The sequence below is a fragment of the Dipodomys merriami genome, unplaced genomic scaffold, assembly GCF_024711535.1.
Source record: "Dipodomys merriami isolate MVZ:Mamm:240054 unplaced genomic scaffold, mDipMer1.0.p SCAF_100, whole genome shotgun sequence".
Taxonomy (NCBI): domain Eukaryota; kingdom Metazoa; phylum Chordata; class Mammalia; order Rodentia; family Heteromyidae; genus Dipodomys; species Dipodomys merriami.
This window is the reverse complement of record NW_027202272.1, coordinates 795,745-1,084,102: the sequence shown is the minus strand read 5'-3', so window position 1 is coordinate 1,084,102 and position 288,358 is coordinate 795,745. Positions and strand designations below refer to the sequence as shown.

Genomic DNA, 288,358 nt, shown 5'->3' with positions numbered 1-288,358 from the left:
GACACTTTATCTCCTTGGATTAACTGACCTAGGAGAGGAATTTGATCCCCTGTAACTGATTATTTTAACTTGGGCTTGCTTGTTCACAGGAGATAAATGGAAGCAAACAAAAACCAAAAAGCCTTTGGTGCCCATCACCTCTGATGTCCTGGTGACTTGGGAGGCAGAGATCTGAGGATCAAAGATCAAAGCCAGCCATAAGCTGGAAAGCCAGAGAGACTCTTCTCTCCATGGTACCACCAAAAAGCCAGAAGTGGAGCTGTGGCTCAAGTGGTAGAGCACCAGCCCTGAGCAATAAAACTCAGAGAAACAGCTCCCAGATCCTCAGTTCAAGCCCACAAAAAGAAATGGCCCTGTCATGTTGCCCACAGATTGCCCATGCCTCGACCCCCTCTCACCGAGTTTAATACAACACCTGCGCCTGGGTGGTGTATCAGGGCCTTGAGAAATCCGGTGCTGGAATCCAGGCCTTCCACTTCATGCATTCTCAACCCAAACTGGCTGGAGGGCAGAGTCTGACAAGGCTGGCAGCCTGCACAGGGGAGAGGCTCCAGCTTTTCCAAGGTAATCAGAAAGGGCTTCTTGGAGTCAGCACTTGAAAAGGGGTCTTGCTTAACAAGGAGGATCTGAAGGAAGCACAGAGAACAAAGGTGTACAAATCTAGATACTATGTGATGGGTTGTCATCAATACCATGAATGGAATGTGTGTCATCACAGTCAATAAAAAATCTCACATCTAAAATATACTTGGAACTCAGAAAATTAAATCGCCCAACAACAAATCCTCAAAGAAACAATTGCCCAATAAAAGAGTGGGCAAAAGACTTAAAGAGAAACTTCTCTGAAGAGGAAAGAAGCATGGCCAATAGACACATGAAGAAATGCTCAAACTCCCTACCCATAAAAGAAATGCAAATCAAAACAACATTGAGATACCACCTCACACCAGTTAGAATGCCTATAATCAAGAACTCTAATAACAACAGATGCTGGAGGGGATGTGGACAGAAGAGAACCTTACTGCATTGTTGGTGGGAGTGTAAACTTGTTCAACCACTTTGGAAAGTAGTATGGAGGTTCCTCAAAAGACTTCACATAGAACTCTCCTATGACCCAGCAATCCCACTTCTGAGCATTTACCCAAATGTTTACAAACAAGACCACACTAAATCTACCAGCACGACTATGTTTATTGCAGCACTATTTACTATAGCTAAGATATGGAACCAACCCAGATGCCCCTCAGTAGATGAATGCATCAAGAAAACGTGGTATATATACACAATGGAATTCTATGCCTCCATCAGAAAGAATGACATTGCCCCATTTGTTAGCATATGGAAAGACTTGGAAAAAATTATATTAAGTGAAGTAAGCCAGGCCCAAAGAAACATAGGTCCCATGGTTTCCCTTATTTGCAATATCTAGTATATGTCTGTGTCAAGCAGAATAGGTCAGATAAGGTGATGTTAGGGAAATGAACACTAAGATATGTACTCAAATGTTTTTTTTTCTTTCTTGAAATTGTTTCTAACACATGTATAATATTATTTCTTTGTTGCTTTTACGTCCCTCTCCCACAGTATAACCCCTGCTTTCACTGTATTTGATGTCGGTATAATTTGTGGAGGGGAACAGGAAAAATTAATCGTTTAAATAGGGATACAGGTGGACCCATTGCAGCAATGAGATGTACAAGTCGTTATGTCAAAAATGAACTTTACAACATTGGTGCAGGGGGAGTGCGGGGGAGGAGCAGGGAGGATTGGTTGGGGTGGGTGAGAGGGAGCATGGGAAGGGATGGGAAGTGGAAACAAAGGAGGAGGCTACAATGCTTGATATGAAATGTACTCATTATCTTGCCCATGTAATTGTATCCCCTATGTACACTATTTTCACAATTAAAAAATGGAAAATAAATGAATAAAACAAAAATACAATAAATAACCAATACAAACAGGACATGGACTGAAAATCTATATGTAAGTAGAAATCTTACCTTTACAATGTATATAACTAGAATGTTTCCAGGGCTGGGACTTTAATTCATGCCTAGGGACCAGGCCTTACTTTCTTGTCTTCAAGCATGGTGAGCTTCCCCTTCGTCCACAGTGCTTCAGAGTTACCCAGGCCTTAAATTCAAAATCAAAGGTAGGAGAAACAGCGTGAATTGCAAGCCAGGGAGCTAAGTTTTTTCTGCTTTTTTGCTTTTTTTGCCAAGCATGGTCTTGAACTCAGGTCATGGCAACCGTGCCTCAGCTTTCATCACCATAGGCTGGGGTGCAGCCGCTGGAAACACAAGCTATCCTGGGATCCTAGAAGTTCAGGCCTTGTGCAATGGGGGAATTGCACAGAAAAAAAGTGGCAGGATGGCATTTTTACATTTTCTTCCTTTGCAGTATGGCCATCTGGGTCTGAGTGATCTGGCTCCAAAGCATACTTCACCTCGCATTGCTGAAGGCTTACAGGCTACTGAGGAAGCCATAATCCCGAACAATGATTAGCCAAGCACCAGTGGCTCTCACCAGTCCTCCTTGATACTTACAAGGCTGTGATAGGAGGATCATGGTCAAAGTTATCCTAGGCAGGAAAGTCCTTGAGACACCTGTCCAACCTCAATGCCAACAAAGCCAGAAGTAGAGCTGTGTGGCTCCACTGGTAGAGGTCTAATCTTGAGCAAGAACACCTCATGGACTGTGACCAGATCCTGAGTTCAAGGTCCAGGACTGGCAACAAACAGACATACACACAATCTGTGCAGCCATCTGGCTAAAGCAGGTCTCCCTCTTGTCCCCAACTGGATTGCACAGACTTTCCTGGTAAAGGAGCTGCTGTCATGTTGACTAGGCCCATTTGGTCTGCATCCCAGGATTCCAGGCACACATCCATTTTTTCATCGTTCTTTTTCACCAATGGGATCCAAGAATAGTGGACACGCCCATATTACATGCTTCCCCGTAGCACCTGGAATCCCTCTGTTGGGTGACACCACTACCAGCAGTTGAGGAATGTAGAGGTGGCTGAGTGGTGAGCAAGAGACTCCAGGTGACTGAGGTAGAGTAGGAAACGATGTCCTAGTCGGTGAGTGGGAGAATAGAAGATTTTCTAGAGCCTAGGAATGTGGGCAGCCCAACTTTCCCGTCCCAGCGCTCAGATGTCTGAAACAATAAGAATCAATGAGAGAACTGTGGGCAAAAAGCTGCCACAAGATCACCAGCAGTATCCTCCCGACAGACCTGAAACATTCAAGAAAACAAAAAACACGAAAAAGGGAGGGATCCCCAAGACAAACACCACTGGGGAGTGAGATTGAATGGAGAGTCCAGCGAAAGGTGATGCCAACCATGGGCCTACCCTGCCTTTGGACTCAGTCACAGCCACCAGGGTCCAGAGTGTCAAGGGTCCCAATCCCACCAAGGATCCACAGAGTTGCTACCTATATGTGGTGCCCACCCTGGACCACAGAAAAGAAGAAACCAGGCACTCTGTGCCAAGATCCAACCACTGAAGTAGGGAGACAGACCCGCAGGGTCAATGGGAGTAAGAGAGGGAGAAGATAGAGCAGATACATGCAACACCAAAAATGGAGGTAGAAATCCAAAAGGCACCCATACAGTGGTTGGTTTTAGCAGAAAGCGATTTACAATGTGCACTGGCCCAAGTGCAGCAGGCCACTGATGACAGAGAAAGGGATCACGAAGCTCTCACCAGCTGTGTGCAAGCTACGGAGTGGCATGTGGCAGAGCTGGAGATAGCGGCTTCTGTGGTCACTGCTGCAAAGGAGGAGACCAAAATGATCTTCAAACAGCTGAATGATGTGACCCTTCAGCTTGAGGAAAATACCAGAAACTTTGATGACCTGGAGCAAGTGAACACAAGTTGCTGGAGAAGGTGGAAGTGCCGCAGATACAGAGGAGCCACATGAAAAAGAGAATATGCAAGTTCCAACAAGCGCTGGAGTGCATTAGGTACTGAAGATGGAGTTGAAAAATCTCGAGGAACAACTTCACATCCAGGTCCAGGAAAACTAGTCTCCGTCTTCAGAACGTGGAGCAGCAGGAGTAACTGCAGAGACTGGAGGAGAAAGCCTAGGATCAGCAGGAGATCCCTGAGACCCCATGATGTGCATGTGTGTGGGATGGACAACCAGAGGACAAGCTGGCCCTGCTGTGGGGCACTCTCCACAGGGTGAGCAGTGAGAAGGAGGAGCTTGTCAGCATCCTGGACTCAGAGCAGCAGATGAAGAAACATCTGCAGGAACAGTAGGACTGCTCAGAGAAGAAGATAGAGAAATGGATAGTGGTGGCTGAGAGAGTGAGCCAAGCAGCTCAGGAGCAGCAGGAGCAGTCCCTGGGTCAGTGCAGGAGTTAAGAGCCTCCGGTGAATGGCACATTGTCTCCAAAGAGTGACTGTGCTCTGAGAAGGAGCCCCTGCAGCAGCACTTAGAGAGGCAGACCCAGCTGCTGGAGCAACTGAAGCGAGTGCAGGACTCACCAAACTGGAGGGACCAGGTGATGTCTCCGAAGTGGCAGGACACTATCAAGTGCCTGGAAGCCACCAGATCACAGGAGGAGTGCCTGCAGGCCCAGCTGACCTTCTTGGCTTTCCCTAGGGAAGGGGAAGGCATGAGCCCTGGAGAAGCAAAACGTAAGAAGGCGAATCCCACCCACCCCTTGTGACCATCAGAGATGATGGAGATGTCCCCCAGACCAAGAGTGACATGGCTCTGAGAGTGCTCTTGGAGGATGAGATCCACAGGGAGAAACTCCTACCACAAGAATGGCGGGCCAGCTGCAGGCACCCCCTGGCCAACCCAGCAGCTCAGTGCCAGACTGAGCTGGAGCCACAGGCCCTCAACCCCATGAGCTGCCTGGGGATGGGAAGCAGGACACGGGCATCTGAGAAGAAAATCTGCTTCATCCATAACCTTCCTGATGAGGTGAACTTCCAGAGTCCAGCAGGTGAGCTCCACCATTGATGCAGCCAACTGTCGGCACTCATCCAAACTATCAAGGAGTCCCTCATGGTGTGTAAAGAGCAGATGTTGTTCCTGAATGAGCTGTGTTGGGAGAAAGCCCAGTGCATGCACTGGCTGTCTCAGGAGAAGATCGAGAAGAGGAGAGTGTTGCGGAGCTGCTGTCACTCATCGCCAGGGAAGGCACCGACAGCAGTTTCCAGATGCCAACACAGGCTGAGCCTCCCACCCCTCTCACCAACACTGCTTCAGAAGCAACTTGAAGACAGCATGGAAACTGCTAGGGAGAGGTCAGGGTTCCCGACCCCATAGTGGACTCCCCCAAGGAGCAGGTCCTGCCCCAGTTGCCTCACATCCAGATCTGCCCACAGCTCCCAGGCTCAGGGGAGGAGTGCTTTCTCACTTTCTCCTGTAGACTGATGCGGATGATGACTCTCTATGTGACATACTGACTCTCATAAGCCTTGGCAGCCACCAGAAGTAGGTGACCAAGTGGCTTTCTCTCAGGCCTCCATCTGCCGGGCAACGGGAAGATGAAACTGAGGGTAGGGTATGGTAGAGGCTGAAGGGCGTTGGCCCAAACTCAAGGGACATCTAATGGCCCATTGGTGGCCCATTCGTGGCTTCAGGCATGCTAGGTGAATACTCTACCACTGAGCCACATTCTCAGCTAGGATGATTTTTCCCCCTCCCAAACCCATATGGCCATTCCTCAGATAAATAGGAAGTAGGGGCTAGGATGAATATGAAGCACAAATCTGGTTCCCCCCCAAATATTTCCTGCCCCCTCTTCCCACACCCTGAGTTGAAGTTTCTCTTTTACCATTGAGTGAGAGGGGAGTCCCAAGAGAGTACCAACAACAGTGGCCCCCTGAGTCCCACATCTTTCCCCACACAAGTGGTCCTCCAGATTCTGTTCTTACCTGACTTGATGTAAAGTCTAAACTGTGCCCCTACCACTGCAAGGCTCAGGATGAAATAAAAGTCAGCTCTGGCTTCAGCCCACACCCAAGGTGGAAGATCCTAGTCCCAGACCTACTTCCACCTCTGACTGTCCCTAGTTAGGCCAGACCCACCATTCACCACTATGATGGTGGTGGTGACCTCATGGATGGATTCCAGGAAGAAGTTCTATGGTAAAGAGCAGAAGCAGCAGGGTGAGCAGAAGAGAAGGGTGTGGGGTGATTGCACTGGGATCTTCCTTGGAGCCCTCTCGTCCAGCCAGACCCAGGCTGACCCAAAGCCCAGACAAGGCCAGGGGGTGAGACAAGATGGAGGAGCACAGGACTAAAGGAGGTACTGCTTTGTCTTAGAGGACTTGATTAATTCCAATTATAATTAATTCCAATTATATTTGGCCCATGCCAATCCCAAAGACAACATGCAATGCCTGTCGGTGTTGTTGTTGGCCATGAGCACTGTCCATGAGCTCTTTTTCTCAAGGCTGGCACTCTACCACTTGAGCCATAATGCCACTTTTGTTTTCTGACATTTCATGGAGGCTAAGAGTCTCACACACTTTCCTGCCCAGACTGGCTTGGCACCGTGATCCTCCAGATCTCTGCTTCCTGAGTAGCTAGGATGACAGGCATGAGCCACCAGTGCCCAGTATGTGATGCCTCTTGAAGGCATTTTGGCGAGGCTGTAAAGGAGCCCCAAAGGGCCTGGATAGACCATGACCCAATCAAGGAGCTGGGATGGGGGAAGGTTGACCTTCTAGCCATTCTATTCCCCCAAAATTGAAGATGCCAGGTGATGTTGTATGCACCAAACACCTGGGCCAGCAGCCACCAGGCTTAGTGGGGGGAAAAGTAGAGAATACCCAAAGAGTGCAGTGTAGAAATCTCTGATTTTGCATTCATGTGTTGTGTGTGTGTGTGTGTGTGTGTGTGTGTGTGTGTGTGTGTGTTTGTGAACTCAGGACCTAGGCTCTATCTCTGAGTTTTCTTGCTCAAAATAGTGCTGTGCCACTTGAGCCACAGCCCCACTTACTTTTCGATGGTTAATTGTAGGTAAGAGTCTCAAGGACTTTCCTGTCCAGGGTGGCTTTGAATCATGATGGGGGCCCCAGGGAAGCAAGAGTAAACACAAGTCACAAGTACAATCCCTATTGTGGGCCACTCCTGCCCCCTGGTGGACACACGTAGAACATGCGGTCTCATGCCATTATCCTCTAGAGTTCAGTTTGGGGAAGTGACCAGAGCCAAGCTGACTTTTTGCTCACCCTGATTGCTGATGCCAGAGCAGGTCTGTTCCACCCTAGGCCAAGAGAGCTCCAGGAGGCCAAGCTTTCCAGGGACACAGGGAAGGGAGAGGTCAGCTCCAGGCTGAGCTAAGAGCCTTTGACCATGGATACCCCAACTTGTCCTTACTTATCACCATAAGACCTGTCAAAGAATAACCCCAAAAAACAAAATTGGATCTGTGCCTCCAAGTGTAGAGCTCTAGCATTGAACCAAAGAGCTCAGGGACATGGCCCCCAAGCTTTGAGTTCAAGACCCCCAGCTGACTTCCCCCATAAAACACTGCTTGTCTAAATGTGAACTAGTAGGATTTGTGAAGTGTTTCTGAAGAATGGCGATACTGAAGAAAGCACCCTAATTCTAATGACAGCTGAACTTGTGACATACAGCTATGTGCTGAGTCCTTCACAGGGCGTTATTTACTGGGTCCTTCCCTCATGGGAGTTATATGTTGAGTCCTCAAAAAGATGCTGTTTACTGAGTCATCCCAAAGGGTGATATGTGCTGAGTCCTTGAAAAGTGTGGGCCATCCTGCTTTTTTTTAAAGGGAGGTTTGTGCTGAGTCCATTACACAAAGTATTGTATGCTGAGTCCTTCAAAAGTTGTGGTGTGCTAATGCATCCTAAAGGGTCCTGCTATGTGTGAGCCATTGAGAAGAGAGGGATGAGGTGTATTTTGAGTGCTGTGTGCCAAGTCCTTTCCATAGGATGCTCTGTACTGTCCTTCAAATGGTGCTGTGTGCTGAGAGCTTCCACAGTGTGGTATGTGCTGAGTCCTTCAAAAATGTTCTGTGTGCTGAGTTTATCTAAGGAAGCTGTGCACTGTGTGTTTTACACAGCGTGCTTCAACACAGATTGTGATGAGTCCCTGGTAAAGAGTGCTATGTGCTGAGTGTTTCAAAGCGTGCCATTCACTGAGTCCTTTACACTGTGGGCTATAGACTCCCTCCTTCAAAGGGTGCTGGGTAGAATACGCAGCATCCTACATGCTGAGTCCTTCAAAGGGAACTGTGTGCTGAGTTATTTACACAGGGTGCTTTGTGCTGATGTTGAAAGTGTGCTGTGTGCTGAGTCATCCCAAAGGTTGCTATGTTCTGAGTCCTTGAGAGGTGGTTATCCCCAACACTCACACACACACAAACACAAACACACATACACACACGAGTTTCACCATGCACCTGCTTGGTGTGTGGAGTGGAGGGGGATGGAGGAGAGTCTCCTCCACTGGTGGGGCTGAGGGGAGATTCGATTCCCTGGTCCGGTACTGGAGGGTGCGGGGTAGAGCTAAGCTGAGGTAAGGCTGCAATTGCCATGGTCTAGAAGCCTCAGGGCCTAGTCAGGGCTGCAATTGTGGCCAGCGGTGTGGGCGGGGCCCAGGGGAGGAGGGGGCGGGGCCCAGGAGCACACTTTGGTGGCAGCAATGGCCAGGGGCCCAAGGGGGCAGGGTTGTGTGTGCAGCACGGACAGGGTGGCCCAGGAGAGGAGTGTGGGGCCGAGCGAGAGCTGGGAGAAGAGCGAGCACAAGCGCTAGCACCCGTGGAAACGGCTTCAGTGGCTGGCGGCTGCTCCGCTCATAGTGTGGGTCCTGGCCGGGAGCGCAGAGCATGTGGAGCCTGCATGGCAGACACATAGCAACATGCAGCCCCCCGGAGGCGCCCAGCCATGGTGGCCCTGAGTCTGAGGTCCCGGTTCGGGGAGTATGGCAGAGGCAGTGGCCGCTGAGGCAGCTGCGGCCACAGGTTAGGAGGCCGCTGAGGCTGCGGTGGTGGCTGAGGAGGAGCAGAGGCTGTGCGCAGCTCCACCATGGGCCCGCGCTGAGTTTCAAACATGGCACTGCTGGCTTGGACCCGCGGAGCCTCTAGTAGTCACCTGGCGGAGCCGTTGCGCCCCTGACCCTCGGTCCTCAGACTCCCGGCACCACCCGGAGTCGCAGCCTACAGCTTCTCCCAGCAGCATACGTGACTGTGACTGGACAACCTGCACTCCTGCACCCCCACAACACCCCACTGTAAACCCCGTCCCCCACTCTACCCTTCTTCCCCACCCTCGCGGACCTGGACCCTTGCCTCTTGCCTCCCCTTCTCTTCCTGCCAGCCCCTCCCCCGTGCCCCACCGTCTGTCTTGGCTCTGCCAAAAATGCACCCCTGGGGTGGGGGATGGAGGTGGGTGTCCACCCGGGGATCCCACCCTCATCCCTAGTGGCCAGTGTTCCAGGAAAAGGGGAGCTGCAGGGATGGGGAGGTGGGGCATCACAGAGACCCTGGCCTGGAGCAGTGGGAGCCACACAGCTGTGCATCTGCCCATTCTTCTCCCTGGTGGGAACGTGATGGCTGTAGTCAGAGGTGGGGAGCTGGACCTCCACACCTGCCTTCTCGGTCCCTTTTGCTGGGCAGGGGGAGGTTGGATGCAGAAGATAGACCCTGTTGTTGTATGAGCCCTGTCTTCTGTGCTCAGTCACCCTTTACCCTGAGGACATTACCAGAAGAGCCCACTAGAGAGGTGAGGGCACTGGGGTCTGATAGAAGGTGGGTATTTGGGAGAAAAACACACCCCCTCTGACACACATACAACCGGCCTGTACCCCCAACCCCAGCTGTCAACAGTTCTGACTGGGTGATCACATTTCCCAGTTCTGCCAGCTTCTGCTAGTGCTACCAGTCCATCTGGTCTCCTTGTCCTACCCAAGAATATGCCAAGTTGCCCAGAAGTATGTAGGAGGGAAGCAGGGAGTCCAACAATGTATATAGCCTTTAGGACCCCATCAAAGTCCCCAACAACGCCCCCACCCCAGGTCAGACACCTTTCTGGAGGCACCTGCTTTGTTTTCTGTCCAGGCTCTGAGAAGCCACGCGTCTCGGAACTCCTTCACCCAGCGTCCTGGCCTAGGGTTTTGGAGAATGGGGAGTCAAGGCTGGTTGTTCCCAAGGGGAAGGATCTGGCCCTGGAGAAAGGGAGAGTCAGGGTGGTTCTGCATTATTAGAGCATTGTTCCCTTTGGTTGAGATCCCCTGGTTCTGACAAGGGAACCCCTGTACTCCAGCTAGTACATTGCCCAGGTGAGAAACCAACAAACTCAGGAGAGACACTGCTCTGAATCTGTGTGTGTGTGTGTGTGTGTGTGAGAGAGAGAGAGAGAGAGAGAGAGAGAGAGAGAGAGAGAGAGAGAGAGAGAGAGAGAGAGAGAGAGAGAGAGAGAGAGAGAGAGAGAGAGGAGAGAGAGAGAGAGAATCTTTCTCATTGTACAGTCACCATGTCTAAAAAGAGCAAAAGCATCTTATTTGTGTGTATGTGTGTATTTGTTATTCTTTTTCAATTAATGCCCAGTATGAGCCCAGCCATAATTTTTGTTTTCTCTTTCGCCGTTTCATGGCTCCTTCAGAGAAGGTTTCAGTAGATGTTCCTTTCCACCTCTTTCTTCCCCTTTCCTGTAGCCCACAGTAACTGCTGGACCTGCGTGGGTCTCCCTTAGGAGGCCTGTGTGAACCGCCGACCAGAGTGGACACCTGCCCTTCTGTCTTTAGCCAGAAGGCTCATGAGGCTACTGTGACCACAGCCGCGCTCTTCCAGCCAGACAGTCTGCTCTCATGTATATAGTTAGAGCTAATTCAAGGTTGGGAATGAGTCTGCCAAACATAAATAGGGAACGAGATGGGAGGTAGTAGGGCAGGGGCTGTGAATCTAGGAGGGTCTGGGAAGTGACAAACAGTGTGACATAGCAGACGGTTCACCACGACTGGGGATGAGAGGGGAATCTTACCCATGGTATTGACGGTGTAAGTGGGCATCTGGGCAGGGGGCTCTGGGCCCCCAATGGTGGCATGGATTCCCTCAAGGGGAAGTGCACTGGAGGGCAGTCCTCCCTGGAGTCCCGCAGACTCCAATCTGTGTCCCTCCTGGGCTGTTTCCAGCGGGGCAATGGTAGGCAAGTGTGTTCCCCCTGCTGGAGCCTACTTGGGATCAGGACATGGCTGTTAGCTAGGGCTCTCTGAATACCATTTTCTCTAATCCGCTGTAGGATGTCTGGAAGGAAAAGGAGACCACTGACTTTGGAACCCTTTAAGTTTGATTGGGACAAGTTGAAATGCCAGCTTTTCTAGGTTTTTTTCCTTGAAGCTGGCAATTTCTACTAATGCTTGGGATACTGGGTCAAATGAGATGGACCATTTCAGCCACCAAACAATGACATTCAAGCAGCACAAGCAGAGTTCCCGAGCAAATGGTCTCCTGCTATGAATGTCGTGCCTTGACTGCCTTTCTTCAGCAGCTGCCGATTCTCCTCTGGCTCTCTCTAGGGTGATCACTACAGTTGAGAATGTTGTGGGTAGCAGAGATTGTGACCTTGCCATCTGAATCCTGATCGCTGTGAGCAGAGACAATTCCCAGGACCTGTACTGGACTCTGGGAGATTCAGAGACCGAGGAGGCCTCAGGGATCCTTTTCTGCACCATGAAAATTGGGGTCCGGATATGGTGGACCATCCTGTCTGGCCCTAGGTAGTGCAGAGGAGACCCCTTGAACCAAGCTTTCGCCTCATGACAACCTTGTTCACAGCTGAGTGTGGAATTGAGTGCCATACAGCTGGTCAGTGGCTGGACAGAGATCTTTGAGAAGATAGGCATCCCAGAGGCCCCAGAATACAGTGAGTACCTCATGGCTCACGTCCTTGGAACCAAAAGAGTTAGGTGCGGTGGCACCAGGAGGGTGGGAAGAGGGAGGAGGGAGAACTGTGGGAGGGCTACATCAGGCTTTACCCCCACCCAGGATGCTTACCTGAGTTGGATGGGACTTTTCTGTAGTATTGTCATAGACAGATGCTCATCTATTTATCTAACAAAACATTACAGTGTGTGCCAGTTCCTGGGGGGGAGAGAGTGGGGGTCATACACGATGAAAGGTTCCAGTCCTGGTTCCACATCACATGAAGAAATCTTGGTTTGAGCTGGATGCTGATGCCTCACACCTGTCATCCTAGCTACTTAGGAGGCTGAGATAGGAGGATTGAGGCTTAAGAGCCAGGCAGAAAAACCTGTAAGACTCTTATCTCCAACTGACTACTAAAAAGAAAATGCCAGAAGTGGATGAGTAGCTCAAGGTGTAGACTGTTGGCCTTGAGTACAAAGGCTCAGGCACAGCACCCAGGCTCTGAGTTCATGCCCAGGATTGACACAAAGAAAGGAAAGAGAAAGAGAGGAGGGAAGGATGGAGGGAGAAAAGGAGGAAAGAAAGGAAGAAGCGAGCATGGAAGCCTTGGTTTGGAGTCCCTGGATCAAGGGAGCCAACCTTTCACAATCTCTTTGGGGACAGTTTCAGAGCCTAAAGCTAGTGCATAGGACCAAGTCACTGACCCATTCATGACATGAGCAACTTCAGAACATCCAAATCTGAGTGGTCCCTGACTACAGAGGGAAACAATCTCGGGTAGACCCTAGGGATCAGGGTGTTTATTTTCTGGTCAGATAAGAAGAAACAGTCCAAGGGCTAGGGAGGTATGCGGTGAGGGAGTGGCAAGATGGGGGTGGCAAGGGATAAGCAGGAAGATGAAGAAGGAGGACAATCTCAGATCCAGTGTGTCAGGCCATTGGAACCATGATCTCAACTGACAACCTAGACCATCAGTGATAGAATCTTCAACCCAGCCACATGGCTATTAAAAGTCCTGGCACTCTGGGTTCACCATTGACAACTTGGCTGTCATCCACTGCAGAATGCCTGTGCAGTACATCCTTGGGGACTGGCACTTTTGCTGGCTCAATCTGAAGATGACACCCCCAGTGTTCATTCCTCGACCAGAGACAGAGGTAAGAGTGCCACTGGAACAGGACACCCAGGGAATGAGGGTGAGAGTCAGAGGAATGTTGCTCTGAGACTTCCACTAGGGGACTCTAGGGCCCCATGACTGCCATCCTCAGAGGTAGAGGTGGGTCTCTTTGCTGACTCAGCGTTTAGTCTAGATGGCAGATGAGGGAGGTGCCGACTGAAGGTCCAGGCTATTGGGAAAACAGGAGGCACTGGGCTGGGAGCAGGGTTGTTTCTTTGAGGATACTCACAACCCAGTATCATTCCTGAGATGGATCAGCCCTTTTCTCCTCCCTGAGAGCGAGGGTCCTAGAGCCCTCCACTCTGCATCCCTTGGCTGAGAATTTCATTCCCATATCCTTTGTTTGGATAACTATATCTCACCTGACTTGCCAGTGTCAAGGCAGGACAGTGAGAGATCTAGAGTCCTTGATGAGGTCACGGAATCCTCAGTATGAGATTTTACTTGAATGTCCTGACTTGGTGCATGGTCAGTCTCATCTCAGCCTGCCATGATCTAGGACATAGAATCTAGAGACTCAGAGCAGGATGGGGTCTATTCTGTGAGTCTGTAGTATTATGTGTGAGCTTTGAGCTCCCGTGTGCTCACCTGCTTCCTTTTCTTGGGTGGGCCTATGCTAGAAAAAGCTTAAAACTAGGGCCTGGGTCCCATCCCTTGTTTCATGCTCAAAGCTAGCACTCTACCATTTGAGCCACAACTCCACTTGCAAGGTTTTTGGGTGTTTAATTGGAGATAAGAGTTCTGAATGACTTTGCTGTCAAGGGTGGCATCCAACTGCAGTCCTCAGATCTCAGTCTCCTGAAGGGATAGGATGACAGGCATAGAAAAGCATCTTTGGCCGAGTGCCAGTGGCTCATGGCTGTCATCCTAAGTACTCAGGAGCTGAATCTTAGGATCATGGGTGAAAGCCAGCTTGGGCAGGAAAGACCCTCAGACTCTTCTCTCCAATAAAGCACCAGAAAACCAGAAGTGGTGCTGTGGCTCAAGTAGTAGAGTGCTGGACTTGAGCTGAAGAGCTCAGGGATAGCACCCAGGTCCAGAGTTCAAGCCACACAACCAACAAAAAGAAAGAAAGTAAAACATCTTTGCCTGCAAAGGCAGTGGAGGTGTGTTTGTGTGTATGTGTGTGGTGGGGGGGGGTGGTGATGATGGTGGTAGACATTTAGTTCCCTGCTCAGTCATCATTTTAGATGGATTGTCCCAAACTCTTAATTCATGGCATGCGATTCTTGACCACAGTTGAAGCTCTGGGTTGGGTGTCGACCATCGGACCTCAGGCTCCTCATGGGACAGTTGTGAGGACATAAGGGACTAATACAGAGGGACCTCTGGAGCATGGCCAGGCACAGAAGGAGCAGGTGTCAGATACAGTTCTCAACAATTCTCTGAGTTTATGATAGGAAGTTGCCTGGAAAGGGCTCAGATGGAGTCTGCTATTAATCATGCAACAGGTATGGGATTGTGAAACAAAATGTTGCTGTCTTTCATCATTACCCTGTCCCCATGAGGAAGTGATCCTTCACTCTATTAATTTTTCCAGCTGGGGAAAATGAGTCATGGAGAAGCCAGGTGACATACCCATGACCTCCAGCTGACAGGAATCTTGGCCTGATTTCTCTGCCATGCTTCCTAGGATAGTGGGTGTTATTCAGTCCACTTCTTGTGGTGGGAAGTTCACTTCTTGCCATTTGTGGGGATTGATTTTTGAGCCTGGATGCTGTCTATGAGCTCCTCAGAACAAGGCTAGTACTCTACCCCCTGAGCCACAGCATCACTTCTCGCTTTCTGTTGGTTCTTTGAGGATAAGTGTCTCACAGACATTCCTCCCGAGCCAGCTATGACCCAGGATCTTCACATCTCAGCCTCCTGTGTAGGTAGGATTATAGGTCTGAGCCACTGGCACCTGGCTTAAGTGTAATTCTGGACCTCTGTCTCTCTCTCTCTCTCCCTCTGTCTCTCTCTCTCCCCCTATCCCTCTCCCTCTCTCTCTCTTTTTCTCTCTCTCAGGAATTGGTTGAATGAGTGCTGGAGGAGGTGGCCCATCATTCCCATGTGGCTGGAATTCAAGGTGGCCCTCTCATTCTGGAGGTGGGCTGTGGGTCAGGAGCTGTTTTCCTCAGCCTGTTGAACCACCCCTCGACGTAAGCCCCTCTGTGCCCTGGCTAGACCGTGACAGTTATTCATTGTCCATCCCATGTGTCCTTCCCCACATTCCTCTGCTACACCGTTGAAGGAAAGTGGATGAGAAGGTGTCCCCTTGTCCCCATACCCAGCACAATTCCGGACCTCTGATCTATACCCCCACCTATCTGACAAGACCCTGGCTAAAAGTCAATTAAAACACTCCATTTGTACTACCCTTTGCTGGGGAGTGCCGTTTCGGTTAGGGGGGCGGGGTTCAGAGGAAAGACCCCAGACCTGACACCCCCTGGGGCAACATTTTTCTTGTGACAGAGCCACATCATTGCTGTGGATAAGGATGAAGCCTCCATCAGACTAACCCAGAACAATGCTCAAAGATAGGTAGGCTCTTGAAGTATCAAACTCACTATTGTCTGCTTCCTACTCCCAACAAGGAGGTGTAGTATGGGTGGCCTGGCCCTGGGTCTAAGGGATTATAAATGGATGGTGGAGGTCAGGAACTCATGGCTCACACCCATCATCCTGGATCTTTGGGAGGGTGAGGTCTGATGGTTGTGACTCAGACCAGCCCGGGCAGGAAAGTCCAAGAGATTCTTATCTCCCATAAAGCACCTTCCTCCCCAAACCCACACACAAAAAAGCCAGATGTGGTGCTATGGCTCAATTGGTAGAGCCGCAGCCTTGAACAAAAGAATCTAAGGCATAACACCCAGGCCCTGAATCCAAGCCCTAGCACTAACACAACAATGAAATAAATGAATAGTGTACATCTTTTATCTGACTATCAAGAAAGATGTATTCAGATTTCTCACTGGTACATGTAGCCAAATGTAAGGGGCTCCCTTTCATGTTCCCCTAACCCTCTCCTTCTCACCTTTATCTGTCCAGGCTTTATCGTTGCAGGACAGAATTCGGATCATCCCCCTGGATGTGACCTTAGGTACGTCCCTCATCCAACTCCCTTGGGGTCAGGATCCTGGATGCACTCCCTGCTGGGAGGAGGAGGCATCACAGAGATGAGGGTAGGTATCCCCAACACTCACACACATACACACACACAAACACGCCTAAGCCAACTCAGACTAGCCTTTCCAAAGACACTTTATCTCCTTAGATTAACTGACCTAGGAGAGGAATTTGATCCCCTGTAACTGATTATTTTAACTTGGGCTTGCTAGTTCACAGGACATAAATGAAAGCAAACAAAAACCAAAAAGCCTTTGGTGCCCATCACCTCAGTCTCAGGGCCAAGCCTGACATCCTGGTGACTTGGGAGGCAGAGATCTGAGGATCAAAGATCAAAGCCAGACATAGGCTGGAAAGCCAGAGAGATTCTTCTCTCCATGGAACCACCAAAAAGCCAGAAGTGGAGCTGTGGCTCAAGTGGTAGAGCACCAGCCCTGAGCAATAAAACTCAGAGAAACAGCTCCCAGATCCTCAGTTCAAGCCCACACAAAGAAATGGCCCTGTCATGTTTCCCACAGATTGCCCAGGCCTTGAGCCCCCTCTCACGGAGTGTGATACAACACCTGCCCCTGGGTGGTATATCAAGGCCTTGAGAAATCCGGTGGTGGAATCCAGGCCTTCCTCTTCGTGCATTCTCAACCCACACTGGCTGGAAGGCAGAGCCTGACAAGGATGGCAGCCTGCACAGCGGAGAGGCTCCAGCTTTTCCAAGGTGATCAGAAAGGGCTTCTTGGAGACAGCACTTGAAAAGGGGTCTTGCTTAACAACGAGTTTCTGAAGGAAGCACAGAGAACAAAGGTGCTACAGATGATGGGCAACATAGCAGAACGTGTTCATTTCTAGCCAGGGCTGCTGGTGTGAGACTGTCCCAAGACAGGCCTGAGGGGTCACAGAAGAATATCTATCCAGGGCTGTGATTGCATCCTAGAGGTAGAGGGCTCGCCTAGCATACAGGAAAGCATGGGTTCGATTCCTAGGTCCTGCATACAAAGAAAAGGCTGGAAGTGGCACGGTGGCTCAGGTGAAAGAGCACTCCCCTGGAGACACAGAAAGTCAGGGACAGTGCCGGACCATGAGGTCAGGCCCCAGGGCTGTCACCATAAAACAGTTCTCCCAGGGACCTTTGTGACAGGTAGATGGCTATGCCCTGAAGCTCTTAGTAGATCCATCCGTGCTTTGTGTCTCCTTTGACAGAGGGGATCTGGACACTCCTTCTGCCCTAGGCACCCCTGGGCCTGGTTATCAGCAACCCTCCCAACATATTCGATGGGGACATGGAGCAGCTGGCCCCAGAAGTCCTCAGGTATCGGTTGGATGGGGCATGGGGACATAGGGTAAGCCCCAGAACTCCTAGTGGGTCTGATCCACCCTGGAAGACCAGGCAATCTGGAGGAGGCAGATGGGAGTTTAGAGGGTGTTAGTGATGTGGAGGGGGCCCTTTAATCCCCATGGCCCCACCCAGATTCCCAGCCTCCCTTGGCTGTCCCTGAAGGAGGTAGAGGTGTGTCTAGGTTGTAGAGAAGGACTAGGTGGAAATTCTGAATACTAGACACCTTAAGCCATGAGCCGGTGGCTCACACCTGTCATTCCACGCCTGTCATCCTGGCCACTCAGGAGGCTGAGATCCAGAGGATCTCATTTCCCAGCCAGGCAGGAAAGTCCCTCCAGAGCCTCATCTCCAATCTCCAACCAGAAGTGGCACTGTGGCTCAAGTGGTAGAGCACTGGCCTTGAGGAAAATTAGACATCAGGGACAGTACCCAAGCCCTGAGTTCAAGCCCCTCAACCAAAAAAAAAAAAAACCTAAAAAAACAAACAAGAAAGAAAGACACCCCTTCCTTGCTTGCAAGAGATAGTGAAGTAATAGGGTTTCTGTGGTTGTGAGACTAGATGCTGACCTCACAGTACAGATATTTCTAATAGTCCCCAGGTTTACTCCTGTGTGAAGCCAAAGCAGGGTGAGTGGTGCCTTACCAAGAACTCCAGAGGTTATGGCTATGGCATGCAGGGAGTAGGTGAATGGGAGCTGGGGCGGAATGGTAATGTCAATTCTATGCTCTCCATCCAAGGAAGAATGATTTTGGATGCTGGTGACCAAGTCTGAAGTGTAGGGTTACATTTGGTTTGTGTCTTGATGAGTTGGGTTTTCCCTTGGTATAAGAAGGTTGCTGCAGGGGCTGGGAAGGTGGCTCAGTGGTAGAGCACTTGCCTTCCATGCTCGAGGCCCTGGGTTCGATTCCTCAGCACCACATAAGCAAAAAGAAAAAAGCCTGAAATGGCACTGTGGCTCAAGTGGTAGAGTGCTAGCCTTGAGCTGAAGAGCTGAGGGACAGCGCCCAGGCCCAGAGTTCAAGCCCCACGACCGACAAAAAAAAAAAAAAAAAAAAAAAAAGAGCTGAGGGACAGAGCCCAGGCCCAGAGTCCAGGCCCCACAACAGGACCCAAAATAAAAAAAAAAAAAAGAAGTTGCCTGCAGAGGAGGCTACAATGCTTGATAAGAAATGTACTCCTTTTATGGCTAGGGAGGTTGAGCATTTCTTCATGTGTCTATTGGCCACACTTCTTTCCTCTTTAGAGAAGTTTCTCTTTAAGTCTTTAGCCCACTTATTTATTGGGCAGTGGTTTCTTTGAGGATTTGTTGTTGGGGGATCTAATTTTTTGAGTTCAAAGTATATTTTAGATATGAGACCCTTGTCCACTGTATGGCTAGTGAAGACCTTCTCCCAATCCGTAGGCTTTCTATTGATCTTGCTAGCTATGTCCTTTGCCATGCAGAAGCTCTGCAACTTCATGCAATCCCATTTCTCCAACCTTTCTTTGATTTGTTGTGTTTCCGGGTCTCTATTAAGAACATTTTGTCCTGCGCCAAGGACACCTAGGGTTTCTCCTATTCCATCCTCTAATGTTTTCAGAGTGTCTGCTTTGACTCCGAGGTCTTTGATCCATTTGGTGTTGATTCTGGTGCAGGGTGATATATAAGGATCTAGCTTTAGTTTTCTACATGTTGTTAACCAATTTTGCCAGCACCATTTACTGAAGAGGCTGTCTTTCTTCCATTCTATTTTTTTAGCTCCCTTATCAAAGATTAGATGGCTATAGTTCTTTAGGTTCATTTCTGGGTTTTCAATTCAATTCCATTGATCCCGAGGTCTGCTCTTGTGCCAGTACCAAGCTGTTTTGATTACTATGTCTTTATGTAGAGTTTCAAATTTGGTATTGATATTCCTCCAGCAGCGTTCTTTCCATTGAGGAGCATTTTTGCTATTCTGGGTCTTTTATTGTTCCATATGAATTTTTGGATTGCCTCTTCTATTTCCTTGAAGAATGAGGTTGGAATTTTGATAGGTATCAAATTGAACTTGTAGATAGCCTTGGGAAGTATTGCAATTTTCACAATGTTAATCTTTCCAATCCAAGAGCATGGGAGTTTTTGCCATTTTTGGCTTAAGGTGTCTAGTCCTTCAGACACCTTAAGCCATGAGCCGGTGGCTCACACCTGTCATCTCACACACGTCATCCTGGCCACTCAGGAGGCTGACATCCCGAGGATCTGATTTCCCAGCCAGGCAGGAAATTCCCACCAGAGCCTCATCTGCAATGTCTAACTGGAAGTGGCACTGTGGCTCAAATGGTAGAGCACCAGCCTTGAGGAAATTTAGACATCAGGGACATTACCCAAGTCCTGAGTTCAAGCCTCTCAACCAAAAAAAAAAAAAAAAAAAAACAAAAAACCAAAAACCCAAACAAGAAAGAAAGATACCCCTTCCTTGCTTGCAAGAAATGGTGAAGTAGTAGAGTTGCAAATCAAAACAACATTAAGATACTACCTCACCCCAGTTAGAATGGCAAAAATCAAGAACTCTAATAACAACAGATGCTGGAGGGGATGTGGACAGAAGGGAACCTTACTCCATTGTTGGTGGGAGTGTAAACTTGTTCAACCACTTTGGAAAGTAATATGGAGGTTCCTCGAAAGACTCTACCTAGATCTCCCCAATGACGCAGCAATCCCACTTTTGGACATTTACCCAAATGTTTACAAACAAGACCACACTAAATCTACCAGCACGACTATGTTTATTGCAGCACTATTTACTATAGCTAAGATATGGAACCAACCCAGATGCCCCTCAGTAGATGAATGCCTCAAGAAAACGTGGTATATATACACAATGGAATTCTATGCCTCCATCAGAAAGAATGACATTGCCCCATTTGTTAGGAAATGGAAAGACTTGGAAAAAATTATATTAAGTGAAGTAAGCCAAGCCAAAAGAAACTTAGGTCCCATGGTTTCCCTTATTTGCAATATTTAGTATATATATGAGTCAAGCAGAAAAGGTTAGATAAGGTGATGTTAGGACAATGAACCCTAAGGTTTATATTTAAATGCTCTTTTTTCTTTCAAGCATTTGTTTCTAATGCATTTATAAGATTATTTCTTTGTTGCTTTGTATGTTCCTCTCCCTCATTACAACCTCTGCTTTCACTCTATTTAATTATGGTATAATTTGTAGAGGGAAAGGGGAAAAACAAGTAGTTTAAATAAGGATACAGGCTGACCCTTGCATCAATGAGAAGTACAAATTGTCATATCGAAAACGAACTTTACAACTTTGGTGGGGAGGGAGGGTTGGTTGGGGGACAGGGGGAAGCTGGGAAGGGATGGGAGGGGGAAAAAAGGAGGAGGCTACAATGCTTGATAAGATATGTACTCCTTATCTTGCCCATGTCATTGTAACCCCTCTGTACAGTATTTTCACAATAAAAAAAAGAAAGAAAGAAAAGAGCTGAAGAAAAAAAAAAGTTGGGTGCAGTCGGGCGCTGTCAGTGGCTCCCAACTGTCATCCTAGATATTCAGGAGGATGATACCTAAGGATCACGGTTCAAAGCCAGCTAGGGCAGGAAAGTCTCCAATGAACCACCAGAAAATTGGATGTGGTGCTGTGGCTCCAGTGGTAGAGCACACAACTTCATCTGAAGAGCTAAGGGCCTGCTGGCAGACCTAAAGTTCAAACCCCATAACCTACAACCAAACAAAAGGTAGCTGAATTTTCTGCATAACTGTGTAGAGTAGAAATGCCATGATGTGTTGTGAACCATTCCAGACATGTGAGAGGCTCTGAGTTTTGTCTACAGTTGGTCTCATGATGGTATTGCCATCAGGGTGGAATATTCAGGGACTGCTGAGGGTTTGGGCTACCAGTGTGTGTCTGTGTGTTTGTGTGTCTTTTGTCTGTGTGTGTCTGTGTCTGTGTGTTTGGATGTAGAAGACCTGGGCCTTGAACTCAGGGTCTAGGTGAAGTTCCTATGCTACTGTGCTCAAAGCTAGTGCTCTAACACTTGAGCTGCAGCTCCATTTCTGTCTATTTGGTGGTTCATAGGAGATAGGAGCCTCACAGAAATTTCTGGGCTGGCTGGCTTTGACCTCAGCCTCCTGAGTAGCTAGGATGACAGGTTTCAGACAACAGTGCCATATTTGTGTGTGTATGTGTGTGTGTGTGTGTGTGTGTGTGTGTGTGTGTGTGTGTGTGTATGTGTGTGTGTGTTTTCCTCATCTTTCTCTGTCCCCTTCCTGGGTGCCTGTCTGCCTCTTTCTCACCTCGGATGGAGCCCCTCTCCACACCGACCTTGCCTTTAGCCTCCTATCAGGGTCTACAATGAGTCCTAAATTACCAGAGCCCTGAGTTCAAGCTTTTCTTTGGGGCCCAAGTCCAGCTATCCAAATCTTTGGCCGCCTGCAGGGGATTCTGGGTCAGCCTGGTCAGCTGCAATAAAGTCTTGCCTGTCTCTGGGTGGGGAACTCAGACATGGGATGTCCTGCCCTTTTCCTCAGCTAGACCTCTGGCTGTATGTCCCTTTCAGCAGGCTGGCAGTGAGTGGGGGAGGGGATTGCCAGTGGCTCTGGCCAACTGCAGCTTGATAGCGGACTGAAGGCTGCCCAAGCAAAGAGGATTCCGGACTACATTGGAGGTGATGCCAAGGTGGCTTGGAAGTGTCTGTTTGTGTCTAAGAACTGTCAACATACTTTATCGCAGGCAAGTCTATCTGCCAGCCCCAGCTGGGCCTCTCCAATGCTTCTAGAGAATTCTGGATGCCCAGAATACAGAGGCACAGACTTTAGATTCCAGGACCAGGGAATTGGGGGATGAGAGACTGGCATGGCCAATACTTTAATATTCTGGGGCATTAGCCTTGACATGGGTTTGCCCCCATTTTGTACATTCACTTCTTAACCCAGAGCTGGCCAGAAACAGGCCATTTGGGGTGGTGCTGTAGAAGTGGCAAGAGTGGAAGTGAGATCTAAGATGACCAATATCTGGATTTATGGCCTGAAGGCTGGGGGTAGAGGGGGGAAGGTGTCTTTAAAAAAAAAATCTCTTAGAGCTGGAACTCAGGGCCTAGGCACTGAGCTTCCTTTGCTCAAATCTAACACTCTACCACTTGAACCACAGCTCACCTTTCAACTTTTTTAGTAGTTTAGTGGAGATAAAAGTCTCACAAACTTTTCTGCCTGGGCTGCCTTCAAGCTGCCATCTTAAAAGCTCAGCCTCTTGAGTAGCTAGGATTGCTGGTATGAGCCACTGGCACCTGCTAAGGATGTTACTGTGTGTGTGTGTGTGTGTGTGTGTGTGTGTGTGTGTGTGTGTGTGTGTGTGTGTGTGTTACTAGGGCTTGAATTCAGAGCCGAGATGGTATCCTTTAGCTTGTTTGCTCAAGGTTGGTGCTGTAGCACTTGCACTCTAGTAATTCTGCTTCCCAGCTTTTTGGTGATTCATTGGAGATAAGAATCTGCTCACCCAGGCTAGCTTTGAATCTTGATTGATCCTCGTGTGTCAGCCTGGAGTAGGTAGGATTATAGGCATGAGCCACTGGCATCCAGCTGCAAGGATGTCTCTTTGTACTGTCTTCTGTTCTAACAGCTGTCTACTTGCCCTGGCCTAGATCTCTGATCTCCACATCAGCTCCCAGCAGCCCTTGACTGTGTGGAGAACATAAAGCTCAAACCTGTCAATTATCCTATTTCTATGACCTCAGGGGAGGGTATGTTTCCTCTGAAGCCTGGTGGAGTAGGGGGAGGGGAAGGAAGGTTAGCTGTAGATGGGTGCTAGGCTGGGAGAGACGTACACTGTCTTAGCCAAGAAGGAAAGTGTGGTCAGGTGTTAATAGCTCATGCTCTCATATTCCTAGCTCCTCAGGAGACTGAGATTTAAGGATTGGCATTCAGAGGCAGCCCAGCTCACTTTTCTTTTCTTTTTTTTTCTGGTATCAGTAGGATCTTTTTTTGTGTGTGAAAATACTGTACAGAGGGGTTACAATTACATGGGCAAGATAATGAGTACATTTCTTATCACCAGCTCACTTTTCTAAAGTGTGTGAGACTCTCCTTTACCAATAACCACCTGAAAGCTGGAAGAAAAGCTCTGGCTCAAGTGGTAGAGTTGCTAGCCTTGAATGAAAAAGTGAGGGACAGAGCCCGGGTCCTGAGTTCAATCCCTAGTACCAAGATGTGCCTATGCACACACACACAAACACACACCAAGGTAGGTGGTAATGATGAGTTGAGCTAGAACTTGGGGCAGTGGAGAGGCACAGTCATAGTAAAGTTTTGACACATAAGTTATTTCTCCCCAACTCCTTCTTGGGCTGAGGGCTCTGGGCCATGGCAATAAGTTCCATGGAACCTGCACCTCCATCCATGCATAAGGTACAGGACCCAGGGAAGAACACGATGGATGCTCGTTTATACTCAGTGCATGATTGCAGACCTTCCTCTGCCGCTGCACATTGGTGAGGAAAGCAGGGCTCTGAGCCATGGGACTCCTGGGATAGCCACTGCTACAAGCAGCAGCCAGCCAGCTGTGGATTACTGAGCCTAAAAGTCTTTCATGGGCCCAACTCAACACCCACTTAAGGTGTGCCTGACAAATTTGCCCCCGTGAGTAGGCATTACCTGCCGTGCCATCTTGCAGCTCTTGCCCCTCCTGGCCCAGAAAACTGGTCTGAAATGTTGATTTACTGCTCAGATCCACACTGCACCCATGATTGATGCCATTCTGATGACCTGGCCCATGACTTCTGTGCCCCAAGGCTAGACCCTTCTCTTATACTTTGGCCCGCTCTGTAGGCAAAGACTCCCAAAGATGCTGCTTTCAAGACTTGTAGGACTACTAGATATTGGGAGACCCTTAGGGGCCCACTGGAAATTACTCTGCCTAGAGCCACAGAGTGAGGTTCAAGCAGGTCAGGTGGGACTTGAACTGTGGGCCTGGGCACTGTCCCTTCAGCTCTTCAGCTTACCACTTGAGCGACAGTACCACTTCCAGTTTTCCTGTGGTTCATTGCAGATCAGAGTCTCCCGGACTTTCCTGCATGGGCTGGATTTGAACAATAATCCTCAGATCTCAACCTCCTGAGAAGCTAGGAGGATAAGCATGAGCCACCAGCACCCAACTGATTTAGACTTTCACCATAGTGGACTAGGAACTCCTGAAAGCTTTTCTTTATTTTTTATGTGCCAGTACTGGGGCTTAAACTTAGGGTCTGGGCTCCGGTCTTTTAATTTTTGCCTCAAGGTTGGCACTCTACCACTTGAGCCACAGCTCCATTTCTGGCTTTTGGTAGTTCATTGGCAAGAAGAGTCTCACTATCTTTCCTCCTCTGAGCTGGCTTTGACCCACGACTTCTGATCTCAGTCTTTTCAGTAGGTAGGATTTACAGGGGTTGAGCCACAGAAGCTTTTCTTAAGCAAGTGTTTTTCCCTGCATTTGCCTTGACTCCTCCATGTAAAGGAGGCCTGACTGTCAGGAGCTGTGAAAAATAGGCTTCCAGCCACAGGAAATGGCTGGGGTCCATGGTGAAAAGCCAAACTCATCTTCTCCCTGGGCCCCATTCTGGGACCTCCACCCTCTTTCCTCCCTGTGGCTCAAGTACAAACCTTGACCCAGACATGAATGTCCTGCTGGACTTGTCTGAAGCCACAGAACCTTCATTCCACCCACACCACCTATTCTACACTACACCTCAGGAAACTTTGTGCAATGTTGTACCATCTGCCTGAGGCTCTCTATCTTGTTCCACATCTTAGAACTCCTGTGGAATTTTGGCACTGGTTATATCACCTCCAGGAGCAAGTCTTTCCTTCCTTTCTCCCTCTTTTTTTTTTTTTTAATATTGAGTTGCTAGAGATGGAACTTAGGCAGGCTGACTGACAAATGTTCTAGCTTGCTGTGTGTGTGTGTGTGTGTGTGTGTGTGTGTGTGTGTGTGTGTGTGTCGGTGTGTGTGTGTGTCGGTGTGTGTTGGTGCGTGTCGGTGTGTGTGTGTGTTTGTGCCAGTCCTGGGGTTTGAATTCATGGCCTGGATGCTATCCCTGAGGTTTTGTGCTCAAGGCTAGCACTCTATTACTTGAACCACAGCTCTACTTCTGACTTTTTGCGTGTTTATTTGGAGAAAAGTGTCTCATATAGACTTTCCTGCTTGCAATTGTGATCTTCAGATCTCAGCCTCCTGAGTAGCTAAGATTACAGGTGTGAGCCACCACCAACTGTCCTCTACCCTATCTCTTACCTCTAACCTTGGCCCTCCTATGAGTACCAGAAGAATATGTCTCATCAGGCTCACTTTTTTGCCAGTCTTGGGGCTTGAACTCAGAGTCTGGGCATGTTCCTGAGTTTCTTTTGGTCAAGGCTAGCACTCTTATCACTTAAGCCACAGTGCCACTTTTGGCTTTTTCTGTTTCTGTGATCCTGAGGAATCAAACCCAGGCCTTTCTGTGTGCTAGGTAAGTACTCTACCACTAAGCCACATTCGCAGCTCAAGGCTCACTTCTGACAGGAACTATGAGGGCGGGATTTATTGGCTTACCCATTTTGGTGCAGAAATCGCTGGCTATTTCATATCTTTGCCAAGATTTAGGACCAGTCTGTGACTGGGCAATGAGGAATGGTGAATGAGGGATAGCCACCAGACCCCAGAGGAGTAGGCTCACATATCCTACAGAGGGATAGAGAATATGGAGTCAGAACCTGTGACAACTCCTACAGCCTAGGAACTGTGGTTTCCTGGAGGCAGTGGCTGGCTGCTAGGTGTCCCGATGGGACATCTCAGTCAGAACATAAGGCACCTTTTGCACAGCCCAGGCAAAGCCGGTGGGGCTTCAGTTATTAAAGTAGAGAAGAATGCTTTGTTCAAGCTGCTGGCTCAGACTTAGGACTCTCTGAGGCCTTGCCCAAGTTGGGAGGATGGACATGGGCAACCTGCTGAATGCCCATCATCCATACATCATCCATCCATACACAGAGACATGGAGTTATTGCCTCCCTTTTTTGGGGGGGGGGGTGAGGCAGGTTCAGGGTTGTACTATGAGCCTAGGACTGTCCCTGAGCTCCTTTTGCTCAAGGATAGCACTCTGCCCTTGAGCCACAGCCCCACTCATGGTTTTTTTCCCCCTGTGATCTCTTAGAAAGAAGAGTGTTGTGGACTTTCCTGCCCTGGATGAATTCAAGTTGGCATTCTCTACATCTCAGCCACAGGAGGAGTTAGGGTTATAGGCAGGAGCCACTGACACCTGGCTTTCTTTTCTCCTTGTTGTTCTCTTTTTTAATCGTGACAATCTGAAATCTTCACGGTGTCATTCCAATGGTTTGCATTCAAAGTAATCTACCCAGGACTGGAATTCGAATGCTATTACTACCACACACAAATGGAGGGAGATTCTGATGAACTCATTCCTGTTCATGTGAATGCTAATGGAATGTTATAAAAGTAATAATTAAATTTGCAGTTAATTCATGATTCTATTTTAGAATGCCACACAAAATTTATTGGATTTATATCTTCATTCTAGCACCAAGGTATGATTAAGGATATTGAATAATTTTTAATTAATGCTCTTATAAGTATTCAACCATGATACTTTATTAAATGGAGTCATAATTTAGTAAGTAATAATTGGTAATGACATATGTGTAATTGAATAATATCCTCACATTCTCTCTTTGTATGTGTGTGCATGTATGTATACGTATTTACATATATATGCAGGTATATATGTTTGTATATATATATATTATATATATATATAATATCAATCTACACATCTATCTATTTGGCACTACTGTGGCTTGATTACAGGTCCTCAGAATTTCCTGGATTCTCAGTTTGCCGGAGGCTGGTGTGCTAAGACTGTACCCCATTCATGGATTGGGTATTGTAGGTGAGTTGAAATCCCAGCAAGGCCAAAAATTTATTTGTGGAGTAAGAAGCCAATTTGACATATTTGTTTCCTTCTCTGTGAAAGTTCTGGGTCTCAATACAATGTATAATCCATATGCAAATATATCCTATGTGATATGATATAATAAATAAAATGTTATATGTGTAATAATACTAAATAAATAAGGGTAATAAATGTCATATGCAGTAGAACCCATGTATGTAAATAGATCTCATATATATGAATATTATTTTTTTCCAGGGCTGGGGCTTCAATTCATGCCCTGGGAACTGGTCTAAATTTCTTTTTTCTTTCTTTTCTCTTTCTTTACTTCTTTCTTTACTTCTTTCTTTCTTTCTTTACTTCTTTCTTTCTTTCTTTCTTTCTTTCTTTCTTTCTCTCTTTCTTTCTTTCTTTCTTTCTTTCTTTCTTTTTTTTTCTTTCTTTCTTTCTTTCTTTCTTTCTTTTTTTTTTCTTTCTTTCTTTCTTTCTTTCTTTTTTTCTTTCTTTCTTTCTTTCTTTCTTTCTTTCTTTCTTTCTTTCTTTCTTTCTTTCTTTCTTTCTTTCTTTCTTTCTTTCTTTCTTTCTTTCTTTCTTTTTGCCACTCATCGTGCCTGAACTCTGGGCCTGGGCACTGTCCCTCAGCTCTTCAGCTCAAGGTGAGCACTCTACCACTTGAGCTACAGCGCTACTTCCATCTTTTTCTGTTTATGTGGTGCTGAAGAATTGAACCCAGGGCCTCATGCAAGGAAGGCAAGCACTCTACCACTGAGACACTTTCCCAGCCCCATGAATTTCTTGTCTTCAATGATGGTGAGCTTTCCCCTTCACACACAGTGTCACAGAGTTACCCAGACCCTGAGTTCAAATCCCTGGCCTGCTAGAAAAATGGTACAATTTCCTAGCCAGGGTCTTATTGTTATTATTACTTTTTATTTGGCCTAGCACAGGGTTTGAACTAAGGTCTTCACATCTCTGCCACAGCTGATCATTGGATCCTACCACCTTACTTCAAATTTCGGAGCTGGCAAAAAATAAATAAATAAATAAAAAGGAGAAGGATAAAACTGAGAAGTTCAAGAAGGTGGTTTTACTTTTTTTTCCTTTGTATTGTGACCATCCTGGGTCTAAATGACAAGCCCCAGAATGTGTACATGACATTGCATTGCTAATGTTTGGTGGGCTTTTAGGGAAGCCAAAGCTGAAACCAGCAACTTAGGCCTGAAGGTCGAATTTTAGAACTGCCACCAATGAATGGTGGGAGGTTCTAAGAAATGAATTCTGATATACATCCGTACAAATGGAATGTTATCAAAGTAACATTTAAATTAGTAAATGTATGATTATATTCTAAAATTATACATAACAATTATTCTACATTGACTAATTTTCAATTAATACTTTATTATGTATTCAATCATGATACTTAAAAAAGGAAGGAATAATTTAATTGCCAAAAATTGGTAGCAATATCATATATGCAGTTTCATAATATATAGATATCTCTTTTGTTTTATACATATACATCTATCTGTCTGTCTATCTATCTATCTATCTATCTATCTATCTATCTATCTATCTATCTATCTATCTCTATCTACCAATCTACACATTTATCTATTTATACACTTGTCAATCCTGGGGCTCAGTGATAGAATGCTCACCGAGTATGTCCAAAGCCCTGGGTTCCATTCCTCACTACCAGTTGCACAGAAAAATCCAGAAGTCATGATATTGCTCAAGCAGTCGTGTACTAGCTTTTAGCATAAAACTTTAGGGACCGTGTCTAGACACTTACTCAAGATGCAGAACCGGCACCAAAACAAAACAATAGAATGTTCTGACTGCAAAGATATAAGGATAGGACTGCAAATACATCATCATAGAGCAAGCTAGGAGTCTGGTGCTGAGAGCTGCCATCTAACATGACTTAGCCAGAGGTAAATTGCTTGCAACCCAGCTATACAGAACCAGATGCTTCTGGCTCGCTCAGCCCTGTAATCCAAGATACTGGGAGGCTGAGATCAGACACTGTAGGTTTTAAAATCCAACTCTGATTGAAGTATGCAAAACTCTGAGCTGTGGCTCAAAGTGGCAAAGCTCTAGACTTGAGAAAAAGATCTTAGGACAGTACCACTAAACTTTCAGTGGAATCCCCGTGGCTGACTTCACGCCCCCCCCAAAAAAACCCACCCCTCTAAATCATTAGATGTGAACTTTGTGTAGATTGGTGACACTGATGAAAGCACCGTAATTCTAATGACAGCGTGTGGAATACAGCTATGTCATGAGTCTTATATGAGGAATGGTATATTGACTGCATTCTTGAATCTCGTCCTTGTAAAAGCTCCACAGATTATTGTGCAGATAAGTACATTGAGGCTCAGATATGTCCCCATGTCAGGGCCAAAATGATGTATGTACTGAACTCTAGTGAGTTGTCTCCTGCAGACAATTGTTTTGGTTTATTTTTCTCGGTCATGAACCTTGAACTCAGGGTCTAGGCACTGACCCTTCCCTCTTGGGCTCATGGTTAGCATCCTACCAAGGGGACCCAAGGACACCCTTACAAAAGTGTTACAGTCTTGGCATCTGTGGCTGATATCTGTCATCCTGCCTACTTTGACACATTTTTTTCCTTCTCTGTAAAAATCCAGGTTCTCAGCAGGAAGTATAATCCATATGCAAATATATCCATGTGATAAGATGCAATAAATTAAATAAATGTAATATATGTAATAATACTAAATAAAATAAATAATGAATAAATAAGGGTAATAAATGTCATATGGAGTAAGCCCATGTATGTAAAAAGATCGCATAAATAAATATTATTTTTTCCAGTGCTAGTGTTTAAATTCAGGCCTGGAAACTGGTCTGAAATTCTTGTCTTCAACAATAGTGAGCTTCCCCTCCCCCACAGTGTCACAGAGTTACCCAGACCCTGAGTTCAAATCCCAGGCCTGCCAGAAAAATGGAGCAAATTCCAAGTCATGGCCTCAATTTATTTTGTTCAGGCCCCGGGCTTGAACTCAGATTGTGGCAATTCTGCCTCAGCTTCTATCACCCTAGGCTGGGGTGCAGCCAATGGATCCACAGCCCATCCTGGGATCCTAGGACCTGAGTTCAAATCTCGGGACTGATAAAACAAAGGGCGAAGGGCAGGGAATGTGGCTCAGTAGTAGAGTGCTTGCCTTGCATGAATAAGGCCCTGGGCTCAATTCCTCAGCACCACATAAGCAGAAAAATCTGTAAGTGGTGCTATGGCTCAAGTGGTAGAACACTAGTCTTGAGGAACAGTGTCCAGACCCACATTTCTGGCCTCACAACCAACAAAAAAGAAAAAAAAAGAGAGGGGGGGGAAGAATAAGGCTAAAACTGGGAAGTTCCAGAAGGCGGTTTTACTTTGTTTTTTCCTTTGCATTGTGACCATACTGGGTCTAAATGAAAGGGCCCGGAAAAAGTATGTGACCTTACACTGCTGAAGTTTGGTGGGCTATCAGGCAAGCCATAGCCAAAACCAGCAACGTAGGCCCAGGGTTCAAATCCCGGGACCGCCACCTACGAATGGAGGGAGATCCTAAGAAACGACTTCTGACATACATCCATATGAATGGAATGTTGTAAAAGTAACAATTACATTAGTAGCTAGTATATGAATATATTTTAAAATTGTAAATAATAATCATAGTACATTGACTATTTTTCAATTAATGCTTTTTATATTTTCAAGAATGAAAAATAAAGTAAGGAATAATTTAATTATGGATAATTGGTAGTAACATAGTATATGTAATTTAATAATATAGAGATATCTTTCTTATTTTATACATATATATATATATATATATATATATATATATATATAAGCTATCTATATATCTATTTTTACACTTGTCACTCCTGGGGCTCAGTAATAGAGTGCTTGCCTAGTATGTATGATGCCCTGGGTTTGTTTCCACACTATCACATGCACAGAAAAGCCGGAAGTGGTGCTGTCACTCAAGCACCAAAGAAAAGTTAGAATGTTCTAACTGCAAATATACAAGGCCAGGACTTTAAATTCTTCATGATAGAGCAAGCCGGGAATCTGAAGATGAAGGATGCCATCTATCCTAACAGCCAGAGGTTAACAGCTGCAAACCAACTCCATCGAACCAGACACTGCTGGCTCATCTCTAGCTGCTCAGGGGATGAGATCTGACACTGGTGGGTTGAAAACTCAGCCCTGGCAGGAAGTCTGTGAGACTCTGAGCTGTGGCTCAAAGTGGTAGAGCTCTAGCCTTGAGGAAAAGATCTTAGGACAGTACCCACAACCTATTAGTGCAACCCCTGAGTCTGATGACCCTTCCCCCTCTTCCCCCCCCCCCCCCCCGACTAACCACCCGTCTAAACTATTAGATGTGAACTGTAGGGAGCCGAGGCGAGACTCCGCCCACTCCCTTGCAGCTTTGAGGTAACCACCCCAGACGGTGCTTGGCAGGACGCCTGGGCTGTGTGCGTGCACGAGCCAGGTAGAGTCCCCAGCCAATCCCATGACACCTGGTGACGGTGAAAGGCAGGCGACCAACAATAGAAAGACCCGCGTTCCGATTCTCCTATATAAGCGGCTGTGTTTCGGGTGCACGCTCTCTCGCGCCCAAGCTCTCCTACAACTAAAAGGCTCTCCAATAAAACGTGATCTGAGAAGACTCCTGGTGTGGCGGTCGTTTTTTCTCGCTGGTTAAGTAGACGGTCGCTACAACTGGTGCCGAAACCCGGGAACGAACCTGGGACGGGACCACGCGAGAGGCTGAACCGGAGCCAGAACTCAACACGCGGAGAGGGGACGTCGGTAAATATCCCCCGGTATGCTGTTCACTGTAGATTTAGATATTTATTGGTTGCTTGCATTGCTTCTTCCTTTGTGGCTTGTCTTTTTGATGGTGCGCACTTGCCTCGAGGAGGGAGGGTTTGATTTAATCCAGGAAGGATGCAAAGTACTAACGCGGCATCAGGATAGTCTATCAGAGTCAGCATACAGTAAGGGGGAGGAAAATAGGCCTAAAAGAAAAAGGGAAAAAAGACAAAAGTATCCTAAAGAATTAAAGCAAGAGGGGCTGCAGCCCTCACAAAAGGAGAAGGGTTTTAGGGAGGAGGGGGTCTCAAGGAGACCCCCGTGCCCTTCTTTAAAAGCAAACCGGTTCTCAGCCCTACATGTGGAAGGGCGGGACCAAGAATATAGTAATCTTGTGAGTGACTCAGAGGAAGAAATGTTAGAGGAGGAGGGAGAGCAGCTTGATCCAGCTGATAGTGAAGAGTTAGAAGAGGCTGCGGCGGAGCACGAGGCAGACAGATATGGGGGGTGGCGCCCCCTAGGGGTGGGAGTACCGCAGCAGCCAGGAAGAGGAAACGGAGCTGCCCCTCACCCGTCGGCCCCCCCGTAGTGCCCGCCAGCAGGGAAGAGTCACTTTATAAAAGGCAGCACCTGGTCGCCATTAGCGGCCGCTTTTCCAGTCTTTGAAAATCCAATTACTAATGACAGAATTCTTGAGCCGGTTTCCTACTCCCAGTTAAAAGATTTAGTTGAGGCAGTCAGGACTTATGGGGTGATGGCCAATTATACCACTGCCTTGCTTCAAAGGCTAACTATTAATGCTATGATTCTGTGGGAGCAAAAACTGTTCAATATTTTCCTGAATTAGTGGCTAAACAGGCAATTTTGATCTGAGAAAAAAAAATGAAATTAAAAAAATAAAAATAAAAAAAAAATTAAAAAAAGAGGCAATTTTGGGTATAAAGTATTGTTTGATGCACTTTGCAAAAATTCCAGATAAATTAATTATTCCATACACCCGTGAACAAGTTGAAATTTTAGCAGCCACAATGGATATGTGGGCAATTCTTGTTTGCTCATTTCCAAATGTAATTGATAATCATTATCCTAAGCATCCTCTGCTTGCCATAGTTAACAAAAATTTAGTGTATTTTCCTGTTGTCACTTCAAAGGAGCCCTTGGCTGATGCTCTAACCATTTTTACGGATGGATCAAAATCTGGACAAGGTGCCTTTTTTGTTCAAGGACACAAACAGCCGGTAGTCTTTAATTTTCGGCCGAATGCCCCACAGGCTGTTGAATGTTTAATTGTGCTTGAAGTTTTTAAAAGATTTGATCAACCTTTTAACTTATTTTCTGATTCATTATATGTTGTAAATGCCGTTGCTTCTCTTGAAGTTGCTGCTTCAGTTAAGCAGGCCAGTACAATTTCTAATGTTTTGTTACAGATTCAATCCCTTATCTTAAACAGAAAACATCCTTTTTATATTGGACATATTCGCGCCCACTCTATGTTGCCGGGCCCAATGGCAAAGTGTAATGATTTGGTGGACCAGGCAACTCGGGCTGTGGCTCTGGTCGCTGCTGATCCTGTAGAATTGGCAAAAGACTTTCATAGATTGTATCATGTACCTGCTAATACCCTTAGGAAAAGATATAATTTGTCCAGGCATGTGGCAAGAGATATTGTTAAAGCCTGTAAATCTTGTGTTACCTTTCTTCATCCTCCCCAGGTGGGGGTAAACCCCAGGGGGTTGAGACCAAACGCCCTATGGCAAATGGATGTTACTCATCTGACGGAATTTGGTAAGTTGAAATATTTACATGTGTCTGTGGACACCTTTTCCGGTGTCATTCATGCCACACCTCTGGCAGGAGAAAAGGTGTCTCACGTCAGAATACACTGCTTAGAAGCTTGGGCAGCTTGGGGAAAGCCCCTTAGACTCAAGACGGATAATGGCCCTGCTTATACTTCCCATGGTTTTCGCGCCTTTTGCACACAAATGCAGGTTGCCCACACCACCGGATTGCCCTACAATCCTCAAGGACAAGGTATAGTGGAAAGAGCTAATAGAAACATAAAAGAAATGCTTCAAAAACAAAAAGGGGGAGTTGCTGAGTCCGCGTCCCCCAGGGAAAGACTTTCTCTTGCGCTCTTTACCCTCAATTTTTTAATTCTAAATGACAACGATCAGTCTGCCGCAGATCGGCATATGACAAGAGACTCCATGGATACTAAAGACATGGTTATGTGGAAGGATGTTATTAATAATAAATGGTATGGACCGGATCCGGTAATAACGAGATCCAGGGGAGCTGTTTGTGTTTTTCCACAGAGTCAAGAAGTACCTCACTGGGTGCCAACGAGACTGACCAGGCCGGTGGAGACGGCAGCAGAACCCCCTCTTGAAGATGCAGCTGATCTTCCTGCTGTTAGCAACAGTGCTAATAGCAATCCCTGTGATAGCTAAACCAATGATGCTGTGGGCTGTTACAATTTACTGACTGGATTGCCTCTGCGGTGTCCTTTTCCAAAGAGCGGGTGGGAGTCGGAATGTTTTTAGCCTGCTGCTTGGGAGGATGCGTGGTCTGCCTATGGTTGGTCTGTCGCCTTCGAGCCCAAACCAGAAGGGACAAGGTTGTTATCTTGCAAGCATTAGCAGCTTTGGAGAGTGGATCCTCACCCCAGATTTGGCTGTCGGCCCTAAGAGGCAGTTAAGCCTTACCATTCTGCATAGCCTTAGCACCCCGAGGGACAGGTATGCAATTTGCAATTTGGGACAGGGTGCAAGGCAAGTGCACTGCACTTGAGGAGATGGTTCTCATCTCCTCAATAAGAGCATGCTGGGTTGCAAGTGGGTTGATGCCCAAGATCCCACCTCTGCAAAAAAGGCATTGGACGGGCCTGGTCATCACTGGGGAAGGCGCGCCCCTCAGGCGAAGGCCAGTGCAAGGTCCTAATGTTTTAGACAGAGGCCCAACCTCTACTCTTACCTGTTGCCATAAAACAAAGAAGGGGGAACTGTAGGGAGCTGAGGCGAGACTCCGCCCACTCCCTTGCAGCTTTGAGGTAACCACCCCAGACGGTGCTTGTCAGGACGCCTGGGCTGTGCGCATGCACGAGCCAGGTAGAGTCCCCAGCCAATCCCATGACACCTGGTGACGGTGAAAGGCAGGCGACCAACAATAGAAAGACCCGCGTTCCGATTCTCCTATATAAGCGGCTGTGTTTCGGGTGCACGCTCTCTCGCGCCCAAGCTCTCCTACAACTAAAAGGCTCTCCAATAAAGCATGATCTGAGAAGACTCCTGGTGTGGCGGTCGTTTTTTCTCGCTGGTCGAGTAGACGGTCGCTACAGTGAACTTGTGTGGTTCCTGACATGTTTCTAAAGGAATGGCAATACTGATGAAAGCATTCTAATTCTAATGACAACTTGTGGGATACAGGTATATGAAGAGTACTTCCTGGGGTACTAGGTCCTTCATGGGGTGCTGTGTGCTGAGTCCTTCACAGGGTGTATTTTTTCATCTGATCCTTGTTAGAGCTCCACAAGTAAGATGATTGTGCAGATGAGAAACTTGAGGCACAGATATTTCCCAAGGCAGGGCCAAATTGATGAATGTACTGAACTCTATTGACTTATCTCCTGCAGACAATTGTTTTGGTTTAGTTTTCTCCATCATGAACCTTGAACTCAGAGCCTAGACTCTGATTTTTCTCTTATGGTCATGGCTAGTATTCTAGCACATGGAGCCAAGGACCCCCTTGCAGCAAAGTGTCACGGGTTAGGTGTCTTTAGCTGAGTTCTATCATCCTGCCTGGTCAGGAAGCTGAGGATCTGGGTTCAAAACTATCCCACACACAAAAGGTCCCATGACACTATCATCTATTCACCACTTAGAAACTTGAAGTGGAAGCTGGGTGCTGGTGACTCATGCCTGTCATCCTAGCTACTTATTCAGCAGGCTTAGGACTCAGGATCTTGGTCCAAAGCCAGTCTGAGCAGGAGATTCCTTGAGATGGTTATCTCCAATGAACCACCAGAAAACCTGAATGGGCTCTGTAGCTCAAGTGGTAGAACTCTCCACTTAAGCTGAAGGGCTGAGTGACAGCACCCAGGCCCAGACTTCAACTCCTCCAACTTACAAGAAAAGAACGAAAGAAACCTGAAGTACAGTGCTGGGAATGGGTCTTAGGGGTAGAGTGCTTTGCATGTATGAAACCCTGGCTTTGAATCCTCAGTGGCACATCACTAGAAAAAAAGCCTGAAGTGGCTCTGTGGTGCAAGTGGTAGAGTGCATCCTTGTACAGGAGAAACTCAGGTACAGTGCTGAGGTCCTGAGTTCAAGATCCAGGACTGGTATATGCACACAAATTACCCCCTACACACAGATACCAGAAGTGAAACTGTGACATCAAAGGGTAAAGCACTGGGAAATAGGCCCGGAGAGGAGACTTGACCATGCAATCCTTTTGTATGGTATGATCCCATTGGTCACCTATGCATGACCAGGTTCAACCTCATGGATTTTGCCTTTACAAACCAAAGAATGGGGGCTGCTCACTTTAGCAGTATCAGCTCCTGAGCCTGTGCTGTGGCCCTGGCCGGTCAGTGTAGGAACCTTCTCAATAAAGTTGCTTCTTTTGTTAACAAATTTGTTGCAGTTGGCTCTGTCACTCCAGACGGCTAGGTTGGTTTGCGTGCCTAAGTAGGGGTCTTCCTACTAGACACTGAGCTTCTGTTCTGAGCTCATGGTCAGTACCCAGGCCCTGTGTTCAACCCGGAAACCTAGCCATCCAAGGCCCAACTAGGAGAGGTCAAAGGTTTCCAAACCTGATGAGCTTCACCAGCCCTACATAACAGGGAACATTGTGATTTTGCAAATGTGCTTAGATGTAGCAAGCTTCCGAAAACCTAGGGAGGCACCGTTGCCAATAATGAATCATTGCATTAGGTTCAGCTCCCTAATTGTTGTCTGCCAGAAGAAATCTTGAATTAATTGTAGCAGTTTGTTTCAACACTGGAACATAGTCTAACAAAGACAGGATAAGTGCAGGGAACTTGGCCTGCCATGGGAGGTGGCACAAATGAAAGCTTCCTGTCAAACCAGAGCACTGGGGAGAGAGATATCTTGGGGTACAAAGAGGCCCTTTTCTCCTGGTCTTCAGGGCCTGCCCACACTCATAATCACTAGTTTGCCTGGATAGAGTTGTTTGTTACAGAGCTGTACAGCAGTGTGGCCTTTTGTCTGCCCGTTCCAACAAAGAGGCAGACTTCCTCCAGCAACTTGGGGTTTGGAGAAACACTCAGGCTACACTGGGAACAGGGAGGGGAGCCCTGGAACCTGCACTGTCTTGAAATCATTCTACTCAAAGCAAATTTCCTAGCTGGGTGCCTTTCTTCATAGCGACTCTGGATGTTCACCAATAGAAATACATTCACACATACACAGACACATGGAGTTACTCGCTATATTTTTTTTTTTTTTTGGGATCGGTCCTGAGGCTTGAACTGTGAGCTTAGACATTGTCCCTGAGCTCCTTTTGCACAAGGAAGCACTTTATTGTGCCTTAAACCATGATACATCATTAAATGAAGGCATAATTTAATACTTAATAATGATTAGTAATATATTACAAGTAATTTAATGATATATAGATATCTCACATTCTATAAATATATTTACACATTTACATATACACTGGAATATACATATGCATCTCTCTCTCTCTTACTCTCTATGCATATATATGTATTTGCAGCAATTTACGCATCTATCCATTTATATGTTGGCCACTCCTGGAGGTTAAACTTAGGTCCTGGGAACTCCCTGGCAGTGAATTTGTTTGAGGCTGCTGTGCTTACATTGTTCCCTTGATGAATTGGCATTCTAGGCCCTGAGTTCAATTCCCAGCAGTGCCAAAGACAATAGGTTGAGTAAGAAGCCAATGTTGACCTGTTCTGCTCTCTGTGAAAATATTGTTTCCTAGGTACAATATGTAATACCTTTGCAAATACATATATATGATGTACATTATAAATATGTATAAATATTTTCCCATGATTGGGTCTAGAATTCATGCCCTGGAAAATGCTCTTGACTTTCTTTTATTCAAGGAGGGTGAGCTTCCATTTCACCCACCGCAAAATAGAGTTACCCAGGGCCTGATTTCAAATCCTAGGTATGGCAGATAAAATATTCCAAATTCCAAGCCAGGACCTTAACTTTGTTGGGGGGGGCAGGCACGGGGCTTGAACTCAGGTCATCACAACTCTGCCTCAGCCTTGATTACCCTAGGTTAGGGTGCAGCTTTTACACCCACAGATGATCCAGGGATCCTAGGACCCAATTTCAACTCCCAGCACTGGCCAATAAACAAACCAAAATGGAAGAGGAAAAACCAGAAAATTTTACACAACAGTTTTACCTTTGTTTCTTTTGCACAGTGACCATCCTGGGTCTCACTGACTTGGCTTTAAAATTGTACATGACTTTGCATGGCTGAGGCTGGTGGGCTGTCAGTGAAGCCTGAGGTTAACCCAGACACCTGGGCCCTGAGTTCAATCCTGGGACTGCCACATACACATGGCTGAAGGTCCTAAGAAACTGGTTCCTATCTCTAGGAACACTAATAGAATGTTTGAAATGTACTAATTGAATTACTAATTAATGTCTTTCTAATGTAAGATTGTATGCATTAAATATAGGTCATTGATTAATTTAATTAATACTTTATTAAGTCTTCTAACATGATTAATTAATGGAGGAATAATTTTAGACCAAATAATTAGTAGTAATAGAATATCCAAAAGTAAGATATAGACATCACTCTTTATATAGAGTTATACACTAGAATCTACATAAATGTGTAGTTATGCACTAGAATCTACATAAATATCTAGTTATACACTGGAATCTACATAACTATAGAGTTATACACTAGAATCTACATCAATTTAGGTAAATACGTAAATACATACACACTGCATTTTACACATCTATGTGTTTATATATTGACCACTTCTAGGGCCAAATTTGCCAGACAACTTCATTTGCATCAGACTGGTGTGCTAACATTGACCCACTCCCCATTCATGAAGTGGGATTTTAGGCCCTGTGTTCAAGTCACAGAACTGCCAAAACGTAAGTAATCCTGGTGGAAGAAGCCAAATGTCCCATTTGTTTTCCTTATCAGTGAAAGTCCTGGGTCTCAGGAATGATGTATAGTACATTGGCAAATCTATGTCCTATTTAATAAGATGTAAAAAGGGTTATGTGTGTAATCATACTCACTAAAATACATAAGAAATAAATAAAACACAAAATAAAATGAATAACCAAACTAACTGCAATATGCTGTAAACATGTGTATGTAAATACGAATCCTGTATTTAAAATGCATAAGAATATTAGTTTTGCAAGAGCAAGGACTTCAGGCCCTGGGAACAGGCCTGACTTTCTTGTCTTCCAGCACGGTGAGCTTCCCCTTCTCCCACAGTGCTTTAGATGTACCTAGGCCCTGAGTTCAAATCCCAGGACTGGCAGAAAAAATGGCATGAATTTAAACCAAGCAGCCTCATAATTTTTAAAATATTTTGAATGTGTTTATTATAATTTTTATTCATTTTTATTTTGTCAAGCACACAACTTGAACTCACGGCATGGCAACTGCCTCAGCTTTGATCACTCCAGGCTTGGGTGCAGCCACTGGACCCACAGCCAAACCTGGGTACCTGGGGCGCAAATGCTGACAGGAATAATAAATAAATAAAACAACACAGAAACAAAGAAGAAAAACCTGCAACTTGCAGGTGGCTGCCGGTTTTACATTTGTTTTCTTTGCAAGGTGAACTTCCTGGGTCTGAATGACATGGCTGAAAAGTGTTGGAAACCTGGCATTGCTGAAGGCTGGAGGGCTACCAGGGAAACCATAGGCCAACACTGCAACATAGGCCCTGGGTTCAAAGCCTGGTCCTGACCCCTACAAATGGTGGGAGGTCATAATAGTCTCGTTCCTATTCATAGGAATACTGATAGAAGGTTAAGAATGTCAAGGTTGAATAAGTTGTTCCTTAATGGTACTACAATAAAATTAGAGTGATTTTAGCAGGCCAATGGATTTTATAGAATATTTTTGACACATCAAAACAATACTATTAATTACATGGACTCAATAGTTTCGGGACAGTGGTTGATTTAATTAACAATTCATTAAGGATGACAACAATAATATAAATTACATGGAGGCATTAAAAATACCCAAATATTGGTAGGAATGTAGCCTATTTAAATGAATAATGTATAGACATCTCTGGTACTCTATAAAGATCTATATTTATTTGTGTACTACCATCTTCATGTCCATCTGTTCTTATTTTCTCAACCTCTGGGGCTCGATCTCAGGTGCTGGAAATTGCTTGTTAGCTCAATATGCCCCAGGCTGGCATACTGACACTCACCAATTCATGAATTGGGACTTGTAGGTTGTGAGTTCAGATGCCAGCACTCACAAAAATTGATTAATGTAGTAAGAAGCCCATGGTGACACAGGTTTTCCTTTGCTGTGAATGTCCTGGATGTCAGGTGTGAAGTTTAATACATAGGCAAATCTATCCTATGTAAGAAACATAATAAATAGTCCATGTGTAAGAAGTCAATAAAATAAATGGTAAATAAATGAATAAAACAAAAAAAAAGTGAATAGCTACACTAAGCACAATATGGAGTCAATATATGTGGCTCGATCTCAGGGCCTGGGAACAACCTGGCAGCTGAATTGGCTAGAGGCTGCTGTTTAGGCAGCCACCCATAAATGAATTGAGCCTTCTAGGTCCTGAGTTCAGATCCCAGAACTGCCAAAAATGTAATCATGGAATGGGAAGCCAAGCGTGACACATGATTTTCTTTTCTTTGAAAGTGCTCAATGTCAGGTAGGATGTATAATTCTGATGCAAATCAATATGCTATGTAAATAGAATGTCACAAAGGTAAAAAAATGTCATAGGTGGAAGAATTGTCACTACAATAAATGATAAACAGATTGAATTAGTAATGAATCATTCTAGGATAAAATTAGATGCAGTAATTATAGGATGTGGATTAAGTTTAATTAATATGTTATTAAGTATTAACAGAATAAAAGTTGCATGGAGACATAAATACCTAATAATTGTATTTAATTTAATAATTTAATTTAATAAATTTAATAATATTTAATAATATATAGACATAATTTAATAATATATAGACATTTGTGTCATTCTATAAAGTATATGCATGGATGTATGTACCTATGTGATAAACAATAACAGGATACTGAGTATTCATTAATGCTTTATTAAATATTAGCTGGGACAAATCATTAAATGGAGATATAATTTAATACCTAATAATCAGTAATAATATTATCTATAATGTAATAATACAGAAATCTCTCTTTTGACTATATAATTTTTATATACAACAATCTATCTATTTATACCTCCTTTACTCCTGGGGCTCGCTCAGTGATGGAGTTCTCCCCTAGTAAGCACAAAGCCCTGGTTCGATTCCTCAGTGTCACATAAGCAGAAAACCTGGAAGTTCTGCTGTCTTTCAATCAATTGTGTGCTAGCCTTGAGCACAAATGCTTAGGGACAGTGTCCATGCCCTTACTCAAGCCCCAGCACTGCCACCAAAAAATGGTAGAATGTTCTAACTGCAATTATAGAAGGACAGGACTTCAAATATCACATCACAGAACAAGCTAGGAGTTGGCAATGACAGTTGCCACCTAACCTGACTCAGGCAGATGTAAACAGCTGCAACCCAGCTCCACAGAACCAGATGCTGCTGGCTTACCCCCACCATGCTGGCTGCTTGGGAGCTTTAAAACCAAACCTTGGTAGGTAGTATGTGACACTCTTGGAGATGTAGCTCTAAGTATTAGAGCCTTAGCTTTGAGCAAATGTTATTAGAACAGTATCCCCATGCATTGAGTTCAAGCCCTAAGGGTAGCCCCACCCAAAAAAAATCCCCTCTAAACCATTAGAAGTGAATTTGTGTGATTTGTGAAATGTTCAATGTTCCTCAAAGAATGGTGATACTGATGAAAGCAACCTAATTCTAATGACAGCTTGTGGAATAGTGCTATGTGCTGAGTCATTTATAGGGTGCTCTGTGCTGAGTCTGGCACAGGGTGTTGTGTGCTGTGTGCTTCACAGGGTGCAGTGTGCTGAGTCCTGCATTGGATGCTGGGTGCTGAGTCTTCACAGGATGGTTTGTGCTGAGTCCTTCAAAGAGTGCCATCTGCTGTGTCATTCACAGAGTGCATTCTTTCATATGGTCCTTGTAAGAGCTACACAACTGAGATCATTATACAGACAAGAACACTGAGATACAGATATGTCCCCATGGCAGGGACAAAATTATGTGTTACTGAAGAGTGGGTGAGTTGTCTATTGCAGACAATTGTTTTGTTTTGATTTTTCTCAATCATGAACCTTGTACTCGCGACATAGGCACTGACTTTACCTCTTGGGCACATGGCTATTACTCCACCATGTGGAGCCAAGGACCCCCTTGCAGTAGAGTGCCACAGCCTAGTGGTCTATAGCTGAGGTCTGTCAGCCTGCCTTCTCAGGAAGCTGAGATCTGAGGATCTGGCTTCCAAACTATGCCAGACACAAAAGGTCCCATTAGACTATTATCTCCAATTCACCACTAAAAAACCTGAAGTGGAAGCTCGATGCTTGTCACTCATGCTTGTCATCCTAACTCCTCAGGAAGATGAGATCTGAGGAGCTTCCCTGGGCAGAAAAGTCTTTGAGACACATAGCTCCAATAAACCATGAGAAAACCTGAAATGGTGCTTTGGCTCAAGTGGTAGAGCACAAGACTTGAGGGACAGCACCAGGCCCAGACTTCAACTCCTACAAGAAACAGCAACAAAAAAGAAACAAAATAACAAACCTGAAATAGAGGGCTGGGAATATGCCTTAGGGGTAGAGTGCTTTGAATGTATGAAACTCTGGACTTGATTTCTCAGGAACACATCATTAGAAAAAGGCCTAAACTGGCTCTGTGGCTCAAGTGGGAGAGGGCTATTCTTGTAAAAGAGAAATTAGGTACAGTGCTCAGGTCCCGAGTTCAAGCTCCAGGACTGGTGTATGTGTGCACGTGCACATGTACACACACACACACACACACACACACACACTCACACACACACACACAGAGACTAGAAGTAAAGCTGTGACACAAAGTGGTAAAGCACTGGGCTCCTGCGCTGAGCTCATGGTCAGCACCCAGGTCCTATGTTCATCCCCAAATCCTTGCCACCCAGAGCTCAACTAGGAGAGGTCAAAGGTTTCAAAACCTAATGTGCTTCAGCAGTCCTAGATGACAGGAAGCATGGTGAGATCAGACATGTGCTTGGATTTCCAAAGCTTCTGGAAACCTAGCAGAGGCATCATAAGCACATCATCACCCTCAATGAAACATTTCTTGAGGTTAAGTGCCCTAATTGTCTGCCAGAAGGACTCCTGAATTATATTGAGCACTGTATCTGAACACCAGAATATAGTCTCACAAAGGCAGGATAAATGCAGGGAACTTGGCCTGCCACCGGAGGTGGCACAAATGAAGGCTTCCTGTCAAAACAGAGCACTGGGGAGAGAGATAGCTTGGGGTACAAAGAGTCCTTTTTATCCTGACCTTCAGAGCCCATCCACACTCATCCTCACTCATTGGCCCAGATGGAGTTGTTTGTTATACAGCTGTACAGGACTGAGGCCTTTTGTCTGCCTGTCCAGACAATGAGAGAGACTTCTTCCAGCAGGCCTGGGAAGCAGAGAAACCCTGAGGCTGCACTGGGAACTATTAGAGGAGTCCAGGAACATGCACTGTCATGAAAGCAGTTTCTGTGTTATGAAATCATTGTATTGAAAACAAATTTTCTAGCTTGGTGCCTTTCATCATAGCTACTCTGGAGCTTCACCTATGGGAATACATCCAACCATACACAAAGACATGGTAGCAGGTCCTGGGGTTGAACTATGAGCACAGGCATTGTCCCTGTGTTACTTTTGCTCAAGAGTAGTGCATTAACCTGGAGCCACAGCCCCACTTTTGGGTTTTCTGTGATCTCTTAGAAATAACAGTGTCATGGACTTTCCTATGCTGGCTGGATTCAAACTCAGATTCTCTACATCTCAGCCTCCTGAGGAGCAGGATTACAGTCAGAAGCCACTGGCACGTGCCTTTCTTTTCTTCTTCATTTTATAATCTGGACAATCTGACTACTTAACATCATCATTCCAATGTCTTGAGTTTATAAGTAAACTACCCAATGTTCTTTATAGGTGCTTTCTCTGAGAAGGATTTTCTCTCCTCATCTTCTCTGTATACAGGTTTGAAGCCAAAAGTGAGAAATGAGTGTCACATCGTTTTGACAGCAAATGTCCACAGGACATATCAGTTCAGTCACTTATCATTGAGCTGCAGTGAATTTACTGTCTCAGGATGAGAGGACCAATAGCTGGAGTGATCCTCATACTGTATGCCTATAAAATTATCTAATAATTTTGAGTGTTTTGTGTCTCCAACCTGAAGTATCTAGAACATATGTTTTTTTTTTTTTTTTGCTTATGTGGTGCTGAGTAATCGAACCCAGGGCCTCATGCATTGCAAGGCAAGCGCTCTACCACTGAGCCACCTTCCCAGCCCCTCTAGAACACACTTGAAGCATCTTCATGTTTCCTTTTTTCTCTAGTACCTCTCTAGATTCAGACTAAGGGTTTGTGTGGAGCAGATCCTCGGCGAATCCCTGAGGAAAGCCACTTGAATTCTCCTAAGGAGATCTCTGTTCAAAGCCAGGCTGAGCAGGTAAGTCTGCGAGACTCTTATTTCCAACAAATCACCAGAAAACCAGAAGTGAATCAGTGGCCCAGAGGGTAGAGCTCCAGCTTTGAGAAAGAAAGCCGAGCAGGAGATACAAGCCAGACCAGGCAGGAAAGCCTGGCAGGTGCTTATGTCCAATTAACCCAGATGTCTAGATGTGGATCGGTGGCAGTAGTAGAGTCTCAGCCTTGAGCAAAAAAGGTGAGGAACACATAAGGCCCTGAGTTTAAGTCCTGAGATGGCCATGAAAATAATTCAAAAAGAGAAGGCCAAGTTTATGTATGAGTGTCCTACATACTTATGTGTGTATATTACCTCCCTGAGTACAAACAGATTGTATGCAATGCTTCTCTTTTTATGTACAGATTTATTTTCCATAGGCTTGTTGCACATTCTGCATCATTCTCTTCTTTTCAGGCCCATGGCTTTTCTCTTCCAGAGTTCCAGGCCTGTGTCCTTATATGATGCACACTTAAGATCTCAGCGGCTTTTATTTACAATTTATTATGAGGCCAAGGCAGGAACAGTCACAAATCAGGCAGGGGAAGAGAAGATCAGGGTTTCTGAAATAACCATATTTAGAAAATTAAACTTGGGGGATGTAAAATGGCAGCATACTTAGGTAGAAACTACCATTAAGAAAAAGATGATAGGGCTGAGAATGTGGATTAGTGAGAGAGTACTTTTCCCTGCCATGGAAGAAGCCCTACAGAGGGTTTGATCCCTCTGTAGCACATGCACAGAAAAGCCAGAATTGGTGCTGTGTCTCAAGTTGTAGAGTGCTAGAGACAGTGCCCAGGCCTTGAGTTCAACTCAAGTACAAGTAACTTCTCATCACCAAGGGAAACCCAGGAAGTTCTTTTTTTTATTTATTTTTTATTTTTTAACCAGGGCTGAGAACCGAACCCAGGGCCTTGCGCCCGCCAGGCTGGCGCCTTTCTGCTGGGCTAAACCCCCAGGCCCCCAGGAAGTTCTTTAACAACTGCCCTTTCAGAAGTGGAAGTCAGAGTGTCATTGACTTTCCTGCCCTGGCTGGCTTCACCCTGTGATCCTAAGACCTCAGCCTCCTGAGCTATGGTGATGGGCCTTAGCTACTGTTGCTCTGCTAGGTCAGAACTGTAAAGACAATGACAATACAAGTCAACTGCTTATCACAAAGGGCTTGGGGAGCATATTAAGCCTTTCAACAATGGACCTTTCAGAACCCTGTAGGATACAAGTTATAATGCTAGCGTCTGAGCGGCTGGTCATATGGATCTGCTAAACTTGAACCTTGAGTTCTGACTCTAATTTTGGTGTACATCAGCATCAGGGTTAATTTTCCAGAGAATGTTCTCCTAATTAGAAATAGGAAAAGTACTTTCATTAACCCTCAATTTTTCCCATTGTGTGTCTCAAACTGAAGCTTGGGCACTGTTCCTGAGCCCTTCATCTCAAGGTGAACACTCTACCACTTGAGCCACAGCCCTACATGGGGTCTTTTGGAGGGTCATTGGTGATAAGAGTCTAACAGGCTTTCCTTGCCCAGACTGTCTTTGAACTGTGGTCTTCGGATTTCAGCCTCCTGAGAAGATAGGGTTCCAGGTGTGAGCCACTGGCATCTGGCCTATTGTTTTTGCCAGTGTTGGGACTTGAACTTATGGCCTGGTTACTGTCTGTGTGCTTCTTTTTCTCAAGGCTAGTGTTCTACAACTTGAGCACTCCACAGCTTCTGGCTTTTTCTGAGTATGTGACACTCAGGATTCAAACCCTAGCATTCATGCATGTTGAGAAAGCTCTCTACCACTAAGCCGCATTCCCAGTCTCAACTTTACAATATTATCCCTCAACTTGCCTATCCTCAAGGAAAGGCTTCTGAGTATAAATCATCTAAAGAAATTCCTATAGGAATGTGTTAAAGATACACAAGAAAAATCTCATATTTTCGAGAGACTCTAAAATTGTGAAGACTGTGACAAATGCCTCCATTTAATTATGTATCATGTTTCAACACTTAATAAAGTATTAATGACAAATGAGTCAATGTCCTAAATTATTGTGTATAATTCTATAATACATGTGCAAAATGTAATAAATATTATGTGTATAATAATATTAATACAATAAAAAATAAGTAAATGAATAAAATATAGAAATACAAAATCAATAATAAAAAATCATGGTTTGTATTAAACATACACATGTAATATGTAACATATATTACACATGTACATAAATATTATTTTCCATTATAGGGACTTCATTCAGGCCCTGGGAACTCTACCCTGAATTTCTTTTCCTCAAGGACAGTGAATTTCCCCTTCACCTACGATGCAAAAGAGTTACCCGGATGGTGAGATCAAATCCCAGCAGTGGCAGAAATACTAGCCCCAGTTCTAATACAGTGACTTAATTATTTTTAATGGAAGCAGTTATGTTTATTTAGTTCCATACTGAACATTTTAAAAACAGCAGTGTATAATTTTGTATATCTATTCAGACATGCTTCCCTTACCTGCAAAGTGCTTCTCTGAGCTCTAAATTATTTCCTTTTTTGTGCATTTTTTGTTGTAAAAATATTGTATAGAGAGGTTACATTTACATGAGCAAAGTAATGAGTACATTTACTATTGAGCATTGTTGCCTCCTCCTTTGTTTTCCCCTTGCCATCCCTTCCCTCCCACCTCCACAGCTAACCCCCAACCCCAGCTGAGGTCAGTGACTTAAGTTTTTGTTTTTGGCTTGCCACAGGAATTGAACTCAAGTAGTAGAAACTCTGCACCTTCACTCACATTGTTACAGATGTACCAAGATCCTGAGTTCAAATCCCAGGCTAGGAAAAAGACTGGCAGAAATTCCAAACCAGGGGGATTTTTTTTCAATTTTGTTAAATAATTAATTAATTTTTTTACTTATTCTTTTCTTTTTTTGCCAACAATGGAGCTTGAACTCAGGTTGTGGCAACTCTACCTCAGCTTTGATTGCCTTAGACTGGGGTGCAGCCTCTCACCCATAGTCAATGCTGGGATCCTAGGCCCAGAGGGCTTGCAGGAAGAAAATAAAAGTTTGACAGCACAAAAAGTGGCAAGCTGCAAAGATCTAGGGCTTTTACATTATTTTTTTCTTTACAGGGTGACCATCCTGAGTCTGAATGACACGGCTGCAAAGTGGAGCTGAACTGCTATTCTTGAAGGCTGGTGGGCCATCAGGGAAACCATAGCCCAACATGTCACCATAGGCCCTGGGTTAAAAATCTAAGTCCTCACATCTACCAATGGCAGGATATCACAAGAGATTTGTTCCTATGCATAGGAATACTGATTGAAAGTGTAGTTTGTGCATCATTTGAGTCTAAAAGTGGATGTAATAATCCTAGGATGTTGATTGATTTTAATTGATAGGTTATTAAGCATGAAAAGAATAATATTACTTCAAAAGCAGTATAATAAATACCTTAGAGTTGGTAGGAATGTAGTAGGCGTCATTCAGTCAGATAGATGGCTCTGGCACTCTATCAATATGTATTAATTGTTTAGCACCATCTGCCAATCCATGTATCACTGTTTTGGCCAAACCTGGGGTTCCATCGCAGCACCTGGGAACCGCCTCACAGCTTTATTGGCTAGAGGCTGCCATGCTCACCCTTACTCATTCATGAATTGGGCCTGCTAGGCCCTGAGTTTGGATCCCAGCACTGCCAAAAATTTAATCTTGGAGTAAGAAGCCTAGTGTGACACAGGTTTTCCTTTTCTGGGAGAGTCCTGAGTGTCAGGTATGATAGTGAACACATCTACAAATCTAGATGCTATGTGATAGGAAGTAAACAATGTAAGAAACGGTATAGGTGTCCTCAGAGTCATAAAAAATACATGGTAAATAAATGAATAGAACAAGAAATGAAATGAATAACCATACCAAACATGATATTGTCTGACTATATGGAAGTATATATCCTGTCTTTAAAATGTAAATAAAATGTATATACCGAGATGTTTTGCAGGACTGAGGCTTGAATTCAGGCCTAGGGAACAGGACTGTCTTTTTTGGCTTCAAGTATGGTGTGATTCCCCTAGCCCGACAATGCTGCCTATTTACCCAGACCTTGAGTTCAAATCGCAGGCCTGGCAAAAAAAATATGGCACAAATTGCAAAACAGGGAGATAAATAATTGTTTGTTAAAATTTTTTAAATTGTTTGATTTTTTAAATTGTTTTAATATTTTAATTTAATTTTTTTTTTGTTTTTGGCCATGCACGTGGCTTGAACTCAGATCGTGACAGCTCTGTCTCAGCTTCCATCACACTAGCCTGGGGAGCCGATCCTGAAATCCTAAGACCCGATGTCTGACAGGAAAACAAAATGAAAATGACACTAAAACAAGCCACGAGCCACCCATGGTAGGCGGTTTCTTGGCTTTGGTTCCTTGCACGGTGACCATCCTAGGTCTGAATGACATGGATGCCACACTCAGGTGACCTGTCATTGCTGAAGGCTGGTGGACTGTCAGGAAAGCCATAGGCCAACCCCGCAACACAGTCCCTGAGTTCAAATCCTGGTCCTGACAACTACCAATGGCAGGAGATCCCAAGAGACTCCTGCTTGTGCATAGAAATTCCGATGGAATGGTATCCAACTTATGATTGAATAGTTCATGCAGCGGTCTAGACTCAAATTAAATAATCCTAGGATGCTGATTGAACTTAATTAATGGTTAATTAGGCATGAAAAGAATAATATTCCTTCAATGGAGTCATAATAGCTACCTAAGACTTGGTAGGAATGAAGCAGATGTCATTGAATACTGGATACACAGCTCTGGCACTCTGTACTAATATGTATTTATTGATGTACTACCACCTGCCTATCCATGTATAGCTATTTTGGCCACCCCTGGGGCTCTATCTCAGAGCCTGCCAAAAATTTCCTCCTGGAGTAAGAAGCCAAGTGTGACACCTGTTTTCCTTTTCTGTGAGAGTGCGGGATGTCAGGCATGATAGAGAACATGTCTACAAATCTAAATGCTATGTGATAGGGTGTAAACAATGTAATACATGGTTAGGTGTCATCCCAGTCAATAAAATAAACAGTAAATAAATGAATACAACAAAATGTACAATGAATAACCAGACCAAACATGATATAGACTGAACACCTCTCTGGAAGTTCAATCCTATCTTTAAATACATGTAAGGACTATGCTTTCCAGGGTTGGGGCCTGAATTCAGGCCTAGGGAAGAGGCCTGACTTTCTGATCTTCAAGCATAAAGAGCTTCCCCTTGACCCAGAATGCAACAGAGTTACCAGAGCCTGAGTTCAAATCCCAGGCCTTGCAGAAAAAATTGCACATATTCCAAGCCAGGGAGCTTCATTAGCATTTTTCATATTTTTAAAAGTTCACTTAGCCTTTATTTGATACATTTTGATTTTATAACATGAGAGTTTTTCAAAAAGGGGTTTAAACGTTTACATTTCAGCACAGCACATTGGTGTTTCCATTTTGACCATCTGCCATGAAGAGTGAGAATGAAAATGAGTACATCATTCCTCCCTAGAGGGACAGTTGATGTTATTTCTATTTAGAGTTATTTCTATAACTATAAACTCTCTGCAATTGCATCATGTGAGTTTTCCTCAGTGCCTACCACAAAATACACTAGGAGAGTTCTCATACCACAAAAGGTTGGGTTTCTGAATAAAAACTCACTTCTGTAAGGACAGGAGGTACTTGTAAGCATTTTGGGAATAAAGTGAATTGTAAAATGAAAAACTAAAACAATGGGCCTGAGATGTAGCTCAGTAGTGGAGTACTTTCCTAAAGAGCATAAGACCCTGGAAGAAAAGGAAGACAAGTTTCCTAAAGCTCAGAAGGTTAGAATTTTATGATCTGTATGAAGAAACTTCTTTCTTTCTTTTTTTCTTTTTTTATCGGTGGTGGGGCTTAAACTCTAGGCTTGGCTGCCCGTTTTCAGCTCTTCAACTCATGGCAAGTGCTCTACTGCTTGAGCCACAGTGCTGTTTCTGGTTTATTGGAGATAAGCCACAGTGCCATTTCCGGTTTATTGGACATAAGAATCTCACTACTTTCCTGCCCAGGCTGGCTTAGAACCACCATCCTCAGAACTCAGCCTCCTGAGTAGCTACGATTACAGGTGTGAGCCACCGATGCCCAGTGCATGAACAAACTTATTAAAGATTGATTTTGAGGAATGAAACTTGGAATACAATTTTAATGTAAATAATTTATAATGCCATGGTTAAGGCACTAATTCAGAAGTATTTATTCATTGGCTGCTTTCTTAGTTTATTTAAAGATATATATATATATATATAATATGTATATATATTTAAATATATATGTATTTATATTATTAAAACATATCTTTGAAGTGTACCTAAAAGCATACGTGTTTATGTAATGTTATACAACTGCACAAGCTTGATTTTTTATTTTCAGTTTGGTGCTACCCTAAATTAGGTGGGATGTGTGTACTGTTGGTTTTTTCTCTGTTTTTAGAGGATTTCTCTCTGCTTTCTTCCCCTACTCCCCTCTCTCCACACTTGAATTCAGTTTGCTCTTTCTTGGCTTGATTGTTCATAGCTGGTTTTCTACCACTTCAGCCATACTTGTAGCCTGGCTTTTTGTCAGTTAATTGGGGCTGACAGGAAAACAAAATGAAAACAGCACCGAAAAAAACCGCAATCTGTGGATGGTCAGCGGTTTCTTGCTTTTCCTTCCTTGCATGGTGACCATCCCGGGTCCAAATTACACGGCCGCAACCTGTAGGTCACCTGACAATGCTGAATGCTTTCAGGCTATCAGTGAAGCCATAGGCCAACCTGGACACCTAGGTCCTGAGTTTGAATCCTGGTCATGCCACTTACAAAGGGCTGGGGAGCCTAAGAAACTATTGCCCGTCCATAGGAGCACCAGAGGAATGTGAACAATGTCATGGTTGGATAAGTAGTTCATCAATCAGTCTAGCAGAAAATTAGACCCAATAATCACAGGACACCGACTGATTTTAATTCATAGTTTATTATACACTAAAAGAATACTATTGATTAAATGGAGTCCTCACTAAAGACCTGAGAATCCTTAGGAGCATAGTATATGTCATTGAATACTAAATAGACATTTCTGGCCGTATGTAAATATCTAAATTTATATTTATTAGTATACCATCATCTGCAATTTTGCTATTTTGGCCAAACCTGGAACTCGATCCCAGGTCTTGGGATCCACTTGGCACCTACATGAGCTAGATTCTGCCGTGCTGACAATCATCCCTTCATGAATTGGGCCTCCTAGTCCCTCAGTCTCATTGTCAAAAGTTTCTTCCTGGTGTAACATTCCATGTGTGACACCTGTTTTCCTTTTCTGTGCAAGTGCTCGGTGTCAGGTATGATGTACATGTTATGTATGCAATGCTACATGCTATGGAATAGATTGGAACAAATGTAATAAATGTTATAGGTGTACTCACAGTCCATAAAATAAATGCTAAATCAATCAATCAATCAATAATAATAAAATATAATGAATCACTCCAACAAACACGATTTAAAATGAATATAGAGATATAACTCAAATATTTAAAATGTCTATAAATGTTATGTTTTTCAGTACTGGTGCTTGAATTCAGGCCTAGGGAAGAGTTGAGAAGTTCATGCATGATTCACATAGGAAATGATAGGCAAGATCTTAATTAAGACTGCATGAAGTGTGACAATAATAATTACATTCAGGAAATCGAGGCATTGGGAAAGATCCAAGAATCGGTAGTCACATGGAAGATAGGATTCCAACACAGCTCACCACATCTCCTACTCTATACAAACAGGCTTTTACTAGCATATTAATTTCAGCTTATGAATGAATGAATATGGTACTCCACCCCCACCCCGGGGCTAGATCTCAGGTCCTGGGTATGGCCTAGCTCCTTAGTGGCTCACAAGCTGGTGTGCTCATGTGGACCTATTTGGCAGTTGGTTCTGCTAAGCCCTGAGTTCAACTTCCGGCACTGCCAAAAGGTTCATCCATGTGAGATGCCAAACCTTGCAGATGTTTTCCTATATTGTGCAAGTCCTGAGTCACAGCTAGGATCTAGAGAGCATAGGCAACTCTATAGCCATGGGAATAGGTTGTCATCCATGTCAGCACAGATATACCTGTCACCATACTCTATAAAATACACAATACATCCATAAATAAGACTCAAAATTTAAAAAAGATAACCACATTGAATGCAAGATGCATACCACACCTGTATGTAAATAGATATCTTATGTGTAAAAAGTTGGGCTTGCTATTTTATCCAGTGCTTGGCCTTCAAATCAAGCCCTGGACCAGGCCTGACATTCTAGTCTTCAAGAATGTTGAGCTTCCCCTTCTCCTACAGTGCAATGGTGTTACCCAGACCTGAGTTCAAATCCCAGCTCTAGCAGTATCACAGTGTGAGTTCTTAGCTAGGGTGCTTCATTCATAATTTTTTATTTTTGTTTTTTTCCCAGACCCGGGGCTTGAACTCAAGTCATGGCAACTCTGTCTCAGCTCCGATCATCCTAGGCTGAAGCCTCTGGACCCACAGCCCATCCTCGGACCCTAGGATCTCGGGGCTTGCTGGAAAAAAAAAAAACGCTAGGGTGAATAAAAGCGGTAGGAAGTTCCACCTAGTGCTTTTACATTTATTGTCCTTTGCATGCTGACAATGCTGGGTCCAAACACAGTGGCCTGCAGAGTGAAGGTGACCTGGGGTGGCAGATAGCCTGTTAGCCATCAGAAGAGCCAGAGGCTGACCCAGCAAAGGAGGCCCTGACGTCGAACCCTGGTCAGCCACCATACATTGAGGGAATGGCAGTGGATCCTGAGATACTCGTTTCTGAACCTAGGAAGAGTCATGGAATTCGATGGATCTCATCTTTGAATGAGTAGTTCCTGCTTGATATGAGTAGGAAATGACAGGCAAGACTCATGGGGTATTGATTATTTTTAATGAAGAGTTGATGAAACATGACCATAATCATCACAGTCATGAAATGAAGGCATTAGGGAAGATCCAAGAATCGTTAGTAACAAGGTAGATTGGATTCCATCACTGGTCGCCATCCTACTCTATACAAATATGTACTTATTTACATACTACCTTCAGATTATGAATGGATGACTATTGTGCTCTCCCATCTCCCCCCTCGCAGGGCTCCATCTCAGGTCCTGGTAACAGCCTAGCTCCTTAGTGGCTCACATGCTGGTGTGCTTACCTGGACCAATTCCCCTATTGGGCCTGCAGTCTCCAAGGTCAGATCCCAGCACTACCAAAAGATGAATCCTGATGTGAGAAGCCAATCATTGCACCTGTTTTTCTGTTCTGTGAAAGTCCTGGGTCTCAGCTAGAATGCAGTATGCTATATAGGCAACTCTATATTCATGGGATCAGTTGCCATCCATGTCAGCACAGTTATAGCTGCCATCATATGCAATGAAATACAAAATGCATCCATGACTAAGACACACAATAAAAAGAATAACAACACTGAATGCATGATACCTTCCACATCTCTATGTAAAGAGAGATCCTATGTGTAAAATAGGTTAGCATATGTTTTTTGCCAGTGCTGGGGCTTCAGTTCAGGCCCTGGGACTAGGCCTGACCTTGTAGTTTCAAGGATGGTGAGCTTCACCTTCCCCCACAGTGCAACAAAGTTACCCAGACCTGAGTTGGAATCTCAGAGGTGGCAGAAAAATGGTGAGAATTCTGAGCCAGGGTGTGTTATTATTATTATTATTATTATTATTATTATTATTATTATTATTATTATTATTATTATTATTATTATTATTATTGCCAAGCATAGGATTTGAACTCAGTTCATGACAACTCTGCCTCAGCTTTGATCACCTCAGTTGGCGGGCTCCCATGGGCCCGTAGCCGATCCTAGAATGCTAGGCTCAAAAGCTTTGCAGGAAAAAATGACAGAAAAATGACAGGGAAATATGTCGCAGGATTGATTTTTTATATTTTCTTCTTTTTCACGGTGACCATCCTGGGTCTGAATTACACAGCTGCAAAGGGTATTTCACCTTGCATTGGCGAAGGCTAATGGGCTATCAGGGAAGAAATAGGCCCATGCGGCAATATAGGCCCTGAGCTTAAATCGTGGTCCTAACACCTACCAGTGGGTGAGATCCCAAGATACTTGTTCCTATGCATGGGAATAACAATGAAATTTTAGCAAACTCATGATTGAATGAGAAGTTTCTGCGTGTATTGGTCTAGTCCAAAATTAGACGCAGTGATCCTAGGACGATGATTCATCTTAATGAATGGTTTATTAAGCATGAAAAGTATACTATTCCTTCAATGGTGGCATAAAAAAGACCTAAGAGTTAGTAGGAACGTAGTTGATGCCATTGAATCCTAGGTACATTTCTCTGGCACTCTGTACAAATATATATTTATTGTTGTTCTTCCACCTGTCTATCCATGTATGGTTATTTTGTCCATCCCTGTGGCTCAATCTCAGGGTCTGGATATTCCTTGGCAGCTTCATTGGCTAGAGGTTGCCGTGTTGACACACCCATTCAGGGTCTGAATTGGGTCTGCCAGGCCCTGAGTTCAGATCCCAGCACTTCCTACAATTGGATCATGGAGTAAGAAGCTGAGTGTGATACCTGTTTTCCTTTTCTCTGAGAGTCCTGGGTGTCACTCATGATGAAGAACACATCTACAAATCTAGACACTATGTGATGGGTTGTCATCAATATCATAAATGGAATGTGTGTCATCACAGTCAATAAAAAAATCTCATATCTAAAATATACTTGGAACTCAAAACATTAAATCCCCCAACAACAAATCCTCAAAGACACAACCATCCAATGAATAACTGGGCAAAAGGCTTAAAGAGAAACTTCTCTGGAGAAGAAAGAAGGATGGCCAATACACAAATGAAGAAATGCTCAACCTCCCCAGCCATAAAGAAATGCAAATCCAAACAACATTGAGATACCACCTCACCCCAGTTAGAATGCCTATAATCAAGAACTCTAATAACAACAGATGCTGGAGGAAATATGGACAGAATGGAACCTTATTGCATTGTTGGTGGGAGTGTGAACTTGTTCAACCACTTTGGAAAGTAGTCTGGAGAATTCTCAAAAGACTCCACATAGAGCTCTCCTATGACCCAGCAATCCCACTTTTGGGCATTTACCCAAATGTTTACAACAAGACACACTAAAGCTACCAGCATGACTATGTTTATTGCAGCAGTATTTACTATAGCTAAGATATGGAACCAACCCAGATGCCCCTCGTTAGATGAATGGATCAAGAAAATGTGGTATATATACACAATGGAATTCTATGCCTCCATCACAAAGAATGACATTGCCCCATTTGTTAGGAAATGGAAATACCTTGAAAAAATTATATTAAATGAAGTAAGCCAGGCCCAAAGAAACATAGGTTCCAGGGTTTCCCTTATTTGCAATTTTGAGTATATGTCTGAGTCAAGCAGAAAAGATCAGATAAGGTGATGTTAAGGAAATGAATCCTAAGATATGTATTGAAATGTTCTTTTTTTCCTTTCATGGGATTGCTTCTAACACATTTATAAGATGATTTCTTTGTTGCTTTGAATGTCTCTGCCCCACAGTATAACCCCTGCTTTCACTGTATTTGATGTCGGTATAATTTGTGGAGAGGAAGAGGAAAAAACAAATCGTTAAAATATGGATAGAGGTGGACCTATTGCAACAATGAGATGTACAAGTTGTTATGTTGAAAATGAACTTTACAACTTTGGTGTAGGGTGGCAGGTGAGAGCGTGGAGGATAGGGTGGGGGGTGGAGGGAAGGATGGGAAGGGATGGGAAGGGGAAACAAAGGAGGAGGCTACAATGCTTGATAAGAAATGTACTCATTATCTTGCCTATGTAATTGTAACCCCTCTGTACTGTATTTTCACAATAAAAAATGGAAAATAAATGAATAAAACAAAAATACATTAAACAACCACAACAAACAGGACATGGACTGAACATCTATACGTAAGTACACATCCTACCTTTACAATGTATATAAATAGAATGTTTCCAGGGCTGGGACTTGAATTCAGGCCTAGGGACCAGGCCTTATTTTCTTGTCTTCAAGCATGGTGAGCTTCCCCTTCATCCACAGTGCTTCAGAGTTACCATGGCCTTAAGTTCAAATTCAAAGGTAGGAGGAATGGCGTAAATTGCAAGCCAGGGAACTATTTTTTTTTTTTTTTTTTTTTTTTTTTTTTTTGCCAAGCACGGTCTTGAACTCAGGTAATGGCAACCGTGCCTCAGCTTTCATCACCATAGGCAGGGGTGCAGCCGCTGAAAACACAGCCCATCCTGGGATCCTAGAACTCCAGGCCTTGTGCAGGGGGTTTGGGGAATGCACAGAAAAAAAGTGGCGGGATGGCATTTTTACATTTTCTTCCTTTACACCATGGAAATCTGGGTCTGAGTGATCTGGCTCCAAATGATACTTCACCTTGCATTGCTGAAAGCTTGCAGGAGACTGGGGAAGACATAATCCCAAACAATGATTAACCAGGCATCAGTGGCTTTCAGCAGTCCTCCTTGATATTTACAAGGCTGAGACAGTAGGATCAAGGTCAAAGTCCCCCTAGAAAGGAAAGTCCTTGAGACCCTTGTCCAACCTCAATGCCAACAAAGCCAGAAGTAGAGCTGTGTGGCTCCACTGGTAGAGGGCTCATTTTGAGCAAGAAAAGCTCATAGACTGTGCCCAGGTCCTGAGTTCCCAGTGATGAATCACTGGGAAAAAGTGCTATGTGCTGAGTTTTTCAAAGCATGCCATGCACTGAGTCCTTCACATTGCAGGCTATGGACTCCCTCCTTCAAAGGGTGGTGTGTGCTGAGTACTCTACCCAAAGTACTACATGCTGAGTCCTTCAAAGGGAGCTGTGTGCTGAGTCCTTTACACAGAGTGCTTTGTGCTATTTTTGGAAGTGCGCTGTGTGCTGAGTCATCCCAAAGGGTGCTATATTCTGAGTCCTTTAGAGGTAGTTATCCCCAACAATCACACAGACACAAACACAAACACACATACACACACGAGTGTCACCATGCACCTGCTTTGTGTGTGAATGAAAGGGAATGGAAGAGAATCTCCTCCAGCGGTGGGGCTGAGGGGTGATTCGATCCCCAGGGCAGGCTCTGGGGTGGGAGGGAGAATGCTGAGCTGAGGTAAGGCTGCAATTGCCATGGTCTGGAAGCCTTAGGACCTAGTCAGGGCTGCAATTGTGGCTAGTGGTGGGGGGCGGGGCCCAGGGGAGTAGAGGTCGGGGCTCATGGGCACACTTTGGTGGCAGCAATGGCCAGGGGCCCAAGGGAGCAGGGGCATGTGTGCATCAGGGCAGCGTGGCCCAGGAGAGGAGTGTGGGGCTGAAAGAGAGCAGAGAGAAGAGTGAGCAGGAGCACAAGTGAAGTAGGCCCTGAGAGGAGACTCGAGCTGGGACAGCTTCTTTACAGGTTTTGTTTTTGTTTTAGGGATTTTAGAAAACAAAAACAAAAACAAAAAACCAAAAAAAACCTTGGCTCCAACCAGCCCAGTTCCTGGAATGAAAAGAATGCCTCTAGGTCCCCCTCCCCTTAACAACTTAACCCACCTTCATTGTTCTGTTAAGGACAGACTGACTAAACAGTTAGCCAGTAATCCGGCTCCTGCTGGCATGCTGGCAACATCCGGAGTTTAGTATAAACTCCACCTTTTTCACATGCCTATGTTAAACTCCACTAAACTCCTTTGTGTATGTTTACCTTAAGCTCTGCTTTACCATTGAATTCTCCAGTCATTTAAACCAAAAGTGATAGGCTGGTTTAAACAGCCATTATGTGACAAAGTGTAACCTCATTGGCCACCTGGGTGTGTTCTGGTATGACTGTGCAATCTTTTGGGTGTGTGAAAATCTCATTGGTTGCCTACGTGACCAGGCTTCACCTTGTGATTTTTGCATTTAAAAACCTAAGTACTTGGGCCACTGGGGGTCACAGTATCAGCTCCCCGAGTCTGTGCTGTGCCCCTGGCCTGTCAGTGTAGGAATCTTCTCAATAAAGTTGCTTCTTTAATAACAACTTTGTTGCGGTGGGCTCTGTCACTCCGGTCGACTAGGAGGGCTTGCCTGCCTGAGTAGGGGTCTTCCTACTACACAACCACCAGTGGAAACGGCTTCAGTGGCTGGCGGCTGCTCCGATCATAGCGTGGGTCCTGGCCAGAAGTGCAGAGCATGTGGCAACTAGGCACCTATGGCTGCTGAGGTGGAGGCAGCAGTGGCGGCAGACTCAGGGGAGGAGGCCGCTGAGTCAACTGCTGCTGAGAAGGAGCAGAGGCTGCGAACATCCCCGCCATGTGCCCGCAGATGCCCCGCCCCCTCTCAGCAGCGCTGCTTTTCAAACATGGCCCTGCCAGCTCTGAACCACAGTGCCTCTTGCAGTAACCTGGCTGAGATGGCGCGCCCCTGGCATGCTTGTGGCCCTTACTTGGTCCCGGCCTCAGGTCCTCAGATGCCAGGTGCACACCTGATCACAGCCTACAGCTTCTTCCAGCCACACACGTGAGTGGCCGCCCTGCGGGCCAGCAACCCACGACCCGACCCCCAGCAACCTCCCCACTCTACCCAACCCCCCACCCCTGCAGAGCCAAAACCCCGCCTCTTGCTTCCCCTTACCAATCACCCCTGCACCTCCCCCATGTGCCACAGTCTGCCCTAGCTCTGCCACAAATGCACCCAAGGGGGGGGGGGGTGGAAGTGGGTGTCCACCCGGGGATCCGACCCTCATCTCTAGCGGTTAGTGTCCCAGGAAAAGGGGAACTTCAGGGATGGGTGAGGAGGGGGCACCACAGAGCCCCTAGCCTGGAGCAGTGGGAGCCACACAGCCTTGCATGTGCATCCTTTCTCTCCCTGGTGGGAACCTGGTGGCTTTCATCAGAGATGGGGAGCAACACCCCACCACCTGCCTTCTAGGTCTTTTCCTTTTTGCTGGGGAGGGAGGTGTTGGATGCAAAAGATAGGCCCCCCTTGCTGTGTGAGCCCTTGTCTTCTGTGCTCAGTCACCCTTTCACCTGAGGACATTCCCAGAAGAGCCCACTAGAGAGGTGAGGGCACTGGGGTCAGATAGAAGGTGGGTATTTGGGAGAAAAGCACACCCCCTCTGACACACATACAACCGGCCTGTACCCCCAACCGCAGCTGTCAACAGTTCTGACTGGGTGATCACATTTCCTAGTTCTGCCAGCTTCTGCTAGTGCTCCCAGTCCATCTGGTCTCCTCATCCTCCCCAAGAATCTGCCAAGTTGTTCAGAAGTATGTAGGAGGGAAGTAGGGAATCCATCTATGTATATAGCCTTTAGGACCCAATCAAAGTCCCCAATGACACCCCCACCCCAGGTCAGACACCTCTCTGGAGGCACCATGACCCCCTGCTTTGTTTTCTGTCCAGGCTCTGAGAAGCCACGTGTCTCGGGACTCCTTCACCCAGAGTCCTAAACTAGGGTTTTGGTGAATGGGGAGTCAAGGCTGGTTGTTCCCAAGGAGAAGGGTCTGGCCCTGGAGAAAGGGGGAGGCAGGGTGGTTCTGCAATATTACAGCATTGTTCCCCTTGGGTGGTTGCCCCTGGTTCTGACAAGGGTACGTTGCCTAGATGAGAAATCAACAAATTCAGGAGAGGCACTGCTTTGAGTCTGTGTGTTTAGGTGTGTATGAGAGAGAGAGAGAGAGAGAGAGAGAGATCATCTTTCTCATTGTACAGTCAGCATGTCTAAAAAGAGTACAATAATTTTTTGGAGTGGGGGTCTGGTTGTGGGGTCTGAACTCTGGGCCTGTGCTCTGTCCCTCAGCTCTTCAGCTCAAGGCTAGCACTCTAGCACTTGAGCCACAGCGCCACTTCCGACTTTTTTCTTTTTGCTTACATGGTGCTGAGGAATCAAACCCAGGGCCTTGTGCATGCAAGGAAAGCACTCTACCACTGAGCCACCTTCGTAGCCCGAGCAAAAGCATTTTATTTGTGTGCATGTGTGTATTTGTTGTTCTTTTTTCATTGATACCCAGTATGAGCCCAGCCACAATTTTTGTTTTCTCTTTCACAGTGTCATGGCTCCTTTAGAGAAGATTTCATCAGATGTTCCTTCCCACCACTTTCGTCCCCTTTCCTGCAGCCCACAGTAACTGCTGGGCCTGCGTGGGTCTCTCCTAGGAGGCCTGTGTGAACCACAGACCAGAGTGGATACCTGCCCTTCTGTCTTTAGCCAGAAGGCTCATGAGGCTACTGTGACCACAGCTGCATTCTTCCAGCGAGACAGTCTGCTCTCATGCGTATAGTTGGAGCTAATTCAAAGTTGGGAATGTGTCTGCCAAACATAATTAGGGAACTAGATAGGGGGTGTAGGGCAGGGGCTGTGAAGCTAGGAGGGTCTGGGAATTAATGAACCGTGTGACATGGCAGATGGTTCACCACGACCGAGGATGAGGGGGGAATCTTACCCAGGGCGTTGATGGTGTCCAAGGGCATCTTAACAGGGGGCTCCGGGTCCCCAATGTTGCCATGGATTTCCTCCCAGGGCAGTGCACTGGTGGGCAGTCCTCCCTGGAGTCCTGCAGACTCCAATCTGTATCACTCCTGAGCTGTTTCCAGCTAGGCAATGGTAGGCAAGTGTGTTCCCCCTGTTGGAGCCTGCTTGGGATCAGGACATGCAGTTAGCTAAGGCTCTCTGAATGCCATTTTCTGTAATCTGCTGTAGGCTGTCTGGAAGGAAAAAGGGACTGCTTATTTTGGAACCCATTAAGTATGCTACCTTTTCCAGGGTTTTTTCTTGAAGCTGGCAATTTCTACTAATGTCTGGGATTCTGGGTCAAATTAGATGGACAATTTCAGCCACCAAACAATGACTTTCAAAGCGGCACAGGCAGAGTTCCCAAGCCAGAAGTTTTCCTGCTATGAATGTCATGCCTTGACTGCCTTTCTCTGGCAGCTGCTGATTCTCCACCGGTTCTCTCTAGGCTGACCACCACAGTTGAGGATGTCTTGGGGAGCAGAGATTGTGACCTCACCATCCGCAGCCAGTCAGATGTGAGCAGAGACAATTCCCAGAACCTGCACTGGAATCTGGGAGATTCAGAGACCTGGAATGCCTCAAGGATCCTTTCTCTGCAACATGAAACTTGGGGGCCAGACATAGTGGACCATCCTGTCTGCACTAGGGAGTGGAAAGGAGGCCCCTTGAGACTGGCGTTCACCTCACAGCAACCTTGTTCACACCTGAGTAGGGAATGGAGTGCCACAGAGCTGGTCAGTGGCTGGACAGAGATCTTTGAGAATATAGACATCCCAGAGGCCCTGTAATCCAGTGAGGACAACATGGTTCACATCCTTGGAACCAAAACAGTTAAGTGCAGTGGTACCAGGAGGGTGGGAAGAGGGAGGAGGGAGAACTGTTGGAGAGCTACATCAGGATTTGTCCCCACCCAGGATGCTTAACGAATTAGATGGGACTTTGCTGTAGTATTGTCATAGACAGATGCTCTTTTATTTATCCAAAAAAACGATTAGTGTGTGCCAAGCCCAGGGGGTGAGGGGTGGGTCATACACGATGAAAGGTTCCAGTGCTGGATCCACAGAACATGAAGAAATCTTGGTTTGAGTTGGATACCATTGCTTCACTCCTGTCATCCTAGCTACTTAGGAGGCTGAGATGGGAGGATTGAGGCTTAAGGCCCATGCAGGAAAGCCTTTAAGACTCTTGTCTCCAACTAACTACCAAAAAGAAAATGCCAGAAGTGGATGAGTGGCTCAAGCCATAGGCTGTTGACCTTGAGTAAAAAGGTTCAGGGACAGTACCCAGTCTCTGATTTTAAGGCCCAGGAGTGACACAAAGAGAGGACAGAGAAAGAGAGGAGTGAAGAATAGAGGGAGAAAAGGAGGAAAGGAAGGAAGAAGGGATCATGCAGGCCTTGGTTTGGAGTCAAGGGAGCCAACCATTCACAATCTCTGTGGGGACAGTTTCAGAGCCTAAAGCCAGTATGTAGGACGAAGCGACTGTCCCCTCAGCAACTTCATGATATCCAGGATCTGAGTGATTTGCTTACTGCTGAGGGAAACAGCCTGGGGTAGACCCTAGGGCTCAGGGTGTGTCACCGACTTTATTTTCTGGTCAGATGAGAAGAAAGTGTCCAAAGGTTAGGGAGGATAGGGAGTGCGATATCCTGAGGGGGGGAGGCAGGGGATAAGGAGGAAGATGAAGAGGGAGGATGATCCCAGATCAGGTGTGTCAGGCCATTGAAGCCGTGACCTCACCTTACAACCTAGACCATCAGTGATAGAGCCTTCAACCCAGCCACATGGCTATTAAAAGTCCTGGCACTCTAGGTTCACCCTTGACAACCTCGCTGTCGTCCACTGCAGGATGCCTGTGCAGTACATCCTTGGGGACTGGGACTTTTGCTGGCTCAATCTGAAGATGACACCCCCAGTGTTCATTCCTCAACCACAGACAGAGGAAACCAGGCCACTGGCACAGGACAGCCAGGAAATGAGGGAAACAGTCAGACGCATGTTGCTCTGAGTCTTCCTCTAGGGGACTCTAGGGCCCCATGACTGCCATTCTCAGAGGTAGAGTTGGGTCTCCTTGCTGGCTCAGCCTTTAGTCTAGATGGCAGATGTGTGATTTAGAGAGGGCAGACTGAAGGTCGAGGCTGGTGAGAAAACCAGAGGCACTGGGCTCTGAGCTGCATTGTTTCTTTGAGGATACTCACAACCCAGGATCATTCCTGAGGTGGATCAGCCCTTTTCTCCTTCCCCAGATAAAGGGACCTAGAGCCCTCCAGTCTGCATCCCTTGGCTGAGAAATTAATTCATTCCAATATCCTTTGGTTGGATAACTAGATCTCAACTGACTACCCAGTGTCAAGACAGGACAGTGAGAGATCTTGAGTCCTTGATGAGGTCACGGGATCTCAGTATGAGATTGTACTTGTATGTCCTGACTCGGTGCATGGTCAGTCCCATCTCAGCCTGCCATGATCTAGGGCATAGAATCTAGAGACTCAGAGCACGATGGGGTCTATTCTGTGAGTCTTGAGTATTATGTGTGAGCTTTGAGCTCCGTTGTGCTCACCTGCTTCCCTTGGTTGGGTGGGTTTATGCTAGAAAAAGTTTAAAACTAGGGCCTGGGTCCCATCCCTTGTTTTATGCTCAAAGCTAGCACTCCACCATTTGAGCTCCAGCTCCACTTGCAAGGTTTTTGGGTTTTTAATTGGAGATAAGAGTTCTCAATGACTTTCCTTCCAAGGATGGCATTCAACTGCAGTCTTCAGATCTCAGTCTCCTGAGGGGATAGGATGACAGGCATAGAAATGCATCTTTGGCTGTGTGTCAGTGGCTCATGGCCGTCATCCTAAGTACTCAGGAGCTGAATCTTAGGATCAAGAGTAAAAGCCAGCTTGGGCAGGAAAGACCCTCAGACACTTCTCTCCAATAAAGCACCAGAAAACCGGAAGTGGTGCTGTGGCTCAAGTAGTAGAGTGCTGGACTTGAGCTGAAGAACTCAGGGATAGAAACCAGGCCCAGAGTTCAAGACCCACAACCAATCAAAAGAAAGAAAGTAAAACATCTTTGCAAAGGAGGATGGAAGTGTGTTGTGTGTATGTGTGTGGGGAGGAGGGGGCTGGTAGATATTTATCACCCAGCTCATTCCTCGCATTAGACGGATTGTTCAAACACTTAGTTCACAGCAGCCGATTCTTGACCACAGGTAAAGCTCTGGGTTGGATGTCAACCATCGGACCTCAGTCTCCTCATGGGAAAGTTGTGAGGAAATAAGGGACTAATACAGAGGGATCTCTGGAGCAGAGCCAGGAACAGAGGGAGCAGGTGTCAGATACATTTCTCATCAATTCTGTGAGCATATGACAGGAAGTTGCCGGGAAAGGGCTCAGATGGGTTCTGTTATTAATCATGCAACAGGTGTGGGATTATGAAACAAAACATGGCTGTCTCTCATTAACCTATCCTCATGAGGTAGGGATCCTTCACTCTATTCATTTTTCCAGCTGGGGAAAATGAGTCATGGAGAAGCCAGGTGACCTATTCATGATCCCCAACTGAAAGGAATCTTGGCCTGATTTCTCTGCCATACTTCCTAGGACAGTGGGTGTTATTCAGTCCATTTCTTGTGATGGGAAGTCCACTTCTTGTCATTTGTGGGGCTTGAATTCTGGATCTGGATGCTGTCCCTGAGCTCCTCAGATAAAGGCTAGCGCTCTACCACAGGAGTCACAGCATCACTTCCCGTTTTCTGTTAGTTCTTTGAGGATAAGATTCTCACAGGCATTCCTCCCAAGCCAGCTATGAACCAAGATCTTCACATCCCAGACTCCTGTGTAGTTAGGATTATAGGTTTGAGCCATCGGCATCTGGCTTAAGTGTAATTCTGGAACTCTGTCGCTGTCTCTGTCTCTGTCTCTTTCTCTGTCTGTCTGTCTCTGTCTCTGTCTCTGTCTCTGTCTCTGTCTCTGTCTCTGTCTCTGTCTCTGTCTCTCTCTCTCTCTCTCTCTCTCTCTCTCTCTCTCTCTCTCTGTCTCTCAGGAATTGGTAGAATGAGTGTTGGAGGAGTTGGCCCAGCATCCCCATGAGGCTGGAACGCAAGGTGGCCCTTTCATTCTGGAGGTGGGCTGTGGGTCAGGAGCTGTTTTGCTCAGCCTGTTGAAGCAGCTTCATGAGGTAAGCCCCTCTGTGCCCTGGCTAGACCATGATGATTATTCATTGTCCATCCCATGAGTCCTTCCCCACATCACTCTGCTACACCATTGAAGGAAAGTGGATGAGAAAGTGTCACCTTGTCCCCCTGCCCAGCACAATCCCAGGCCTCTGACCTATACCCCCACCTATCTGACAAGACCTTGGCTCTAAGACAATAAAAACACTCTGTGTGTACTACCCTTTGCTGGGGAGTGTCGTTTTGGTTAGGGTGGCGGGTTCAGAGGAGAGACCCCAGACCTGATTCCTCCCGGGGAACATTTGTTCTTGTGACAGAGCCAAATCATTGCTGTGGATAAGGACGAAGAATCCATCAGAGTGACCCAGAACAATGCTCAAAGATAGGTAAGCTGTTGAAGTATCAAACCCACTCATGTCTGCTTCCTACTCCCAAAAAGGAGGTGTAGTATGGGTGGCCTGGCCTTGGGTTTAAGGGATTATAAATGGATGGTGGCGGTCAGGAGCTCATGGCTCCCACCCACCATCCTAGCACTTTGGGAGGCTGAGGTCTGATCTTTGTGACTCAGAGTAACCCAGGCAGGAAAGTACGTGTGAATCTTATCTCCCATAAACCACCTCCCTCCCCAAAAACACACATAAAAAGCCAGATGTGCTGTGGCTCAAGTGGTAGAGCCTCAGCCTTGAAAAAAAGAAGCTCAGGGATAACACCCAAGCCCTGAATCCAAGCCCTAGGACTAACACAATCATGAAATAAATGAACATTGTACACCTTTTATCTGACTTCCAAGAAAGATGTATTCAGTTTTCTTGCTGGTACATGTAGCCAAAGGTAAGGGGCTCCCTTTCATGTTTCCCTAACCTTCTCCTTCTCTCCTTCATCTGTCCAGGCTTAGGTTGCAGGACAGAATTCAGATCATCCCCCTGGTTGTGACATTAGGTACCCTGCCCCATCCACCTCCCTTGGGGTCAGGATCCTGGATGCTCTCCCTGCTGGGAGGATGAGGCACCACAGAGATGAGGGTAGGTATTCCCAACACTCACGCACACACACACACAGAAATACCCCTAATCCAACTGAGACTAGCCTTTTCCAAACACACTTTATCTCCTTGGATTAACTGACCTAGGAGAGGAATTTGATCCCCTGTAATGATTATTTTAACTTGGGCTTGCTAGTTGACAGGAGATAAACAGGAACAAAAAAAAACAAAAAGCCTTTGGTGCCCATCACCTGGGGTTCGGGCTCATGCCTATCATCCTGGCTACTCGGGAGGCTGAGAACTGAGGATCACAGTTTGAAGCCAGCCATAAGCTGGAAAGCCCATGAAACTCTACTCTCCATAGAACCACCTAAAAGCTAGAAGTGGTGCTGTGGCTCAAGTGGTAGAGCACCAGCATTAAGCAACAAAACTCAGAAAGACAGCTCCCAGATCCTCAGTTCAAGCCCACACAAAGAAATGGTCCTGTCTTTTTGCCCACAGATTGCCCAAGCTTCGAGCCCCCTCTCACGGAGTGTGATACAACACCTGCCCCTGGGTGGTGTATCAGGGCCTTCACAAATCCGGTGGTGGAATCCAAGCCTTCCCATTCATGCATTCTCAACCCACACTGGCTGGAAGGCAGAGTCTGACAAGGCTGGCAGCCTGCACAGCGGAGAGCCTCCAGCTTTTCCAAGGTGATCAGAAAGGCTTCTTGGAGACAGCACTTGAAAAGGGGGTCTTGCTTAACAAGGAGGATCTGAAAGACGCACAGAGAACAAAGGTGCTGCAGATAATGGGCAACATAGCAGAGCGTGTTCATTTCCAGCCAGGGCTGCTGGTGAGAGACTTGGTATAGATGTGCGAAACTGTCCCAAGACAGGCCTGAGGCTTCACAGAAGAACAGCTATCTAGGGCTGGGATTTTGTCTCAGAGGTGGAGGGCTCGCTTAGCACACAGGAAAGCATGGGTTCGATTCCTAGGTCCTGCATACACAGAAAAATCTGGAAGTGGCATGGTGGCTCAGGTGTAAGAGCACTCCCCTGGAGACAAAGCAAGTTAGGGACAGTGCCAGGCCATGAGGTCAGGCCCCAGGGCTGTCACCATAAAACAGTTCTCCCAGTGACCTTTGTGACAAGTGGATGGCTATGCCCTGAAGCTCTTAGTAGATCCATCTGTGCTTTGTGTCTCCTCTGACAGAGGGGAGCTGGACAGTCCTTCTGCCCTGGGTACCCCTGAGCCCGCTTGTCAGCAACCCTCCTAATGTCTTCCACGAGGACATGGAGCAGCTGGCCCCAGAAGTCCTCAGGTATCGTTTGGGTGGGGCAGGGGGACATAGGGCAGGCCCAAGAACTCTTTGGGGGTCTGATCTGCCCTGGAAGACCAGGCAATCTGCAGGAGGCAGATGGGAGGATAGAGGGGGTTAGTGATGTGGAGGGGGCCCTTTAATCCCCATGGCTTCACCCAGATTCTAGCATCCCTTTGCTGTCCCTGAGGGAGGTAGAGGGGTGTCTAGGTGGTAGTGTCTAGAGGAGGACTAGGTGGACATTCTGAAGGACTTGACACCTTAAGCTATGAGCCGGTGGCTCATGCCTGTCATCCCACACCTGTCATGCTGGCCACTCAGGAGGCTGAGTTCCAGAGGCTCTCATTTCATAGCCCAGGCAGGAAAGTCCCACCAGAACCTCATCTCCAATCTCCAACCGGAAGTGGCACTGTGGCTCAAGTGGTAGAGCACTGGCTTTGAGGAAAATTAGACATCAAGGAGAGTACCCAAGCCCTGAGTTCAAGCCCCTCAACCAAAAAGCAAAAGCAAAAACAAAATAACAAACAAGAAAGAAAGACACCCCTTCTTTGCTTGCAAGAGATAGTGAAGTACTATGGTTGCTATGGTTGTGAGACTAGGTGCTGGCCTCACTGTACAGACATTTCTAATAACTCTCCAGGTTTACCACAGTGTGAAGCCATAGCAGGGTGGGTGGTGCCTTACCAAGAACTCCAGAGGTCATGGACTGTGGTAGGCAGGGAGTGGGTGAATGGGAGCAGGTGTAGGATGGTAGTGTCAATTATATGCTCTCCATCCATGGAAGAATGGTTTGCATGCTGGTGACAAAGTCTGAAGTGTAGGGTTACATTTGGTTTGTGTCTTGATGAGTTGGGTTTTCCCTTGGTATAAGAAGGTGGCTACATGAGGAGGCTACAATGCTTGATAAGAAATGTATTCCTTATCTTGCCCATGTAATTGTCATCCCTCTGTACAGGATTTTCACAATAAAAAAAGAAAGAAAGAAAAGAGCTGAAGAAAAAAAAAGTTGGGTGTAGCCTGGCGTTGCCAGTGGCTCATAACTGTCAGCCTAGCTACTCAAGAGGCTGAGATCTGAGGATCACTGTTCAAAGCCAGCTTGGGAAGGAACGTCTGTGAGACTTTACCTCCAATGAACCACCAGAAAATTGGATGTGGTGTTGTGGCACCAGTAGTGGAGCGCACACCTTCATCTGAACAGCTGAGGGCCTGCTGGCAGGCCCAAAGCTCAAACCCCATAACCTACAACCAAATAAAAGGTAGCTGAATTTTCTGCATAACAGTGTGTACAGTAGAAATGCGATGATATGTTGTGAACCATTCCAGACATGTGAGAGGCTCTGAGTTTTGTCTGCAGTTGGTCTGATGATGGTAGAGCCATCTTCTCTGGGGTGGAAAGTTCAGGGTGCTCAGGGACTGCTGAGGCTTTGGGCTACCACTGGGTGTGTCTGTGTGTTCGTGTGTCTTTTGTCTGTGTGTGTGTGTCTGTGAGTTTGGATGTAGAAGACCTGGGCCTTGAACTCAGGGTCTACGTGAAGTTCCTATGCTTCTGTGCTCAAAGCTAGTGCTCTAACACTTGAGCTGCAGCTCCATTTCTTGCTATTTGGTGGTTCATTGGAGATAAGAGCCTCACAGGCATTTCTGTGCTGGGTGGCTTTGACCTCAGCCTCCTGAGTAGCTAGGATGACAGGTGTGAGACACCAGTGCCATATTTGTTTGTGTGTGTGTGTGTGTGTGTGTGTGTGTGTGTGTGTGTGTGTGTGTGTGTGTGTGTGTGTGTGTGTGTGTGTGTTTTCCTCATCTTTCTCTGTCCCGTTCCTGGGTGCCTGTCTGCCTCTTTCTCACCTCGGATGGTGCCCCTCCTCCACATCGACCTTGCCTTTAGCCTCCTAACAGGGTCTACCATGAGTGCTAAATGGCCAGAGACCTGAGTTCAACTTTTCTTTGGGGCCCAAGTCCAGCTGTCCAAATCTTTGGCCTCCTGCAGGGGATTCTGCATCTGCTGGGCTAGCTGAAATAGAGCCTTGCCTGTCTCTGGGTGGGGAACTCAGACATGGGATGTCCTGCCCTTTTCCTCAGCTAGACCTCTGGCTGCATGTCCCTCTCAGCAGGCTGGTAGTGGAGTGAGGGAAGGGGGTTGCCGGTGGCTCTGGCCAACTGCAGCTTGATAGCGGACTGAAGGCTGCCCAAGCAAGGAAGATTCCAGGCTGCATTGGAGGTGAGGCCAAGGTGGCTTGGAAATATCTGTTGGTGCTTAGGAAATGTCCAAGTACTTTATCGCAGGCAAGTCTATCTTCCAGCCCCATCTGGGCCTCTCCAATCCTTCTAGAGAATTCTGGATGCCCAGATTACAGAGGCACAGACTTTAGATTCCAAGGCCAGAAAATTGGGGGAGGAGAGACTGGTATGGCCAATACCTCAATGTTCTGGGGCATTAGCCTTGACCTAGGTATGCCCCCCTTGTGTACATTCACTTCTTAACCCAGAGCTCGCCAGAAACAGGCCACTTGTGGTGGTGCTGTAGAAATGGCAGGAGTGGTGGTGCTGTAGAAATGGCAGGAGTGGAAGTGAGATCTAGGATGACCAAAATCTGGATTGATGGCCTAAGGGGGGGGGCAAAATGTGTCTTTAAAAAAAAACTCTAGAGCTGGAACTCAGGACCTAGGCACTGAGCTTCCTTTGCTCAAATCTAACAGTCTATCACTTGATCCACCGGTCACATTTCATCTTTTCAGTATTTTAGTGGATATAAGAATCTCACGAACTTTCATTCCTGGGCTAGTTTCAAACTGCCATCTTAAGAGCTCAGCCTCTTGAGTAGCTACGATTGCTGGTATGAGCCACTGGCACCTGCTAAGGATGTTTGTGTGTGTGTGTGTGTGTGTGTGTGTGTGTGTGTGTGTGTGTGTGTGTGTGTGTGTGTGTGTTTACCAGGGCTCGAACTCAGAGCCTAGGTGGTATCCTTTAGCTTGTTTGCACAAGGTTGGTGCTCTACCTCTTGTACTCCAGTAGCTCTGCTTCCCAGCGTTTTGGTGATTCATTGCAGATAACAGTCTGCCCAGGCTACCTTTGAATCTTGCTTGATCCTCAAGTGTCAGCCATGATTAGCTAGGATTATAGGCATGAGCCACTGGCATCCAGCTGCAAGGATGTCTCTTCATACTGTCTTCTGTTCGAACAGCTATCTACTTACCTTGGCCTAGATCTCTGATCTCCACATCAGCTCCCAGCAGCCCTTAACTGTGTGGAGAACATAAAGCTCAAAACTGTCAAGCATCCAATTTCTATGCCCTCAGGGGAGGTTACGTTTCCTCTGAAGCCTGGAGGAGTAGGGGGAGGGGGAAGAAGGTTAGGTATAAATGGGTGCTAGGCTGGGAGAGAGGTACACTGTCTTAGCCAAGAAGGAAAATGTGGCCAGATGTTAATAGCTCATGCTCTCATATTCCTAGCTCCTCAGGAGGCTGAGATCTAAGGATTGGCATTCAGAGGCAGCCCACATCACTTTGTTTTTTCTTTTTTTTTTTTTTTTGCATCAATAGCATCTTTTATTGTGAAAATACTGTACAGAGGGGTTACAATTACATGGGCAAGATAATGAGTACATTTCTTATCACCAGCTCACTTTTCTAAAGTGTGTGAGACTCTCCTCTTCAAATAACCACCTGAAAGCTGGAAGAAAAGTTGTGACTCAAGTGGTAGAATTGCTAGCCTTGAATGAAAAAAGAGCCCGGGTTCTGAGTTCAAGCCCAAGTACTAAGATGTGCCCATGCACACACACACGCACACACACACACACACACACACACACACACACACACACACACACATACACACACACACACACACAGACATACATACAGGAAGGTGGTAATGATGAGCTGAGCTAGAACTGGGGGCAGTCCAGAGGCACAGTCATAGTAAACTCTCGACATGTAATTTATTTCTCCCCAACTCCTTCTTGGGCTGAGGGTTCTGGGCCATGGCAGTAAGTTCTATGGAACCTGCACTTCCATCCATGCATAGGGTACAGGACCAAGGGAAGAACATGATGGATGCTCGTTTATACTCAATGCATGATTGCAGACCTTCATCTGCCGCTGAACATTGGTGAGGAAAGCAGGCCTCTGAGCCCTGGGACTCCTGGGATAGCCACTGCTACAATCAGCAGACGGCCAGCTGTGGATTCCTGAGCCAACAAGTCTTTCATGAGCCCAACTCAACACCCACCTAAGTTGTGCCTGACAAATTTGCCCCCGTGAGTAGGCATTACCTGCTGTGCCATCTTGCAGCTCTTGCCCCTCCTGGCCCAGAAACCTGGTCTGAAATGTTGATTTACTGCTCAGATCCACACTGCACCCATGACAGATGCCATTCTGATGACCTGGCTGATGACCTCAGTGCCCCAAGGCTAGACCTTTGTCTGATACTTTGGCCCGCTCTATAGAAAAAGGCTCCCAAAGAGGCTGCTTTCAAGACTTGTAGGACACCTAGATATTGGGAGACCCTTAGCAGTCCACTGGAAATTACTCTGCCTAGAGCCACAGAGTGAGGTTCATGCAGGCCAGGTGGGGCTTGTACTCTGGGCCTGGGCAGTGTCCCTTCAGCTCTTCAACTGACCAATTGAGCCACAGTACCACTTCCAGTTTTCCTGTGGTTCATTGCAGATCAGAGTCTCCTCTACTTTGCTGCTCAGGATGGCTTTGAACGACGATCCTCAGATCTAAGCCTCCTGATGAGCTAGGAGGATAGGCATGAGCCACCAGCACCCAACTGATTTAGACTTTCACCACAGTGGACTCGGAACTCCTGAAAGCTTTTCTTTATTTTTTATGTGCCAGTACTGGGGCTTGAACTTAGGTTCTAGGCTCCGGTCTCTTTAACTTTTGCTTCAAGGTTGGCACTCTAGCACTTGAGCCACAGCTCCATTTCTGGTAGTTCATCGGCAAGAAAAGTCTCACTAACTTTCCTCCCCTGAGCTGACTTTGACCCACAACTTCTGATCTCAGTCTTTTCAGTAGCTAGGATTTATATGGGTTGAGCCACTAGTAGCATTGGGCTAGAACCTTTTCTTTCTTTTTTTTTTTTTTTGGATCCAGTCGTGGGGCCTGAACTCTGGGCCTGGGCGCTGTCCCTCAGCTCTTCAGCTCAAGGCTAGCGCTCTACCACTTGAGCCACAGCGCCACTTCCGGCTTTTTTCTTTTTTGCTTATGTGGTGCTGAGGAATCGAACCCAGGGCCTCATGCATGCAAGGCAAGCGCTCTACTACTGAGCCACCTTCCCAGCCCCCTAGAACCTTTTTTTTTTTTTTTAAATTGTATTTTATTTTATTTGAGAACATACTGTACAGAGGGGCTACAATTACATGGGCAGGATAATGCATACATTTCTTACCAAGCATTGCAGCCTCCTCCTTTGTTTACCCTTCACTTCCCTTCCCCGCCTCCCCCCTCCCCCCACCCAATTTTACCCCCTCCCCCCACCCAATTATACCCCCCTCCCCCCCCACACCGACATTGTAAAGCTGGTTTTGACATGACATTTTGTACTTCTCATTGTTGCAACAGGTCCACCTGAATCCTTAAACGACTTGTTTGTCCCCATCTCCTCCACATGTTATACTGACATCAAATATAGTGAAAGCGGGGGTTACACTGTGGGGGAGGGACATACAAAGCAACAAAGAAATAATCTTATAAATGCGTTAGAAACACATGCATGAAAGAAACGAAAACATTAAAATAGAACCTTTTCTTAAGCAAGTGTTCTTCCGTGCATTTGCCCTGACTCCTCCATGGAAAGGAGGCCTGAGGGTCAGGAGCTGTGAAAAAAAGGCTACCAGCCACAGGAAATGGCTGGGGTCCATCGTGAAAAGCCAAGCTAATCTTCCCCCTGGGCCCCATTCTGGGACTTCCACCCTCTGCCCTCCCTGTGGATCAAATAAAAGCCTTGACCCAGCCTTGAATGTATTACCGGACTTGTGTGAAGCCTCAGAACCTTCATTCCACCCACACCACCTATTCTACACCACAACTCAAGAAACTTTGTGCAGTTTGTACCTTCTGCCTGAGGCTCTCTATCTTGTTCCACATCTTAGAACTCCACTGGAATTTTGGCACTGGTTATACCACCTCCAGGAGCAAGTTTTTCATTCCCTTCTCCCTCTTTTTTTTAAATATTGAGTTGCTAGAGATGTTCTGACTGCAAAGATATAAGAATAGGACTGCAAATACATCATTGTAGAGCAAGCTAGGAGTCTGGTGATGTGAGCTGCCATGTAACCTGACTTAGCCAAAGGTAAACTGCTGCAACCCAGGTACACAGAACCAGATGCTTCTTTTTTTTTTTAATATCTTTCTTTTTTTTTTAATATTATTTTATTTTATTTGAGAACATACTGTACAGAGGGGCTACAATTACATGGGCAGGATAATGCATACATTTCTTACCAAGCATTGCAGCCTCCTCCTTTGTTTACCCTTCACCTCCCTTCCCAGCCTCCCCCCTCCCCCCACCCAATTATACCCCCCTCCCCCCCACCGACATTGTAAAGCTGGTTTTGACATGACATTTTGTACTTCTCATTGTTGCAACAGGTCGTTTGCCCCCATCTCCTCCACATGTTATACTGACATCAAATATAGTGAAAGCAGGGGTTACACTGTGGGGGAGGGACATACAAAGCAACAAAGAAATAATCTTATAAATGCGTTAGAAACACATGCATGAAAGAAACGAAAACATTAAAATACATATTTAAGGGTTCATTTTCCTAACATCACATTATCTGACCTTTTCCGCTTGACTCATACCTATACTATATATTGCAAATAAGGGAAACCATGGGACCTATGCTTCTTTGGGCCTGGCTTACTTCACTTAATATAATTTTTTCCAAACCTTTCCATTTCCTAACAAATGGGGAAATGTCATTCTTTCTGATGGAGGCATAGAATTCCATTGTGTATATATACCACATTTTCTTGATCCATTCATCTACTGAGGGGCATCTGGGTTGGTTCCATATCTTACCTATGGTAAATAATGCTGCAATAAACATAGTTGTGCTGGTAGCTTTAGTGTGGTCTTGTTTGTAAACATTTGGGTAAATGCCCAAAAGTGGGATTGCTGGATCATAGGGGAGATCTATGTGAAGTCTTTTGAGGAACCTCCATACTGCTTTCCAAAGTGGTTGAACAAGTTTACATTCCCACCAACAATGAAGTAAGGTTCCTTTCTGTCCACATCCCCTCCAGCATCTGTTGTTGTTAGAGTTCTTGATTTTTGCTGTTCTAACTGGAGTGAGGTGATATCTCGATGTTGTTTTGATTTGCATTTCTTTTATGGCTAGGGATGTTGAACATTTCTTCATGTGTCTATTGGCCATCCTTCTTTCTTCTTCAGAGAAGCTTCTCTTTAAGTCTTTCGCCCACTTATTTATTGGGCAGTTGTTTCTTTGAGGATTTGTTGTTGGGTGGTTTAATTTTTTGAGTTCCAAGTATATTTTAGATATGAGACCCTTGTCCGTTGTATGGCTAGTAAAGATCTTCTCCCAATCGGTGGGCTTTCTATTGATCTTGCTAGCTATGTCATTTGCCCTGCAGAAGCTCTGCAACCGTATGCAATCCCATTTGTCCAACCTTTCTTTGATTTGTTGTGCTTCCGGGTCTCTATTCAGAAAATTTCGGCCTGAGCCAAGGAGACCTAATGTTTCTCCTATTCCATCCTGTAATGTTTTCAGAGTGTCTGCTTTGAGTTCAAGGTCTTTGATCCATTTGGAGTTGATTCTGGTGCAGGGTGATATATAAGGATCTAGCTTTAGTTTTCTACATGTAGTTAACCAATTTTGCCAGCACCATTTACTGAAGAGGCTGTCTTTCTTCCATTCAATTGTTTTAGCTTCCTTATCAAAGATTAGATGGCTATAGGTCTGTAGGTTCATTTCTGGGTTTTCAATTCTATTCCATTGGTCCTGAGGTCTGTTCTTATGCCAATACCAAGCTGTTTTGATTACTATGGCTTTATAGTAGAGTTTGAAATTTGGTATTGATATTCCTCCAGCAGTGTTCTTTCCGTTGAGGCGCGTTTTTGCTATTCGGGGTCTTTTATTAGAACCAGATGCTTCTGACTCGCTCAGCCCTGTCATCCAAGATACTGGAGGGCTGAGATCAGACACTGGTGGTTTTAAAATCCAGTCCTGACAGGAAGTCTGCAAAACTCTGAGCTGTGGCTCAAAGTGGTAGATCTCTAGCCTTGAGCAAATGATCTTAGGACTGTGCCCCCAAACTTTCAGTGTAATCCCCGTGGCTGACTCACCACTCCCCTACAAAAAACCCACCCCTCTAAATCATTTGATGTGAACTTTGTGTAGTTTGGTAACATTGACGAAAGCACCCTAATTCTAATGACAGTGTGTGGGATACAGCTCTGTCATGAGTCTTATATGAGGAATGGTGTACTGAGTACATTCTTGCATCTGGTCTTTGTAAGAGCTCCAAAGATTATTGTACTGATGAGAACCTTGAGGCTCAGATATGTCCCCATGTCAGGGCCAAAATGATGTATGTACTGAACTCTAGTGAGTTTTCTCCTGCAGACAATTGTTTTGGTTTATTTTTTCTCGCTCATGAACCTTAAACTCAGGGCCTACCTACTGACCCTTCCCTGTTGGGCTCATGGTTAGCACCCTACCAAGGGGACCCAAGGAAACCCTTACAATAGTGTTACAGTCTAGGCATCTGTGGCTGATATCTGTCATCCTGCCTACTTTGACACATTTTTTTTCCTTCTCTGTAAAAATCCTGGGTCTCAGTATGAAGTATAATCCATATTCAAATATATGCATGTGATAAGGTGTAATGAATGAAATAAATGTTATGTATGTAATAATACTAAATAAAATAAATAATGAATAAATAAGGGTAATGAATGTCAAATGGAGTAAGCCCATGTATGTAAAAAGATCACATATATGAATATTAATTTTTCCAGTGTTGGTGCTTAAATTCAGGCCTGGAAACTGGTCTGAAATTCTTGTCTTCAACAACAGTGAACTTCCCTTCCCCCACAGTGTCACAGAGTTTCCCAGACCCTGAGTTCAAATCCAGGCCTGCCAGAAAAATGGAGCAAATTCTAAGCCATGGCCTTAATTTATTTTTTTCAGGGCCGGTGCTTGAACTCATCTTGTGGCAATTCTGCCTCAGGTTCGATCACCCTAGGCTGGGGTGCAGCCAATGGACTCACAGCCCATTCTGAGATCCTAGGACCCAAGTTCAAATCTCGGGACTGATAAAAAAAAAAGGAGTGGGGCAGGGAAGTTGGCTCAGTAGTAGAGTCCTTGCTTTGCATGCATAAGGCCCTGGGCTTGATTCCTCAGCACCACATATGCAGAAAAAAGCTGGAATTGGTGCTATGGCTCAAGTGGTAGAACACTAATCTTGAGATGAATAGTTGAGGAACAGTGTCCAGACCCAGATTTCTGGCGCCACAAACAACAAAAAAGAAAAAAAGAAAAAGGGGGCTGAGAATAAGCCTAAAATTGGGAAGTTCCAGAAGGCGGTTTTACTTTGATTTTTTCCTTTGTATTGTGACCATACTGGGTCTAAATGAAAGGGCCCAGAAAGAGTATGTGACCTTATACTGCTGAAGTTTGGTGGGCTATCAGGCAAGCCATAGCCAAAACCAGCAACCTAGGCCCAGTGTTCAAAATCTGGGACCGCCACCTACGAATGGCGGGAGATCCTAAGAAACGCATTCTGACATACATCCATATGAATGGAATGTTGTTAAAGTAACAATTACATTAGTAATTAGTGTATGATTATATTTTAAACTTAAAAACAATAATCATAGTACATTGACTAATTTTCAATTAATATTTTATTATATTTTCAACAATGAGAAATGAAGGAATAATTTAATTATGTATAATTGATAGTAATATAGGATATGTAATTTAATAATATACAGATATTTTTCTTATTTTATACATATATATATATATATATATATATATATATATATATATATATATATATATATTTCTACACTTGTCACTCCTGGTTCTCAGTGGTATAGTGCTTGCCTAGTAGGTATGAAATCCTGGGTTTGTCTCCACACTATCACATGCACAGAAAAGCCGGAAGTGGTGCTGTCACTCAAGCACCAAAGAAAAGTTAGAAGGTTCTAACTGCAAGTATACAAGGCAAGGGCATTAAATACTTCATGACAGAGCAAGCCGGGAATCTGAAGATAACAGCTGCCATCTATCCTGAGAGCCAGAGGTTAACAGCTGCAAACCAATTCCATCGAACCAGATGCTGCTTACTCACCCTAGCTGCTCAGGTGGTGGGTTGAAAACTCAGTCCTGGCAAGAAGTCTGTGAGACTCTGAGCTGAGGCACAAAGTGGTAGAGCTCTACCCTTGAGGAAAAGATCTTAGGACAGTACCCACAACTCTATGAGTGCAAACCCTGAGTCTGATGACCCCTTCTCTCCCCCCAACCCCGACTAACCACCTGTCTAAACCGTTAGATGTGAACTTGTGTGGTTCGTGACATGTTTCTGAAGGAATGGAAATACTGATGAAAACATCCTAATTCTAATGACAGCTTGAGGGATATGAAGAGTCCTTCATATATATGAAGAGTCCTTCCTGGGGTGCTGGGTGCTGAGTCCTTCACGGGGTGTATTCTTTCATCTGATCCTGGTTAGAGCTCCACAAGTAAGATGATTGTGCAGGTGAGAAACTTGAGGCACAGATATTTCCCAAGGCAAGGCCAAATTTATGTATGTACTGAACTCTATTGAGGTGTCTCTGCAGACAATTGTTTTGGTTTATTTTTCTCCATCATGAACCTTGAACTCAGAGCCTAGACACAGATTTTCCTCTTATGCTCATGGCTAACACTCTACCGCGCCGAGCCAAGGAACCCCTTGCAGCAAAGTGTCACAGCTTAGGTGTCTTTAGCTGAGGTCTATCATCCTGCCTGCTCAGGAAGCTGAGGATCTGGGTTCAATACTATCCCACACACAAAAGGTCCCATGACATTATCATCTCCTATTCACCACTTAGAAACTTGAAGTGGAAGCTGGGTGTCCGTGACTCATGCTTATCATCCTAGCTACTTACTCAGCAGGCTGAGAGCACAGGATCATGGTCCAAAGCCAGCCTGAGCAGGAGATTCCTAGAGATGGTTATCTACAGTGAACCAACAGAAAACCTGAATGGGTTCTGTAGCTCAAGTGGTAGAGCTCTCCACTTAAGCTGAAGAGCTGAGTGACAGCACCCAGGCCCAGACTTCAACTCCTCCAACTTACAAGAAAAGAAAGAAAGAAACCTGAAGTGCAGTGCTGGGAATGGGTCTTAGCGGTAGAGTGCTTTGCATGTTTGAAACCCTGGCTTTGAATCCTCAGTGGCACATCACTAGAAAAAGCCTGTAGTGGCTCTGTGGCTTAAGTGGTAGAGTGCTATCCTTGTACAGGAGAAACTCAGGTACCGTGCGCAGTTCCTGAATTTAAGCTCCAGGACTGTTATATGCACACAAATTACCCCCCCCCCCCACACACACACAGATACCAGAAGTGAAACTGTGACATCAAAGGGTAAAGCACTGGGAAGTAGGCACTGAGAGGAGACTTGAGCTCATACAGCTTCTTTCCAGGATTTGCCTTTGTTTTAGGGATTTTAGAAAATAAAAACTTTAAACAAGGATAACTAGACCTTGGCTCCAAGCAGCCCTGCTCCTGGAATGGAAAGAATGCCTCTAGAATGGAAAGAATGCCTCTAGTTTCCCCTCCCCTTAACAACCTAACTTACCTTGATTGTTGAGTTAAAGACTGACACATAAAACAGATAGAATGTAATCTGGCTCCAACTACCGGACAACATCTGCTTATGGTGGTAAACCCTACCTTTCACACATGCTTACAGTAAACTCTGCCTATTAGCCACCTGTGTGTGGTCTGGTATGACCATGCAATCCTTTTGTATGGTATGATTTCATTGGTCACCTGTGCATGTCCTGGCTCGATCTCATGGATTTTGCCTTTAAAAACCAAAGAATGGGGGATGCTCAGGGTGGCAGTATCAGCTCCTTAGCCTGTGCTGTGGCCCTGGCCGGTCAGTGTAGAAACCTTCTCAATAAAGTTGCTTCTTTGTTACCAACTTTGCTTAGGTGGGCTCTGTCACTCCAGACGACTAGGTGGGTTTGCCTGCCTGAGTAGGGGTCTTCCTATCACACATTGTGCTTCTGTTCTGAGCTCATGGTCAGTACTCAGGCACTGTGTTCAAACCTAGCCACCCAAGGCCCAACTAGGAGAGGTCAAATGTTTCAAAACCTGATGAGCTCCACCAGACCTACATAACAGGGAACATTGTGATTTTGCAAATGTGCTTAGATGTAGCAAGCTTCCAAAAACCTAGGGAGGCAATGTTGCCAATAATGAATCATTGCATTAGGTTCAGCTCCCTGGTTGTTGTCTGCCAGAAGGAATCTTGAACTAATTGTAGCAGTTTGTTTCAACACTAGAACATATTCTAACAAAGACAGGATAAGTGCAGGGAACTTGGCCTGCCCCGGGAGGTGGCACAAATGAAGGCTTCCAGTCAAAACAGAGCACTGGGGAGAGAGATATCTTGGGGTACAAAGAGGCCCTTTTCTCCTAGTCTTCAGGGCCTGCCCACAATCATCATCACTAGTTGGCCCAGATATAGTTGTTTGTTAGAGAGCTGTAGGGAGTGAGGCCTTTTGTATGCCTGTTCCAACAAAGAGACAGACTTCCTCCAGCAACCTGGGCTGTGGAGAAACCCTCAGGCTATTCTGGGAACAGGGAGGGGGGCACTGGAACATGCACTGTCTTGAAAGCACCCTCTGTGCTATGAAATCATTCTATTTAAAGCAAATTTCCTAACTGGTTGCCTTTCTTCATAGTGACTCTGCATGTTCACTAATAGAAATACATTGACACATCCATAGACACATGGAGTTACTGGCTCTATTTTTTTTTTTTTGGTGCAGGCCCTGAGGCTTGAACTGTGAGCTTAGGCATTGTCCCTGAGCTAATTTTTCAAAAGGAAGCAATTTATTGTGCCTTAAACCATGATACATCATTAAATGAAGGCATAATTTAATACTTAATAATGATTAGTAATATATTACCTGTAATTTAATGATATATAGACTTCTCACATTCTATAAATATATTTATATATTTAAATATACACTGGAATATACATATACATCTCTCTTACTCTCTATGCATATATATGTATTTGCAGTAATTTATGCATCTATCTATTTATATATTGGCCACTCCTGGAGGTTAAACTTAGGTCCTGGGAACTCCCTGGCAGTGAATTTGTTTGATGCTGCTGTGCTTACATTGATCCCTTGATGAATTGGCTTTCGAGGCCCTGAGTTCAAATCCTAGCAGCTCCAAAGACAATAGATGGAGTAAGAAGCCAATGTTGACTTGTTCTGCTGTCTGTGAAAATATTGTTTTCTAGGTACAATATGTAATACCTACACAAATACATATATGATGTACATTATAAATGTATATAAATATTATTTTGCCAGTCCTGGGGCTAGAATTCATGCCCTGGGAAATGCTCTTGACTTTCTTTTATTCAAGGAGGGTGAACTTCCACTTCACCCACAGCAAAATAGAGTTACCCAGGCCCTGATTTCAAATCCCAGGTATGGCAGATAAAATGTCCCAAATTCCAAGCCAGGACCTTAACTTTGGGGGGGGGGAAGGCACGGGGCTTGAACTCAGTTCGTCACATCTCTGCCACAGCCTTGATTACCCTAGGCTGGGGTGCAGCTTTTACACCCACAGATGATCCAAGGATCCTAGGACCCAATTTCAACTCCCAGCACTGGCCAGCAAACAAACAAATCAAAATGGAAGAAGAAAAACCAGAAAGTTTTACACAACAGTTTTTACTTTGTTTCTTTTGCACAGTGACCATCCTGGGTCTCACTGACTTGGCTTGAAAATTGTACATGACTTTGCATGGCTGAGGCTGGTGGGCGGTCAGTGTAGCGGGAGGTTAACCCAGACACCGGCGAACTGAGTTCGAGCCTGGGACTCCCACATACACATGGTTGAAGATCCTAGGAAACTGGTTCCTATCTCTAGGAACACTAATAGAATGTTTGAAATGTGCTAATTTAATTACTATTTAACTAGTCTTTCTAATATAAGATTGTATACATTAAATATAGGTCATTGATTAATTTAATTAATGCTTTATTAAGTCTTCTACCGAGATTAATTAATGGAGGAATAATTTTAGACCAAATAATTAGTAGCAATAGAATATATAAAATTAAGATATAGACATCACTCTTCATATAGAGTTATACACTAGAATCTACATAAATATCTATCTGTCTCTCTCTGTATATGTTTATAGATGCATATACATATGTAAATACACACATACTTCATTTTACACATCTATGTGTTCATATATTGGCCACTCCTAGGACCAAATTTGACCGAAAACTCCATTTGCATCAGACTGGTGTGCTAACATTGACCCACGTCCCATTCATGAAGTGGGCTTTCTATGCCCTGAGTTCAAATCACAGAACTGCCAAAAGCTTAAGTAATCCTGGTGGAAGAAGCCAAATGTCCCATTTGTCTTCCTTATCGGTGAAAGTCCTGGGTCTCAGGAATGATGTATAGTACATTGGCAAATCTATGTTCTATGTAATAAGATGTAAAAAAGGTTATGTGTGTAATCATACTCACTAAAATACATAAGAAATAAATAAAACACAAAATAAAATGAATAACCACACTAACTGCAATATGCAGTAAACATGTGTATGTAAATATGAATCCTGTATTTAAAATGCATATGAATATTATTTTTGCAAGAGCTAGGACTTGAGTTCAGGCCCTGAGAAAAAGCCTGACTTTCTTGTCTACCAGCATAGTGAGCTTCCCCTTCTGCCACAGTGCTTTAGATGTACCTAGGCCTTGAGTTCAAATCCCAGGACTGGCAGAAAAAATGGCATGAATTCCAAGCCAAGCAGCCTCATAATTTTTAAAATATTTTAATGTGTTTACTTTTTTTTATTTTCATTTTCTCAAGCACAGAGCTTGAACTCAGGGCATGGCAACTGTGCCTCAGCTTTGATCATTCCAGGCTGGGGTGCAGCCAAAGGACCCACAGCCAAACCTGAGTTCCCGGGGCCCAAATGCTGACAGGAATAATAAATACATAAAACAACACAGAAACAAAGAAGAAAAACCTGCAACTTGCAGATGGCTGCCGGTTTTTCCATTTGTTTTCTTTGCAAGGTTACCTTCCTGGGTCTGAATGACATGGCTGAAAAGTGTTGGAAACCTGGCATTGCTGAAGGCTGGAGGGCTACCAGGGAAGCCATAGGCCAACACGGCAACATAGGCCCTGGGTTCAAACTTGGTCCTGACCTCTACAAACAGCGGGAGATCCTAATAGTCTCATTCCTATTCATAGGAATACCGATGGAAGGTTATGAATGTCAAGGTGTAATTAGTTGTTCCTGAATGATGCTACCATAAAATTAGAGTGATTTTATAAGGCCGATGGATTTTCATGAATATTTTTGAAACATTAAAAGAATACTATTAATTACATGGACTCAATAGTTTTGGGACAGTGGTTGATTTAATTAACAATTCATTAAGGATGAAAACAATAATATAAATTACATGGAGGCATTAAAATATCCAAATATTGGTAGGAATTTAGCCTAGTTAGCTGAATAATGTATAGACATCTCTGGAACTCTTTACGGATCTATATTTTTTTGTGTACTACCATCTGTATGTCAATCTGTTCTTATTTTGTCAACCCCTGGGGCTCGATCTCAGGTGTTGGAAACTGCTTGTCAACTCCATATGCCCCAGGCTGGCATACTGACACTCACCAATTTATGAATTGGGCCTTGTAGGTTGTGAGTTCAGATGCCAGCACTTACAAAAATTGTTTCATAGAGTAAGAAACTCTTGGTGACACAGGTTTTCCTTCGCTGTGAATGTCCTGGATGTCAGGTGTGAAGTGTCATACATAGGCAAATCTATCCTATGTAATAAATGTAATAAATAGTCCATGTGTAAGAACAGTCAATAAAATAAATGGTAAATAAGTGAATTAAAAAATAAATAGCTACACTAAGCACAATATAGAGTCAATATTTGGGGCTCGATCTCAGGGCCTGGGAACAACCTGGCAGCTGAATTGGCTAGAGGCTGCTGTGCTGGGAGCCACACATAAATGAATTGAGCTTTCTAGGCCCTGAGTTTAGATAACAACACTGACAATAATGCAATCATAGAGTGGGAAGCCGAAAGTAATACATGATTTTCTTTTCTTTGAAAATGCTCAGTGTCAGGTAGGATGTATAATTTGGATGCAAATCAATAAGCTATGTAAGTAGAATGTCACAAAGGTAAAAAAAGTCATAGGTGGAAAGATTTGTCACTACAACAAATGATAAACAGATTGAATTAGTAATGAATCATTCTAGGATAAAATTAGATGCAGTAATTATAGGATGTGGATTAAGTTTAATTAATATTTTATTAAGTATTAACAGAATAAAAATTGCATGGAGACATAAATACCTAATAATTGGTAGTAGTACATGATGCATAATTTAATAACATATAGACACCTGTCTCATTCTCTAAAATATTTAATTATATGTATGGATGTATGTACATATATGATAAACAATAACAGGATATTGAGTATTAATTAATGCTTTATTAATTGTTAGCTGGGACACATCAATAAATGGAGATATAATTTAATACCTAATAATTGATAACAATATTATCTATAATGTAATAATATAGACATCTCTCTTTTGTCTATATAATATTTATATACAACAATCTATCTATTTATACCTCCTTTACGCCTGGGGCTCTGTGATTGAGTGCTCCCCTAGTAAACATGAAGCCCTTGGTTTGATTCCTCAGTGTCACTTAAGCAGAAAATCTGGAAGTTCTGCTGTCTTTCAATCAATTGAGTGCTAGCCTTGAGCACAAATGCTTAGGGAGAGTGTCTAAGCCCTTACTCAAGCCCCAGCACTGCCACCAAAAAATGGTAGAATGTTCTAACTGCAATTATAGAAGGACAGGACTTCAAATACCACATCACGGACAAGCCAGGAGTCTGGCACTGACAGTTGGACCTAACCTGACTCAAGCAGATGTAAACAGCTTCAACTGAGCTCCACAGAAGCAGATGCTGCTGGCTTACCCCCATCATCCTGGCTGCTTGGGAGCTTTAAAACAAAGCTCTGGTAGGAAGTATATGAGATTCTTGGAGATGTGGCTCTAAGTAGCAGAGCCTTAGCCTTGAGCAAATGTTATTAGAACAGTATCCCCATGCGTTGAGTTCAAGCCCTATGGGTATCCTGCCCCCCCCCAAAAAAAAACAACCCACTAAACCATTAGATGTGAACTTGTGTGATTTGTGAAATGTTCCTCAAAGAATGCTGATACTGATGACAGCATCCTTATTCTAATGACAGCTTGTGGAATAGAGCTAAGTGCTGAATCCTTCATAGGGTGCTCTGTGCTGAGTGTGGCACAGGGTTCTGTGTGCTGAGTTCTTCGCAGGGTGCAGTGTGCTGAGTCCTGCATTGCGTGCTGGGTGCTAAGTCTTCACAGGATGTTGTGTGCTGAGTCATTCAAAGAGTGCCATCTGCTGTGTCCTTCACAGAGTGCATTCTTTCATATGGACCTTTTAAAGCTACACAACTGAGATGATTATGCAGACAAGAATATGGAGATGCAGGTATGTCTCCATGGTAGAGACAAAATTATGTATTACTGAAGAGTGGGTGAGTTGTCTACTGCAGACAATTGTTTTGTTTTGTTTTTTCTCAGTGATGAACCTTGCACTCGTGGCATTGGTACTGACCCTTACCTCTTGGGCACATGGCTATTACTCCACCATGTGCAGCCAAGTACCCCCTTGCAGTACAGTGTCACAGCTTAGGGATGTATAGCTGAGGTCTGTCAGCCTGCCTTCTCAGGAAGCTGAGATCTGAGGATCTGGCTTCCAAACTATTCCAGACACAAAAGGTCCCATGAGAATACTATCTCCAATTAACCACTAAGAATCCTGAAGTGGAAGCTGGATGCTTGTCACTCATGCTTGTCATCCTAGCGCCTCAGGAGGATGAGATCTGAGGATCATGGTTCAAAGCTAGCCTGGGCAGGAAAGTCCTCAAGACATTTAGCTCCAATAAACCATGAGAAAACCTGAAATGGTACTTTGGCTCAAGTGGTAGAGCACAAGACTTGAGGGACAGCACCCAGGCTCAGACTTCAACTCCTAAAAGCAACAACAACAGAAAAGAAACAAAATAACAAACCTGAAGTAGAGGGCTGGGAATGTGCCTTAGTGGTACAGTGCTTTTCATCTATGAAATTCTGGACTTGATTTCTCAGGAACACATCACTAGAAAAAAAAAGCCTGATGTGGCTCTGTTGCTCAAGTGAGAGAGGGCTATTCTTGTACAAGAGAAATTAGGTACAGTGCTCAGTTTCTGACTTCAAGCTCCAGGACTGGTGTATGTGTGCACGCGCGCATGCACACACACACACACACACACACACACACACACACACACACACACACACACACACAGACTAGAAGTAAAAGCTGTGACACAAAATGGTAAAGCACTGGGCTCCTGCACTGAGCTCGTTGTCAGCACCCAGGTCCTGTGTTCATCCCCAAAACCTTGCCACCCAGAGCTCACCTTGGAGAGGTAAAAGGTTTCAAAGCTTAATGTGCTTCAACAGTCCTAGATGACAAGAAGCATGGTGAGATCAGACATGTGCTTGGATTTCCAAAGCTTCCGGAAACATAGCAGAGGCATCATAGGCCCATCATCATCCTCAATGAAACATTTCTTGAGGTTAAGTGCCCTAGTTGTCTGCCACAAGGACTCCTGAATTATATTGAGCATTGTATCTGAACAGCAGAATATAGTTTCAAAAAGGCAGGATAAGTGCTGGGAACTTGGCCTGCCAAAGGAGGTGGCATCAATGAAGGCTGCCAGTCAACAGGGAGCACTGGGGAGAGAGATAGCTTGGGGTATAAAGAGGCATTTTTATACTGACCTTCAGAGCCCATCCACACTCAACCCTCACTAATTGGCCCAGATGCAGTTGTTTGTTACACAGCTGTACAGGACTGAGGCCTTTTGTCTGCCTGTCCAGACAATGAGAGAGACTTCTTCCAACAGGCCTGGGAGGCAGAGAAACCCTCAGGCTGCACTGGGAACTGTGAGGGGAGCCCAGGAACATGCACTGTCATGAAAGCAGTCTCTGTGTTATGAAATCATTGTATTGAAAACAAAATTTCTAGCTTGATGCCTTTTATCATAGCTACTCTGGAGCTTCACCTATAGAAATATATCCACACATACACAAAGACATGGAAGTAGTTCCTGGGGTTGAACTATGAGCATAGGCGTTGTCCCTGAGTTACTTTTGCTCAAGAGTAGTGCATTAACCTTGAGCCACAGACCCACTTTTGGGTTTTCTGTGACTTCTTAGAAATAACAATGTCATGGACTTTCCTATGCTGGCTGGATTCAAACTCAGATTTTCTACATCTCAGCCTCCTGAGGATCGAGGATTCTAGTCAGCAGCCACTGTCACCTGCCTTTCTTTTCTTCTTCATTTCTTAATCTGGACAATCTGACTACTTAACAGCATCATTCCAATGCCTTGAATTTATAAGTAAACTACCCAATGTTCTTTATAGGTGCTTTCTCTGAGAAGGATTTTTTTTCCTCCTCTTCTCTGGTCACAGGTTTGAAGCCAAAAGTGAGAAATGAGTGTCACATGATTTTGGCAGTAAATGTCCACAGGACATGCCAGTTCAGTCACTTAGCATTGAGCTGCAGTGAATTTACTGTCTCAGCACCAGAGGACCAAAACCTGGAGCCATCCTCATACTCTCTGCCTATTAAATCATCTAATAATTTTCAGTGTTTTGTGTCTCCAACCTGAAGTACCTAGAACATACTAGAAGCATCTTCATGTTTCCTTTTTTCTCTAGTACCTCTCAAGATTTAGACTAAGAGTTTGTGTGGAGCAGATCCTCGGCGAATCACTGAGAAAAGCCACTTGAAGTCTCCTCAGGAGATCTCTGTTCAAAGCCAGCCCCAGCAGGAAAGTCTGCAAGACTCTTATTTCCAATAAACCACCAGAAAACCAGAAGTGGATCAGTGGCCCAGAGGGTAGAGCTCCAGCCTTGAGAAAGAGAGCCGAGCAGGAGATACAAGCAAGACCAGGCAGGAAAACCTGGCAGGCACGTATGTCCAATTAACCCAGATGGGTAGAAGTGGAGCTGTGGCAGTGGTAGAGTCTCAGCCTTGAGCAAAACAGCTGAGGAACACATAGGGCCCTGAGTTTAAGCCCTGATATGGCTACCAAAAAAATTCAAAAAGAGAAGGCCAAGTTTAGGTATCAGTGTCCTATCTACTTATGTGTGTATATTACCTCCCTGAGTGCAAACAGATTGTATGCAATGCTTCTCCTTTTATTTAAGATTTATTTTTCAGATAGACTTGATGCGCATACTGCATCGTTCTCTTCTTTTCAGGCCCATGGCTTTTCTCTTCCATAGTTCCAGACCTGTGTCCTTATATGATGCACACTTAAGGTCTCAGCAGCCTTTATTTACATTTTATTATGAGGCCAAGGCAGGAACAGTCACAAATCAGGCAGGGGAACAGAAGATCAGGTTTTTTTTTTTTTTTTTAAATAACGAGTATTCAGAAAATTAAACTTGGGGAATGGAAAATGGTAGCATACTTATGTAGAAAATACCATTATGAAAAAGATGAGAGGGCTGGGAATGTGGATTTGTGTGAGAGTGCTTGCCTAATATGCAAGAAGCACGGCATTTGATCACTCTATAGCACATGCAGAGAAAAAGCCAGAATTGGTGCTGTGGCTCAAGTAGTAGAGTGCTAGAGACAGTGCCCAGACCTTGAGTTCAACTCAAGTACAAGTAACTTCTCATCACCAAGGGAAACCCAGGAAGCTCTTGAACATCTGCCCTTTCAGAAGTGGAAGTCAGAGTGTCATTGACTTTCCTGACCTGGCTGGCTTCACCCTGTGATCCTCAGACGTCAGCCTCCTGAGCTAGGGTGATGGGCCTTACTACTGGTGCTCTGCTAGGTCAGAATTGTAATGACATTGACAATATAAGTCAACTGCTTATCACAAAGGGCTTGGGGAGCATATTAAGCCTTTCAACAATGGACCTTTCAGAACTCTGTAGGACACAAGGTTATAATGCTAGGGTCTGAGAGGCTGGGCATATGGATTTGCTAAACTTGAACCTTGAGCTCTGACTCCAGTTCTGGTGTACATCAGCGTTCATTTTCCAGAGAATGTTCTCCTAATTAGCAAATAGGAAAAGTACTTTGATTAACCCTCACTTTTTGCCCATTGTGTGTCTCGAACTCAAGCCTGGGCACTGTTCCTGAGCCCTTCATCTCAAGGTGAACACTCTACCACTTGAACGACAGCACCACATGGGGTCTTTTGGTGGTTCATTGGAGATAAATGTCTAGCAGGCTTTCCTTGCCTATGCTGCTTTGAACTGTAGTCTTCGGATCTCAGCCTCCTGAGAAGATAGGGTTCCAGGTGTGAGCCACTGGCATCTGGCCTATTGTTTTTGCCAGTGTTGGGACTTGAACTTATGGCCTGGTTACTGTCTGTGTGCTTCTTTTTCTCAAGGCTCGTGCTCTACCACTTGAGCACTCCACAGCTTGTGTTTTTTTTCTGAGTATGTGGCACTGAGAATTCAATTCCTGTCATTCATGCATGCTGAGAGAGCTCTCTACCCCTAAGCCACATTCCCAGTCCCATCCTTATAATTTTATCCCTCAACTTGCCTATCCTCAAGGAAAGGCTCCTGAATATAAATCATCTAAAGAAATTCCTATAGGAAGGTGTTAAAGATAAACAAGGCAAAGTTCATTTTTGGGAGAGACTCTAAACATGTGAAGACTGTGACAAATGCCTCCATTTAATTATGTATCATGTTTCAACACATAATAAATTATTAATGAAAAATGAGTCAATGTCCTAAATTATTATGTAAAATTTTATAAGAGATGTGTAAAATGTAATAAATTTTATGTGTATAACAATACTAATACAATAAATAATGAGTAAATGAATAAATTATATAAATACAGAAATACAAAATGAATAATAAAAAATCATAGTTTGTAATAAACATACACATGTAATACATCACATATATTACACATGTACATAAATATTATTTTCCATTATAGGGACTTCATTCAGGCTCTGGGAACTCTACCCTGAATTTCTTTTCCTCAAGGACAGTGAGCTTCCCCTTCACCTACGATGCAAAAGAGTTACCCGGATGGTGAGATCAAATCCCAGCAGTGGCAGAAATACTAGCTCCAGTTCCAAGACAGTGACTTTATTAGTTTTAATGCAAGCAGTTATGTTTATTCAGTTCCATACTGAACATTTTAAAAACAGCAGTGTATAATTTTGTATATCTATTCAGACATCCTTCCCTTACCTGCAAGGTGCTTCCCCGAGGTCTAAATAGTTTCATTTTTGTACATTTTTTGTTGTAAAAATGCTGTATAGAGGGGATGCAGTTACATGAGCAAAGTAATGAGTACATTTACTATTGAGCATTGTTGCCTCCTCCGTTGTTTTCCCCTTGCCATCCCTTCCCTCCCACATCCACAGCTATCCCCCCAACCCCCAGCTGAGGTCAGTGACTTAATTTTTTGTTTTTGGCTTGGCAGAGGATTTGAACTCAAGTAGAAGAATCTCTGTACCTTCCCTCACATTTCTACAGATTTACCAAGATCTTGAGTTCAAATCGCAGGCTAGGAAAGAAAATTAGAAGAAATTCCAAACCATGGGGACTTTTTTCAATTTACTTAAATAATTAATTAATTTTTTTATTCATTCTTTTTTTTTTTTGCCAACCATGGAGCTTGAACTCAGGTCGTGGCAATTCTACCTCAGCTTTGATTGCCTTAGACTGGGCTGCAGCCTCTCACCCATAGTCGATGCTGGGATCCTAGGCCCAGAGGGCTTGCAGGAAGAAAAAAAATGTGCGACAGCACAAAAAGTAGCGAGCTGCAGAGAACTGGGGGTTTTACATTATTTTTTTCTTTGCAGGGTGACCATCCTGAGTCTGAATGACACAGCTGCAAAGTGGAGTTGAAATGCTATTCCTGAAGGCTTGTGGGCCATCAGGGAAGCCATAGGCCAACCTGTCAACATAGGCCCTGGGTTAAAAATCTAAGTCCTGACACCTACCAATGGCAGGACAGCACAAGAGACTCATTCCTATGCATAGGAATACTGATTGAAAGAGTAGTTCGTGCATCACTCAAGTATAAAAGGGGATGTAATAATCCTAGGATGCTGACTGATTTTAATTGATAGTTTATTAATCTTAAAAAGAATAATATTACTTCAAAGGCAGTATAATAAATACCTAAGAGATGGTAGGAATGTAGTAGGCGTCATTCAGTCAGATAGATGGCTCTGTCACTCTTTACCAATATGTATCAATTGTATATCAAATGTATACACCATCTGCCAATCCATGTATCACTGTTTTGGCCAAACCTGGGCTCCATCTCAGCACCTGGGAACCACCTCACAGCTTTATTGGCTAGAGGCTGCCATGCACACCCTTACCCATTCATGAATTGGGCCTGCTAGGCCCTGAGTTCGGATCCCAGCACTGCCAAAAGTTTAATCTTGGAGTAAGAAGCTGAGTGTGACACAGGTTTTCCTTTTCTGGGAGAGTCCTGAGTGTCAGGTATGATAGTGAACACATCTACAAATCTAGATGCTATGTGATAGGAAGTAAACAATGTAAGAAACGGTATAGGTGTCATCAGAGTCAATAAAATAATTGGTAAATAAATGGATAAAACAAGAAATGGAATGAATAACCATACCAAACATGATATTGTCTGACTATATGGAAGTATAAATTCTGTCTTTAAAATGTAAATAAAATGTATATGAGGAGTATGTTTTGCAGGACTGAGGTTGAATTCAGGCCTAGGGAACAGGCCTGACTTTCTTGGCTTCATGTATGGTGTGATTCCCCTAGCCTGACAGTGCTGCCTATTTACACTGACCTTGAGTTCAAATCCCAGGCCTCGCAGAAAAAATGGCACGAATTGCAAAACAGGGAGATAAATAAATATTTTTTAAATTTTTTAATTGTTTAATTTTTTAATTGTTTTTATTTTTTAATTTAATTTTTTTTGTTTGTTTTTGGCCATACACGTGGCTTGAACTCAGATCATGACAGCTCTGTCTCAGCTTCCATCACACTAGCCTGGGGTGCAGCTTCCAGAACCAAAGCTGATCCTGGAATCCTAAGACCTGATGTCTGACAGGAAAACAAAATGAAAATGACACTAAAACAAGCCGCCAGCTGCCCATGGTAGGCGGTTTATTGGCTTTGGTTCCTTGCACAGTGACCATCCTAGGTCTGAATGACATGGATGCCACGCACAGGTGACCTGTCATTGTTGAAGACTGGTGGACTGTCAGGAAAGCTATAGGCCAACACGGCAACACAGTCCCTGAGTTAAATCCTGGTCCTGACACCTACCAATGGCAGGAGATCCAAGAGACTCCTGCCTGTGCATAGAAATTCCGATGGAATGGTATCCAACTCATAATTGAATAGTTTGTGCAGCGGTCTAGACGAAAATTAGACGCAATAATCCTAGGAAGCTGATTGTACTTAATGAATGGTTAATTAGGCATGAGAAGAATAATATTCCTTCAATGGAGGCATAATAACTACCTAAGACTTGGTAGGAATGTAGCAGATGTCATTGAATACTAGATGCACGGCTCTGGCACTCTTTACAAATACATAGTTACTGGTGTACTACCACCTGCCTATCCATGTATGGCTATTTTGGCCACTCCTGGGGCTCGATCTCAGAGCAAGCCAAAAATTTCCTCCTGGAGTAAGAAGCCAAGTGTGACTCCTGTTTTCCTTTTCTGTGAGAGTGTGGGGTGTCAGGCATGATGGAGAACAAGTGTACAAATCTAAATGCTATGTGATAGCGTGTAAACAATGTAATACATGGGTAGGTGTCATCACAGTCAATAAAATAAACGGTAAATAAATGAATAAAACAAAAATACAATGAATAACCACACCAAACATAATATAGACTGAACACCTGTCTGGAAGTTCAATCTTATCTTTCTTCCCTTACCCCCTCTCTCCGCACTTGAATTCAGCTTGCTCTTTCTAGGCTTAATTGTTCATAGCTGATTTTCTACCACTTCAGCCATACCTGTAGCCTGGATTTTTCCTTGTTAATTGGAGATGTCGTCAGTCAGGCTTTTCTGCCTGGATTGGCTTTGAAACTTCATCTTCCAGTTTTCACCTCTTGAGTAGCTGGGATTACAGATGTGAGCCACTGGGGTACCTAGGTATGAATTCAACTTTGGTGGGTGTATTCTTTCTGTTTTTCTAAGCATGGGATCATCTACTATAGAATTTCTGTGAATATCCTGTGTCTGAAGTAAGATATATAATACATATGCTAATCTGTATAGTTCTCATAAGATGTAATCAATTTAATACATGTTATAAGTGTAATAATAGTCAATATAAATAATGAATGAATAGTGCAAAAAAATAAATACACAGTAAAATAATATGTGGTAAAAATAAGTATGTGGATATTAATCATTATTTCAAATGTGGATGAATATTACTTTAACAGGGCTGGGGATTGAATTCAGGCCTAGGGAACAGGCCTGAATTGCTTGTCTTCAAAGATGGTGAGTTTCCCCATCCCCCACAGTGCATTAGAGTTACCCAGACTCTGAGTTCAAATCCCAGGCCTGACAGGAAAAAAAAATGCACGAATGCCAAGCTGGGGAGCTTCATTAGTATTTTTACAATTTTTTTTTTCATGGGGCTTGAGCTCTGGCCTTGGGCGCTGTCCCTACGCTCTTCAGCTCAAGGTGAGTGCACTACCGCTTTAGCCACAGCACCACTTCTGGTTTTCTAGTGCTTTATTGGAGATAAGAGTCTCATGGGTTTTACAACTTGGGTTGGATTGAACCACAATCCTCAGCCTCTTGAGTAGCTAGGATTACAGGTGTGAGCCACGGGTGCCTGGCTATTTTTAATATTTTAATATTTTATTTATTGATTGATTGATTGATTGCCAAACACGGGACTTGAACTGAGGTTGTGGCAACACTGACTCAGCTTCCATCACCCTAGGCTGGGATGGTGCAGCCTCTGGACCCACAGCCGATCATGGGATGGTAGGCCTCGTGGACTGACAGGAACACAAAATGAAAACAGCACCTAAAAATACCGCGATCTTTGGATGGTTGGCGGTTTCTTGGTTTTCCTTCCTTGCATGGTGACCATCCCGGGTCCAAATGACACAGCTGCAGCCTGTAGGTCACCTGGCACTCCTTAAGGCTGACAAGCTGTCAGTGAAGCCATAGGCCAACCTGGAATCCTTGGTCCTGAGTTTGAATCGCGGTCATGCCACAAAAGGCTGGGGAGCCTAAGAAACTATTGCTAGTCCATAGGAGCACCAGAGGAATGTAAACAATGTCATTGTTGGATGAGTAGTTCATCAATTAGTCTAGCAGAATATTACACCCAATAATCACAGGACACGGACTGATTTTAATTCATAGTTTATTATGCACTAAAATAATACTATTGATTAAATGGAGTCCTCACTAAAGACCTGAGAATCTGGAGGAGCATATTATGTGTCATTGAATACTAAATAGACATTTCTGGCACTATGTAAATATCTAAATTTATATTTATTTGTATACCATCATCTGCATAGAAAATGTTTGCTATTTTGGCCCAACCTGGAACTTGATCCCAAGTCTTGGGATCCACTTGGCACCTGCATGGGCTAGATGCTGCCTTGCTGACACTCATCCCTTCATGAATTGGGCCTCCTAGTCCCTCAGTTAAGGTCCCATCTTTGCCAAAAGTTTCTTCCTGGTGTAACATTCCATGTGTGACACCTGTTTTCCTTTTCTGTGCAATGCTCGGTGTCACGTATGATGTATATATTATGTCTGCAAAGCTACATGCTATGGAATAGATTGGAACAAATGTAATAAATGTTATAGTTGTACTCACAGTTGATAAAATTAATGCTAAATCAATCAATCAATCAATTAATAATAATAAAATATAATGAATCACTCCAACAAACATGATTTAAAATGAATATAAAGATATAACTTAAATTTTTAAAATGTCTATAAATGTTATGTTTTTCAGTACTGGTGCTTGAATTCAGGCCGAGAGAAGAGTTGAGAAGTTCATGCATGATTTGCATAGGAAATGATAGGCAAGATCTTAATTAAGACTGCATGAAGTGTGACAATAATAATTACATTCAGGAAATCGAGTCATTGGGAAAGATCCAAGAATCGGTAGTCACATGGAAGATAGGATTCCAACACAGCTCACCACATCTCCTACTCTATACAAATAGGCCTTTATTAGCATACTAATTTCAGCTTATGAATGGATGAATATGGTGCTCCACCCCCACCCCAGGGCTAGATCTCAGATCCTGGGTATGGTCTAGCTCTTTAGTGGCTCACAAGCTGGTGTGCTCATGTGGACATTTGGCAGTTGGTTCTGCTAGGCCCTGAGTTCAACTTCCAGCACTGCCAAAAGGTTCATCCTGATGTGAGATGCCAAACCTTGCAGATGTTTTCCTATCCTATGCAAGTCCTGGGTCACAGCTAGGATCTAGAAAGCATAGGCAACTCTATACCCATGGGAATATGTTGTCATCCATGTGAGCACATTTATATATGTCATCCTATACTCAATAAAATACACAATACATAGATGAATAAGACACAAAATAAAAAGATTAACTACACTGAAAACAAGGTGCATACCACACCTGTATGTAAATAGAGATCCTATGTTTAAAATAGATGGGCTTGTCCAGTCCTGGGGCTTCAAATCAGGCCCAGTACCAGGCCTGACATTTTAATTTTCAAGGACTGTGAGCTACACCTTCCCCCACAGTGCAACAGTTACCCAAACTTGAGTTCAAATCCCAGCTCTAGCATTAAAATGGCACAAATTCTGAGCTAGGGTTCTTCATTCACAGTTTTTTCATTTTTTTTTTACCAGCCCCGGGGCCTGAACTCAAGTCGTGGCAACTCTGCCTCAGCTCTGATCATCCTAGGCTGCAGCCTCTGGACCCACAGCCCATCCTCAAACCCTCGGACTCTGGGGCTTGCTGGAAAAAAAAAAACCCTTGAGGGGAAAATAAGCAGCGATAAATTCCACCTGGCTCTTTTATGTTTATTTTCCTTTGCATGGTGACAATTCTGGAACCGAACATGGCTACCTGCAGAGTGAAGGTGACCTGGCATGGCTGAAGGCCTGCTGGTTTTTGGGGGAGCCACAGGCTTACCAGACAATGAAGGCCCTGAGGACTAATCCCAGTCAGCCCTGTTACTATGAGGGAATGGTGGGAGATATTGGGACACTCGTTTCTGGACCGAGGAAGAGTCGTGGAATGCAATCAATCTTATCCTTGAATGAGTACTTCCTGCTTGATGTGAGTAGGAAATGACAGGCAAGACTCATGGGGTATTGATTATTTTTAATGAAGAGTTGATGAAACATGACCATAATCATCACAGTCATGAAATGGAGGCATTGGGGAAGATCCAAGAATCGTTAGTAACAAGGTAGATTGGATTCCATCATTGGTCGCCATCCTACTCTATACAAATATGTACTTATTTACATACTACCTTCGGATTATGAATAGATGACTATTGTTCTTCCCCTTCTCTCCCTACCCTCCCCCCGCCCATGGGGCTCAATCTCAGGTCCTGGGAACGGCCAGAGCTCCTTAGTGGCTCACAGGCTGGTTTGCTTACCTGGACTCATTCGCCTATTTGGCCTGCTAGTTCCCGAGGTCAGATCCCAGCACTGCCAAAAGATGAATCCTGATGTGAGAAGCCAATCGTTGCACCTGTATTTCTGTCCTGTGAAAGTCCTGGGTCTCAGCTAGGATGCAGTATGCTATACAGGCAACTCTATATTCATGGGAATCAGTTGCCATCCATGTCAGCACAGTTATAGCTGCCATCATATGCAATAAAATACAAAATGCATCCATGACTAAGACACAATAAAAAGAATAACTACACTGAATGCATGATACCTTCCACATCTCTATGTAAAGAGAGATCCTATGTGTAAAATAGGTGAGCATATGATTTTTGCCAGTGCTGGGGCTTCAGTTCAGGCCTTGGGACTAGGCCTGACTTTGTAGTCTTCAAGGATAGTGAGCTTCACCTTCCCCCACAGTGCAACAAAGTTACCCAGACCTGAGTTGGAATCTCAGAGGTGGCAGAAAAATGGTGAGAATTCTGAGTCAGGGTGTATTATTATTATTATTATTATTAGTAGTAGTAGTAGTATTGCCAAGCATGGGACTTGAACTCAGTTCATGACAACTCTACCTCAGCTTTGATCACCTTAGGCTGGCGGGCTCCCATGTCCCATAGCCAATCCTGGGATCCTAGGCTCTGAAGTTTACAGGAACAAATGACAGAAAAATGATGGAAAAAATGTCGCAGGATGGATTTTTTTATATTTTCTTCTTTTGCATGGTGACCATCCTGGGTCTGAAATACACGGCTGCAAATGGTACTTCACCTTGCATTGGAGAAGGCTAACGGACTATCAGGGAAGACATAGGCCCATGCAGCAACATAGGCCCTGAGCTTGAATCCTGGTCCTGACACCTACCAGTGGGGGAGATACCAAGATACTTGTTCCTATGCATGGGAATAACAATGAAATGTTAGCAAACTCATGATTGAATGAGAAGTTTCTGCATGTATTGGTCTAGTCCAAAATTAGATATAATGATCTTTGGACAATGATTCATCTTAATGAATGGTTTATTAAGCATGAAAAGAATACTATTCCTTCAATGGTGGCATAATAAAGACCTAAGAGGTAGTAGGAATGTAGTTGATGTCATTGAATCTTAGGTAGATGTCTCTGGCACTCTGTACAAATAAATATTTATTGTTGTTCTATCACCTGTCTATCCATGTATGGCTATTTTGTCCACCCCTGTAGCTCAACCTCAGGGTCTTGAAAATTCCTTGCAGTTTCATTGGCTAGAGGTTGCCGTGTTGACACACCCATTCAGGGTCTGAATTGGGTCTGCCAGGCCCTGAGTTCAGATCCCAGCACTGCCAACAATTGTATCATGGAGTACGAAGCTGAGTGTGATACCTGTTTTCCTTTTCTCTGAGAGTCCTGGGTGTCAGACATGATGGAAAACATATCTACAAATCTAGATACTATGTGATGGGTTATCATCAATATCATAAATAGAATGTGTGTCATCATAGTCAATAAAAAATCTCATATCTAAAATCTACTTGGAACCCAACAAATTAAATCCCCCAACAACAAATCCTGACAGAAACAACTGACCAATAAATAATTGGGCTAAAGACTTAAAGAGAAACTTCTCTGAAGAGGAAAGAAGGATAGCCAATAGACACATGAAGAAATGCTCAACCTCCCTAACCATAAAAGAAATGCAAATCAAAACAACATTGAGATACCACCTCACCCCAGTTAGAATGCCTATAATCAAGAACTCTAATAACAACAGATGCTGGAGGGATGTAGACAGAAGGGAACCTTACTGCATTGTTGGTGGGAGTGTAAGCTTGTTCAACCACTTTGGAAAGTAGTCTGGAGAATTCTCAAAAGACTCCTCATAGAGCTCCCCTATGACTCAGCAATTGCACTTTTGGGCATTTACCCAAATGTTTACAAACAAGACCACACTAAAGCTACCAGCATGACTATGTTTATTGCAGCACTATTTACTATAGCTAAGATATGGAACCAACCCAGATGTCCCTCAGTAGATGAATGGATCAAGAAAATGTGGTATATATACACAATGGAAATCTATGCCTCCATCAGAAAGAATGACATTGCCCCACTTATTAGGAAATGGAAACATTTGGAAAAAATTATATTAAGTGAAGTAAACCAGGCCCAAAGAAACATAGGTCCCATGGTTTCCGTTATTTGCAATATCTAGTATATGTCTGAGTCAAGCAGAAAAGGTCAGATAAGGTGATGTTATAGAAATGAACCCTAAGATATGTACTCAAATGTTTTTTTTTCTTTCTTGCAATTGTTTCTAACACATTTATAAGATTGTTTCTTTGTTGCTCTGTATGTCCATCCCCCTCAGGATAACCCCTGCTTTTACTGTATTTGATGTAGTATAATTTGTGGAGAGGAAGGAGAAAAACAAATTGTTTAATAGGGATACATGTGGACTCATTGTAACAATGAGATGTACAAGTCGTTATGTCAAAAACTAACATTACAACTTTGGTGCCGGGGGTGGGGGGGTGGGGTGGGGGGTGGGTGTCCATGGGGGGGAGGAGTGGGGAGGATGGGGGGGCTGGGAGGAGGATGGGAAGGGGAAACAAAGGAGGAGGCTACAATGCTTGATAAGAAATATACTTATTATCTTGCCCATGTGATTGTAACCCCTCTGTACAGTATTTTCACAATAAAAAATAGAAAATAAATGAAAAAAATAGAAATACAATAAATAACCACAACAAACAGGATATGGACTGATCATCTATACGTAAGTACAAATCCTGCCTTTACAATGTATATAAATAGAATGTTTCCAAGGCTGGGACTTGAATTCAGGCCTAGGGACCAGGCCTTACTTTCTTGTCTTCAAGCAGGGTGAGCTTCCCCTTCGTCTACAGTGCTTCAGAGTTACCATGGCCTTAAGTTCAAATTCAAAGGTAGGAGAAACGGCGTGAATTGCAAGCCAGGGAGCTATTGTTTTTTCTCCTTTTTGGTTTTTTTTTTTTTTTTTTTTTTGCCAAGAATGGTCTTGAACTCAGGTCATGGCACCTGTGCCTCAGCTTTCATCACCATAGGCTGGGGTGCAGCTGCTGGAAACACAGCCTATCCTGAGATCCTATGAGCTGTGTTGGGAGAAAGCCAAGTGCATACACTGGCTGTCCCAGGAGAAGATGGAAAGGAGGAGAGTGCTGCAAGAGCTGCTGTTGCTCCTCACAGGGGAAGGCACATACAGCAGTCTTCAGATGCCACCCACCACCAGCACTGCTTCAGATGCCTCATGGCCTGTGGTGGGTGAAATGAGGGAGGAGCAGAAAGGTTTTGACGAATTGCAACTTGAAGAGAGCATGGAAACTGCCAGAGGAGAGGTCAGGGTTCCCATCCCCATAGAGGACTCCCCCAAGGAGCAAGTCCTGCTCCAGATGCCCCACATTCAGATCCGTCCACAGCTCCCAGGCTCAGGGGAGGAGTGCTCGCCCACTTTCTCCTGTAAACTGATGTAGATGATGACTCTCTATGTGACATACTGACTCTCATAAGCCTTGGCAGCCACCAGAAGTAGGTGGCCAGGTGGCTTTCTCTCAGGCCTCCATCTGCTGGGTGATGGGAAAGTTAAACTGAGGGTCAGGGAGGACAAAGGCTTCAGGGAGTTGTCCCAAACTCAAGGGGCATATAATGGCCCATTGGTGGCCAGGAAAGAGGCACATGTTATGCTTATCACAAAGAATAAATTGTTTTCAAAGCAAAAAAAAAGCCTCCAACAAAGATTTTTTCTTCCAGTCTTGGGGGCTTGAAATCAGGGCCTGGCCACTGTCCCTGAGCTCTTTTTGATCAAGACTGGCACTCTACCAGTTGAGCCCCACCTCCTTTCCAGCTTTTTCTGTGTGCAATAGAACCAAGGGCTTCAGGCATTCTAGGTGACCACTCTATCACTGAGCCACATTCTCAGCTAGGATGATTGTCCCCCCTCCCAAACCCATATGACCATTCCTCAGATAAATAGGAAGTAGGGGCTAGGATGAATATGAAACACAAGTCTGGTTCACACCAAAATAATCCCCCGCCCCTTCTTCCCATACCCTTAGTTGAAGTTTCTCTTCTACCATTGAGGGATGAGAGGGAGAGGGGAGTCCCAAGAGAGTACCAACAACAGTGGCCCCCTGAGTCCCACATCCTCCCACACACAAGTTTTCCTCCAGATTCTGATCTTACCTGACTCAATGTGAAGACTAACTTTCTCCCCACCACTGCAAGGCTCAGGATGAAATAAAGGTCAACTCTGTCTTCAGCCCACACCCAAGGTGGAGGCTCCTAGTCCCAGACCTACTTCCACCTCTGACTGCCCCTAGTTAGGCCAGACCCACCACTCACCACTATGTTGGTGGTGATGACCTCATGGATGGATTCCAGGAAGAAGGTCTATGGCAAAGAGCAGAAGCAGCAGAGCAGAAGGAGTTGGGGTGATTGCTCTGGGATCTTCCTTGGAGCCCTCCTATCCAGCCAGACACATGCTGACCCAAAGCACGGACAAGGCCAGGGGGTGAGAAGAGATGGAGGAGCTCGGGACTAAAGGAGGTACTGCTTTGTCTTGGTGCACTTGATCAATTCCAATTACAATTAATTCCAATTATATTTGGCCCATGCCAATCCCAAAGACAACATGCAATGCCTCCCCTTGTTGTTGTTGGCCATGAGCTCTGTCCCTGAGCTCTTTTTCTCAAGGCTGGCACTCTACCACTTGAGCCACAATGCCACTTTTTTTTCGGATGTTTCATGGAGGCTCAGAGTCTCACTGTCCTGTCCAGACTGGCTTGGCACCATGATCCTCCAGATCTCAGCTTCCTGAGTAGCTAGGATGACAGGCATGTGCCACCAGTGCAAAGTATGTGATGCCTTTTGAACGCATCTTGGCAAGTCTGTAAGGAGCCCAAAGGGCCTGGATAGACCATGACCCAATCAAGGAGCCGGGATGGGGGAAGGCTGACCTTCTAGCCATTCTGTTCCCCCAAAATCAAAGATGCCATGTGATGTTGTATGCATCAAAAACCTAGGCCAGCAGCCACCAGGCTTAGTGGGGGGAAAGTAGAGAATACCCAAAGATTGCAGTGTAGAAATCTTTGATTTTGCATGCATGTGGTGTATGTGTGTGTGTGTGTGTGTGTGTGTGTGTGTGTGTGTGTGTGTGTGTGTGTGTGAACTCAGGGCCTAGGCTCTTTCCCTGAGTTTTCTTGCTCAAGGCTAGTGCTGTGCCACTTGAGCCACAGCCCCACTTGCTTTTCGATTGTTAGTTGTAGGTAAGAGTCTCAAGGACTTTCCTCTCCAGTGTGGCTTTGAAGCATGATGGGGGCCCTAGGGAAGCAAGAGTAAACACAACTCTCAGGTACAATCCCTATAGTGGGCCACTCCTGCCCCCTGGTGGCCACACGCGGGACATGTGGCCCGGTGCCATCATCCTCTAGAGTTCAATTTGGGGAAGTGACCAGAGCCAAAATGACTTTTGCTCACTCTGATTGCTGATGCCAGAGCAGGTCTGTTCCACCCTAGGCCAAGAGAGCTCCAGGGGATACCCAACTTTCCAGAGACACAAGGAAGAGAGTGGTCAGCTCCAGGCTGAGCTAAGAGCCTTTGCCCACAGATACCCCAACTTGTCCTTACTTATCACCATAAGACCTGTGAAAGAACAACCCCAAAAAAACAAAATTGGAACTGTGCCTCCAAGTGTTAGAGCTCTAGCATTGAACCAAAGAGCTCAGGGACAGGGCCCCCAAGCTTTGAGTTCAAGACCCCAAGTCACCTTCCCCCATAAAACACAGGTTTTCTAAATGTGAAGTAGTAGGGTTTGTGAAGTGTTTCTGAAGAATGGTGATACTGAAGAAAGCACCTTAATTTTAATGACAGGTGAACTTGTGACATACAGCTATGTGCTGAGTCCTTCACAGGGAGCTATTTGCTGGGTCCTATATGGGGGTTTTGTGCTAAGTCCTCAAAAAGGTGTTGTTTGCTGTCATCACAAAGGATGCTATGTGCTGAGTCCCTGAGAAAAGTAGACCGTCCTGGGTTTTTCAAAGGGTGCTGTGTGCTGAGTCCATTACACAACGTACTGTATTCTGAGTCCTTCAAAAGGTGTGGTGATCTAATGCATCCCAATGGGTCCTGCTATGTGCTGAACTCTTGCGAAGAGAGGTATGAGGTGAGTTTTTTGAGTGCTGTGTGCTGAGTCCTTTACACAGGGTGCTCTGTACTGTCCTTCAAATGGTGCTGTGTGCTGAGTGCTTCCACAGTGTGGTATGTGCTGAGTCCTTCAAAATTGTTCTATGTGCTGAGTTTTTCAAAAGGTGTTGTGCACTGGATGTTTTTTACAGGGTGCTTCATACTCAGCCCTTCAAAGGTGCTGTCTGGAGTCTTATAGGGTGCTATGTAATGAGTCCCTAGGAAAAATTGCTATCTGCTGAGTTTTTCAAAGCATGCCATGCACTGAGTCCTTTATACTGCAGGCTATGGACTCCCTCCTTCAAAGGGTGCTGTGTGCGGAGTATTCTACCCAGTATACTACATGCTGAGTCCTTCAAAGGGAGCTGTGTGCTGAGTCCTTTACACAGAGTGCTTTGTGCTGTTTTTGGAAGTGCACTGTGTGCTGAGTCATCCCAAAGGGTGCTATATTCTGAGTCCTTTAGAGGTAGTTATCCCCAACAATCACACAGACACAAACACAAACACAGATACACACATGTCCCCATGCACCTGCTTGGTGTGTGGAGTGAAGGGGAATGGAGGAGAGTCTCTTCCAGTGGTGGGGCTGAGGGGAGATTCAATCCCCTGGGCAGGTACTGGGGGGGGGGGGGGTGGAGAATGCTGAGCTGAGGTAAGGCTGCAATTGCCATGGTCTGGAGGCCTTAGGATCTAGTCAGGGCTGCAATTGTGGCCAGCGGTGGGGAGCGGGGCCCAGGGGAGGAGGGGGCAGGGCTCAGGGGCACACTTTGGTGGCAGCAATGGCTAGGGGCCCAAGGAAGCAGGGGCTTGTGCATCAGGGGGGCAAGGCCCAGGATAGGGGCTGAGAGAGAGCAGAGAGAAGAGCGAGCAGGAGCACAAGTGAAGTAGGCCCTGAGAGGAGACTCGAGCTGGGACAGCTTCTTTACAGGTTTTGTTTTTGTTTTAGGGATTTTAGAAAAAAAAAAAAAAAAAAAAAAACCTTGGCTCCAACCAGCCCAGTTCTTGGAATGAAAATGCCTCTAGGTCCCCCTCCCCATAACAACTTAACCCACCTCCATTGTTCTGTTAAAGACTCAGGGACTAAACAGGTAGCCAGAAATCAGGCTCATGCTGGCATGCTGGGGGCATCCCAAGTTTACTATAAACTCCACCTTTTTCACATGTTTATGTTAAACTCCACTAAACTCCTTTGTGTATGTTTACCTTAAGCTCTGCTTTACCTTGAATTCATGAGTCATTTAAACCAAAAGTGACAGGCTGGTTTAAACAGCCATTATGTGACAAAGTGTAACCTCACTGGCCACCTGCATGTGGTCTGGTATGACTGTGCAATCTTTTGGGTGTGTGAAAATCTCATTGGTTGCCTACTTGACCAGGCTTCACCTTGTGATTTTTGCATTTAAAAACCTAAGCAAGTGGGCTGCTCGGGGTTGCAGTATCATCTCCAAGCCTGTGCTGCGGCCCTGGCCTGTCAGTGTAGGAACCTTCTCAATAAAGTTGCTTCTTTAATAATAACTTTGTTGCGGTGGGCTCTGTCACTCCGGATGGCTAGTTGGCCTTGCCTGCCTGAGTAGGGGATCTTCTTACTACACAAGCACCAGTGTGTAAGGTCCATTCCTGGACTGTGAACAGACCTCACACAGTACCTGCATTATCTAGGCAACTGGGACACCTGGAAGAGGTCACATCCACATCTGCTGAGGTCACATCTTAACCTGATGTGGCCACACCTTTCTCCCACCTGATCCCACTTCCCTTTACCTGGACACACCCTTCCCCGTATCCCTACCCTATATAAGGCCTAATCTGGGGCCAAACATCCCTCTTTTTCTTTTGCCAGCTGCGTGGAGTGCCAACCTTGCCTGGTCCCAGCAGGTCTACTGAATAAACCTACCCCTATCCTGAATACCACATGCGTGGTGCAGTTCTTACTCGGCTACCTCTTTTTAAAAAACCTAACACAGTGGAAACGGCTTCAGTGGCTGTCGGCTGCTCTGTCCATAGTGTGAGTCCTGGCCAGAAGTGCAGAGCATGTGGCGATGAGGCGGCTATTGCTACTGAGGTGGAGGCAGCAGCAGCTGCCTACACAGGGGAGGAGGAGCTGAGAAGGAGCAGAGGCTGTGCACAGCCCGGAAATGAGCCCGCAGACGCCCCTGCCCCCTCTCAGCAGCGCTGTTTTTCAAATATGGTGCTGCCGTCTCTGAACCACAGAGCCTCTTGCAGTCACCTGGCGGAGATGGCGCGCCCCTGGCATGCTTGTGGCCTTGACTTGGTCCCAGCCCCGGGTCCTCAGATGCCGGTTGCGCAACTGATCGCAGCCTACAGCTTCTTCCAGCAGCACACGTGAGTGGCTGCCCTGCGGGCCAGCAGCCCATGACCCCACCCCCTACCAACTCCCCACTCTACCCTCCCCCCATCCCAGCCGAACCAGAACACCACCTCTTGCTTCCCCTTACCCATCACGCATACACCTCCCCCATGCGCCACAGTCTGCCCTGGCTCTGCCACAAATGCACCCCAGGGGTGGGAGGTGGAGGTGGGTGTCCACCCGGGGATCCCACCCTCATCGCTACTGGCCAGTGTTCCAGGAAAAGGGAGCTTCAGAGTTAGGTGAGGAGGGGGCACCACATAGCCCCTAGCCTGGAGCAGTGGGAGCCATACAGCCTTGCATCTGCATCCTTTCTCTCCCTGGTGGGAACCTGGTGGCTTTAGTCAGAGGTGGCGAGCAGCACCCACCACCTGCCTTCTTAGGTCTTTTCCTTTTTGCTGGGGAGGGAGGTGTTGGATAAAGAAGATAGCCCCCCCCCCCTTGCTGTGTGAGCTCTTTTCTTCTGTGCTCAGTCACCCTTTCACCTGAGGACATTCCCAGAAGAGCCCACTAGAGAGGTGAGGGAATTGGGGTCAGATAGAAGGTGGGTATTTGGAAGAAAAATACACCCCCTCTGACACATATACAACCAGCCTGTACCCCCAACTCCAGCTGTCAACAGTTCTGACTGGGTGATCACATTTCCTAGTTCTGCCAGCTTCTACTAGTGCTCCCAGTCCATCTGGTCTCCTTGTCCTCCCCAAGAATCTGCCAAGTCGCCCAGAAGTATGTAGGCTGGAAGTAGGGAGTCCATCCATGTATATAGCCTTTAGGACCTCATCAAAGTCCCCAACAACGCCCCCACCCCAGGTCAGACACCTCTCTGGAGGCACCATGACCCCGTGCTTTGTTTTCTGTCCAGGCTCTGAGGAGCCACATGTCTTGGGACTCGTTCACCCAGAGTCCTAGGCTAGGTTTTGGTGAATGGGTAGTCAAGGCTGGTTGTTCCCAAGGGTCTGGCCCTGGAGAAAGGGGGAGGCAGGGTAGTTCTACATTATTAGAGCATTGTTCAACTTGGGTGGTTGCCCCTGGTTCTGACAAGGGAACCCCCGTGCTTGAGCTGGTACATTGCCTAGATGAGAAACCAACAAATTCAGGAGAGGCACTGCACTGAGTCTGTGTGTTTAGGTGTGTATGAGAGTGAGAGAGAGAGAGAGAGAGAGAGAGAGAGAGAGAGAGAGAGAGACCATCTTTCTCATTGTACAGTCAGCATTTCTAAAAAGAGCACAAGCATTTTTTGGGGGGGGGTCCGGTTGTGGGGTTTGAACTCTGGGCCTGTGTGCTGTCCCTCAGCTCTTCAGCTCAAGGCTAGCACTCTACCACTTGAGCCACAGCACCACTTCCGGCTTTTATCTTTTATCTTATGTGGTGCTGAGGAATGGAACCCAGGGCCTTGTGCATGAAAGGAATGCGCTCTAACACTGAGCCACCTTCCTAGCCTGAGCAAAAGCATTTTATTTTTGTGCATGTGTGTATTTGTTGTTCTTTTTTCATTAATGCCCAGTATGAGCACAGCCACAATTTTTGTTTTCTCTTTCACCATTTCATGTCTTCTTTAGAGAAGGTTTCATTAGATGTTCCTTCCCACCACATTCGTCCCCTTTCCTGCAGCCCACAGTAACTGCTGGGCCTGCGTGGGTCTCTCCTAGGAGGCCTGTGTGAACCACAGACCAGAGTGGACACCTGCCCTTCTGTCTTTAGCCAGAAGGCTCATGAGGCTACTGTGACCACAGCTGCATTCTTCCAGCCAGACAGTCTGCTCTCACGTGTATAGTTGGAGCTAATTCAAAGTTGGGAATATGTCTGCTAAACATAATTAGGGAACGAGATAGGGGGTGTAGGGCAGGGGCTGTGAATCTAGGAGGGTCTGGGAAGTGATGAATGGTGTGAAATGGCAGATGGTTCACCACGACCGAGGATGAGAGGGGAATCTTACCCAGGGCATTGATGGTGTCCAAGGGCATCTTAGCAGGGGGCTCCAGGTCCCCAATGTTGCCATGGATTTCCTCCCAGGGCAGTGCACTGGTGGGCAGTCCTCCCTGGAGTCCTGCAGACTCCAATCTGTGTCCCTCCTGGGCTGTTTCCAGCTAGGCAATGGTAGGCAAGTGTGTTCCCCCTGCTGGAGCCTGCTTGGGATCAGGACATGGCAGTTCGCTAAGGCTCTCTGAATGCCATTTCTGTAACCTGCTGAAGGCTGTCTGGAAGGAAAAGGGGACTACTGATTTTGGAACCCATTAAGTTTAATAGGGAAAAGTGAAATGCCAGCTTTTCCAGGGTTATTTTTTTGAAGCTGGCATTTCTACTAACGCCTGGGATTCTGGGTCAAATTAGATGGACCATTTAAGCCACCAAAAGATGAGTTTGTTTTTTTTTTTGTCAGTCATGGGGCTTGAACTCTGGGCCTGGACGCTGTCCCTTAGCTCTTCAGCTCAAGGCGAGCTCTCTATAACTTGAGCTACAGCGCCACTTCTGCTTTTCTGGTGGTTTATTGGAGATAGGAGTCTCACAGTCTCTCCTGCCCGGGCTGGCTTTGAACCGCGATCCTCAGATCTCAGCCTTCTGAGTAGCTAGGATTACAGGCGTGAGCCACCATTGCCTGGCGAAAATAATGAGTTTCAAACCGGCACAGGCAGAGTTCCCAAACCAGAAGGTTTCCTGCTACGAATGTCGTGCCTTGACTGCCTTTCTCCAGCAGCTGCTGATTCTCCACCGGCTCTCTCTAGGCTGACCACCACAGTTGAGGATGTCTTGGGGAGCAGAGATTGTGACCTCGCCATCTGCAGCCTGTCAGCTGTGAGCAGAGACAATTCCCAGCACTTGCACTGGAATCTGGGAGATTCAGAGACCTGGGATGCCTCAAGGATCCTTTCTCTGCAACATGAAACTTGGGGGCCAGATATAGTGGACCATACTGTCTGCCCCAGGGAGTGGAGAGGAGGCCCCTTGAGCCTGGCATTCACCTCACAGCAACCATGTTCACACCTGAGTGGGGAATGGAGTGCCACAGAACTGGTAAGTGGCTGGACAGAGATCTTTGAGAAGATAGACATCCCAGAGGCCCTGGAGTCCAGTGAAGACCTCATGGCTCACGTCCTTGAAACCAAAACAGTTAAGTCCAGTGGCACCAGGAGGGTGGGAAGAGGAGGAGGGAGAACTGTTGGAGAGGTACATCAGGCTTTGCCCCCACCCAGGATGCTTACCTGAATTAGATGGGACTTTTCTGTAGTATTGTCATAGACAGATGCTCATTTATTTATCCAACAAACCATTACAGTGTGTGTCAAGCCCAGGGGGACGGGGTCGGGTCATACACGATGAAAGGTTCCAGTGCTGGTTCCACAGCACATGAAGAAATCTTGGTTTGAGTTGGATACCATTGCTTCATACCTGTCATCCTAGCTAAAGAAAGCGTATAACACTCTTATCTCCAACTAACTACCAAAAAGAAAATGCCAGAAGTGGATGAGTGGCTCAAGCCATAGACTGTTAGCCTTGAGTAAAAAGGCTCAGGGACAGCACCCAGTCTCTGATTTTAAGGCCCAGGAGTGACACAAAGAGAGGACAGAGAAAGACAGGAGGGAAGGATGGAGGGAGAAAAGAAGGAAAGGAAGGAAGAAGGAATCATGCAGGCCTTGGTTTGGAGTTCCGGGATCAAGGGAGCCAACCATTCACAATCTCTGTGGGGACAGTTTCAGAGCCTGAAGCCAGTATGTAGGAGCAAGCCACAGTCCCCTAGGCAACTTCACGACATCCAAGATCTGAGTTGTTTGCTTACTGCAGAGGGAAACAGTCTGGTGTAGACCCTAGGGCTCAGGGTGTGTTACCCAGTTACAATCTCCCCTAGCTCACTGAGTTTTTTTTTGGTCAGATAAGAAGAAAGTGTCCAAAAGCTAGGGAGGATAGGGAGAGGGAGTGTCCAGAGGGGGGTGGCAAGAGATAACCAGGAAGATGAAGAGGGAGGATGATCCCAGATCAGGTGTGCCAGGCCATTGAAGCCATGACCTCACCTGACAACCTAGACCATCAGTGATAGAGCCTTCAACCCAGCCACATCCCTATTAAAAGTCCTAGCACTCTGGGTTCACCCTTGACGACCTCACTGTCACCCACTGCAGGATGCCTGTGCAGTACATCCTTGGGGACTGGGACTTTTGCTGGCTCAATCTGAAGATGACACCCCCAGTGTTCATTCCTCAACCACAGACAGAGGAAACCAGGCCACTGGCACAGGACAGCCAGGGAATGAGGGAAAGAGTCAGACACATGTTGCTCTAAGACTTCCTCTAGGGGACTCTAGGGCCCCGTGAATGCCATTCTCAGAGTTAGAGTTGGGTCTCCTTGCTGGCTCAGCCTTTAGTCTAGATGGAAGATGTGGGATTTAGAGAGGGCGGACTGAAGGTCGAGGCTGGTGAAAACACCAGAGGCACTGGGCTCTGAGCTGCATTGTTTCTTTGAGGATACTCACAACCCAGGATCATTCCTGAGGTGGATCAGCCCTTTTCTCCTCCTGAGATAGAGGCACCTAGAGCCCGCCAGTCTGCATCCCTTGGCTGAGAATTCATTCATTCCAATATCCTTTGGTTTGATAACTGGATCTCACCTGACTGCCCAGTGTCAAGGCAGGACAGTGAGAGATCTTGAGTCCTTGATGAGGTCACGGGTTTCTCAGTATTAGATTGTACTTGAATGTCCTGACTTGGTGCATGGTCAGTCCCATCTAAGACTGCCATGACCTAGGACATAGAATTTAGAGACTCAGAGCACAATGGGGTCTATTCTGTGAGTCTTGAGTATTATGTGTGAGCTTTGAGCTCCGATGTGCTCACCTGCTTCCCTTTCTTGGGTGGATTTATGCTAGAAAAAGTTTAAAACTAGGGCCTGGGTCCCATTCCTTGTTTTATGCTCAAAGCTAGCACTCTACCATTTGAGCCACAGCTCCACTTGCAACGTTTTTGGGTGTTTAATTGGAGATAAGAGGGTGGCATTCAACTGCAGTCCTCAGATCTCAGTCTCCTGAAGGGATAGGATGACAGGCATAGAAAAGCATCTTTGGCTGGGTGCCAGTAGCTCATGGCTGTCATCCTAAGTACTCAGGAGCTGAATCTTAGGATCACGGGTGCTATCCAGCTTGGGCAGGAAAGACCTTCAGACTCTTCTCTCCAATAAAGCACCAGAAATGCAGAGGTGGTGCTGTGGCTCAAGTAGTAGAGCACTGGACTTGAGCTGAAGAGCTCAGGGATAGAACCCAGGCCCAGAGTTCAAGCCCCACAAACAACAAAAAAAAGAAAGTAAAACATCTTTGTCTGCAAAGGACGGTGGAGATGTGTTTGTGTGTATGTGTGTGAGAGGTGTGGGGGTGGGTAGACATTTATCGCGCAGCTCTGTCATCATATTAGATGGATTGTCCCAAACTCTTAGTTCATGGCAGCCAATTCTTGACCACAGGTGAAGCTCTGGGTTGGATGTCAACCATCGGACCTCAGTCTCCTCATAGGACAGTTGTGAGTAAATAAGGGACTAATACAGAGGGATCTCTGGAGCAGGGCCAGGAACAGAGGGAGCAGGTGTCAGATACAGTTCTCAACAATTCTGTGAGCATATGACAGGAAGTTGCCGGGAAAGGGCTCAGATGGGGTCTGTTATAAATCTTGCAACAGGTGTGGGATCATGAAACAAAATGTTGCTGTCTTTCATCATTACCCTATCACCATGAAGAAGGGATCCTTCACTCTATTCATTTTTCCAGCCAGGTGACCTATTCATGATCGCCAGCTGACAGGAATCTTGGCCTGATTTCTCTGCCATGCTTCCTATGACAGTGGTTGTTATTCAGTCCACTTCTTGTGGTGGGAAGTCCACTTCTTGTCTTTTGTGGGGCTTGAATTCTGGATCCGGATGCTGTCCCTGAGCTCATCAGATCAGGGCTAGCACTCTACCACATGAGCCACAGAATCACTTACCATTTTCTGTTAGTTCTTTGAGGATAAGAGTCTCACAGATATTCCTCCTGAGCCAGCGATGAACCAAGATCTTCACATCTCAGCCTCCTGTGTAGGTAGGATTATAGGTATGAGCCATCAGCATCTGCCTTAAGTGTAATTCTGGCCCTCTGTCTCTGTCTCTGTCTCTGTCTCTGTCTCTGTCTCTCTCTCTCTCTCTCTCTTTCTCTGTCTCTCTGTCTCTCTGTCTCTCTGTCTCTCTGTCTGTGTCTCTGTCTCTGTCTCTGTCTCTGTCTCTGTCTCTCTGTCTCTCTGTCTCTCTGTCTCTGTCTCTGTCTCTGTCTCTGTCTCTGTCTCTCTCTCTCTCTCTCTCTCTCTCTCTCTCTCTCTCTCTCTCTCTCTCTCTCTCTCTCTCTCTCTCTCTGTCTCTCAGGAATTGGTAGAATGAGTGTTGGAGGAGGTGGCCCAGCATCCCCATGTGGCTGGAACCCAAGGTGGCCCTCTCATTCTGGAGGTTGGCTGTGGGTCAGGAGCTGTTTTGCTCAGCCTGTTGAAGCAGCTTCATGAGGTAAGCCCCTCTGTACCCTGGCTAGACCATGACGGTTATTCATTGTCCATCTCATGAGTCCTTCCCCACATCCCTCAGCTACACCGTTGAAGGAAAGTGGATGAGAAGGTGTCACCTTGTCCCCCTGCCCAGCACAATCCAGGGCCTCTGACCTATACCCCCACCTATCTGACAAGACCCTGGCTATAAGACAATAAAAACACTCCAAGTGTACTACCCTTTGCTCGGGAGTGTTGTTTCGGTTAGCGGGCGGAGTACAGAGGAAAGACCCCAGACCTGATTGCTCCCGGGGGGACATTTGTTCTCGTGACAGAGCCAAGTCATTGCTGTTGATAAGGACGAAGCCTCCATCAGACTGACCCAGAACAATGCCCAAAGATAGGTAGGCTATTGAAGTATCAAACCCACTCATATCTGCTTCCTAATCCCAGCAAGGAGGTATAGTGTGGGTGGCCCGCCCCTGGGCCTAAGGGATTATAATTGGATGGTGGCAGTCAGGAGCTCATGGCTCCCACCCATCATCCTGGCTCTTTGGGAGGCTGAGGTCTGATGGTTGTGGCTCAGAGTAACCCGGGCAGGAAAGTGCGTGAGAATCTTATCTCCCATAAACCACCTAGCTCCCCAAAACCACACACAAAAAAGCCAGATGTAGTGCTGAGACTCAAGTGGTAGAGCCTCAGCCTTGAACAAAAGAAGCTAAGGGATAACACCCAGGCCCTGAATCCCAGCCCTAGGACTAACACAACAATGAAATAAATGAACAGTGTCCACCTTTTATCTGACTTCCAAGAAAGATGTATTCAGTTTTCTCGCTGGTACATGTAGCCAAAGTTAAGGGGCTCCCTTTGATGTTCCCCTAACCGTCTCCTTCTCTCCTTTATCTGTCCAGGCTTTATCTATTGCAGGACAGAATTCAGATCATCCCCCTGGATGTGACCTTAGGTACCCTCCCCCATCCACCTCCCTTGGGGTCAGGATCCTGGATGCATTCCCTGCTGGGAGGATGAGGCACCACAGAGATGAGGGTAGGTATCCTCAACACTCACCCACATACACACACACAAACACCCCTAATCCAAATCAGACTAGCCTTTTCCAAAGACACTTTATCTCCTTGGATTAACTGACCTAGGGGAGGAATTTGATCCCCCTGTAATGATTATTTTAACTTGGGCTTGCTAGTTGACAGGAGATAAACAGAAGCAAAAAAATCCAAAAAGCCTTTGGTGCCCATCACCTGGGGCTCATGCCTGTCATCCTGGCTACTCAAGAGGCTGAGATCTGAGGATCATAGTTTGAAGCCAGCCATAAGCTGGAAAGCCCATGAAACTCTACTCTCCATAGAACAACCAAAATGCCAGAAGTGGAGCTGTGGCTCAAGTGGTAGAGCACCAGCCCTGAGCAATAAAACTCAGAAAGACGGCTCCCAGATCCTCAGTTCAAGCCCACACAAAGAAATGGCCCTGTCATGTTGCCCACAGATTGCATAGGCCTCGAGCCCCATCTCACGGAGTGTGATACAACACCTGCCCCTGGGTGGTGTATCAGGACCTTCACAAATCCGGTGGTGGAATCCATGCCTTCCCCATCGTGCATTCTCAACCCACACTGGCTGGAAGTCAGAGCCTGATAAGACTGGCAGCCTGCACAGCGGAGAGGCTCCAGCTTTTCCAAGGTGATCAGAAAGGGCTTCTTGGAGACAGCACTTGAAAAGGGGGTCTTGCTTAACAAGGAGGATCTGAAAGAAGCGCAGAGAGCAAAGGTGCTACAGATGATGGGCAACATAGCAGAGCATGTTCATTTCCAGCCAGGGCTGCTGGTGAGAGACTTGGTATAGATGCGCGAGACTGTCCCAAACAGGCCTGAAGGGTCACAGAAGAACAGCTATCTAGGGCTGGGATTTTGTCTTAGAGGTGGAGGGATCACCTAGCACATAGGAAAGCATGGGTTCGATTCCTAGGTCCTGCATACACAGAAAAATCTGGAAGTGGCACGGTGGCTCAGGTGAAAGAGCACTCCTCTGGAGACAAAACAAGTCAGGGACAGTGCCGGGCCATGAGGTCAGGCCCCAGGGCTGTAACCATAAAACAGTTCTCCCAGTGCTCACAGTGACCTTTGTGGCAGGTGGATGGCTATGCCGTGAAGCTCTTAGTAGATCCACCCATGCTTTGTGTCTCCTCTGACAGAGGGAAGCTGGACAGTCCTTCTTACCTGGGCACCCCTGGGCCCGCTTGTCAGCAACCCTCCCAATGTCTTCCACCAGGACATGAAGCAGCTGGCCCCAGAATTCCTCAGGTATCGGTTGGGTGGGGCACGGGGACATAGGGCATGCCCCAGAACTCCTTGTGGGTCTGATCTGCCCAGGAAGACCAGGAAATCTGGAGGAGGCAGATGGGAGCATAGAGGGGGTTAGTGATGTGGAGGGGGCCCTTTAATCCCCATGGCTCCACCCAGATTCTAGCATCCCTTTTCTGTCCCTGAGGGAGGTAGAGGCGTGTCTAGGTGGTAGTGTCTAGAGAAGGACTAGGTGGAAATTCTGCAGGACTAAATACCTTAAGCCATGAGCCAGTGGCTCACACTTGTCATACCACACCTGTCATCCTGGCCACTCGGGAGGTTGAGATCCACAGGATCTCATTTCCAGCCTAGGCAGGAAATTTCCTCCAGAGCCTCATGTCCAATCTCCAAGCGGAAGTGGCACTGTGGCTCAAGTGGCAGAGCACTGGCCTTGAGGAAAATTAGACATCAGGGACAGTACCCAAGCCCTGCATTCAAGCCCCTCAACCAAAAAACCAAAACAAAAACAAAAACAAAAAAACCTAACAAGAAAGAAACACACTCCTTCCTTGCTTGCAAGAGATGGTGAAGTAGTAGGGTTGCTGTGGTTGTGAGACCAGATGCTGACCTCACAGTACAGACATTTCTAATAAGTCCCCAGATTTACCCCAGTGTGAAGCCATAGGGTGGGTGGTGCCTTACCAAGAACTCCAGAGGTCATGGCCTGTGGTAGGCAGGGAGTGGGTGAATGGGAGCAGGGGTGGAATGGTAGTGTCAATTATATGCTCTCCATCTGTGGAAGAATGGTTTTGGATGCTGGTGACCAAGTCTGAAGTGCAGGGTTAAATGTGTTTTCTGTTTTGATGAGTTGGGTTTTCCCTTGGTATAAGAAGGTGGCTGCAGAGGAGGCGACAATGCTTGATAAGAAATGTACTCCTTATCTTGCCCATGTAAGTGTAACCCTTCAGTACAGTATTTTCACAATAAAAAAAGAAAGAAAGAAAAGAGCTGAAGAAAAAAAAAAGACGGGTGTATCCGGGCGCTGCCAGTGGTTCATAACTGTCATCCTAGCTACTCAGGAGGCTGAGATCTGAGGATCACCGTTCAAAGCCAGGTTGGGCAGGAAAGTCTGTGAGACTTTATCTCCAATGAACCACCAGAAAATTGGATGTGGTGCTGTGGCTCCAGTAGTAGTGTGCACACTTTCATCTGAAGAGCTGAGGGTCTGCTGGCTGACCCAAAGTTCAAACCCCATAACCTACAACCAAACAAAAGATAGCTGAATTTTCTGCATAACAGTGTGTACAGTAGAAATGCCATGATGTGTTGTGAACCATTGCAGACATGTGAGAGGCTCTGAGTTTTGTCTACATTGGCTCTGATGATGGTAGTGCCATCATATCTGGAGTGGAATATTCAGGGTTCTCAGGGACTGCTGAGGCTTTGGGCTACCACTGTATATGTCTGTTTGTTTGTGTATCTTTTGTCTGTGTGTATCTGTGTCTCTGTGTTTGGATGTAGAAGACCCGGGCCTTGAACTCAGGGCCTAGGTGAAGTTCCTATGCTTCTGTGCTCAAAGCTAGAGCTCTAACACTTGAGCTGCAGCTCCATTACTAGCTATTTGGGGGTTCATTGGAGATAAGAGCCTCACAGACATTTCTGTGCTGGCTGGCTTTGACCTCAGCCTCCTGAGTAGCTAGGATGACAGGTGTGAGACACCAGTGCCATATTTGTGTGTGTGTGTTTTCCTCATCTCTCTGTCCCCTTCCTGGGTGCCTGTCTGCCTCTTTCTGACCTCAGATGGTGCCCCTCCTCCACACCGACCTTGCCTTTATCCTCCTATCAGGGTCTACAATGAGTCCTAAATTACCAGAGCCCTGAGTTCAAGCTTTTCTTTGGGGCGGGGCCCAAGTCCAGCTGTCCAAATCTTTGGCCGCCTGCAGGGGATTCTGGGTCAGCCGGGCAGCTGCAATAAAGTCTTGCCTGTCTCTGGGTGGGGAACTCAGACATGGGATGTCCTTCCCGTTTCCTCAGCTAGACCTCTGGCTGCATGTCCCTCTCAGAAGGCTGGCAGTGAGTGGGGGAAGGAGGTTGCCGATGACTCTCACCAACTCCAGCTTGATAATGGACTGAAGGCCGCCCAAGCAAGGAGGATTCCGGGCTACTTTGGAGGTGACGCCAAGGTGGCTTGGAAGTGTCTGTTGGTGTCTAGGAAATGTCAACATAGTTTATCTCAGGCAAGTCTATTTTCCAGCCCCAGCTGGCCCTCTAAAATCCTTCTAGAGAATTCTAGATGCCCAGAATACAGAGGCACAGACTTTAGATTCCAGAGCCAGGGAATTGGGGGAGGAGAGACTGGTATGGCCAATACTTCAATGTTCTGGGGCATTAGCCTTGACCTGGGTATGCTCCCCTTGTGTACGTTCACGTCTTAACCCAGAGCTGGCCAGAAACAGGCCACTTGTGGTGGTGCTGTGGAAGTGGCAGGAGTGGAAGTGAGATCTAGGATCATCAACATCTGGATTTATGGCATGAGGAGGGATGGGAGGGCAAAAGGTCTCTTTAAAAACAACTTTAGAGCTGGAACTCAGGCCCTAGGCAACGAGCTTCCTTTGCTCAAATCTAACACTCTACCACTTGAACCACAGCTCACCTTTCATCTTTTTTAGTAGTTTCATGGAGATAAGAGTCTCACGAACTTTTTTGCCTGGGCTGGCTTCAAGCTGCCATCTTAATAGCTCAGCCTCTTGAGTAGCTAGGATTGCTGGTATGAGCCACTGGCACCTGTTAATGATGTTAGTGTGTGTGTGTGTGTGTGTGTGTGTGTGTGTGTGTGTGTATGTGTGTGTGTGTGTGTGTTTGTGTGTGTGTACCATGGCTTGTACTCACAGCCTAGGTGGTATCCTTTAGCTTGTTTGCACAAGGCTCATGCTCTACCACTTGAACTACAGTAGCTCTGCTTCCTAGCTTTTTGGTGATTCATTGGAGATAAGAGTCTGCCCACCCAGGCTAGCTTTGAATCTTGCTTGATCCTCATGTGTCAGCCTTGAGTAGCTAGGATTATAGGCATGAGCCACTGGCATCCAGCTGCAAGGATGTCTCTTCATACTGTCTTCTGTTCTAACAGCTGTCTCCTTGCTCTGGCCTAGATCTCTGATCTCCACATCAGCTCCCAGCAGCCCTTGACTGTGTGGAGAACATAAAGCTCAAACCTGTAAAGCATCCAATTTCTATGTCCTCAGGGGAAGGTAGGATTCCTCTGAAGCCTGGAGGAGTAGGGGGAGGGGAAGAAAGGTTAGCTGTAGCTGGGTGCTAGGCTGGGAGAGCGGTACACTGTCTTAGCCAAGAAGGAAAGTGTGGCTAGGTGTTAATATCTCATGCTCTCATATTCCTAGCTCCTCAGGAGGCTGAGATCTAAGGATTGGCATTCAGAGGCAGCCTAGCTCACCTTTTCTTTTCTTTTTTTTCTTTTTTTTTTAGTATCAGTGGGATCTTTTTTTCTGTGTGAAAATTCTGTACAGAGGGCTTACAATTACATGGGCAAGATAATGAGTAAATTTCTTATCACCAGCTAAATTTTCTAAAGTGTGTGAGACTCTCCTTTCCCAATAACCACCTGAAAGCTGGAAGAAAAGCTGTGGCTCAATTGGTAGAGTTGCTAGCCTTGAATGAAAAAAGTGAGGGACAGAGCTCAGGTCCTGAGTTCAAGCCCTAGTACCAAGATGTGCCCATGGACACACACACACACACACACACACTCACACACACTCACACACACAGAGGAAGGTAGCAATGATGAGCTGAGCTAGAACTGGGGGCAGTCCAGAGGCATAATAATAGTAAACTCTTGACACATAAGTTATTTCTCCCCAACTCCTTCTTGGGCTGAGGTGTCTGGGCCATGACTGTAAGTCCCATGGAACCTGCACCTCCATCCATGCATAGGGTACAGGACCAAGGGAAGAACACGATAGATGCTGGTTTATATTCAGTACATGATTGCAGACCTTCATCTGCCACTTAACACTGGTGACCAAAGCAGGGATCTGAGCCCTGGGACTCGGGATAGCCACTACTACAAGCAGCAGGTAGTCAGCTGTGGATTCCTGAGACTATAAGTCTTTCATGAGCCCAACTCAACACCCACCCAAGGTGTGCCTGACAAATTTGCCCCCATGAGTAGGCATTACCTGCTGTGCCATCTTGCAGCTCTTGCCCCTCCTGACTCAGAAACTTGGTCTAAAATATTGAATTACTGCTCAGATCCACACTGCACCCATGACAGATGGCATTCTGATGACCTGGCTGATGACTTCCAGGCCCCAAGGCTAGAACCTTCTCTGATACTTTGGCCCACTCTGTAGGCAAAGGCTCCCAAAGAGGCTGCTTTCAAGACTTGTAGGACACCTAGATATTGGGAGACCCTTAGTGGTCCACTGGAAATTACTCAACCTAGAGCCACAGAGTGAGGTTCAAGCAGGTCTGGTGGGCCTTGAACTCTGGGACTGGGAACTGTCCCTTCAGCTCTTCAGCTTACCACTTGAGCCACAGTACCACTTCCAGTTTTCCTGTGGTTCATTGGATATCAGAGTCTCTTGGACTTTCCTGCCCAGGCTGGCTTTGAACCATGATCCTCAGATCTCAGTCTCCTGAGGAGCTAGGAGGATAAGCATGAGCCAGCAGCACCCAACTAATTTGGACTTTCACCACAGTGGACTAGGAACTCCTGAAAGCTTTTCTTTATTTTTTATGTGCCAGTACTGGGGCTGGAAATTAGGGTCTGGGCTCTGTTCTCTAATTTTTGCCTCAAGGCTGACACTCTACCACTTGAGCCACAGTTCCATTTCTGGCTTTTGGTAGTCCATCGGCAAGAAGAGTCTCACTAACTTTCCTGACCTGAGCTGGCTTTGACCCAAGACTTCTGATCTCAGTCATTCATTTGAGTAGCTAGGATTTGCAGGTGTCGAGCCACCACTGGCATTGGGCTAGAAGCTTTACTTAAGCAAGTGTTCTTCCCTGCATTTGCCCTGACTCCTCCATGTAAAGGAGGCCTGAGGGTCAGGAGCTGTGAAAAATAGTCTTCCAGCCACAGGAAATGGCTGGGGTCCATGATGAAAAGCCAAGCTCATATTCCCCTGGGCACCATTCTGGGACCTCTAGCCTCTGCCTTCCCTGTGACTCAAGTACAAACCTTGACCCAGCCTTGTATGTCCTGCCAGATATGTCAGAAGCCACAGAACTTTCATTCCACCCACACCACCTATTCTACACCACACATCAGGGAACTTTGTGCATTGTTGTACCTTCTGCCTGCGGCTCTCTATTTGTTCCACATCTTAGAACTCCACTGGAATTTTGGCACTGGTTATATCACCTCCAGGAGCAAATCTTTCCTTCCCTTCTCTCTCTTTTTTTTAAATATTGATTTGCTAGACATGGAACTTGTGCAGGGGGCTGGCAAATGCTCTGGCTTGGTGTGTGTGTGTGTGTGTGTGTGTGTGTGTGTGTGTGTGTGTGTGTGTGTGTGTGTGTTTGTGTGTTTGTGTGTTTGTGTGTTTGTGCCAGCACATCATCTTAAATATACTTGGAACTCAAGAAGTTAAATCCCCCAACAACAAATCCTGAAAGAAACAATTCCCCAACAAATAAGTGGGCAAAAGACTTAAAGAGAATCTTCTCTGAAGAGTAAAGAAGGATGGCCAATAGACACATGAAGAGATGCTCAAGCTCCCTACCCATAAAAGAAATGCAAATCAAAACAACATTGAGATACCACCTCACCCAGTTAGAATGGGTATAATCAAGAACTGTAATAACAACAGATGCTGGAGGGGATGTGGACAGAAGGGAACCTTACTGCATTGTTGGTGGGAGTGTAAATTTGTTCAACCACTTTGGAAAGTACTATGGAGGTTCCTCAAAAGACTCCACATAGAGCCCCCCTATAACTCAGCAATCCCATTTTTGGGCATTTACCCAAATGTTTACAAACAAGACCACACTAAAGCTACCAGCACGACTATGTTTATTGTAGCACTATTTACTATAGCTAAGATATGGAACCAACCCAGATGCCCCTCAGTAGATGAATGGTTCAAGAAAATGTGGTATATATACACAATGGAATTCTATGCCTCCATCAGAATGAATGACATTGCCACATTTATTCGAAGTGGAAAGTCTTGGAAAAACTTATATTATGTGAAGTAAGCCAGGTCCAAAGAAACATAGGTCCCATGGTTTCCCTTATTTGCAATATCTAGTATATGTCTGAGTCAAGCAGAAAAGGTCAGTTAAGGTGAAGTTAGCGAAATGAACCCTAAGATATGTGCTCAAATGTTTTTTTCTTTCTTGTGATTGTTTCTAACACATTTATAAGACTATTTCTTTGTTGCTTTGAATGACCCTCCCCCACAGTATAACCCATGCTTTCACTGTATTTGATGTCAGTATAATTTGTGGAGGGGAAGGGGAAAAACAATTCATTTAAATAGGGATACATGTGGACCCATTGCAACAATGAGGTGTACAAGTCATTTTGTCAATAACGAACTTCACAACTTTGGTGCAGGGTGGCAGGGGTGAGTGGGGAGGATTGGGTGGGGGCAGAGGGGAGGATGGGAAGGGATGGGAAGGGGAAACAAAGGAGGAGGCTACAATGCTTGATAAGAAATGTACTCATTATCTTGCCCATGTAATTGTAACCCCTCTGTACAATATATTCACAATAAAAAAAGGAAAACAAGCCCTGCACTGGTGGCTCATGCGTGTAATCCTAGCTACTCAGGAGACTGAGATCTGAGGATCTCGGTTCAAAGCCAACCCGGGCAGGAGAGACCGTGACACTCCTATCTCCAATAAACCACCAGAAAACCGGAAGTGGCGCTGTAGCTCAAGTGGTAGAGCGCTCTCGTTGAGCTGAAGAGCTGAGGGAGAGCTCCCAGGCCCAAAGTTCAAGCCCCACGACCGACCAAAAAAAAAAAAAGGGAAAATAAATGAATAAAACAAAAATGCAATAAATAACTACAACAAACAGGACATGGACTCAACATTTATACGAAAGTACAAATCATAACTTTACAATGTATATAAATAGAAGGTTTCCAGGGCTGGGACTTGAATTCAGGCCTAGGGACCAGCCTTATTTTCTTGACTTCAAGCATGGTGAGCTTCCCCTTCATCCACCGTGCTTCAGTTACCCAGGCCTTAAGTTCAAATTCAAAGGTAGGAGAAAAGGCGTGAATTGCAAGCCAGGGACCCTATTTTTTTTTTTTTTTTTTTTTTTTTTTTTGCCAAGCACGGTCTTGAACTCAGGTCATGGCAACAGTGCCTCAGCTTTCATCACCATAGGCTGGGGTGCAGCCGCTGAAAACACAGCCTATCCTGGGATCCTAGAACTTCAGGCCTTGTGCAGGGGGGGGGGGAAATGCACAGAAAAAAAGTGGTGTGATGGCATTTTTACATTTTCTTCCTTTGCACTATGGCCATCTGGGTCTGAGTGATCTGACTCCAAAGGATACTTCACCTTGCATTGATGAAGGCTTGCAGGCTACTGAAGAAGCCATAATCCCGACCAATGATTAGCCAGGCACCAGTGGCTCTCAGCAGTCCTCCTTGATACTTAAAAGGCTGTGATAGGAGGATCATGGTCAAAGTCACCCTAGGAAGTAAAATCCTTAAGACCCCTGTCCAACCTCAATGCCAACAATGCAAAAGTAGAGCTGTGTGGCTCCAGTGGTAGAGGGCTAATCTTGAGCAAGAACAGCTCATGGACTGTGCTCAGATCCTGAGTTCAAGGTCCAGGTTTGGCAACAAACAGACATACACAACAATCTGTGCAGCCATCTGGCTAAAGCAGGTCTCCCTCTTGTCCCCAACTGGATTGTACAGAGTTTCCTGGTGAAGGGGCTGCTGTCATCTTGACTCTGTCCATTCTGTCTGCATCACAGGATTCCAGGCACACCCCCATTCTTTCATGGTTCTTTTTGCCCAATGGGATACAAGAATAGTGGCCACGCCCACATTCCATGCTTCCCAGTTACACCTGGATTCCCTCTGTTGGTTGACACCAGCAGTTGAGGAAGGTAGAGGTGGCTGAGTGGTGAGCAAGAGACTCCAGGTGACTTTGAGGTAGAGTAGGAAATGATGTCCTAGTCGGTGAGTGGGAGAATAGAGGATTTCCTAGAGCCTGGGAATGTGGCCAGCCCAACTTTCCCGTCCCATTGCTCAGATGTCTGAAACAATAAGAATCAATGAGAGAACTGTGGGCAAGAAACTGCCACAAGAACACCAGCAGTATCCTCCCGACAGACCTGAAACATTCAAGAAAACAAAGAACACGAAAAAGGGAGGGATCCCCAAGATAAACACCACTGGGGACCCAGATTGAATGGAGAGTCCGGCCAAAGGTGATGTCGACCATGGGCCTACCCTGCCTTTGGACACAGTCACAGCCACCAGGGTCCAGAGTGTCAAGGGTCCCAATACCACCAAGGATCCACAGAGGTGCTACCTGCATGTGGTGCCCACCCTGGACCACAGAAAAGAAGAAACCAGGCACTCTTTGCCAAGATCCTACCACTGAAGCTGGGAAAGACAGACCCGCAGGGTCAATGGGAGTAAGAGAGGGAGAAGATAGCCCAGATACATGCAGCAACAAAAATGGAGGTATAGATCCAAAAGGTACCCATACAGCGGTTGGTTTCAGCAGAAAGCGATTTACAATGTGCACTGGCCCAAGTGCAGCAGACCACTGATGACAGAGAAAGGAAGCATGAAGCTCTCACCAGCTGCCTACAAGCTACAGAGTGGCGTTTGGCAGAGCTGGATATAGTTGCTTCTCTGGTCACTGCTGCAAAGGAGAAGACCAAAATGTTCCTCAAACAGCTGAATGATGTGATCCTTCAGCTCGAGGAAAATACCAGAAACTCTGATGACCTGGAGCAAGTGAACACAGAGTTGCAGGAGAAGGTGGACGTGCTGTAGATACAGAGGAGCAACATGAAGAAGAGAATATGCAAGTTCCAACAAGCGCTGGAGGGCATTAGGTACTGAAGATGGAGTTGAATAACCTGGAGGAACAACTTCACATCCAGGTCCAGGAAAACCAGTCTCCGTCTTCAGAACGTGGAGCAGCAGGAGCAACTGCAGAGACTGGAGGAGAAAGCCTAGGATCAGCAGGAGACCCCTGAGACCCCACGATGTGCATGTGTGTGGGATAGACAACCGGAGGAAAAGCTGGCCCTGCTGTGGAACGCTCTCCACAGGGTGAGCACTGAGAAGGAGGAGCTCGCCAGCATCCTGGACTCAGAGCAGCAGATGAAGAAACATCTGTGGGAGCAGTAGGACTGCTCAGAGAAGAAGATAGAGAAATGGATAGTGGTGGCTGAGCGAGAGAGAGCCAAGCAGCTCAGGAGCAGCAGGAGCAGTCCCTGGGCCAGTGCAGGAGTTCAGAACCTCCTGTGAATGGCACATTGTCTCCAATGAGCGACTGTGGTCTGAGAAGGAGGCCCTGCAGCAGCACTTAGAGAGGCAGATCCAGCTGCTGGAGCAGCTGAAGCAAGTGAAGGGCTCAACAAACTGGAAGGACCAGGTGGTGTCCCCGAAGTGGCAGGACACTCTCAAGTGCCTGGAAGCCACCAGATCACAGGAGGAATGCCTGCAAGCCCAGCTGAGCTTCCTGGCTTTCCCTGGGGAAGGGGAAGGTATGAGCCCTGGAGAAGCAAAAGGTAAGGAGGTGAATCCCCCCCACCCCATGTGACCATCACACAGGATGGAGATGTTCCCCAGACCAAGAGTGATATGGCTCTGAGAGTGCTCTTGGAGGATGAGATCCACAGGTGGAAACTCCTGACCCAAGAATGGTGGGCTAGCTTCAGGCACCCCATGGCCAACCCAGCAGCTCAGTGCCAGACTGAGCTGGAGCCACAGACCCTCATCCATGACCTGCCTGATGAGGTGGACTTCCAGAGTCCAGCAGGTGAGCTCCACCATTGATGCAGCCAGCTGTTGGCACACATCCAAACTATCAAGGAGTCCCTCATGGTGTGTAAAGAGCAGATGTTGGTCCTGAATGAGCTATGTTGTGAAAAAGCCCAGTGCATGCACTGGCTGTCTCAGGAGAAGATCGAGAAGAGGAGAGTGTTGTGGAGCTGCTGTCACTCCTAGAAAGGGAAAGCACAGACAGCAGTTTCCAGATGCCAGCACAGGCTGAGCCTCCCATCCCCCTCCCCAACACTGCTTCAGAAGCAACTTGAAGACAGCATGGAAACTGCCAGAGGAGAGGTCAGGGTTCCCGACCCCATAGTGGACTCCCCCAAGGAGCAGTTCCTGCCCCAGATGCCCCACATCCAGATCTGCCCACAGCTTCCAGGCTCAGGGGAGGAGTGCTTTCTCACTTTCTCCGGTAGACTGATGCGGATGATGACTCTCTATGTGACATACTGACTCTCAAAAGCGTTGGCAGCCACCAGCAGTAGGTGACTAAATGGCTTTCTCTCAGGCCTCCATCTGCCGGGCAACGGGAAGGTTAAACTGGGGGTAGGGTAGGGCAGAGGCTGAAGGGAGTGGGCCCAAACTGAAGGGACATCTAATTGCCTATTGGTGGCCCATTGGTGACTTCTGGCATGCTAGGCAAACACTCTACCACTGAGCCACATTCTCAGCTAGGATGATTTTTCCCCCTCCCAAACCCATATGGCCATTCCTCAGATAAATAGGAAGTAGGGGCTAGGATGAATATGAAGCACAAGTCTGGTTCACCCCAAAATATTCCCATGCCCCCTCTTCCCACACCCTGAGTTGAAGCTTCTCTTCTAACATTGAGGGATGAGAGAGGGAGAGGGGAGTCCCAAGAAAATACCAACAACAGTGGCCCCCTGAGTCCCACATCCTTCCCCACACAAATGGTCCTCCAGATTCTGATCTTACCTGACTCAATGTAAAGTCTAAACTGTCTCCCTACCACTGCAAGGCTCAGGATGAAATAAAAGTCAGCCCAGGCCTCAGCCCACACGCAAAGTGGAAGCTCCTAGTCCCAGACCTACTTCCACCTCTGACTGCCCCTAGTTAGGCCACACCCACCACTCACCACTATGATGGTGGTGATAACCTCATGGATAGATTCCAGGAAGAAGGTCTATGGCAAAGAGCAGAAGCATCAGGGTGAGCAGGGCAGAAGGAGGTGGGGTGATTGCTCTGGGATCTTCCTTGGAGCCCTCCCATCCAGCCAGACCCATGCTGACCCAAAGCACGGACAAGGCCAGGGGGTGAGACGAGATGGAGGAGCACAGGACTAAAGGAGGTACTGCTTTGTCTTGGAGGACTTGATTAATTCCAATTATAATTAATTCCAATTATATTTGGCCCATGCCAATCCCAAAGACATCATGCAATGCCTCTCCGTGTTGTTGGTCGTGAAGGCTGTCCCTGAGCTCTTTTTCTCAAGGCTGGCACTCTACCACTTGAGCCACAATGCCATTTTTGTTTTCTGATGGTTCATCGATAAGAGTCTCATACACTGTCCTGCCCAGACTGGCTTGGCACCATGATCCTCCAGATCTCAGCTTCCTGCGTAGCTAGAATGACAGGCATGAGCCACCAGTGCCCAGTATGTGATGCCTTTTGAAGGCATCTTGGCGAGTCTGTAAAGGAGCCCCAAAGGGCCTGGATAGACCATGACCCAATCAAGGAGCCGGGATGGGGGAAGGTTGACCTTCTAGCCATTCTGTTCCTCCAAAATTGAAGATGCCAGGTGATGTTGTATGCACCAAACACCTGGCCCAGCAGCCACCAGGCTTAGTGGGGGAAAAAGTAGAGAATACCCAAAGACTGCAGTGTAGAAATCTCTGATTTTGCATTCATGTGGTGTGTGTGTTTGTGTGTGTGTATGTGTGTGTGTGTGTGTGTGTGTGTGTGTGTGTGTGTGTGTGTGTGTGTGTGTGTGTGTGCAGCCCCACTTCCTTTTCGATGGTTAATTGTAGGTAAGAGTCTCAAGGACTTTTCTGTCCAGGGTGGCTTTGAATCATGATTGGGGGCCCCAGGGAAGCAAGAGTAAACACAAGTCGCAAGTACAATCCCTATTGTGGGCCACTCCTGCCCCCTAGTGGCCACACATGGAACATGCGGTCTCATGCCATTATCCTCTAGAGTTCAATTTGGGCAAGTTACTAGGGCCAAGCTGACTTTTGCTTACCCAGATTGTTGATGCCAGAGCAGGTCTGTTCCACCCTAGGCCAAGAGAGCTACAGGAGGCCCAGCTTTCCAGGGACACAGGGAAGGGAGAGGTCAGCTCCAGGCTGAGCTAAGAGCCTTTGCCCACAGATACCCTAACTTGGCCTTACTTATCACCATAAGACCTGTCAAAGAACAACCCCAAAAAACAAAATTGGATCTGTGCCTCCAAGTGTTAGAGCTCTAGCATTGAATCAAAGAGCTCAGGGACAGGGCCCCCAAGCTTTGAGTTCAAGACCCCCAGTTGACTTCCCTCATAAAACACAGCTTGTCTAAATGTGAACTGGTAGGATTTGTGAAGTGTTTCTGAAGAATGGTGATACTGAAGAAAGCACCCTAATTCTAATGACAGCTGAACTTGTGACATACAGCTATGTGCTGAGTCCTTCACAGGGCGTTATTTACTGGGTCCTTCCCTCATGAGAATTATATGGTGAGTCCTTAAAAAGATGCTGTTTGCTGAGTCATACCAAAGGGTGCTATGTGCTGAATCCCTGAGAAGAGTGGGCCATCCTGGTTTTTTTTAAAGGGGGCTTTTTGCTGAGTATTGTACTCTGAGTCCTTCAAAAGTTGTGGTGTGCTAATGCATCCTAAAGGGTCCTGCTATGTGTGAGCCTTTGAGAAGAGAGGGATGAAGTTTATTTTGAGTGCTGTGTGCCAAGTCCTTTCCATAGGGTGCTCTGTACTGTCCTTCAAATGGTGCTGTGTGCTGAGAGCTTCCACAGTGTGGTATGTGCTGAGTCCTTCAAAATTGTTCTGTGTGCTGAGTTTATCTAAGGAAGCTGTGCACTGTGTGTTTTACACAGCGTGCTTCAACACAGATTGTGATGAGTCCCTGGTAAAGAGTGCTATGTGCTGAGTGTTTCAAAGCATGCCATTCACTGAGTCCTTTACACTGTGGGCTATAGACTCCCTCCTTCAAAGGGTGCTGGGTAGAGTACTCAGCATACTACATGCTGAGTCCTTCAAGGGGAGCTGTGTGCTGAGTCATTTACACAGGGTGGTTTGTGCTGATTTTGGAAGTGTGCTGTGTGCTGAGTCATCCCAAAGGGTGCTATGTTCTGAGGCCTTGAGAGGTGGTTATCCCCAACAATCACACAGACACAAACACAAACACACATACACACAGGAGTGTCACCATGCAACTGCTTGGTGTGTGGAGTGGAGGGGGATGGAGGAGAGTCTCCTCTGGCGGTGGGGCTGAGGGGAGATTCGATCCCCTGGGCCGGTACTGGGGGTGGGGGTAGTTTTGAGCTGAGGTAAGGCTGCAATTGCCATGGTCTAGAAGCCTCAGGGCCCAGTCAGGGCTGCAATTGTGGCCAGGGGTGGGGGGTGGGGCCCAGGGGAGGAGGGGGCGGGGCCCAGGAGCACACTTTGGTGGCAGCAATGGCCAGGAGCTCCAGGGGCAGCGGTGTGTGTGCAGCATGGGTGGGTGGCCAAGGAAAGGAGTGTGGGGCAGAGAGAGAGCTGGGAGAAGAGCGAGCATGAGCACTAGCACGCGTGGAAACGGCTTCAGTGGCTGGCGGTTGCTCCGCTCATAGTGTGGGTCCTGGCCGGGAGCGCAGAGCATGTGGAGCTGCATGGCAGGCACATCGCCACACCCAGCCCCTCGGAGGCGCCCAGCCATGGTGGCCCAGAGTCTAAGGTCCCAGTGTGGGGAGCACGGCAGAGGCAGTGGCTGCTGAGGCGGCGGCCGCCACAGGTTAGGAGGCCGCTGATGCTGCGGTGGTGGCTGAGGAGGAGCAGAGGCTGCGCACAGCTACACCACGCGCCCGCGCTGGGTTTCAAACATGGCGCTGCTGGCTGGGACCCGTGGAGCCTCTAGCAGTCACCTGGCGGAGATGTTGCGCCCCTGGCCTGCTGGTGGCCCTAACGTGGTTCCAGCCCTCGGTTCTCAGACTCCTGGCGCCACGCGGAGTTGCAGCCTACAGCTTCTTCCAGCAGCACACGTGAGTGGCCGACCTGAGCTCCCGCACTCCACAAACCCCCTGTAAACCCCGTCCCCCACTCTACCCTTCCTCCCCACCCTCGAGGACCCGGACCCTTGCCTCTTGCCTCCCCATCCTGCCCTGCCTGCGCCTCCCCCGTGCCCCACAGTCTGTCCTGGCTCTGCCACAAATGCATCCCAGAGGTGGGGGGTGGAGGTGGGTGTCCACCTGGAGATCCCACCCTCATCCCTAGTGGACAGTGTTCCAGGAAAAGGGGACCTGCAGGGATGGGGAGGAGGGGGCACCACAGAACCCCTGGCCTGGAGCAGTGGGAACCACACAGCTGTGCATCTGCACCCTTCCTCTCCCTGGTGGGAACCTGGTGGCTTTAGTCAGAAGTGGGGAGCTGCACCTCCACACCTACCTTCTCGGTTCTTTTCCCTTTTGCTGGGCAGGAGTTGTTGGATGCAGAAGATAGAACCCGTTGTTGTGTGAGCCCTTGTCTTCTGCGCTCAGTCACCCTTTCACCTGAGGTCATTCCCAGAAGAGCCCACTACAGTGGTGAGGGCACTGGGGTCAGATAGAAGGTGGGTATTTGGGAGAAAAACACACCCCCTCTGACACACATATAAACGGCCTGTACCCCCAACCGCAGCTGTCAACAGTTCTGACTGGGTGATCACATTTCCCAGTTCTGCCAGCTTCTGCTAGTGCTACCAGTCCATCTAGTCTCGTAGTCCTCACCAAGAATTTGCCAAGTTGCCCAGAAGTATGTAGGAGGGAAGTAGGGAGTCCATCCATGTATATAGCCTTTAGGACCCCATCAAAGTCCCCAACAACGCCCCCACCCCAGGTCAGACACCTTTCTGGAGGCACCTGCTTTGTTTTCTGTCCAGGCTCTGAGAAGCCACATGTCTCGGAACTCCTTCACCCAGCATCCTGGTCCAGGGTTTTGGTGAATGGTGAGTCAAGGCTTGTTGTTACCAATGGGAAGGGTCTGGCCCGTCTGCATTATGAGAGCATTGTTCCCCTTGGGTGAGATCCCTTGGTTCTGACAAGGGAACCCCTGTGCTCCAGCTAGTACATTGCCCAGGTGAGAAACCAACAAACTCAGGAGAGACACTGCTCTGAATCTGTGTATATGTGTGTGTGTGTGTGTGTGTGTGTGTGTGTGTGTGTGTGTGTGTGTGTGTGTGTGTGTGTGTGTGTGTGTGTGTGCGAGAGAGAGAGAGAGAGAGAGAGAGAGAGAGAGAGATCATCTTTCTCATTGTACAGTCACCTTGTCTAAAAAGAGCAAAAGCATTTTATTTGTGTGTATGTGTGTATTTGTTATTCTTTTTCAATTAATGTCCAGTATGAGCCCAGCCATAATTTTTGTTTTCTCTTTCACCGTTTCATGGCTCCTTTAGAGAAGGTCTCAGTAGATGTTCCTTTCCACCTCTTTCTTCCCCTTTTCTGCAGCCCACAGTAGCTGCTGGACCTGCGTGGGTCTCTTCTAGGAGGCCTGTGTGAACCTCAGACCAGAGTGGACACCTGCCCTTCTGTCTTTAGCCAGAAGGATCATGAGGCTACTGTGATCACAGCCGCACTCTTCCAGCCAGACAGTCTGCTCTGGTGTGTATAGTTGGAGCTAATTCAAGGTTGGGAATGAGTCTGCCAAACATAAATAGGGAATGAGATGGGAGATAGTAGGGCAGGGGCTTTGAATCTAGGAGGGTCTGGGAAGTGATGAACGGTGTGACATAGCAGATGGTTCACCACGACTGAGGATGAGAGGAGAATCTTACCCAGGGTATTGACCATGTAAGTGGGCATCTGGGGAGGGGGATCCGGGCCCCCAGTGGTGGCGTGGATTCACTCTAGGGGCAGTGCACTGGTGGGTAGTCCAACCTGGAGTCCTGCAGACTCCAATCTGTGTCCCTCCTGGGCTGTTTCCAGCTGGGCAATGGTAGGCAAGTGTTTGCCCCTGCTGGAGCCTGCTTGGTATCAGGACATGGCAGTTAGCTAGGGCTCTCTGAATGCCATTTCTGTAACCTGCTGTATGCTGTCTGGAAGGAAAAGAGGACCACTGACTTTGGAACCCTTTAAGTTTGATTGGGACAAGTTGAAATGCCAGCTTTTCCAGGGTTTTTTCCTTGAAGCTGGCAATTTCTACTAATGCTTGGGATAATGGGTCAAATGAGAAAGACCATTTCAGCCACCAAACAATGATATTCAAGCAGTACAAGCGAGTTGCGGAGCCAAATGGTCTCCTGATATGAACGCCGTGCCTTGACTGGCTTTCTCTGGCAGCTGCCGATTCTCCTCCAGCTCTCTCTAGGGTGATCACTACATTCGAGAATGTTGTGGGGAGCAGAGATTGTGACCTTGCCATCTGAAGCCTGATTGCTGTGAGCAGAGACAATTCCCAGGACCTGTACTGGACTCTGGGAGACTTAGAGACCCAGGATGCCTCAGGGATCCTTTTCTACACCATGAAAATTGGGGGCCGGATATGGTGGACCATCCAGTCTGGCACTAGGGAGTGAAGAGGAGGCCCCTTGAGCCAAGCTTTCAACTCAGGACAACCTTGTTCACAGCTGAGTGGGGAATAGAGTGCAATACAGCTGGTCAGTGGCTGGACAGAGATCTTTGAGAAGATAGGCATCCTAGAGGCCCCAGAATACAGTGAGTACATGGCTCACGTCCTTGGAACCAAAAGAGTTAGGTGCGGTGGCATCAGGAGGGTGGGAAGAGGGAGGAGGGAGAACTGTGGGAGGGCTACATCAGGCTTTACCCCCACCCAGGATGCTTACCTGAGTTGGATGGGACTTTTCTGTAGTATTGTCATAGACAGATGCTCATCTATTTATCTAACAAAACGTTACAGTGTGTGCCATTTCCTGGGGGGGAGAGAGTTGGAGTCATACAAGATGAAAGGTTCCAGTGCTGGTTCAACAGCACATGAAGAAATCTTGGTTTGAGCTGGATGCTGGTGCCTCACACCTGTCATCCTAGCTACTTAGGAGGCTTGAGACTCTTTATTTCCAACTGACTACCAAAAAGAAAATGCCAGAAGTGGATTAGCAGCTCAAGCTGTAGACTGTTGGCCTTGAGTAAAAAGGCTCAGGGACAGCACCCAGGCTCTGAGTTCATGCCCAGGAGTGACACAAAGAAAGGAAAGAGAAAGAGAGGAGGGAAGGATGGAGGGAGAAAAGGAGGAAAGGAAGGAAGAAGGGAGCATGCAAGCCTTGGTATGGAGTCCCTAGATCAAGGGAGCCAACCATTCACAATCTCTGTGGGGAAAGTTCCAGTGCCTAAAGCTAGTGTGTAGGACCAAGCCACTGACCCATTCATGACATCAGCAACTTCATGACATACAAATCTGAGTGGTCGCCGACTGCAGAGGTAAACAGCCTAGGGTAGACCCTAGGGCTCAGGGTGGGTCACAGAGTTTCAATTTCCCCTGGCTCACAGAGTTTATTTTCTGGTCAGATAAGAAGAAACTGTCCAAGGGCTAGGGAGGTATAGGCTGAGGGAGTGTCCAGAGGGGGGTGGCAGGGGATTAGCAGGAAGATGAAGAGGGAGGACAATCCCAGATCCAGATCAGGCCATTGGAGCCATGACCTCAACTGACAACCTAGACCATCAGTGATAGAATCTTCGACCCAGCCACATGGCTATTAAAAGTCCTGGCACTCTGGGTTCACCATTGAAAACCTGGCTGTTGTCTACTGCAGGATGCCTGTGCAGTACATCCATGGGCACTGGCACTTTTGCTGGCTCAATCTGAAGATGACACCCCCAGTGTTCATTCCTCGACCAGAGACAGAGGTAAGCATGCCACTGGAACAGGACACCCAGGGAATGAGGGCGAGAGTCAAACCCGTGTTGCCCCCAGACTTCCTCTAGGGGATTCTAGGGCCCCCTGACTGCCATTCTCAGAGGTAGAGGTGGGTCTCTTTGCTGGCTCACCCTTTAGTCTAGATGGCAGATGAGGGAGGGGCCGACTGATGGTTGAGGCTAGTGGGAAATCAGGAGGCACTGGGGTGGGAGCAAGGTTGTTTCTTTGAGGATACTCAAAACCCAGGAACATTCCTGAGATGGATGAGCCCCTTTCTCCTCCCTGAGAGAGAGGGACCTAGAGCCCTCCAGTCTGCATCCCTTGGCTGAGAAATTCATTCATTCCCATATCCTTTGTTTGGATAACTAGATCTCACCTGACTGCCCAATGTCAAGGCAGGACAGTGAGAGATCTTGAGTCCTTGATGAGGTCACGGGATCCTCAGTATGAGATTGTACTTGAATGTCCTGACTTGGTGCATGGTCAGTCCCATCTCAGCCTGCCATGATCTAGTACATAGAATCTAGAGACTCAGAGCAGGATGGGGTCTATTCTGTGAGTCTTGAGTTTATGTGTGAACTTTGAGCTCCCGTGTGCTCACCTGCTTCCTTTTCTTGGGTGGGTCTATGCTAGAAAAAGCTTAAAACTAGGGCCTGGGTCCCATCCCTGGTTTCATGCTCAAAGCTAGCACTCTACCATTTGAGCCACAGCTCCACTTGCAACGTTTTTTGGTGTTTAATTGGAGATAAGAGTTTTCAAAGACTTTGCTGCCAAGGGTTGCATCCAAGTGCAGTCCTCAGATCTCAGTCTCCTGAGGGGAGAGTATGATACGCATAGAAAAGCCTGTTTGGCTGGGTGCCAGTGGCTCATGGCTCTCATCCTACGTATTCAGGAGCTGAATCTTAGCATCATGGGTAAAAGCCAGCTTGGGGAGGAAAGACCCTCAGCCTCTTCTCTCCAATAAAGCACCAGAAAACCGGAAGTGGTGCTGTGGCTCAAGTAGTAGAGTGCTGGACTTGAGCTGAAGAGCTCAGGGATAGAACCCAGGCCCAGAGTTCAAGCCCCACAAACAACAAAAAGAAAGAAAGTAAAACATCTTTGCCTGCAAAGGATGGTGGAGGTGTGTTTGTGTGTATGTGTGTGGGGGGGGGGAGGAAGTGGTGGCGGTAGACATTTTGTGCCCTGCTCAGTCATCATTTTAGACGGATTGTCCCAAACTCTTACTTCACAGGTGAAGCTCTGGGTTGGATGTCGACCACCGGACCTCAGTCTCCTCATGGGACAGTTGTGAGTAAATAAGGGACTAATGCAGAGGGATCTCTGGAGCAGGGCCAGGCACAGAGGGAGCAGGTGTCAGATATAGTTCTCAACAATTCTGTGAGCATATGACACGAAGTTGCCGGGAAAGGGCTCAGATGGGGTCTGTTATTAATCAAGCAACAGGTGTGGGATTATGAAACAAAACATGGCTGCTTTCATCATTACCCTGTCCCCATGAGGAAGGGATTTTTCACTCTATTCATTTTTCCAGCTGGGGAAAATGAATCATGGAGAAGCCAGGTGACCTACTCATGACCCCAGCTGACAGGAATCTTGGCCTGATTTCTCTACCATGCTTATAGGACCCTGTGTGTTATTCAGTCCCTTCTTGTGGTGGGAAGTCCACTTCTTGTCATTTGTGGGGATTGAATTCTGGGCCTGGATGCTATCCCTGAGCTCCTCAGAACAAGGCTAGTACTCTACCCCCTGAGCCACAGCATCACTTCCGGTTTTCTGTTGGTTCTTTGAGGATAAGAGTCTCACAGACATTCCTCTGGAGCCAGCTATGAACCACCATCTTCACATCTCAGCCTCTTGTGTAGGTAGGATTATAGGTCTGAGCCACCAGCACCTTAATTAAGTGTAGTTCTGGACCTCTGTCTCTCTCTCTCTCCCTCTCTGTCTCTTTTCTCTCCCTCTCTCTTTCTCTCTCGCAGGAATTGGTAGAATGCTGGAGGAGGTGGCCCAGCATTCCCATGTGGCTGGAACCCAAGGTGGCCCTCTCATTCTGGAGGTGGGCTGTGGGTCAGGATCTGTTTTGCCCAGCCTGTTGAACCAGCCCCTTGAGGTAAGCCCCTCTGTGCCCTGGCTAGACGGTGATGGTTATTCATTGTCTATCCCATAAGTCCTTCCCCACATCCCTCTGCTACATTGTTGAAGGAAAGTGGATGAGAAGGTGTTGCCTTGTCCCCCTGCCAGCACAATTCCGGGCCTCTGACCTATACCCCCACGTATCTGACAAGACCCTGGGTATAAGACAATAAAAACACTCTATGTGTACTACGTTTTGCTGGGGAGTGTCATTTTGGTTAGGGTGGCGGGGTTCAGAGGAAAGACCACAGACCTGACGCCTCCCGGGGGGACATTTGTTCTTGTGACAGAGCCATGTCATTGCTGTGGATAAGGACGAAGCCTCCATCAGACTGACCCAGAACAATGCTCAAAGATAGGTAGGTTGTTGAAGTATCAAACCCACTCATGTCTGCTTCCTACTCCCAACAAGGAGGTGTAGTATAGGTGGCTTGGCTCTGGGCCTAAGGGATTATAAATGGATGTTGGCAGTCAGGAGCTCATGGCTCCCACCCATCATTCTGGCTCTTTGGGAGGCTGAGATCTGATGGATGTGACTCAGAGCAGCCCGGGCAGGAAAGTCCAGGAGATTCTTATCTCTTATTAACCACCTCCCTCCCCAAACCCACACACAAAAAAGCCAGATGTGGTGCTGAAGCTCAAGTGGTAGAGCCTCAACCTTGAACAAAAGAAGCTAAGGGATAACACCCAGGCCCTAAATCCAAGCCCTAGGACTAACACAAACATAAAATAAATGAATAGTGTACATCTTTTTTCTGACTACCAAGAAAGATGTATTCAGTTTTCTTGCTGGTACATGTAGCCAAAGGTAGGGGCTCACTTTCATGTTCCAATAACCCTCTCCTTCTCTCCTTTATCTGTCCAGGCTTTATCAGTGCAGGACAGAATTCAGATCATCCCCCTGGATGTGACCTTAGGTACCCTCCCTCATCCACCTCCCTTGGGGTCAGGATCCTGGATGCACTCCCTGCTGGGAGGAGGAGGCACCACGTAGATGAGGGTAGGTATCCCCAACACCCATACACATACACACACAAACATCCCTAAGCCAACTCAGACTAGCCTTTTCCAAAGACATTTTATCTCCATGGATTGACCGACTTGGGAAGGAATTTGATCCCCTGTAACTGATTATTTTAACTTGGTTTTGCTAGTTCACAGGAGATAAATGGAAGCAAACAAAAACCAAAAAGCCTTTGGTGCCCGTCACCTCTGGCTCAGGGTCAAGCCTGACATCCTGGCGACGTGGGATGCAGAGATCTGAGGATCAAGGATCAAAGCCAGCCATAAGCTGGAAAGCCAGAGAGACACTTCTCTCCATGGAACCACCAAAAAGCCAGAAGTGGAGCTGTGGCTCAAGTGGTAGAGCACCAGCCCTGAGCAATAAAACTCAGAGAAACAGCTCCCAGATCCTCAGTTCAAGCCCACAAAAAGAAATGGACCTGTCACGTTGCCCACAGATTGCCCAGTCCTCGAGGCCCCTCTCACGGAGTGTGATACAACACCTGCCCCTGGGTGGTGTATCAGGGTCTTCACAAATCCGGTGGTGGAATCCAGGCCTTCCCCTTCATGCATTCTCAACCCACACTGGCTGGAGGGCAGAGTCTGACAAGGTTGGCAGCCTGCACAGCGGAGAGGCTCCAGCTTTTCCAAGGTGATCAGAAAGGGCTTCTTGGAGCCAGCACTTGAAAAGGGGTCTTGCTTAACAAGGAGGATCTGTAGGAAGCACAGAGTACAAAGGTGCTACAGATGATGGGCAACATAGCAGAGCGTGTTCATTTCCAGCCAGGGCTGCTGGTGAGAGACTTGGTATAGATGTGCGAGACTGTCCCAAGACAGGCCCGAGGGATTACAAAAGAACAGCTATCCAGGGCTGGGATTGCATCCCAGAGGTAGAGCTGCCTAGCACACAGGAAAGCATGGGTTCGATTCCTAGGTCCTGCATACACAGTAAAAGCTGGAAGAGGCACCATGGCTCAGGTGAAAGGGCCCTCCCCTGTAGACACAGAAAGTCAGGGACAGTTCCGGGCCCTGAGGTCAGGCCCCAGGGCTGTCACCATAAAACACTTCTCCCAGGGACCTTTGTGAGAGGTAGATGCACTGAATCTCTTAGTAGATCCATCCGTGCTTTGTGTCTCCTTTGACAGAGGGGAGCTGGACACTCCTTCTGCCCTGCGCACCCCTGGGCCCGGTTATCAGCAACCCTCCCAACGTCTTCCACCGTGACATGGAGCAGCTGGCCCAAGAAGTCTTCAGGTATCGGTTGGGTGGGGCAGGGGGACATAGGGTAGGCCCCAGAACTCCTTGTGGGTCTGATCCACCCTGGAAGACCAGGCAATCCAGAGGAGGCAGATGGGAGCTTCGAGGGGGTTAGTGATGTGGAGTGGGCCCTTTAATCCCCAAGACCCCACCCAGATTCTAGCCTCCCTTTGCTTTCCCTGAAGGAGGTAGAGGGCTGTCTAGGTGGTAGTGTCTAGAGAAGGACTAGGTGGAAATTCTGAAGGATTAGACACCTTAAACCATGAGCCAGTGGCTCACACTTGTCATCTCATACCTGTCATCTCACAGCTGTCATCCTGCCCACTCGGGAGGCTGAGATCCAGAGGATCTCATTTCTCAGCCAGGCAGGAAAGTCCCTCCAGAGCCTCATCTCCAATCTCCAACCCGAAGTGGAACTGTGGCTCAAGTGTTACAGCACTGGCCTTGAGGAAAATTAGACATCAGGGACAGTACCCAAGCCCTGAGTTCAAGCCCCTCAACCAAAAAACAAAAAATTCAGAAACCGAGCAAGAAAGAAAGACACCCCTTCCTTGCTTGCAAGAGAGGGTGAAGTAGTAGGGTTTCTCTGGTTGTGAGAACCAGATGTTGACCTCACAGTACAAACATTTCTAATAAGTCCCCAGATTTACCCCAGTGTGAAGCCAAAGCAGGGTGGGTGGTGCCTTACCAAGAACTCCAGAGGTTTTGGCTATGGCAGGCAGGGAGTGGGTGAATGGGATCTGGGGTGGAATGGTAGTGTCAATTATATGCTCTCCACCCATGGAAGAATGGTTTTGGATGCTGGTGACAAAGTCTGAAATGTAGGGTTACATTTGGTTTGTGTCTTGATGAGTTGGGTTTTCCCTTGGTATAAGAAGTTGGCTGCAGAGGAGGCTACAATGCTTGATAAGAAATGTACTCCTTTTATGGCTAGGGAGGTTGAGCATTTCTTCATGTGTCTATTGGCCATACTTCTTTCTGCTTCAGAAAAGTTTCTCTTTAAGTCTTTATCCCACTTATTTATTGGACAGTTGTTTCTTTGAGGATTTGTTGTTGGGGGATTTAATTTTTTGAGTTCCAAGTATATTTTAGATATGAGACCCTTGTCCATTGTATGGCTAAGTGAAGATCTTCTCCCAATCCGTAGGCTTTCTATTGGTCTTGCTAGCTATGTCCTTTGCCGTGCAAAAGCTCTGCAACTTCATGCAATCCCATTTCTCCAACCTTTCTTTGATTTGTTGTGTTTCTGCGTCTCTATTAAGAACATTTTGGCCTGCGCCAAGGAGACCTAGGGTTTCTCCTATTCCATCCTCTAATGTTTTCCGAGAGTCTGCTTTGACTCCGAGGTCTTTGATCCATTTGGTGTTGATTCTGGTGCAGGGTGATATATAAGGATCTAGCTTTAGTTTTCTACAAGTAGTTAACCAATTTTGCCAGCACCATTTACTGAAGAGGCTGTCTTTCTTCCATTCTATTTTTTTTAGCTCCCTTATCAAAGATTAGATAGCTATACTTCTTTAGGTTCATTTCTGGGTTTTCAATTCTATTCCATTGGTCCTGAGGTCTGTTCTTGTGCCAGTACCATACTCTTTTGATTACTATTGCTTAATAGTAGAGGTTGAAATTTGGTATTGATATTCTTCCAGCAGGGTTCTTTCCGTTGAGGAGCGTTTTTGCTATTCGGGGTCTTTTATTGTTCCATATGAAATTTTGTATTGCCTCTTCTATTTCCTTGAAGAATGAGGTTGGAATTTTGATAGGTATCACATTGAATTTGTAGATAGCCTTGGGAAGTATTGCCATTTTCACAATGTTAATCTTTCCAATCCAAGAGAATGGGAGTTTTTGCCATTTTTGGCTTAAGGTGTCTAGTCCTTCAGACACCTTAAACCATGAGTCGGTGGCTCACACCTGTCATCTCACACATGTCATCCTGGCCACTCAGGAGGCTGAGATCCAGAGGATCTCATTTCCCAGCCAGGCAGGAAAGTCCCTCCAGAAACTCATCTCCAATCTCTAACTGGAAGTGGCACTATGGCTCAAATGGTAGAGCACTGGCCTTGAGGAAATTTAGACATCAGGGACAGTAACCAAGCCCTGAGTTCAAGCCCCTCAACCAAAATAAAAAACAAAAAACAAACATGAAAGAAAGATACCCCTTCCTTGCTTGCAAGAGATAGTAGTAGGGTTGCAAATCAAAACAACATTAAGATACTACCTCACCCGTTAGAATGGCAAAAATCAAGAACTCTAATAACAACAGATGCTGGAGGGGATGTGGACAGAAGGGAACCTTACTTCATTGTGGGTGGGAGTGTAAACTTGTTCAACCACTTTGGAAAGTAGTATGGAGGTTCTTCAAAAGACTCCACATAGATCACCCCTATGACCCACAAATCCCACTATTGGGCATTTACCCAAATGTTTACAAACAAGACCACACTAAAGCTACCAGCACAACTATGTTTATTACAGCATTATTTACCATAGCTAAGATATGGAACCAACCCAGATGCCCCTCAGTAGATGAATGGTTCAAGAAAATATTCTATATATACACCATGGAATTCTATGCCTCCATCAGAAAGAATGACATTGCCTCATTTGTTAGGAAATGGAAAGACTTGGAAAAAATCATATTAAGTGAAGTAAGCCAAGCCCAAAGAAACTTAGGTCCCATGGTTTCCCTTATTTGCAATATTTAGCATATATATATGAGTCAAGCAGAAAAGGTTAGATAAGGTGATGTTAGGAAAATGAACCCTAAGGTTTATATTTAAATGTTTTTTTTTCTTTCAAGCATTTGTTTCTAATGCATTTATAAGATTATTTCTTTGTTGCTTTGTATGTCCCTTGCCCACAGTACAACCCCTGCTTTCACTGTATTTAATTGTGGTATAATTTGTGGAGGGGAAGGGGAAAAAACAAGTCATTTAAGTAAGGATACAGGCTGACCCTTGCATCAATGATAAGTACAAGTTGTCATATCAAAAAAGAAATTTACAATTTTCGTGGGGGGGGGGAAGGGTTGGTTAAGGGATAGGGGAAAGCTGGGAAGGGATGGAAGGGGAAACAAAGGAGGAGGCTACAATGCTTGATAAGATATGTACTCCTTATCTTGCCCATGTAATTGTAACCCCTCTGTACAGTATTTTCACAATAAAAAAAGAAAGAAAGAAAAGAGCTGAAAAAAAAAAAAGAAGTTGGTTGTAGCCGGGCACAGCCAGTGGCTCACAACTGTCATCCTAGCTACTCAGGAGGCTGATATCTAAGGATCACGGTTCAAAGCCAGCTTGGGCAGGAAAGTCTGTGAGACTTTATCTCCAATGAACCACCAGAAAATTGGATGTGGTGCTGTGGCTCCTGTGGTAGAACACACAACTTCATTTGAAGAGCTGAGGGCCTGCTGGCAGGCCCAAAGCTCAAACTCCATAACCTACAACCAAACAAAAGGTAGCTGAATTTTCTGCGTAAATGTACAGTAGAAATGCCATGATGTGTTGTGAACCATTCCAGACATGTGAGAGGCTCTGAGTTTTGTCTACAGTTGGTCTATGATGGTAGTGCCATCATCTCTGGGGTGGAATATTCAGGGTGCTCAGGGACTGCTGAGGGTTTGGGCTACCAGTGTGTATGTCTGTGTGTTCGTGTGTGTGTCTGTGTCTGTGTGTTTGGATGTAGAAGACCTGGGTCTTGAACTCAGGTGAAATTCCTATGCTTCTGTGCTCAAAGCTAGTGCTCTAACACTTGAGGTACAGCTCATTTCTGGCTATTTGTTGGTTCATTGGAGATAAGAGCCTCACAGACATTTCTGGGCTGGCTGGCTGGCTTTGACCTCAAACTCGTGAATAGCTAGGATGACAGGTGTGAGACACCAGTGCCATATTTGTGTGTGTGTGTGTGTGTGTGTGTGTGTGTGTGTGTGTGTGTGTGTGTGTGTGTGTGTGTGTGTTTTCCTCATCTTTCTCTGTCCCCTTCCTGGGTGCCTGTGTGCCTCTTTCTGACCTCAAATGGTGCTCCTTCTCCATACCGCCCTTGCCTTTAGCCTCCTATCTGGGTCTACAATGAGTCCTAAATTGCCAGAGACCTGAGTTCACACTTTTCTTTGGGGCCCAAGTCGAGATGTCCAAATCTTTGGCCTCCTGCAGGGGATTCTGGGTCAGCCAGGCCAGCTGCAATAAAGTCTTGCCTGTCTGTGGGTGGGGAACTTAGACATGGGATGTCCTGCCCTTTTCCTCTTCTAGACCTCTGGCTGCATGTCCCTCTCAGCAGGCTGGCAGTGAGTGGGGGCAGGGGGTTGCCAGTGGCTCTGGCCAACTCCAGCTTCATAGCGGACTGAAGGCCGCCCAAGCAAGAAGGATTCCGTGCTACATTGAAGGTGAGGCCAAGATGGCTTGGAAGTGTCTGTTGGTGTCTAGGAAATGTCAACATACATTATCGCAGGCAAGTCAATCTTCCAGCCTTAGCTGGGCCTCTCAAATCCTTCTAGAGAATTCTGGATGCCCAGAACACTGAGGCACAGACTTTAGATTCCAGGGCCAGGGAATTGGGGTAGGAGAGACTGGTATGGCCAATACTTCAACGTTCTGGGCATTAGCCTTGACCTGGGTATGCCCCCATTGTGTACGTTCACGTCTTAACCCAGAGCTGGCCAGAAACAGGCCACTTGTGGTGGTGCTGTAGAAGTGGCAAGAGTGGAAGTGAGATCTAGGATGACCAATATCTGGATTTAGGGCCTGATGGCGGGGGCGGGGGGGAGGTGAAGGTGTCTTTTTAAAAAAAAATCTCTAAGAGCTGGAACTCAGGGCCTAGGCACTGAGTTTCCTTTGCTCAAATCTAACACTCTACCACTTGAACCACAGCTCACATTTCATCTTTTTTAGTAGTTTAGTGGAGATAAGCGTCTTACGAACTTTTTTGCCTGGGCTGGCTTCAAGCTGCCATCTTAAGAGCTCAGCCTCTTGAGTAGCTAGGATTGCTGGTATGAGACACTCGCACCTGCTAAGGATGTTAGTGTGAGTGTGTGTGTGTGTGTGTGTGTGTGTGTGTGTGTGTGTGTGTGTGTGTGTGTGTGTGTGTGTGTGTTTACCAGGGCTTGAGCTCAGAGCCTAGGTGGTATCCTTTAGCTTGTTTGCACAAGCCTCATGCTCTACCAGTTGTACTATAGTAGCTCTGCTTCTCAGCTTTTTGGTGATTCATTGGAGATAAGAGTCTGCCCACCCAAGCTAGCTTTGAATCTTGCTTGATCCTCATGTGTCAGCCTTGAGTAGCTAGGATTATAGGCATGAGCCACTGGCATCCAGCTGCAAGGATGTCTCTTCATACTGTCTTCTGTTCTAACAGCTGTCTACTTGCCCTGGCCTAGATCTCTGATCTCCACATCAGCTCCCAGCAGCCCTTGACTGTGTGGAGAACATAAAGCTCAAACCTGCCAAGTATCCTATTACTATGTTCTCACCGGAGGGTATGTTTCCTCTGAAGCCTGGAGGAGTAGGGGGAGGAGGAAGAAGGTTAGCTGTAGCTGGGTGCTAGGCTGGGAGAGAGGTACACTGTCTTAGCCAAGAAGGAAAATGTGGCCAGATGTTAATATCTCATGCTCTCATATTCCTAGCTCCTCAGGAGGCTGAGATCTAAGGATTGGCATTCAGAGGCAGCCCAGCTCACTTTTCTTTTTTTTTTTCTGGTATCAGTAGGATCTTTTTTTGTGTGTGAAAATACTGTACAGAGGGGTTACAATTACATGGGCAAGATAATGAGTACATTTCTTATCACCAGCTCACTTTTCTAAAGTGTGTGAGACTCTCCTTTACCAATAACCACCTGAAAGCTGGAAGAAAAGCTCTGCCTCAAGTGGTAGAGTTGCTAGCCTTGAATGAAAAAGTGAGGGACAGAGCCCAGGTCCTGAGTTCCAGCCCTAGTACCAAGATGTGCCCATGTACACACACACACACACACACACACACACACACACACACACTCACACACACACACACACACACATACACACACAGAGGTAGGTTGTAATGATGAGTTGTGCTAGATCTGGGGGCAGTTGAGAGGCACAGTCATAGTAAATTCTGGACACATAAGTTATTTCTCCCCAACTCCTTCTTGGGCTGAGGGGTCTGGGCCATGGCAGTAAATTCCTTGGAACCGGCACCTCCATCCATGCATAGGGTACAGGACCAAGGGAAGAACACATTTTTACTCGTTTTTACTCGGTGCATGATTGCAGACCTTCATCTGCCTCTGAACATTGTTATGGAAAGCAAGGCTCTGAGCCCTGGGACTCTTGGGATAGCCACTGCTACAAGCAGCAGCCAGCCACCTGTGGATTCCTGAGCCTATGAGTCTTTCATGAGCCCAACTCAACACCCACCCAAGGTGTGCTTGACAAATTTGCCCCCATGAGTAGGCATTACCTGCTGTGCCATCTTGCAGATCTTGCCCCTCCTGGCCCAGAAACCTGGTCTGAAATGTTGACTTACTGCTCAGATCCACACTGCACCCATGACAGTTGCCATTCTGATGCCATTCTGGCCCATGTCCTCCGTGCCCCAAGGCTAAAACCTTCTCTGATATTTGGCCCGCTCTGTAGGCAAAGGTTCCCAAAGAGTGGTGCTTTCAAGACTTGTAAGAAATGTAGATATTGGGAGACCCTTAGGGGCCCACTGGAAATTACTCTGCCTAGAGCCACAGAGTGAGGTTCAAGCAGGACAGGTGTTGCACATGGGGCTAGAACTCTGGGCCTGGGCACTGTCCCTTCAGCTTTTCAGCTTACCACTTGAGCCACTGTACCACTTCCAGTTTTCCTGTGATTCATTGGAGATCAGAGTCTCCCGGACTTTCCTGCCCAGGCTGGCTTTGAACCATGATCCTTAGATCTCAGCCTCCTGAGGAGCTAGAAGGATAAACATGAGCCAGCAGCACCCAACTTATTTGGACTTTCACCACAGTGTTCTAGGAACTCCTGAAAGCTTTTCTTTATTTTTTCTATGCCAGTACTGGGGCTTGAACTTAGGGTTTGGGCTCCGGTCTCTTTAATTTTTGCTTCAAGGCCTGCACTCTATCACTTGAGCCACAGCTCCATTTCTGGCTTTTGGTAGTCCATCGGCAAGAAGAGTCTCACTAACTTTCCTGACCTGAGCTGGCTTTGACCCATGACTTTGATCTCAGTCTTTTCAGTAGCTAGGATTTACAGGGGTTGAGCCACCAGTAGCATTGGGCTAGAAAGTGTTCTTCCCTGCATTTGCCCTGACTCCTCCATGTAAAGGAGGCCTGAGGGTAAGTAGCTGTGAAAAATAGTCTTCCAGCCACAGGAAATTGCTGGGGTCCATGGTGAAAAGCCAAGCTCATCTTCCCCCTTAGCCCCATTCTGGGACCTCCACCCTCTGCCCTCTCTGTGGCTCAAGTACAAACCTTTACCCAGCCTTGAATGCCCTGCAGGACTTGTGTGAAGCCACAGATCCTTCATTCCACCCACACCACCTATTCTACACCACACCTCAGGAAACTTTGTGCATGTTGTACCTTCTGCCTGAGGCTCTCTATCTTGTTCCACATCTTAGAACTCCTGTGGAATTTTGGCACTGGTTATATCACCTCCAGGAGCCAGTCTTTCCTTCCCTTCTCCCTCTTTTTTTAATATTGAGTTGCTAGGGATGGAACTTTTGCAGGCTGACTGGCAAATTCTCTAGCTTGGTGTGTGTGTGTGTGTGTGTGTGTGTGTGTGTGTGTGTGTGTGTGTGTGTGTGTGTGTGTGTGTGTGTGTGTGTGTGTGTGTGTGTGTCTGTGTGTGTTTGCCAGTCCTAGGGTTTGAATTCATAGCCTGGATACTATCCCTGAGGTTTTGTGCTCAAGACTAGCACTCTATTACTTGAACCACAGCTCTACTTCTGACTTTTGGGTGATTAATTGGAGATAAGTGTCTCATATAGACTTTCCTGCTTGCAATTGTGATCCTCAGATATCAGCCTCCTGAGTAGCTAAGATTACAGGTGTGAGCCACCAGTAACTGTCCTCTACCATACCTCTTACCTCTAACCTTGGCTCTTCTATAAGTACCAGAAGAATATGTCTCACCAGGCTCACTTTTTTGCCAGTCTTGGGGCTTGAAATCAGAGTCTGGGCATATTCCTGAGTTTCTTTTTGTCAAGGCTAACACTCTTATCACTTAAGCCACAGTGCCACTTTTGGCTTTTTCTGTTTCTGTGATACTGAGGAATCAAACCCAGGGCTTCGTGCGTGCTAAGTAAGCACTTTACCACTAAGCCACATTCGCAGCCCAAGGCTCACTTCTGACAGGAACTATGAGGGTGGGCTTTATTGGCTTACCCCTTTTGGTGCAGAAATCGCTGGCTATTTCATATCTTTGCCAAGATTTGGGACCAGGATGTGACTCGGCAATGAGGAATGGTGAATGAGGGATAGCCACCAGGCCCTAGAGGAGTAGGCTCACATATTCTACAGAGGGATAGAGAATATGGAGCCAGAACCTTTGACATCTCCTACAGCCTATGAACTGTGGTCTCCCTGGAGGCAGTGGCTGGCTGCTAGGTGTCCCGATGGGACATCTCAAACAGAACATAAGGCACTTGTTGCACTGCCCTGGCAAAGCCAGTGTGGCTTCAGTTATTAAATGGCAGAGAAGGATGCTTTGTTCAAGGTGCTGGCTCAGACTTAGGACTCTCTGAGGATTTGCCCAGGTTGGGGGGATGGACATGAGCAACCTGCTGAATGCCCATCAACCATCCATACACAGAGACATGGAGTTATTGCCTCCTTTATTTGGGGTGGGGGTGAGGAAGTTCCAGGGTTGTCATATGAGCCTAGGCCCTGTCCCTGAGCTCCTTTTACTCAAGGATAGCACTCTGCCCTTGAGCCACAGCCCCACTCATGGTTTTTTTTCCCCCCTGTGATCTCTTAGAAAGAAGACTGTTTTGGACTTTTTTGCCCTGGATGCATTCAAATTGGCATTCTCTACATCTCAGCTTCAGGAGGAGTTAGGATTATAGGCAGGAGCCACTGACACTTGGCTTTCTTTTCTTCTTGTTGTTCTTTATTTTAATTGTGACAATCTGAAATCTTCACAGTGTCATTCCAATGTTTTGCATTCAAAGTAATCTACCCAGGCCTGGAATTCGAATGCTATGACTATCACCCACAAATGGAGGGAGATCCTGATGAACACATTCTTGTTCATGTGAATGCTAATGGAATGTTATAAAAGTAATAATTAAATTTGCCGTTAATTCATGATTGTATTTTAGAATGCCACACAAAAATTCTTGGATTTATATCTTCATTCTAGCACCAAGGTATGATTAAGGATATTGACTAATTTTTAATTAATGCTGTTGTAAGTATTCAACTATGATACTTCATTAAATGGAGTCATAATTTAGTAACTAATAATTGGTTATAACATATATATAATTTAATAACATCTTCACATTCCCTCTTTGTAAGTGTGTGTAAATATATATATATATATATACATATAGATGCAGGTATATATATATATATATATAATATATATATATATATAATATATATATATTATATATTATATATATATTATATATATATATATTATATATATTATATATATATTATATATATATATTTTATATATATATATTATATATATATATATTTTATATATATATATATATATAATATATATATAATATCATTCTACACATTTATCAATTGAGCAGTACTGTGGCTTGGTCACAGTTCCTTAGAATTTTCTGGATGCTCAGTTTGCTGGAGGCTGGTGTGCTAAGACTGTACCCCATTTATGGATTGGGCAATGTAGGCTGAGTTGAAATTCCAGCATGGCCAAAAACTTATTTGTGGAGTAAGAAGCCAATTTTACACTTTTTGTTCATTCTCTGTGAAAGTCCTGGGTCTCAATACGATGTATAATCCATATGCAAATATATCCTATGAGATATGATATAAAAAAGGAAATGTTATATGTGTAACAATACTAAATAAGTAAGAGTAATAAATGTCATATACAGTAGAACGTATGTATGTAAATAGATCTCATATATATGAATATTATTTTTTCCAGTGCTGGGGCATCTATTCAGACCCTGGGAACTGGTCTGAATTTCTTTTTTCTTTTTTTCTTTTCTTTTCTTTTCTTTGCCAGTCATGGTGCCTGAAATCTGGGCATGAGCACGGTCCCTCAGCTCTTCAGTTCAAGGTGAGTGAACGCTCTACCACTTGAGCTACAGTGCCACTTCCAGCTTTTTCGGCTTATGTGGTGCTGAGTTACTGAACCAGGGGCCTCATGCATGCAAGGCAAGCACTCTACCACTGAGCCACCTTCCCAGCCCCATGAATTTCTTGTCTTTAATGATGGTGAGCTTTCCTCTTCACACATAGTGTCACAGAGTTACCCAGACCCTGAGTTCAAATCCCAGGCCTGCTAAAAAATGGTGCAATTTCCTCACCAGGGTCTTATTGTTATTATTACTTTTTTTTGGGCTAGCACAGGGCTTGAACTCAGGTCTTCGCATCTCTGCCACAGCTGATCATTGGATCCTACCACCCTACTTCAAATTTCGGAGCTGGCAAAAAAATAAATAAATAAAAAGGAGAAGGATAAAACTGAGAAGTTCAAGAAGGCAGTTTTACTTTTTTTTTTCCTTTGTATTGTGACCATCCTGGGTCTAAATGACAAGCCCCAGAATGTGTACATGACATTGCATTGCTAATATTTGGTGGGCTATTAGGGAAGCCATAGCTGAAACAAGCAACTTAGACCTGGAGGTCCAATCTTGGAACTGCCACTAATGAATGTGGGAGGTTCTAAGAAACGCATTCTGATATACATCCGTACAAATAGAATGTTATAAAAGTAACATTTAAATTAGTTAGTATATGATTATATTCTAAAATTAAACACAACAATTACTCTACATTGACTAATTTTCAATTAATACTTTATTATGTATTCAATCATGATACTTAAAAAAGGAAGGAATAATTTAATTGCCAATAATTGGTAGTAATATCATATATGCAGTTTCATAATATACAGACATCTCTTGTTTTATATCTATCTATCTACCTATCTGTCTATCTATCTATCTATCTATCTCTATCTACCAATCTACACATTTATCTGTTTATACACTTGTCACTCCTGGGGCTCAGTGTTAGAGTGCTCACTGAGTATGTACAAAGTCCTGGGTTCCATTCCTCACTACCACTTGCACGGAAAAATCCAGAAGTCATGCTGTTGCTCAAGCAGTTGAGTACTAGCTTTGAGCATAAAAGTTTAGGGACTGTGTCTAGACACTTACTCAAGATGCAGGACTGGCACCAAAACAAAACAATTGAATGTTCTGACTGCAAAGATATAAGAATAGGACTGCAAATACATCATTGTAGAGCAAGCTAGGAGTCTGGTGCTGAGAGCTGCCATCTAACCTGACTTAGCCAGAGGTAAACTGCTGCAACCCAGCTACACGGAACCAGATGCTTCTGGCTCAATCAGCCCTGTCATCCAAGATACTGGGGGGCTGAGATCAGACACTGGTGGTTTTAAAATCCAGCCCTGACAGGAAGTCTGCAAAACTCTGAGCTGTGGCTCAAAGTGGCAAAGCTCTAGCCTTGAGCAAAAGATCTTAGGACAGTACCCCCAAACTTTCAGTGGAATCCCCGTGGCTGACTCACCGCCCGCCCTACAAAAAACCCACCCCTCTAAATCATTAGAACTTTGTGTAGTTTGGTGACACTGATGAAAGCATCCTAATTGTAATGACAGTGTGTGGGATACAGCTATGTCATGAGTCTTATATGAGGAATGGTGTACTGAGTGCATTCTTGCATCTGGTCCTTGTAAGAGCTCCACAGATTATTGTGCAGATGAGAACCTTGAGGCTCAGATATGTCCCCATGTCAGGGCCAAAATGATGTATGTACTGAAATCTAGTGAGTTGTCTCCTGCAGACAATTGTTTTGGTTTATTTTTCTCGGTCATGAACCTTAAACTCAGGGCCTAGCTACTGACCCTTCCCTGTTGGGCTCATGGCTAGCACCCTACCAAGGGGACCCAAGGACACCCATACAAAAGTGTTACAGTCTAGGCATCTGTGGCTGATATCTGTCATCCTGCCTACTTTGACACATTTTTTTCCTTCTCTGTAAAAATCCTGAGTCTCTGTATGAAGTATAATCCATATGCAAATATATCCATGTGATAAGATGTAATAAATGAAATAAATGTTATATATGTAATAATACTAAATAAATAAATAATGAATAAATAAGTGTAATAAATGTCATGGAGTAAGCCCATGTATGTAAAAAGATCACATATATGAATATTAATTTTCCGTGTTGGTGCTGAAATTCAGCCTGGAAACTGATCTGAAATTCTTGTCTTCAACAACAGTGAACTTCCCTTCCTCCACAGTGTCACAGAGTTACCCAGACCCTGAGTTCAAATACCAGGCCTGTCAGAAAAATGGAGCAAATTCCCAGTCACGGCCTTAATTTATTTTGTCCAGGCCCAGGGCTTGAACTCAGCTTGTGGCATTTCTGCCTCAGATTCGATCACCCTAGCCTGGGGTGTAGCCAATGGACCCACAGCCCATTCTGAGATCCTAGGACCCAAATTCAAAACTCGGGACTGATAAAAAAAAAAAGGAGAAGGGCAGGGAAGATGGCCCAGTAGTAGAGTGCTTTCCTTGCTTGCATAAGGCCCTGTGCTCGATTCCTCAGCACCACATAAACAAAAAGCTGGCAGTGGTGCTATGACTCAAGTGGTAGAACACTAGTGTTGAGCTGAATAGTTGAGGAACAGTGTCCAGACCCAGATTTCTGGCCCCACAACCAACAAAAAAGAAAAAAAGAGAAAGTGGGGGAAGAATAAGGATAAACCAGAAGGTAGTTTTACTTTGTTTTTTCCTTTGCATTGTGACCATCCTGGGTCTAAATGAAAGGGCACGGAAAGAGTATGTGACCTTACACTGCTGAAGTTTGGTGGGTTATCAGGCAAGCCATAGCCAAAACCAGCAACCTAGGCCCAGGGTTCAAATTCTGGGACCGCCACCTACGAATGGCGGGAGATCCTAAGAAATGCATTCTGACATACATCCATATGAATGGAATGTTTAAAAGTAACAATTACATTAGTAGTTAGTATATGATTATATTTTAAACTTAAAAACAATAATCATAGTACATTGACTAATTTTCAGTAAATATATTATTGTATTTTCAACAATGAGAAATGAAGGAATAATTTAATTATGGATAATTGATAGTAATATAGTATGTGTAATTTAATAATATACAGATATCTTTCTTATTTTATACATATATATCTGTACATATATATTTCTACACTTGTCACTCCTGGGGCTCAGTGGTAGAGTGCTTGCCTAGTATGTATAAAGCCCTGGATTAGTTTCCACACTATCACATGCACAGAAAAAGCCGGAAGTGTTGCTGTCACTCAAGCACCAAAGAAAAGTTAGAATGTTCTAACTGGAACTATACAAGAACAGGACTTTAAATACGTCATGACAGAGCAAGCTGGGAATCTGAAGATGACGGCTGCCATCTATCCTGACAGCCAGAGGTTAACAGCTGCAAACCAACTCCATCGAACCAGATGCTGCTTGCTCACCCTAGCTGCTCAGGGGATGAGATCTGACATTGGTGGGTTGAAAACTCAGCCTTGACAGGAAGTCTGTGAGACTCTGAGCTTTGGCTCAAAGTGGTAGAGCTCTAGCCTTGAGGAAAAGATCTTAGGACAGTACCCACAACCCTATGAGTGCCACCCCTGAGTCTGATGACCCTCCTCCCCCACCCCGACTAACCACCCTTCTAAACTGTTAGATGTGAACTTGTGTGGTTCGTGACATTTTTCTGAAGGAATGGTGATACTGATGAAAACATCCTAATTCTAATGACAGCTTGTGGGATACAGCTATATGAAGAGTCCTTCCTGGGGTGCGGGGTGCTGAGTCCTTCATGGGGTGTATTGTTTCATCTGATCCTTGTTAGATCTCCACTAGTAAGATGATTGTGCAGGTGAGAAACTTGAGGCACAGATATTTCCCAAGGCAGGGCCAACTTAATGCATGTACTGAACTCTATTGAGTTGTCTCCTGCAGACAATGGTTTTGGTTTAGTTTTCTCCATTACGAACCTTGAACTCAGAGCCTAGACACTGATTTTCCTCTTATGCGCATGGCTAACACTCTACTGTGCCGAGCCAAGGACCACCTTGCAGCAAAGTGTTACGGGTTTGGTGTCTTTAGCTGAGGTCTATCATCCTGCCTGCTCAGGAAGCTGAGGATCTGGATTCAAAACTATCCCACACACAAAAGGTCCCATGACACTATCATCTCCTATTCACCACTTAGAAACTTGAAGTGGAAGCTGGGTGCTGGTGACTCATGCCTGTCATCCTAGCTACTTACTCAGCAGGCTGAGAGCTCAGGATCACGTTCAAAGCTAGCCTGAGCAGGAGATTCCTTGAGATGGTTCTCTCCAATTAACCACCAGAAAGCCTGAATGGGTTCTGTAGCTCAAGTGGTAGAGCTCTCCACTTAAGCTGAAGAGCTGAGTGACAGCACCCAGGCCCAGACTTCAACTCCTCCAACTTACAAGAAAAGAAAGAAAGAAACCTGAAGTGCAGTGCTGGGGATGGGTCTTAGGGGTAGAGTGCTTTGCATGTTTGAAACCCTGGCTTTGAATCCTCAGTGGCACATCACTAGAAAAAGCCTGTAGTGGCTCTGTGGCTCAATTGGTAGAGTGCTATGCTTATACAGGAGAAACTCAGGTACAGTGCTGAGGTCCTGAGTTCAAGCTCCAGGACTGGTATATGCACACAAATTACCCCCCCCCCCACACACACACATAGATACCAGAAGTGAAACTGTGACATCAAAGGGTAAAGCACTGGGAAGTAGGGCCTGAGAGAAGACTTGAACTGGTACAGCTTCTTCCCAGGCTTTGCCTTTGTTTTAAGGATTTTCAGAAAAAAAAAAAAAACTTTAAACAATGTTAACTAGACCTTGGCTCCAACTAGCCCTGCTCCTGGAATGGAAAGAATGTATCTAGAATGGAAAGAATGCCTCTAGTTCCCCCTCTCCTTAACAACCTAACTTACTTTGATTGTTGAGTTAAAGACTGACCCATAAAACAGATAGATTGTAATCTGGCTCCAACTACCTGCCTTTCACACATGCTTACAGTAAACTCTGCCTATTGGCCACCTGTGTGTGGTCTGGTATGACCATGCAATCCTTTTGTATGGTATGATTTCATTGATCACCTGTGCTTGACCAGGCTCGACCTCGTGGATTTTGCCTTTAAAAACCAAAGAATGGGGGATGCTCAGGGTGGCAGTATCAGCTCCTTAGCCTGTGCTGTGGCCCTGGCCGGTCAGTGTAGGAACCTTCTCAATAAAGTTGCTTCTTTGTTACTAACTGTGCTCTGTCACTCCAGACGAATAGGTGGGTTTGCCTGCCTGAGTAGGAATCTTCCTACTACACAGTGAACTTCTGTTCTGAGCTCATGGTCAGTACTCAGGCCCTGTGTTCAACCTGGATACCTAGCCACCCAAGGCCCAACTAGGAGAGGTCAAAGGTTTCCAAACCTGATGAGCTCCACCAGCCCTACATAACAGGGAACATTGTGATTTTGCAAATGTGCTTAGATGTAGCAAGCTTCGGAAAACCTGGGGAGGCACCATTTCCAATAATGAATCATTGCATTAGGTTCAGCTCCCTAGTTGTTGTCTGCCAGAAGAAATCTTGAATTAATTGTAGCAGTTTGTTTCAACACTGGAACATATTGTAACAAAGATAGGATAAGTGCAGGGAACATGGCCTGTCCCTGGAGGTGGCACAAATGAAGGCTTCCTGTCAAAACAGAGCACTGGGGAGAGAGATATCTTGGGGTACAAAGAGGCCTTTTTCTCCTGGTCTTCATAGCCTGCCCATACTCATCATAACTAGTTGGCCCGGATAGAGTTGTTTGTTAGAGAGCTGTAAGGGAGTGAGGCCTTTTGACTGCCTGTTCTAACAAAGAGGCAGACTTCCTCCAGCAGCATGGGGTGTGAAGAAACCCTCAGGCTACACTGGGAACAGGGAGGGGAGCCCTGGAATGTTCACTGTCTTGAAAGCACCCTCTGGGCTATGAAATCATTCTATTCAAAGCAAATTTCCTAGCTGGGTGCCTTTCTTCATAGCGACTCTGGATGTTCACCAATAGAAATACATTCACACATACATAGACACATGGAGTTACTGGCTCTATTTTTTTTTTTTGGTGCAGGTCCTGAGGCTTGAACTGTGAGCTTAGACATTGTCCCTGAGCTCCTTTTGCACAAGGAAGCACTTTATTATGCCTTAAACCATGATACATCATTAAATGAAGGCATAATTTAATACCTAATAATTATTAGTAATATATTACATTTAATTTAATGATATATAGACATCTCACATTCTATAAATATATTTATATATTTAAATATACACTGTGATATACATATACATCTCTCTCTCACACTCTCCCTGCATATATATGTATTTGCAGCAATTTATACATCTATCTATTTATATATTGGCCACTCCTGGAGGTTAAACTTAGGTCCTGGGAACTCCCTGGCAGTGAATTTGTTTGAGGCTGCTGTGCTTACATTGATCCCTTGATGAGTTGGGCATTCAAGGCCCTGAGTTCAAATCCCAGCAGTGCCAAAGACAATAGGTGGGGTAAGAAACCAATGTTGACCTGCTCTGCTCTCTGTGAAAATATTGTTTCCTAGGTACAATATGTAATACCTATGCAAATACATATATATGATGTATATTATAAATGTATATAAATATTATTTTGCCAGTCCTGGGGCTAGAATTCATGCCCTGGGAAATGCTCTTGACTTTCTTTTATTCAAGGAGGGTGAGCTTCCACTTTACCCACAGCAACATAGAGTTACCCAGGCCCTGATTTCAAATCCCAGGTATGGCAGATAAAATGTCCCAAATTCCAAGCCAGGACCTTAACTTTTGGGGGGAGGAGCAGGCACGGGGCTTGAACTCAGGTCTTCACAACTCTGTCTCAGCCTTGATTACCCTAGGTTGGGTTGCAGGTTTTACATCCACAGATGATCCAAGGATCCTAAGACCCAATTTCAACTCCCAGCACTGGCCAACAAACAAACAAACAAATCAAAATGGAAGAGGAAAAACCAGAAAGTTTTACACAACAGTTTTACCTTTGTTTCTTTTGCACAGTCAACATCCTGGGTCTCACTGACTTGGCTTAAAAATTGTACATGACTTTGCATGGCTGAGGCTGGTGGGCTGTCAGTGAAGCCTGAGGTTAACCCTGACACCTGCGCCCTGAGTTCGATCCTGGGACTCCCACATACACATGGCTGAAGATCCTAGGAAACTGGTTCCTATCTCTAGGAACACTAATAGAATGTTTGAAATGTGCTAATTGAATTTCTAGTTAACTAGTCTTTCTAATATAAAATTGTATGCATTAAATATAGGTCATTGGTTAGTTTAATTAATATTTTATTAAATCTTCTACCGAGATTAATTAATGGAGGAATAATTTTAGACCAAATAATTAGTAGCAACAGAATATATAAAAGTAAGATATAGACATCACTCTTTATATAGAGTTATACACTAGAATCTGCATAAATGTCTATCTGTCTCCCTCTGTATATGTTTATAGATGCATATACATATGTAATTAAACATACACTGCATTTTACACATCTATGCGTTTAAATCTTATCCACTCCTAGGGCCAAATTTGACTGAAAACTCCATTTGCATCAGACTGGTGTGCTAACATTGACCCATGCCCCATTCATGAAGTGGGTTTTCTAGGCCCTGAGTTTAAATCACATAACTGCCAAAACTTAAGTAATCCTGGTGGAAGAAGCCAAATGTCCCATTTGTCTTCCTTATTGGTGAAAGTCCTGGGTCTCAGGAATGATGTATAGTACATTGGCAAATCTATGTTGTATGTAATAAGATGTAAAAATGGTTATGTGTGTAATCATACTCACTAAAATACATAGGAAATAAATAAAACACAAAATAAAATGAATAACCACACTAACTGCAATATGCAGTAAACATGTGTATGTAAATATGAATCCTGTATTTAAAATGAATACAAATATTATTTTTGCAAGAGCTAGGTCTTGAATTCAGTCCCAGCGAACAGGCCTGACTTTCTTTTCTACCAGCATGGTGAGCTTCCCCTTCTCCCACAGTGCTGTAGATGTACCTAGGCCCTGAGTTGAAATCCCAGGACCGGCAGAAAAAAAATGGCATGAATTCCAAGCCAAGCAGTCTCCTAATTTTTAAAATATTTTAATGTGTTTATTTATTTATTTATTTATTTATTTGTTTGTTTGTTTGTTTGTTTGTTTGTTTGATTATTTATTGTCAAGCATAGAGCTTGAACTCAGGGCATGGCAACTCTGCCTCAGCTTCAATCACTCCAGGCTAGCGTGCAGCCACTGAAACCACAGCCAAACCTGAGTTCCCAGGGCACAAATGCTGACAGGAAAAATAAATACATAAAACAACACAGAAACAAAGAAGAAAAACCTGCAACTTTCAGATGGCTGCCGGTTTTACATTTGTTTTCGTTGCAAGGTGATCTTCCTGGGTCTGAATGACATGGCTGAAAAGTCTTGGAAACCTGGAATTGCTGAAGGCTGGAGGGCTACCAGGAAAGACATAGGCCAACACGACAACATAGGCCCTGGGATCAAAGGCTGGTCCTGACCCCTACAAATGGCAGGAGATCCTAATAGTCTCCTTCCTATTCATAGGAATACTGATGGAAGGTTATGAATGTCAAGGTTGAATTAGTTGTTCCTCAATGATGCTACTATAAAATTAGAGTGATTTTAGGAGGCCGATGGATTTTCATGAATATTTTTGACACATTAAAAGAATACTATTAATTACATGGACACAATGGTTTCGGGACAGTGGTTGATTTAATTAACAATTCATTAAGGATGAAAACAATAATATAAATTACATGGAGGCATTAAAAATACCCAAATATTGGTAGGAATATAGCCTACTTAAATGAATAATGTATAGACATCTCTGGCACTCTATAAAGATCTATATTTATTTGTGTACTACCATCTGCATGTCAATCTGTTCTTATTTTCTCAACCCCTGGGGCTCGAACTCAGGTGCTGGAAACTACCTGTCAGCTCAATAATCCCCAGGCTGGCATACTGACACTCACCCATTCATGAATTGGGGCTTGTAGGTTGTGAATTCAGATGCCAGCACTCACAAAAATTGATTCATAGAGTAAGAAACCCTTGGTGACACAGGTTTTCCTTTGCTGTGAAAGTCCTGGATGTCAGGTGTGAAGTTCATACATAGGCAAATCTATCCTATATAATAAATGTAATAAATAGTCCATGTGTCAGAACAGTCAATAAAATAAATGGTAAATAAATGAATAAAACAAAAAAAAATGAATAGCTACACTAAGCACAATATGGAGTCAATATATGTGGCTCGATCTCAGGGCCTGGGAACAACCTGGCAGCTGAATTGGCTAGAGGCTGCTGTGCTGGCAGCCACACATAAGTGAATTGAGCCTTCTAGGCCCTGAGTTTAGATTCCAGCACTGCCAAAAATGTAATCATGGAGTGGGAAACCGAGCATGACACATGATTTTCTTTTCTTTGAAAGTGTTCAGTGTCAGGAAGGATGTATAATTTGGATGCAAATCAATATGCTATGTAAGTAGAATGTCACAAAGTTAAAAAAAAGTCATAGGTGGAAGAATTGTCACTACAATAAATGATAGATTGAATTAATAATGAATCATTCTAGGATAAATTTAGATGTGGTAATTATAGGATGTGGATTAAGTTTAATTAATATTTTATTAAGTATTAACAGAATAAAAATTGCATAGAGACATAAATACCTAATTATTGGTAGTATCACATGATGCATAATTTAAGAATATATAGACACCTGTCTCATTCTCTAAAATATTTAATTATATGTATGGATGTATGTACATATTTGATAAACAATAACAGGATATTGAGTATTAATTAATGCTTTATTAATTGTTAGCTGGGACACATCATTAAATGGAGATATAACTTAATACCTAATAATTGATAACAACATTATCTATAATGTAATAATATAGACATCTCTCTTTTGTCTATATAATATTTATATACAACAATCTATCTATTTATACCTCCTTTACTCCTGGGGCTCAGTGATTGAGTGCTCCCCTAGTAAGCATGAGCCCTGGGTTCGACTCCTCAGTGCCACTAAGCAGAAAACTTGGAAGTTCTGCTGTCTTTCAATCAATTGAGTGCTAGCCTTGAGCACAAATGCTTAGGGACAGTGTCTAAGCCCTTACTCAAGCCCCAGCACTGCCACCAAAAAAAGGCAGAATGTTCTAACTGCAATTATAGAAGGACAGGACTTCAAATACCACATCACAGAACAAGCTAGGAGTCTGGCACTGACAGTTGCCACTTAACCTGACTTAGGCATATGTAAACAGCTGCAACCCAGCTCCACAGAAGCAGATGCTGCTGGCTTAACCCCATCATCCTGGCTGCTTGGGAGCTTTAAAACCAAGCCCTGGTAGGAAGTATGTGAGACTCTTGGAGATGTGGCAATAAGTAGTAGAGCCTTAGCCTTGAGCAAATGTTATTAGAACAGTATCCCCATGCATTGAGTTCAAGCCCTATGGGTAGACTGCCCCTCCAAAAAACACCCCACTAAACCATTAGATGTGAACTTGTGTGATTTGTGAAATGTTCCTCAAACAATGGTGATACTGATGAAAGCAACCTAATTCTAATGACAGCTTGTGGAATACAGCTATGTGCTGAGTCCTTCATAGGATGCTCTGTGCTGAGTCTGGCACACGGTGCAGTGTGCTGAGTCCTGCATTGGGTGCTGGGTGCTAATTCTTCACAGGATGTTGTGTGCTAGTCCTTCAAAGAGTGCCATCTGCTGTGTCCTTCACAGAGCGCATTCTTTCATATGGTCCTTGTAAGAGCTACAAAACTGAGATGATTATGCAGACAAGAATATTGAGATGCAGATATGTCCCCATGTCAGGGACAAAATTATGTATTACTGAAGAGTGGGTGAGTTGTCTACTGCAGATAATTGTTTTGTTTTATTTTTTCTCAGTCATGAACCTTGAACTCGCGGCATAGCCACTGACACTTACCTCTTGTGCACATGGCTAGCATTACACCATGTGGAGCCAAGGACCCCCTTGCAGTAGAGTGCCACAGTCTAGGGGTCTATAGATGAGGTCTGTCAGCCTGCCTTCTCAGGAAGCTGAGATCTGAGGATCTGGTTTCCAAACTATGGCAGACACAAAAGGTCCCATGAGACTATTATCTCCAATTCACCACTAAGAAACCTGAAGTAGAAGCTGGATGCTTGTCACTCATGCTTGTCATCCTAGCTCCTCAGGAGGATGAGATCTAAGAATCTTGGTTGAAAGCTAGCCTACGCAAGAAAGTCCTCGAGACATTTAGCTCCAATGAACCATGAGACAACCTGAAATAGTGCTTTGCTTCAAGTGGTAGAGCACCAGACTTGAGGGACAGCACCCAGGCCCAGACTTCAACTCCTACAAGCAACAACAACAAAAAAGAAACAAAATAACAAACCTGAAGTAGAGGACTGGGTATGTGCCTTAGGGGTAGTGTGCTTTGCATCTATGAAACTCTGGACTTGATTTCTTTGGAACACATCAGTAGAAAAAATCCTCAAATGGCTCTGTGGCTCAAGTGGAAGAGGACTATTCTTGTACAAGAGAAATAAAGGTACAGTGTTCAGGTCCTGAGTTCAAGCTCCAGGACTGGTGTATTTGTGCAAGCTCGCACACACACAAACCCACACACAGACCAGAAGTAAAAGCTGTGACACAAAATGTTAAAGCATTGGGCTCCTGCACTGACCTCATGGTCAGCACCCAGGCACTGTGTTCAACCCCAAAACTTTGCCACCCAGGGCTCAACTAGGAGAGGTCAAAGGTTTCAAAACCTAATGTGCTTCAGCAGTCCTAGATGACAGGAAGCATGGTGAGATTAGACATGTGATTGGATTTCTAAAGCTTCCGGAAACCTAGCAGAGGCATCATAGTCCTATCATCTCCCTCAATGAAACATTTCTTGAGGTTAAGTGCCCTAGTTGTCTGCCAGAAGGACTCCTGAATTATATTGAGCACTGTATCTGATCACCAGAATACAGTCTTACAAAGGCAGGATTAGTGCTGAGAACTTGGCCTGCCAAAGGAGGTGGCAGAAATGAAGGCTTCCTGTTAAAATGGAGCACTGGGGAGAGAGATAGCTTGGGGTACAAAGAGGCCTTTTTGTCCTGACATTCAGAGCCCATCCACACTCCTCCTTACTAATTGTCCCATATGGAGTTGTTTGTTACACAGCTGTACAGGACTGAGGCCTTTTGTCTGCCTGTCCAGACAATGAGAGAGAGACTTCTTCCAACAGGCCTGGGAGGCAGAGAAACCCTCAGGCTGCACTGGAAACTGTGAGGGGATCCCAGGAACATGCACTGTCATGAAAGCAGTCTCTGTGTTATGAAATCATTGTATTGAAAACCAATTTTCTAGCTTGGTGCCATTCATCATAGCTACTCTGGAGCTTCAGCTATAGGAATATATCCACACATACACAAAGACATGAAAGCAGATCCTGGGGTTGAACTATGAGCATAGGCCTTGTCCCTGAGTTACTTTTGGTCAAGGGTATTGCATTAACCTTGAGCCACAGCCCCACTTTTGGGTTTTCTGTGATCTCTTACAAATAACAGTGTCTTGGACTTTCCTATGCTGACTGGATTCAAACTCAGATTCTCCACATCTCATTCTCTGAGGAGCTGGGATTTTAGTCAGCAGCCACTGGCACCTGCCTTTCTTTTCTTCTTCATTTTTTAATCTGGACAATCTGACTACTTAACAGCATCATTCCAGTGCTTTGAATTTATAAGTAATCTACCCAATGTTCTTTATAGGTGCTTTCTCTGAGAAGGAATTTCTCTCCTCATCTTATTCTCTGGTCACAGGTTTAAAGCCAAAAGTGATAAATGAGTGTCACATGATTTTGGCAGCAAATGTCCACAGGACATGCCAGTTCAGTCACTTAGCATTGAGCTGCAGTGAATTTACTCTCTCAGGATGAGAGGACCAAAAGCTGGAGCGATCCTCATACTGTCTGCATTGTTCCTTAGGCTTATAAAATTATCTATAATTATGAGTGTTTTGTGTCTCCAACTTAAGTATCTAGAACACACTAGAAGCATCTTCATGTTTCAATTTTGCTCTAGTATCTCTCAAGATTTAGACTAAGGGTTTGTGTGGAGCAGATCCTCGGCGAATCCCTGTGGAAAGCCACTTGAAGTCTCCTCAGGAGATCTCTGTTCAAAGCCAGCCCGAGCAGGAAAGTCTGCGAGACTCTTATTTCAATAAACCACCAGAATACCAGAAGTGAATCAGAGGCCCAGAGGGTAGAGATCCAGCTTTGAGAAAGAAAGCCGAACAGGAGATACAAGCCAGACCAGGCAGGAAAGTCTGGCAGGTGCTTCTGTCCAATTAACAACCAGATGGTTGGAAGTGGAGCTGTGGCAGTGGTAGAGTCTCAGCCTTGAGCAAAACGGCTGAGGAACATATAGGGCCCTGAGTTTAAGCACGGGATGGCCACCATAAAAATTCAAAAAGAGAAGGCCAAGTTTATGTATGAGTGTCCTACCTACTTATGTGTGTATATTACCTCCCTGAGTGCAAACAGATTGTATGCAATGCTTCTCCTTTTATGTACAGATTTATTTTTCAGATAGGCTTGTTGCACATACTGCATCATTCTCTTTTTTTCAGGCCCGTGGCTTTTCTCTTCCAGAGTTCCAGGCCTGTTTCCTTATATGGTACTCACTTAAGATCTCAGCAGCCTTTTTTACAGTTTATTATGAGGCCAAGGCAGGAGCAGTCACAAATCAGGCAGGAGAAGGGAAGATCAGGGTTTTTGAAATAACTGGTATTCAGAAAATTAAACTTGGGGGATGTAAAATGGTAGCATACTTAGGTAGAAACTACCATTATGAAAAAGATGATAGGGCTGGGAATGTGGATTAGTGAGAGAGTGCTTGCCTAGCATGCAAGAAGCCCTGAGTTTGATCCCTCTGTAGCACATGCACAGAAAAAGCCAGAATTGGTGCTGTGGCTCAAGTAGTAGAGTGCTAGAGACAGTGCCCAGGCCTTGAGTTCAACTCAAGTACAAGTAACTTCTCATCACCAAAGGAAATCCAGGAAGCTCTTGAACATCTGCCCTTTCAGAAGTGGAAGTCAGAGTGTCATAGACATTCCTGCCCTGGCTGGCTTCACCATGTAATCCTCAGACCTCAGCCTCCTGAGCTAGGGGATGGGCCTTAGCTACTGGTGCTCTGCTAGGTCAGAAGTGTAATGACATTGACAATACAAGTCAACTGCTTATCACAAAGGGCTTGGGGAACATATTAAGCCTTTCAACAATGGACCTTTCAGAACCCTGTAGGACACAAGGTTATAATTCTAGAGTCTGAGAGGCTGGGCATATGGATCTGCTAAACTTGAACCTTGAGCTCTAACTCCAATTCTGGTGTATATCAGCTCTCATTTTTCCAGTGAATGTTCTCCTAATTAGCAAATAGGGAAAGTACTTTGATTAACCTTCACTTTTTCCCATTGTGTGTCTCGAACTCAAGCTTGGGCACTCACTGTCCCTGAGCTCTTCCTCTCAAGGCGAACAAGCTACCACTTGAGCCACAGTGCCACATGGGGTCTTTTGGTGGCTCATTGGTGATAAGAATCTAACAGGCTTTCCTTGCCTAGGCTGTCTTTGAACTGTGGTCTTTGGATCTCAGCCTCCTGAGAAGAATGGTCCCAGGTGTGAGCCATTGGAATCGGGCCTATTGTTTTTGCCAGTGCTGGGGCTTGAACTTAGGGCCTGGGTACTGTCTCCGTGCTTCTTTTTCTCAAGGCTAGTGCTCTACCACTTGAGCACTCCACAGCTTCTGGCTTTTTCTGAGTATGTGGCACTGAGGATTCCAACCCTGGCATTCATGCATACTGAGCGAGCTCTCTACCACTAAGCCACATTCCCAGTCTCACCTTTACAATATTATCCCTCAACTTGCCTATCCTCAAGGAAAGTCTTCTGAGTATAAATCATCTAAAAAATCCGTGTAGGAAGTTGTTAAAGATAAACAAGACACAGCTCATATTTGGGAGTGACTCCAAACATGTTAAGGCTGTGACAAATGCCTCCATTTAATCATGTATCATGTTTCAACACTTAATAAAGTATTAATGAAAAATGAGTCAATGTCCTAAATTGATGTGTATAATTTTATAATAGATGTGCAAAATGTAATAAATATTATGTGTATAATGATACTAATACAATAATAAAAAATCATAATTTGTAATAAACATACACATGTAATATATCACATATATTACACATGTAAATAAATATTATTTTCCATTATAGGGACTTCATTCAGGCCCTGGGAACTCTACCCTGAATTTCTTTTCCTCAAGGACAGTGAGCTTCCCCTTCACCTACGATGCAAAAGAGTTACCCGGATGGTGAGATCAAATCCCAGCAGTGGCAGAAATACTAGCCCCAGTTCCAAGACAGTCACTTAATTATTTTTAATGGAAGGAGTTATTTTTATTCAATTCCATACTGAATATTTTAAAAAATGCAGTGTATAATTTTGTATATCTATTCAGACATCCTTCCCTTACCTGCAAAGTGCTTCACTGAGCTCTAAATTGTTTCCTTTTTTGTACATTTTTTGTTGTAATAATGTGGTATAGAGGGGTTACAGTTACATGAGCAAAGTAATGAGTACATTTACTATTGAGCATTGTTGCCTCCTCCTTTGTTTTCCCCTTGCCTTCCCTTCCCTCCCACCTCCACAGCTATTCCCCTCCCCCCAGCTGAGGTCACTGACTTAATTTTTTGTTTTTGTCTTGGCACAGGATTTGAACTCAAGTAGTAGAAACTCTGCACCTTCAGTCACATTGCTACAGATATACCAAGATCCTGAGTTCAAATCCCAGGCTAGGAAAGAAAACTGGCAGAAATTCCAAACCAGGGGGATTTTTTTCAATTTAGTTCAACAATTAATTAATTTTTTTATTTATTCTTTTTCTTTTTGCCAACCATGGAGCTTGAAATCAGGCCATGGCAAGTCTACCTCAGCTTCGATTGCCTTAGACTAGGCTGCAGCCTCTCACCCATAGTCAATCTTGGGATCCTAGGCCCTGACAGCTTGCAGGAAGAAAAAAAAAAGTGGGACAGCACAAAAAGTGTCCAGCTGCAGAGGACTGGAGGTTTTACATTATTTTTTTCTTTGCAGGGTGATCATACTGAGTCTGAATGACATGGCTGCAAAGTGGAGCTGAACTGATATTCCTGAAGGCTGGTGGGCCATCAGGGAAGCCATAGGCGAAACCTGCCAACATAGGCACTGGGTTAAAAATCTAAGTCCTGACACCTACCAATGGCAGGACATCACAAGAGACTCATTCCTATGCATAGAAATACTGATTGAAAGAGTAGTTCGTGCATCAGTCGAATCTAAAAGTGGATGTAATAATTCTAGGATGCTGATTGATTTTAATTGATAGTTTATTAAGCATGAAAAGAATAATATTACTTCAAAGGCAGTATAATAAATACCTAAGAGTTGGTAGGAATGTAGAAGGCATCATTTAGTCAGATAGATGGCTCTGGCACTCTACCAATATTTATTAATTGTATACCACTCAGATCATGACAGCTCTGTCTCAGCTTCCATCACACTAGCCTGGGGTGCAGCCTCCAGAACCAAAGCCGATCCTGGAATCCTAAGACCTGATGTCTGACAGGAAAACAAAATGAAAATGACATTAAAACAAGCCTCAAGCCGAACATGGTAGGCGGTTTCTTGGCTTTGGTTCCTTGCATGGTGACCATCCTAGGTCTGAATGACATGGATACCACGCACAGGTGACCTGTCATTGCTGAAGGCTGGCGGACTGTCAGGAAAGCTATAGGCCAACCCCACAACATAGTCCCTGAGTTCAAATCCTGGTCTTGTCACCTACCAATGGCAGGAGATCCTTAGAGACTCCTGCCTGTGCATAGAAATTCCAATGGAATGGTATCCAACTTATGATTGAATAGTTCATGCAGCGGTCTGGACTCAAATTAGATGAAATAATCCTAGCACGCTGATTGAACTCAATTAATGGTTACTTAGGCATGAAAAGAATAATATTCCTTCAATGGAGGCATAATAACTACCTAAGACTTGGTAGGAACGTAGCAAATGTCATTGAATACTAGATACACAGCTCCAGCACTCTGTAATAATATGTATTTATTGGTGTACTACCACCTGTCTATCCATGTATAGCTATTTTGGCCACCCCTGAAGTTCAATCTCAGAGCCTGCCAAAAATGTCATACTGAAGTAAGAAGCCAAGTGTGACACCTGTTTTCCTTTTCTGTGAGAGTGCGGCATGTCAGGCATGATGGAGAACAAGTCTACAAATCTAAATGCTATGTGGTAGGGTGTAAACAATGTAATACAAAGTTAGGTGTCATCATAGTCAATAAAATAAATGGTAAATAAATGAATAAACCAAAAAGTAAAATGAATGACCACACCAAACATAATATAGACTGAACACCTGTCTCGACGTTCAATCCTATCTTTAAAATACATGTAAGGACTACGTTTTCCAGGTTTGGGGCCTGAATTCAGGCCTAGGGAAGAGGCCTGACTTTCTGATCTTCAAGCATAGAGACCTTCCCCTTCCCCCAGAGTGCACCAGAGTTACCCAGACCCTGAGTTCAAATCGCAGGCCTTGCAGACAAAAAATAGCATACATTCCAAGCCAGGGAGCTTCATTAGCATTTCTCATATTTTTTAAAGTTCACTTGGCCTTTATTTGATATATTTTGATTTTATAACAAGAGATTTTTTCAAAAAGGGGTTTAAACGTTTACATTTCAGCATAGCACATTGGTGTTTCCATTTTGTCCATCTGCCATGAAAAGTGAGAATTAAAATCAGTACATCCTTCCTCCATAGAGGGACAGTTCATGTTAATTCTATTTAGAGTTATTTCTGTAACTATAAACTCTCTGCAATTGTATCGTGTGAGTTTTCCTCAGTGACTACCACAAAATACACTAGAGGAGTCCTCATACCACAAAAGGTTGGGTTTCTGAATAAAAACTCACTTCTGTGAGGACAGGAGGTACTTGTAAGCATTATGGGAATAAAGTGAATTTTAAAATGAGAAACTGAAACATTGGGATGGGGATGTAGCTCAGTAGTGGAGTACTTGCTTAAAGAGCATAAGACCCTGGAAGAAAAGGAAGACAAGTTTCCTAAAGCTCAGAAGGTTAGAATTTTATGATCTGTATAAACAAATTTCTTTCTTTCTTTCTTTCTTTCTTTTTTTTTTTTTTTGATGGTGGGGCTTGAACGCTGGGCTTGGCTGCCCACCTTCAGCTCTTCAACTCATGGCAAGTGCTCTACAGCTTGAGCCACAGTGCCATTTCCAGTTTGTTGGAGATAAGCCACAGTGCCGTTTCCGGTTTATTGGAGGTAAGAGTCTCATGGACATTCCTTTCCAGTCTGGCTTTGAACCGCCATCCTCATATCTCAGCCTCCTGAGTAGCTAGGATTGTAGGAATGAGCAACCAAAGCCCAGCGCATGAACAAATTTATCAAAGATTGATTCTGAGGAATGAAACTTGGAATACACTTTTAATATAAATAATTTATAATGCCATCCTTAAGGCACTAATTCAGAAGTATTTATTCATTGGCTAGTTTCTTAGTTTATTTAAAGATATATATATATATATATATTTAATATATCTACATGTATATTATTAAAACATAGCTTTGAAGTGTACCTAAAAGCATGTGTGCTCATGTAAAGTTATACAACTGCTTGATTTTTTTATTTTCAGTTTGTTGGTGCCATAAATTAGGTGGGATGTGTGTACTTTTGTTTTGTTCTCTGTTTTTGGAGGATTTCTCTCTGCTTTCTTTCCCTATCCACCCCTCTCTGCACTTTAATTCAGCTTGCTCTTTCTTGGCTTGATTGTTCATAGCTGATTTTCTACCACTTCAGCCATACCTGTAGCCTGGCTTTTTGCCAGTTAATTGGAGATGTCGTCTCTCAGGCTTTTCTGCCTGGATTAGCTTTGAAACTTCATCTTCCAGTTCTCACCTCTTGAGTAGCTGGGATTACAGATGTGAGCCACTGGGGTGCTTAGGGATGAATTCGACTTTGGTTGGTGTATTCTTTCTGTTTTTCTAAGCATGGGATCATCTACTATAGAATTTCTGTGAATGTCCTGGGTCTGAAGTAAGATATATAATACATATGCTAATCTGTATAGTTATCCTAAGATGTAATCCATTTAATACAAGTTATAAGTGTAATAATAGTCAATATAAATAATGAATGAATGAATAGTGCAAAAAATAAAATAAATACACAGTAAAATAATATGCAGTAAACATAAGTATGTAGATATTACTCATTATTTCAAATGTGGATGAATATTACTTTAACAGGGCTGGGGATTGAATTCAGGCCTAGGGAACAGGCCTGAATTGCTTGTCTTCAAAGACGGTGAGTTTCCCCATCCTCCATAGTGCATTAGAATTACCCAGACTCTGAGTTCAAATCCCAGGACTGAAAGGAAAAAAAAAGGCACGAATGTCAAGCTGGTGAGCTTTATTAGTATTTTTACAATTTTTTTTCCGTGGGGCTTGAGCTCTGGCCTTGGGCTCTGTCCTTGCGCTCTTCAGCTGAAGGCGAGTGCAGTACCGCTTGAGCCATAGCACCACTTCTGGTTTTCTAATGCTTTATTGGAGATAAGAGTCTCATGGGCTTTACAGCCTTGGTTGGATTGAACCACAATCCTCAGCCTCTTGAGTAGCTAGGATTACAGGTGTGAGCCACCAGCACCCGGCTATTTTTAATATTTTAATATTTTTTTGATTGATTGATTGCCAATCACTGTACTTGAACTGAGGTTGTGGCAACACTGCCTGAGATTCCATCACCCAGGCTGGGATGGTGCAGCCTCTGGGCCCACAGCCGATCAGGGGATGGTACGCCTCAGGGACTGACAAGAAAACAAATTGAAAACAGCACCGAAAAAAACGCCATCTGTGGATGGTCGGCGGTTTCTTGGTTTTCCTTCCTTGCATGGTGACCAATCTGGGTCCAAATGACACGGCTGCAACCTGTAGGTCACTTGGCACTGCTGAATGCTTTCAGGTTGTCAGTGAAGCCATAAGCCAACCTGAACACCTAGGTCCTTAGTTTGAATCCCGGTCATGCCACTTACAAAGGGCTGGGGAGCCTAAGAAACTATTGCCTGTCCATAGGAGCACCAGAAGAATGTGAACAGTGTCATGGTTGGATGAGTAGTTCATCAATCAGTCTAGCAGAAAATTAGACCCAATAATCACAGGACACAGACTGATTTTAATTCATAGTTTATTATGCACTAAAAGAATAGTATTGATTAAATGGAGTCCTCACTAAAGACCTGAGAATCTGTAGGAGCGTAGTATGCATCATTGAACACTAAATAGACATTTCTGGCAGTATGTAAATGTCTAAATTTATATTTATTTGTATACCATCATCTGCATAGAACATTTTTGCTAATTTGGCCAAACCTGAAACTTGTTCCCAGGTCTTGGGATCCACTTGGCACCTGCATGGGCTAGATGCTGCCGTGCTGACACTCACCCCTTCATGAATGGGGTCTACTAGTCCCTCAGTCAAGGTACCATCATTTCCAAATATTCTTCCTGGAGTAAGATTCCATGTGTGACAACTGTTTTCCTTTTCTGTGCAAGTGTTGAGTGTCAGGTATGATGTACATATTATCTCTGCAAAGCTATATGCTATGGAATAGCTTGGAACAAATGTAATTAATGTTATAGGTGTACTCACAGTCCATAAAATAAATGCTAAATCAATCAATGAATCAATAATAATAAAATATAATGAATCACTCCAACAAACACTATTGGAAATGAATATAGAGATATAACTCAAATATTTAAAATGTCTATAAATGTTATGTTTTTCAGTACTGGTGCTTGAATTCAGGCCTAGGGAAGAGTTGAGAAGTTCATGCATGATTCGCATAGGAAATGATCTTAATTAAGACTGCATGAAGTGTGACAATAATAATTACATTTAGGAAATCGAGGCATTGGGAAAGATCCAAGAATCGGTAGTCACATGGAAGATAGGATTCCAACACAGCTCGCCACATCTCCAACTCTATACAAACAGGCCTTTATTAGCATATTAATTTCAGCTTATGAATGGGTGAATATGGTTCTCCACCCCCACCACAGGGCTAGATCTCAGGTCCTGGGTATGGTCTAGCTCCTTAGTGGCTCACAAGCTGGTGTGCTCATGTGGACCCATTTGGCAGTTGGTTCTGCTAGGCCCTGAGTTCAAGTTCCAGCACTGCCAAAAGGTTCATCCTGATGTGAGATGCCAAACCTTGTAGATGTTTTCATATCCTGTGCAAGTCCTGGGTCATAGCTAGGATCTAGAAAGCATAGGCAGCTCTATACCCATGGGAAAAGGTTGTCATCCATGTGAGTACAGTTATATATGTCATCCTATACTCAGTAAAATACACAATACATAGATGAATTAGACACAAAATAAAAAGATTAACTACACTGAAAACAAGGTGCATACCACACCCGTATGTTGAGATCCTAGGTTTAAAAGAGGTAGGCTTGTCCAGTTCTGGGGCTTCAAATCAGGCCCAGTACCAGGACTAACCTTTTAGTTTTCAAGGACGGTGAGCTTCACCTTCCCCCTCAGTGCAACAGAGTTACCCAAACCTGAGTTCAAATCCCAGCTCTCACTGTAAAATGGCACAAATTCTGAGCTAGGTTTCTTCCTTCATAGTTTTTTTCTGTTTTCTTTTACCAGATCTGGGGCTTGAACTCAAGTCGTGGCAACTCTGCCTTAGCTCTGATCATCCTAGGCTGCAGCTTCTGGACCCACATCAAGTCCTCGAACCCTCGGACTCTGAGGTTTGCTGGAAAAAAAAAAAAACCTTCGAGGGGAAAAAAAGCAGAGGAAATTCTACCTGGCTCTTTTATGTTTATTTTCCTTTGCATGGTGACCATTCTGGGTCCAAACATGGCTGCCTGCAGAGTGAAGTTGACCTGGCATGGCTGAAGACCTGCTGATTTTTGGGGGAGCCACAGGCTAACCAGACAGTGAAGGCCCTGAGGACGAATCCCAGTCAGCCCTGTGACGATGAGGGAATGGCTGGAGATCCTAGGACACTTGTTTCCAGACCTTGGAAGAGTCGTGGAATGCAATCAATCTCATCCTTGAATGAGTAGTTCTTGCTTGATGTGAGTAGGAAATCATAGGCAAGACTCATGGGGTATCGATTATTTTTAATGAAGAGTTGATGAAACATGACCATAATCATCACAATCATGAAATGGAGGCATGGGGGAAGATCCAAGAATCGTTAGTTCCAAGGTTGATTGGATTCCATCACTGGTCGCCATCACTGTGGGGCTCAATCTCAGGTCCTGGGAATGGCCTAGCTTCTTAGTGGCTCACATGCTGGTGTGCTTACCTGTTGGGTCTTCGTCCATCCCACAAAAGACGGACGGAGTCCGAGGAAAGGTAAGTGTGGCGCTCGCCCGTTCCTTAGCCTCCCTCAGCCCAGGAGACAATCAGACACAGCAGGGAGCCAAATCCAGCAGGTAGAAAAACTCGTTTATTAACAGAGAGCAGCCCCTTTTAAAGACAAAAAGGGTGGGTAGTATGGTAAGGGAGGAAGAGGAACCAATCACTGTCAAGGTCATACCCTATCATTCACCTGGCTGGTTAGGCACTGATCGGCAGGTCAATTGGGCTCTACCCACTCTACTCTCTCCCAGAGCCATCTTGGCTGGCCATGTGCTCTACAGTAAATTAGGCTCTGCCCACTCAACCCCCTCCCAGCACCATCTTTGCTGCCCATGTGCTCCACAGATTCCCCCCCCCTTTTTTTTTAAATGGCTGACCCACCTAGCACAGTAATAAACATCAGTCCCACCACAGTTAGAATGTCCGAAGCAGTTCAATTAATTCCTGGGCACCTGGTGTCGTTTAAGTAAGCCAGTTCCTTGTACGTGTCTTTTAGCTAGCACAGGAGTCAAGATCACCTTTGAGCTTTACTGTCAGCTCCCAATTGCTCCCAACATCATCTCCCCCTGTCTTTGCTTAAAGAAGTGAACCCGCCTGTCTTAGGTTGGGTGGATCGCCTTGTCTGCCTTGCCCATCATTGGCAACTTCTTCAGAGCGAAGCTGAAGGCCCTGTCTTAGGTTGGTCAGACTGACACCCCCTCTTACCCATCTCTGGCTGCAATTCCTCTGGGGGGGGGGAATTCATTCATTTGGAGCTTGTTAACTGGCTGGCTAAGCTCATAAGAGTTTTGCAGTGCACGTATAATGCAAGGAAGGCATAGAAAAACCATCAGCAAAAGCATTCCCAGGCCAAGAAATGTCACTACTAGTCCTTTAACCTTAGTGAAGGATGGGATAGCAGTCTTTGCCACTTCAGAGTCCAGAGGTGGGGATTGTTCTAATCCAGCTATTTGCCTGTGGGGTTGGACAAAATCTAAGCTGGAAGCATAACAAAAGGTGGTTGTTTAACAATTAAGTATGGATTCAATGCTGCTATACAAGCAATTAGTAAAAGAACAATTAAAGCAGGTAACATTAAAATAATTAACTCCTACAAAAATATTAAGCAGTCCATAGGGTGGTGATCAAAATGAAGGTCAGGCCACCAGGTCGAAGGGACAGCTTCTCTTGTGGTGCTGATGATTTCTGCATTGCCAGTGTTGACCACTGCTCAGGTCACTTGTCAAGGTTGATGCAGATTCCATAGGGCCATTCACAGGGTTGGGAGAGTCAGGACAGCCAACAGCTGGAGTATCGCCATCTGCTGGTTGACCTTGGGGATGGTTAATAATTGTCTTTTTGGCTTTTGTCTTTAAAACACAAGCCTCGGCCATGGCCGTTTTTTTGTTTTTTGTTTTTTTTCCTTGTTGGTTAGCTTATTCTTGGGCATCCTCCTGTATAGAGGAAATGGGTAAAAACTTGGGTTCCTGGCAGGGATCCAAATGGGAGCGGACTCCCCTATGGGAAAAACACATCCAAATCCCCGATCATAGTAACTAGGGGGTCAGGTCCTCTCCATTGTTGTGTCAGGGGGTCCTTCCACCTGACTTTCACTTGGGGCTTAGGGTTTAGTTATCCCCAGTGCTTTTGAAATCTGGATTCAGTTGCCCCTTTTGACAAATTTAAAAACAAAGCTATCTGTAACTGTATATGGGGGCTAACTCCCCCTTTTTTGTTTTAATAATTGCTCTTTAAGACATTGATGATTTCTTTTTATAATTGCTTGGCCTTGGGGATTATAGGTAATTCCTGTAGTATGATTAATATGCCATTTGTCAAAAAACTCTGACATTGCTTTGCTAACAAAAGAGGGTCCATTATCGGTTTTAACTTGTGCTGGTAGACCCAAGGTGGCAAAGCATTGAAGAAAATGTGCTTGTGAATGTTTAGTTCTTTCTCCTGTATGTGCTGTGGCCCAGCATGCTCCTGAGTAGGTATCTATAGAGACAAAGATATATTTAAACTTACCAAAGGCCAGGAAATGAGTGACATCCATTTGCCAGAGGACGTTAGGTTTAAGGCCTCTGGGATTTACCCCGGGGGTTGTAACGGGGTACTTTTAAGAAAGGCTGGCATGTTTTACAGGTATGTACTATCCTTTTAAGGTCCTTTACAGGAATCTGAGGAAATCTATGCTGAAGAACTCTCCAATTAATATGGGTTAAATCATGCAAACAGGTAGCCTCTTGTAATGTTAATGCTTGTGGGCCAGTAGCTAACTGGTCTGCCCACTTATTGCCTAGGGGAAAAAACCCAGTAAGTTTTGAATGCCCTCTCAAATGTTGAATATGAATAGGGGCTCCCCGCCCTTCTAATAGGCCCTTAAGGGTAACCATAAGGGGGGAAATAGGGTTTTCATCCAGCTTAATATGTGCCTGGGGAATATGAGGGAGCAAGTTAATCATATATAGGCTATCAGAATACAAATTAAAGGGTTTTTGAATGTCCTGAAGAGCCATAATTACGGCCAGCATTTCTTTATATTGTGCTGACCCTTGACAAGGTTGAAATCTTTGTTGGCTCGGGGTCTTTTGTTGTTCCTCAAAGGCTGCATATGCAGAGCCTGCTTTACCTCCGTCAGTAAAAACATGAAGGGTGCCAGGAATAGGAGTAGGAGAAAATAGAGATGGTATTTTGAGGGGAAGTCACCATAACATGACAGTCCATTTGGATGGCCCATAATGGCAGTCAATTTGGCCTAGAAACCTGTCCAAGGAGACGAGCATTGGCTCAAGTGAGCCACTCAACGTCTGCCATCCGAAAAGGAAAAACAATGGAGTGAGGGTCGAGGCCATAATGCCTTTGGGCTTGTGTCCTTCCCTTCACAATAGCATCTGCAAGTTGGTCTGCTTGAGAATACACCCGAGGCGTGCCCCCAGGGGAGTGTGAACCCACTCTAATGGCTCCCCACTTTGAGTTAAAACTGCAGATATTAATGTGACCCCTGCAAACAACCAAAGGGAAATGGGCTCACTAATAGAACACCTCTTTAGAGAAACTTTATCCAGGGCTTTTTGGAACTGCAAAAATATTGCCCTATGGCTGTCTGTAATGGTAATAACTTCTTGTGGTGTCCTGTCTTTTAGCAGGGCAAATAAGGGCACAAGACTACCTTTAGGGACAGAAACCCATGGCAACAGCCAATTTATTTCCCCTAAAAGACTCTGAAGTTGGGTTAAGGTTAGAGTGGCCGGAATATCCAGCAAAGGCTTAAGGGGGCTGGCCTGAGTCAAGGTAAGGTGGGTCCCGAGCACCATAAAAGGAGCTACCTTTTGAATTTTATTAAGGGCTATGGTAAAACCCCCCTTTTTTAATATGTCCAGAACCTGGGCCAGAAGGCCTTCCAGGCAGCTTGGGTCTCGGTGTCCCAGAATTATATCATCCATGTAGGCATAGACAAAGGAGTTATCTGAACCCAGCACAGGCTCTAAAAGTGTGGCCAAGTATTGTTGGCAGAAGGCCGGGCTATTGGCCACACCCTGTGGCAGCACTGTCCATTCAAACCTCCGATCAGGCTGGGAAAAATTAAGAGAAGGTATAGAGAAAGCAAACTTCTCGCAGTCATCTGGATGCAGAGGGATAGAGAAAAAACAATCTTTAATATCAATCACAACCAAGGTATATTCTGAAGGTATAGCAGGAGTCCAGGGCATGCCTCTTAGGGGCTTTCCTACTAGCTCCATCCTTTCATTTACCTTTCATAGATCTAGGAGCATCCTCCAAGCCCCAGAGGCTTTTTGAATAACAAATACGGGTGTGTTCCAAGGACTTATAGAAGGGCGGATATGCCCGAGGCTTATCTGTTCCTCCACCAGAAGGTGGAGGGCTTCAAGTTTAGGTTTGGTCAATGGCCACTGGGCCACCCAGATTGGGCTTCCTGGCTTCCACCTAATGGGAGGTACTTGGGGGGCAGTGGTCTTTAGGATTGGGGGTGCACCCGAGAGGGTCCCCTATGTTCTTCCTGTTTAAGCCTTTGTGCTTTTTCTCCATCCAGGATATCATCATATGATGCTCGATGGTCTGTAGTGACCATGGCATCCATTTGTCTTAGTATGTCTTGCCCTAGTAAATTGACAGTGAGGTTCTTTGCCACTAAAGGGCGTATCTTTCCCTGTTCTCCATCTGGGCTAGTCCATGTCATAAGGGCAACAGTTTCTTTGGTCTCGGAGTTGCCCCCTACCCCCAATATTGGAGCCCCAGGTGCAAGCTTCCAGTCCAAGGGCACTACCTCCTCCCTGAGTATGGTTCGGTCTGCCCCAGTGTCAATTAAGCAGTGAAACCTCTTTCCGCCTATGAGAATACTCATTTTAGGGCAGAGTCCATCCTCCGGGGGATAGTCCAATGGGCCTGGGTCACCCCGCCATGCGGCTGCCTGGGCCTCACAGCAGAGGGGGTTCCTCCTTGAGTTAAAGGGGCTAGAGGATGCCCCTCCCCAAGTTTAAAGACTTCCCCTCTAAATCAAACTTGTATCCCTCCATGCCCCTGGGGCAGGGTGTAGGGGGCGGTTTGCTCTCAGGCCGGTTGGCGGGAGATTGTTGTAAACAGTCCCTCTTAAAGTGCCCCTCCTGCCTGCATTTAAAACAAGTCCCTCTTCCGGATAGTCTTGGGGTTGCTTGGCCCTGGGCTGCCAGCGCCTGAGTAATAGCCTCAGTCATTGCAAATGCCTGAGCCTGTAAAGCTAAAGCTAGTGATTGGGACTGGTGCTGTTGCGTTCCCACATCCTGCGAGGCCACCACCCATCTGCTCAGGGAACTCTCTCTCAATCCCGAGCAGGCCATGAGGTGGTCTGCATTCATCCCTTCCCAGACCAGCAGCTTTACAAACTGATCTCGGAGTTTCCCTGCTGGCAGCTTGCGGTGAACACTCTGTTGGACTCGGTCTATGAAATCAGGTAGAGACTCACCCGGTTTTTGTCTCACTCCTGCTATGGGGGACTCAGTAGGCCCATCATCTAGTTCGTACCACGCAGCAAGTCCTGCCTGCCTCACCTGGTCACGGTACGGGCCAGGTATTGTGGCCTGTTCGACGCCGGTGGAGTAGGCTTCTCCCGTCCCTGCTAACATGGTATAAGTAATAGGTATTGCAGGTTGAGCCTGCCGGTTACTCTATGCTCTCACTCTGCATTCCTCCTTAAAGAAAGCACACCATTTAATAAACTGAGAACTAGTAAGAACGGCTTTGGCCACATCCATCCAGTCATTAGGGACACAAGGGTGATAGGCAATGTCTTGGAATAGGGTCTGGGCCCATGTAGAGTTTGGGCTATCCTCCGCCACCGCCTTGCGTAGCTCTTTAAGATCCTTAGCTTCCCATGGATACCATTCCAAGGGCCTGTTAGCTCCTGGTGCCAGATTGACCGGATATGCTTGGGGAAACGAATCCTGTGGCCGAGAGTCTGGGCTCTTGGATGGCCCTTCCTTTCCAGGGCTCTTTGGTGGCCCTTCCTTTCCAGAGGAGGTCTCCGAGGAGGTTACTTCCCCAGCCCTCGGCCCCTCCATAGAAGGCTGGTAGGGGTCTGGGTCTTGCAAGTCCCTCTCACAGGTCTGTAGGGCACCGTACCTCCCCTCCAATCAGGAGAATAGGGAGGGGGCCTAGGACCATCAGTATCAGCTGGGTCAGAGGGGGTAATATCAGCTGGGTCAGAGGGGGTAATTTTTACCCTCGTTTTGACTTCTACTGTGCACGTCTCAGTGCGTTCTCGATTGGATTTGACACTTTCCTTTTCCTTCTCACTTCCCAAGTCCTCCTGTACCCCTTCTAGGCCTAATGTTGCCTCTTCCTTCTCCTTCTGTGATATATCATTACCCATATTTAGGGTTTCACTTACCCCGAGAGACCGCTTAGCCTCGGCCGGTATCTTTTCCTTTCGTGCCCCACGTTGGGCGCCAGATGTTGGGTCTTCATCCGTCTCACACAAGACGGACGGGGTCCGAGGAAAGGTAAGTGCGGCACTCGCCCGTTCCCTAGCCTCCCTCAGCCCAGGAGACAATCAGACACAGCAGGGAGCCAAATCCAGCAGGTAGAAAAACTCATTTATTAACAGAGAGCAGCCCCTTTTAAAGACAAAAAGGGTGGGTGGTATGGTAAGGGAGGAAGAGGAACCAATCACTGTCAAGGTCACACCCTATCATTCACCTGAGCCTTCATGGGCTGGTTAGGCACTGATCGGCAGGTCAATTGAGGTCTGCCCACTCTACTCTCTCCCAGAGCCATCTTGGCTGGCCATGTGCTCTACAGTAAATTAGGCTCTGCCCACTCAACCCCCTCCCAGCGCCATCTTTGCTGCCCATGTGTTCCACACTTACCTGGACCCTATTGGGCCTGCCAGTCCCCGAGGTCAGATCCTAGCACTGCCAAAAGATGAATCCTTACGTGAGAAGCCAATCATTGCACCTGTTTTTCTGTCCTGTGAAAGTACTGGGTCTCAGCTAGGATGCAGTATGCTATATACGCAACTCTATATTCATGGGAATCAGTTGCCATTCATGTCAGCACAGTTATAGCTGTCATCATATGTAATAAAATACAAAATGGGCATCCATGACTAAGACACACAATAAAAATAATAACTACACTGAATGCATGATGCATTCCACATCTCTATGTAAAGAGAAATCTTATGTTTAAAGCAGGTGAGCATAGGATTTTTGACAGTGCTGGGGCTTTAGTTCAGGCCCTAGGACTAGGCCTGACCTTGTAGTCTTCAAGGATGGTGAGCTTCACCTTGCCCCACAGTGCAACAATGTTACCCAGACTTGAGTTGGAATCTCAGAGGTGGCAGAAAAATGGTGAGAATTCTGAGCCAGGGTGTGTTGTTATTATTATTATTATTATTGCCAAGCATGGGATTTGAACTCAGTTCATGACAACTCTGCCTCAGCTTCGATCACCTTAGGCTGGCGGGCTCCCATGGACCTGAGATCCTAGGCTCTGAAGTTTGCAGGAACAAATGACAGAAAAATGACAGAAAAAATGTCACAGGATGGATTTTTTAATATTTATATTTTATATTTTCTTCTTTGTACGGTGACCATACTGGGTCTGAATTACACGGCTGCAAAGGCTACTTCACCTTGCATTGGTGAAGGCTAATGGGCTATCAGGGAAGAAATAGGCCCATGTGGCAACATAGGCCCTGAGCTTGAATCTTGGTCCTGACACCTACCAGTGGGGGGAGATCCCAAGATATTTGTTCCTATGCATGGGAATAACAATGAAATGTTAGCAAACTCATGATTGAATGAGAAGTTTCTGCATGTATTGGTCTAGTCCAAAATTAGATATAATGATCTTTGGACAATGATTCATCTTAATGAATGGTTTATTAAGCATGAAAAGAATACTATTCCTTCAATGGTGGCATAATAAAGACCTAAGAGGTAGTAGGAATGTAGTTGATGTCATTGAATCTTAGGTAGATGTCTCTGGCACTCTGTACAAATATATATTTATTGGTGTTCTACCACCTGTCTACCCATGTATGGCTATTTTGATCACCCCTGTAGCTCAATCTCAGGGTCTGGAAATTCCCTGGCAGCTTCATTGGCTAGAGGTTGCCTTGTTGACACACCCATTCAGGGTCTGAATTGGGTCTGCCAGGCCCTGAGTTCAGATCCCAGCACTGCCAACAATTGGATCATGGAGTAAGAAGCTGAGTGTGATACCTGTTTTCCTTTTCTTTGAGAGTCCTGGGTATCAGACATGATGGAGAACACATCGACATTGTCATCAATATCATAAATGTAATATGTATCATCACAGTCAATAAAAAATCTCATATCTAAAATATACTTGGAATTCAAAAAATTAAATCCCCCAACAACAAAGCCTCAAAGAAATAACTGCCCAATAAATAAGTGGGCTAAAGACTTGAAGAGAAATTTCTCTGAAGAGGAAAGAAGCATGGCCAATAGACACATGAAGAAATGCTCAACCTCCATAGCCATAAAAGAAATGCAAATCAAAACAACTTTGAGATACCACCTCACCCCAGTTAGAATGGCAAAAATCAAGAACTCTAATAACAAAAGATGCTGGAGAGGATGTGGACAGAAGGGAACCTTACTACATTGTTGATGGGAGTGTAAACTTGTTCAACCACTTTGGAAAGTAGTATGGAGGTTCCTCAAAAGACTCCACATAGAACTCCCCTATGATCCAGCAATCCCACTTTTGGGCATTTACCCAAATGTTTACAAACAAGACCACACTAAAGCTACCAGCACGACTATGTTTATTGCAGCACTATTTACTATAGCTAAGATATGGAACCAACCCAGATGCCCTTCAGTAGATGAATGGATCAAGAAAATGTGGTATATATACACAATAGAATTCTATGCCTCCATCAGAAAGAATGACATTGCCCCATTTATTAGGAAATGGAAAGACTTGGAAAAAATTATATTAAGTGAAGTAAGCCAGGTCCAAAGAAATATAGGTCCCATTGTTGCCCTTATTTGTAATATCTAGTGTATGTCTGAGTCAAGCAGAAAAGTTCAGATAAGGTGGTGATAGGGAAATGAACCCATTGTTTGTCTTATTTGTAATATCTAGTGTATGTCTGAGTCAAGCAGAAAAGGTCAGATTAGGTGGTGATAGTGAAATGAACCCTAAGATATATACTCAAATGTGTTTTTTTCTTTCTTGAGATTTTTTCTAACACGTTTATAAGATTATTTCTTTGTTGCTTTGTACGTCCCTTCCCCACAGTATAACTCCTGCTTTCACTGTATTTGATGTTGGTATAATTTGTGGAGGGGAAGGGGAAAAACAAATCGTTTAAGTAGGGATACAGGTGGACCCATTGCAAAACTGAGATGTACAAGTCATTATGTCGAAAATGAACTTTACAACTTTGGTGCAGCAGAGGCGGGGGGGAGCGGGGAGGATTGTGGGGGGGGCTGGGAGGAGGATGGGAAGGGATGGGATGGGGAAACAAAGGAGGAGGCTACAATGCTTGATAAGAAATGTACTCATTATCTTGCCCATGTAATTGTAACCCCTCTGTACACTATTTGCAAAATAAAAAATGGAAAATAAATGAATAAAACAAAAATGCAGTAAATAACCACAACAAACAGGATATGGACTGACCATTTATACATAAGTACAAATCCTACCTTTATAATGTATATAAATAGAATGTTTCCTGGGTGGGTACTTGAATTCAAGCCTAGGGACCAGGCCTTACTTTCTTGTCTTCAAGCATGGTGAGCTTCCCCTTCATCCACAGTGCTTCAGAGTTACCCAGGCCTTAAGTTCAAATTCAAAGGTAGGAGAAACGGCGTGAATTGCAAGCCAGGGAGATATATATATATATATATATATATATATATATATATATATATATATATATATATATTGCTTTTTTTGCCAAACACGGTCTTGAACTCAGGTCATGGCAACCGTGCCTCAGCTTTCATCACCATAGTCTGGGGTGCTGCTGCTGGAAACACAGCCTATCCTGAGATCCTAGAACTTCAGGCCTTGTGCGGGGGTTGGGGGGGTGGGGGTGGGGGGAATGCACAGAAAAAAAGTGGCGGGATGGCATTTTAACATTTTCTTCCTTTCCACCGTGGCCATCTGGGTCTGAGTGATCCTGCTCCAAAGGATACTTCATCTTGCATTGCTGAAGGCTTGCAGGCTACTGGGGAAGCCATAATCCTGAACAATGATTAGCCAGGCCTCTTTCCTGGTGACCAATGGGCCATTAGATGTCCCTTGAGTTTGGGCCAACTCCCTGCAGCCTCTGCCTTACCCTACCTCCAGTTTAACCTTCCCGTTGCCCTACAGATGGAGGCCTGAGAGAAAGCCACTTGGCCACCTATTTCTGGTAGCTGCCAAGGCTTTTGAGAGTCAGTATGTCACAAAGAGAGTCATCATTCGCCACATTCTCAGATCTCAGCTTCCTGAGTAGCTAGGATAACAAGCATGAGCCACCAGTGCCCAGTATGTGATGCCTTTTGAAGGCATCTTGGCGAGTCTGTAAAGGAGCCCCAAAGGGCCTGGATAGACCATGACCCAATCAAGGAGCTGGGAGGGGGGAAGGTTGACCTTCTAGCCATTCTGTTCCCCCAAAATTGAAGATGCCAGGTGATGTTGTATGCACCAAACACCTAGGCCAGCAGCCACCAGGCTTAGTGGGGGAAAAGTAGAGAATACCCAAAGACTGTAGTGTTGAAATCTCTGATTTTGCATGCATGGTGTGTGTGTGTGTGTGTTTGTGTGTGAGAGAGAGAGAGAGAGAGAGAGAGAGACAGAGAGAGAGAGAGACAGAGAGAGAGACAGACAGACAGAGAGAGAGAGAGAGAGAGAGAGAGAGAGAGAGAGAGAGAGAGAGAGAGAGAGAGAGAGAGAGAGAGAGAGAGAGAGAACTCAGGGCCTAGGCTCTATCCCTCTATCCCTGAGTTTTCTTGCTCAAGGCTAGTGCTGTGCCACTTGAGCCACAGCCCCACTTGCTTTTTGATGGTTAATTGTAGGTAAGAGTCTCAAGGACTTTCCTCTCCAGGGTGGCTTTGAATCATAATGGGGGCCCCAGGGAAGCAAGAGTAAACACAACTCACAAGTACTATCCCTATGGTGGGCTACTCTTGCCCCCTGGTGGCCACACGCGGAACATGCGGCCCGGTGCCATTATCCCCTAGAGTTCAATTTGGGGCAGTGACCAGGGCCAAGCTGACTTTTGCTCACCCTGATTGCTGATGCCAGAGCAGGTCTGTTCAACCCTAGGCCAAGAGAGCTCCAGGAAGCCCAGCTTTCCAGGCTCACAAGGAAGGAAGAGGTCAGCTCCAGGCTGAGCTAAGAGCCTTTTCTCACAGATACCCCAACTTGGCCTTACTTATCACCATAAGACCTGTCAAAGAATAACTCCAAATAAACAAAATTGGAGCTGTGACTTCAAGTGGTAGAGCTCTAGCATTGAACCAAAGAGCTCAGTGACAGAGCCCTCAAGCTTTGAGTTCAAGACCCCCAGCTGACCTTACCCCATAAAACATAGGCTGTCTAAATGTGAACTAGTAGGATTTGTGCAGTGTTTCTGAAGAATGGTGATACTGAAGAAAGCACCCTAATTCTGATGACAGCTGAACTTGTGACATACAGCTATGTGCTGAGTCCTTCACAGGGCGCTATTTACTGGGTCCTTCCCACATGGGGGTTTTGTGCTGTTTGGTGAGTCATCCCAAAGGGTGCTATGTGCTGAGTCCCTGAGAAGAGTGGGCCGTCCTGGGTTTTTCAAAGTGTGCTGTGTGATGAGTCCATTACACAACGCACTGCATGCTGAGTCCTTCAAAAGGTGTGGTGTGCTAATACATCCCAAAGGCTCCTGCTATGTTCTGAGCCCTTGAGAAGAGAGGGATGAGGTGTTTTTTGAGTGCTGTGTGCTGAGTCCTTTACACAGGGTGCTCTGTACTGTCCTTCAAATGGTGCTGTGTGCTGGGTCCTTCCACAGTGTGTATGTGCTGAGTACTTCAAAATTGTTCTGTGTGCTGAGTTTTTTGAAGGATGCTGTGCACTGGGTGTTTTACACGGCGTGCTTCAACACAGGGTGTGATGAGTCCCTGGGAAATAGTGCTATGTGCTGAGTTTTTCAAAGTATGCCATGCACTGAGTCCTTTACCTTGGGGGCTATGGACTCCCTCCTTCAAAGGGTGCTGTGTGCTGAGTACTCTACACAGCATACTACATGCTGATTCCTTCAAAGGGAGCTGTGTGCTGAGTCATTTACACAGGGTGCTTTTTGTTGATTTTGGAAGAGTGCTGTGTGTTGAGTCATTCCAAAGGGTGCTATGTTCTGAGTCCTTGAGTGGTGGTTATCCCCAACACACACACACACACACACACACACACAAACACAAACACAAATACACAAACGAGTGTCACCATGCACCTTCTTGGTGTGTGGTGTGGAGGGGGATGGAGGGGTGGGGCTGAGGGGAGATTGGATCCACTGAGCCGGTACTGGGGATGGGGGGTAGTGCTTAGCTGAGGTAAGGCTGCAATTGCCATGGTCTAGAAACCTCAGGGCCCAGTCAGTGCTGCAATTGTTGCCAGGGGTGGGGGGCGGGACCCAGAGGAGGAGGGGGCGGGGCCCAGGAGTGCACTTTATTGGCAGCAATGGCCAGGAGCCCAAGGGGGCAGGGGTCTGTGCTCAAAAGGGGCGGGGTGGCCCAGGAGAGGAGTGTGGGTCCAAGAGAGTGCTGGGAGAAGAGCGAGCATGAGCACAAGCACCAATGGAAACGGCTTCAGTGGCTGGTGGCTGCTCCAATCATAGCGTGGGTCCTGGCTGGGAGTGCAGAGCATGTGGAGCCTGCATGGCAGGCACATCGCCACACGCAGCCCCTCGGAGGCACCCAGCCATGGTCGCCCTGAATCTGAGGTCCCGGTGCGGGGAGCACGGCAGAGGCAGTGGCTGCTGAGGCAGCAGCGGCCACAGGTTAGGAGGCCGCTGAGGCTGCGGTGGTAGTTGAGGAGGAACAGAGTCTGCGTGCAGCCCCACCACTAGCCCGCGCTGCTTTTCAAACATGGCGCTGCTGGCTCGGACCCGCCGAGCTGGTGCGCCCCTGGCCTGCTTGTGCCCCCGACTTGATTCCAGCCCTCGGCTCTCAGACTCCCAGCCCGCACCCGGAGTCCCAACCTACAGCTTCTCGCAGCAGCTCACGTGAGTGGCCAACCTGCACTCCCACACTCCACGACCCCCCTTGTAAATCCCGTCCCCCACTCTACCCTTCCTCCCCACTCTCTCGGACCTGGACCCTTGCCTCTCCCCTCCCAGTCCAGTCCAGCCTGCGCCTCCTCCATGCCCCATAGTATGTCCTGCCTCTGCCACAAATGCACCCCAAGGGTGGGGTTTGGAGGTGGGTGTCCACCCAGGTATCGCACTCTCATCCCTAGTGGCCAGTGTCCCGGAAAAGGGGAGCTGCAGGGATGGGTGAGGAGGGGGCACCACAGAGCCCCAGGCCTGGAGCAGTGGGAGCCACACAGCCTTGCATCTGCATCCTTTCTCTCCCTGGTGGGAACCTGGTGGCTTTAGTCAGAGGTGGGGAGCTGCACCCCACACCTGCCTTCTTAGGTCTTTTCCTTTTTGCTGGGGAGGGGGGTGTTGGATACAGAAGATAGGCCCCCCTTGCTGTGTGAGCCCTTGTCTTCTGTGCTCAGTTACCCTTTCACCTGAGGACATTCCCAGAAGAGCCCACTAGAGAGGTGAGGGCACTGGGGTCAGATAGAAGGTGGATATTTGGGAGAAAAACACACCCCCTCTGACACACATACAACTGGCCTGTACCCCCAACCCCAGCTGTCAACAGTTCTGACTGGGTGATCACATTTCCCAGTTCTGCCAGCTTCTTCTAGTGCTCCCAGTCCATCTGGTCTCCTTGTCCTCGCCAAGAATCTGCCAAGTCACCCAGAAGTATGTAGGAGGGAAGTAGGGAGTCCATCCATGTCTATAGCCTTTAGGACCCCATCAAAGTCCCCAACAACGCCCCCACCCCAGGTCAGATACCTCTCTGGAGGCACCATGACCCCCTGCTTTGTTTTCTGTCCAGGCTCTGAGGAGCCACGTGTCTCAGGACTCCTTCACCCAGAGTCCTAGACTAGGGTTTTGGTGAATGGGTAGTCAAGGCTGGTTGTTCCCAATGGGAAGGGTCTGGCCCTGGAGAAAGGGGGAGGCAGGGTGGTTCTGTGTTATTAGAGCATTGTTCCCCTTGGGTAGTTGCCCCTGGTTCTGACAAGGGAACCCCAGTGCTTGAGCTGGTATATTGCCTAGATGAGAAACCAACAAATTCAGGAGAGGCACTGCTCTGAGTCAGTGTGTATGAGAGAGAGAGAGAGAGAGAGAGAGAGAGAGAGAGAGAGAGAGAGAGAGAGAGACAGAGACAGAGACAGAGACAGAGACAGAGACAGAGACAGAGACAGAGACAGAGAGAGAGATCATCTTTCTCATTGTACAGTCAATATGTCTAAAAAGAGCAAAAGCATTTTTTGGGGGGGGTTCTGGTTGTGGGATCTGAACTCTGGGCCTGTGCCCTGTCCCTCAGCTCTTGAGCTCAAGCTAGCACTCTACCACTTGAGCCACAGCGCCACTTCCAACTTTTTCTTTTTGCTTACGTGGTGCTGAGGAATGGAACTCAGGGCCTCGTGCATGCAAGGAAAGCGCTCTACCACACAGTCACCTTTCTAGCCCAAGCGAAAGCATTTTATTTGTGGGCATGTGTGTATTTGTTGTTCTTTTTTCATTAATGTCCAGTATGAGCCCAGCCACAATTTTAGTTTTCTCTTTCACCGTTTCATGGCTCCTTTAGAGAAGGTTTCAATAGATATTCCTTCCCACCACTTTCTCCCCCTTTCCTGCAGCCCAAAGTAACTGCTGGGCCTGCGTGGGTCTCTTCTAGGAGGCCTGTGTGAACCGCAGACCAGCGTGGATACCTTCCCTTCTGTCTTTAGCCAGAAGGCTCGAGAGGCTACTGTGACCACAGCCACACTCTTCCAGCCAGAGAGTCTGCTCTCATGTGTATAGTTGGAGCTAATTCAAAGTTGGGAATGTATCTGCCAAACATAAATAGGGAAGGAGATAGGGGGAGTAGGACAGGGTCTATGAAGCTATGAGGGTCTGGAAAGTGATGAACGGTGTGACATGGCAGATGGTTCACCACGACCGAGGATGAGAGGGGAATCTTACGCAGGGCATTGACGGTGTCCATGGGCATCAGAGCAGGGGGTGTTGGGCTGCCAATGTTGGCATGGATTTCCTCCCAGGGCAGTGCACTGGTGGGCAGTCCTCCCTGGAGTCCTGCAGACTCCAATCTGTGTCCTTCCTGAGCTGTTTCCAGCTGGGCAATGGTAGGCAAGTGTGTTCCCCCTGCTGGAGCCTGCTTGGGATCAGGACATGGCAGTTAGCTAAGGCTCTCTGAATGCCATTTTCTGTAACCTGCTGAAGGCTATCTAGAAGGAAAAGGGGACTACTGATTTTGGAACTCATTAAGTTTGATTGGGACAAGTGAAATGCCAGCTTTTCCAGGGTTTTTTCTTGAAGCTGGCAATTTCTACTAATGCCTGGGATTCTCGGTCAAATTAGATGGACCATTTCAGCCACCAAACAATGACTTTCAAAGCAGCACAGGCAGAGTTTCCGAGACAGATGGTTTCCTGCTACGAACGTCGTGCCTTGACTACCTTTCTCCAGCAGCTGCTGATTATTCCCTGGCTCTCTCTAGGGTGACCACCACAGTTGAGGATGTCTTGGGGAGCAGAGATTGTGACCTCACCATCCACAGCCAGCCAGCTGTGAGCAGAGAATTCCCAGCACCTGCACCGGAATCTGGGAGAATCAGAGACCTAGGATGCCTCAAGGATCCTTTCTCTGCAACATGAAACTTGGGGGCCGGATATAGTGGACCATCCTCTCTGCCCCAGGGAGTGGAGTGGAGGTCCCTTGAGCCTGGTGTTTACCTCTCAGCAACCTTGTTCACACCTGAGTGGAGAATGGAGTGCCACAGAGCTGGTCAGTGGCTGGACAGAGATCTTTAAGAAGATAAGCGTCTCAGAGGCCCTGGAATCCAGTGAGGACATCATGGCTCATGTCCTTGGAACCAAAACAGTTAAGTGCAGTGGCACCAGGAGGGTGGGAAGAGGGAGGAGGAAGAACTGTTGGAGAGCTACATCAGGCTTTGCCCCCACCCAGGATGCTTACCTGAATTAGATGGGACTTTTCTGTAGTATTGTCATAGACAGATGCTCATTTATTTATCCAACAAACCGTTATAGTGTGTGCCAAGCCTTGGGGGGGGGGGGATCATACAAGATGAAAGGTTCCAGTGCTGGTTCCAGGGCACATGAAGAAATCTTGGTTTGAGCTGGATACCATTGCTTCACTCCTGTCATCCTAGCTACTTAGGAGCCTGAGATGGGAGGGTTTAGGCTTAAAGCCCATGCAGGAAAGCCTATAAGACTCTTATCTCCAACTAACTACCAAAAAGAAAATGCCAGAAGTGGATGAGTGGCTCAAGCCGTAGACTGTTGGCCTTGAGTAAAAAGGCTCAGGGACAACACCCAGTCTCTGATTTTAAGGCCCAGGAGTGACACGAATAGAGTAAAGAGAAAGGAGGGAAGGACGGAAGGAGAAAAGGAGGAAAGGAAGGAAGAAGGGATCATGCAGGCCTTGGTTTGGAGTTCTTGGATCAAGGGAGCCAAACATTCACAATCTCTGTGGAGACATTTTCAGAGCCCAAAGCCAGTATGGAGGAGCAAGCCACTGTTCCCTCAGCAACTTCATGGCATCCAGGATCTGAGTGGTCGTTGACTGCAGAGGGAAACAGCCTGGGGTAGACCCTAGTGCTCAGGGTGGGCCATGGAGTTTCAATCTCCCCTGGCTCACTGAGTTTATTTTCTGATCATTTAAGAAGAAAGTGTCCAAAGGCTAGGGAGGATAGGGAGAGGGAGTGTCCAGAGGGTGGTGGCAAGCGATAAGCAGGAAGATGAAGAGGGAGGACAATCTCAGATCAGGTGTGTCAGGCCATTGAAGCCATGACCTCATCTGATAACCTAGACCATCAGTGATAGAGCTTTCAACCCAGCCCCATGGCTATTAAAAGTCCTGGCACTCTGAGTTCACCATTGACGACCTTGCTGTCGTCCTCTGCAGTATGCCTGTGCAGTACATCCTTGGGGACTGTAATTTTTGCTGGGTCAATCTTAAGATGACACCCCAGAGCTCATTCCTCGATCAGAGACAGAGGTAACCAGGCCACTGGCACAGGACAGCCTGTGAGGGCAGGAGTCAGACCCGTGTTGCCCCCAGACTTCTTCTATGGGACTCTAGGGCCCCGTGACTGCCATTCTCAGAGGTAGAGGTGGGTCTCCTTGCTGGCTCAGCCTTTAGTCTAGAGGGCATATGTGGGATTTAGAGAAGGTTGACTGAAGGTCGAGGCTGGTGAGAAAACCAGAGGCACTGGGCTCTGAGCAGGGTTGTTTCTTTGAGGATACTCAAACCCAGGAATATTGCTGAGATGGATCAGCCCTTTCCTCCTACCCAAGAGAGAGGGACCTAGAGCCCTCCAGTCTGCATTCCTTGGCTGAGAAATTCATTCATTCCTATATCCTTTGGTTGGATAACTAGATCTCACCTGACTGCCCAGTGTCAAGGCAGGACAGTGAGAGTTCTTGAGTCCTGGATGAGGTCACGGGATTCTCAGTATGAGATTGTACTTGAATGTCCTGACTTGGTGCATGGTCAGTCCCATTTAAGACTGCCATGACCTAGGACATAGAATCTAGAGACACAGAGCAGGATGGGATCTATTCTGTGAGTCTGGAGTATTATGTGTGAGCTTTGAGTTCCCGTGTGCTCACCTGCTTCCTTTTCTTGGGTGGGTCTATGCTAGAAAAAGCTTAAAACTAGGGCCTGGGTCCCATCCCTGGTTTCATGCTCAAAGCTAGCACTCTACCATTTGAGCCAGAGCTTCACTTGCAAGGTTTTTGGGTGTTTAATTGGAGATAAGAGTTCTCAATGACTTTGCTGCCAAGAGTGGCATTTAATTGCAGTCATCAGATCTCAGTCTCCTGAGGGGATAGGATGACAGGTATGGAAAAGCATCTTTGGCTGGGTGCCAGTGGCTCATGGCTGTCATCCTAAGTACTCAGGAGCTGAATCTTAGGATCATGGGTAAAAGCCAGCTTGGGCAGGAAAGACCCTCAACTCTTCTCTCCAATAAAGCACCAGAAAACCGGAAGTGGTGCTGTGGCTCAAGTAGTAGAGTGCTGGACTTGAGCCGAAGAGCACAGGGATAGCACCCAGGCCCAGAGTTCAAGCCCCACAACCAACAAAAAGAAAAAAAGTAAAACATCTTTGCCTGAAAAGGATGGTGGAGGTGTGTTTGTGTGCGTGTGTCATCATTTTAGATGGATTGTCCCAAACTCTTAGTTCACGGCAGCCGATTCTTCACCACAGGTGAAGCTCTGGGTTGGATGTTGACCATCAGCCCTCAGTTTCCTCACGGGACAGTTGTGAGGAAATAAGGAGGGATCTTCGGAGCAGTGCCAGGCACAGAGGGAGCAGGTGTCAGATACAGTTCTCAACAATTCTGTGATTATATGACAGGAAGTTACCAGAAAGGACTCAGATGGAGTCTGTTTTTAATTGTGCAACAGGTGTGGGAATATGAAACAAAACATGTCTCTCTTTCATCATTACCCTATTCCCATGAGGAAGGGGATCCTTCACTGTATTCAGTCTTGCAGCTGGGGAAAATGAGTCATAGTGAAGCCAGGTGAACTACTCATGACCCCCAGCTGACAGGAAGCTTGACCTGATTTACCTGCCATGCTTCCTAGGACAGTGGGTGTTATTCAGTCCACTTCTTGTCGTGCAAAGTCCACTTCTTGTCATTTATGGGGTTTGAATTCTGGATCTGGATGCTTTCCCTGATCTCCTCAGGTCAAGGCTAGCGCTCTACCACATGAGCCACCGCATCACTTCCGGTTTTCTGTTGGTTCTTTGAGGATAAGTGTCTCACAGATCTTCCTGCCAGGGCCAGCTATGAGCCATGATCTTCATATCTCAGCCTCCTGTGTAGGTAGGATTATAGGCCTGAGCCACTGGCACCTGGTTAAGTGTAAATCTGGTCCTCTCTCTCTCTCTCTCTCTCTCTCTCTCTCTCTCTCTCTCTCTCTCTCTCTCTCTCTCTCTCTCTCTCTCTCTCTCTCTCTCTCTCCCTCTCCCTCTCCCTCTCCCTCTCCCTCTCTCTTCCCCTCCCCCCTCTCTCTCCCTCTCCTTCTCTTTCTCTCTCTCCTTCTCTCTTTCTCTCTCTCAGGAACTGGTTGAATGGGTGCTGGAGGAGGTAGCCCAGCATCCCCATGTGGCTGGAACCCACAGTGACCCTCTCATTCTGGGGGTGGGCTGTGATTCAGGAGTTGTTTTGCTCAGCCTGTTGAACCAGCTTCATGAGGTAAGCCCCTCAATGCCCCGGCTAGACCATGACAGTTATTCATTGTCCATCTCATGAGTCATTCCCCACATCCCTCTGGTACACCATTGAAGTAAAGTGCATGAGAAGGTGTCAACTTGTCCCCCTGCCCAGCACAATCCAGGGCCTCTGACCTATACCCCCACTTATCTGACAAGACCCTGGCTATAAGACAATAAAAACACTCTGAGTGTACTACCCTTTGCTGGAGAGTGTCATTTTGATTAGGGGGGAGGGGTTCAGAGGAAATACCCCAGACCTGACACCTTCCAGGGGACATTTGTTCTTGTGACAGAGCCAAGTCATTGCTGTGGATAAGGATAAAGCCTCCATCAGACTGACCCAGAACAATGCTCAAAGATAGGTAGGCTGTTGAAGTATCAAACCCACTCATGTCTGCTTCCTACTCCCACAAAGGAGGTGTAGTGTGGGTGACCCAGCCCTGGGCCTAAGGGATTATAAATGGATCGTGGCAGTCAGGAGCTCATGGCTCCCACCCATCATCCTGGCTCTTTGGGAGGCTGAGGTCTGATGGTTGTGGCTCAGAGTAACCCGGGCAGGAAAGTGCGTGAGAATCTTATCTCCCATAAACCACCTAGCTCCCGAAAACCACACACAAAAAAGCCAGATGTAGTGCTGAGACTCAAGTGGTAGAGCCTCAGCCTTGAACAAAAGAAGCATCATAAAATAAATGAACAGTGTACACCTTTTATCTGACTATGAAGAAAGATGGATACAGTCTTCTGCTGGTACTTGTAGCCAAAGGTAAGGGGCTCCCCTTGTTGTTCCCCTAAACCTCTCCTTCTCTCCTTTATCTGTCTAGGCTTAGGCTGCAGGACAGAATTCCGATCATCCCCCTGGATGTGACCTTAGGTACCCGGCCCCCCCCCTTCCTTGGGGTCAGGATCCTGGATGCACTCCCTACTAGGAGGATGAGGCACCGCAGAGATGAGGGTAGGTATCCTGGACACTTTTACACACACACACACACACACACACACACACACACACACACACACAAACACATATGAACACACAAACACCCCTAAGCCAACTCAGAGTAGCCTTTTTCAAAGACACTTTATCTCCTTGGATTAACTGACCTAGGAGAGAGTTTTGATCCCCTGTAACTGATTATTTTAAATTGGGCTTGCTAGTTGACAGGAGATAAACAGGAGCAAAACAAAAAGCCTTTGGTGCCCATCACCTGAGGCTCAGGCTCATGCCTGTCATCCTGGCTACTCAGGAGGCTGAGATCTGAGGGTCACAGCTTGAAGCCAGCCATAAGCTGGAAAGCCCGTGGGACTCTACATTCCATGGAACCACCAAAAAGCTAGAAGTGGAGCTGTGGCTCAAGTGGTAGAGCACCAGCCTTGAACAATAAAACTCAGAGAGAGAGCTCCCAGATCCTCAGCTCAAGCCCACATGGAGAAATGGCCCCATCTTATGGCCCACAGATTGCCCTGGCCATGAGCCCCCACTCATGGAGTGTGATACAACACCTGTCCCTGGGTGGTGTATCAGGGCCTTCAGAAATCCGGTGATGGAATCCACGCCTTTCCCTTCGTGCACTATCAACACACACTGGCTGGAAGGCAGAGCCTGACAAGGCTGGCAGCTCTGCCAAGGTGATCAGAATGGTCTTCTTGGAGGCATCACTTGAAAAGGGGGTCTCGCTTAAGAAGGAGGATCTGCCCGGAAGCACAGAGAGCAAAAGTGCTGAATATGATGGACAACACAGCAGAGCATGCTCATTTCCAGCCAGGGCTGCTGGTGAGAGACTCGGTATAGATGTGTGACTTGGGATAGATGTGTGAGACTATCCCGAGATAGTTCTGAGGGGTCATAGAAGAACAGTTATCCAGGGCTGGGATTGTATCTTAAAAGTAGAGGGCTCACCTAGCACGCAGGAAAGCACAGGTTGGATTCCAAGGTCCTGCATACACAGAAAAAGCTGGAAGTGGCACCACGGCTCAGGTGAAAGAGCACTCCCCTTGAGACAAAGAAAGTCGGGGACATCGCTGGGCCCCAATGTCAGGCCCCAGGGCTGTCACCATAAAACAGTTCTCTAAGGGACCTTGGTGACAGGTGGATGGCTATGCCCTGAAGCTCTCAGTAGATCCATCTGTGCTTTGTGTCTCCTTTGACAGAGGGGAGATGGATACTCCTTTTTTCCCTGGGCACCCCTGTGCCCGGTTATCAGCAAACCTCCCAAGGTCTTCCACTGGCACATGGAGCAGCTGGCCCTAGAAATCCTCAGGTATCGGTTGGGTGGGGCAGGAGGATATAGGGCAGGCCCCAGAACTCCTTGTGGGTCTGATCTGCCCTGGAAGACCAGGCAATCAGGAGGAGGCAGATGGGAGCTTAGAGAGGGCTAGTGATGTGAGGGGGCCCTTTAATCCCCATGGCCCCACCCAGATTCTGAGCCTTCCTTTGCTGTCCCTGAGGGAGGTAGAGGGGTGTCTAGGTGGTAGCTTCTAGGAGGAGTAGGTGGAAATTCTGAAGGACTAGACACCTTAAGCCAGTCGCTCACCCCTCTCCTCCCACACCTGTCATCCTGGCCACTCGGGAGGCTGAGATCCAGAGGATCTCATTTCCCAACCCAGGCAAGAAAGTACCATGAGAGGCTCATCTCCAATCCAACTGGAATTGGCACTGTGGCTCAAGTGGTAGAGTACTGGCCTTAAAGAAAAATCGACCTCAGGGATAGTATCCAAGCCCTGAGTTCAAGCCCCTCAAACAAGAAAGAAGAAAAATAAAAGAAAACAGAAAAAAAAAAAACAGGAAAGAAAGAAAGGCATCCCTTCCTTGCTTGCAAGAGATGTTGAAGCAGTGGGGTTGCTATGGTTGGGAGACCAGATGCTAGCCTCCCTGGGTTTGCTCCAGTATGAAGCTGTAACAGGGTGGGTGGTGCCTTACCAAGAACACCAGAGGTTGTGGCCTGTGGCAGGCATGGAGTGGGTGAATGGGAGCAGGCGTGGGATCGCAGTGTCAATTATATGCTCTCCATTCATGGTTTTGGATGCTGGTGACAAAGTCTGAAGTGTAGGGTTACATGTGGTTTATGTCTTGATGAGTTGGGTTTTCCCTTGGTATTAGAAGGTGGCTGAAGCCGGTCGTTGCCCGTGGCTCACAACTGTCATCCTAGCTACTCAGGAGGCTGAGATCTGAGGATCATGGTTCAAAGCCAGCTTGGGCAGGAAAATATGTGAGACTTTATCTCCAGTGAACCACTAGAAAGCCTGAAGTGGTACTGTGGCTTCAGTGGTAGAGCGCCCACCTTCAGCTCAAGAGCTAAGGGACTGCGTGCAGTCCCAGAGTTCAAACCCCATGACTGACAACCAAAAAAAAAGTAGCTGAGTTTTCTGCATAGTGGTATGTACATTTAGGAAATACCAAGATGTGTTATGAGCCATTCCAGATGTGTGAGATGTCCTGAGTTTTGTCTACACTTGGTCTGAGGATGGTAGTGCCATCTTCTTGGGTGTGGGATGTTCAGGGTGCTCAGGGACTGCTGAGGCCTTGGGCTGTGTGTGTGTGTGTGTGTGTGTGTATTTTTCCTTCATCTCTCTCTGTCTCCTTCCTGGGTGCCTGTCTGCCTCTTTCTGACCTTGGATGGTGCCCCTCCTCCACACTGACCTTGCCCTTTAGCCCCCTATCAGGGTCTACAATGAGTCCTAAATTGCCAGAGGCCTGCATTCCAGTTTTTCTTTGGGGCCCAAGTCTGGCCTGTCCAAATCTTTGGGCACCTCCAGGGGATTCTGGATTCTGGATCAGCATGGCCAGCTAGCATAGGGTCTCTCCTGCCTCTGGGAGGCCTCAGTCATGCGATGTCTTGCCTTTTCCTCAGCTGGGTCTCTGGCTGCACGTCCCTCCCTGCACGCTGGCAGTAGTGTGGGGGATGGAAGTTTTCCGGTGGCTCTGGCCAACTCGAGCTTGATAGCTGATTGAAGGCCATCCAAGCAAGGAGGATCTGGGGCTACATGTGAGGTGAGGCCAAGGTGGCTTGGAAGTATCCATCAGTGTCTAGGAAATATCAACATACCTTGTCACAGGAAAGTCTATTCCCCACCCCCTCCCCACAGCTTGGCTGCTCAGGTCCTTCTAGAGAATTCTGGATGCCCAGAATACAGATGCACACATTTAGATTCTAGGTCCAGGGAACTGGGGCATGAGAGACTAGTATGGCCAATACCTCAATGTTCTGGGTCATTAGCCTTGACCTGGCTATGTCCCCCTTGTTGTACGTTCACTTCTTTTTTTAAAAAAAAAAAATTATTGTAAAGATACTATACAGAGGGTTACAGTTACATGAGTGAGGTAATGAGTACACTTCCTCTTGAACATTGTTACCTCCCCCATTATTTTCCCCCTACCATCCCCTCCCTCCCTCCCTTCCCTGAGGTTCTTTTTTTTTTTTGATTGTGATTAAGTGATTACATAATTTCCGGAAATTCACAGTATTGTGGAATAATGATGCTCATTTAAAGTCACAAGTTCATTCTAACTTTCCTGGAGCAAATTGTCTATCACAGTCTGTAATATATAACGGTGCTCACATGTTATATACCATATATGTGATCAGCAGCATGGGGATATTTGGTAGTGGTTCAACCAGATGAGTGGGACTTCTTTGTTTCTTAAGTCCTGTTAGTTTTGTCATATCACCTAACATTTTGGATTTAGCATCCACTTATCAGGGAGACCATGTACTGTTTGTCTCTTCGTTCTTGGCTTACCTCGCTCAACATGATTCCTTCTAGCTCCATCCATTTCCCTGCAAATGCCATTATTTTGTCATTTCTAATGGCTGCATAATATTCCATTGTGTATAGATACCACAATTTTTGGATCCATTCATCTGTGGTGGGGCATCTAGGTTGTTTCCATATCCTAGCTATTGTGAACAGTGCTGCAATAAACATGGAGGTGCACGTGTCCTTGTATATTGGTTCCTGTTGTTCAGGGTAGATGCCTAGAAGTGGTATGACTGGGTCGTAAGGGAGGTCAAACTTTAGCTTTCTAAGGACACTCCAGACTGCTTTCCAAAGTGGTTGTATAAGTGTACATTCCCACCAGCAGTGTAATAGCGTTCCTCGTTCTCCACATCCCCTCCAGCATTTGTCGTTGGCTGATTTGTGGATGTGGGACATTCTGACTGGGGTAAGGTGGTATCTCAGGGTTGTCTTTATTTGCATTTCCTTCACCACCAGGGATGATGAACATTTCCTCATGTGTTTCTTTGCCATTTTTATTTCTTCATTTGAGAAGTCCCTCTTTAGTTCCCTTGCCCATTTAGTAATTGGTTTGTTAGGTTTGGGAGGGATTAGTTTCTTGAGTTCCCTGTATATACAGGGTGTTAACCCCTTGTCTGATATATTGCTGGTAAATATTTTTTCCCAATTAGTTGGTTGTCTTTCTAGCTTGGTTGCAATAGCTTTATCTGTGCAGAAGCTTTTTATTTTAAGGTAGTCCCATTTGTCGAGTCTCTCTCCAACTTGTTGTGACCCTGGGACTCTGTTCAGGAAGTTCCTTCCTGTGCCTATTAGTTCAAGTGTCTCTCCTACTCTGTCCTGCAGTAGTTTCAGAGATTCAGGTTTAATGTTAAGGTCTTTAATCCATTTTGAGTTGATGTTGGTGCATGGTGATAGGCTGGGGTCCACTTTTAGTTTTCTGCATGTGGCTGCCCAGTTTTCCCAGCACCAGCGGTTGAAGAGGCTGTGTTTCTTCCATTGTATGTCTTTGGCTCCTTTGTCGAATATCAGCTGGCTGTAGGCCTGTGGATTTATTTCTGGATCTTCTATTCTGTTCCATTGGTCTTCGGGTCTGTTTTTGTGCCAGTACCATGCTATCTTTGTTATTATACCTCTGTAGTAGAGTTTGAAGTTCGGCATGGATAGCCCTCCCATATTGTCTTTATGCCCTAGAATTGTTTTGGCTATTCTAGGTCTTTTGTTGTTCCATATGAATTTTTGGACTGTTTTCTGTATTTCAGTGATGTACGTCATTGGGATTTTAATAGGAATTGCGTTGAATTTGTATATTAGTTTTGGAAGTATTACCATCTTTACTATATTAAGTCGGCCTATCCAGGAGCATGGGAGGTCTTTCCATTTCCTAGTGTCTTCTGCAATTTCTTTCTTTAACTTTTTATAGTTCTCATTAAATAGTTCTTTTACATCTTTGGTCAGGTTAATTCCTAAATATTTTATTTTTTGGGAGGTTATTGTGAATGGGGTTGCTCCCTTTATTTCCCTCTCTTCCTGTACATTATCAGTGTATAGGAAGGCAACTGATTTTTGTGGGTTTATTTTGTATCCTGCTATTTTGCCGAAGTGATTTATGATTTCTAAGAGTTTGGGGATGGAGTTTTTGGGATCGTGGAGGTATAGTATCATGTGGTCTGCAAAAAGGGATAGTTTAACTTCTTCTTTCCCTATGCGGATCCCTTTAATGTCTTTTTCTTGCCTTATTGCCCTGGCTAAGGGTTCTAGGACTATATTGAAGAGGAGTGGAGAAAGTGGGCATCCTTGCCTTGTTCCTGATTTTAGGAGAATTGGTTGTAGCTTTTCTCCATTAAGTATAATATTGGCTATTGGTCTGTCATAAATGGCTTTTATTGTTTTTAGAAATGTTCCTTCTATTCCTATTTTCTCCAGAGCTTTTAGCATGAATGAATGTTGAATTTTGTCAAAGACCTTTTCTGCATCTGTGGCGATAATCATGTGATTCTTGACCTTGGCTCTGTTGATATGTTGAATTACATTTATTGACTTACGTATGTTAAACCATCCCTGTGTCTCTGGGATGAAGCCTACCTGGTCATAGTGAATTTTTTTTTATGTGTTTCTGGATTCTGTTAGCTAGAATCTTTTAAGGATCTTTGCATCTGTGTTCATCAAGGAGATTGGCCTGTAGTTCTCCTTTTTGGTTGGGTCTTTGCCTGGTTTGGGGATGAGTGTGATATTGGCTTTGTAGAATGAGTTTGGGATAGCTCCCTCCTTCTCTATTTCTCTGAAGAGCTTGAGGAGTATGGGTATTAGTTCTTATTTAAAGGTCTTATAGAATTCTGCTGTGAATCCATCTGGTCCTGGGCTTTTTTTTGTTGGAAGACTTTTGATAGCTTCCTGTATCTCATTATAGGATATTGGCTTATTTAATTGGTTAACTTCTTCTTTGCTCAGTTTGGGCAACTTGTATTTCTCTAAAAATGCATCCATTTCTGCCCAATTTTCTTCCTTTAGAGAGTATAGCTTTTGAAAGTAGTCTGTTAGAATTGTTTGGATATCTTGGGTACGTGTTGTGATGTTTCCCGTGGCATCCCTAATCCTATTAATATGCGTTTCCTCTCTTCTTTTTTTAATTAATCTAGCCAATGGGCCATCAATTTTGTTTATTTTTTCAAAGAACCAGCTTTTTGTTTGGTTTATTTTGGTTATGGTTTTCTGATTTTCTAATTGGTTAATCTCTGCTTTTAATTTGGTTATCTGGCTTCGTCTAGTAGCTTTAGGTCCCATTTTTTCTTGTTTTTCTAGCTGTTTTAATTGCAACATGAGATTATTTACTTGGTTGGTCTCCATTCTCTTGATGTGGGCACTGAGGGCAATAAATTTGCCCCTCAGGACTGCTTTTGCTGTGTCCCACAAGTTTCTTTGTGAGGTGTTTTCATTTTCATTGAGTTGTAGGAAATGCTTTATTTCTTCTCTGATCTCTTCTGTTATCCAGGCATTGTAAAGGAGTGTGCTGTTCAATTTCCATGTATTAGAGAAATTTCTGCGGTATGCTTTGTTATTGAGAGCTAGCTTGATTCCACTGTGGTCAGATAGGATACAGGGGATTATGTCGATCCCTTTGTATTTGCTTAAGTTCCTTGCATGAACTATGATATGGTCTATTTTGGAGAAAGTTCCGTGAGCTGCTGAGAAGAATGTGTACTGTGTTGTTTTAGGGTGAAATACTCAGTAGATGTCAGTTAATTCCGCTTGGAGTATGGCCTCTCTTAATTCGGTGGCTTCTTTGCCAATACTCTGGTTGGTAGACCTGTCCTTTGGTGAGAGTGGTGTGTTAAAGTCTCCTAGTATTATCGTATTGGGTTCTATTTTATTCTGTAAGTTTGAGAGCATTTGTTTGACATATCTGGGTGCACCAATATTTGGGGCATATAAGTTGATGATGGTTATATCCTCCTCTTGGATTGTTCCCTTTATTAATATGTAGTGTCCGTCCTTGTCTTTCTGTACTGATTTTAATGAAAAGTTTATTTTGTCAGATATCAGGATAGCTACACCTGCTTTCTTACTGGGGGCGTTTGATTGGTAGATCCTTTTCCACCCCTTCACTCTGAGTTTGTTTGTATGTTTGGCTGAGAGGTGGGTCTCCTGAAGGCAACAGATGGATGGGTCTTGTTTTCTGATCCAATCCTCAGTTCGTTTTCTTTTAATTGGCGAATTCAGCCCATTTATATTAAGAGAAAGTATAGAGAGATGCATTGTTGTCCCTGCCATTCCGTTTTCCTAAGTTTTTCTTCTTTCCTTTCCTCCTGTGCTTGCTCAGTTAGACTTTGAGTAATGCCTGTTTGGGGCAGGCCCCAGTTCCTGGTTGCTTTCTTCAGGTTGTGTCCCCCCTCTTAGAATTCTTTGTAATGCTACGTTCACTTCTTAATCCAGTGCTGTCCCCACACCGACCCTTGTGGCAGTGCTGTGAAAGTGGCAGGAGTGGAAGTGAGATCCAGGGTGCCCAAAATCTGGATTTATGGCCTGATTGGGGGTGGAGTGGGGGCAAAGGGTGTCTTAAAAAAATCTTATAGTTGGAACTCAGGGCCTAGGCACTGTCCTTGAGCTTCCCTTGCTCAAAGCTAACACTCTACCACTTGAACCACAGCTCACCTTTCATCTTTTTTAGTAGTTTAGTGGAGAGAAGAGTCTCACAGACTTTCCTGCCTGGGCTGGCTTCAAACTGCCATCCTAAGAGCTCAGCTTCTTACGTAGCTAGGATTGCTGGTATAAGACATTGGGACCTACTAAGGATGTTTTTGTGTGTGCTTTGTGTGTGTGTGTGTGTGTGTGTGTGTGTTTGTGAATTTACCGGGGCTTGAACTCAGAGCCTAGGTGGTATCCTTTAGCTTGTTTACATAAGATTGGTGCTCTACCACTTGAACTACAGTACACTTCAGCTCCCAGAAGACCCTGACTATGTGGAGAGCATAAAGCTCAAACCTGATCATATTTCTTCGACCTCAGGGTAGGATATGACTCCTCTGCAGCCTGGAGGAGTAGGGGTGGAGTAGGAGTGGTAACTGTAGATGGGTGCTAGGCTGGTAGAGAGGTACTCTGTCTTTTGCCAAGAAGGATAGTGATAGCTCAAGCTCTCATTTTCCTAGCTATTCAGGAGGCTGAGATCTGGGCCAGGAGGGGCAAAAGCTGCAAGATGGCACGGCAGGTAATGCCCGCTCATGCAGGGATCACAAGAGTGCAAATCTGTCAGGCACACCTCGGGGGAGGGGATATTGAGTTGGGCTCATGAAAGATTTGTGTGCTTACAAATCCACAGCCAGCTAGCTGCTACTTCTAGCAGCAACCTGGAGTTCCAGGACTCAGAGCCCTTCTTTCCTCACCAGTGTTTGGGGGCAAATGAAGGTCTGCAATCATGGGCCAACTACAAAGGAGCATTTGTAGTGTTCTTTTCCTTGGTCCTGTGGCCCCATGCATGGATGGAGGGGCGGGTTCCCTGGAACTTACTGCCTTGGCCCAGACCCCTCAGCCCAAGAAGAACTTAGGGAGAAACCACATGATCTGGCTTGAGAGTTTACTATGACTATGCCTCAGGACTTCCCCCAGTTCTGACTCAGCTCATCATTACCACCTTCCTGTGTGTGTGGGTGCATCTTGGTACTAGGGCTTGAACTCAGGTCCTGGGCTCTGTCCCTCAGTTTTTTTCATTCAAGGCTAGCACTCTACCACTTGAGTCCCAGAAGAATATGTCTCACCAGGCTCACTTTTTTTTTTTTTTGCCGGTCATCAGGCTTGAACTCAGGGTCTGGGCATGCTCCTGAGCTTCTTTTGCTCAAGGCTAGCCACAGTGCCACTTTTGGCTTTCTCTGTTTCTGTGGTACTGAGAAATCGAACCCAGAGCTTTGTGCGTGCTAGGTAAGCACTCTACCGCTAAGCCACATTTGCAGCCCAAGGCTGAATTGTAACAAGAGTTATGAGGGTGGGATTTATTGGCTTACCCCATTTGGCATAGAAATCCCTGACTATTTCATATCTTTGCCGAGATTTGGGACCAGTCTGTGACTCGGCAATGAGGAATGATGAATGAATGAGAGCCACCAGGCCCCACAGTTCTAGGCTCACATACTACAGAAGGATAGATAATATAGATCCAGAACCTTCGACCATTCCTACAGCCTAGGAACTCTGAGGGCTTGTCCCAGCTTGCCCAAGTTGGGTGGGCTGAGCATGGACATCCTGCTGAATGCCCATCATCCATCCATACACAGAGACATGGAGTTACTGCTGCCTTTTTTTGGACAGGGGGCAGGTCTGGGGTTGAACTATGAACCTAGGCCCTGTCCCTGAGTTCCTTTTGCTCAAGGGCAGTACTCTGCAACTTGAGTCATGATCCCACTCATGTTTTTTTTTTCCCTGTGATCTCTTAGAAATAAGTGTTGCCTACTTTCCTGCCCTGGCTGAATTCAAGTTGGCATTCTCTACATCTGAGCCTCCTGAGGAGCTAGGATTACAGGCAGAAGCCGCTGACACCTAGCTTTCTTTTCTTGTTCTTTTTTAACCATGACAATCTGAAATCTTCACTGTGTCATTCCAATGGTTTGCATACGATGTAAACTACCCTGGAGTTCGATTGCTAGGATTGCCACCCACAAATGGAGGGAGATCCTGACAAACTCATTCCTATTCGTGTGAATTCTAATGAAATATTATAAAAGTAATAATTAAATTTGCAGTTAATTCATGATTCTATTTTAGAATGCCACACAAATATTATTGGATTTATATCTTCCATTCTAGCACCATGGTATGATTCCCCTAATTGAAGGATTTTGACTAATTTTTAAGTAATGTGTATATAAGTATTCAACCATGATACTTCATTAAATGGTGGCATAATGTAATAACTAATAATCGATAATTATATATATATAATTTAATATCATCACATTCCCTCTCAGTATATATCTATATCTATATACATATATATACACACACACACATATATACATATACATATCTATTAATGTATATATTGGGCACTACTGTGGCTTGATCAAAGGTCTTCAGAACTTCCTGGCAGCTCTGTTTTCTGGAGGCTGGTGTGCTAAGACTGTGACCCCATTTATGGATTGGGCATTGTAGGCCATGAGTTGAAATCCCAGCATGGCCAAATATTTATTCGTGGAGTAAGAAGCCAACTTTGACACATTTTTTTCCTTTTGTGTGAAAGTCCTGGGTCTCAGTATAATGTATAATACATATGCAAATATAATCTAGGTGATATGATGTAATAAATGAAGTGTTATATGTGTAACAATACTAAATAAATAAGGGTAGTAAACGTCATATGCAGTAAACCCATGTATGTAAATAGATCTCACATATGAATATTATTTTTTCCAGTGCTGAGGCTTGAATTCAGGCCCTGGGACCTGATTTGAATTTCTTATCTTCAAGGACAATGCCACAGAGTTACCCAGGCCCTGAGTTAAAATCCCAGGCCTGCCAGAAAAATGGTGTAAATTCCAAGCCAGGGCCTTATTATTTTTTTTTTATTTTATTTTATTTTATTTTATTTTATTTTATTTTTTTGGCCAAGCACTTAGGTCTTGGCACCTCTGCCACAGCTGACTCTGGGATCCTAGGACCCGAGTTCAAATCTGGGGCTGGCAAAAAAAAAAAAAATAAGGAGAAGGATAAAACTGAGAAGTTCAAGGAGGTGGTTTTACTAATTTTTTTCCTTTGTGTTGTAACCATCCTGGGTCTAAATGACAAGGCCCAGAAAGTGCAAATGACCTTGCATTGCTGATGTTTGGCGGGCTATTAGGGAAGCCATAGCCAAAACTGGCAACCTAGGCCTGGAGGTCAAATCCCAGGACTGCCACTAATGAATGGTGGGAGGTTCAAAGAAATACATTCCAATGATACATCCGTACAAATGGAATGTTATGAAAGCAACAATTAAATTAGAAGTTAGTGTATGATTTTCATATTATAAGATTATACACAATTATACTACATTAACTAATTTTCAATTACTACTTTATTATGTATTCAATCATGATACTTAAAAAAGGAAGGAATAATTTAGTTGCCAATAGTAGTAATATCATATATGCAATTTCATAATATACAGGCATCACTCTTGTTTTATACATATACATCTATCTATCTATCTATCTATCTATCTATTTATCTATCTATCTATCTATCTATCTATCTATCTACCAATCTACACATTTATTTGTTTATAAACTTGTCACTCCTGGGGCTCAGTGGTAGAGTGCTCCCTAGTACATACAAAGCCCTGGTTTCTATTCCTCACTACCACATGCACAGAAAAATTCAGAAGTCGTGCTGTCGCTCAAGCAGTTGAGCACTAGCTTTGAGCATAAAAGCTTAGGGACTGTGTCTAGACACTTACTCAAGACCCAAGACTGGCACCAAAGAAAAGAATGTTCTGAGCACAATGATATAAGGATAGGACTGCAAATACCTCACCACAGAGCAAGCTGGCAGTCTGGTGTTGAGAGCTTCCATCTAACCTGACTTAGCCAGAGATAAACCACTGCAACCCAGCTCCATGGAACCAGATGCTACTGGCTCATTCACTCCTGTCATCTAAGATACCCGGGGTCTGAGATCTGACACTGGTGGGTTTAAAACCCAGCCCTGGCAGGAAGTCTGAGAAACTCTGAGCTGTGGCTCAAAGTGTTAGAGCTGTAGCCTTGAGCTAAAGATCTTAGGACAGTAGCCCCAACTTTGAGTGCAATCCCCATGGCTAACTCCCCCCCCCCACACAAAACTCCCCACCACTTTAAACCATTAGATGTGAACTTTGTGCAGTTTGTGACATGTTTCTGAAAGAATGGTGATACTGATGAAAACACCCTAATTCTAATGACAGCTTGTGGGATACAGCTATGTGATGAGAACTTCATGATGTATTTTGTGCTGAGTCCTTCACAGGGTGCATTCTTTCATCTGGTCCTTGTAAGAGCTCCACAAGTAAGATGATTGTGCACATGAGAAAGTTGAGGCTCAAATATGTCCCCATGTCAGGGCCAAAATTATGTATGTATTGAACTCTAATGAGTTTTCTCCTGGATTATTTTTCTCGGTTGTGAATGTTGAACTCAGGGTCTAGGCACTGACCCTTCCCTATTGGGCTCATGGCTAGTGCCCTATCATGTAGAGCCAAGGACCCTAGGTATCTGTAGCTGAGGTCTGTCATCCTGCCTACTCAGGAAGCTGAGATCTGAGGATCTGGGTTCAAAACTATCCCGGACACAAAAGGTCCCATGAGACTATTATCTCCTACTCACCACTTAGCAACTTGAAGTGGAAGCCAGCACTGCTGACTCGTGCCTGTCATCCTAGCTACTCAGGAGGCAGAGAGCTGAGGATCACATTCCAAACCAGCCTGGGCAGGAAATTCCTTGAGATAGTTATCTCCAGTGAATCACCAGAAAGCCTGAAGGAGTGCTGTAGCTCAAGTGGTAGAGCTTGAGCTGAAGAGCTCAGAGACATCACCCAGGCCTGCCATGGGAGGTGGCACAAATGAAAACTTCCTGTCAAAACACAGCACTGGGGAGAGAAAGACCTTGGGGTACAAAGAGACCTTTTTCTCCTGGACTTCAGAGCCCACCCATATTCATCCTCACCAATTGCCCCCAGATGAATTGTTACAAAGCTGTACAGGAGTGAGGCTTTTTGTCTGCCTGTTCCAGCAATGAGGCAGACTTCCTCCAGCAGCCTGGGGTGCACAGAAACATTCAGGCTACACTGGGAACAGTGAGGGGAGCCCCGGCACATGCACTGTTTTGAAAGCCCTCTCTGTGCTATGAAATCATTCTATTCAAAGCAAATTTCCTAGCTGGGTGCTTTTCTTCATAGAGAATCTGGATGTTCACCAATAGAAATACGTGCATTCATACACAGACACATGGAGTTACTGGCTCTTTTTTTGTGTTGCAGGTCCTGAGGCTTGAACTGTGAACCTAGACATTTTCCCTGAGCTCTTTTTGCTCAAGGAAGCATTTTATTGTGCCTTAAACCATGATTACTCTAGGCTGGGGTGCAGCTTTTACACCCACAGATGATCCAGGGATCCTAGGACCCAAGTTCAACTCCCAGCACTGGTAAAAAAAATCAAACCAACACAAATTTAGGAGGAAAAAACCAGGAGGTTTTACATAACTGTTTTACCTTGTTTCCTTTGCACTGTGACCATCCTGGGTCTCAATGACTTGGCTTGAAAATTGAACGTGACCTTGCATGACTGAAGGCTGGTGGGCTGTTAATGAAGCTCAACTCACACACCTAGGCCCTGAGTTGGATTCTGGGACTGGCACCTACACACTGCTGAAGATCCTAGGAAAATTGTTCCATGTATAGGAACACTAATAGGATGTTTGAAATGTACTAATTGAATTACTGATTAGCTAGTCATTCTATAAGTTTGTATGCAATAAAAACAGGTCATTGATTAATTTAATATTTATTAAGTTTTGTACTGTGATTAATTAATGGAGGCATAATTTTAGACCAAATAATTGGTAGTAGTAGAATATATAAAAGTAAGATATAGACATCACTTTATATAGAGTTATACACTAGAATCTACATAAATGTCTATCTGTCTCTGCATACATTTATGGATGCATATACATACGTAAATACACACATACACTGAAATCTACACATCTATGTGTTTATATAGTGGCCACTCCTAGGGCTTGATCTCAGGTCCTCAAAGTTGCCCGATAACTTCACTTGCATCAGACTGGTGTGCTAATATTGACCCATTCATAAAGTGGGCCTTCTAGGCCCAGAGTTCAAATCACAGAACTGCCAAAAACTTAATCCTGATGGAAGAAGCCAATTGTCCCACTTGTTTTCCTAATTGGTGAAAATCCGGGGTCTCAGGAATGATGTCTAATACACAGGCAAATCTATGTCCTATGTAATAGGATGTAAAGAATATTATATGTGTAATCATACTCACTAAAATATATAATAAATAAAACAAAATAAAATGAATAACTACACTAACTGCAATATGCAGTAAACATGTGTATGTAAATATAAATCATGTATTTAAAATGTATACGAGTGCTAGGACTTGAATTCAGGCTCTGGAGACAGGCCTGACTTTCTTGTCTTCCAGCATGATGACCTCCCCCTTCCCCCACAATGCTGCAGATTTACCCAGACCCTGAGTTCAAATCCCAGGCCTGGCAGAAAAAAATGGCATGAATTCCAAGCCAAGGAGCCTCAAAAAATATTTTAGATATTTTAATGTATGTATGTATGCATATATGTATGTATGTATGTATGTATGTATGTATGTATATATGTATGCATTTTTATTTTGTCAAGCACAGGGCTTGGACTCAGGTCGCAGCAACTCTGCCTCAGCTTCAATCACTCTAGGCTAGGGTGCAGCCACTGGACCCACAGCCAAACCTGGGTTCCTGGGCCCCAAAGGCTGACAGGAAAAAAAAAAAAAAAAACACTAGAAAAAAAAAAACTCGGCAACTTGCATACGGCTGCAAGTTTTACATTTGTTTTCTTTGCAAGGTGACCTTCCTGGGTCTGAATGACACAGTTGAAAAGTGTTAGTAACCTAGCACTGCTGAAGGCTGGCGGGCTATCAGGGAAGCCATAGGCCAACATGGCAACATAGGCCCTGGGTGGGAAGCCCGGTCCTGACCCTTACCAATGGTGGGAGATCCTAAAAGTCTCATTCCTATTCATAGGAATACTGATGGAAGGTTATGAATGTCAAGGTTAGAGTGATTTTAGGAAGCCAATGGAGTTTAATGAATATTTTTGGCACACTAAAAGAATACTATTAATTACATGGATGCAATTATTTTGGGACAGTGGTTGATTTAATTAATAATTCATTAAGGATGAAAACAATATTAATTACATGGAGGCATAATAAGTACCCAAGAATTGGTAGGAATGTAGCATATATAACTGAATATTGTATAGACATCTCTGGCACTCTATAAAGATCTATATTTATTTGTGCACTACCATCTGCATGTTAATCTGTTCTTATTTTTCAAACCCTGGGGCTCGATCTCAGGTGATGGAAACTACTTGTGGGCTCAATATGCACCAGGCTAGCATGCTGACACTCACCCATTCATGAATTGGGCCTTGTAGGCTGTGAGTTCAGATGCCAGCACTCACAAAAATTGAATTGTGGAGTAAGAAGCCCATGGCGACACATGTTTTCCTTTTCTGTGAAAGTCCTGGATGTCAGATGTGAAGTTTCATACACAGGCAAATCTATATCCTCTGTAATAAATGTAATAAATATTCCATGTGTAATAACAGTCAATAAAATAAATGGCAAATAGATGAATGAAACAAAAAATTTAATGAATAGCTACACTAAGCACAATATTGAGTCAACAGATGGGGCTCTATTTCAGGGTCTGGCAACTGGCTAGGAGCTGAATTGGCTGCTGTGCTTACTATCACCCATTCATGAACTTCTAGGCCCTGAATTTAGATCCCAGCACTGCCAAAAGTATAATCTTGGAGTGAGAAGCTAAGCATGACATGTTTTCTTTTTCTTTGAAAGTGCTCAGTGTGAGGTAGGATGTATAATTTGGATGCAAATCTATATGCTATGTAATAGGATGTCATAAATGTAATAAATGTCATAGGTGGAATAATTGTCACTACAATAAATGATAAAGGGTTGAATTAGTGAATCATTCTATATTAAATTAGATGCAACAATTATAGGAAGTATATTAAGTTTTATTAATATTTTATTAAGCATTACCAGAATAAAAAATTACATGGAGACATAATTAAATATCGAATAATAGGTAGTGACACATGATGCATAATTTAATTATATAAGACATCTGTCTCATTCTATAAAGTATGTAAATATATATGTGTATATGTACATATATGATAAACAATAATGGGATATTCAGTAATTATTAATTAATGCTTTATTAATTGTTCAACTGGGACACATCATTAAATGGAGACATAATTTAATATCTAATAATTGGCAGTAATCCCTGCAACTACTGCTGCCTCCTTCTTGCCCTCATCGCTGGCCTGTCAGTGCCAAAAAAGGCCTCCAGGAGAACCCCTCCACCCCTGCACAAATGTGTCCTGTACTTCCAGTGACTCCTGGTGGTCTGTATGATCTACATGACCACAGAAGAGCATGAGGATATATGTTACACACAGACATGAAGAACTAGTATGATGGCTTGACCTTCATGGCCTCTGAAAATGGAGCTTTGACCTGCATAAGTTTTGCTTCACTATGAATTTTCTATTTTCACACTGAACACCATATACTTTCCTTGTGATTCCTTTATTGGTTTTTGTCTTATTCTCTCATAGGCTGATACTATGTCTCTGGTGATGGCACCAGCAGATCCAAGTGGAAAAGGAAGTGGGACATAGAGTACCCATCCTTTTCAAAAGAGTCCACCACAGGTCAGAAGAACAAGTCTTAGGAGAATGGGCACAGCTGATGCTTCCCTCTCTGAAGCATGGCTCAAGTTTGGAGAGGAATTTCAAGACATCTGAAATATTGAATTATTGAAATATTGAATTATCTCCAAGACCAAAGAAACAACCACATCTAGTAATTGAGCTCACAAGTATACCATGGAGATCCAGTGAAAATGATCAATCAGATGAAGATAGGACACTGTTTAAAATACAGAGAAACAATGGGATTGGCACTATTGGCAGGAACAATTTGTGTACAGAAAGAAGATAGGGCCAAGGGAGATGAACTGCAGTTGATTGACTAGAAAATGGACAGTGACAGAGAAGAAACCAGTAAAGGCAGTGAATGTGAAGATGGAGAGGGTGCCATGGAAATTTCAGATGGTGCTTCTAGTGCAAGTAGTTATTCTTTGGCAAGTGATAGTAGGAAACCTGAGCTTCCTAAGGCAGGACCTGACTTTATTGCCTAGCTGGACTAAAAGTGAAGATCCTCCTGCCTCACATTCCAGAGTTCTAGGATTACAGTCATGCATTACCACATTCCTGTTTGAAACATTTAACTTCCATGTTAGATTATTTCTTTTTCACCTGTGGCCTTTATAAGCCTGACTTCGACATTTTTGGACCTTGGCGTGAACATTTGTCTGGATTATGAGGAAACAATAATTATTCCAACAGTTTTCCATATTGAAACACCCACTCCTTGGGTACTTGTCAACTCACTGTGTTCATCTGGCCTGTGTGGAGATTGTCCTTTCTGCTCTGGTCCTTAAGAGGTCTGCAAGATTCTCAGCTGTGTACTAGAAGAACACAGAGATGGAGAGTTTTAGATAGCAATGAGAAAAAAGAAATTTACTTCACTGAAACTCTATTATTTGCCTTATTTTTGCCTGTCATATTTACCTTGCTCACAGTTTACATTCTTTTATGGTATAATGAAGTAATAACATTTATTTTCCTCAGCATTTAATTTTAATTCTTTGTTTTCATTGAGACAAACTTCTAAGAAAGAACAACTAATCTCATGTTCATTTCCACAAATGGATGTTTTTATTTTCATATTCCCTTGTAAGACAATAATTCTTGGTGTGGCAAGTCAGGAAATAGAAATAGATTAAAATTTTAAACATGATACATTTATTTGTGATGTCAGTAAGCTTTGGAATTTTAGTCACTAAAATGTGTGTGACTACTACGTTTATTCTTGCCCACTCTGGTGAGAGCATCCTTAATTACTAAGTTATTAACAAGTGAATGGATTGCCAGACAAACTTTGAGAGTTGTTGTTTTCTTGGCAGACCATTAAACATTTCTTTAGAGGAAAAAATACCACACTATTTCTGCTCTTCATTGAGTCTACTATACTTCAGTTAATTCATCTGTAACTATTAGCATACAACTGAATGTATTTGCTTTTGGGTTTATTGGAACATTCTAGCAGCCACAAATAAGGGAAACCATGCAGCTTGTGTTCTCTGGGTCTGGATTACTTCCCATAATATAATTCTTTCCCAGTCTTTCCACATTATTACAAATGGTAGTCTATCATGCTCTCTGATGGATGAGTGGGATTTCTCTCTGTTTGTGTGTGTGTGTGTGTGTGTGTGTGTGTGTTCATACATACATTTATATATATGTATATATGTACATATACACACATATATATGTATATATATTTATATCTATATATACATATATGTATATAAAATGTGGTATACATGTATGTAACCTCATACATACATACATATATATATATGTATGTAACCTCATACATACATACATACATATATATATATATGTGTGTAACCTCATACATGTATACCACATTTTATTGATCCATTCACCATTTTAGGGTTTTCTGGGTACTGGAAAGTGAGAGACAGGAGCCTTATCCCTCTGTTTGTGGGAAGACATGAACTCTTGTAGCAACAGTCCTGAGCCTTGGTACCCTTTTTTATGGCCTGAAGTGGTAAAAGCTGATCGACAATTTGTTCACTTTTGCAATTCCTGGGGCCTGAACTCAGTGCCTGTGCACTGTCCCTAAGCATTTTTTGCTTAAAGCTAGCATACTAACACTTGAGCCACTGCAACACTTCCAGCTTTTTCTGGATATGTGGTTACTGAAGAATCAAACTCAGGGCTTCATGCATGCTAGGCAAGCACTCTACCACTAGGCCACCTTCCCAACCCAAGGTTTTATTTTTTTAAAAACTAACATGTAAAAGAAACAACTACATGAACAACTGTATTACAGGAAGCAAGCTCCATGACTAGAACCATGACTTCCCTGGCCAGAAACCTGGGAGACCAGGCCTTTGCCACAAGTCTCCTGTGAGGTCAGCTTCCAACCACTGAGCATCATTTCATTGGCCTGAAAGGAAGGAGAGTGTTGAGATGTGAAACATGATGCAAGCAGACAGAGGGAGCCTCATCCCCCAATGTCAACAATGAGGATGGTTACTCTCAAACCCCAGATCCTGTGACACATGTGCTAGTAGACACTAATTATGAATTGTGTAGAGTCATGATCCAATGGGCAGATGGGTTGAGCTATTATGAGAAAGACATAACCTCATTCAGAATCATATGGACTCCAAAAATGTGAACTAGAAAAGGTCTACTTTGTGTTTGAGGTTATTGTTTTAACTTCCTTTATCTGCACTCTATCCTCTAAAGCCAGCTCCCATGTGTGAACTCTTCATATGCAAGAAAATGAGCCATAAATAAGGCCAAGTAATTGTTAATCTTATGGAAGTGAGCCAGCCATAGAATGGCTGTCTGGGGTTTCTTTTCCTCTCTGAGTTACAAAAAGTGACTTGTTCCTGAGACAGAGCCCATGTTCTAATGGCTAAGCTATTACTGCTGGATATCACATTTCACCATGTGGATATAACTATAAGAGACAAAGCAGCCAGGACTTTGATGTTCCCAAAATTATTGCCATGCTGAGTGAGTCTGACACATGACTTCGAATGACTGCATGAAGGAAGTGAACATTCTTTTGTTTTTACATGTAATAGTGTATAAATCGATACATGCTTATTCACTTTACACTGACTTTAATTTTGTCCCAGGTTTTCATTTTGGTTTCAGAGGAAAGTGTCTGGATTTACCATTCCAACAACAGGCTCCCAGATGCTCATGCAGGGTGAGGAGGGGAGAATGGGTCAAAATGATGACTTCCTTCTGTGTTTCCCTGGCAGTGCTGAAAACCAGACCCAGAGCTTCTGGGCTCCAGGTAAACAAGCAGTGGGTAGAGTCTCCCTTCTCAAGAGATGAAATCTTCATGAAAATTGCCCACAGGACACTACAGTTTCCACTGCTTTTTTACTTCCACGCAGTGCACATAGCACACGAGCTAATGCTGGAGGGCACAGGTATGGCTGACTCACCACCCTTCAAGAGAGGCAAGAAGGATGAACACAGTGGCAGGGGACCTGTTCCTCAGCAGAAAGCCTTGCAAGGTTCTGAACATCACCCTAAGTGAGGCTGGCATTTGAGCACAGTCTTGGACAGGTCATAAGCATCTGAAGAGTGTGGAATGTTCTGCTAATCCACAGGTTGACTAAGCAGCCTCTCCTGGGGGGAAAAGGATCTACTATAAGTAAACATTTATCAGAAATCTCACTAAACCTTGTTCTTTATATTAAGTCAGTTCTTCAAGGCAGACAAGTGAGAGTGGATAAAGGAGAAGGGCCCTAGGACCACTGAATTTTCCCATCTTAGAGCATCATTTTCTTTCTCAACATATAGTAGGGAAGCCACAGCCTAGTCCTGCTAGCCAATAGAAGTATATTCTCAATGGTATATGCCAACATGTTCAGGTCCAGATAACTCAGTGATAGTGGTTCCACTCTGTTCTCTCAGTAACTTCTCTTTTTTGAGATAGGGTCTAATCTAAGTAAGACTTTGGGCTAAGCTACCTTTGTATGCAGATCATAGGCATGTACCACCATGCCTAGTCTCATTACTTCTTTTTTTTTTCTGCCCTTTGAAAGTCAGCCAATAGCTCTAACATCTTTCTCTTCCATTACATTCTATTCATGCCCTTATCTGGTTCTCTCCATCTGGTCTAACTGGAGCCATCTGTCTCTAGCCAGCACACTGTCATGGTGGTCCATCTTCCCAGCTAGCTCCATACACATCTGTTTGTTACTAGGGAGTCTTTCCTGACTTGTGCTTTTCACTTTTCCAAATGACTGGATGTGCAAGACAATAAAAGGAGTTCCTGAATTTTGCCAAGAGTGTGAATGACATGACTGATTCAAGGCTGTTAACCATTTTCTTTTCTTTTCTTTTCTTTCTTTTTTTTTTGGTCCGGTTGTAGGGCCTGAACTCTGGGCCTGGGCGCTGTCCCTCAGCTCTTCAGCTCAAGGCTAGTGCTCTACCATTTGAGCCACAGCGCCACTTCCGGCTTTTTTTCTTTTTGCTTATGTGGTGCTGGGGAATCGAACCCAGGGCCTCATGCATGCAAGGCAAGCACTCTACCACTGAACCACCTTCCCAGCCCCCTGTTAACCATTTTCCACTTAAACACACAATCAGTGGGCCAGGATTGGTGGCTCATACCTGTGATCTTAGCTAATAGGTAGGCTTAAATCTGGAGGATGGTGGCTCTGAGACCAGCCTAAGCAGAAAAGTCTTGAGATCCCACCTTCAAAATAATCGCAAAAGAAGGGCTGGAAGTATGGCTTACGGTGAGCATACAATATGAGCAAGAGCTGTCATAGTATAGGTCACCTTGTGCTGCTTGTAGCACAGGTCCTTTAGTCCCAGGTCTGTACTAATAACATCTCTTCAATTCCAACTTTGTGTATGTGTGTGTATGTGTACAACTTCACGTACTCATGCACTTGTTGTGTACACTGATAATATTAAGTTGCACGTGCTTATGTTGCAGAGACTTCAAACCAATTTTTATCTTTCCAAACACAATGAGCCATCAAGAATTCTACCACTGTCAACATTCATTACAAAGATTCCACTTCCAAAATGCCATTTGGTTAGATGGTGTTTACCTATCCATATTTACTTAGTCTTTCCTCTAGTTGACCCTCATCCTCCCATACCATTGCACCTCCACACATTCCCCCAGATTATTGTTTACAATGATCTTAACATTTTCCTGGAAATAAGGATTCTTTAGTGGTAGAATTAGCATTTAATTGCTAGCAAGTCACCTTCTTCAGTAATAACTCACAATGAGCTTAAAGATCTACCCTTAATCAGGTAGGGATAGGTGGACACAGCATAGTAAAATGGACAAAAAAGCATTTGAATGCCAGGTGGACCGCTATGGGACCTGATGCGATACCATCATGTGCTAAACATGGACATCCCAGGTGAGGGCAGAATACTCTCTTGTACGTGTAGGACTCCTGGATATCAGGAAAGTAGGAGGCTGAGACCTGAGTCCAACCCTTACTCTTCTCAAATTGCTGGCAAAGTTTCAGAAAAACTCAGTAATCTGCCCAAGGAAGGTATGCTAGACTACAGGTGAATAAAGACAGGAGCCTAAAACATGGCATGCAATTTCTGAGAAGACACCTTCATACTTACTAAGAACTTATGAGCTTATAGAAATTGATTTGTTGTGGTCAGACAGTGTGGGTATGCAAACCAAGGAGGGGACTGGCCACTTCCTTACAGTATCATCCTATAGTGACAAGAAGAGGAAAATAACCCCAAATGGGACTGCACTGGTCATCTACTTGATGTCAAAGTATTGGGGCTGAACAGTACTGAGTGTTAACCTGGACTGCTGGTCAGAGAGCTGGAAAAGTAGGGAGTAGGATGTGAATTGAATGATAAATAGAGGGATGGGTTGATGGAAAGAATTGTCAACTGCAACATCACATTCAGATCTACCAGAGATCTCTCATAAAGGGCCAGTACAGTCAACCATATGAACCCATTAGCACTTGTCATTCTTGTTTGCTAGCAATCACTTTCTGACTTATCAGACATATACACACACCAAATGGCCATGGTTTGGTGGACACAGAGGGCTAGAATATAAATGTCAGTAAATGCCTGGCATGTTAGCAGAGAGTATCAAAGTTTAGCCACCCTGCATTGTTCATTCCCAAGATTCTCAGCCTGTTAGGTCCTTGTGGCAAACTCAGTGCTCCAATGGGAAGAGATGCTGCCTCCAGGCCTCCCTTTCTTATCCTCCAGGTCTCAGAAGTCCCCAAAAGGCTGGTCTGGAGGTGTGGGGGAATAATGCAGGCAAAGCCCAAGTGTTGGAGACTCCAATTCATAGCAATGATAGGGTGCTGCAGAGCTCTGGATTGTGTTGTGCCTCCAAGGGAAGGAGGCACTGTTGGCACATGAGTGCATCAGGGCTTCCTGATCCTCCCTGCCCAACAGCAGCTGTTCTGGATTGAGCAGCACACTGGGATGGGGTATGAGGCACCCTGGGGACAAGTACCCACCAGTAGAGGGATGGATAGGGCAGGTAAATCTACAGAGAACAGTGCCAGTACTGGGCAGCTGTGCTCTTTTATCAACTTCTCCACATTTCAGTTTTCAAAAACAACTTAGACTTTAGAGTAAGTTTCAACCTATGGAAAATTTACACAAGTGTGTTTCCCTCACTGCCCTAGCTCTCCCTTGATTCACATGTCATAAAACATGTTAATCAAAGTCAGAACATTTCCACTGAAGCCATATTAGTCATTAAACACAAACCCCGTACCAACCTCAACATTGCCTCCTTCTGCCCTTCTCTTACTCAGGAGTCCATCTGGTCCTGCAGATCGTTGCTCTCCTCCCCTTTGAGGGGCCAAAGTTCCAACTAAACCTCCATCCTTGGCCATCGTGAGGGGTTCTGCTCAGCATTTGCTGTCTTGGTAGGCATAGATTGAGGGATGTCGATGGACTGTTCCTCTTTGGCAGGAGCCTACAGAGCAACAGATGCTGCAGCAATCTCAGTGAATCACACTGGGGCACCGAGGTCACCATGCTTAACCTTGTTCATGGTACTAGTGTTAGAACTCAGAGTATTGTACTTGCTAGGTAGGTGAGCTATATGCCTATTTTGTGCTGGTCATTTTTTAGTTATGGTCTTGCTTCCTATCCAGGTACATGCCTGGGCCTGGACTCACCTATTTTAAGCTTCCTGTTGTAGTGAAGTTGATATTAATTGATAGCTTAAGAGGAGATGTCACCCAGTTTTTGGCTTGGGCTGGCCCTGAATAATGATCATCCAAATCTCAGCATCTTAAATAGTTAGGATTACACATGTGACTCCCAGCTCCAATGTGCCTTCCTTCTCAACCCTACCAACTCAGCAGTGACTGACAGCTTCCTCTCCTCAGTTACTCTTACCCTCTGGAATTTCAGAGAGGAGACACACATTTTCTTCTTCATTGTACTCTAATTGCTCCCAAGATTGCCTGAAATTGTACTATCTCCCCTCATTGTAGGCTCCCCAAGGAAGTAATACCCTTGGATACTGGATATTTCTACATGAGGAAGTAAACTTAGCTGTGAACCCCAAAGGGAGATCCTGTTACTTCAGCTGTGGGCTGTCAGTTCCTTCCGCAACTCCCTCAGCTACAGTCATTTTCCATGACACAATGGTCTTCCTGAACTCCCCACACTGATGGGTACAAAGACAGCATCATGCCAATTGGCCAGGTCAAACTATGGGACACTCAGTGGTGGAGCTGGAGGAGTTGCACTTGTCCCCTATCCAATCTGACATCCAGTCCCTCTCTTCAACAGAATTCAATCTTTGTGGATTCTCCTCTCTGCCAACACTCTCAGTCTGACTCTAGAACTAAGGAACAAGGTATATGTAATTGAGAAAACACAAACACAATCTCTCATCATGAATGGACCAATTTAAATAGTGAAAAAATGAGCCACAAAATTATACTGAACCCCTCTCCCTGCTTCTTTTATTTGTGCAAGTTTGCTCCCTAATTGCTTTTGTGTGTTTGTTGGGGAAGGTGTGTGGGTACGGGTGCAGGGGATATTGTGTATAATAGGACTTGAACTCAGGGCCTTTGGCTCTTAACCTAGCTCTTTTTTGTTCAAAGCTGGCACTCTACCATTCCAGCCACTGATCCCTAGTGGCTTTTTCCAGGCTAATTGCAATAAGAATCTCTTGGGTTTCTCTGCCTACAATGGCTTCAAACTGCAATTCTGGTATCAGCCTCCCAAAAGGCTAGTGTGTGAGCCACTAGTGCATGGCCTCCCACTGCTACATTAAAAGGGCAGATTTTAAAGTGAAGTAAAAGAAAATTCTTGATTGAAAACTGGGTATCAGTGTGATTTAGGTAAATCTGGAGGCTCCTCATGGGAGGAAAGGCCTTCTCCTGGGAAGTATTACAGCACTACATGAACCAAGTGGGTTTGATGAAATGTCCCCAGAGAACACACAAGATACCCTGAGTGAAACAACACCCAAAGCACAGGTTCTTAGGACATTGTCTAAAATAAGTTTTTAACCAAGGTGCTCACAGATGTGCCTCCCATATCCATGGGAAAGATATCAGTAGAGCAGCCATCTGGATTCTGTCCTATGGGGGTACAAGGTGTTTGGAACCAAGCCTTTTCCTTAGTCCAAACCACATCACAAAGAGGCCATGTGGATGCTCCTAGTCCAATGGCTGGGCCTTTTACTGCTACAAAATTAGGCTTCTTAAACTGGATGAAAGTATTTACTAAGTTTCTAAAGTTAAAAATGTACACAGGGAAAAGTAAAAACATTGCATATGTGAGCAGATGACAAAAATCTATTCTAGATTGGAAGTTGCCAAGCAGAAACTATGCAAATCATAAAAATTAAGATTTCTTAAAAAGCCTCCTCCCAGAAAAGGTAGACTGTGGATCTACCTGCTGCAGGTTGTAAAGGCTTACCTACAGCCTGGATATTACACAGGTGTCGCTGCTACCACCAGTTGTAGGTGACATAGCCAGAAGGGCTTTCATATTTACAGTGGCTCTTGGCCACTCTGACTATTGCATATAGCATTTCCAACTTTCTCTCATTGAAGACCCAAGGATCATACTGACTTTAGGGAGTTCTTGTATCCAAGAAAAGGGAAAATTCAGAGTGAACTTGGCACTAAGATTGTCTGGTACTGACTGAAGGGTTATTGACTAAGGGATATAACCTGCCCCCGGAAGAAGACTTTACACATTGAATTGGAAACACGTATTTTCTTAGGTCTTATAAACTGGACTAAATTAACTTATGGACATGGAGATAAGCTAATTTAAGACATAAGGTTGGAAATAAAGATCAGCAAGCATCTCAATGCCTGTATCCCATTATGTGTTGTTGGATGCTATTGCCACAGGAAATTGGAGAGCAAAGCAGACATGGGAGAGGGAGGCCTTTGCAGGGGACAAGAACTTGCCATAAAACACAACCAATGCTGTGCTGGAGTTTGTTTTATAGGCTTTGTAGTTCCAGGGAGGTTGATGCTATACTATATAGGGAATCTGCTTCTTCCTCCCCACCATACAGCTGATTCTGTTTTCAGAGGTAGTCTCTTGTTCTGATTTCACAGAGTAGATCAAAGCATAAACTTATACCTACATACATATAAAGTGATTTTGTATAGGTAGTTTGAGCCTGACCATTGAAGAATAACTAAAACTTTTCATATACAGAGTTCTAAGCCAGAGCTTGACTGACAACAGCTATTGAGGCACTTCCTACTAGTTCCTCATCCTCTGAATACTATCAAGATGGAATATAGTGCTGCATCTCCCCTCCCCCTCCCTCCCCCCCCACCCCTGTGCAAGTCCTGCAGTTGAATTCAGGGTCTTCTGCTTAGTTGGCTGGCACTTGAATACTTGAATCACACTTTCAGTACTGTTTGTACTAATCATTGGAGGCTCAATTTTAACAGACTTTTCTAATTGATCTGGTCTTAACACAAATCCTCTGGATGTATCTCAGACTTTTGAGTAGCTAGAATTACAGATGTGAGTCACTGCTTCCAGCTAGATTATATTGTAAGGAGGGAGGTTGGGAGGTTTGTAAGGAACACAGGAGAACAGGGCTTGCAGATGCAGATTCCAGCAATTGGTGTGAGGTGTAGTCCATTAGGTGAGGCCAACCTCATCTCAGCCTTGCCAATTGCCCCCAAGGTAAGTAATGTTTTGCATTATGCAAGAATTGATCCTTTAAAAGAATAAGCCACACTAATATCTAAGGTTTCTAAATGAGATGGCCCAAGGCATTATTTGAAAGCTCACAATGGAGTTTAACGATAAAGCTGTGGTACATGAAAACATAAGAATAAAAAAACTGTCCATGATTCCATGCTTCTCCCATGATATATTTGTACATACATAAAAAATTCTCATCTCAAGCCCAAAGAAACACAGGTCCCATGGTTTCCCTTATTTGCAATGACTAGTATATGTCTGAGACAAGCAGAAATGTTCAGAGGAGTTGATGTTAGGTGAAATGAATCCCAAGATAAGGACTCATATTTTTTCTTTCTTGCTATTGTTTTAAACATATTTATAAGATGATTGCTTTGTGTTTTTTTATGTCCCTCCTCCTCAGTATAATCCCTGTTTTCACTGTATTTGATGTTGCTATAATTTGTGGAGGGGAAGGGAAAAAAACAAATTGTTTAAACAGGGATACAGGTGAACCCATTGCAACAATGAGATGTACAAGATGTTATGTCGAAAAATGAATTTTACAACTCTGGCGTGGTATGGGGAGGGAGATGGGAAGGGATGGTAAGGGAAACAAAGGTGGAGGGAACAATGCTTGATAAGAAATGTACTCATTTGGGCTGGGAAGGTGGCTCAGTGGTACAGAGCTTGCCTTGCATGCATGAGGCCCTGGATTTGATTCCTCAGCACCACAGAAGCAGAAATAAAAAGCTGGAAGTGGTGCTGTGGCTCAAGTGGTTGAGCGCTAGCCTTGAGGTGAAATGCTGAGGGACAGCGACCAGGCCCAGAGTTCAGGCCCACGACCGGACTCCCCACCCCCCAAAAAAGAAATGTACTCATTACCTTGCTCGTGTAATTGTAACCCCTCTGTACTACATTTTCAAGATTAAAAAAAATTCTGGTTTCAAAGTCTTTGAGGAAAATCAATACCAGGATTTCAATAGGATTGATACATTGTTTTATAACTGGAATTTCAATTTTTGCCTGGAATGATAATAATGTCAAATGAAATTATGTCTCTATTTCAGAGGTCCATGCTAAATTCATCAGCAGCCCTGCTCAGAGGAAGGGTGCAATGATGATGTGTAAACTCATTTGTAAACATGAGTTGAACAGAAACTCAGTTTGTTAAAACACAGCCACCCACCAAATCTTTGTAGAAATAACCTGTCAGGAGAGACCTCTCCAGTCCACAAAGCTGTACCATCATGTACTAGCAGTGTGGCTAGTGGTAGGAGATCATGATGGACCTAAAGAGGAAATGTGTACAGTTTTGTTAAGTATACATGCGGTTGTGTTTGCTAGCCATGGGGCTTGAACATAGGGCCTGTGCACTGTCTCTGAGCCTCTTTGTGCTCAAGGCTAGTGTTCTACCAACTAAATCCCAACACCACTTCCAGCTTTTTCTTAGTAGTTTATTGGAGATAAGAGTCTCATGGACTTTCTTGTCTCAGCTGGCTTCAAACTACAATCCTCAGATTTCAGCACCCTGAGTAGCTAGGATTACAGGCATGAACCAGCAGGCTCCTGGTTTTTATACTTATCTTTTAAAACTTAATATTAAAGCCCATAAACATTAATAGGTGTACAATGCAGCATACTCAATTTGTATTTGTTCCCACTGGATTATCTGTGAACTGAGTTAAAGGCTGTCTTAGATATGGAAGGAAAGGAAAGATTTTCCACAAAGTTAGTTTTTGAAGACATTATTATTCAATAGAATTCCTTCTGAGAAGACACTTGACAAGATCAGATGTTAGGTCACACCCTCATGGAAGGGTGTAGGAATTGTCTGGGGAAACCAGGCAACAAAATTTGAATTAGGAGGTAGTGTGCTTCCTTCCTCAGCTTACTCAACTTTATTATCTGAAGAAGAAAGGAATGAGTAGGAAGAGGTCAAGTTCTAGGGCCAGTTTACGGGTTTGTTTTGTTCTCTCTCCAAATCCTGTAATATAGGAGTGCTGAGTAATAGCCTCTTCCTTTGGAAAGTCTGCACATTATCTCACTCTATCATGAGAGGAGACCTCACTTCTGTGGAGATAAGCTTGCTCTTGGGTCCTTCAGACACATAGTATGCAGACATCAAAAGTCCAATGCTATAAAGGGAACCCAAAATACTCAGTTTTATCAATGATGTAAGGGCCATTTCATGACAATGAATCTGCAAACTGGGTATCATCAATTCCAATAGTGGAAATAGCAGCCCTGGACAGTGGATGATGGGATGATGTAAGATGTTAATTGATCTCCATTCTGACTTCCCTTTCCTTCCATTCTGAATATTTGCCACAATGAAGATCTTTGCCTCAAAAAGTTTAAGGAATTTGAGTCATGATACCACAGAAACAAGCAAAAATACAATACATAGAAAGATTGTTTTGTGTAATGTCCCTCATAGGCATATAAAGTTAATTTAAATAAACTGAGTAAGAGAAAGGTTAAGTGAAACTGCTTTAAATAAGTAGTTTTTTCTGATTCTCCCATATTCCATTAAGCAAAATTATTGCTGATAAAAATACATTTACTCAAAGCAGCAGCAATGCAGGTTTAACAGAAGCACAATGTTTCAGTTTCCTATAATATCAGCTGAGCCTTCTGTGGAATCCAGGAGAAGGACATGGCATTGGGAGGCTGGGAGAAGTAATAGGAGTGAGGATCTGATGAAAACAAGCATCTAAAATCACCTAAAAGTGCAAGAGATGAGGTTTCTACTTAAATATCTGTATCTATCTTTTCTCTTTCTCTAATCCCAGTACTACAAGCCTCAGCCACTGTCAAGGGCAGAGACTGGACACCTGAGGAGGGAGAAGACTGGAGAGCAGCAAGATTGGTAAGAAAAGCTCTAAGATGCATAAGAGAGGACTCAGGAGGTCTCACAGAAGATGTACAAAGTCACCACTGAAGACAATGGTATGTGTGTGTGTTTGTGTGTATGTGTGTGCATGTGTGTGTGTGTGTGTGTGTGTGTGTGTGTGTGTGTGTGTAAAAAGTGAGGCTTAAAGACATGCAACATATCCTGAACTATGATTTAACAATGAGCAGTGTCTACACTTTGATATGAGGTTCTGATAGTCTAGAGCAGAATTATGTCCACTGATGAAGGTTTATAATTTCAAGTCAAGTAAGAAGGCAATGCCTTCTAGCACCACATCTGAGAACTCAGAATAATAATGGGATTATAATATTTCAAACCATAGGTATGTTATTTTGGGGAATAATAGAGATGGGGGGGACTGAGATCCAAGGCTAGTCTAGGCAAAGTTTTAGCAAGCAGACCTTATCTCAACAAATTATTCTGGCTAGGTGGTTCATTCCTGAAATCCCAGCTCTGTGGGAGGTGTATGTGAGGGAAGAGCAAAGCCCAAAAATTACTTAAAATACTTAAAGCAAGAAGGGGGCAGGAGGTGTGGTAGAATGCATGCCTAGCATGTATGAGGCTTTGAGTCCAATCAAACCATAGTACTATTAAAACAACCCAACAGATGTAAGATGTGTTCATTAGCTGATTCAGCTTTTTTCCTCTCTACTAGAAATATTTAGAATTCGGGGAAGCATAGGAGAAGTGTACAGCACAAGTACCATGCAGCTGTACATTATCTATACAGCACTCTTATCCAACATGCCGAGCACTTGCTGGGTTTCAGTTGTTGGCCTCTGATAAGCAGTCATTAATGTCAGACTCATAGAAAGAGCAGATGAGTTAATTGAGTCAACTCACTTAAATGACTGACATTGAAGCCTATGCAGGGCTGTGATCTTCAGTTCTAGTACTTGGAAAACTAACCCCAACCCCGATGCAAACACATTGGCTCTGCAAACCTGATTGCATCTGCCATCTTGGTGCCTTTTCTCTTTCTATCATCTGTGAGATGGTCTATGAAGTAAATTAAGTCCAGGCCACAATAGAAGATGCTGCCGGGTGCACTGAGATAGACCTGCTGTCATTGGCAGTGGCTGTTTTCAGGGCACTCAGGACTTCTTTTATCACCGGGAAGTCACCATAAGTTCCAATGATAAGGACCACTTTGGGTACAGACTACTATAAGCATTTTAAAGACCCCTCTGTATGGTATTTTCACAATAATAATCATAATAATAAAAAGAAAGCCTTTGTTTCTCTGAAGGTTACAAGAAATGGGTATTTCTGCAGTTTGAACAGCAGGTGGCACTTTTAACTACTTTACAAGTGAGTCCAGTCTGTTGTTTTTGTTATTGTTGTTGCTGATTTAGCTTAGGATAGAAACCTAAGTGATATGGTGAGAGGGCAAAAAATCATTTAAAATGATCTTGGAAACATTAAAAAACCTCACCAGTGAAGAGCTTGAAGTCTAAAAATGTACCAAAAATCAAGCCCTGAACTGCTTGTTCTGTATGAGTGTAGCTAGCACACAGACCTTCTGTAGGTAGCTTTCCTTGTCTGGAACAACCTACTCAAGCTGTGTACAAAGGAAAAGAAACAACACTAGAACTTAAAATTTGGAAATGCCCAGTGCAAGTTGAGATGTATGCATTTCCAGAGCCTTCCTAGCACTAGGGGCTTTTGAACAACAATCTCTTCAACAACAATCTCCTTGGCCTTTGCAAGCTGCCTTTTCAGGTATTAGTCAATATGCATGCATAGAAAGCCCCCTTGCTGTGTGCTCTGCCACAACACTAAGACCATCAGTGTTGTAGGATGATAGGGAAACTTCTCCCAGGACAGAATGCAGCCATTGTTATGTTTAGCAAATAATTAACCTGTCAAACTGGGCACCAGTGGCCCTTGACTGTAAACCTAGCTACTCAGGAGGCAGAGATCTGAGTATGCCAGTAAAAAACCAGCTTGGGCAGGAAAGGCCTTGAGACACTTATCTCCAAGAAACCACCAGAAAACTGGAAGTGGCACTGTGGCTCAAGTGATAGAAAGCTAGACTTGAGTTGAAGAACAGAGAGACAGCCCCTAGGCCTAGATTTCAAGTCCCATGACCAACAAAATAAAGAAAAAGAAAGAAAGAAAGAAAGAAAGAAAGAAAGAAAGAAAGAAAGAAAGAAAGAAAGAAAGAAAGAAAGAAAGAAAGAAAGAAAGAAAGAAAGGAAGGAAGAAAGGAAGAAAGGAAGAAAGGAAGAAAGAAAGGAAGGAAGGAAGGAAGGAAGGAAGGAAGGAAGGAAGGAAGGAAGGAAGGAAGAAAGAAAGAAAGAAAGAAAGAAAGAAAGAAAGAAAGAAAGAAAGAAAGAAAGAAAGAAAGAAAGCAAGAAAGCAAGAAAGCAAGAAAGAAAGAACCTGTCATGATGAGAGATATGGCAAAGCTCAAGCCTTTGCAGATAAAGACATACTAACCTGGGAGATGGCTCAAAAACAGAGGCACTGTTACCTTCTCCTGGTAAGAACCAAAGCTCCCACTGGAGCCCATACCATTAGAATAGAGCAGATCCCCAGCACATGCCTACAGCCCCAAGTCAGTGTGGCCAGAGTGATTAGCAGCCAAGCTTCCAAGTCCCCTTTGATTCCTGCCTCCTGGGCACATTGTGGGCCAGCTCAGAAGGAGGTTTCAGAAGAGCATAAAGAGCCATGAAGCAAAGCAGTCGTGTAGAAATGCAAAGCACATGACTCTCACCTCTGGGATTCCAGAGTTATTCTCAGATTATTTTGTGGATAAGAAGATGTGAGTGAATCATCTTGCTTCCTGAAAAATATCTCTGTATAGGTAGGTACTCTTTGCCTCACACTGAAAGGCAACCACTTGTCCAAAGGCTGGTCTCATCTGTGGCCAATAAATTTCCTTTTCCCGGCCATCACCCCTTTAACAGACATTTGTATGTTGGCTGATAGCACATCCATGAATGGAGATGTACCTGCAAAGGGTTTGAAACCATAGTGGTCCATGATGTCCTATCACCATTTCTCTCCCACTGTCATCTCAGAATTAGACCAGAAGCTGGTTGCAATCACCGCACATATCAACACAAGACTGTCAATACCAGAACCTTGTCAAAGTCTACTTCAAAGATACCTTTCAGTTTCAATCTATGTCTGACAGAGTATCTACCCCATACTTTTTTGGTCTAGGATATGTGCACCTATAAACTGGGAGACTTTTAGAGAATAAGATTAGAGAGAACGGGTCTCCTGGACAGGATCTGCTATAGGTACGACAAGTTGGAAGGAAAAGGGAAACAGCATAAGGAAATATCATTAACATGGCCAAAGTGGTCAAAAGACATCTCTCCAATGCAAGAATGTCTTTCTGACAAACCTGTTCTTGTTGGGCCATGGCCTGGTATGGTAGTGCCACTTTACACTCTGGTCCCATTAAAGTAACATACATGTCATGGCTTCTTCCTTCCATGGCCTAGGCTGACTACCAGAGGTTCATTCCCTGTTTCTACCTCTGCTTTCTAAAAGGTACACATATCAAGGGGCTCTCTTCTTTCCCCCTACAAATATTCTACCAATGTCCCCTCATTTCACAATTCCTCATTGCCAATCTGGGTGCTGCTTTTCTATGAGTTCTAATGTATCCTCTCCTGAGCCTAACATTTGTTGCCTTTCCTCCTTTTGGTGCTGGGGACTGAACTGAGAGTCATGTGCATGCCAGGGATGTACTCTACCACTGAGCTGCATCTTCACCTCTGAATTTTGTTTATCATACTTGTCAAGAACTCTATTAAGTATTTGATACAATTACTAAGGTACATGAGAATAAGGGAGATGCTGCACTTAGCAATTGGACAAAAAATCACCTATCTATAGGAATCACCCCCACATTAGCTTGTGTGGCAATGAATGCAGAGCTCTGGCTAGGAGAAAACAAAAGTCATGCCTGAGAAATACATGTTGGTCTACTGGTAAAATTATCAACAGGAGTTTTCTAAGGAGTGAGGGATTAGTCATTAATTATGAACCAAGAACTACTTCTTAAAAAGTGTAAAGAAATAAGCCAAAGCCACCAGAAAAGACTCATGAAAAGACTCATAAATGAGTACTTAAGAGAAAACAAAAATGTTCTTAGTCAAACACTGGTAGAAAGGATGGGTGGTGCCTCCATCACAGCTTGGCCTCAATCCTTAACCCACTGAGGAATGAGAGTGCCTTGGCCAGGCCTGCCTTCAGTTCTGACCCAGCAGCCTTAGAAGATTTGAGGTCATCCAACCTGGTCAGTTCTAGGACTAGAGACCCAGGGGTGTCAACACTTCCTCCCTAGAACTCCCACAATGGAAGCTATTTGCACTTTGATCTCCCTGGGGCAAGGACACAAAACAACCTGCTTCTAGTCACAGATCACTCTCTGGGACAGTTTACTTTCTAATGAGTGAGATCAGCTTGGCTTAAAGAGCTCTATCCCACCCCTCCCCACCCTACCCCAACCTCAGGCCTGGTAGAGGAAAACTTACGGAACTTACCATCTCCCAACTTTACTAGCAACAAGGGACTTGCACCTCACCCAGAAGTACCTTTTCCTTAGAGCTTTCTATAAGTTGCAGTATTCCCATAGCCCTGTTTCTGAAGAAAAAGGTACTCTTACAGGTTATTGGTGGCCATGGAGGAATGCTTGGCACAGACAACCTGCCTAGAGCCTCACTGAAAGAAGAGTGAAAGATTCTGGCAAAAAGAACCAGTGACTGATTTGGCCTCCAGTGAAAACAGAAGTGTTTACCCTCTTCCTGGCTATTGTAGATTCTAAGCAATTGAGATTTCTGTTTCACTCATGTAAAGTAAACATACCCAACAGGCTAGATCCATCCATCCCTTATATCCTTACAACACCCTGTGGGCCTCAGACAGCTTTGACTGCTGGAAAAATGAACATGAGAATGGGTAATTGGGACAGGCCATGTTTCCCCTCCTCTCCTTGACTTGGAAGTACTGTGTCAAGCAGTTCTTTATACACTATGGGACTGGTCAGCTTCTCAGCCTCTCACTCCCTCAAACAGCTAGAGTCACTTCTGTACTTAAAGCTGACAGACAACTTGAGAAACTTCCCTGGCAACCAGGAACTTGCACTCATCCTGTGAGCACTGCTTCATTGCCAATTGAACTCTAAACACAGGGATCAATGTTCCTGATACTGTTTCTGGGGAATGTGACTGAAATCCCTCTGATGGGACATGAGACAAGAACCTGTGGTTGTCTGAAGGAGAAGTAGCATCTGGATCTAGTTTTCTTTTTCTTCAAACTGCTTTTTTGCTACTTGCATGCTTTCGAGATATTGAAAACTATAAAACTGGGCCAGGGGGAAAAACAACAACATTGGCACTTGTCATCCTCTTCTTCAAAATAGCAGAAAAACCATGAATTTAATACTCCTCTTCAGTACCAGTCCTATATTGCTAAGATTAAATCCTTCTGGCCAAATTTATATTTCAAATACACTGAAAGAATAAAAAGGATTCTAAAGAAGAAAAAGGGCTCAGGGTATAAAATGTATACTTCTTTATTTATACAAATAGGGTTTTAAAACAATCATTTAAAAGAAATCTGCATTTTTACATTCACCGTCAGTGAGTTCCTGACAGAGAAGGCTGAGCATGATGATACATAGCAAGGTCCCACTGCAGGACAACAGTAGCTCAGGAAAGCACCATTTATTTGAGAAGCAGTAGGCATGCTCTGGCATTCCTGTTGCACTGCTAGCAATGGGAAGTCTTAAACCTCTTCTTCCACAAGACTTCTTCAAATTCCCCCTGTTCATCAGCAGTGGCATCTTTGCATTGCTGGTACTTGGACACCGGGTCGTTGATGTTGCTCTCAACCTCAGTGAACTCCATCTCATCCATGCCCTTGCCTGTATACCAGTGCAAGAATGCCTTGTGCATTGAACTGTTCTGAAGTGTGCTTGAAGGGTTCCTGGATGGCCGTGTTGTTGCCAATGAATGTGGCCAACATCGTGAGGCTATGTGGGGGGATGTCACACACAAGTGTCTTCACGTTGTTGGGGATCCATTCTGCAAAGTAGCTGCTGTATTTGTTCTGCAAGTTGAGCATCTGCTCATCCACCTCCTTCATGGACATGCGGCCTCGGAAGATGGCAGCCGCTATCAGGTAGCAGCCATGGTGGGGATCACAGGTGATCATCGTGTTCTTGGTGTCAAACGTCTGCTGGGTGAGCTTGGGCAGTGAAAGAGCATTGTATTGCTGGCTGGCACGGCTAGTCAGGGGTGCAAGGCCAGGCATGAAGAAGTGCAGGCAGGGGAAGGACACCGTGTTCTCGGCCAGCTTGCGCAGGTCTGCATTCAGCTGGGCAGGGAAGCACAGGCAGGTGGTGACCTTGCTCATGGTAGCCAACACCAGGTGGTTCAGGTCTCCATAGGTGGGCATGAGCAGCTTCAGGGTGCAAAAGCAGATGTCATACAGGGCCTCGTTGTCAATGCAGAATGTTTCATCTGCATTTTCCACCAACTGGTGGACAGACAAGATGGTGTTGTAGGGTTAGGTGAGGATGATAGGGTTAGGTGGATAAAGGCTCAGCCCAGCACTGGGAACTAGTGTCTGGATGTTAGGGAGGAGGGGGTGCCTGTTAGCCATCTCCTATGGACTATGATGACATATCAAATATGAAGTTGTCTGGTCTGAAACTCTGGCCAAATGGTTCCGATCTCACTGAGTCTAAGGTGCCAGTGTCCAACATCTTGGGCAAGGGCATGACACTGAAGGTGTTCATGATGCTGTCTGGGAACTCCTCTCGGATCTTATTGAGAATCAGGGTGCCCATGCCTGACCTGGTGCCACCTCCCAGGGAGTAGGGCAGCCAGAAACCCTGGAGACAGCCACACCTTTCTGCTCACCACTTCCAACACTGACTCCACCAGCTCGGCTCCCTCTGTGTAGTGGCCCTTGGCCCAGTTATTGCCTGCCCTGTTCTGGCCTATCAGACACAAAGACACATACTCCAGGAATAATGACTGTGCTATATACATTGTGCAGACTATAGGCTCCTCTGAGCAACTTTGGCTATTATTTTAGATACACTTTGGTGAAATAAAGGAAATGTTTTCTTTTTTTGGGTCCAGTCATGGGCCTGAACTCTGGGCCTGGGTGCTGTCCCTCAGCTCTTCAGCTCAAGGCTAGTGCTCTACCACTTAAGCCACAGCACCACTTCTGGCTTTTTTTTTCCTGCTTATATGGTGCTGAGGAATCGAACCCAGGGCCTCATGCATGCAAGGCAAGCACTGTACTGCTGAGCCACCTTCCTAGCCCTCAGGAAATGTTTTCAATGTGTCTGGGACCCTACAAATCACCCAGGTTCTAAAGAAAGTAAAGACAATGTGGAGGAAGATACATTTTAACCCAAACCACGTGCGTACTTCTAAAAATGAGCAGAGCCTGGGGATGGGAAGGGGTCTCAGTGGTACAGTGCTTGCCTCACATGCACAATGCCGTGGGATCGATTCCTCAACACCACATAAACAGAAAAAGCCAGAAGAGATGCTGTGGTTCAAGCGGTAGAGTGCTTGCCTTGAGCTGAAGAGCTGAGTTACAGTGCTCAGGCCCAGAGTTCAAGCCCCACGACCGACCAAAAAAAAAAAAATGAACAGAGCCTGCCTCAAGACTGGAAAAGTACTTACTTTCACAGGAGGAACAGGAGAACAGAATGGTAAGAGGGAAGCTAAGCTGCAGGCACGTGTCTGCACCTTGCTCATACATAGCTGTGCTTTGATTTCTGGTGTCCTGAAGTGGTTCCCTGTTATTGCCAGGTATTTGAAATGGCCAGCAGCGCTGAAACCTTGTTGGAGGCATTCCCTGCTCGCTGTTCATTCCCTTCAGAGGCTGTTTGCAGACTGGCATTTATCTGTGCTGATTGAGTGGCCAGGGACATGACTCCCATGGACTGAAATAGGTAGGTTAGGTGAGGATGATATCTAGATGGATAAAGGCTCAGCTCAGCTCTGGGAACTGGAGTGCCTGGATGTTAGGAAGGAGGAGTGCCTGTTAGCCATCTTCCATGGACCATGCTGACCTACTAAATATGAAGTGTCTGGTCTGAAACTCTATGGTTCCAATCTTACTGAGTCTAAGGTGCCAGGCTCTACGTCCACCATGATGGCCCGAGGAACATATTTGTTGCCTGTGGGAACAAGAGTTGACTTAGGCCTATACTTGACAAGGAACTTAGGGGCAGAGCTTATGATTCTAAGTGGCTCTCAGCATTCATTACAGAAATTACAGCATTTCAGACATGGAAACAGAAAAGATATCTTGAGAATGAATCACCATGCAAGAGGCTTCAGCAACTTTAAGGACGTTTGCAGTTGTCTATTTCCATGCATTTCATTCCTTTGCTTTGGGCATGGTGGCTGAAATCTCAGCTACTCAGGAGGCAAAGATGAGCATCAGGCTTTGAGTCTAATGGGGCAAAAGAAAGATGACAACACCTTTTCTTGTTGTTGTTGTTCATGGTGGGGCTTGAACTCTGAGCCTGGGCACTGTCCCTCAGCTCTTCAGCTCAAGGCTAGCACTCTATCACTTGAGCCACAGTCCCACTTTCAGTTTTCTGAGTTGTTTATTGTAGATAAGGGTCTCAGGGGCTTTCCTGCCCAGGCTGAATTTGAACCATGATTCTCATTTCTCAGCCTCCTGAGTAGCTAGGATTACTGGTGTGAGTCATCATTGCCTAACAGCAAGAACCTTTCTCTTTTTTTGTTAATTTTATTTTTATTGTAAAGGTGCTGTATAGAGGAGTTATAGTTACATGAGTAAGGAAAAGAGAACATTTATTGTTGAACATTGTTACCCACTCCTTTGTTGTTCTCCCTTTCCTTCCCCAATTAAAAGTAGCTAGGTGCACAGCACCATTGGCTCATGCCTATAATCATAGCAACTGTGGATTTGGAGATCAGAGGATCGCTGTTCAAAGCCAGCCTCGGCAGGAAAGTCTGTGAGACTCTTATCTCCAATAAACTAATAGAAAACCAGAAATGGCACTGTGGCTTAAGTGGTATGGCTGCTTGTCTTGAACAGAAGAGTTGGGGCACAGTGCATAGGCCCAGAGTTTAAGCGCCACTGCCGAAAAAAAAAAAAACAAACAAAACAAAAGAGCCAGGTGTGGCTCTTTTGTAGAGGAATTCAAGTATAATGCTTTCCTAGGGAAATACATAAAATACATATTTCTTGTGTTATAATGTTTCAATAATTGTTATCAAATAGCACATTTCCCTGTATGCAAATACTCAGAGCAACCTTGGGCGATTACTTGCAATTTGCCATTTAACCTGATTTTTCAAAAGGGATATCAGTTAAAATGATATAAACATGAGTTTGAGATTGCCCCCTTCCTAAACAATCACATGAAGAAAACTGGCCATCCAGCCTGATATGCAGGGGTTCCGGGAAGATGGCGGAGGAGAAGCTGGAATCTGAACAAGCTCTCGAATAGAAAGCAGTTTTAGAGTTCCAGTGAACAGTCCTAAGCCAGAGAATCACACCAAGTATGCCATCACAGGACAGAGAGTTAGACAAGAGAGGGGAAACCAAGGAGACACATCTGAGCCAGCCAGCAGCTGCCGCTGCGGCGGCAGAGTCGCGACGGCGACCACCGCCGTGGGGCCATACCTGAGACACAGAGAGTCCAGGACGAAGGAGCCAGACGCAGCCGACGAGCGGATTCTACTCAACACCAACAAGAACCGACAAGGAGCGGACATCTTCATCCTGCTGTTTGCAGACCAGAGACGACCCAGGATCCAAGACTCGGCGTGAGTACAAGCCCGACGTCCTCACCCCTTCTCAGGGAGCAGAGGAGGGAAGGCCACCCCTCCCCCCCCCAGCACCGGTGATCTCCATCTTGGATACCGACAAAGTTCGGAGGAGCTGCTAGCTCCAGCTCAGGCCTTGGAATAAAACGAGTCATTTAGCAGGTCACAAGAACTTAACGGCGAAGTGACCTGCCAGACTCAGCTCCATCCAGGGAAAAGTCACCCAGCTCAGGCGCCAGCCATTGGAGTGGCTCGCCACACTGGGTAACCAGAGCCAGAGGCTGCCCCTCCCTCTAGCAGCCACCACAATCAATTGAAAAACAGAAACCCTGAGAATGGCTCCAGGCTGGGCGCTGTGAGCTTTATCACAAAATAGCCCCAGGGAAAAGCTACTGTTTGTTGAAAGGCCTCAACTCTACTCAGAACCTAGCCTCATCCCCACATCCCCCTCTTTTGTGATTCTCAAAGCAGATCACCCTCCCAGAAAACTAACCTGGGAGGGGGATCTCAAAATCTTGGGTAAAGCAGAGCATTTTTCTGCCTCTTCCAACAAACCAGCCTGATATGCAGGATCTAATAAAGACACAACATAAAATACTGTTCATAGGAGTGACACAATCCCACACAACAACTCTCAACCAAGGAACCACAAGATTAAAGTCTTATATCTTACTTAAGCAATATTAACACAAAATACCAAGGTGAGGACATCCCCAAATGTAGATCCATAAAACTCAAATACATTAAATAGCTCTGTCCTTTTGTTTGCACTTTTTCATTGGTTTATTACACAGGAAAACCAATTATCTACGATTCTGTTTGTATACAATAATGTAGAACGGAAACTCTTTATATAAAATTAAATGAATTTCACATTGACAGTTACAAAAACTGAAAATCTACTCTGTAGACTTCAGTAAGGTTGTTTGTATTAGGAAAGACAATATGAATCATTTAAAAGCAGTGTTTACACATTATTATTGGGTTTTTCTACATCACAACAATGTTTTTTACTTTAAAAACCTTAAAAAGAATTTATTGTTGGCTAAGTATTCATATTCAAAATGCTGAAGTCCAGAAGTGTTATAGATTTCAGGGTGAGACACTTTATGCTTTGTGATTTGGACTATTCACATATATATTAGTGACTGAACATCCCTCTTTGAAATTTTAAAATTTTCAATTTCAAAAAAATTTTTTTTAGAAATTTAATCTGTATTTTAAAGAGGGCAATGCAACTGGGCTCTGGTTGCTGAAGGGTGAAATTCTAGCTACTCAAAAGTCTGAGATCTTAGGATCGCAGATTGAAGCCAGCTGGGGCAGGAAATTCTGGGAGACTCTTATCTCCAAGAAACTACCTGAAATAGTTGGTGCCATGCCACCTCCTATGGAGTCTGCATGAGATCGTGTTAGACAAAGAGCTTTAAGGAAGCATGCCTGCAGGAAGAGGGTGTTGGTTCAAGGCATCCCATACACTTGGCTGCACCTTTATAGCCTCTACTACCTTTATTCTTACTATATTCTTCTTGGCTGTACATTCGTTGCTTTTATTCTTGTTTTGGCTATTTTTCTATTGATCCGTGAACAGAGCATGTTGTTTCTTTCCAGTCCAATGGAGATGACTTCTCTAAATAATAAAGACTAGGACCAAAGATTAAATGTGGCCTTGCCCCAATCAATCTATCATCTGATGTGACGCTGCCTCCAAAAACTCCTACAACTTCACAAGCGGTTTTGCAGCTCACGCATAGTAAACATAAAAACTTAAAATTTCCAAATATGTTACAACAAGCAGAATTAATGAATTAAACTAAGCTAGAAGGAGTTATCCCAGAAGCCTAGAGAGTTCTGAAAAAAGGAACCCCTGATAATAAAAAGAAAAGAAAGATTGAAGAGATGAAGGACAATGCCTATGCCCAGAGTTGAAACCCCATGACAAGAAAAAAAAATCCAGGTGTGGCTAGTCAGCAAGTACAGGTAGGGGGAATTCAGTAAAAGGCTTTCCTGAGGAATTCACAAGTGTATACTCAAAAATTAAAACAAAATATATGGTGGAGTGGCTCAGGTGGATACAGCACTTGACTTACAAGATGGAGGCCCCAAATTCGAACTACAATACCACCCTAAGAAAGGCAGGAACTCCTTCCTTGTCATTAGTATTCCTAGGGACCTATTCTGCCACGGTATTGGAAGCCAGTTGGGAGACACTCACTAGCTGCCTCATTGTAATACACCTCGATTCTCTGCAGCTGTAAACTGCTGTCTACATAGTAGTTTCCCGTGCAGTCAATGTTGTGCTCATTGCTTAGCATTTCCCCAAACTGAGATGGAAATAGAAGTGTATTATGGCCTAGAATGTTAACTGTCCAAACAATGGATTTTAAAATAACTATGAGAAACCCAAGTCCTGTTGACACAACTATTTTTGTAAAAAAATTAGATTTTTTAAATTAAAAAAGCACAAAAATTGATAGCATTTTAGTTTTGTTAATCTCTTTGCTATCTTGCTGAATAGAAGACATCTGGGTTCTCCTATGAGTATTCTATCTTATGGGATACCATATTCTGTTTGGATTCTATGACCAGAACCTGGTCTTATATGGACATTAAGTTGCCAAAGCAGTAACTTGAAGACTCAGCTAGAAGGGTCTCCAGAACCCCAAGGGTCCTCAGAGCATACACTGATTTAGACAACCACTGATTTAGAAAACACCCAACGTAAGGGAACTGAGTTAGGGCATGAAAACTCAGAGAAATTTGCATTAAGGTGGACGAACTGTTCTCAATTATCTGATACTCATCAGTTGACAAAAAGGGAATCCTCTGTATCTGTCAGCTCAAAGACACTGCACTCCTTTCATTCAAATCAGACCAAAAATGCATTAGTCTATTCCCAGGAAACTAAGTACAATGACTTGAGTCTCAGGTAAGACAAAGACATGCAAGCCTTGCTTAAAAAACCACACCCACCTGGGCCACACAAATTAGGGAAATTGGGGAAACTATCTGGGGGACTTGATTTCCAGGAGGTTAGGGACTACTATGGAGCCCCATCTACCTCAGCCTAGACATGACCACCACCACCTGCACCCTCCAACCCCATCCTCTTCCTCCTCATCCCCCTAAATTTGAGACTAGGATCCTAGGCCAGTGTCATGCTCCCCTTTGCGCCAATCTGGTTGCCACAGTGGCTTGCCTGTATGTACATGATCTCCCTCACAGTGTAGGGCTGCAGTGCAGTTGGATGCGTGTCCTCAGCAGTGGTGTACACAGAGGCAAACAGGTAGGGCTGGGGAGCAGGAATCTGACACAGCCAACTCAGATCCCCATTTAAACCTCTGGTTGTTACAGGGGCAGAGGAGATGGGGTGGACTTGATAGGCAGAGCCAGTAGGTGCTCCAGCTCATTCTCCCTACTGCTGGGTAATCAGAGATAGCTACCTGTTATCACTTAGCCCTGGCATCCAGCTGTCAGCCTCAAGTCAATTAGCACAGCTGCCACTCTATTTGGAACCTCTTGTCACACTGCCATCCACATCCCACCCTGACTCACAAGAGAGGCTGAACCCTGGGATCCAGGAAGCAAGAGGAGGGGCTTCCTTTACACAAGGTACTTGTGCCAGAAGCCAAGAACAAGCCTACCTTCTATTTTTGATAGGAGGGCCTAGAACTGAAGGGGCACGTTCAGCTGTGATCCCAAGAACAAGCACAAACTGTTGGATTCCATGACTGATTTCCATTCTGGGAAGAGTCAGGGGCTTAGGGCCTTGCCTTCATACTCAGGTTTTCTTTTCTTTTCTCTTAAAAGCAGCTTGCTTTATTACTTAAGCCATAGGTCTACAACAGTCTACTTTTTGTTTCATTTGGCTTCTGCTCCGAGCATGAGAACTCAGCTCCTGCTCTGTGTGTGTGTGTGTGTGTGTGTGTGTGTGTGTGTGTGTGTGTGTGTGTGTGTGTGTGTGTGTGTGTGTGTGTGTGTGTGTGTGTGTGTGTGTGTGTGTGTGTGTGTGTGTGTGTGTGTGTGTGTGTGTGGCCGGAGTTAGGCATGTTGGTGTTAGGACTTAAAATTAAGGCCTGGTGACCCTTTTTGAGATTTTTACTATTATTGAGATTAGGTGATTACCTAAATTTCTCTTATTTCAGAATATTGTGGAATAGTGATATTTAGTTGAAGTCACAAACATATTTTAACCTTCACAATGCAAATTGTCATTATTATGGTCGATAAAGTTTGTGAATTCTATAAGCTTTGACAATACAATTCTATAAGCTTTGACAATACAATTATTTCTTCCAGGTGATATATACATTTCTTTCCTTTTGCTTATTGTAAGACGTTCTGTCTTTCACTCTCATTCCTCTCCTCTCTTTCTGAGGTTTTATTGATTTACTTAGTTAACTGAAGGGTAGGTGGCTCTACTACTTGAGCCACAGCTAAACTTCTGCCTTCTTTAAGTGATTAATATGAGGCAAGAATTCCATGGGTAGTCCAGGGCAGTACAGAAAGGCTTGAAATCTGATGATCAGAGTTCAAAGTCAGCCTGGGCAGAAAAGTCAATGAGACTCTTATCTCCAGTCAACCTAAGAGGTGGAAGATAGTAGAGCTGTAGCCTTGAGCAAAACACTTCAATTTTAAGTCCCTCAACTGAACACACTGAAGCAAGTTTCATGGACTTTCCTGTCCAGTATGGCTTTGAACCATGACCTACAGATTTCCGTTTCCTTAGCATTCAGAATTATAAGTGTGAGTCAACATTTACAAATCTTTAATTACCTCTTCTTTCACCTTTTCAGTTATTTATTCTTTCTTTCTTTCCTTTTGACATTTGTTATTAGGCGCTAGCTCTTATGCTGTTTTTTTGTTTCCCTTGAAACTACCATGCCCTACAACTTTGACCACAGGTAAACTACAGGCTGTTTTTCTTTTTTGCAGCTCTTTTTCTAGGGCTTAAACTCAGGTCACAGTGACTGAGGTTCTATTTTTTTTAATTGAGTGGTGGTTCTTAGATCTTGAAATTAAGTCAAGATGACTTTCCTTGAGGTTTATTTATTTTTACCTTAATAGTAGCTGGTTTCACTACTTGAGCCACAGCTCAACTTTTGCATTTTTTGTGGTTAATAGGAGATTAGAATATCAATAGAAAGTCAAGAGCATTACAGAAAGGACTGAAATCTGAGAATCATGGTTCAATGCCAGTCTTGGGCAAGAAAGTCAATGAGACAATTATCTCTAATAACCACCAAGAGGTTGGAAGAAGTAGACCTGTAGCCATGAGCAAAACATAGCAAGTTCAAGCCCCCATACTGAACACAGTAAAATATGTCTCCTGTACTTTCCTGCCTGGGCTGGCTTTGAACCACAGTCCTCAGTTTTCAGTAATCTGAGCAGGTAGACTTACAGTTTTGATTTAGAAAGCCTTAATAGCTCCTTTTCCACCTTTTCACTTATTTGATTGTCCCTTCCCCCTTTTTCAAAGTTCATGTCCTTTATTATTAGGGCCTACTCATTTATGCTCAGTATTTAATTAATTAATTTATTGATATTGTCAGTTGGGGGCTTGAACTCAATGCCTAGGAACTGTCTGTCAGGGACACAGCAGGTACACTACTATTTTCAGACACAGTGCCACTTAGTTGGAAAAAAAAAAAACAGTCACCAGGGGACATTTTAGCCGAGGCTGGCTTCCAAATGTGATTCTCAGATCTAAGCTTCCTGAGTAGCAAGGATTACAGGCATGAGCCAGAGGCACCTGGCTTGTTTTTTTTAGATCAAAACTAGCAGGCTCTACATTTAGGCCACACTACTTCACTGTCCATGAGATTTTTGGCCTTTTGTTTTTTGCTCAAAGCTAGCAGGAACAAACACTCAACTCCTGAGGGTTTTTTTTTTTTGGGGGGGGAGGGGAGGCTTGAATTCATGGCCTAGTGACTCTCTATGAGGGTTGTTTTGTTTTATTTTGGGTATTTTGTTTTTCATTTCAAAGCTAGCAGGCTCTACTACTTGAGCCTCAGCTCAACTTCCGCCTCTATTTTTCTTTTAGTGGTTAATAATAGATAAGAGTCCCATGGGAACCAAGGCACTACACAGTATCCTAAAATCTAAGGATTACAGTTTAAAGCCAGCCTGGGCTAGAAAGTCCATCAGACTCATCTCCAATTAACCACATGAGACAGGAAGTAGTATTTTTAAACTTGAGTAAAAACCCTCAAGTTCAAGCCCATGTCTAGCACACTCAAAAAGAAGTTAGTTGGACTTTCCTGCCCAGGCTGGATTCGAACTGTAATCTTTACATTTCAGCTTGGATTAAAGATATGAGTCTATATTATAAAAAACTAATTGGCTCTTTTCTTCTTCACATACATTTATTTATTTGTTGGTTCTCTGTCTTGTTTTTAGGGCCTCACCAATCTTGCTGAAGGATAGAATGCTCTAAAAGTTTAGTAACAGTTGCAATTTGGTTCATTTTTTGGTTTTGGTGGTTAGTAGGAGGTAAGTATAGACACTCCCACAAGGTCCTGAATTATACTGATTGCGGTTCATTGTCAGAGGACAAGGAAAGTTCATGAGATTCTTATCTCAAATTAACCTCCAAAAGATTGGAAATGGTCAAGCAAAAACTTCTAGATCATATCCCAGAAAGGAACACACACACACTCATACACACACACACACACACACACAGACACACACAGACACACACACACACACAATGGGCTTTTTACACACACACACAAACACACACACACACACACAAACACACACACACACACACACAATGGGCTTTCCTGTCCTGGCTGGCTTGGAATAGTAATGCTCAATTTCAGTGTTTTGAGTAGCTAGAATTTCAAGTGTGAGCCACCAGTTTCTTGTTAATTTTTATCATTTTTAAGACTCTTTGTGCTCTCTTGTACTTTTTTAAAAATTTATTTTGTGGTTGTCTTAGTGCTAGATCTGTTTTTCACTTACCTTTTTTAAAACTTTTTTTTCTTAGCTTTATCTTAGCTTTTTTTATGCTCAAGGTTGCTGCTCTGCCACTTCAGCCACAGTTCCACTTCTTTTTGCTGATTAGTTGGGAATAGGAGGCTCATTGACTTTCCTGCCCAGGCTGGCTGTGAACCACAGTCCTCAGATTTGAGGATACTGTGTAGTGCCCTTGAATTCCTGTGGGACACTTCTGTCCTATTTACCACCAAAAGATAAAGAGAATGGGGCAGAAGTTGATCTGTGGTTCAAATAAGAGAGCCTGCTAGCTTTGAATTTAAAAACAATACTTGGAAGTCTAATTCTGGTACTAATTGTACACTATTCAAACAAAACAAAACAAAACAAAAAACAAAAACAACTTATGCGCAGTGACCAGGTAATAAGGATTCCTAACTGATAACCTGAACTCATTTCCCAAAGCCTTTTTAAGATATATATGGTCATTTGTGTCAGCTGAGGAGAGATTAAAGAACAAGGCTTTACAGGCCAGTTACTCAGGACTTGGAAATCAGGATCCATTGGCAAAGCTTTTCAGAAAATGACTAATAACTCACTCTTCACAATTCCAAATGGTTCTTCCCTCTGTGCAAGGGAAAGAGGGATGAGAAGGAAGAAATATGGGAACTAAGAAACCTCAAACAAGGTAAGTTATGTTAACTTTATTAGATAAAGTAAAACATAGGTGTACGGTGTGCAATCCAGAAAAGGACATGTCACCTCTGTGTGGATCCCAGTTAATTTAGTTAATCGATGGTAAGAAGTAAAACCCACTATTGTATTTATAGAAAGGAGGTACATGGCAGGCAAGTCAGTTCACTAACTTCAAGGATTTTGAACATAAAGGAGTGAAAGTGTTTGACTCTGTTTGGGCAACAGGAAGGAACAGAGCTGAGGAGGACTGAGATGTGCAGACATTCCCCAAGAAAGATCTCACTGACATCAAGTCTTCAGATGCCTGCTGGTTGCCAGTGGCTTATGCCTGTAATCCTACTCAGAAGGCTTAGATCTGAGGATTGTGGTTTGAAGCCATCTGGGATAAGAAAGTTTGTAAGTCTTTTATGTTTTACAACTCAAGAATATTCATATTTGTTGCTAATTGCAACCCAAGGCAGTGCAATAGGATACCAAGCTGAAGAAAATTAGAAAATACCAGACAGGTATAGAGAAAAAGAAAAAAAAATCAATGAGGACCTTGGGTCCCAAGGCTTACTGGCACCTGGGCCCCAGGTCACAGAAGCAATCATATTTATTTGAATTCACACTGGGAAGGTTACCATGGATACATGCAAAAATGAAGCTTCTATATTGCAATCAGAGCCACCACAGTGACTGAGAAACACTGGTTCCCTTTTTGTTTTGAGAAAGGAGAATGCAACCCAGAGAAAATCCAGACATTTGGTCTATTTTATCTAGATTCCTAGGTTAAGTTGTCAATTCTTTTACCTCCCAGGCTTAATAGCTTAACCCTCTCCAGAGCTGTGCTTTTTTGTAAAATTGTGAAAATACCATACAGAGGAGTTACAATTACATTGGCAAGATAGTAAGTACATTTCTTATCAAGCATTATTACCTCCTCCTTTGTTTCCCCTTACCATCCCTTCCCCTCTCAACCCCCCTTCTCTCCCTCCACCCCCCACTGAAGTTGTAAAGTTTGTTTTTCAACATAACATCTTATACATATACATTTCATTGTTGTAATGGGGTCACCTGTAACCCTATTTATATATTTATTTATTGATTGATTTTTTTATTGTGAAAATACCATACAGAGGAGTTACAATTGCATGGGCAAGATAATGAGTACATTTCTTATCAAGCATTGTTGCCTCCTCCTTTGTTTTCCCTTCCTATCCCTTTCCATCTCCCATCCCTCCCCCCGTTCCTCCCCCCACCCCTCCCTCCCGCTCTTCCTACCCCCCCCAAAGTTGTAAAGTTTGCTTTTCGACATAATGTGTTGTACATCTCATTGTTGCAATGGGTCCACCAGTATCCCTATTTAAACAATTTGTTTTTCTTCCCTTCCTTTCCACAAATTAAACCAACATCAAATACAGTGAAAGCAGGGCTAATACCATGGGGGAGGTACATATAAAGCAACAAAGAAATCATTTTATAAATATATTGGAAACAATCTCAAGAAAGAAAAAAAATTTGAATCCTTATCTTGGGGTTCATTTCACCTAACATCAACTTGTCTGACAGTTTCTGTTTGTCTCAGACATATACTATTTATTTCAAATAACTTTGGGCCTGGCTTACTTCACAGAGCTGTGTTTTAACCTTTGCATGGTCAGCTCTCAGCTTTCTGAGTACTATTGAGGTGGTGTTCCAACCTCTCAAACCTTTTCCAGGTTCAACAGCTCAGCTCGAGTCTCCTACACCTATTAATATTAATAGTATAGATTACAAACAGTAAAAAGAGAAAAATAACATTATACATTTAAACAGAAATAACTGACTGCATTCATTTATCCAGGACAAAAAATTTAGCACTGCTGTTTAAGTCACTAATAACACTTTTTTAAGATATACTTTGATGGATTTCATAAAACTTCCTATATACTCCTTAGAGTGTCTTTTTACCTCCCATTTTTATTTATTGCATTTGCATAGTAGTATAACATCCTTAAAATCATATCACCTCATAATTAAAGTTTACCTTGTAAGTAAATACTTATGAGACTCCAATAAAATATCAAAAAAGCTGAAAGTGGAGCTGTGGCTTAAGAGCTATAGTACAAGCCTTGAGCAAAAGAGGCTCGGGGCACTGTCCAGGCCCAGAGTTGAATCCCTAGTGTCCACACATACACCCTCCCCACCCCAGACCCCACACACAATCAGATGATAATGTCTATGAAGTTCTTCCTTAGGATGATCTTGGTGATGTCAGCAACTGTATCAAGTTTCTATCTCTCTTCCATGCATTTGTGGTAGTAGACAGCAGAGTCGCTGTAGTATAACACGTGTCTAAGATGGCATTAGCAAAGGCTATCATGTAACATATCCAACATAATGTCCAGCTCTCTTGATGGTAGATCTGCACATCTTGGGACTTGATGTGACCCATGTACTCCTCAACTCGCTTTCCCATCCTCTGTGCCACCTGCTGCAATGATTCACTATCCACACCAAATAGGCTTTCATAACCTTTCCCTAATTATCTGAATACTGGATGCCAGAGATGTCATGGAGACACTCTGTGGCTATTCCCCTCCCCTGACAGTCCATTTTACCTCCTATGCTCTCCTCACAGATGTGGGCAATGGTCTCTGAGAGACTTCGTGCATCATCTTGGAGAGATTTAGTTTCATTGTATCCATAATCTTTGGGAAATCATGCAGTGAAGGGTCCAGGTTAGGAACATAGCTCCTCCTTCTGCAGGTTTTCTTGTATGTTTTCTTGGCCATTGAACAGAAGGGGGGTCTCTGAAAGGGAATTTATATGGTGTTCTCTGTCTGTCTTGGTCCATATAACATAGAACCACTTTCCCATCCCTTTAATGATTTAGACATGCTCCATGTGATTTGTGCTGCACTGCTCTAAATATAGTAACAATGTAGAGGACACAACTGGATGTTGTGTGGATAGCTGTCCATACTTGGGCATGAGTCCCCTGACCGGCAGGGCCCATAACTCCATGCTGGGAAAGTGAGAGGAAGATTAGCTGGCTTATATCTATGTAGTCTGAATGACCCCAGGAGGCATTGAGGCCTCCTCTTCATGTACATGGCCCCTCAGCATATTGATAAAGAATGACACACCATGCCCAATCATCACCAAAATGTTCACCTGGTCCTGGGCATTATCACCACCGTCTCACCCACTTCTAGAAAATTCCCTTTTTCAAGGCATTGCCAATCCTCCTCCTTGCATTCTCAGTTAAAATACTGCTGTCCATGAGTAAAGAGCAGAAGACAAGGAAGCAGGTACCCTAGGGAAAGTAAATACTGGACCTATTCCATGGTGAGAAGATAATGCAACCTGCAACTATAGAATAGCGAAGGACTTAAGATGGTTGTGCACACAGTTTGTGCAGAAAAAATGCCAGACCTAGTATGCCCTGTTCAGAGTTTCAGTCCATAATTGTCTCTAACAAAGACATCTCAGGTACAGATAAACCAAGTTCATAGTGTCTTTCTTTCTTTTATTCTGTGCCTTTCTGGGGCTTGCAATCAGGAAATGGATACTATACCTGTAGTTTGTTTTTCCCCTCAAGTCTACTGCTTTACCACTGGAGCCACAACTCTACTTCTAGATTTTTTTTTTTGTTCATAATTTGAGATAAAATTCGTATAGGCTTTCCTACCCAAGTTGGCTTCAATCACTGATCCTCAGCCTCATGAATAGCTAGGATTACAGGCTTGGCCACTGAGCCTGGCAGCAATACTCTTCCTTTTTTATTGCCTTTTCTTTATTTTTTTGTCAGTTATGGGCATGAATTATGGGCTTGGGCACTGTCCCTCATCTCTTCAGATCAAGGCTAGTGCTCTACCACTTGAGCCACAGCGTCCCTTCCAGCTTTCTTTCTGCTTATATGGTACTGAGGAATTGAATTCAGGGCCTCATGAATGCAAGGCAAGCACTCTACCATTGAGCCACCTTCCCAGCCTCATCTTTCATTTTCTTAAAAAATATTATTAGGAATATGATATTCAGAGGTGTAACAGTTAAGTCAGTTAAATTAAACAGTTGTCAGGTAATGAATACATTTTTGGGGGATAATTACACCCCTTCCCTTGCTCTCAGTTTATCCCTCCCACTGTGGCTTTTTTGTGGTTAACTGGAGATAAGGGTCTTCCAGACTTTGCTGCCCAGGGTGACTTTGAACCACAATCCTCAGACATCAGTCTGCTGATGAGCTAGGCTTGAGCTTTAAAGTCAGGATGACTGTTCTGAAGGTTGTTCTATATTTCCTATGGGCTGTGGGCCTGAATGGACTTAGGCAGTGAATGCCAGGCAGGTCTGTCATCCGGAAGCATGTGTCCTACTTAAGCCTGACTGGCTCTCAGAACAGATAGGTGATGCTTTCAGAGCAAGAACCAGTGTGTACTAGCTCAACAGAAGTCCTCACTATATTTATCTCATTCAACAACTACTGGGTTGCTTATCTTATCAACACTTTTTCTTTCTTAAGAATATATGTATTGTAAGATTGCAGTAACTACAGATTTGTAATGGCCTAGGAATATATGTGTGTTATCATATTTAATATTCAAACTACATAACTGCTCCAAATCATGTTTTATTTATCTTAAAGTAGTTCTTGAATAATACTCTTTATTAGTAATGATATTATTAATATAAGTATTAAAGTTCTTCAAACATGTTTCTCTTATTAGATTAATCCTTACAGTGACATTGAAAACACCTTCTGGAGCAGCAATGGAAAAGATACTTGGTGAATACTAAGAATGAGGGATGAGAAGTGTGAAAAACTAAGAGACTTACAAGTGTGACTGGGAAACATCTTCCACAGAGCAGAATCCCAGACTTTTGAAGGTATGTCAGTGTGAGAATAGGTCTTCAACCAGTTCACATGACCACATGGGTGATTCTCAATGTTGCCACATAGATTCCTATATGAAAGACTCATGTCTGATGGGCTTTCACAACGCCAGATTTATGAAAGTTTGCTGTTTTCTTTCCTTCAATATTACTTCATACTTTAGTATTGAGTGCATTTTTTCTTTTAAAACATGAAAACAACACCATCTTTTGGACTGAGGTGTTTCCTTTCTCCCTAAGAATAGCTCTGGTATTTAAGAGGATTCCTGACAGGTTCCAGTGCCTCACTTCTTTAATACCAGCTACTCATGAGGCTGGGATTTGAATATCACAGTCGAAGCCTGCCTTGGTAGAAGAGTCCATCAGAATCTCATCTCCAATCAACTACCAAAAAAGCCAGAAGTGGAGCTGTGGATGAAGTGGTAGAGAAGCCTGAGCCCCTGACCAGCCTTCAGGCACACACACACACACACACACACACACACACACACACACACACACACACACACACGTGTCTTCCTGCCAGGCTTGTCCATGGGGTCCCATGAAATTGTTGGAGACCTCTCTTCAAATGGACTCACCCTTGTATTCATGCCTTTAATGTGGAAATTGACTCGCAGTCACCTATAGATCTATTGGTTCAGATTGTGTATTTTGCATCCCACTTCCTCTGCTTGTTTTCTGAGGTGAGTCTTGTAGCTCAATACAGCTGTCCATACACTTCAAGATGCTGCTTATGATCTCAGGGCCTGCATTCACACTCCAAATGGAAAAATAAAATATAACCTGAGGGTCTTGTTTAAATAGGGATGCAGGTGGACCCATTGCAACAATGAGATGTACAAGTCATTATGTCAAAAAACGAACTTTGCAACATTGCTGGGGGGGGGGAGGTTCTGTTAAGGGGTAAGGGAAGGTATGGGAAGAGATGGGAAGGAAAACATAGGAGGAGGCAACAATGTTTGATAAGAAATGTACTCATTATCTTGCCCATGTTATTGTAACCCTTTGTACAGTATTTTTACAAAACAAAAACCAAAACAAGAACAAAAAACAAAAAAACAAATCAGCAACTTGCAGATGGCTGCCGGTTTTACATTTGTTTTCTTTGCAAGGTGACCATACTGGGTCTGAATGACATGGCTGAAAAGTGTTTCTAACCTGGCATTGCTGAAGTCTGGCAGGCTACCAAGGAAGCCATAGGCCAACACGGCCACATAGGCCCTGTGTTCGAAGCCTGGTCCTGACCCCTACCAATGCAGGGAGATCCTAAGAGTCTGGTTCCTATACATAGGAATACCAATAGAAGGTTATGAATGTCAAGGTTGAATTAGTTGTTCCTTAATGATAATACTATAAAATTAAACAGAGTGATTTTAAGAGGCCAATGGATTTTAATGGATAGTTTTTGACACATTAAAAGAATACTATTAATTACATGGACACAATAGATTCAGGACAGTAGTTGATTTCATCAATATTTCATTAAGGATGGAAATGAAAATATTAATTACATGGAGGCATAATAAATACCCAAGAATTGCTAGGAATGTAGTTTATATAACTGAAGAATGTATAGACATCTCTGGCACTCTTTAAAGATCTATATTTATTTGTGTAGTACCATCTGCATGTCAATCTGTTCTTATTTTGTCAACCCCTGGGGCTTGATCTCAGGTGCTGGGAACTTCTTGTAAGCTCTATATGCCCCAGGCTGGTGTGCTGACACTCACCCATTCATGAATTGGGCCATGTAGGCTATGAGTGCAGATGCCAGCCCTCAGAAAAATTGAATGGTGGAGTAAGAAGCCTATGGTGACACATGTTTTCCTTTTCTGTGAAAGTCCTGGGTGTCAGGTGTGCAGTTTATACATAGGCAAATCTATATCTTATGTAATAAATGTAGTAAATGTTTCATGTGTAATAACAGTCAATAAAAATAAATGGTAAATAAATAAAATAAAACAAAAAATAAAATGAAGAACTACACTAAGTGCAATATGGAGTCAACATACAGGGCTCGATCTCAGGGCCTGGAAACTGCCTGGCAGCTGAATTGGCTAGAGGCTGCTGTGCTGGCAGTCACCCATTCATGAACTGAGCCTTCTAGGCCCTGAGTTTAGATACCAGCTCTGCCAAAAATGTAATCATGGAGTGAGAAGCCGAGTGTGACACGTTTTCCTCTTCTTTGAAAGTGCTCGGTGACAGGTAGGATGTATAAATTGTATGCAAATCTATATGCTATGCAATAGGATGTCATAAAGGTAAGAAATGACATAGGTGGAAGAAAAACAGATTGAATTAGTAGTGAATCATTCTGGGATAAAATTCAACGCAATAATTATAGGACTTGGATTAAGTTTAATTAATATTTTATTGAGCATTAAGAGAATAAAAATTACATGGAGACATAATTAAATACCTAATAATGGGTAGTAACACACGATGCATAATTTAATTTGTCTCATTTATAAAATATGTGATTATATGTATGGATGTATGTACATATATGATAAATAATAACAGGATATTGAGTAATTATTAATGCTTTATTAATTGTTCAACTGGGACACATCATTAAATGGAGACATAATTTAAAACCTAATAATTGGTAGTAATATTATCTATAATTCAATAATATACAGACATCTATCTTTTTGTGTATATAATACTTATATACAGGAAGCTCTACCCATTTATACCTCGTTCACTCCTGGGGCTCGGTGGTTGAGTGCTCGCCTAGTAAGCAAGAAGCCCTGGGTTGGATTTCTCAGTGCCACATAAACAGAAAATCCAGAAGTTCTGCTGTTTTTCAATCAATTAAATGCTAGCCTGGAGCACCAACACTTAGGGACATTTTCTAAGCCCTTACTCAAGCCCCAGGACTGCCGCCAAAAAAAGGTAGAATGTTCTACCTGCAATGATATAAGGACAGGACTTCAAATACATCAGCACAGAGCAAGCTAGGAGTCTGGTGCTGACAGCTGCCACCTAACCTGACTTAGCTATATGTAAACCGCTGCAACCCAGCTGCATGGAACCAGACGCTGAAGGCTGGCTTAACCCCATCATCCTAACTGTTTGGGAGCTTTAAAACCCAGCCCTGGTAGGAAGTCTGTTAGACTCTTTAAAATGTGGCTCCTAGTGGCAGAGCTCGAGCCCTGAGCAAATGTTATTAGAACAGTATCCACATGCTTTGAGTTCAAGCCCCATGGTTAACCCCCCACAAAAAAAAACAGCCCTCTAAACCATTAGATGTGATCTTGTGTGGTTTGTGAAATGTTCCTCAAAGAGGGGTAATACTGATGAAACCACCCTAATTCTAATGACAATTTGTGGAATAGAGCTATGTGCTCAGCCCTTCATAGGGTGCTCTGTGCTGAGTCTTGCACAGGGTGCTATGTGCTGAGTCCTTTACAGGTTGCAGTGTGCTGAGTCCTGCATTGGGTGCTGTGTGTTGAGTCATGCAAAGATTGTCACGTGCTGTGTCCTTCATAGAGCACATTCATTCATCCGGTCCTTGTAAGATCTCCACAACTGAGATGATTTTGCAGACAAAAAATGTGATATATATATATATATATATATATATATATATATATATATATATATATATATATATCACATTCTATGCCTCCATAAGAAAAAATGACATTGCCACATTTGTTAGGAAATGGAAAGACTTGGAAAAAATTATATTAAGTGAAGTAAGACAGGCCCAAAGAAAGATAGGTCCCATGGTTTTCCTTATTTGCAATAACTAGTATATGCCTGAGAAAAGCAGAAAATGTCAGATATGTTGCTCTTAGGCAAAATGAACCACACCATAAGGATTCAAATGTTTTTTCTTTCATGTGGTTGTTTCTAACATATTAATAAGATGATTTATTTTTTGCTTTGTAGGTCTCTCCCCCACAGTATAACCCCTGTTTTCACTGTATTTGATGTTGGTATAATTAATGGAGGGGAAGGGAAAAAGCAAATTGTTTAAATAGGGATACAGGTGGACCCATTGCCACAATGAGATGTACAATTCATTATGTCTAAAAACGAACTTTACAACTTGGGGGGTGGGGAGTGAGGGGGAAGGGATAGGAAGGGGAAACAAAGGAGGAGGCAACAATGCTTACTAAAAATTGTGTTCAATACTTTGCCAATGTAATTGTGACCCCTCTGTACGGTATTTTCACAATAAAGAAAAACAGGAGTTTGATTAAAAAAAGAATATTGTGGCTCAGATGTGTCCCCATGGCATGGACAAAATTATGTATTACTGAAGGCTAGTGAGTTGTCTTATGCAGACAATTGTTTTGTTCTATTTTTACTCAGTCATGAACCTTGAACTTGGGGCCTAGGCACTGACCCTTACCTCTGGGCTCAGGATAGCCCTCCACCACATGGAGCCAAGGAACCGCTTGCAGCAGAGTGCCACTGCCTAGGGGTCTATAGCTGAGGTCTGTCATCCTGCCATCTCAGGAAGCTGAGATCTGAGGATCTGGGTTCCAAACTATCTCAGACACAAAAGGTCCCAGGAGACTATTATCTCCATTGACCACTAAGAAACCTGAAGTGAAGTTTGGTGTTTGTGGCTCATGCCTGTCATCCTAGCTACTCAGGAGGATGAGATCTGAGGATCATGGTTCAAAGCTAGGCTGGGCAGGAAAGTCCTTGAGAAACTTAACTCCAACGAACCACAAGGAAACCTGAAGTGGTGCTGTGGCTCAAGTGGTAGAGCACAAGACTTGATCTGAAGAGCTCAGGGACAGCACCCAGGTCCAGACTTTAACTGCTACAACAGACAACAACAACAACAAGAAAAACACAGAAACAAACTAACAAACCTGAAGCAGAGGGCTGGGAATGGGCCTTAGGGGTAGAGTGCTTTGCATATATGAAACCCTGGGCATGATTTCTCAGGACCACATCACTAGAAAAAAGCCTGAAGTGTCTCTGTGGCTCAAGTGGGAGAGAGATATCCTTGTACAAAAGAAACTAGGTACACTGCTTAGGTCCTAAGTTCAATCTCCAGGACTGGTGTATGCACGAATGCACATGGACACACACACACACACACACACACACACACACACACACACACACACACACACACACAGACCAGAAGTGAAGCTGTGACACCAAATGGTAGAGCACTGGGCTTCTGCACTGAGCTCATGTTCAGCACTCAGTCCCTGTGTTCAACCCCAAAACCTAGCCACCCAGAGCCCAACTAGGACAGGTCAAATATTTCAAAACCTGATGAGTTTCACCAGCCCTAGATGATAAGAAGCGTTGTGATATCCGACATGTGCTTGATTTCCCAAGGTTCCAGAAACTTAGGAGAGGCATCATAGGCCCATCATTGCCTGCAATTAAACATTTCAATAGGTTCAGTGCCCTAGTTGTCCGCCAGAAGGACTCCTGAATTATATTGAACAATGTATCTGAACACCAGAATTTAGTCTCACAAAGGCAAGATAAGTGCAGGAAATTTGGCCTGCCAAGGGTGGTGGCATAAATGAAGGCTTCCTGTCAAAACAGAGCACTGGTGAGCGAGATAGCTTGTGGTACAAAGAGGCCTTTTTTTCCCTGACTTTCAGAGCCTACCCACACTCATCCTCACTAATTGGCCCAGATGGAGTTGTTTGTTACACAGCTGTACAGGAGTGAGGCTTTTTGTCTGCTTGTCCAGACAATGAGAGACTTCTTCCAACAGGCCTGGGATGCAGAGAAACCCTCAGGCTACACTGGGAACAGTGAGGGGAGCCCTGGAACATGCAATGTCTTGAAAGCCCTGTCTGTGCTATGAAATCATTGTACTGAAAACAAATTTCCTAGTTCAGTGCCATTCATCATAGCTACTCTGGAGATTCACCTATAGGGATACATCCATCCATATACAAATACATAGAGCTACACTGTCTTTTTCTTTTTTGGTGGGGGGCAGGTCCTGGGGTTGGACATTAACCCTAGCCATTGTCCCTGAACTCCTTTTGCTTAGAGATAGTGCATTAAAATTCACAGCCCCATTTCTGGGTTTTTCTCTGATCTCATAGGTATAATAGTGTCAAATTTCCTACACTGGCTGGATGCAAACTAAGGTTCTCTACATCTTAGCCTCCTGAGGAGCTGGAATTACAGTCAGCAGCCACTGGCACCTGCCTTTCTTTTCTTCTTCATTTTTTACTCTGGACATCTGACTTCTTAACAGGGTCATTCCAATGGTTTGAATTTATAAGTAAACTACCCAATGTTCTTTATAGCTGCCTTCTCTGAGAAGGATTTTCTCTCCTTATCTTCCCCTCTGGCTACAGGTTTGAAGCCAAAAATGAGAAATGAGTGTCCCAGGATTTTGGAGCAAATGTCCACAGGCCATGCCAGTTCAGTCACTTAGCATTGAGCTGCAGTGAACTTACTGTCTCAGGACGAGAGGACTGAAAACTTGAGCGATTTTCATACTGTCTGCATTGCTCCTTTTGTCTATAAAATTATGAATGTTTTTTTTTTGTCTACACTCTTAAGTATCTAGAACACACTAGAAGCATCTTCCTGTTTCTGTTTTTCTCTAGAACCTCTTGAGATTTAGACTAAAGGTTTGTGTGGAGCGGCTTCTCAGTGAATCCCTAAGGAAAGCCGCTTAATCCTCCTCAGGAGATCACCATTCAAAGCCAGCCTGAGCAGGAAAGTCTGTGAGCCTCTTATCTCCAATAAACCACCAGAAAAACAGAAGTGGAGCAGTGGCCCAGGGGCTAGAGCTCCAGCTTTGAGAGATAAAGCCAAGCAGGAGATACTGTCCAGAGCAGGCAGTAAAGCCTGGGATGCGCTTATGTTCAATTATCAACCTGATGGCTGGAAGTGGAGCTGTGGCGGTGGTAGAGCCTCAGCCTTGAGCAAAACAGCTCAGGAATGCATTGGGCCCTGTGTTTAAGCCCTGGGATGCCCACAAGAGAAGGCCAAGTTATGTATCAGTGTCCTCCTACCAACTTATGTGTGTATATTACTTCCCTGAGTGCAAACAGACCCTATGCAATGCTTCTGCTTTTACTGACTGATTTATTTTTCAGATATGCTCATTGCGCATACTGCAGCATTCTCTTCATTTCAGGCCCACATCACTTTTCTCTTCCGGGGCTCCCTGCCTGCATCCTTATATGATGCACACTTAAGCTCTCAGCAGCCTTTATTTACATTTTATTATGAGGCCAACACAGGAACAGTCACAAATCAGGCAGGGGAAGAGAAGATCAGGGTTCATAGTTATTACAGCCATTCAGAAAAATTAACTTGGGGACGAAAAATGATAGCATACTTATGTAAAAACTACCATTAAGAAAAAGATGAGGGGGCTGGGAATGTGGATTAGTGAGAGAGTGTTTGCCCAGCATGCAAGAAGCCCTGGGTTTGATTCCTCAGTAGCACATACACAGAAAAAGCCAGAATTGGTGCTGTGACTCAAGTAGCAGAGTGCTAGAGACAGTGCCCAGGCCTTGAGTTCGGCCCAAGAACTGCCAAAGAGATACCAGGTAGGTAGGTAGGTAGGTAGACAGACAGACAGACACATAGACAGACAGACAGACAAACAGACAGACAGACAGACAGACAGACAGATAGATAGATAGATAGATAGATAGATAGATAGATAGATGATAGATAGACAGAGAGAGAGAGAGAGAGAGAGAGAGAGAGAGAGAGAGAGAGAGAGAGAGAGAGAGAGAGAGAGAGAGAGAGAGAGAGAGACAGATAGATAGACAGATGATAGGTGAATCTGGTCTTGGATGTCAGTAGGAAAGAAGGGAACACTTCCCCACCATGAGGCCTTCTGCAGTATGCCAGGAAACCAGCATCGCCTTCACATAACCACAGAGCAGGAAGACTGTCTCTCTCCCACTTCTCAGGCAGTGGAGGGCCCGAGAGTCAAGAGGGCAGAGCCAAGTTTTAGCTCACATGCTTGGAGGCAGAAGAGAATGGGCCCTGCCTCTCTTTGGACTGGGGATGTACATTAATGATGTGGAGAATGAAGGAAGGAGAATGGACTGGCAGAGGTAGAAGGGCCTTTAAATCTGACAGATAGAGAGTCAAGAACCTTACTCCCTAAGACCAAAGAGCAGTATTTTTCTACTCTGTTCCTCTCCTCTCCCCTACTAAACTGGCTCTCTATTGGTAACCTAAAGATAACCTGAGGCTCCCTTCACCTGAGGGAGGAAGGATAATTAGTCATTGTTTGAAGAGGCTGAGAAAAGCCTGACCCTGGTGTGACTCTAACAAATATTTCAGGTTTCCCCCCATTGCTGGCTGTGCCTGGAATGAATGAAGTGGTTTTGCAGCTCACTTCCCTGTTGAGTGTATACATTCTGCCTTCTAATCCTGCAGGCCTAGGTCTCTGCACCTAGCCAGATTTTTGAAACTGTTTCCTGTCCTTCAAATAAAGTGTTACATTGGAGTTCTTCCTGCTAGCAGGATGGGTCAATGATGTTTCTTTCCTGCTTTTATAGCTTGAGAACTCTAAGAACATTTAGAATGCAAGTAACTTCTCATCACCAAGGGAAACCCAGGAATTCTTGAACATGTGATCTTTCGAAAGCCCACTGGAGGACACAAGATGATTACAATCTTCACGTGAGTGGCTGGGCAGATGGATCTGCTACACTTGAACCTTGAACTCGGCCTGCTCTCCTAGTCCATGTCCTTCTTTGGTCCTTGTCCTGCTAGCTCCTCAGGAGCTTCCAAGACAGAAATAGATTGATCAAACCCAAAGGGAGTTACTGGCTTTTTTCTTCTTTTTCTGTCCTTTGCTTTAAATGTCTTGCAGGTCTTTGGGCTTGAATTGTGGATCTAGGCTCTGTCCCTGGGCTCCTTTGGCTTAAGGCTAGCGCTCTGCCACATGAGTCCCTTTCTGCTTTGTCTGTGGTGAAGTGGAAGTCAGAGCCTCATAGACATTCCTGCCCTGGCTGTCTTCACCCTGTGATCCTCAGACCTCAGACTGCTAAGCGAGGTTGACAAGCATGAGCTTCTGTTGCTCTGCTAAGTTCAGAACTGTAATGACATTGAAAATACAAGTCAACTGCTCATCATAAAGGGCTTGGGGAGCATATTAACCTTTTCAACATTGGATCTTTCAGAACCCTGTAGAAAGCAAGGTTATAATGCTAAAGACAGAGAGCCTGAGCATATGAATCTGCTATACTTGAACATTGAGCTCTGACTCCAATTCTGATGTACACCAGCATTCATTTTCCAGAAAATGTTCTCATAATTAACAAATAGGAAAAGTACTTTGATTAACCCTCACTTTTTTTCCCAGATATGTGTCTCGAACTCAAGCCTGGGCACTATCCCTAAGCCCTTCAGCTCAAGGTGAACACTCTACCACTTGAGTCACAGCTCCATGTGGGGTCTTTTGATGGTTCATTGGAGGTAAGTGTCTAACAGGCTTTCCTTGGCTAGGCTGTCTTTCAACTGTGGTCTTGAGGTCTCAGCCTCCTGATTAGCTAAGGTTGTAGGTGTGAGCCACCGGCATCTGGCCTATTGTTTTTGCCAGTGCTGAGGCTTGAACATAGGTCCCGGGGTACTGTCTCTGAGCTTCTTTTTCTCAAGGATAACACTCTACCACTTGAGCCATTCCACAGCTTCTGGCTTTTTCTGGGTATGTGGCACTGAGGATTTAAACCCTGGTATTCATGCATGCTGAGCAAGCTCTCTACCTATAAGCCACATTCCCAGCTTCACTCTTACTATTTTATCCCTCAACTTGCCTATCCTCAAGAAAAAGCTTCTGAGTATAAATCATCTAAAGAAATCCCTATAGGAAGTTGTCCAAAATGAATAAGACAAAGCTCATACTGGGGACACATTGTAAACATGTGATGGCTGTGACAAATGCCTCCATTTCATTATGTATCATATTTCAACACTTAAAAAAGTATTAATGAAAAATGACTCAATGTCCTAAATTATTGTGTATAATTTTATAATAGATGTACAAAATGTAATAAATATTATGTATGTATGTAATAATACTAAATACATTAATCAACGAATAAATGAATAAAATAAAAATAAAAAACAATGACAATAATAATAATATGTAATAAACATACATATGTAAGTATATATCGTAAATATTTTTCCATTGCAGGGCCTTACTGCAGGCCTTGGGAACTATAGCCTGAATTTGTTTTCCTCAAGGACTGTAAGCTTTGCCTTTACCCATGGTGCAAAAGAGTTACCTGGAATGTGAGATCAAATCCCAGCAATGGCAGAAATACTGGCCCCATTTCCAAGACAGTGACAATTTTTTTTGATGAAAGCACTTATGTTTATTCAGTTCCATACTGAACATTTCAAAAAAAAGCAGTGTAGAATTTTGTACAGCTATTCAGACATCTTTCCCTTACCCCCAAAGTCCTTCTCTGAGCACTAAATTGTTTATTTTTTGTATGATGCCTCTTCCTTTGTTTTCCCCCTACTATCCTTTCCCTCCCATTTCCACAACTACCTCCCCCTGCCAAGATCAGTGACTTAATTTTAAATTTTGGCTTGGCACAGGGTTTGAACTAAAGTAGTGGTGACTCTGCACCTTGCCTCACATTGGTATGGATTTACCAAGACCCTGAGTTCAAATCCCAGGATAGAAAATAAAACTAGCAGAAATTCCAAATCAGGAAGCTTTATTTTTTAAATTTAGTTAAATAAATAAATAAATAATTTATTTGTTTGTTTGTTTGTTCTTTTTTTGCCAACCACGGGTTTTGAACTCAGATCATGGCAACACTGCCTGAGCTTTGATATCCCTAGGCTGGGCTGCAGCCTCTTGACCCAAAGCCAATCCTGGGATCCCAAGCCAAGAGGGTTTGCAGGAAGAAAAAAAAAGTGGAACAGCACCAAAAGTAGTGAGCTGCAGAGGGTTGGGGGGGGTTATAATTTTTTTCTTTGCAGGGTGACCCTACTGGTTCTGAATGACACAGCTGCAAAGTGAACCTGACCTGCCATTGCTGAAGGCTGGCGGGCTATCAGGTAAACCATAGGCCCACCTGTCAACATAGGCCCCAGGTTCAAATCCCTGTCCTGACACCTACCTACCAGTGGCGGAGATCCCAAGAGACTCGTTCCTATGCATAGGAATACTGATTGAAAAAGTAGTTCATGCATTGGTTTAGTCTAAAATTGGATGCAAGAATCCTAGGATTCTGATTGATCTTAATTAATAGTTTATTAAGCATGAAAAGAATAATATTCCTTCAATGGACATATAATAAATACCTAAGAGTTCGTAGGAAAGTAGTAGATGTTATTCAATAATACATAGTCGGCTCTGGCACTTTTTACCAATATATATTTATTTGTATATCACCATCTGCCTATCCATGTATCACTGTTTTGGCCAAACCTGGGGCTCATTATGAACACCTGGGAACCACCTGACAGCTTCATTGGCTAGAGGCTGCCAGGCTCACACTCACCCATTCATGAATTGAGCCTGCTAGGCACTGAGTTTATATCCTAGCACTGTGAAAATTTAATCTTGAATTAAGAAGCTGGGTGTGACACATGTTTTCCTTTTCTGGGAGAGCCCTGTGTTTCAGGCATGAAGGAGAACACATCTAAAAATCTAGATACTATGTGATAGAATATAAACAATATAATAAATGGTATAGGTGTCATCAGAGTCAATAAAATAAATGGTAAATAAATGAATAAAACAAAAAATAAAATGAATAATCACACAAAACACAGTATGGACTGAACATGTATATGGAAGTATAAATCCTACCACACCAAACATGATATGGACTGAACATCTGTATGGAAGTATAAGTGCTATCTTTAAAATGCATATAAGGAGTATGTTTTCCAGGCCTGAGGCTTGAATTCAGCCACCATATTAAAACGGTATGGAGGGAGATCCCTAGATATTAGTTTATGGAACTAGGAAGAGTCATGGAATGCGATTGATGTCATCTTTGAACCAGTAGTTCATGCGTGATGGGAGTAGGAAATGACAGGCAAGAATCATGGGGTATTGCTTATTTGCAATGAAGATTTGATGAAGCATGACAATAATCATCAGTTGTGAAATGGAGGCATCAGGAAAGATCCAAGAATCGGTAGTCACACAGCAGATTCGATTCCATCATAGGTGGCCATCTCTCCTACTCTATACAAATATGTACTTATTTGCATACTATCTTCAGCTTATAAATGGATGACTGCTGTGCACCCTCCCCCTACCCTCCACCTGGGGGCTCAATCACAGGTCCTGAGAACGGCCTAGCTCCTTAGTGGCTCACAGTCTGGTGTGCTCACGTGGACCATTCACCTCTTGGGCCTGCTAGGCCCTGAGTTCAGACCCCAGCACTGCCAAAAGACTCATCCTGATGTCAGAAGCCAATCGTTGCACCTGTTTTCCTTTCCTGTGCAAGTTCTGGGTCTCAGCTAGGATGGAGAATGCATGAGTCACCCTGTGGCCATGGAAATTGGTTGTCATCCATGTCAGCACAGTTATACCTGTCATCATATACACAAGAAAATACACACTACATCCATGAATAGCATACAAAATAGAGAGAATAACTACACTAAATGAGCGATGCAGTCCACACACAGATGTGAATGTACATCCCATGTTTCAATGATGCATTGATGTCTATTGTGGTATCCCTGGGGCTCGATTTCAGTTCCTGGGAACTGCCTAGTTCCTTCATGGATCACAGGCTGGAGTGCACACGTGGACCCATTGGACAGTTGGGCCTCCTAGGCCCCAAGTTCAAATCCCAGAACTGCCAAAAATTCACCCTGATGTGAGAAGCCAGTCTTTGCACCTTTTTTTTCTGTGCTGTGCATGTTCTAGGTCTCAGCTAGGATGGAGAATGCATAGGCAACTCTCTACTTATGTGAATAGGTTGTCATCCAGGTCAACACAGTTATATTTGTCATTCTATACTCAAGAAAATACACACCACATCAATGAATAAGGTAAAATAATAAGAATGACTATACAGAACGCAAGGTACTGCCCACCCATGTATGGAAATAGAGGTCCTCTGTTTAAATTGGGAATTTATGACTATATTGGCCCCTACCCTGGGGGGCTTGATCTCAGGTCCTGGGAACGGCAAAGCTCCTTAGTAGCTCACAGGCTGGTGTGCTCACCATGTCCCATTCACCAATTGGGCCTGCTAAGCCTTGAGTTCAAATCCCAGTACTGCCAAAAGCTTCACCCTGATGTGAGAAGCCAATTGATCCATCTGTTTTCCTGTCCTGTGAAAGTCATGGGTCTCAGCACAGATGGAGAATACTATATAGTCAGCTCTATAGACATGGGGATAGGTTGTCATCCATGTCATCACAGTTATATCTGTCATCATACTCAATAATCATGAATAAGACACAAAATAAAAAGAATAACTACACTGAATGCAAGTTGCATAACACACCTGTTGGTAAAGAGAGATCCTATGTTTAAAAAAGGTGGGCTTATTATTTTGTCCATTGCTGGGGCTTCAAATCAGGCCTGGGACCTGGCCTGACATTCTAGTCTTGAAGAATGGTGAGCTTCCCTTTCCACCACAATTCAACAGAGCTACCCAGACCTGAATTCACATCCCAGTACTGACAAAAGTTTCATCCTGATGTCAGAATCCAGTCATTGCAAATATTTTCCTCTCCTGTGAAAGTCCTGGGTCTCAACTAGGATGGAGAATGAATTCATAGGCAACCCTATAACCATAGGAACAGCTTGTCATCCATGTCAGCACAGTTATACCTATAAGCAATAAAATACACAGTACCTCCATGAATTAGGAACAAAATAAGGAGAAGTGCACTGAATGCAAGATGCTGCCCACACATGTATGTAAATATAGATCCTATGTTTAAATTATGAATTTATGACTATCTGGCCTTCTCTGGCACTCGATGTCAGGTCCTGGGAATGGCCTATCTCCTTCATTGCTCACAGACCTGTGTCCTCACATTGACCCTTTCCTCAATTGGGCCTGCTAGGCTCTGAGTTCAAACCCCAACACAGCCAAAATATGAATCCTGATGTGAGAAGCCAATCGATTCACATATTTTCCTGTCTTGCGAACGTCCTGGGTCTCAACTAGGATGGAGAATGCATAAGAAACCCTATAGACATGGCAATATGTTGTCATCCATGTAAACACTGTTATATCTGTAACCATACGCAGTAAAATACACAATACCTCCATGGATAAGGAGTAGACCGAACACGAGATGCTGTCCACACATATATGTAAATATAGATCCTATGTTTAAACAATGAATTTATAACTATTGTGGCCCACCCTGGGGATCAATGTCATATCCTGGGAATGGCTTTCCTCCTTAGTTGCTCACAGGATGGTGAGTTCACATTGACCTATTTGCCAATTAGTCGTGCTAGGGCCTGAGTTCAGATTCCAGCACTACCAACAATTGGATCATGGAGTAAGAAGCTGAGTGTAAAACTTGTTTTCCTTTTCTTTGAGAGTCCTGGGTGTCAGGTATGATGGAGAACACGTCTACAAATCTAGATGCTATGTGATAGAATTAATGTAATAAACGGAATGGGTGTCATCATAGACAGTAAAATCAATGGTAAATAAATGAATACAACAATAAATACAAGGAAAAACCACACCAAACTTGTATGGACTGAACATCTATAGGTAAGTACAAAGCCTATCTTTATATAAATAGTATGTTTTCAAAGGCTGGGGCTTGAATTCAGGCCTAGTCAACAAGCCTGAAGTTCTTATCTTCAAATCCACTGCAGATTTACCCAGACCCTGAGTTCAAATCCAAAACCTGGCAGAATAAATGGTGGGAATTGCAAGCCAGGGAGCTAAATTTATTTTATTTTATTTTTTCCCAGAGTGGGGCTTGAACTCGGGTCGTGGCAACTCTGCTTCAGCTTTGATCACCCTAGGCTGAAGTGCAGCCACTGGACCCACAGCTGATCCTGGGATCCTAGATCCCTAGGCCTTGAAGGGGAAAAAAAAATCACAGGAAAAATGTGGCAAGATGGCCTTTTTATGTTTTCTTCCTTTGTGAGGTGACCCTCCTGGGTCCGAATGACACTGTTGCAAAGGGTATTTTACCTTCCATTGCTGAAGGCTGGTAGACTATCGGGGAAGCCATAGGACTACGTGGCAACATAGGCCCTGATTTCAAATCCCCGTCCTGACACCTACCAATGGCAGGAGATACTAAGAGTCTCGTTCCCATCCATGGGAATGTTATCAATGTCACGGTTGAATGAGTTGATCGTGAATGATTCTTCTATAAAATTAGACAAGATGATTTCAGGAAGCTGATTGATTTTATTTAATATTTATGAAACATTAAAAGAATACTATTATTTACAGGAATGCAATAATTTCAGGACACTGATTTAATTAATAGTTTATTAAGGATGAAAACAATAACATTAATTACATGGAGGCATAATAAATACCCCAGAATTTGTAGGAATGAGTCTATATAACTGAATAATGTATAGACATCTCTGGCACTCTATAAACATATATATTTATTAGTGTACTGTCATCCGCATGTCAATCTGTTCATATTTTGTCAACCCCTGGGGCTCGATCTCAGGTCCTGGAAACTGCCTGTCAGCTCAATTTTCTCCAGGATTGCTTCTTGACACTCACTCATTCATGAATTTGGTCTTGTAGGCCATGAGTTCAGATGTCAGCACTCCCAAACAATTAATTGTGGAGTAAGAAGCTGATGGTGACATATTTTTTTTTTCCTTTTCTGTGAAAGTCCTGGGTGTCAGGTATAAAGTGAAATACATATGCAGACCTATAATCCTATGTAATCAATGTTCTATGTGTCATAATAGTCAATAAAATAAATGGTCAATACAAGAAAAACAAAAATGAATAACTATACTGAGTGTAATATGGAGTGAACATTTGTATATGAATATAAATCATATATTTAAAATGTACATTAATAGGAGGTTTTTTAGTGCTGGGGATCAATTTCAGGCCTAAGGAACAGACTTGAATTTCCTGACTTCAAGGAGGCAAGCTTCCCCTTCCACACAGTGCAACAGAGTTATCCAGACAATGAGTTCAAATCCCAATCCTGGCAGAAAAAATTACACCTATGTGAGGTCCAATTCTTAGGTATTTCGTTCTGCCTCCATTTAATGAATGTGATTATTTAAATGTTTAATGAAGTATTAACTAAAATTGATCGGTGTCCTAGGTTATAATTGTGTATAATTTGATCCTAGAATCATTCAAGAACTACTCATTCAGTCTTGACATTGATCACATTCCATTGGTAAACTTATGGATAAGAATGAGTTTCTTACAGATGCTGGAGGGGATGTGGACAGAAAGGAACCTTACTTCATTGTTGGTGGGAATGTAAACTTGTTCAACCACTTTGGAAAGCAGTATGGAGGTTCCTCAAAAGACTTCACATAGATCTCCCCTATGATCCAGCAATCCCACTTTTGGGCATTTACTCAAATGTTTACAAACAAGACCACACTAAAGCTACCAGCACAACAATGTTTATTGCAGCATTATTTACCATAGATAAGATATGGAACCAACCCAGATACCCCTCAGTAGATGAATGGATCAAGAAAATGTGGTATATATACACAATGGAATTCTATGTCTCCATCAGAAAGAATGACATTTCCCCATTTGTTAGGAAATGGAAAGGTTTGGAAAAAATTATATTAAGTGAAGTAAGCCAGGCCCAAAGAAGCATAGGTCCCATGGTTTCCCTTATTTGCAATATCTAGTATAGGTATGAGTCAAACGGAAAAGGTCAGATAATGTGATGTTAGGAAAATTAACCCTTAAATATGTATTTTAATGTTTTCATTTCTTTCATGCATGTGTTTCTAATGCATTTATAAGATTATTTCTTTGTTGCTTTGTATGTCCCTCCCCCACAGTGTAACCCCCGCTTTCACTATATTTGATGTCAGTATAACATGTGGAGGAGATGGGGACAAACAAGTCGTTTAAGGATTCAGGTGGACCTGTTGCAACAATGAGAAGTACAAAATGTCATGTCAAAACCAACTTTACAATGTCGGTGTGGGGTGGGGAGGGGGGTATAATTGGGTGGGGGGAGGGGGGAGGCTGGGAAGGGATGTGAAGGGTAAACAAAGGAGGAGGCTGCAATGCTTGGTAAGAAATGTATGCATTATCCTGCCCATGTAATTGTAGCCCCTCTGTACAGTATGTTCTCAAATAAAATAAAATAAAATAAATAAATAAAAAAAGAAAAAAAAAGAATGAGTTTCTTAGGTTCCCCTGCCATTTGGAGGTGGCAGGACCAGGATTCCAACTGTGAGCTCCAGCTCCCACCACTTCAACCCCAGGATAGGGAACTCACAGGTCTGTGCCAGAACATCAGCAAGACCAATGATTAGGCAGGCACCAGTGGCTCTCAGCAGTCCTCCTTGATACTTACAAGGCTGTGATAGGAGGACAATGGTCAAAGTCACCGTAGGCAGGAAAGTCCTTGAGACCCCTGTCCAATTTCAATGCCAACAAAGTCAGAAGTAGAGCTGTGTGGCTCCAGAGGTTGAGGGCTAGTCTCGAGCAAAAGCAGCTTACAGACTATGCCCAGATCCTGAGTTTAAGGTCCAGGACTGGCAACAAACAGACATACACAACGATCTAAAGCCGGTCACCCTCTTGTCCCCAGCTGAATTAGACACAGTTCCCTGGGAAACGGGCTGGGGAGCCACTGTCATCTTCACTCTGCCCATTCTGCCTGCATCACTGGATTCCGGCCATACTCCCATTCTTTCATGGTTCTTTCTGACCAATGGGATATAAGAATGGTGGTCACACCCCATTCCATGCTGCCTGATAGCACTGGGATTACTCTGTTGGTTGACACCACTACCAACAGTTGAGGAAGGTAGAGGTGGCTGAGTGGTCATCAAGACTCAAGCTGTAAGAGGAGAGGCCTTGCTCAGCCCTGCCACGCACCTGCCCATGCCCCGGTCCCCTTCAGCATTCCGCGGCACTGCATTTCAAACCTAGCACTGCTTGCTTGGACCCATGGTACCTCTTGGAGTCCTCAGGTGATGGCACACCACAGGCAGGCTTGTGGCCCTGACCTGGTCAAGGCCCCCTGTCTCTGCTCCAGGCCTGAGTATTTGCCATGCTACTGCCTTCGCTGCTTGAACCCAGCAGGAGCTGCCTCCAACAGCTTCTCCCAGCAGCACATGTGAGTGGCCTCCTCCTGGGCCCATACCCTATGACCCCCACACCATGTGATTTCCCCCCCCCCTTCCCGACTGGACCTCCAGCTCCCTTATGCCCTACAGTCTGACCAGGGCGCTGCAACAAATGTGCCCCAGGGGTGGGGGTGGGAGTGGGTGTTGACCAGGGGATCCCACGCCCATCCCTAGCTGCCAGTGTCCCAGGAAACAGGGAAATGCAGGGATGGGTGAGGAGGGGGCACCACAGAGACCCTGGCTTGGAGCAGTGGGAACCACACAGCCACGCATCTACACCCTTCCTCTTCCTGGTGGGAACCTGGTGGCTTTAGTCAGAGGTGGGGAGCAGCACCTCCACACCTGCCTTCTTGGGTCTTTTCCTTTTTTCTGGGGGCTGGGGGTGTTGGATGCAGAAAATAGGTCTCTCTTGCTGTGTGAGCCCTTGTCCTCTGTGCTCAGTCACCCTTTCACCTGAAGAGAGGGTCCCAGAAGAGCCCAGTAGGGAAGTGACAGTGCTGGGGGTCAGAGCAGAATGTGAATATCTGGGAGGAACACCCCCCCAAACTCACATACACATACACCCAGCCTGTCCCTTCCCCCCAACTGTCAACAGTTCTCACAGAGTGATCACATTTCCCAGCTCTGCTACCTTCTGCTGGTGCTCCCAGTCTATCTGGTCTCCTTGTCCTTCCCAAGAATCTGCCATGTGGCCCAGAAGCATGTAGGCTGGAAGTAGGGAGTAAGTCCATGTATGTAGCCTTTAGGACCCCATCCATTTCCCCAACACCACCCCCACCTGGGGTCAGACACCCCTATGGGCTCACCATGACCCCCTGCTTGTTTCCTCCCCTGGCTCTGAGGAGCCGCTTGTCTCGGGACTCCTTCACCCAGCGTCCTGGACTAGGGTTTTGGTGAATGGGGAGTAAAGGGTCTGGCCCTGGAGAAAGGGATAGGTAGGGTGGTGCTGCATCATTAGAGTGGTGCTCCCCTTGGGTTGGAGCTCCTGATTCCTCCAAGGGAAGCCCCGTGCACTAGCTTGTACATTGTCCCAGATGAGGAACCAACAAACTCTGGAGAGGCACTACTCTGAGTCTGTTTGTGTGTGTGTATGTGTGTGTGTGTGTGTGTGTCTGTGTCTGTGTCTGTGTCTGTGTGTGTCTGTGTCTGTGTGTGTGCATGAGAGAGAGAGGGAGAGAGAGATATCATCTTCCTCCTTGTATAACCTGACTGTGCTCAGGTGAGTGATCATTTGGAAAATTGCAGGTGCTGCATGGACGAGTCTTCTGTCACTGGTCTGGATTTTTGTGTGTGTGTGTAGAAGTGGGTTGTAATAAGGTGGCTGGGTCCTTTGGTAACTTGTGCCTGATACATTTGGGGGATGCATGGGCTTTGTGGCTGAGGTCTGGGGGCCTGGAAGTGGTGTGAGACGCTTGAAGGGGACTCAACAACATTAAATTATAAGACCAAGGGAACTGTGTGCCTTCGTGCTCTCTACTCCTTTGGGCCTGGTTGGTGGCAGCTGGAGCTTGGGAGGACCTGGGTATGGGGCCCACAGGGGTTGGCTTCCAAGGGGGACAGAGAGCATGGCCAGCACTTAGTAAGGAGGTGAGCCCTGCTGGTATGGAGTGCACCAGCATATGTCAGACTCCGGGTTTTCTCATCTTGACTTCTGATGGGTGAGGCCAAACCTATTTTAAATCTTTTGCTGTGATCTTCATATCTCAGCCTCCTGAGTAGCTAGGATGATATGCATGATCCTCTGGCACCGGAACTCTCGTTCTTTTTGGTGTATTAGGGTTGAACTCAAGGTCTTAGGCTTGCCAGTCAGGTCTTCTACCACGGTAGCCAAGCCTTTCTGTCTTGGGCATTTCCGAGATAGAGACTCACTCAATATGTGCTCAGGCTGGGCTGGATCGTGGTCCTCCAATCTGTGACAGGCATGCGCCATGAGGCCTAGTCCTCCTTAGTTGGGATGGTAGACATATAGCGCCATGCTCAGTCATCCGTTTAGATGATTGTCCTAAACTTAGTTTACAGCAGCCGTAAAGCTCTGGGTTGGGCCTCCACCATTGTACCTCAGTCTACTCCTGGGACAGTTGTGAGGAAACAAGGGATCAATATAGGGGGATCTCTGGAGCAGGGCCTGGCACAGAGGGAGCGGCTGTCAGATATGGTTCTTGGCAATTCTGGGAGCATATGACAGGAAGATAACTGGGAAAGGGCTCAGATGGGGCCTGTTATTAGTCGTGTGACATGTACGGGATTATGAAACAAAACATGGTTCTCTTTCATCCTTATCCTATTCCCATGAGGAAGGAGATCCTTCACTGTGTTCAGTTTTGTAGCTGGGGAAAATGAGGCACGGAGAAGATAGGTGACCAACTCATGACCTCCAGTTGACAGAAAGCTCAGCCTGACTTCTCTGCCATGGTCCCTAGGAGAATGAGTGATATTCAGTACACTTCTTGTGGTGGGAAGTCCACTTCTTGTCAGTCGTGGGGCTTGAACTCTGGGCCTGGGTGCTGTCTTTGAGCTCCTCAGCTCAAGACTAGCATTCTACCACTTGAGCCACAGTGCCACTTCCAGTTTTCTGGTGGTTCTTTGGATATAAGAGTCTTATGGACGTTCCCGCCTGGGCTGGCTATGAACCATGTTCATCATATCTCAGCCTCTTAGTTAGGATTATAGTCCTGAACCACCGGCACCCGGCTTAATTGTAATTCTGGCTTTCTTTCTCTCTCTCTCTTTCTCTCACAGGAACTGGTTGAATGGGTGCTGAAGAGGTGGCCCAGTGTCCCCATGTGGCTGGAACCTAAGGTGGCCCTCTCATTCTGTAGGTGGGCTGTGGGTCAGGAACTGTCTCACTCAGCCTGTTGAACCAGCCCCATGAGGTAAACCCCTCTGTGCCCTGGCTAGACCATCCAGCCTTATTGTCCATCTAGCCTTATTGGACTTAGTATTGTTTTCTATGTCCTTTTCTAGCAACTGGCCAAAATTATGATACATAGTTATGGAATGAAAATATAATACCATCTCAAGAAAGTCATTTAGAACTCTGGGAATGTGGCTTCATGGTACGGTGATTGCCTACCATGCATGAAAACCTGAGTTCAATTCCTCAGTACCACATAAACAGAAAAAGAAACACTGGAAGTGGTGCTGTGCCTCAAGTGGTAGAGTGCTAGCCATGAGAGAAAGAAAAAGCCCAGGAATAATTCCCTAGCCCTGAGTTTAATCCCCAGGACTATAGGACTGGCAAAAAAAAACCAAAAAACATAAAAAAACATTTAGTTAGTAAATGCAAAATAAATAATCCATACTTGGAATATATGTTGCTCCTTCCATACTAATACCTGACAATACTCCCTAATTCATGTACTTTACCTATATTAGGATACTGTGTTAAAAAAATGTTTTGTTCATTAGGTCACAACAATTAATGCTAGGAATGTGCTTAGATGTCAGGTGAAGATTTTTTCTGGAAATTCAAAGATTCCAGGCTTTTGAGTGGTCACTGCTAATCACAATGAGAAGGATAGTCTAAGTGAGATTTGGAAATCTTTTTGGTCAGTCATGGCACCAAAAAGGCAGAGGCAAATTATCAGTTGGGACAAGAGAAGGAATAACTCTAGATGGAAGGAACAAATGATAGTAACTAATGCATACCAGAAATCATTTTAGGGAACCATTTTTGGTTATTGAAGAACTAGTTATCAACCAGGCTTATTGTTCATTGCCTTTAGCATTCTAAATCTCTTAGGCTAGTTCTTAATCTCTGTGTGATAAATGTATCTCCTCTTATGCTGTTTTTCCATACCTGATCTCTTTTGCTTTGTAAAAATCACAGTCTTTCCTGATACTAAATACACCTACACAGATGGCAAGGGGTTGCTAATGTAAGGGTCCCATAGCTCATGAGTCATTAATGTAACAAAATGGAATAGGAGGACTTATTTATTGCTACCTCAATTTTTCTGAAAGCTGCCATGGATTTCAAAAGGCCTCTTTTTTACAACCTGATGGGGCACCAGATAGTATTTTTGATTTTTCCATTGCTAACCCCGATTATGATTATGCCGCCTACTTAAAACATAATTCATGAAAGTTTAATGGCTAAGCTCCTGATACGCCTGGGGAACCCCTGAAAAGATGGCTCACTCCAGGGTGGGTGGCTTCCATTTTGGTGAGTCACTCTCCCTTTCACAATAAAACTAGCATTCAGCTGGATTTGTTCAGACTTTTTGCAGCAACAAACATGATTTTACTGAAAAAGCCCAAAGAAACTAAGAGTACTGCAATTGGAGTAAGAGCATGTGTGAGTTATCCTGTGGAAATTTTAGCTGGAAAACTAGATAATTTAATCATTATTAATCAAGGAAAATCTTATTATATTAGCTGTAAGGGTTGTATTTTTACTAATTGTCTTACTTCTTCTCTGGATAAAACATATTCTGTAATTTTTATTTTAAAAAGACCTTCATATGTAATGTTACATGTAGATCTTTAAAATGACCCTTGGTTTAAAAATTCTGCTTTACGAATGCTGAAAACTGTGGATATTATGTTGCAGCCAAAACGCTTTGTTACGGCCTTGATTTTAGGAATAAGTTCTTTAATAACAATAATTAGCTCTTTAGCGATTTCTACAGCAGCCTTAGTAAATGAAGTAAACAATGCTCATTTTGTTACTGATTTAAGCAAAAATGTTTCATTAGACCTAGCAGAACAACAAATTATAGATAAAAAGTTAGAAATGAAAATAAATGCTCTGGAGGAAGTGGTTCTGGCTATAGGTCAGGAAGTTCAAAATTTAAAAACACAACTCTGTTAAATGTCATGCTAATTTTAAATATATCGGTGTTACTGCTCTAAAATATAACTTTTCTTTTAATTGGAATGCTACCAAAAATCATTTGTTAGGAGTTTGGAGAGATAAAGATATCTCTCATGTTATGGAGGCTTTACAAGACAAAATTACATCAATTAGTAAAGCTCATTTAGATGTAAAAAATTTACAATCTTTGGCAGAGTTATTTAAGCATAACTTGGAGGCCCTCAATCCTCTGGATTGGATTCATGTAATAATTATAATTGCCATTGTCAGATCAGTTCTCTCAATTCTTATTCTTATAATTTGAGTCATTTTCAGGATGATCTTTGGATTTGTCTCTTCTGTGCACCAAGACATTCATGAGCTTCAATTAAAAAAAAAAATAGGAAGAAATGCCATGACACCTCCTGCTGAATCTGCGTGAGAGATCATGCCAGACAAAGCATAAGCCTCATGGAAGCATGCCTGCAGGAAGCGGGTGTTGGTTCAAGGCTTCCTATACACTTGGCTGCACCTTTATTGCCTCTACCTTTATTCTAACTATATTCTTCTTGGCTGTACATTTGTTGCCTTTATTCTTGTTTTGTCTATTTTTCTATTGATCCACGAACAGAGCATGTGAAGCCACTTCCCCTTGTGCCTGAACTCGCTCCTCTCTGCTCTCTCTACCTCCACTCCTCTCGCAGGCCGCCTCACACCCTCTGCGCATGCACACCTGCCCCTGCGAGACCCTGGCCACTGCTGCCTCCACAGTGAGGCCCCTGGGCCCTGCCTCCTCCTCCCCTCAGCCCAGTCCCCTTTTCCCCTTGGCTCCGACCCCTACCCTTGCCCACAAGAGCAGCCCTAACTGAGCCCTAAGGCTTCCAGGCCATGGGAATTACAGCCTCACCTCAGCTCAGCACTCCCCGCCAATCCTAGCACTTGCTCAGGGGATCGAATCTCCCCTCGGCTCCACCACTAGAGGAGACTCTCCTCCAAGCCTCTCCACTCTACATATCAAGGATGTTCACAGTGACCCAGTGAGAGAGAGAGAGAGAGAGAGAGAGAGAGAGAGAGAGAGAGAGAGAGAGAGAGAGAGAGAGAGAGAGAGAGAGAGAGAGAGAGAGATTGAGAGACTGAGAGACTGAGAGACAGAGATTTAGAAAGATTGTTGGGGAAAACTACCTCTCAAGGACTCAGAACATAGCACCCTTTGGGCTGACTCAGCACACAGCATACTTCAAAAAACAGCACAAAGCACCCTGAGTAAAAGACTCAGCACAATGTGCCCTTTGAAGGACTTAGCATATAGTAGCCTTTGGGATGACTCAGCACACAGCACCCTTTGAAGGAGTGAGTCCATAGTACGCAGTGAATAGGACTCAGTGTATGGCACACTTTGAAAAACTCAGCACGTAGCACACTTTCCCAGGACTCAGCACATAGCACCCTCTGTTAAGACTCCATACACACTATCTTTTGAAGGGCTGAGTATATACCACACTTGGTAAAACACTCAGTGCACAGCACCCTTTGAAAATCTCAGCACATAGCACAGTTTTGAAGGACTCAGCACATACCACCTTGTGGAAGAACTCAGCACAGCACCATTTGAAAAACAGTACAGAGCACACTGTCTACAGGAGTCGGCACACAGCACTCACCTCATCCCTCTCTTCTCAAGGATGCAGCACATTGCACCCATTGGGATAACTCAGTACATAGCCATCTTTGAAGCACTCAGGAAAAGTACCTGTGTAAAGGACTGGGCCCACAGCACCCATTGAAAAACTCATCTGTCCCTCCCTTCTCAAGGGGTCATCACATAGCACCATTTGGGATGAATTAGCACACCGCACTTTTGAAGGACTCAGCATAAAGTACATTGTGTAATGGACTCAGCACACAGCACCCTTTGAAAAACCCAGCACAGCCCACTCTTCTCAAGGACTCAGAACATAGCACCCTTTGGGATGACTCAGCACAACAGCATGGTTTATGAAGACAGAAAAACCACCCTATGTGGGAAGAAACCAGAAAACAGCATACTGTGAAACACTCAGCACATACCTGTATGTCACAAGTTCAGCTGTCATTAGAGTTAGAGTGCTTTCTTCAGTATCATCATTCTTCAGAAACACTTCACAAATCCTACTAGTTCACATTTAGCTAATGTGTGTTTTATGGGGGAAGGTGAGCTGGGGGTCTTGAATTCAAAGCTTGGGCCCCTGTCTCTGAGCTCTTTGGTTCAATGCTAGAGCTCTACCACTTTGATTCACAGCTCCAATTTTGGTTTGTTTTTTTGGGTTGTTCTTTGACAGGCCTTATGGTGATCAGGAAGGCCAAGTTGGTGTGTCCATGGGCAAAGGCTCTTAGCTGGGCCTGGAGCTGACTTCTCACTTCTTGTGCCCATGGAAGCAAGGCCTCCTGGAGCTCTCTTGGCCTAGGGTGGAACAGATCAGCTCTGGAATCAGCACTCAGGGTGAGCAAAAGTCAGGTTGGCCCCTGTCTCTTCCCCAAATTGAACTCTAGAGGACAATAGTCCCCCACGATGGCACAGGGACATATGTTCCACGTCTGGCCACCAGGAGGCAGGAGTTGTCCACCATAGGGATTTTATCGAGTTGTGTTTTCTCTTGTTTCCCTGGGGACCGCATCATGCTTTGAAGCCACCCTGGAGAGGAAAGTCCTTGAGACTTACTTACAATTAACCATCGAAAAGCAAGTGGGGCTGTGGCTCAAGTGGCAGAGCACTAGCTTTGAGCAAGAAAACTCAGGGATAGAGCCTAGGCCCTGAGTTCACACACACACACACACACACACACACACACACACACACACACACACACACACACACACACACACACACACACACACACACACACACATACTCCACATGCATGCAAAATCAAAGATTTCTACACTGCAATCTTTGGGTATTCTCTACTTTTTCCCCACTGAGTCTGGTGGCTATTGGCCTAGGTGTTTGATGCATCCAACACCACCTGGCATCTTTAATTTTGGGGAACAGAATGGCTAGAAGGTCAGCCTTCCCCCATCTCAGTTCCTTGATTGGGTCAAGGTCTATCCAGGCCCTTTGGATCTCCTTTTACAGACTCGCCAAGATGCCTTCAAAAGGTATCAAATGCTGGGCACTGGTGGCTCATGCCTGTCATCCTAGCTACTCTGGAAGCTGAGATCTGGAGGATCACGGTTCAAACCCAGCCTGGGCAGGAAAGTGTGTTAGACTCTTATCATCGATGAACCATCAGAAAACAAGAAGGGGCCCTGTGGCTCAAGTAGTAGACTGCTAGCCGTGAGAGAAAGAGCTCCGGGACAGTGACCAGGAAAAGATTTGAAGCCCCAGAACTGGAAGAACAAATCTTTATTGGAGGCTTCTTTTCCCTTTGAAAACGATTTTTTCTTTGTGATAAGCATAACATGGGCCTCTTCCCTGGCCACCAATAGGCCATTAGATGTCCCTTGAATATGGAACACCTCCCAGCAGACTTTGCCCTACCCAACCCACAGTCAACCCTTCCCAAGACCCAGAAGATGGAGGCCTGAGAGAAAGGCCACTGGCCACCTACTTATGGTTGCTGCTGAGGCTTTGGAGAGTCATTATGTCACATAGTCATCATCTGCATCAGTCTAAAGAAGAAAGGGAGGGAGCACTCCTCACCTGAGCCCATGAGCTGTGGGTGGATCTGGATGTGGGGTAGCTGCAGCAGGATGTGCTTTGTGGGGGAGTCCTCTATGGGGTTGTGAACCTCGATCTCTCCTCTGGCAGTTTCCACACTGTGTTGAAGTGGCAATTCTTCAAAACCTTTCTGCTCCTCCCTCATTTCACCCGCCCTGGAGCCTGGAGGCATTCAAAGAGGTGGCAGTGACAGAAGGCGCAGCCTGTGCTGGCATCTGGAGCCCGTTGTCCATGTCTTCCCCTGTGAGGAGTGACAGTGGCTCCCGCAGCTCTCTTCTCTTCTCCATCTTTTCCTAGGACAGCTGGTACACACGCTCACGTTTCTTCTGTCACAGCTCAGCCAGAATGAACATCTGCTCTTTACATGCCATGAGGGACTCCTCAACAGTGTGATGTGTGCCAACAGCTGGCTGCATCTATGTTGAAGATCACCCGCTGGACTATGGAAGTCCATCTTATCAGGCAGGTCATAGACAAAGTAGATTTTCTTCTCGGACACCCACGTGTCCCGCTTCCCATCCTCACACAGGCTGTGGTGCCAGCTCATGGGATGGAGGGCCTGTGGCTCGAGCTTTCTCTGGCACTGAGCTGCCAGGTGCACCAGTTACCCACAGTGGGCCTGCCACTCCTGCTGCAGGAGTTTCCCCCTGTGGATTTCAGCCACTAAGAGTGCTCACAAATCCACATCCCTCTCAGTTTGGGGAATGTCTCCATCCTCTGCAATGGTCATGTGGGGTGGGGGGGGAGTTGACTCCTCACCTTGTGCTTCTCCAGGGTTTTCAACTTCACCTTCCCCAGGGAAAGCCAGGAAACTCAGCTGGACCTGCAGCCGCTCCTCCTGTGGTCTGATTGTTTTCAGGCACTTGAGAGTGTCCTGCCACTTTGGGGACACCACCTGGTCTCCCAGTTGGTCAGGCCATGCACTTGCTTCAGCTGCTCCAAGAGTTGGGTCTGCCTCTCTAGGTGCTGCTGCAGGGCCTCCTTCTTGGTGCTCAGCCGCTAATTGGAGGTGATGTGACACTCACAGGTGGCTCTGAGCTCCTGCAGCTGGGCCAGGGACTGCACCTGCTGGTCCTGAGATTCTTGGCTTTCTTTCTTTCTCAGCCACTTCTTTCCATTCCTCTATCTTCTCCTCTGTGTGGACCAGATGTTCCCGCTAGTGTTTCTTCACCTGCTGCTCTGTGTCCAGGATGCTGGTGAGCTCCTCCTTCTCACCGCTCACCCTCTGGAGAGCGTCCCTCAGCAGGACCAGCTGTTCCTCCAGTTGTCCATCACACACATATGCACATCATGGTGTCTCAGGGATCTCCTGCCAATCCTTGGCCTTCTCCTCCAGTCTCCACAATTGCGCCTGCTGCTCCACATTCTGGAGATGGAGAATCTGGTTTTCCTGGTCCGGGATGTGAAGTTATTCCTCCAGGTTTTTCAACTCCATCTGCGTGCATTAGGCCTGGGCCTGCAACTGCCACTCGGCCTGAGCTGGGCCATGGTTCCTCCAGCCTGTTCTCTAGGCCAAACACCTGCCTCGCCCCCTCGCTCCCTCTCCTCAGTCAGTTGGTTCACCCGCTGGGTCAGCTGCTGGGCCTCCTCCTTCCACGTAGACCTCTCAATGCTCAGGTCTTCTGTGAAGGTGTCTTTCTCGAGATTGGCTGTGCTCACCAGTCAGCTCATGTTGTCCAGTAGTCTCTTCAGTAACTCATGCCCTACCAGTGCTTGTTGGACCTTGCAGATTCCTTTCTTCCTGTTGTCCAGAGCACTTCCAGCTTCTCCTGTAACTTTGAGTTCACTTGCTCCAGGTCATCGAAGCTTCTGGCATTTTACTTGAGCAGAAGGGTCACATCATGCAGCTGTTCAAAGAACATTTCAGTCTCATTCTGTGATCAGTGACCACAGAAGCCGACATCTCCAGCTCTGCCATGCACTGATCTGTGGCCTGCAGGCAGCTGGTGAGAGCTTCATGCTCCCTTTCTGTGTCATCAGCCACCTGCTGCATGCAAGCGAGTGCACATTGTAAATTGCTCTCTGCCAAAACCAACCTCTGTATGGGTGCCTTGTGGATCTCTAGCTCCATTTTAGGTGCTACCTGCACCTAGGCTATCTTCTCCCTCTCTTTCTCCCGTTGATCCTGCAGGTCAGTCTTTTCCTGCTTCAGTGGTTGGATCTTGGCATAGAGTGCCTGGTTTCTTCTTTTGCTGGGGTCCAGGGTGGGCACCACGTGTCGGTAGCACCTCTATAGATCCTTGGTGGTATCAGGACCATTGACACTCTGGAACCTCGTGGCTGTGACTGTGTCCAAAGGCACGGGAGGCCCGTGGTGGGCATCACCTTTGGCCAGACCCTCCATTGAATCACTCTCCCTAGTGGTGTTTGTCTTGTGGATCCTTCCCTTTTTCATGTTCTTTGTTTTCTTGAATGTGGCAGGTCTGTCAGGAGGATTCTTCTACCGGTGTTCTGGCAGCAGTTTCATGCCCACAGCTTTCTCATGGAGTTTTACTGCTTCAGACATCTGAGCGCTGGGATGGGAAAGATGGGCTGGACATGTTCCCAGGCTCTGGGAAATCCTCTATTCTCCCACTCACTGATTAGGATGTCAATTTCGTACTCTACTCCAAGGTCGCCTGGAGTCTCTTGCTCACCACTTAGCCACCTCTACCTTCCTCAACTGCTGGTAATGGTGTCAACCAACAGAGGGAATCCTGGTGCTTCCAGGCAGTATGGAATGTGGGTGTGGCCGCCATTCTTGTATCCCATTGGTCAGGAAGAACCATGAAAGAATGGGGGTGTCAAATGTTTACAAACAAGACCACACTAAAGCTACCAACACAACTATGTTTATTGCAGCATTATTTACCATAGCTAAGATATGGAACCAGCCCAGATGCCCCTCAGTAGATGAATGGATCAAGAAAATGTGGTATATATACACAATGGAATTCTATGTCTCCATCAGAAAGAATGACATTGCCCCATTTGTTCGGAAATGGAAAGACTTGGAAAAAATTATATTAAGTGAAGTAAGCCAGGCCCAAAGAAACATAGGTCCCATGGTTTCCCTTATATTTGCAATATCTAGTATATGTATGAGTCAAGCGGAAAAGGTCAGATAAAGTGAAGTTAGGAAAATGAACCCTTAGATATGTATTTTAATTTTTTTCTTTCATGCATTTGTTTCTAACTCATTTATACGATTATCTCTTTGTTGCTTTGTATGTCCCTCCCCCACAGTATAACCCCTGCTTTCACTATATTTGATGTCAGTATAACTTGTAGAGGAGATGGGGAAAAGCAAGTCATTTAAGGATACAGGTGGACCTGTTGCAACAATGAGAAGTACAAGTTGTCATGTCGAAAACGAGCTTTACAATGTTGGTGCGGGGGGTGAGGTGGGGTGGGGGGGAAGGCGGGGTGATTGGGTGGAGGGGTTGGGAAGGGATGTGAAGGGTAAACAAAGGAGGAGGCGTCAATGCTTGATAAGAAATGTATGCATTATCCTGCCCATGTAATTGTAACCCCTCTGTACAGTGTGTTCACAAAAAAATAAAATAAAATAAGATAAAAATTAAAAAAAAAAGAATGGGGGTGTGACCAGAATACTGTGATGCAGGCAAAATGGGCGGAGTCAAGATGAGAGCAGCCGCTTTCCCAGGAAAGTCTGTCTAATCCAGATGGGGACAAGAAGGTGACCTGCTTTAGCTGGATGGCTGCACAGATTGTTCTGTATGTCTGTTTGTTGCCAGTCCTGGACCTTAAACTCAGGATCTGGGCACAGTCTGTGAGCTGCTTTTGCTCAAGGCTAGCCCTCAACCTCTGGAGCCACATGGCTCTACTTCTGGCTTTGTTGGTACTGATGTTGGACAGGGGTCTCAAGGACTTTCCTGCCTAGGGTGACTTTGACCATCATCCTCCTATCACAGACTTGTAAGTATTAAGGAGGACTGCTGAGAGCCATTGGTGCCTGCCTAATCATTGGTCTTGCTGATGTTGTTGGACAGACCTGTGAGTTCCCTATCCTGCAGATTGAATGGTGGGAGCTGGAGCCCACAGTTTGAATCCTGTTCCTGCCACCTCCAAATGGCAGGAGATCCTAAGAAACTCATTCCTATCCATATGAATACCAATGGAAAGTGATATATGTCATGAATGAATGGGCAGTTCTTTTACGATTCTAGGATAAAATTATACACAATTATATCCTAGGACTCTGATCGATTTTAAGTAATACTTCATGAAGTATTTAAACAATCATATACATTAAATGGAGGCATAATGAAATATCTAAGAATTGGGTGTCACATAGAATGAAGGTGCCATTTTTTCTGCCAGGACTGGGATTGGAACTCATGGTCTGGGTAACTCTGTTGCACTGTGTGGGAAGGAGAAGCTCACCTCTGAGAAGTCAAGAAATTCAAGTCTGTTCCTTAGGCCTGAAATCGATCCCCAGCACTAGAAAACATCTTTTTCATGTATATTTTATATACATTATTTATATTTACATACATATGTTGACTCTTTATTGCGTTCAGTGTAGTTATTCATTTTATTTTTTGTTTTATTCATGTATTGGCCATTTATTTTATTGAGTATTATGGCACATAGAGCATTGATTACATTGATTACATAGGATATAGGTCTGCATATGTATTCCACTTCATACCTGACACCCAGGACTTTCACAGAAAAAGAAAACATGTTACCATCAGCTTCTTACTCCATGATTCATTGTTTGGGAGTGCTGGTGTCTGAACTCAAAGCCTACAAGGCCAAATTTATGAATGGGTGAGTGTCAGCACGCCATCCGGGACAAATTGAGCTTACAGGCAATTCCCAGCATCTGAGATCGAGCCCCTAGGGTTGACAAAATAAGAACAGATTGACATGTAGATGGTATTATGCTAATAAATATATATCTTTACAGAGTGCCAGAGATGTCGATACATTATTCAGTTATATATACTACATTTCTACCAATTCTTGGGTATTTATTATGCCTCCATGTAATTAATGTTATTGTTTTAATCCTTAATAAACTATTAAGTAAATCAAGGTCCTGAAATTATTGTATCCCTGTAAGAAATAGTATTCTTTTAATGTTTCATATTAAATAAAATCAGTCTACTGAAATTATGATGTCTAATTTTATACGAGTAGCATTCACGATTAGCTCATTCAACTGTACATTCATAACATTCCATCGTTATTCCGATGGATGGGAATGAGTCTCTTAGGATCTTCCACTATCTGAAAGTGGCATGACTGGGATTCGAACTCTAGACCTATGTTCCTTTGCGGGACTATGGCTTCCCCAATAGCCCGCCAGCCTTCAGCAATGCAAGATGAAGTACCCTTTGGATCTCTGTCATTCAGACCCAGATGTTCATGGTGCAAAGGAAGAAAATGTAAAAATGCATTCATGCAACATTTTTTTTTTTTGGTCGGTCATAGGGTTTGAATTCTGGGCATGGGTATTGTCCCTGTGCTCTTCAGCTCAAGGCGAGCACTCTACCGCTTGAGTCACAGCGCTACTTCCGGGTTTCTAGTGGTTTACTGGAGATAAGATTCTCATGGACTTTCCCGCCAGGGCTGGCTTTGAACTGTGATCCTCAGATCTCAGCCTCTTGTGTAGCTTGGATTACAGTTGTGAGCCACCGGCGCCCGCCTCTGTCACTTTTACTCTGTGCATATTTTTCCCACTTGCAAGGTTTGGAGATCTAGGATCCTAGTATCTGCTCTGGCTCCAGTGGCTGCACCCCAGCGTAGGATGATGGAAGCTGAGTCAGAGTTGCCATAACCTGAGTTTAAGACCTTGTTTCTCAAAATAAATAAATAAAAAAAAATAGCTCCCTGGCTTGCAAATCACGCTGTTTTTTTCTACCAGGCTTTGGATTTGAACTCAGGGTCTGAGTAACTCTGTAGCACTGTGGAAGTTCACCATGCTTGAAGACAAGAAAGTCGGGCCTGGTCCCTAGGCCTGAATTCAAGCCCCAGCCCTGGAAAACATACTATTTATATTCATTATAAAGATAGAATTTGTGACCTCAGGACCAATGGAATAGAATTGAAAACCCAGAAATGAACCTACAGACCTATAGCCATCTAATCTTCGATAAGGAAGCTAAAACAATAGAATGGAAGAAAGACAGCCTCTTCAGTAAATGGTGCTGGCAAAATTGGTTAACTACATGTAGAAAACTAAAGCTAGATCCTTATATATCACCCTGCACCAGAATCAACTCCAAATGGATCAAAGACCTTGAACTCAAAGCAGACACTCTGAAAACATTACAGGATGGAATAGGAGAAACCTTAGGTCTCCTTGGCTCAGGCCGAAATTTTCTGAATAGAGACCCGGAAGCACAACAAATCAAAGAAAGGTTGGACAAATGGGATTGCATACAGTTGCAGAGCTTCTGCAGGGCAAATGACATAGCTAGCAAGATCAATAGAAAGCCCACCGATTGGGAGAAGATCTTTACTAGCCATACAACGGACAAGGGTCTCATATCTAAAATATCCTTGGAACTCAAAAAATTAAACCACCCAACAACAAATCCTCAAAGAAACAACTGCCCAATAAATAAGTGGGCGAAAGACTTAAAGAGAAGCTTCTCTGAAGAAGAAAGAAGGATGGCCAATAGACACATGAAGAAATGTTCAACATCCCTAGCCATAAAAGAAATGCAAATCAAAACAACATTGAGATATCACCTCACTCCAGTTAGAACAGCAAAAATCAAGAACTCTAACAACAACAGATGCTGGAGGGGGTGTGGACAGAAGGGAACCTTACTTCATTGTTGGTGGGAATGTAAACTTGTTCAACCACTTTGGAAAGCAGTATGGAGGTTCCTCAAAAGACTTCACATAGATCTCCCCTATGATCCAGCAATCCTACTTTTGGGCATTTACCCAAATGTTTACAAACAAGACCACACTAAAGCTACCAGCACAACTATGTTTATTGCAGCATTATTTACCGTAGCTAAGATATGGAACCAACCCAGATGCCCCTCAGTAGATGAATGGATCTTGAAAATGTGGTATATATACACAATGGAATTCTATGCCTCCATCAGAAAGAATGACATTTCCCCATTTGTTAGGAAATGGAAAGGCTTGGAAAAAATTATATTAAGTGAAGTAAGCCAGGCCCAAAGAAGCATAGGTCCCATGGTTTCCCTTATTTGCAATATCTAGTATAGGTATGAGTCAAGCAGAAAAGGTCAGATAATGTGATGTTAGGAAAATGAACCCTTAAATATGTATTTTAATGTTTTCGTTTCTTTCATGCATATGTTTCTAACGCATTTATAAGATTATTTCTTTGTTGCTTTGTATGTCCCTCCCCCACAGTGTAACCCCCGCTTTCACTATATTTGATGTCAGTATAACATGTGGAGGAGATGGGGGCAAACAAGTCGTTTAAGGATTCAGGTGGACCTGTTGCAACAATGAGAAGTACAAAATGTCATGTCAAAACCAGCTTTACAATGTCGGTGGGGGGGGTATAATTGGGTGGGGGAAGGGGGGAGGCTGGGAAGGGATGTGAAGGGTAAACAAAGGAGGAGGCTGCAATGCTTGGTAAGAAATGTATGCATTATCCTGCCCATGTAATTGTAGCCCCTCTGTACAGTATGTTCTCAAATAAAATAAAATAATATTAAAAAAAAATAAAGATAGAATTTGTATTTACCTATAGATGTTCAGTCCATATACTGTTTGTTGTGGTTATTGATTGTATTTTTGTTTTATTCAACTATTTACCATTTATTGACTGTGAAGATATGCATTCCATTTATTATACTGATGACATCCCATCACATAGTATCTCAATTTGTAGATGTGTTCTCCATCATGTCTGACACCCAGGACTCTCAGAGAAAAGGAAAACAGATGTCACACTTGGCTTATTATTCCACAATCCAGTTGTTTGCAGTGCTGGGATCTGAACTCAGGACCTAGCAGACCCAATTCAACACAGCATCCTCTAGCCAAGGAAGCTGCCAGGCAGTTCCCAGACCCTGAGATTGAGCCACAGGGGTGGACAAAATAGCCATACATGGATAGGCAGGTGGCAGTATACCAATAAATATATATTTGTATAGAATTCCAGAGACATCTACTTAAGATTCAATGACATCAACTACATTCCTACCAACTCTTAGGTATTTATTATGCTGCCATTGAAGGAATAGTATTGTTTTCATGCTTAATAACCCTTCATTAAGATCAATCAGCATCCTAGGATCATTGCATCCCATTTTAGATTAGATGATGCCCGCAGAAACTTATTCAATCATGAGTTTCCAAATATTCCATCGTTATTCCCGTGCATAGGAACAAGTCTCTTGGGAAGTCTCCCCACTGGTAGGTGTCAGGACCAGGATTCAATATTAGGGCCTTCGCTAACATATGGGCCTGTGGCTTCCGCAATAGCCCGCTAGCCTTGGCCAATGCAAAGTGAAGTAAACTTGTAGCCTTGTCATTCAGGCCCAGATTGGTCACCATGCAAAGGAATAAAATGTAAAAAATCCATTCTGCGGCTATTTTTCAGTGAGTGTTTTTATTTTCTCCTGCAAGGCTTCAGGGCCTAGGATCACAGGGTCGGCTATGTGCCCATGGCAGCCCACCAGCCTAAAGTGATCAAAGCTGAGGCAGAGTTGCCATGAACTGAGTTCAAATCGCTTGGGTGGCAAAAAAATAAAATAAAAAAAATAATAAACCATCCGAGCTCAGAATTCACATCATTTTCTCTGCCACAGCTGGGATTCCAACTCAGACCTGGATAACACTATAGCACGATGGGTGAAGGAGAAGCTCACCCTCCTTGAAGACTACAAGGTCAGGTCTGCTTCCAGGGACTGAATTGAAACTCCCACACTGGCAAATATCATATGCCCACCTAATTCAAACATAGGATCTCTATTTACATACATGTGTGGAATGCATCATGCATTCAATGTAGTTATTCTTTTTATTTATGTCTTAGTAAGGGATGCATTTTGTATCTTATTGATTATTATGACAGTTATAACTGTGCTGGCAGGGATGAGAACTAATTCCCATGTCTATAGCATTGCTTAAGCCTTCTCCATCCTAGCTGAGACCCAGAATTTTCACAGGGCAGGAAAACAAGTGGACATATTGGATTCTCACATCTGCATTCCTCTTTTGGCAGTGTTGGGGTTGGAACTTAGAGCTTAGCAAACCCAATAGGAGAAAGGGTCAAGGTGAGGACACCATGCTGAGAGCTAATAAGGAACTAAGCTCTTCCCAGGACCTGAGATCGAGCCCCAGGAGTGGGAGAGGGAAAGCACAATACTCATCCATTCATAAGCTGAAGGTAGTCAGCATATTTGTATACAGTAGGAGAGATGGTGACCTGTGATGGAATCCAATATACTCCATGACTACCGATTCTTGGATCTTTCCAGATGCCTCCATTTCATGACTGTGATGATTATGGTCAAGCTTTATCAACTCTTCATTGAAAATAATCGATACACAAAGAATCTTGCCTATCATTTCCTGCCACGCCTACTCTGGTGGAGTCTGCTTAGCATGGGAAACCTGCTTTTAGATCTGAGAATGGGGCTTTAAAGAGGCCTACCTCCTGGAAAGGCTGGCAAGCCCCTGGGAAAGATGTGTTCCTGTTTTCCTTTTCCTCGCTGTATAGGAGCGCCTATTAATCTTTTACTGTTCCTGCTGCTTGTTCTACTTACTCATGTTCTACGTTCCCTTATTCAAGGCTCTTTTGTTGACGACTCCAACATCCGATGAGTGTCTTGAGAATATGACTAACTCACCAGAGTTAAGTGCTACCCTGAAAGCCCCTCTTATGGAGGCTAGTAGACAAGTCATAAGTAAATATAAAAGTATTGGGGGTTTCATGATGTCACTTCAGCAGAAGGAATTGTAAGAAATTTACAAGAAGCTGTAGGCACGGCTAGAGCAGAAAGAGTGTATGGCTGTTGGAGACTTCCCTTTAATCCTGAAGCATATACAATAGACTCATATAGATATCCTGTGGATAAGAAAGATGTAGAGGGATATGTAGACCAAAAGCTAAATAAGATTCCTAAAAAGTCGGTAGATGGAAGGTAGCAATAGCTTATCAAAGGAAAATGATGGGATCCTCCATTATCTAGAGGACCCCAGAGACTTCCCCCAGATCCATAGCCTTTTACAGGTGTGTATGATAAGGATGGCAATCATTGGGAGAACTACTTAGGAGAAAGAACTTCCTATTACTCTCTTCCATTTACTGAGAGACTTGCTAGATCTAGACCTCTTTGGTGCTTACTATCAAAGAAGGAATAAGAAAGATCTTATGAGCCAGTTAAGGCCTCTATGGAGAAGAGTAAATGATTATGTGAACGGGTTACAGAAAAGACACTGTGAGCTTAAATTTGATATATGGCCAGATTTAACTAAGTATACTAAATATCATGATTTGGGCCACAAATTGGGGACCCTCTAAAGAATGGCAAAGAAGCAAAATTGCTTAAAAAAGATTTGAAACATATAAAGTACAAAACTAAACAAAACTAACTATGAAGTACTAGAGTTCATGCCTTTCTGTTCAGCCCTTGCCCATATGCTCTGGTTAATGGTTAATAGTTGATAAACATTGAAACCAATTGTATTTCTTAAAAATAGAGGTAAAGCCAAAAACAAGTGCCTATCGTCATAGTTCGTCATCCAAAAAAAAAGATCAGGTGACCAGCTGGTGACCAATCACCCAAGAATGAAGCCTTACAACAAGATTGTGTAACCTTTTGCCCTTTCTCATGGAGACTTTTGCTATAAAAGCTTGTTATCCTCTGCAATAAATCCCACTCAGCACTCACTCCTCTTGTGTGTGAGTTGTCTGTTTGCCATCTCCCCACCTATTCCAGTTATCTCCACTTGGTGTCCTCAGTTGTCCCGACAGAGCTGGTCCGTGGCAATTTCCTAAGTGCATCCTGCAGAAAGTACTCATTCAAAGATGAGAATTCAACGACCCTTCCAAGTGCCGGAAACGAGTATATCAGGATCTTCCACCATTCCCTCAATGGAGGGGGACTGACCTGGAATCGACCTTGAGGTCTCCGATACCCCGTTGCCCTTAGGCTTCCCCGAGAGCCAGCAGACCTTCAGTCACTCCAGGTCAACTTCACTCTGCAGGCCGCTGAGTTCGGACCCAGCATGGTCACCATGCAAAGGAAAATGAACATAAAAGGGCCAGGTGGAACTTCCTGCCACTTTTTTTTTCCCCTAGCGGCTTTTTTTTTTTCCTGCAAGCCCTGGGGTCCTAGAATCTGATGATGGGTTGTAGATCCAGAGGCTGCAGCCTAGGATGATTGGAACTGAAGTAGAGTTGCCACGACTTGAGTTCAAGATCTGAGTCTGTTAAAAAATATTATGAAGGAAGCACCCCAGCTCTGAATTCGCCCCATTTTACTGCCAGAGCTCGGATTTGAACTCAAGTCTGGGTAACTCTGTTGCACTGTGGGGGAAGGGGAAGATCACCATCCTTGAAGACTACAAGTTCAGGCCTGCTCCCAGTGCCTGAATTGAAGCCCCAACACTGGCAAAAATCATATGCCCACCTATTTTACACATAGGATCTCTATTTACATACATGTGTGGAATGAGTCATGCTTTCAGTGTAGTTATTTATTTTATTGTGTGTCTTAGTCAGAGATGCATTTTGTATTTTATTGAGTATGATGACAGATATAAAGGTGCTGACATGCATGACAACCTATTCCCATGTCTATAGAGTTGCCTGTGCCTTGTCCATCCTAGATGAGACCCAGGACTTTCACAGGACAGGAAAGCAAGTGAACTGTTATACTGCTCACATCAGGATTCATGTTTTGGTAGTGTTGTAATTTGAACTCAGAACCTAGCAGGCCCAATTGGCGAAAGGGTCAAGGTGAGGACACTGGCCTGTGAGCAACTGAGGAGCTAGACTATTCCCAGAACCTGACATTGAGCACCAGGGAGGGCCAGTATAGGCATAAATTCATAATTTAAACATAGGACCTCTATTGATATACATGTGTGGAATGCATCATGCATTCAGTGTAGTTATTCTTTTTATTTTGTGTCTTAATCAGGGATGCATTTTGTATTTTATTGCATATGATGACAGATATAACTGTGCTGACATGGATAGCAATCTATTCCAATGAGTATAGAGTTGCCTATATAGCATACTGTGTCCTACCTGAGACCCAGGACTTCACAGCACAGGAAAACAGGTGCAACAATGGGCTTCTGAAAGAAGCATTCATGTTTTGGCAGAGTTGGGATTTGAACTCAAAGCCTAGCAGGCCCAATTGGTGAAAATGTTAAGGGAAGGACACTGGCCTGTGAGCAACTGAGGAGCTAGGCCGTTCCCAGGACCTGACATCGAGCCCTAGGGAGGGCCAGGATAGGCATAAATTCATAATTGAAACAGGATCTGTATTGATATATTTGTGTAGACAGCATCTTGCGTTCGGTGCACTTCTCCTTAACTTGTGTCAAATTCATGGAGGTATTGTGTATTTTACTGAGTATGGTGACAGATATAATGTGCTCACATGGATGGCAACCTGTTCTCATGGTTATAGAGTTGCCTATACATTCATTCTCCATCCTAGCTGAGACCCAGGACTTCCACACGAGAGGAAAACAGATGCAACGACTGGCTTCTGACAACAGGATGAAACTTTTGTCAGTGCTGGGATTTGAACTCAAATCTGGGTAACCCCATTGCAATGTGGGGGAAGGGGAAGCTCACCATGCTTGAAGACTAGAATGTCAGATCTGGTCCAAGGCCTGATTTGAAGCCCCAGAACTGGACAAAATAACAAGCCCAACCTTTCAAACATATCTCTACTTCCATACTGGGGTGGTATGCATCTTGTATTCATTGTAGATTTTTTTTTATTTTGAGTCTTATTCATGGATGTATTGTGTATTTTATTGAGTTTGGTAACAGGGATATCTGTGCTGCCCTGGATGCCAACCGATTCCCATGAGTAGAGAGTTGCCTATATAGCATTCTCCATCCTAGCTGAGACCCAGGACTTTCACAGCACAGGAAAACAGGCAACAATGGGCTTCTCACATCAGGATGAATCTTTTGGTAGGGTTGGGATTTGAACTCAAGGCCTAGCAGGCCCAAGTGGTGGATGGGTCAAGATGAGCACACCAGCCTGTGAGCCACTAAGTTGATATGCCCTTCCTGGGACCTGAGATTGAGCCCCAGTGGGGGCCTTAATAGTCATCAATTCATAATTAAAACAGAGGATCTCTATTTCCATACATGGGTGGGCAGCATCTTGGGTTCGGTGTAGTCATTGTCTTTACATGGTGTCTTATTCATGACGTATTCTGTATTTTACTGAGTATAGGATGACAGATACAACTGTGGTGACCTGAATGACAACCTATTCCCATGAGTCTAGAGTTGCCTATGCATTCTCCATCCTAGCTGAGACCCAGAACTTGCACAGCACAGAAGAACAGGTGCAATGACTGGTTTCTCACATCAGGGTGAATTTTTGGCAGTGCTGGGATTCGAACTTGGGGTCTAGGAGGCCCAAGTGCCCAATGGGTCCATGTGAGCACACCAGCCTGTGAACAACTAAGGAGCTGGGCCTTTCCCAGGAACTGAGATCTAGCCCTAGGGAGGCCACAATAATCGTCAATGCATCATTGAAACATGGGATGTCTATTCGTATCCATGTGTGGACTGCCTCATGCAATGAGTGTAGTTATTCTCTCTATTTTGTGTGCTATGCATGGATGTATTTAGTATGTTCTTGAGTATATGATGACAGGTATAACTGGGCTGACATCGATGACAACCTATTCCTATGGCTACAAGGTGGCCCATGCATTCTCCATCCTAGCTGAGACCAAGGACTCCCACAAGAAAAGAAAATAGGTGTAAACACTGGCTTGTCACATTAGGATGAATCTTTTGGCACTGCAAGGATCAGAAATTAGGGCCTAGTAGGCCCAATAGGTGTTTGGGTCCACGTAAGCACACCAGCCTGTGAGCCACTAAGGAGCTAGGCCAGCCCCAGGGTGGAGGTCCTGGGGAGCACAATAGTCATCCATTTATAAGCTCAAGATATTATGCAAATAAGTACATATTTGTACAGAGTAGGAAAGATGGCGAACTGTGATGAAATCCAATCTACCCTGTGACTACCAATGGTTGGATCTTCCACTATGCGTCTATTTCATGACTGTGATGATTATGTTCATGCTTCATCAACTCTTCATGAACAATAATCGATACCCCATGAGTCTTGCCTACCATTTCCTACTCGCATCCTGCAGGAACTACTCATTCAATCACATTCCATGACTCTTCCTAGGTCCGGAAACAAGTATTTCAGGATCTCCCGCCATTCCCTCAATGTAGGGGGGCTGTCCAGGATTTGAAATTGGGGTGTCTGTTGCCTGGTCAGCCTGGGGCTCCTCTGATATCCAGCAGGCCTTCAGCCATGCCAAGTCACCTTCAATCTGCAGGCCACCAGGTTCAGACCCAGCAAGGTCACCATGCAAAGGAAAATAAACAAAAAAGCATCAGGTGGAACTTCCTGCCACTTTTTTCTTCTCATGTCCATTTTGTTTGTTTGTTTGTTTTTTTCCTGCAAGCCCTGGGGTCCTAGGATCCAAGGATGGGCTGTGGGTCCAGAGGCTGAATCCTAGGATGATCAGAGCTGAGACAGAATTGCCAAAACTTGAGTTCAAGCCCTGGGTATGGAAAAAAATTAAAAATTAAAAAATTATGAATGAAGCACCCCCGCTCAGAATTTGCGCCATTTTACTGCCAGAGCTGGGTTTTGAATTCAGGTCTGAGTAACTCTGTTGCGCTGTGAAGGAGGGGGCAGCTCACCATCCTTGAAGACTAAAAGGTCAGGCCTGCTCCCAGTGCCAGAATTTGAAGCCCCAACACTGGCAAAAATCATATGCCCACTTATTTTACACATAGGATCTCTATTTACATACATGTGTGGAATGCATCATGATTTCTGTGTAGTTATTCATTTTATTCTGTCTTAGTCAAGAAAGCATTTGTATTTTATTGAGTATGATAACAGATTTAACTTTGCTAACATGGATGACACCCTATTCCCATGTCTATAGAGTTTCCTATGCCTTGTCCATCCTAGATGAGACCCAGGATTTTCACAGGACAGGAAAACAGGTGGACTCATGTACTGCTCACATCAGGATTGATGTTTTGACAGTGTTGTGATTTGAACTCAGATCCTAACAGGCTAAATTGGTGTAAGGGTCAAGGTGAGGACACTGGCCTGTGAGCAACTGAGGAGCTAGACCATTCCCAGAACCTGACATTAAGCACCAGGGAGGGCCAGGATAGTCATAAATTCATAATTTATACATGGGATCTCTATTGATATACATGTGTGGACAGCATCTTGCATTCGGTGTACTTCTCCTTAACTTGTGTCTAATTCGTGGAAGTATTGTGTATTTTACTGAGTATGCTGACAGCTACAACTGTGCTGACATGGATGTCAACCTGTTCCCATGGTGGTTGAATTGCCTATATAGCATGCTCCATCCTAGCTGAGTCCCAGGACTTTCATAGAACAGAAAAAGTGGAGGATTGATTGGATTCAGACATCAGTATTCATCTTTTGGCAGTGCTGGGATTTTAACTCAATATCTAACAGGCCCAAATGGTGAATGGATCATGGTGAGTACACCCGCCCGTGAGCCACTAGGGGGTTAGGTTGTTCCTGGGATCTGAGATTGAGCCCTGCTGGGGGTCATTATTGATATAAATTCAAAATTTACACAGATGATCTCTATTTACATACATGTGTGGCATGCATCATGGGTTCAGTGTAGTTATTTTATTGTGTGGCATAGTCAGCGATGCATTATGTATTTTATTGGGTATGATTACAGATATAACTATGCTGACATGGCTGGCAACCATGAGTATAGAGTTCCCTATATAGCATACTCCATCCTAGCTGAGACCCAGGACTTTCACAGCACAGGAAAACAGGTGCAACGATGGGCTTCTCACATCAGGATGAATCTTTTGGTAGGGTTGGGATTTGAACTCAAGGCCTAACAGGCCCAAGTGGTGGATGGGTCAAGATGAGCACACCAGCCTGTGAGCCACTAAGTTGATATGCCCTTCCTGGGACCTGAGATTGAGCCCCAGTGGGGGCCTTAATAGTCATCAATTCATAATTAAAACAGAGGATCTCTATTTCCATACATGGGTGGGCAGCATCTTGGGTTCGGTGTAGTCATTGTTTTTACATGGTGTCTTATTCATGACGTATTCTGTATTTTACTGAGTATAGGATGACAGATACAACTGTGGTGACCTGGATGACAACCTATTCCCATGAGTCTAGAGTTGCCTATGCATTCTCCATCCTAGCTGAGACCCAGAACTTGCACAGTACAGACAAACAGGTTCAATGACTGGTTTCTCACATCAAGGTGAATTTTTGGCAGTGCTGGGATTCGAACTTGGGGTGTAGGAGGCCCAAGTGCCCAATGGGTCCATGTGAGCACACCAGCCTGTGAACAGCTAAGGAGCTGGGCCTTTCCCAGGAACTGAGATCTAGCCCTAGGGAGGACACAATAATCGTCAATGCATCATTGAAACATGGGATGTCTATTCACATCCGTGTTTGGACTTCCTCCTGCATTGAGGTTAGTTATCCTGTCTATTTTGTGTGCTATGCATGGATGTATTTAGTATGTTCTTGAGTATATGATGACAGGTATAACTGGGTTGGCATGGATGACAACCTATTCCTATGGCTACAGGGTTGCCCATGCATTCTCCATCTTAAAGGAGACCCAGAACTCACACAGGAAAGGAAAACAGGGCAATGATTGGCTTCAGACATCAGGATGAATCTTTTGGCACTGCTGGTATCTGAACTTGGTGCCTTGCAGGCCCAATAGGTGAATGGTTCCACCTGAGCACACCAGCCTGTGAGCCACTAAGGAGCTAGGCCCTTCCCAGGACCTGAGATCGAGGCCTGGAGTGAAGGGGGGCACAATCGTCGTCCACTTATAAGCTGAAGGTAGTATGCAAATAAGTACATATTTGTATAGAGTAGGAGAGATGGCGACCTGTGATGGAATCCAATTTACCCTGTGACTACCAATTCTCAGATCTTCACCAATGCCTCCATTTCATGACTGTGATGATTATGGTCACGCTTCATCTACTCTTCATAAAAAAAAATGGATACCCCATGAGTCTTGCCTATCATTTCCTACTCGCATCTTGCAGGAACTACTCATTCAAGGATGAGATGATCACATTTCACACTTCCTAGGTCGGGAAACGAGTATTTCAGGATCTTCCACCATTCCCACAATGTAGGGGGTTTGACCGGGATTCCAACCCGTGGCCTCCGTTGCATGGTTGGCTGTGACTTCCCCGATAGCCAGCAGGCCTTCAGCCATGCCAGGTCACCTTCACTCTGTAGGCCAACGGGTTCAAACCAACATGTTCACTATGCAAAGGAAAATACATTTAAAAGCATGAGGTGGAAATTCTGGCTACTTTTTTCCCCTTCTGGTCATTTTTTCTTTCCTGCAAGCCCTGGGGTCCTAGGATCCGAGGATGGGCTGTGGGTCCAGAGGCTGCAGCCTAGGATGATTGCAGCAAAGGCAATGTTGTCTCGACTTGAGTTCAAGGCCCAGGTTTGGCAAAAAAAAATTAATAATAATAAAAATAAATAAATAAATAATTATGAATGAAGCACTGTCGCTCAGAATTCATGCCATTTTACTGCCAGAGCTGGGATTTGAATTCAGGTCTGGGTAACTCTGTTGCACTGTGGGGGAAGGGGAAGATCACCATCCTTGAATACTACAAGGTCAGACCTGCTCCCAGGGCCTGAACTGAAGCCCCAACACTAGCAAAAATCATATGCCCACCTATTTCACACATGGGATCTCTATTTACATACATGTGTGGAATGCCTCATGCTTTCAGTGTGTGTCTTGGTCAAGGATGCATTTTGTATTTTATTGAGTATGATGACAGATATAACTATACTGACATGGATGGCAACCAATTCCCATGTCCATGGAGTTGCTTATGCTTTCTCCATCCTAGCTGAGACCTAGGACTTTCACAGGACAGGAAAGCAGGTGGATCGATGGGCTTCTCATATCATGATTCATGTTTCCGTACTGTTGTGATTTGAACTCAGAACCCAGCAGACCAATTGGCAAAAGGGTCAAAGAGAGAACATGGGCCTGTGAGCAACTGAGGAGGTAGGCCATTCCCAGGACCTGGCATCGAGCCCCAGAGAGGGCCAGGATAGGCATAGATTCATCCTTGAAACACAGGATCTGTATTGACATATATGTGTGGACAGCATCTTGCATTCAGTGCACTCCTTCTTATTTTGTGTCTAATTCATGGAGGTATTGTGTATTTTACTGAGTATGGTGACAGATATAACTGTGCTGACATGGATGATGACCTGTTCCCACGGTTAAAGGGTTGTCTATGCATACATTCTCCATCCTAGCTGAGACCCAGGACTTCCACATGAGAGGAAAACAGGTGCAACGACTGGCTTCTGACATCAGGATGAAAGTTTTGTCAGTGCTGTCATTTGAACTCAGGTCTGGTTAACTCCATTGCACTGTGGGGGAAGGGGAAGCTCACCATCCTTGAAGACTAGAATGTCAGGCCTTGTCCAGGGCCTGATTTGAAGCCCCAGCACTGGACAAAATAACAAGCTCATCTCTTTTAAACATAAGATCTTTATTTACATACAGTTGTGGTATGCATCTTCCATTCAGTGTAGTTTTTTTTCTTTTTCGAGTCTTATTCATGGATATATTGTGTATTTTATTGAGTATTGTGACAGGTATATCTGTGCTGCCATGGATGACAACCTATTCCCATGGCTATATAGCATTCTCCATCCTCACTTAGGTGCAGGACTTTCACAGGACAGGAAAACTTCTCACATCAGGATGAATCTTTTGGCAGTACTGGGATTTGAACTCAGGGCCTAGCAGGCAAAATTGATGAATGGGTCAAGGTGAGCATATCAGCCTGTGAGCCACTAAGGTGCTAGGCCGTTTCCAGAACTTGAGCTTGAGCCCCGGAGTGGGGCTGGTGCATGATATTCATCCATTCATATGCTGAAACTTCTGTGCTAATAAATACCTATTTGTACAGAGTAGGAGATGTGGCGAACTGTGTTGGAATCTTATCTACCATGTGAGTACCAATTCTTGGATCTTTCCCAATGCCTCAATTTCCTGAATGTAAGTATTATTGTCACACTTCATGAAGTCTTAATTAAAAATAATCATTGTGCCAAAGATCTTGCATATCATTTCCTATGAGAATCATGCATTAACTTCTCATCTCCTCCCTAGACCTAAATTCAAGCACCAGCCCGAAAAACGTAACATTTATAGACATTTTAAATATATGATTTATACTTACATCTATATATTCAGTCTATATCATGTTTGTTGGAGTGATTCATTATATTTCATTATTGATAGATCGATTTAGCATTTATTTTATGGACTGTGAGTGCACCTATAACATTTATTATATTTATTCCAATCTATTCCATAGCATGTGGCTTTGCAGATATATTATGTACATCATACCTGACACCCAGTACTTGCACAGAAAAGGAAAACAGGTGTCACACATGGAATATTACACCAGGAAGAAACTTTTGGCAATGATGGGACCTAGACTATGGGTGAGTGTCATCATGGCAGCCGCTAGCCCGTTCAACTGCCAAGTGGATCCCAGTATCTGGGATTAAGCCCCAGGTTTGGCCAAAATAGCAATAACTCTCTATGCAGATGATGGTATATAAATAAATATAAATTTAGATATTTAGATACTGTCAGAAATGTCTATCTGATATTCAATGATATATACTACATTCCTACGGATTC

General features: G+C 44.8%; 2 pseudogenes; both read right to left on the bottom strand.

The window, feature by feature from the left end:
- Positions 1 to 58,373: 58,373 nt before the first annotated feature.
- On the bottom strand, positions 58,374 to 222,353 carry LOC138806830 (chromodomain Y-like protein; annotated as a pseudogene).
- A 2,783-nt stretch (positions 222,354 to 225,136) lies between these two features.
- LOC138806826 (tubulin beta-2 chain-like) lies at positions 225,137 to 241,775 on the bottom strand (annotated as a pseudogene).
- Positions 241,776 to 288,358: the final 46,583 nt, after the last annotated feature.